The following is a 230,646-nucleotide window of genomic DNA, read 5'->3' on the forward strand; positions in this document are numbered from 1 at the left end:
GCTAATCAGGGACAGGTGAGCCTAATTAACACAGGTGAACACAATGAGGGCAGGGCACACAATCCGAAAGGCGGGAAACAGAACAAAGGAAGGAAGTAAAACAAGACATGACATACAAGGGGCGAGAACTACAAAATAAAACAGGAAACACTAGAAACCAAACGCAGGACTACAGAGTAAAACAGGAAATTCTCTACAAGAAATGCACAACTAAACCAAACTAAACCAACACAGGAACACTTCATACTAAATACAAAACTAAACAACAAGAACTCAAGACAAGAAGAGACAAAGCGACAAAGGAAAACAGGAAATAATATTTAAACACCAAAATACAAAACAACATAATTAAACTAGAATGACTCATGACACAAAAGCTCTCACACCTCTTGCAACTTATCAAACTGTTTCAACCAAGCAATTATGAATATCTTTTACAGCTAAGGTAATGAAAAATGGCATCTAAGTAATTGTTCTTAAGCACAACAACAAAAGTTCTAGCAGTTTTGGAGTTCACACAGCACAGAGAGGGCCCTTTTGAAAGTCTCTAACAAACTACTTAGAACTTACTTGGAAAACTACTTTTCTCATGCATAACTTTTGAAGCTGTGTGTGACACTAGGTTTGTTTGCCTTCATCTGAGCGTCGAATTTGTTTCTTTTTCTTTGGATTTTCACTTCTTGTTGAAGTTGTATCTGTTGTCATCCATCTTTTCTTTGTTTGTTCAGCCATAGTAGATTACTGTTTACTCGCAACACTTGCAGAGAGCGGAAAAGCAGCCGCTTAGCTCCGCCTACCCCCTCTGGCAGACCAACCACTGCTGGCTGATGGAAAACATGTCACTAACTGGGCGCCGCTTGTGATTTTTTCCCGTGAATGTCGCCATAGCAACCCAGTCTGTAATACTGCAAATGCAAAGTCTTTCATCAGTGGGCCATAGGCTCAGTCACTATTGTGTTACCTCATTCGGCGATACATAGTGACTTAAGAGACATTTATTTACATGAAAATCTTACAGATTATTACTTTAAAACTTAATGAAACAGAGAAAAAGCTAAGGAGAGAATATGACCGTGACGTTTGAAACAAGCAGTGCTCTACAAAGTTGGTGCTTATTTTTGTCGAATCAAGTATGTCCTCACTTGCTTGACTTAACTCTCCAGCTCTACCTTGTACATCTTTAAAAAGATTGTGCTTATGGCCGTGATAGAAATAACATTTAGAAAGACTTTTTCATTGTATAAGTATGTTTATGAGGAGCAATACTCCATCATTTGGCGTCTCCACACTAAAACACTGCTCTGCTTTTGTTATTCGCTTGTAATTTTGCCCATGTCTTATGTAAGCCTACTTGTGTAAGGAGGCTGACAAGTGCGAAAGTGCTGCGACAGCTCAAACGATTTACAATAGGAGAAACCATAGACCATATAAAAACATGGACAACATGATAGCTCCCTGAAAGTGAAGCCAAACCCGCTCTATCGCCCCCTGCTGACTGGCTGCAGTATAGATCATAAAGCCCACCTCCTCCATGTTAACAGATGGGACATGGGTCAAAATACATGTCAAGTTTACTTTGAATTATCTATTTGATGCTTTAAAAAGGGGGTGTAACCTAATGATTGACAGCTCTGTTGACAAATATGGCTCCTGCAGCCGATCTGTTCCGGATTAGCAGAGTAGAGGAGGAGGAAATGTAACTAAACAATCACTACAGTAATTAAAGCTCCCATATCTGTATACGTCTGCTTCGGACCAACACAAAGAAGCTGTTCTACAGTTAAATACGGCGATGTGTGGGATCTTTGCCAGGTTTTTTTTTTGTAAGTGTGTGTTTTGGTTAGCGTAAGTGGCCACGAAGGCTCCACCAACCAAATTCTACTGCGCAGCTCTGGCTCCAAATGACGTCACCAGCGCAAGATGGCAGAGCCCATCACGGGGGGGGTATTTTGGCTTCAATTTCATACAATGAGAGTACATGGAGGCACATTGTCCATCTTTATATTACAGTCATTTGGTTTAGACTAATAAGTGAACTGAAATAATTGAAAAGTTATTCTGAGTTAACTTCAGAATAAAGTCTTGAATCCAAAAGCATGATTCACAGACAGGCAGGGGAGATACAGGGCCATATGTATTCTGTTTAGACAGGTTGGGGTCCAAACCAGGCCAAAGCAAAAGACGTTCAGATCAGGCAAACAAATCAAATAACAGGTTCGACAAAAGTGAATCAAACTATTAAGGTAGGATAAGACTAAGCAATATAAGAATAACTCTGGAAAGCTGTAAGGCAAGCAAAGTGGAAACAGACACAACTGCTACACATGCATGAGCTGTGATGTAAAGATGGATCAAGATGTTGGATTATTATTTTGTTTGAGGAATTTAGAGCGGTGATCTTTATCAAAGTCTTTAACATAAAAATCAGTGACATGCGTTTAAAAATATACATCTAATCACAAGGAACTTTTACAATTCACAGACCTCGACGGTGGTTTAGCAGCATCTAGGGGTGAGGATGCAGATTGCAACCAGCTAAAAACTGCTCAACGCACTCTCCCTTTTAAAGCAAGTAGGATAACCTATGGTGCCCCCGAACGAAAAAAACCCTTTTTAGAAAGATGCTTTTGGCTACATGATGTCAGTGCACATATGAAGGTACTATAATTGCATAAATAGTCTTATGAGTATTACATTTGGCAGGAAGCATCCTGAAACTTCTGGAAAAGTAACAAATAAGATTCAGGGGCTTGTTGCCATTGTATTTTAAAATATTACCCGAAACATCTTAAAAAAGACAACAAAAAAATGACTGTCCATTTGACAAAGTCTCATCAAAAATGATTTTTTAGCACATTTAGTTAAAAATGACTGTTTCACATGTATGTCTAAAAAAACTGCCCAATTTCATAAGCTTCAATTTGAGCCCAAGATGACCTTTGTGTCTTCAAAATTACTCTTTGTGTGACCAAAATGCTTCATCGTACCTCAAATTGGAAAGAACACAATTGTCAGTAACCAACCTTCCAGATGAGCGAAAGCATGTCTCTTGTATCTAGCAACATTTTCATCTGTGCTGCTGCTACTGCTATCTGAAGTTAAGCAAATAAAACACAAAACACTGAATACTGTAGCAGGGAAAAATGCTTTCATTAAATTAGAAATCATTTATGTTGTATATAGTAGGGATAGACCGATTATTGGCCGGGCTCGGATCGGGTAACAGCCAATCAGCAGTGAAAGCTGTGCATGCAGAGTGCTCACACACACGGCGGAGAGGAGAAAAAGTTCATTTCTTTGCTAATTTTATTTAACTTTGTTTTATTTACTTAATAAAACTTCAGGAAGTTATTTATTTATTTAAATTTTCAGTTAACTTTATAAGAGATGCTGCTGACCCTGGGAACTCCCTGCGCTTTTTGTTTGTTTGTTTAATACACATATGCTTAAAGGCATTTAAACAAAGTTAAGTGTTGGAGTTTGTATTATTCAAAATTTTGACGCCAATATTTTCACTTTTTCTGCAAATGAATATCGGCTCCAAATATCGGTTATCGGCCTCCTTGACTACTCATAATCGGTATCGGCCCTGAAAAAAACATATCGGTCTATCTCTAGTATATAGTAAAGGCAGCTTGTCAATACCTATACTCAAGCGGTGAACGGTTAACATTATAGTTAGAATACAGATTAACATGACCACCATATGATCAAGAAGCCAGCTGTAGCGTAAATCGGTCGATTAATTATTTAATAATTAATTAAACTCGTCATAGAATGCCTGCACTCTATATTGACGAGAAGTTAACTTTAAAGTTAATTAAAAGACTTAACCTATCATAGGTATTTAACGGGGCACCACCCAATTTTGAGAAAACAGGGAAAACATATAATTAGTTACCTAATTGTTTAATTCAGTCTCATAATCTGAAGGTTGCTACAGTTTAGAATTGAGTTCGTTTCGCGGTGTACAGAGGCTTAGTACTTCACACACACAAAGACACTTGAATCAGTACTTTATAAATGAAGAATTTATTGACTAATACTACTAAACAAACATGCGATAACTAAATATGGTGATGAACGTGAAATGATTATAACAGGATGAATATGATGAAAGATGGATTGAAACCTGTTCAAAGGAGTGAAGTGTAGCAGCTGAGATATTAGGAGGTATATCGCCCAAAACCTTATGCTAACCTTCCTAACAAATCTGTGACTAAAGCATCAACCCCAATATACAGTAAAACCAAAGTTAGACCTACTCGGAGGGTGAGGAGGGTCAACCGCGTTGCAGATGAGGCGTGTGGAGAGCGTCAGGTCGGAGTGGTTCGGAGCTTCTGATGCCAGGGCTTGTACCCGGGTTCCCTCGGAGCGGCACCGCACGGCCGGTTCGGTCTCTCTAGATGATGACGTGCCGGTCAGTCCTGCGTTGCGGCCTGAGCCGGATGGAGGCTGAATGCGTCTTCTGGGTTCGGGACTGAAATTCTGTCCGAGCACCGGGGCTTGAGCACCGGGAGAGCTAGAGTCTGTATTTTGAGCAGTCAGATCTAATGCTGGAGCAATATGGACACGCGAGGTCTTCAGCACGGCAGAGTGCACGCAGGTTCTGGGCCTACTCGCGGGCAAAACTTAAAAAGGGGAAAGGGAAGAAGTTTCGGAGGAAGGGGGAGGCGGAACGCAGGGTGTGGCACAAGGAGGGAAGAAACAAGAGAACGAGAGAGGTTGTCACCTCTCATTTAAAGGGTCTCCCCTCCCCGGGGGGGGGGGGGGCGTCCGGGCAATTACCCCAAAGTAGTTATCCTTATCCATCTAACCTCCCCACATGTAATACCTCTGGATTCTCAGCTGCACATAGACTCCAAACACCACAGGATGAAAATACACAGAATGAGGTTACATGGCAGATTCCTGAGGATAAAAGTACAAGTTAATGATGAACGTCCAGATCAACACATAGCAACCTTCCACAGTCTTTATGCATTTCCGTGTGAATGTGACACCTGGATCTATATATATATATATATATATATATATATATATACTTGTAGGGCATATATGTATTCACAGACACACAACTTTGCTAAATTCATTAATAGATGTCCTGACTGAATCAACATCCCTTTGTCTCAGTCTCACCCCCCCTTCCCCTGCCTGTCTGCAGGTCTGGCAGAGAGAGGGGTGTTGGGGGGGGGGGGACAACTGGATGCTCCAAAACTCTTTCTTCTCCCCAGGGCTCTGGAGTGCGAGTTGTTCCTGTTGATCCACCGTCCCTGGATCAATGGATGCTCCAAAACTCTTTCTTCTCCCCAGGGCTCTGGAGTGCGAGTTGTTCCTGTTGATCCACCGTCCCTGGATCAATGGATGCTCCAAAACTCTCTTCTCCCCAGGGCTCTGGAGTGCGAGTTGTTCCTGTTGATCCACCGTCCCTGGATCAAAGCATGTGGTTCCTTATTTCCCCACAGCTTATCAACTAAGACAAACATTAACCGACCGTAATCCCACGGTTTATCAGGTGCCGTCCTTCATCTGGTGTCTGCGGAATGTTGGTCCTGCGGACGAAGAGTTATAAAGTTTCCCCTGTGGACACAATCTTTAACTTATTGGTCCCCAGAACAGAGCTAATGGCTTAGCTCTCTTCCTGCTGGGGTCACAGGACCAGGTCAGGCCTGGATCAGGCCTATCCTGATACCACGCTACACAGCAATCAATATTAAGGAATATTTTATCAAAATGTGCAACAATGAACTTTAAAAACACCTGACCAAGATAACAATCAATATAAAGCTTAAAGCTGCTGTGAGGAACTTTTGGTTTGTGTTGATTTTGGCGCCCCCCTGTGTAAAATATCTCTGCTGCAAAAAGCGGGTGCAGGGCATGAGACACAAGGTGTAGCAGTTGTTAGGATACAATTAAATGTAGCAGCATCACATCTAGAAGGACTGAGAAGTTCTTCGTGTACCTATAAAGCCTGCAGGTTTCAGAGTGTTAATGTTGCAGAGATCTAAATGAATTAGTGACCATGAGAAGTGGAGATAAAGCTGAGCTAAATGAGCTGCAGAATACAAACAAATATATAAGATTTCATCTTCTGTCAGAGTTTCCGTAACAAAACATGACTTTGCTCTTCTGCTCTCTGTATCATCATAACATTGGTATCTATAACTTTGCTTTAGTCTGTGCAGCATCACAGCTCAGATTATCTCTGAAGAACTCCTGGATCTTCTTCCACAGGTGGACCTCAGCTGCTGCGTGGGACCTGGGCTCACCCCCCCAAAGGGCTGGTTTACCTACAACTGCATGAAAACTGGAGGGGCAGTAGGGACCATAAGGCGGCTCCAGGTAATGACCCGCTCCAGGGTAACATACACACTGGAAATTGTCCTTCCCATGATGCTTCAGTCTCTCCACCATCATGTCCATGTAAGCCTTGCTGTCCCAGTTGAGGTCGTCCTCTGAGGCCACAAAGAGGAAACGTCCTTCCGCTTTTTCAATGGGGACCAGGGTGTCCTTGTTCTCATCTGCCAGCGGATCATTAGGGACATACTTTCCAATGAAAGCTCCTGACTCAGTGAGAATCTTCTTTGTGACATCGTGCGTTAAGGCAGGCAGGATTAGGCTCTTCTTATAGTAGAGGGGAAACGCTGTATTGGCAGAGCAGCCGTTGATCCACACTGTGGCCTCCACACCTGCCAGGTAAGAGGCCACTGAAAGTGCAAGATCTCCACTTTTTGAAAGTGAAATTACACCAACTCCTTTAGCGCCCACCTGTCGAAAACAAAAGACTGTAGCTGCTTTTTTAGAACAACACTGGTTGTGTAGTTTAGCATGGGCGGCATGGATTATGAAATTGTGGCAGATAGATAAACCCCCAAATAGCTAATTGAGTGTACAGTTCAATCAACTTACCTTAGCTTGTTTTTTTAAAAACTCTATTGATTCTTCGAAAAAATCCAGATGGACCTCTCTTACATTCTTCAGCGTGTCTTTATGGCCGTACAGCGGTATGGTCAGAACCACAAATCCTTTGTTGGCCAGCAGAGAGGCTCTCTTCTCTGACAAAACTCCACCAAAAGTGTACAGATCCAAAACAGCAGCGAATGGGCCTTCTCCTGGACCAGAAGACACATGAAAAACAAAATAAGACACTTTTTTATTAAATCAATTTTTGGAATTTTTTTAGCAGAACCAGCCTACAGGAAAAGAGGGTAAAGAAAGGGTAAAACTTAGTGTTGCCCAAGTCTCCAAACGAGCTGAGGTGATGCTTAAAGTTTACCTGACGACGCTGCAGACCACTTTTCGGCCGGTTGGAGCAACTGAACAACTGGTTAGTAGTTTGGTTAAGTGGTCTGCAGCGACGACTTTGAAAAGAAAGATCTGAAATATAGCATACACAGCATGCATATTTTTTAACACAGCTAAATCAATGTACATCGCTTAAGCTCATTAAGTAAATTATATTGTGTAGAGTTCCTGCCTGTGTTTGAACACACCCAAGCACCACTCAGTAGTTCGGTTGATTGGTCTGTGGCACAGGTTAAGGGTAAGTTTTATCAGGATGTGGCCACACAGGGAGTTCTTAATCAGTTGTTTTGTTTCCTTCGGGGGATTTGTAGATAATAATAAAGATAAAAAGAATCAATCACTTTCTTTTAACTTTAATGCATGACGGGGTGTAGACCAACCTGGTGGCATAAACAGGACTCCTCGAATGTTGCCCTCTTTGATGGGGATCCTGCTGACCCCGTCTCCAAGCAGAAGTCTCTCATTGTCTGCCTCTGCCAGCATCCTCTCCCCCTCCTCCTCGTGCACAGAGAACTTCACCACATGAGGCTTTCGTGCATCTCTTTTTTGAAACCTTTTGTGTAAGGTGTCTGCCTTCAGCGACCACAGCAGGCCCATGGGCTCAACCCCAGTGTAGCTCCCACTGAGAGAGGGGTCTCTGTCCAGGTGGACCTCCCCGTTGTCATCAGCCCTGTAGGTGGCCGAGGAGCTGAACACCACCCCCTTCTCGTCGGTGGATCTGGCTCTCATGGTGACCACCTGTCTCGACCTCAGCCCGGCCACCGTCACCTGAAGGGGATCGTCATACAAACATCTGGTGCTCGGCAGCAGCCTCAGTCTCACCTGGGAGGACATCTCTTCTGAAAAGTAAAACTCCTTTATGAATTTGGACTTTGTCACAAGTTAAACTCGTCAAGATCAGTCTGAGTGACATCATTTGTGTCATGAAGAAAACAACGTGTGGCCTAATTTAAATACATGGTTCATTTGAGCTCAATAAAAAGGTTGGTTGTTAAACAGTTATGCTTCCAAACTTATCTTTGTGTTTCCAATTAAATGCATTGGCGCATGTAAACGCCAGGTCGTAATGGATCACACTCCATGTAAACAGTTGACCCGAAATCTTCAATCGGAATAATTTCAATCAGAATCACAAAAAAGTGTGCATGTAAACTCAGCTATTGATGAGCTCAGACTGTCTCACCCTTAAAGAGTGTGGCCACTTCGTCATTCGGGGCGCAGCTTGTGATCGAGACCAGATATATTGTAGTGGCGATTTGGCCTTGTCAATAAACAAAACTCAAAATCAAACCAGCCACTGTGGCACGGGGAGAGTGGATCGTACGTAGGATCAAAAAACAAAATTCAAGGTCCAGGCAAAAAAATGTTTTCTTTATATTTATTGAACAACTTTTACTCACAATTAAGAATCTTTCGTGTTCTTGCGTTTCCTGGTGTTTCCTGGTAACAAACATTCAACTTCCCGGTGACCGCCCATCCTGCTCATATACACGTCACCCGGTGCAAACTACCAATTCAAAATAAAAGCCTAAATAAATACTCAAATATATATTTTTTTTTAAAAATGGTCTCAAACTTATAACTTCCTAAATGAAATAACAAGAAATAAATGACTAAATGTAAAATAATAAAATTATACAAACAATGTTAATAGCTCCAACATATATAAAAGAGTAAAAATTGTCTCCCCTAATAGAGGTTAAACACAGAGCTTTACCTAAGGTCACAAACGTGCAAAAGCTCCCACGATCGATCAACAGCAATTTCTCAACCTTACAATGTTGCTTCCCTTTCCCCTCTCGAGCTGGGTCGTAACACTATGCTTTCCTCACAAGGGCCCTCATTTATCAAACGAACGTACGGCAGAAAACCGTGCGCATACGACCATTTCCACGCAAGCTTCGGCATTTATCAATTTGGACGTGAGCGGAAGCTACGATCAGATCTCACGTAAGGTCTGAGCTCGTGTACGCAAATCTGAGTCTGTGGATTTGCGGTGCAGCACAGCAAAATCTGGCTGAGTCTGAAAGTAATTATTAAACAAACCTCAGCTGTCATCTAAGCATAAGCAGCCACATATTCAGAACAGATCAAAACAGATTCTTAAAACGAATAAAACAAAATGATTTTTTTTTTTTTTAAAGCCCACGTTTTTACTGATACCACTTTTTTGTAAAATAAAAAAAATATGATAGGCTAAATAGCCTAAATAGCCTAAACATGACTAATTATTGCACATCAAAATTTTAAATAATAAATACAAGCAGAAATCTGTGTTTGCAAATGAACTCAAAATAGCCTATGGTAAAATTGTGCAATAGTTTTTGAGCGCAGGTTCAACAGTGCGAACACACGCATACGGGTCACAGTGGAGCGCTGCTTCGGGTTGCTCAAGGGCAGGTGGCTCCGTCTTGGACCAGCGGGGGAACGCTGCTGTATACCCCAGCGAAAGTGTGTGACATTATTTTGGCCTGTTCAGTTTTGCACAACATTGCATTGGTAAATGGAGTGCCTTCTGATGTGCCGGCGCAGCCAGAGGAGCCAATCCCCAGGGAACCGTGGCCAGCACAGCCTCCACTGGGGGCTATACGGAGGAGACAGGACCTCATTAATCGCTTTTAAAATGTAAAGTATACCTTAAACATTTGCAAACGCGCTGCAGTATTTAATCAGTAATGTGATGAAGTATCCTAGGTGAAATTGGCTAAAGGCATACTAAACACAGACAATGGGCAACATTAAGTCAGTTAAATATTTTATTAAGGCTTTTTTAGGGTTTCGTTAATTTCTTTTAATGTGTTATTTATTGCCTCAAATGTGCCGACAACTGAGGCAGCGCAGCACGGGGGGCAGAGGGCACGCGCTCGCTCTCGGCAGCCTGACTCGGTGGGTCTGGCTCAGTGGGACCGCTCTGGGGAGGAGACCTGGCCGACATACTGTTGGTGCCTGGCTCTGAAACATTTAAACATACAGTAAAAATGTATACCAATGTAACATGTGTAAGCCTAATTATTTGTAAGTTATTGAGAATTTTAATCAAACCCCAGCCGGAGTCCGTTCCTGTACGGCAACGCTGTTGACTGCCTCCGTCACCCTCTTCCACACAGCGTTTTATGAGCTCCTTCTATTCCAGTTTTCAGACTGCCAAAAAGCACATCTTTGTTTTGCTCCACCTCAGATGTGAGGATGCCGATTTCCATCTCGGAAAAGTTTCTTTTCTTGCCAGTGTTTCTTCTCTCCATGTTTGACCTCAGTGGGCGAGGCCTCCGAACCAGGAATATTTAAGGGCGTAACATGTTAATGACGATCGAATTCAGCCGCCGCATTTATCAAGACCCGATCAATCGTACGCTGGGATTGGTCAGATACGAATGTTTCATAAATCACACGTGTGTCCTGTCGTAAGGCCAATTCTGCGCTCAGATCTGCACCTGTTTTCACGCAAGATTCAATTCAAAAAGAAAATTTATATTTTGCAGGTTTATAATTGTACTATTAGCTTCACTGTCTCCTGATTAGACCCAGCAGAGTAAATGTTCTTGTGTTCTGGAAGAGGTCAGGAATGTGTCTTTATTTAGACTTCTAAAGATGTAAAAAAAAATTATAATAATAAATACATAAACTTAATGTGGTAATGCGTAAACAATATAATAAAAATCAATGCTAAAACTTAATTTATAAAAATGAATGTTTTATTTAATATACACATTAATAACTATTTAAAAAAACAATTTCTCAATTTCTTGAGATAATTTTCCCACTTAAACTCAAGTTTTTTAACCAAATAGAACCAAAAGAACATTTCAAGTTTTGTAGTTTTTTCTTCTTCCCAAGAAGTTCTTGAAGGCAGAAGTTGATCTAACCTTACTTAGAGGAATATTCCACTATTTTCTTCACCGTCTCTTATTTTCCTTTTATTATTTTATACAGTTTACCTTGCAGCAGTCCTTCTGAATTGTCTGCAGAGCTCCTGGACCTCGTTGAACAGTGTAACCACTTCAAATCAGTTTAAGAGCTTGTACAATCCAAAGGTCATGTCCTTGATGTGGTACTTTTTATGGGTAGAAGCTGATGTTCTGTCCTATGTAGAAAAAGGACGTTTTAAACTGTGGAGTTAAGCTTTGATTTTATACTGCCACCTCCTGGTTATTTTTAAGCACTAGCATTGAGGAGTGAATTTCACTCAGTATTGGTTCACTGCGGTAGAGGACAGGCTGCTTTTGCTTCTCCTGCTGCATTTTGAGTTCTCCATTGTTGCCTTGGACACTATTTGTCTGAAGTAGTATGGTTTTGATTTCTTTGATGTAAATAAGATTCTTTGAGTTGCTTATTGTGAACGTGGTCATTTAGCATCAGGCAGAGCTGTAAGCTAGCAGTGTGACTCAGCATTTTTAGTTCTGAAGATTTGTGGCCTTACATTGTGCCTTATTGTTTGTAATCTTTACTTTTATTAATTAAGTATGCAATTTGTGTTTTGTTGCAGTTTTACAAAAGTGTGAATTCTTCATTGTGGTGGCAATTTTCTGATGACGAGACCAATAAAGTTCTCAGGGAAACAAAGTTGTCTTTTGATGTCTTTTAATTGAAGAATAATAATAATTGAGTAAAAGCAATTAACAACTCGAGCTGGGTCAGACCAGTACTACACAGAACGCAGCTGTCTAGCTGACTGACACAGACTCAAGGTTCACAGAGTATGTTAAACATTACTGAAAGAACTCCTTCTCACAGAGACAAAGCAAGGTGTTATTGTTATGACTTTAGCTGCCTGACTATCTAGAGTTTACCCCTTGCCCTGGAGCTCTCAGCCCAGACAAGGCCACCAACTATCTCTCTAGGACAGAAGGAGCAACAGTACATCATGCACAAGACCCTGGAGAGGAGTAGACAATACATATCCTTAAAATTAACCTTAGCTGATTATACCATGATTATTGATTCTATAGTAGTAAAGAAATTTAAACATATGATCAAACAGGTTAAATATCAAGAAAAGTTACGCCTTGTGCTTTTCGGAGGACTCACAGCTGTTCGCTAACTGTCTCGCTTTGAATACCAGCAACTCAAATGCAAGGACAGTATAGCTGATGAAATAGGATTTAGTAGAAGCATCTGTACCTGACCATTAAGCTATTATCTTTAATTCTCCTTTATCACCTCCTCTTTGTTTAGAAAAAACTCAACCCAAGATGAACTATTAACCCCTTATCAGTCAGTATCTTTCTTTTCTAGACCACACTGTGCTGTTAAAACCCCAAATGTCTCCCCTTGGAAAGAGATACAACAGGAATCCCAGTGCAGGTCTGGGACCTGGAAATGACCCCACAGAAAAAATTGATGCCCATTTTATTGGAATAAAAAGAGCATCATGTTTTAAACGACAAACACCACCCATCTGTGTTTTAGAGATTATTTTCATCAAGCTATAAAAACAGGTTTTCCCCACCGTTGGTCCTTATTGACAATCAAAAGCTCTCACACCTCTTGCAACTTACCGAATTGTTTCAACCAAGCAATTATAAATATCTTTTATATCTAAAGGCAGGGCCGTGCAGAGACCTTTGGAGGGGCAGGTGCTCAAAGTTAAAAGGGGGCACATGGAGCACGAATTTGAAACACCATACAGAAACATACCTTACAATATAACTGGTTGAATTGTAGCAACCCATATTCATAAAGAATGTAACATGGAATCACAACATACCATATCATTGTCCACACCTCATATATTTGTTAGAGGCCAGTGCAAAGCAAAAGTAGTCTATGTTTTACCTGATGGGGTACACTGAACAGCTTCTGTTGAAGGGGTTGCTGAGGAGGCTGCTGCTGCTGATATTGCTGGAGGTGGGCTGTATTGATCTGAGAGTGTAGACACTAAAAAGGGCATGGGATAGATAGTAGCTGATTAAACAAGTGTTATGTGATCATGACAAGATGCAGCCAAGGCTGACTGCTTGAACTTAACAGAACAAGTTGCTCATTCGTTAACTGAAAGGGGAACATTAATGGGGGGAAGAGAATAAAGGAGGGGTGGAGGTACAGCCTTTATCCACAAAACCATAATTCAAGCTGTGATATGAAGATAATGTATTAAGTTGAATTTAGATCACCATTAGACACTGGACTGTTTAACTGTGGCTACTCTTCCTGGAGTCCTTGCTTTTCAGTTTTACTCAAATTGGAGGACAAAAATTAATGAATTATGACACCTCTTTATTTTAATTTCACAGCTTTATTTTTGTTTTCTAACCTCAGTAAAACCAAATGCAACCAATTGTTTTGACACAAACATGACTTCAACATGAAATGTTTCATCCTGTATTTATTAACAGACATGTATTCATATTGTATATATAACTAACTGTAACTGTAACTGAAAGGGGAACATTAATAATGGGAGAAAGAGAATAGAGGAGGGGTGTGTGTGTGTGTGTGTGTGTGTGTGTGTGTGTCTGTGTTTGCGTCTGTGTCTCAGTCTGTGTTTGTCTGTGTCTGTCTGTTTGTTTGTGTCTCTGTTTGTGTCTGTCAGTGTCTCTCTGTGTGTCTCTGTGTTTTTTACACATCACAGTGACATTTCATACCTTTTCAAGAATTGTACTGTATAGCCACGAATTTAATCCATTCATAATCTGCCCTTTATTATTCCTAGTGCTAATAATAAGTAAAAAATAATTGAATGATGTATTTAAATATTTTTGTGATTTTATTCAGTTTGACTATCCACTTTGCGCAAGACAGCAAGGTTCTAAAAGTTATATATTTTGTGTGCATATAATATTTAATTTGTGAGTAAATGTTATAAAGTACTGATATGTTTAAATGATAGGTTGAGAAAATCACAATTTAAATTCTTCTAATTGTTATTGTTGTTGTATTTATACTGTAATAGTCCAAAATTATGTGAATATGCATATTGCATAGTTTTAGTGAAATAACAGTCTATGCCTCATTGCCTCAAGAAACAGGAAAAACACTGCTTGACAGTAAAATAATACATGACATCTCTCTAATGCACTTTGCCCATGACAAGAGAAACAGAAACAAAAAGAAGCCTGACAAACTTTTTCCCCACAGCACGCTGTGTGTGGTAAACTCACTCACTCACAAGAATACACCGTGCACAAACGAATACCGCTGCAAAACCTACTCACCGGACCAGTTGTTTCCTCCCTCGGGTCTTCTTCGGTTTAGCGAGACTAGCAGTGGTCGTCTCTAGCAGCTTAGCAGCGCTTAGCTACAGGGCACGTCAGGGCAGTGAGGGCACGTCGTGGATCATGTGACCGACCAAAGTAGATCTAAATTATTATTATTTTGGGCCACACAGACAGACTTTCACAAACACACACACACACACACACACACACACACCCCCCAGCACGTGCCTGTCTCAGTGTGCGTTGTTTTCACTGAGAATTGTCCTTGTTTGTTTTCTGTATCTACACATCTTTGTAAATGAGGGGAAACCTCGATAATTTTTGATGCTTTAGTAAACGTTTGAATTGAATTCCCCTCACCTGAACCTCCCTCCCACCTGCACCTCATTCCCTCGTCAACCTCTCACTACATACACCAGCCCTGAACACTGTTACCTGCCTGACCCACCCTGTCCTCCACATATGCACTTCCAGTTTCAGACAACAAGGTGGCAAAGGCAAAATGTGACTGTGCTGACAAAAGGAAACACAGATTTAAGCATTACCCACACAAGCTAACTCTCAAACACACATTAAACACAGATTTAATCATTGGTTAAGATGTTAACTTAAAGAGTGAGAAACATTCAGATATGAGCGTTTATATATGATTCACTGGAACGATAATGCTTGTTTTCCTTCGTTGTTATATACACCTGTACACTGTCATGGAAGTGTAAAAAAAAAGATCTTTTAAATCATATTTAATCCTCAAAAAGGCTTCAATTCAGCCTCAGCTGGTCCTGTTGAGAGTGAACGTCCACAAGATGGCAGTGTGTTCACAGCAGACGCTTCCCCTCTATCACCACTATCCTGCTGCTGCTGAACATTACTCACAGTTATGACATTAAAAACGTATTAATGTAAACTATATAATGACAGGCTCAAACCTACAAATGTAGAATAAAATGATGCCTGATAAAGAATTAAAAAGCTGAAAAAGAAGTCATATTTTATTTTGCCAACTCATCTAAAAGAGTATCTTCTGCCAAAAGTTCAATAATATTTAAGAAAAGAGGGCGACTGCTGTTTAAATCACCAGGTATACTCTCTTCAGGTGCATCCTCAAGGCAAGAACTAAACAGCTTTTCACCACATCCCAGCGCTTGCTCTTTCAGCTGATGAAGATGATGAGACGTGAGTAAAGCCAGCAGGTGAACCTGAAGTGAAGTCAAACAAATACAACTTCTTTTGCTACAAATTTTTATTAAACTTAAATGAATAGTGGAGTAATCAACTAATCAACTGACCAAACAATGTTAGTAATGTATTCATCCTTAAAATAAAAAAGTTGATATTTTGAGCCACATGCTCCTTTGTGTCCCTGCAGAGTGTTAAATACGCTGCTCTGGCCGACACCAAGTCAGTTTATCTCAGCAAAAACAGACTGGAAACAGGGGGAAATATTCCAACTCGCTCTGTGCTAATTAAAATATATATATATATATTATCATATCTTAAACTCAGTAATTAACATTTTATACTTTGTTTGGCAACAACCGTCGAGGAAGTCACTGCTCCCAGCCAAGGAATAGTCCCTGTTAAAGTCCCATGCCACAGATGAAGGCTAGCTGTTTCCCCCTGTTTCTAGTCTTTGTGCTAAGCTAAGCTAATCTATATGAAAAACAAACCTTAGCAGGGTTAGCTACAACCAGCATCACCCTGTTGGGGCTTCTTAATGCTATAACAACACATTCACAGACAGACAGATGGATAGAGAGACAGACAGACAGACAGACAGACAGATAGATGGGAAGACAGACAGACAGACAGATAGATGGGAAGACAGGCAGACAAATAGATAGTTAGAGAGACAGAAAGTTAGATAGATGGGGAAGACAGACAGATAGAGAGACAGACAGACAGACAGATAGATGGGAAGACAGACAGACAGACTGACAAACAAACAGACAGACAGACAGACAGACAGATAGGTAGACAGACAGACAGAGAAACAGACACAGACAGATAGATAGATGGACAGAAAGACAGACAGACAGACAGATAGATAGATAGACAGACAGACAGAGAAACAGACACAGATAGATATATAGATAGATAGATAGATAGATAGATAGATAGATAGATAGATAGATAGAATGACAGACAGACAGATAGATAGAGAGACAGACAGACAAACAGACAGACAGATAGACGGACAGAGAAACAGACAGAGAGACAGACAGCTAGAGAGACAGACAGACTGACTGACAGACAGACAGATAGATAGAAAGACAGACAGAGAAACAGACAAACAAACAAACAGACAGAAAGATAGAAAGACAGACAGACAGACAGACAGACAGACAGAGAAACAGATAGACAGACAGACAGACAGACAGAGAAACAGACAGATAGAGGGACAGACAGACAGACAGACAGACAGACAGATAGAGAGACAGACAGACAGACAGACAGATAGATAGATAGATAGATAGATAGATAGATGGATAGATGGATGGATGGATGGATAGATAGATAGATAGATAGATAGATAGATAGATAGATAGATAGATAGATGGCTGGATGGATGGATGGATGGATAGATAGATAGATAGATAGATAGATAGATAGATAGATAGATGGATAGATGGATGGATGGATGGATAGATAGATAGATAGATAGATAGATAGATAGATAGATGGCTGGATGGATGGATGGATGGATAGATAGATAGATAGATAGATAGATAGATAGATAGATGGATGGATGGATGGATGGATGGATAGATAGATAGATAGATAGATAGATAGATAGATAGATAGATAGATAGATGGCTGGATGGATGGATGGATGGATAGATAGATAGATAGATAGATGGATAGATGGATGTCTGGCGCCCTCTGATGGTGTGATATTTAATCAGTTTAATAAAATTCAGCTGCAGCTTCGAAAAACGGAGAAACAGAAAAACCAGTTTGGATGAAAAGAAAACCTTTCTCCTCTCTGTGTTCAGTTCAAGATGTTTTCCTCTGGCCAAAGTCACCTACTGTCAAGTCCACCTGCGAGCTGCATGAAGTCAGCCATAATGAACAAGCGTCGCTCAGGAAGACGGATGTCTTTACCTTCAAAATAAAAGCACAGAGGAGTTCAGTTAATACAAAAGAAGTATTAGGGTCTGCATAGCTACCTCAGAACAGACCACTGATAAGTCTTTCAACGTTGAGTCAAATAATCACAATAAGCATGTTTACAAACTCTGTGTATTTTAGTATGCGGCTTGTTTGACTGTCTTATTGGTGGTCTGGTCTTTCTAAAAGACTAAACTACATTACTGCTTCATTCAGTCATCTTTTTAATTTGAACAATGTAATAAACAATGAAAAAACATCTTTTCTTCTAGTTGGGTGAAAAACTCTTTGAAAAATGTCAAAATGAGTTCAAAACAACAACCAACCTGTTTTTCTATGTTTGGCTTGTGATAAAGTTCTAAGTAGTTATTTAAAAGTTTGTCATTTAAAGGTCCCCCATTGTCAAATAACATTTAATCACGATGTCCTCCGATCAGTGACTTTTAAGCCACGCTCATCCTCCTCAAATATTAAGATAGGAATTCATAATATGACCTTTATTGTTATTTTGCATTAAAAATTACAGTTTTAACTTCTGATCCCATTATTCTGACTGAATTGACGAGTACTGTATTAATTAACATCAAAGTCTAAAAAAACAAATGGGTTTAATTCAGACTCTGATATAATAATGGTTGATCTAAAAAATAACGGTTATAGTTTCCTTTATAGTTTAAAGGCAGGTCTAAAGCGGAGGAAGAAGAAGATATAAGGAGAAAATAAAAAGGGAAAATGACATAGATGCAATATGTGCGCTTAAGTACCCCTGATATATTATAATCCAAAAATACTGGATCTATTTATTTGGCTTTTATTTTGTATTTTAACACCGGAAATAGTACCGTCATGAATTTGCTAGCTTGACGCTGGTGTGCGGAGAGCTAACAGCGCTGCTGCTGCCGCACAGAGTGCGACACACACGGATACAGTCTGACTGACTTTGGATATTTTGGGGTCTGAGGAGAAGCCTGGAGAGAAAAACGAGGGAGAAAAAGACGGAAAACAGAGATTTAAGTCGGTTTCTAACGGCGGAATGGCGGACCGGGACCCGGTGCCGCTTCCTGCGGAGGTGCGGGCCAAACTGGCCGAGCTGGAGCTGGAGTTATCGGAGGGTGAGTACTTGAATTTCCCCGCTGAGCTCGGCGGCTGTGCCCGGCTCCGTAGCTGCTGCTCTGTGGGTGTTTGGGTCGCTGCTGGTCGGTCTCTTCTGAGAGGACGGACCGGCACAGAGTTTGAGCTGCGAGGAGGAAAAGTGTTGTGGTCCAAGTGCCACAAGTTCAAGTCCGTATCTCCATATCTCACGCGCACACACACACGCGCGCACACATACATGCTGCCACAGTGACTGCTTTGGTTAATCTGGCTGTGATTTGGATGCAGGAGATGGTGTGTGTTCGGTGGTGTGGCAGTGTAGTGGAAACAGAGTTATCATGTTTGGAAGCACTGTAGCATTCTCATGATAAGTCACAGAAGATTATTGCACTAACATAGCATCAAGCCTGTTTAAATGAAGGTTACAAATATAAAAGAAGAAACTTTAAATCCCGTTTCAGCGCCTCGCTTTTTTATTTTCTCTGACACTTTCACAGAAATAAGATTTTCTTAGAGATATAAAATTAAGTAGTTTATTAGCACCAGGTTTGATAGAATAATTATAGAAGTACAGTACACGATTGAAATGACATAAAGCACTATGTTAACCCTGATATCATTTCACTGCACCAAACAAAACCTCAGAACTTTTTAACTTTTCGTTATTGATTCATCTATCGGCTATCTCCCTCTTCCTTGTCCCGAGCCCAATTTAATGTCTTGAATTGCTTTTTGCAAATTGCAATCACAAAAATATTCAGTTGAAGTCGTATAAAACAGAGAAGAGTAGCAAATTAGGCTTAAAATTTGGGTGTTCAATAATAGTTTGGAGTTCCCAGAGCCAAATGTGTCCCAATTCAGTTTAATATTATAAAAACTGAGTAAATGCACACACTCAGAAAGCTGGAGCCAGAGGTAGTGTAGCCTTTTTAACTGAACTTGGTGTTTAAAGTAGCAGTTTTTATTGATCAGTAGACTAATCTTTCCATCATAGCAGATAAACACAACCATAAAGCACACTTCAAACTCTCTCCTGAGCACCAGAGGGACAGTAAAGCCCCCGGCGGGACCATCAGAGCAATGCTACATCGACATTTTGTCAATAAGAAGATTTTTTTTTTCTCATTGTCATCCTGGAAAACCCCGTTCAGCAGAGGCCTGCATGCTGCTCAGATTATGTGCACAGAGTGTGCAGCTGTTAGCAGGCACAGCTTTCACATGACACACTGCAGCCCGGCAGCGTGTGGAGGGGATGAATGATTTCCATTCTGTTGCAGCTTCTTTCCATAACACCACAACATATACAGGCTTCTTTTTGCGAGATGCTGAAACGCAGCCTTGGTATTGATTTTCTCATTAGCTCCTGTCCTCCTCCTCCTCTTCCTCCTCCTCCTCTTCTTTTTCAGATTGATATGTCACATTGCTGCAGACTCACTCTCAGCCTGGAGAGTATCATAGTGTCATATTTCAGCTGCCTGCGAGCAGTGTTTTCCCTGTTTCTCATGCAGTCTGGAGGCTTCACGGTGCTCAGCCATGTATGGAGAGAGAAAGGAAGAAAGAAGGAAGGCGAGAGAGGAAGTGATTTTAACAGCTGACTGCAAATGCACACATCGCATTTTAATGTTTCCACTGCTGCTGCTGCTGTAGGAATTAGAGGGATCTGCATCCGAGCTGAGAGAAAAAAGAGGGGGAGAGGATGATGGGGAAAAAAGTGACACACATTCCTTTTTTCCTCTTTTTGGTGGTAGAAAGCTCAGCTGCCAGCTCCGAGCTGCTCGTATGTAAACAAGTGCGTTTGGGGGAAATGGGGTCAGATGCCCCGTTGTATTATTTACATGCTTAGCTGACGGTGTAAATGCACGACGGCAGCCAATGCAAAGCTTCCCTGCATCCCGCAGACTTTGACCTAATTTTCTGATTTCCACGCATCATCCCTTCCTCCTCCGGAGCCCCTCGCCGCGGGGGGAAACGGCGGCAGAAAATAACATTATCAACAGTCAGGTGTCACTGCAGCCTCTCAGGGACCACATGTCCTGTTAAGTAGCCCTTGAGCAAGGCGTTTTACTCCTCCACCCCTTCCTCCTCCACCTCTCTACGGATATTAGTGCTGAGTGGTCGTCTGGAGGTGGAAAACATCCTCACAGCGCAGCACGTGTTTACTCCTCAGAGGTTTGAGCCTGCTGCTTTATTTCACAGCGAGAGGAGTGACGCGAGAGGATGCACACAAAAATAAACTCTCCGTTGGTGCACGAGCAGACAACACGCATCTTTTTTTATATAAAGGAAAAATGATGAAGCAGACAGCTCGGGTGCCCGGGTTGGGAGTCAAACCCGGGGCTGCTGCATCGAGGACTGTAGCCTCTGTTTATGGGCCGCCGATATAACCGCTGGGGTTGTGCGATATACCTGAAGAACATTTAATTTCAGTCCACTTCTTGATCAGGAGGAAGGCTTATTTTAGCCTCTGTACCACTAAAGGTAAAACCCTGTTGGCCACCAGTCCTCCTCGTGAGGACTGTGAGTCATTAAGGGGATGGAGATGATGTCCCCACTTTAAAATCAGGGTCTTAAAACGCCTCAAGTTGGTCCTCACAGAGACAGAAGAGCATGCTGACACACACTTCAGATTGCAGCCCCCCGCACTGTCTCTCCATCAGTGTGTTTCCCTGCGGCTGCAGACTGACAGGTTTGTCCTTATCTAATCTGGCTGCTGGCTGAATATTAAGCTCTGCAGTTCAGCCCAGATAACAAGCTGTCCACCTCAACACACTGCAGATTACACACACACACACACGACACAGTGAAATGCACACCAGACTAACCCCTCCTAACCTGCAGCATCTCTTTGTTGTATCATCTGTATTTTTTCTTGTGAATGTTGCTTTTCTTCCCATAGACCGCCTGTCAATCAAACACTGTGGGCGTGGCCATGATTACGTATTTTTTGTCACAGTGTCTGTAGGTGGCGCTCATTTCTGCAGCGTGTTCTTCCACCAAAAAAACAGTCCCGGAAAAGTTCACATTCCTGGTTCTTGTTCTGCTTGAGAAGCGAAACATTTAAATGTAACTTAATAAGCAACGAGACATTTGATGCTCATGTTTCTGTATTTTTTTAATTCATTTTTTATTACAATCGCTGCTGAATCGTGAAAGAATCCGTCTCTTAAGTACTCGGACTAAAAACTGTTAAACAGTCTGGTTGGTTTAAGAAAGGGAAACAATCTTTGAGCAGAAGTTTCATTTTTAGCAAACACGGCAGATTCAGACTTTTACATGCATTTAAGCAAAACCCGATTTCTTGGCAGCGTCTGAATAAACAGTCGAGACATCTTTACCCACATTGTAATTAAGCAAAGCTGCTTTAGCAGGAGGCTGTTTGTTCATCAGCAAAGTGATGCTTTCACGTCTCTTCATGCCAAACCTTCTCTCTCTCTGATCCTCAGAACCGCCTCTCTTTTAATGTGAAGTCATCGTCCTGCTCCTGCAGCGAAACAAGCAGCTGAAGATGTCTCAGTCTGCAGATTTTATTAAAAGTAATTTCTCCACTTTCCTGAGAAAGAAACAAGTAGCCTAGTTCGCTTTATTCTGACTAATGCACCAATCTCCGTTTGCTGGATTGATACCGAAGCGATTATTGAGCGTAAGGAGTGCAACCATTCGTGTAGGACGTGCGATAGAGATGCAAACTGACAAAAACACTTCTGCTTCTTTATTGTTCATTGGTGCAACAGGAAAACAAGCCAGTTTCTTATTGTCCCCGACTTGTCCACAGGAAGAGTGCGGCTGCTAAGAGCGCAGAGTGGACTGACTGCTGAGCTGCAGAGTCTGTGTCACCTGCCTGTAAACTGTGAACAAGCACTTGATGCTGCTGCTGTCACGGATCGCGTCGGCGGGATGACGTTCAGTAATGTGAGGCGGCTTCTGGGCGTGTGTATTCCCGTTATCAGCGACACCTTGGCCAAGTGCTGGTTAAAGTAACGATCTCGTTTCATTCTAGTGGGCGCCACCTTCTGGCCATAATCGGTAATTGTGGGAGAACACTTCCCAATTTAACCAGACGTCTACGGCTGGCTCCCTTTGTTCCGGTTGTAACTCTTGATTTTCCTGGCTGACGGTCGCTTTCCTTTTCAGACTGTTTGCTTCATCTGAGCGTCGAGTTTGTTTCTTTTTCTTTGGATTTTCACTTCTTGTTGAAGTTGTATCTGTAGTCATCCATCTTTTCTTTGTTTGTTCAGCCATAGTAGATTACTGTTTACTCGCAACACTTACAGAGAGCAGAAAAGCAGCCGCTTAGCTCCGCCTACCCTCTCTGGCAGACCAACCACTGCTGGCTGATGGAAAACGCATCACTCATTCGGCAATAGAAAGTGACTTAACATTTATTTACATGAAAATTGAGATTTTACCTTCAACACTGTGGCTACATAAACTGACCGTTCACGGAGCGGTTGGCTGCTAACGTTTAGCAGCTACACCTGTCGCGCACACGGCGGGAGGATGTGTTTGCCAACAGGAAGTAGGAGACGGTGAGGTTTCCTTTCAAAAAGTGAACGTCCACGAGCTGGTCACGCTGATTGATCATTCATTTAAAATACATGTTTAGTTTGGGCTAATGACTTTTCTCTTTATTAATCGTTCTTCATCGGTGCTTAAAACATCAGAAAACAGAATTCTTCAAACGTCTTGATTTGTGACACGATGATATTTTCCATTTACTATGATGCATGGTGTTAAGTATGTGGAGCAGGGGGCGTGTTCAAGCTCAAACAGAGTCGCTGTAACATTTGAAACTGTATCAAAAGTTATTCTAGTATGCGATTTAATTGTTTCATCCTGTCATGAAGTGAAATGATGTTGAAACTGTCGGTTTCTTCCTTCCTTCAGTCACATCTGGTCCTGATAAGTTTCCTCTGCAGGGTCTTGAGCAGTCTCTATCTTTCTCTCTTTGTTTCTCTGCGTTCATGGCGGAGCAGAAACGTCTCCCTGCTGCTTCACTTCTGATAATTACGCTCTCTTCTCACTTGAAACAGACTCCGGTGCCGGTGTTTGATTTATCTGCCTCGTTCGGGCACACAGAAGCGGCGTTTTCTCTCCGGGAGTAGCTGTAAATGTGGATCTAAGCCCTCCTGGATCTGCGGGGTCGGTTCCCAGAATGCATCTCACCTAACGCATGTCGTCTCGGTTCACTGGTTTCCAGCTGATCGGAGCTCAGAGAGGTTTTAAGGAAAACATAACTGCGCTTGTTCGCTGTCATGTCTGTTGGGTTGAGCTCCACTTCAGAGGCCTCTGCTCGAGTTTGTCAGCTGACAGGGTCGTGGGTTATTCTCCATTACCACTGCGACCAGATTGCAGTTCCAGCAGACAGTTATGTGCAGGATTGTACCAGTACCAAGATGCTTCTTTTAGCTGCCTCAGACTTTGGGAAAGCTTCAGTGCGGGCTGAGGTTTTATCAAGGTGAGATGCTGCCAAACTGAACTGCTCAGACGACTGAAAATCTTGCGTTCGTTTGAACGACGAGGACCCAGGGAAGCGGTGGGAGCTGCACACCATCATAACCATGATCAATTCAGACTAATTAAACAAAGCGCCGACATTGACATGAAATAATTTACAAAGCGCTTAAAAACTTTTATCTGCTGCTTCAAACTTTGAGTCATCAGAAAGGTCCAGAAATAATCTGTTTGTTGGGTTATGTAGCGACAGGACGATACAGCAGCAACAAGCAAAGCCTGCTGTCACTCTGTCCGTCTTTTATTGGTTAGCAGGCGGTCTAAACGGGGTGCGGCCCGACCTTTGGATGGGTGCATGTAACAGATTATTTCGTGCCAAACGCTGAGGATTTGGACACACGCCTTATCAGGGACATTGACTGTAAATGAGAACTCTAAGATCTGGTGCGACTCAGTGACGTAAATAAATCCAACACTCGATGTCTTCTTGTGATCATTTATTCATGTTTCTGTGCTGAAAACTGTTAGCTGTCATGGTTTCATTCAGTTTGTACACTTTTAATTTTCTCACAGAAATTGACCAGAAATTATATCAGCAAGCAAACGCTCACCGAATGACGGCTCTACTGGAGCGGCTGTATCACAGGTAAAGGCTGTGAAATCCTCGATGGACGTAAAAGTGAAAGAGAAAAACAACATCAAGCGCTTGAAATCATGTTTGTAATTATTAACTTCTATTTCACATCATTGATATTGCTAGTTCTACCTTATAGCAAAGTCAGACTACATTTCCCATCAACCCCTGAGGCCTCCACTCACTTCTGCATCCCTATGCGACTTCCTGCTGATGGTTTTGCTTCTTTGTGAACCTTTTTCCTTCTTGCAGTAATCCAGTGTTGAATTTAAAGACTACGTCTGTGCCTGCTGTCCTGTGGTCGCCTGGCGTCTCACCTTTGGACCGGCAGCTGCCATGGAGATGTTATTTTCTCTCTTGCTTCCTGGGAGATTATGACCTGTGGGGATGGCGGGAGGCTTGTTCTGCTTTAGTGGCACGGAGCCTCTATCACACAGCAGGACCATAAATTCATACGTGGTCTCCTTGTCGGCTCCCTCGAGCAACATGAACAGTGATTGAAGATTCCAGGCACACAGTCACTTCACGGAAATCGACTGCTGTCCTCACCTGACTCCCGCCGGAGATATATCCACTTGAAATTGTCACTTTATTGTAGTCGCGGCTGTTGTTAAAGACAGTCTCTGAGGCTGATGTGAGCAGCACTGCTGATCCACTGAGGTGACATCAGCCTCTCGAGCTGAACACAGGAACCAGACGAACAGCTGTAATGTTGGTGAATCTTTTCTGAGCACCAAAGTTGTTGTTTTTTTCACTTATTTTATGTGTTTTCAAAAGCCCCACAGGGTAATAAAACTGGCTCAGCACACTCAAGAGCACGTAAAACTCTCTACTCAAGGAATACAAACAAAATAAAAGCTATGTTTTCTTCACCAAACAGCAGCGGTATGGATTCCCCAGAACGCCAACAATGTTTTTATCCACAGACACCAATTCAGTTGTATGCACATCATCCTGCTGCAGCTCTTTTCTCTTCCCTGAGTGGCCTCTTCCTCTTCTTTATGAAACTCTGTTTGTGGTGGACAAGGCCACTGACGCCACTCTCCCACTGGTCAAAAAACCTGCTAACACCCGGCTTTTCTGCTTAATGGGAAAGGTTACAATCTGCATTCAGACCCGGGTCATTATCGCCTTGGCTCCAATCGGCATTGATGGGAACACAAAACCCGTGTCGATACGCTAACCTCTGCCCCCTTTCCGGCGCGATGCTTTGCTCCGTCGGTAACTTCTCCGACTCCTCGACATCTCACCTACAAATTCTGTCCGAGCAGCGCTCGAACATCGTTCCAAATTTGTCGGCGCCGAGTTTGATACACAGACTGAATGAGTAATAGATACAATAAAGACCTAACCACCGTAACATCTTCACTGTTTACTAACCCTGTCTCCGGTGCGTTTTGCAGAAAAGAGGCCGACAGGAGTATACTTCACTGGCAATGGGAACAGAGACAATCGGCATCTAAGCGAGTCTTCCCGGGTCTGAAAAACCCATGTCAACACGCAAAATTTAGGTGGGAAAGGGGTATGAGAGAGTTATTACTCAGTGAGCACCAACCGGGATTTCAACATTAAAGTTCAGTTGAAACAGGTGAAATCAGTTCTGAACGTCTAAGATCTCATTTCAGCCGCTTTTCAACCGGCTCAAACGTGTCAGAAACACGTTTGTTTTATAATTATGATAAATTGTTCATTTTAGCAATGAAAGGGTGATAAAAGTGATGATTGTTGCAGCAATTCTCCAAAGTCATTTTGCAGCAGTGGGTTAAATCCGGTCTACACAAAGACGTAATTTCAACACATTTTATTTTTCATACAAAAATCATAAACACGCCGCTTTCTGGGCTGTGTGATGTTACCAAGAAGGTCAGAGACATCGTAAAGGGAGCAGTTTAAAGCATTCCCGTCAGAAGAAGAAAAAAGAAGACTGAGCATGTGCAGCTCTGTCCACGAAGGCAGAACTATGGAATCAAACGAAGGTCAAAAAGATTCAAAGCTTGCAAATAATAATTACATTTCACGTTTTGTGTGCACATAAGAAAGTAGTTTTGCAGGTGTGAAAATATTTTGTGTGATTTCAAATGTATGAAGAGTTTTTGTAGCTGCAGAAACTATTTGTGTTTGTGGACTTAGAATTTGTGCCACAATATTTTCAACTTTGAGATTTCACAAAGTCTGAGGTAACACAAATATCAAATGTGCATGTGTGAACCTGAAGTTACAAGCTATGATCTACGAGCTACAAGCACAGATTTTGACCTCAGCTAACCAGCCAATCAGCGCGCCTGCATGTTGTCCACTGACCATCCAATCAGAAGAAGCTAAATTGTCCAGTCGGGTTGCAACTGATTCTAGCGTGGGCGTTCATTATTGCCGACAACAGGTTTAATATTGATGGAAGAAAGAGCGAGACGAGGCAGTGAATGTATTAATCGTCTCTGTTGGCCTGGTACAACTTACTGCTGTACATAAACACAATTTTTACAAGAGCACAACTTTTGTTGAGAAGTAGTTCCTGATTGACGGATCGCTTTGCTAAAGCAACCGCTGCTAAGTGTAGCTTCCGCTAGCCGTTCAGCTAGCAATGGCTTCTTTCCGGTATTCCAATTGTTTTGAGGTTGAGATATGAGCAGCCAGAGCGACCCACAGCTCCGTGAGGCAGTCGCTCCACATGTTTGTCGTCAGCTGTCATCCTCTCTGAGAGCCGGGTGGCTTCTCGCAGGAGGCAGCAGCATAAATATTCATCTGCCCTCGCTGTCAACCGCGCAGCACAACAAATCTGAGGGCTGGAAATGTCAGCGGGTCAGACAGGTTGTTGTTTCAGCCGGCTTTAGGTTGTCTGTTCTCAGCAGGCAGGTCCAGACAGGAAACAGAAACTCGATAAATAACAGCATAAAAAGTCATTTGTTCCCTCCGTTAAGTTAACGTGACAACAGTTCAACATCACAGTCTGATACCTGAAACAGCACCTTCATTAATTTCATGTAAAGTCACGACTCAGAGCCTGACTTAAATGCCATCAGATCAACTTTAAGGCCGCATCAGCACAAGCTTAAGGTTGTTCTGCCTTCTAACAATGAAGTTTGTCACTTTAAAGGATTTAATTATGAGAACAAAGAAAACTTGATGCAGATTTCTCTACGTCTCGTTTACCATTTAACCCTCCAGATTTCAACACTCCTCCCAACATGTCCGAGATAAGAGCTGATCCCTCCTCCTCCTCTTTATCCTGGAGATCTGAATGAAGATGGCATTTGTGCTTGCTCAGGCGATTTGGAAAAAACCCTGATGGGCCCCGGCTGCTCCATCTGCCATTAGAGCAATCAGAAGACCCCCAATCAGCATTTTATTAGCCGGGCCTCCTGTGTCAGTCCGGTCCATGTCGGATTTCAGAGCTTGGTTTTACTGCTTCTGATGCACAAGCCTCTCAATCACCTAATTGGCTTCAGCGAGCGAGCGCTGATCATAAAAACTCTGTATTTTCCTGCAGAATCAACGATTAATGAGCTGAGTTTACAATTCGCAGACTGTAATGGTTGTTGGAGTTGCTTTTGTGGATTAACTGCAGCTCAGTTGTGAGAGTTAATGTGGAGGCCTCTTCTTACACAACTTCATTTGTTGGCAGATGACTTTTTTGTCTTGGTGTTTGAGTGAGGAGGAGGGGTTCCTGGGTAAATTTCCTACAGATTGTTACGCCAAACATATGGTGAGTAGGAAAGTACATATGGTGGCATTTGGGCTGCACGACTGTCAATCTCAGACACGCAGTCACTTCACATTTCTGTTTTGTTGATCAAGTTTCACATCATATTTTCCTCTGGGTTAAAAATAAGAACTTGTCCGAATGAGTTCATGGTCTCAATTCCTTGTTTCAAGTCTGCTTACACACAGCATGATGTTCCTCTTTTAAATGATGCCTGCATTAGGGGTAAAATAGGCATTAAAGAAGGCTGCGCTTTTGGCGACCTTGCGATCGGCAGGTGGCTACGAAGGCGACCTTTCAATCAGGCAGCAATGTGGCTCCACCTTCTTGTCCAAATTAGGTCACGTCTGGCTCCAAAAAATTCAAGATGGTGGCAACCAAAATGCCAAACTCTAGGCTACAAATGGTAATCCACGAATCAGTTGTTGAAGTCACAGTGGCTACAGTCGGTTGTTTAAACACTGTCCAGGTTAATGTTGTAAAATGTTCAGTGTTTGGTAGTTTTAAAGCACAAAACTAGTTGGTTAGTTTTAGGAAACGATGATGGTTTGGGTCATAGAAAAGATGGACGACATGACAGCTGCCTAAAAGTGAAACCAAACCCTCTCTATCGCCCCCTGCTGACTGGCTGCAGTATAGCTCATAAAGCCCGCCTCCTCCATGTTAACAGATGGGATGAGTCAAACTATAAAATCAAAATACACGCTAAATAAATTTTTCTCAAACATGGTTTCTGTCATTATAGTTAGTTCTTATCATGCTGATTTATGTCCAAGTGTGCATTTTTTTCACAAATTTGATGCTATAAAAAGGGGGTGTGACCTCATGATTGACAGCTCTGTAGACAAATGGGGCTCCAGCAGTGTTCTGTTCCCGAGTAGGAGAGTAGAGGAGGAATGGCAAAAGGAGACGTAACTAACACTAACACAACAGTCATTGAACTTTGCATAAGCGTGAATATCTGCTTCAGACCAACATGAGTAGCTGTTCGGCTGCAGACTGAGCCCTCCTGAGGGTCCAACAGGTCAAGGCCACAAGGTAAAGGTGTGTTTTGGTTAGCGGAAGGGGCGGGATGTTTGAGAAAAACTTATTGGGCGTGTATTTTGATTTTATAGTTTGACTCATCTGTTAACATGGAGTAGGCGGGCTTTATGACCTATACTGCAGCCAGTCAGCAGGGGGCGCCCGAAATGTTTTGGCTTCACTTTAAGGGAGCTGTCATGTCGTCCATCTTTTTATACAGTCTATGTAAGCAGCTAATGCGACAGACAGAGCGCACCCGATGAGCTCGGACATGAGAGGCCGCGTAGGGTTAATCCTGTCAGGCTGAATGGGAGAGTTCACTCTGCTGCTAAACCTTGTTACTCCCCATCTGTCCTCTCAGGCTGCATTTGAACGCATCACTGCTCTGGACAACAGAGTTACACTGAGTTTCTTCATGCATTCTTTGTTTTTAAGATAAACAGTGAAGCAAATGCCAAAACATCCAAATTATTAAAACTCCTAAAAGTCAATTCTTTCTGAAAATAGTAAACATTTTTATGTTCAAATCTACTTGTTTCAAGAATTATCTTGTTAATTATAATTTTTTTGTATTCAAGGCCAACAACTTTTCTTGATACCTGTCGAAACCTAAAAACAGTTATTTGAGTGGAGACAGTTTCGGGTTGTCCGTCCATCTGTATGTAAACGCCTTGAGGGAGTTTCTTCAAATTTGGCACAATTGTCCACTTGGAGTCGAGGATGAACTGATTCGATTTTGGTTATCAAAGTCCAAAGGTCGAGGTCACTGTGATCTCCCAAAACCCGTTTCTGGTTATAACTTCAGAATTCCAACACTAATTAAAATAAAAGTTGGCACAGACATCCTCATGGACTCGAAGAGGCCAAAGGTCAAGGTCGTATTGAACTTAAGGTGATGATAATTGCGTCATGTGTCAATGCTCTTTTTCAGTACTCTCTCCTCCTCTGGAAAAATAGTCTCCAAGTGAGGGCAGCATATTTCTCACGGGAAACTATTCACTGGTCGCTAAAGTATTAACTTCCATTTCGCCAAAACATACACTTAATACCTTTTGTAATAACTCCAACATCTAGAGCTGACACAGACAGAAATGTAACTTGACTGGCTGGCAGAGGCATACAACTGCAAGGCGCTAATTCTAGTTTTTGCACTGTAACATGGATGAAAATGAATTTGACCTCCAGTTTTGCACAAGCAAGTAACAAAAACTGACTGCTAAATGCTGCATTTTGCTCATAAAGAAGTAAAATCTTTATCATATTTATATGTTTTGCATGGTTGCTAGGATACACAATGGAGCTACATCATGAGAGCATAGAAAACAGATTTTAAATTAGCCTTAAACGCTTTAATTTTAGTTTCACTCCCACATTTTCTCCTAAAATGAGAGAATTACAACACGTGACGTCAGTAACGTTGGAAGCGTTCACTCTGTAGCTGGTGCGACAGCTTTAATTAATGTAACTGCTGTTGGAAAATATTCCATACGACCGCATGCAGCCCTGCAACTGTGCCCTGCCATGCTGCTTCTCAGGGAGGTGATGTCATCGCTGGAGCGGGAGAGGGAGGGTGATTTCTGGGGTAGGTTTAGGGGGGGGGGGGTGTTTCTGGCAGATTGCATCATTAAGCCGCTCAGACAGGCACTTTCAGCCCTCTCTCGCCTGGTTTCTTCCCTCGTTGCCACTTCCCGCCTGTCGTTGCTGCAGGGAGGGCGTGTGTGAGGTCGTTAGGGGTGAGGGGGGGAAGCAAAGCGACACCTCCCCTGCCCTCTAACTGGGATAATTGATAGGGAAACAACTCATTTCTGTCTTTCTTCTCAAACACTAATATTTACCTTGGATGATGTGTTTCCTCTGCTCTCTGTCAAACAGTTAAAGGTTTCAGCTTTGACCTCCTGACCCCTCTAACCCTGGACAGACCCTGTAATTACCACCAGCTCCTGCACCAGATGCAGCTTGTCTTTTTTACACCTAAAACCACTTTTATCTGGAAAACTTTGGAAATGTGTTCAGTTTGGTTTCAGGTTTGGGTCCTGGACTTTCTCCAGACTCCATTCATGATCATACTTAAACCAACTGTTGTGTCTGGAACTCCTTGGAGAACAATACTCACAATTAAAGATCCCGAGGGTGACACAGTTCCTGCTCCAGACGAGGAGGGGGGCAAGTCGCACTTCAGGGCCTGCAGTAGACACTAGTAAGCCTGAGTCGTACAATGAGGCACTTAATCCGTTTAAATAGAACAGCTTTATTAGATTCTCTGCAGAGGAACGAGATACGGAGCTCCCGTGTGATTGATGCGGTTGGCCGAGGCCTGCTGGATTTCAATTTTGATCCTCAACCTTGGCAGCAGCTCCACTGCTGCTCACTCTCAGAGTTTATCTCATCCTTCTTACTTCTTAGTTATGCATCTTTCAGGGACCTTGTTTGATTTTCTTTGATGCCAAATTCTGTAAATGTATTAATTTGCTCCTCTGAGGTCTCAATGCACCTGCAGAGTCTCCTTCTGCAGCCTTTCTCATCATTTCTGTAATTAAATGAAACCAAATCAACCCCCCCCCCCTCTCGTCTTACCACTGAATAAAGGAAAAATATAATCCCCATATTTTTTATGATTAATACCTATATTCATGATTGGGGATGCATGATATTATCGGCACATTATGCAGATTATGGCTTGAAAATGATATCTCGGCATCGGACGATATTTTCCGCCGATAAAACAGCGCTTTAATTCTGCCTAAATGCTCCATGATTCCCTAAAAAAGCTTGACGTAATGCTACGACATTAACGCACTGCTTGCACGAAGTTATCAACAATATACAAATAAAGACTAAAGAGTCACAGAAACTCGAGCTAATGAACAGAAGTTAAACAACTTTCACAACTCTTAACTAGCTAACGGTTAGCTCACATTCTCGTCATTTTACTTAACAACATCAAACAAGTCGAAAATACACTCGTGGCCAGAGCCGACGCTAACAGAGGGTAACATAAACATCAGTGCAAAACTAACTCACATATTCATGGACGCACACACGATAAAAAGAGTCCGTCTGCGATCACTTATGTCTCCGTAGTAGGTGCAGTAAACAAGTCCGGGCATGTCTTCCTCACTGCAGTGTTTTTGGGGGATGCTGCATTTAGGTGCGCTCAGAAACCTGAGTGATCAGACATGTGACCAGCTTATAGAAGGGTGCAAGATGTCTGCTTCAAGGCAGTTTTTGGCCACTACAATAAGAGTAAAAATTCAGTAAAAATTTGGCAAAAAGGGTTGGAAAATATCAGCATATCGGATATTGGCAAAAGAGATAGCTCTTGGATGGACTTGGCATTAGTTACTGCTAATTTTAGCTCATCTTGTTTTTATGTTAATATGCGTCATGGTTCGTACGGTTTTGACGTGAGCTGAATTATCCACAGAGGTGTCTTAGTCTCCAAAATCCCCAGACCCAGCATATCAAGAGGGCCTGCTAACATTAGCACCGCTTCATTTTAAGGTGGTTAGCTTGTTTTTGGGTCGTGGTTTCTTCAGCGTTTCTTGTTCATGAGATTTTTAACTGGAGCTGAATTACGTGCAGCGGTCTCCTTCTCTACAAAGCAAATGGACCTGAACAGAGCCGGTCAAAAATCAGTGTCTCATCGAGGTTCTTCAGTAGACGCAGGAGGTTGTTGACACTTTCTCCGCAGCTCTAATGATTCTCTGCAGTGGGAGGTGGGCATGTAGTTCGGCGTTTTACTTACGTATTAGACCAAAACTGCAGAGTAACTATTTGTTGTCCCTATTTCTGCAGTGATACGCTGTTGGATCAATATGGAGTCAAAATGTCCAAAGTCAATGATCGAGAAAAGAGGGACACAGAAACAAGGAAACACCAAGCAGGACGGCCGTCACAGCTAGTAAGATATATGAAGAACTCACTGGGCCTGTTGAAGTGTCCTCAAGCAAAATACTGACACTCTCTGCTCCCTCTGTGTAAACAGTCTCTACAGTCACACATGTCACATGGATAAACTGTAAAATATGCCTTCAAGGATTTGATAGGAAACACATCAGCTGGTCTGTTTTACTTGTTTTACAGTCAGTGTCTCGATTTTTGGGGCATACCAAGCCAAAACTAAACCAGTCTTGTGTTAAGATTTTGCTGAGTCTTCTTTAGAGCGGTGTTTATTTGTGTCTTTTTTTTTTTCAAATCTGAGATGAAAAATAATGCTTTTTAGCTGAAACTTAAAGTTGCTAACTGTTAGCCTCATCTGATTGGGATTAACACCCCTCAAATAAATGGATCATTGGGAATTTCCACTATCAGGATGCTCTTTAATATCTATACATTAGTGACTTAAAGCTGCCTAGTTTTTTATTTATATCTTTAACTGTAGAGAAATAGAGAACCTCCTCTCTCAGGTCATAGATGCATCAGTATGAAAGAGCTCCTAACATAAGGTTGAACTAGTATAAGGTACCGTTTTCAGTATGTTTACAGCCAGTTTAAGAGTTTGTTCTCTATTTAGATATTTTTAAGGGTTGTATTGTGAATTGCATTCCTTTTTAAAACCGTATAAAGATCAAACTGAACTTGTCGCTGAAGCTATTTCTGGCTTTAAACAGAATCCGTCACAGGCGGCCTGCTCCTGCAAAGAAAAAGTACAAGTGATGAATTCCATCTGTGACACAACATAAAAAAACCCCTCTCCTTATCCTGAAGAATCAGCTTAAAATTCTCCAAACTGGTTTAAACCACTCTGGAGATGAGACGTCGTTGGCTTTTAAAGAGGAGGATAAGAGAGGCATTGTGTCGAGGCCTGGGCAGTTGGGAGTTTGGCTGCTTGTTTGTCTCTCCGTATGTCGGGGTGATAAACTTTAAGGCAGCGCAGATCCAACAAGCCTGCCAAGAAAAGTTGCATAGCAGATTAGTTACAGTACTACTTGGATGACATTTTACTGAGCACCTTCCAAAACAAGACCACACTCCAACTCTGTGCATAAACACACTGTTGCAGAAAGGCTTGCTGTGGTGTGTTCAGTCTTCAAATCTGCAACATACCAGTTGTTTCCAGAGCTGCTTGGATTGTCACACGGGCCAAGAGGCTTGAAACAGCTGGGGCGATCTGCACGGCAACTGTCATGGAAAGTCTGAGAGTGGTTACGACATGCACGCCACCATGTTGGAAGAAAATGAACATAACGTTCTCACATCTCCCTCCTTGCTTGGAATGGACTGTCCAAACATTCAGAGACAGGCGGCTGCAGGAGACCACACTCACAGCTAAACACATAACGTCCCACAAACCACAACTGCATTCAAACTGCTGTCAAACAAATTCAATAAATTCTACAGCTGAATTATAAGAATCTGTAACTATACATGTCCCTGCATGAACTGAAAATCCCCCTTAAGCTGGCTGGCATCACATCTGCTCAAAGAAGTCAAACTGATCCAGTAGAGGAGACACTTGGCTTCGACTTTCTTTGGCAGCCTCTGCTCAAACTGACAGAGGAGGAACCGCTGGAGAACTTCGACCTCTGCCTCCCTCTTTGTATACAAACCGCGTCACTTCTCTAACCGATGGGCTCCGACCCCGGACCTGACTGTTGGGAGTCTGGAGCGCAGCCAAGACTGGCTTGGCGGGGCGTTAGAGGTTTACAATACTCCAGATGGTTTCTTTTATGTATGTAAATAAAATTACCTCCATACTCAACAAATACAAACCTCCCCCTTCCCTCATATTGGTGGTGACTTCCTTCTGAGGCGGCCAGGTGCTGATTACACAACTGTTTCTAACTCTGTGGTGTTATGTTGCTCAATGCCGCCAACACAGAAAGGGCAAGAGGTTCAGTTCATGTACTGGTTGATTGATAAAGCATCAGGTTGATAAGAAAGAATCATGAAAAATATTTGTATATCTTGGCATATGTGCAAAAGCCTTAGTGTTACCTCACAAGGTGTTTTAATGTGAGCATAGACTGCATATAAGTTGTCACCCATTGGTTAGCAGGCTGCTGTTTTGAAGCTTTTTGAGTTTGTAATTTTGGCCGTCACCGTCATAGTTTGGTCTGAGCGAGAAGTGACCATATCTGGACGAGAAGATACTGAACTAGTGAGGAACAGAGTATATAGCCGTTGTTTCCGCTACATACATTTAGGGCTGGGTATTGATATGGATTTTTCAATTCGATTCAATTCCGATTCACAGGGTGGATTCGATTTCCGATCTGATTTACACTGATGTCTCCACAGAAGGTGCACTAAACAAGTCCGGGCATGTCTCCATCACTGCCGTGTTTCGGGGGATGCGCTGAGTCGGCTGCGTTCATTCAAATGAGAATCGATTCGATTCGGAAAAATCGATTTTTTTAAACCCAGCCCTACATACATTTAGTGGCGGCTCCCTGGCGATCTCCCTCCAGCAAGCTGCCCTATATTGTACTGAAATGAGGAGATATTGTCTGTCTAACTCCGTACGTCCCAACTGTAAATTAATTGATTGTCGCGGTTTATTAAGCTTATGAAAGGCGCAGATGTCATTCGGTAACGATGTTTTGATCGCTACGTCATTAATAACGTTCCCCGTGCACACGCGGTTTCATTTTCATCAGGTGGACACAAACATGGCTGCAGGGCAACATTTGATCTCTTTCTTATAGACAGAAAATATTCCTTTGGTTTCCTTTTGGGGACTTACAAAAAGAAGAGAAATATTTCAGAGGTTTTTTTTGCTGGAAGCTGTTTACACTTAGATGATATTTGTGTGTATGTTTTGATAGGAAGCATTCGTCATTCTCAACAGCTATTTTCCCTCCTTTGCATCTTTGTGTGTTTTTATTTTGGGGTTGTAATCTTGAAATCTCACCGTGTAGAGAAGCACAGACACCTTTTGACTGTTGATTTTTTCCAAGCAGAGAGAGGACCTCATTTGCATTTTTATGTCGTTGGCTTGGCTCCACGACCCGGGGGCGGATTTATCTCGGTGTAATCAACACCAACATGAACAAAGAGAAACAGTCTGGAGATGATTATGGAGTCACGTAAATGACTTTGCACCAACTGCTCGTGCTGTTAGATTACAATTCAGTTTAAACCCAAAGAACAGTGGCAGTGTTGTGTATAGAACGTTTTGTGGAGGGGCAGGGTGGAAAACGCTACTGGAAGAAGATCAACCGCTGCAACATCGAACATGTCCAGCACACCAGTTTGACCTGCTGAAGTGGAAAACACTGAACCTCAGCCTGACGTAGTTCTGTGGATTAAAAATTAATTAAATGTAGAAACAGAAGAAGAACTGGGCTTTAAAAATGGAACCGTTCACACCTGTTTCACAGAATTTACTCCATTATTGACCGAACCCCCAAAACCATGTGTGCAGTTAATATGCTATAAAAAGGGGGTGTGGCCTCATGACTGACAGCTCTGTTGACAAATGGGGCAAAATTTACTGCACAATTAAAGCAGTTAAGTAATAAAAACATCGGCGCATGCCACCTCATTGCAGATGGGCCGAAGTCTGTCAACACGGCCGATTCCGATGTTCAGCCGATGCATCGATACATCCCTAACTGGATTATCTAAACAAGCATCTCAGTTTATGGCTACCAAGGCCTTGTCATTGACATGTGCATGTATGTACTGCATGTTGTGAATGTTTTGATGTGTGCTGCTGCCCTTTTAACTTTTCCTTTTTAGCCCGATCCCCATTCCCTCAAGAGGCTTTGCCTTTTGCCAGGCCGCCATGGTAAATAAGGATTTACTCTTAATGACCGTCCTGGTTAAATAAAGGTTGAATAAATACAAATAAATAAAATGTAACAGAATAAAATTACAACAACAGACAGGAAGTATTTTGCTGTTTAAAAAGGAGTCATTACTTTCACTTACAAAAACTGATCCATTATTTTTAAAACTTTATTTTCATGCTCCTTTCGTTCGTCAGAATGTCGTTGACACCGAGAAAAACCAGAAAGTTCTCGCATGCGAGACGATGGAAGCAGCACGTATCTGGCAGGTTTGGTTATAGAGCAATGAATTGATTCACGAAACTGATGGAGGCTCCATCAACTGTTTGCTTCTTCACTATTTGGTGTTAACTCCTGAGTATCTACTTTCACTACAGCTTCCCCTGACCTGTGGGGCACTTTGTAACAACTTTATCCTCGATGGTGGGAAAACAGTGGAGACACAATAAGAGCCACTCATGCAAATCAGAAGCTCTCGTGTTTGTTGAGTGGCAGCCATTCTCCTCTGAGCTCTGCAGCTTGTGACCCTTAAAAAAAGGGGCAGAAACCTTTTTCACTGAAGTCATCTGTTGGCCTGTCTGATCGCACAGAGGGAAGGGAGTCTGTCTGTGTATTTGGGGGGGGTCAATGTCTTCCCTTCCTAGCGTTGGAGTTGAGTCCAGCTTACTAGGTCATGATGGATGATGTAGACGTCCTCCCTCCCTCTTGCTTCACATCTGAGCTGATGTTCCGTCTCTGCAGGAAGGAAGGATGAGGATTTCATCATTTGCTCCTTTCAGGCTAAAAATTAGCTCATCAATAGCATCAAATGACCTCCTCCTCGCTCTGTTGTGTAATCCTCAACAATGTGACTTTTCTGTGCTGCCTCAAATGAGCCATTGTCCGCTTTTGGGAAGAGAGTGAACGGTGTGTTATGTTACACAGGCCCCTTTGGTTTGTTTTCATGCATAACTAGGCAACTGGGGGGGGCTAGAGTCGGTAAGTGAGACTATATGAAAGTGCTCATCAGGCTCATGTTGTCCGCAGTCTGAGGCTTCGTCTCTACACTGCAGGACGACCAAATGGTACATAAGACCCTAGATTGTTGTGTCAGAGTGAATTTGACTGGTTTCAGCCAATAACAGACATGCTTTCAAAGTTACACAACACTGACCCACTTTGAATATGATGAGGGCCATGAACTGTAAAGTATTATGTCATGCTAAGAAGACTCTGCGGCGATGCAGCTGATGGGTCTGTTGTGACAGCACTGTTGTGCCACATCCTTTGTACGCAGATAAACAGACTTTATGCAGAGAATCTAGAACATACAACCAGTTTAACTGCATCAGCTAACGGCTGAAAGACTGGTGCATGTTGGGAATTAAGTTGGATGAATCTAGAAACATGCGGTGTATAAACGCAGATGTGCAAAAGGCAGAGTGGTCAGTGCAGATGATATTTAGTACAGATCGGTGGCTGTAAGTTTTGCATGTGCTGATGTGTTGTAGAGCAGCAGGTAGGAAAGACCTCCTGTATCTCTCTGTGGAACAGCGGGGGTGGAGGAGTCTGCTGCTCCTCAGATTGTCCAGCATGCTTTGAGGTTATGATCAGCAACAGTTTCTCCAGTATTCTGGCCTCAACCACCTCCTCCCGTCTGACGAGCTGCAGGCCCACAACAGCCTCGGCCTTCTTGATCAGTTCATTCAGTCTGTTGGCATCCTTTGCTGTGATGCTGCACAAAACAGCAACAACAGACTGGTGGAACATGTGGAGCATTTCGCTGCAGACGTTAAAGGACCTGAGCCTCTTCAGGAAGTGAAATCAGTTCCTGTGCACCACGTCTGTGTTGGTGGACCGTTGGTTGTCTTCTGGCATGCTGACACATTAGGAATTAGAAGTGGGCTGGAGGAGGCTTCAGGGATCAAACCTACAACATTTCAGCAACAGGTCGCTCCGCCACGCTCTGGCCTCACCGTGGCATCACGCCAGTAACGAGAGTCTGTTTCTGACCAATGCTGGCAGTATTATCTGAGTGTTTTTTGGCTGAGTGGGAGCTGTGAGTGGTGGGAGCTTTGTGTGTGTGTGTGTGTGTGTGTTTATTTCATCTATCTACAGCGGTCGTGTTTCTGTCTGATAGCGTCTCATCCAGATAACGGCTCCTACTCACTGGCTCTGGGATTTTTAACATGTTGTTCAGCCTGGCTCCACAGTCTTGTTTTTTATCTCTCAGACAGAACTGTGTGTGCGTCTAACAGCTGAGTGTATGTGTGTGTGTGTGTGTGTGTGTGAAAGTGTATGAATCAGGGCCAGTGAGCCAATGGTCTTATCAACTGATCAGAGCAGCCGACTTCAGCACCTTTTGGACCCAAAGTGAAATTTACCCTCCGTCACTGAAAAAAATTAAAGATATAAACAAAAAAGAAATTAATTAATACCACTAATAATAAATAAACATAATATATAGTTGAATCGTTTTCTAAGGCCGCCCCAACCAAAGAGTTTTCTAGACGTCGACGTTCGATCGTGACGTGTACAGGTGTGTGAGAACTGAGCTAATAGTAGGGCTGCTCGATTATGGCAAAAACCATAATCACGATTATTTTGGTCAATAATTGAGATCATATCATCATCCATCCTCCGCCAAGAAAGTTCATAAAACACATCCAGGTTTTCTGCTGTCCATGTCGTGTTGATAAAAACACGTCAACTGCTATTTCAGATTAAGTCCCGGTTGCTGTCACGCAGACGGATGATAAATGCGCGGCTCATTTAGAAGCCACACACACGCGTTACACTGCGCTTACTTTATTCTCGTCTTTGTCCACAGTTTACATAAACGAGGTTTTACCTCTTTATATTTATTTTCTTTGAGCTTTTTTGTCCACATCAGCGAGGAAGGTGTCCATCATTACCGGCTTTGGCTTCAACTTTTCTCTGAACCTGCAGTCACGTCACTCAACTCCTTGTTGCTCTTTCTTCCGTTTTTTTCCACTTTATTTTCCGCACGTTCTCATGAGAGTGACACATTGTTACAAGTTAAAATACAGACACAGACACACACGGCACTTTAATGCACTTTAACTTTTTACATTTGACCACGTTATACGTGGAGGTCAGGTCGAGTCTCGGGTCCTCAGGTTCTGGTAGACCCGTGAAGACCTCTACTCTGGAGCTGACGTTGACGTGTTTGTCCTCTCCCGTTTGGACCAAAGCTGTCTTCTTCTACAATTTAACATTTTGTACCTTTTGTATCAAAACAACACGTTGTGAGATGATGTCCTGCTAGGGGTAATTTTAAAACAGCTATATAATTAAATAACATCTGAAAATGTAGTGAAATCTCCCTTTAGACGCCTCCAAAACGCTCTGCAGGACGTGATTTATTGTAGGACATTGATTCAGTTTTAGCAGCTTGTGAAGATTGAATCTAATTTATGCCAATTTAACCCAAAGACGGTCCTTATTACAAGAGCCACTGGAGGAGACGCTATCATCATGTATAATCTCTGCACATGTGTTAAGACACACACTGCACTAAATGCAGGTCTGCATTTTTCCTTCCAGCAAAATGAAACACAGAAATAGAAGCAGACGGTGAAGGAGACTCCGACTGACACCCGAAGCAGAGTCGAGGTCTTCAGGTCAAAGGTGGGTTTGCGGCTCTGTGAGAATGAGTTCGGAGGCCTCAGGTCACTTCGCGTTGGCCGAGAGAGTCTTATAAACACTTTACAGACACGCTGAGGACGATGTGGAGAGCACACGCTGTTTATGTGCCTTCACGCACATGTAAACACTTTTGATAGGCCTGTTTGTAATTCCCAGCTTTTTGAGATCGGCTGTTTTTACGGCTGTTTTTAGGACATTCTCTTGTTTGACCTGAAGAGTTTTTCCAGTTTAGTCAAATCCTCCCACTGGGTTTGGATTCACTCCGTTCTTGTTCAGCGTTTCTTTGCTGCAGTTATACATTCAGGCCCATTTTGCAGCAGATTGTGGACTAACAACACGGTCGAAAGAAGAGGTAACATATTGGGACAATCTGAGGAAGGAAGTCAGAAAACAAGAATGGAGTTGGAAAGTAACAAAAAGAAGTTTAGCAGATGGATTTACCTTGAAATACTCAGAAGAAGCGAAACTCATAATGGCTGACGACGTTATGTTATGTACACGTTGTCTGCACGCTGCGAGGAAAGTTTACATTTGCAGATTTAGTTCTGTTTTGTGACTTCTTTGTTGGACATAAGAGGCGTGCATTTTGGGTCTTTGTCTTTCATAATTTATTCTGCATTGTTACACATTGCAACTTTAGTTTGTACAAAACCTAATTTCCCAGCATGTTTTTAACATTGTCATTATGTAAATGCAGTAAGATGAAAAGAAAAAGTAGAAATGGACAAAGTGTGCATCAATTTTGAGATAAGACTTGATACCTGAAACTTCGTCCCTCAGTCCCTCCTGGAAGTTGCGATGTTGCGTTCACGCTAATTCACGCAAATATGACAAATTGCTGCAACTTCAATCATCCTCATTCCCCACATGCAGTGCCAAATGAGCATTTCATGGCTGTTGACTTCAGTGTGGTGCAGCTTGCTCTCGTGCTGTCAACATTGGTCAAAAATGATGTTCAATTGTTGCTTCTAAAAAAAACACAAAGGTTTGAACTACTTATATTAGCTCATTTCAGCGAGACTTAAGTTATTTATTGACGTATAAAGTGACTTTGTGATGCATTCAAAGACGCTCTGTAACCTAGAGCATGCCCACGAGGATTTACGAGAACATGCGCAAGCTCGTGAGACAGAATATTTTTTTATTACAATTCAGTTATACATTTGAATTTAGATTACTCATTGACAGCCCCAGCTTGCACACATTTTATTTGCCGTCTTGTCACAGAAACCGAAAGGGAGTGATGTCAGAAGACAAACAGCTCGCTCAGCCAATAGATGGCCTTACTGTAGTGTTCCTCCCAGTTGGTCACAGGGGATGTGTTAAACAGGAAAAAAAAAGCCTCATAACATTAAAACTTTCAGTTAATTCACTTTTTTAAAAAGCGGCGACAAAATCCGACATTTTAGGCCGCAACAGAAAACACAGAAAATACCAGCTGTATCCCGCACAGACCGGCTGATGTGTCACAATTCATAAGTTGTGTGCAAAGTGAAAAACAAATCAGCTTATTTTTCAAGGCAGTTTTGTGAGTATTTTCTTGTCCTGGAGAATTTAGGTAATTGTTGACTTGTAAAAGTAAATTAAAGTTGTAAAGTCATGTCATCCCTTTAAGTTGATTAATATCCATTTCTCCCCAACATGGTGTAAGGCAGATTTAGATATGCAGGATGACTGCTGATACCCCGCAGACTCAGACATACAGGAGGGTGAATGTACACACACACAGGAGGCATTTGTGTAAATCCAGGATGTACTGCGCTGCCAGGCAGAGATGAGAGGATTAACCTGCTCGCGGTCCGGTCACACGCTGGAGAGGAGGAAGCTTGCGTGCAGAGCATAATGCTGGTCAAAAACCCCATGCCAGACTGGTTTTAGGGTTGAAGACTTAGTGTGTGATAGTTGGTTTTAAAAAGGACATCAAAGAACCAATGCAGTGTAGAAAACACTCAACATTTACTGTTTAAGTTCATATACTGTATATCTAGACCAATAACTGTATATATAGATGGACGACACGTCTCCATCTGCTCCCATTGTACGGAATTGATGCCAAAATCGGCGGGTGGCGCCGCCGTAGCCACTTTCGCTAACCAAAACACACATTTAACCTACCGAAAAAACAGGAAAGATCCCGCATGCCGGCGTGTTTAACAGCAGAACAGCTTCTCTGTGTTGGTCTGAGGTTAAAGTTCACAGGTATGGAAACTTCAACGACTGTAGTGATTGTTTTTGTTATGTCTCCTCTCGCCGTTCGTCCTCCACTCTGCTAATCCAGAACAGATCGGCTGCAGGAGCCGGAATGGTCAACACAGCTGTCAATCATTATTTTTACAGCATCAAATAACTAATTAAAAATAAACTTGTCAGAAAAATGAACACTTGGACGTAAATCAGCATGATAATAACTAGCTATAATGACAGAAACCATGTTTGAGAAAAATTTATTAGACGTGTATTTTGATTTTATAGTTTGACTCATGTCCCATCTGTTAACATGGAGGAGGCGGGCTTTATGACCTATACTGCAGCCAGTCAGCAGGGGGCGATAGAGAGGGTTTGGCTTCACTTTTAGGGAACTGTCATGTCGTCCATCTTTTTATACAGTCTATGATCTAGACCAGGGGTGGCCAACCCTGCTCCTGGAGGGCTACCTTCCTGCATGTTTTAGGTTTCTCCGTACTCTAACACACCTGATTTGAATGATCTGCTCGTTATCAACCAGCTGAAGCGTCTCAGGGGATTGATAATGAGCCAAACATTCGAATCAGGTGTGTTAGAGTGCAGAGAAACCTAAAACATGCATGAAGGTAGCTCTCCAGGAGCAGGGTTGCCCCCCCTGATCTAGACTCTGTTAGCAGCTCAAGAAATAGCCTCTAACATCTCCTCAGACTCCTTCCAGATGCTATTTTGTCCCCAATTAGACAAATTCAAATGCTCCTCTCTGACTGTTGATGACTCCAAGCTTATGCCATTCAACCAAAAGATTTCGGTGTTTGGCTAAAGATAAAGCTTTAAGATTTGACCTTTGCCCATGATGATGAGAGGATGTTGATGGCTGACCTTTATAAAGGCCGGTTAATGTTCTGTCGCTCTCTCTGGTGGCCTTTAGCACCAATCTCCCCTTTATATCTCAATTATACGTCTACTCCTTAAAGACTTTTTAAATAAAGATAATTTCCACCCATATTTTTCTTCTCCTGTTTCCATCTTCACACATCTTTTTCTCTCTGCGTCTGTTCAAAACCAACAGCTGCAGGGTGAAAATCTGTTCTTCTTTTCTCTCTTTGTTTCCTCAGATTTCTCAGGGACGGAAATCCTTTCTTCTTTCCTTTTTGGATCGTGAAGATCGTCTAATTATTTATAACCCCCGCACTTCTTTATCTCGATCTCTTCTCCTTTGCGTCCAGCCCTCTTTTTGAAATCACGTCTTAATCCAGCCGGTATTTGCTAAATATTTAATGTTCCTGACGCAGCAGGCTGCAGCTCTCTGCTTCGCTTTATTGCCTCGAGGTCGGCGTGTGTGCGATCCAGACGGCAGAAACGCTTCACTCTGAGCGTCTGTGAAAGTGCTTCGTCTTGTTTAAGAGAGCCTTCTTCCCTCCCTTCGTTTTTAACCGTTGTGGAAAACACTCCTGAGCAGATGGTCGCTGTGGCTTTGGATGGAAGTCAGGGCCGTCGTCGAGTCATGTGTATGTGTCGGCTGTACGTCCCACACTGTCCCTCTGGAACCGAATGTGACTTCCTGTCGCCCTTGTACCATATGTTACTGATATGCTGTGTAGAAATGTATAATTTATTAGGATCAAGGAGTCAGCTGCACTAGTTTCATCAAGGATAGGACCCTCTCTCTTTCCAGTACAGAGCTAACAGACAGTTTTGTCCAGTGACTATGCTGGTAGCTTTCAGTGCTGCTTTCTGTAACCTTCACCTGACAGCCATTATTCACATCGGTTTTTTTGACACATGACAAGAGCTGTTTTTCTGTTAAAGGTGGGACATTTGAGCTGTCGATTGGACCTCCATCCATCCATTATCTATACCGCTTATCCTGTTCAGGGGGGGCTTGAGCCTCTCCCAGCTTTCATTGGGCGAGAGGCGGGGTTACACCTGGACTAATCGCCTGTCACTCACAGGGCTGACACACAAAGACTGGCAACCTTTCACGCTCACATTCACACCTACGTGCAATTTAGAGTCACCAATGTATCCAACGAGCATGCCTTTGGACTGTGGGAGGAAGCCGGAGTACACGGAGGGAACCAACGCCTGCACGGGGAGAACATGCAGACTCCACACAGAGAGGCCTAGTTTGTCCAGGACTCCAACCAGGAACTTTTCGCTGGTTCCTCGTAAAAAAAACCCCCGCCAAACTAAAGGTTCGGATCTGGGGACATAGTAACAGTACGAGAACTGAGATTCATGAGAGCCATGATTGAAGCAGGTGATCTGAAACTTAAGTGTTAAACTGTGAACTTATATTTCTGGCTGTTCTCATTCTTTGTTTGTACTTGAACCAACGATCTAACTGGTATATAACCCAGCTAATCTTGTCTACATTAGACGCTCACAGGTACTGCTCTGGCTGTCCATCATGTGGGAAGTCAGGGGATGTACTTAAGGGACAGATTTGGTCTGCTTGGAGTGGCATGCAGGGGCAATGGATGTGTCCAACAGAGCGGTGTTTTCACCTAGGAGCTCGTTTGGAGTTGGGTTTGGAGTCCCGTATGGCGCAAAAAGCAAACAGTGAGATATTATATAAAACACCATGATTGTATCCCAAACTTCACCGAGTTGTTCCCCGTAAATTAAACCATACAGACCACCACATGTTGGAAATGAAGAAAACAGACCCTAAAACAAAAAAGAAAAAGAAAAAGTTCACCTCATTGATTCCTTAAATTCATTAGATTTCAATCCGTCAGAAAATGTATCCAGCACAACTTTAAAGTCAAGATTAGTGTCTCTTTCAGGAACCTGGAGTCTAACACCCCATGTGTCCAAACCCATCAGCAGTCTGACGACGGATGACTCCAGCGACTCCGTTCGACATCGGGGTCAGTCGTGAGTCCCACATTGTGTGACATTTTGCTGCCAGCCACATTAGACATGGAGCTGTGCAGTCTGTGTGTCGTATTGTTCTCTGGACTGTAGCTTTGCCCTTCAGGGATGGAGGTTGGCCTGTGAATTAGGTCATCACCAGCCCTACTGTATGTGGTCGCCAGCGCACAGAACAACATGGTGCTCTAAACGGCATGGAGGGGGGTTAATTCCATAAATGATGTCTTGAGTTTAAACCCTTCACATAGTGTCCACGTTAGGTTTGAATCACATTTTCAGTTGTTCTTATGGTCCAAGTAGCCTCAAGACGGTTGGTGAAGACTTCCGCCATGCCCCCTCTCCTCCTTTTCTGTTCCCCCCCCCACTGTCTCTGCTGCAGGCTCAGAGGGGTCCGTATGTTCTGCCCTTCTGTCTCGTCCCTCGTTTTCGGGCACCGAGCGAACAGAAGGCAGGCCAAATGGGGAAGACATTGGGCAGGAATAAAATGATGGACCCCTGGACAGGGGCGGTGGTGGGAGGTTTCCCTTCCTTTCCGCCCCGTTATCGTGTATCTCGATCATGCTGACGCAGCGCTGGACAAGTGGCGTGGGTCTGACCTACATTTCAGCCTTACACATCCTGCAGGACGTGATGTACGGATCAGAGCTGATGAGAGGAGGCAGGGAGAGCAGAATCTTTCTTTTCTCCTGATTGATGATCGGTGATAAGAAGAGTTCTTAAGTTTTAAAATCCAGTTTCAGATTACATGTATTATTCCTCATAGCCTCGCCCTAATCTCTCATATATACTGTGTTTTATTCATGTCTTGCAAGGTTTTAAAGAGTTTCAAAGGTGATGCAGGTCACTATCTACTTCAAACAGTCCATTTGCACTAGTTAGGGGATAGGTCATAGAGGTCACCGCACCTCAGAATAGGACTTCTAAAGAAAATCTTGACACCTGTAAACTGTTGATTCTAAGTTGGCCACAAATAAAACTAAATATGACACATTCATCATCAAACTGGAATTAAATGCAAGCTGTGCTGTCGGAATTAAGCTTTGAAACTCGATATAAAAAACACTGCCCGGACAGCGAGGCGATGGAGGTCAACAGGGGTCGGCGAAGGGACACTTTCCACCCGAGGAAGCCCCTTACCTCCCCCGGCATCCCCACACGCATCTTTTAGCTCCTTCTCCTTTAGCTTGACATCTAATGCATTTTGGGGGCGATGCACACACACAAACACTCATGCACGCAGCATCAAAGATCTATCCACACAAGCATTAAAAGCATTTCAAATAAAAAGTATAAGATATAACAAAAAGAAAGAAACAGAAGGACAGAGGGAAAGACTTTTAGATTAAATGGGATTGCATAACGATGACTCTGCACCGTGCGTGGTGAGGGATTGGCTCTCAGCAGAGCTTGGCAGCAGGTTGCCAAAGTCTTGGTCTAGAAACCCAGTTAGTGCTTCTGATTGGACAGAGTCCAGAGAAGATGTCTGAGCGAGACCAGCTGATCTCCAAGAACGCTCCGGATTACAGTGCCGTTACACAACCAGCAGCTTCCTCTGATTGGATGATACAGCTCAGCTGTTGTGGGCGATACGGCTTTTATTCTACACTTGATGTTTTTGGATAATTCTTGTGGTAAAGTTCATTAATACCAGTTTGAGATGATGTAGTGATTTCAGCAACCAGAGGCCTGTTTGACATCAGTGATGATACAGCCTTTTATCTGGCGCCACCAACACTTCAGGTCAGGACAGGTTACTTCTACAACACATGACTGAATGAATTAAAATGTACTGTTGGAAAATGTAACTGTCCCTCCAGGATTTCACAGCTTTTTCTGTGATTGTTGCGGCCTAAAATGCCTGATTTTGTTGCAGTTTTTTTGAAAATGTTTTTTGCTCGGGGCCTGTTTCTCTTCTGACAAAACTTCCGCTGAATTCTGGTGTCAAAATGCCGAATAAAATGTGTAAAAATGGAATGAAATGAAAGGAAATTAGCGTGGGATCGTAATCATGAACTGCATTTGAATAACAAAAAGACTCTGTAGTTTGAGGCCAGATCAGGAAGCTCGGGAAAGAGAGACGAATACTCCGGAGCCTCGTTAGAACGGATCAGCTTTCTGTCTGTATCACGCAGCGTTCTGGAGATATGAAGGGTGCTTTCCCATCTGACAACTTTGGTCTGGACTTTTGGACTTTACTCGGAAAGTCCGGTTTGTTTGGACAGGTGAGAACACGCATTCGAACTCTGGTGCAGACCAAACAACCGAAAAAAATGACACGTTTAAATGAGATTCCAGTATCGTCCAGCTTCTTGTACAGAACCATTCACGCTTGCAGTCTAACTGCTAAAGAGGCACAAAGAGTTTTTTCCATTGTTGTTTGTAGTTGTGTGTTTGTACAAAAGCGTCACAGCTCGCTTGTTGAGTTTGAGACTCGGTCAAAGCTTGGGTTTTATTTTGCTCATTTTCCTCCTAATGAGTCCAAACCCAAAAATGTGTGTTTGCTGTTGAGTGAGGATCTTTGCAACACTGGAGGCTGCTCTCCAGCCCCGACACACACACATGCATGCATGCACACACACTCAGCTTTCAGTTTCTGTTGCAGAAATTGTGCATTTGAGTTCACTGTCAGTACAATTGGATTATTTTTTAATCTCCTCACACATACAAACACTGTGGTGATGCCAGACAACCGCCTCTGCTGGGGAAGAGAGTAACTGATGGCACTTCAAGAACAGGTCGAACTCTGCAACATCTCCAATTAATAGTAGAAGAAATCTGTCTCTTTGTGGACATTTTAAGCAATCTTTAATGTTTTGAATGTTGTTTAGCTTCCTTACATTTGTCAGTATCAGACTGATTTGTGCAAGAAGCCGCTTAGTTTCATTGGTCTCTCCTTTTGATCTGCTGCAGGTAGTTTATGAGTTTCTGTCAAGATCTTAATCAGACTTTCCCTTTAAGTAAGTGAAACAAAAACGCCTTTCTCCTTTTTAACTGGCTGCAGTCACACTTTGTTCTCACTCGTAACCACACATCTTATGACCGTCATGCTCGCTCTTCAGGCTACTAACAAACCCCTGTTTCACCGCCCCTCCTGCTTTAAAACTTTTACAGCTCCTTTGGGCTTCTGCACAGCCACTTTGGGACTCCAGTTCCCATGATCCCACCCTAGTTGAGGCCAGAGATCATACCTCTATCATAAATAGATGCTTTAACCTGCTCATTAATCATAACTGATGAGTGAATATACCATGCGGCCAAATTAAATAACCTTCAAAGTGATTTTCTTTGCAGATGACACGATTCTGTATCAATGTATGAGTTCTCTCAGTCATGTGCCATGCATGCTTCACAGCTGAACTTTTTCCTTGTTTATTCATGTGTCCCTGCTGACACTGGGGCTTTCTGACCTTCAGGCCCATGAATCCAGTGGAAATGCTGGTGGGCTGAATGTGCAGCCATGTGATCTCGGCTCCTCAGTCAGCTGCGTCACTCAGCAGCCAGCCGAACAGTCAGAGCCTGTTTGAAACTCGATTGATTCAGAACCTGCACATTAAAAAAGACAGAAACAAACTGTGATCTTCCGGATTGCAAATTTAGACGATAAATTTACTGTAAATCTTTGAGAATTAGTCGCTGTCCTGAGCTTAACACCTTCAGCCGTCCTCACACGAGGTTGGTTAGTCGTCAGGCCAAATTCAGGCTCTTTGCCAAGCACGTGGTCGTTTAATGGTCTCGTTAAAGTGCAGGTTAAAAGTTTAGGTATGAGGTTGTGTTACAGCTGTAGGTTTGCAGTGCATTCTGGGCAATGTAGTCTGTTTGAACCTAAATCTGTTCCTTTTTCTCTCTCTCCTCTCCTCCTATCTTTTATGTCCTTTCACTCTCATCCCTCCTTCCCTGCTTTCTCCTCCTTACTTCCTCTTTTTCTGTCTCATCTTTCGTTTCCTTTTCCACCTCCTCGCTCTCTTTTTGGTCCTTTAAGCCTCTCTCCATCATCCGTTCTTCCTTTCCCTCTTCTTCTACTCTTTACGTCCTTACTCTTTTCCTTCTCCTTACCTCCTTGTCCTTTTCCCTCTCTTTTTTGTGTTTTCACTCTACTTCATCCCCCCTCTCTCTTTTAGTTACTCTTTTCTTTCTATCCGTCCTGTCTCTTTTTTCTTTCCACCATCTCTCCTTCATTCATCCTAGTCCATACTTCCTTACCATATCCCCTCTCCTCAACTCCTTGTCCCCTTTTCCCTTCCTTTCTTTTCTCTCTCCTCTGCCTTATCCGTCTCTATACTTTCTTTACTGTGCTATTTTTCCATCCTCACTTCCTCTCTCCCTCCTTTCTCTTTTTTTAGCCTTTCCACTTTCTTTTTTTCATGCTTCCTAGTTCTCCCCTCTCCTTCCCTCTATGACTCCTCACCTCCTCACTCTTTTACCTCCTTGTCTCATTTTTCCTCTGCTCCTTCCTCTTTCTCTCCTATTCAATCTTAATATTCTTTCTCCCCTCCTTCTCTCCCACCTTCTTCCTTTCTTTTTTCAGTGCATTACTGCTTTTGCCCCTGTCCTTGTTCACTTTCTCTTTCCAACTTCTTTCCCTCATCCATCCTTCCTTTCCATTTTCTTTCTCCCCCACCTTTCCTTCCTTTATGCCTCACTTTTTCACTTTACCCTCTTCTCACCTCCTTGTTTCCCTTTTCCTCGTCTCCTTCCTTCCTCTCTCCTATTCCGTCTTTACAACCTCCCTTGTCCATCCCTCCCTCCCTGTTCTTCCTCCCTTTCTCTCCTAGCTTTTTTCCCGTCCTTCTCCTCTCTCTCTGTCAGGAATGCAGTCATGTGCCTCCGACTCCAAACACACACACACACATGTGCAGTAACACTCTCTGACGCACACAAACACACTCATCTCTGCACACGTTTACCTCTCAGATGGAAAAATGGGCGTAGCTGATGCGAGCCTGCAGAGAAAGCGGACAGAATGTGCCTTTAGAGACAAAACCAGACTGTGTGTGTGTTGAGAGTTCATCCTCAGGACTTCATTCTGAGTCTGTTTCAGCCCAGCACTTCCTGAGTCTCATGTTTTGTGCTGAAGTCTGGTAGCTCCGCGGTGATAAAGGAAACTTTGTGTGATCGACTGAAGACGCACAGAGCTGCTTTTGTTCATGAAGCACAAAGAAAGTGTGGACTTATTCCCAGAGCGATGAAGTTACACTCGACACTTGAAGTGTACTTGAAGTAAGATTAGCATTTGAGTGAATTATAAACCTAATTTTCAAAGAGTACACATTTTGCATGCTTTGTTGTAGGATTGCATCAGCAGCAGAGCAATGTTGAAAACTTTTAGGACTAGCATTAGCTAATTAGCTTTCTGTCTGGATGACACCATAAGATTGAGCTAAGAAAATCCAGGAAGTGGCGATGTTACGTTCCTGCAAATTCTTCTTGGGATCATTTATTCATGTTTCAGTGTCCACTGTTAGCTTTCCACTTAGCCACTTCCTGATGCCTTGTCTGAAGTCTATTGACCAATCAGAGGCTGTGTTCCTAACTTGCACCTGATGTTTGTGCCAGCGCTGATTTCATAAAGCCCCTGTTCTCTTATCTATTGTTACAAACTGCTGCAGCAGCCTTAATAAAGACTAGAACAGCGGAAATGTAATATTGTTTTTGCGCATATGAATTGCGTTTAATGTGCACGTGCAGTTTATATTTCAGTTGGCGTCCTGACTCAGAAATCGACCAGAAGTGATGTCAGAAGACAAACAGCTTGTCAGCCAATAGATGGTTTTATTCAGTGGATGTGTAATGTGTTAAACAGAAAAAAAGCTGCTTGAAATCAGTTATTTTTGGCTGCAACAATCACAGAAAATGCCTCAGAATCCTGGAAGGACTAATAGTAGTAGCTGAGGCCCTCAGTGTTAATTTGGGAGGTAATACAAAAAATACAATCATCATTCAAAGCATCACCGTAGTTTACGGACCAACTGTTTGTGCAAAGAGGAATTATTACAGGCATTTATTTTATGCTCTCTGTCAGTTTAACATCCAAATAAAGAAAGATAATTCAGACTGTTGGCTCGTCTGAAGCTTGTGTTTGCCTCAGTGAGGGCTAAAGCTGATAAAATATGTCCAAACCTGTAGCAAACCTTACTTATCTTTAGAGACGTAGCATTTAACAAACTAAACAGCCTGCAGTGATCCACACAACAGCTGCTGATTTGTTGCAGCGATGTTGCGACAGTTTGCTAACTCACCACCTCGCTAACAGTTACATTACTTGCTGAGTCATGTTTAATTGCTTCAATCTTACCAACAGCACCCCAATCTTTCTTCGTTATGAACCTCTTTTGCCACATTAACATTTTGAGGCTTTTTGTCAGGATGGCCTCAGAAACTTTAAATTAAATGCATTAGCATTGACAAAGGGGAGTCAGTTGGCTAGTTAGCATGTAGTTAACTATGTTTAAGATTTGGCTCAATTTAAATGGAACGTTAGCCAAAAGGTGGGGTGCTGGTTTGGCTCGGCAGTTGGATTGTGCGTCCCATATGCCGGGGCTATGGCCCTCGATGCGGCGGCCCTGGGTTCAGCTCCTTCCCTCGTCCCTTTGCCATGTGTCGCACCAACTCTCTCTTCCTCTGTTTCCGGCACTGTCCGCTGTCCTCTCTCTCCAAATAAAGGCATAAAAAGGCCAAAAAAAGACACATTAGCCAAAAGGTACCCTATGAAATAGAGATGCACGATATTGGATCTTTTACCGATATCCGATATGCCGATATTTTCCAACCCTTTTTGGTGATTTCGATACCGATATATTAGGCACATATTTTTTTCCGCCTAACTGCAGAGAACATCAAGTCTCCCCTGTAGTGGAATTTATATCATGTCTTCTCTTACTGTAGTGGCCAACACTGCCAGACATCTTGCACCCTTGTTTAAGCTTGACGGAAGAGGCGTTGCACAAAAGGTCACGTGTCTGATCACTCACGTTTCTGAGCGCACCTGAATGCAGCATCCCCCCCGGAACACGGCAGAGAGGGAGACATGCCCCGACTTGTTTACTGCACCTACTACGGTGATCACCGACGGACTCTTTTTATCGTGTGTGCGTCCATGAACATGTAAGTTAGTTTTGCAGGTTCATGTTACTCTCTGTTAGCGTCGGCTTTGGCCACGAGTGTATTTTCGGCCTGTTTAACGTTGTTAAGTCGGTAAAATGATGTAAGAATTATGAGAGTTGTTTAACTTCTGTTCATTGGCTCGAGTTTCTGTTTCTGTGCGCAGGCAGTGGGTTAACGTCGTAGCATTACGTCCAGCTTTTTTAGGGAATCATGGAGCATTTAGGCAAAATTAAAGCACTGTTTTATCGGCGGAAAATTTAAGCAGAAAAATGACATCTGTCGATGCCGATATGTCATTTTAAAGCCATTATCTGCAGATACCGATAACATGCCGATAATATTGTGCATCCCTACAATGAAAGCATTATTGGTATATCTGAGGCCGCTTGTCCTCTAGCTTTAAATACAAATGCACTGTTTTGCACTCAGTTATCATTTTAAGAAGGAATAAAGTTAAGAAACCGTCATGGTCAGGTTGTTGGACTTCATTGTGCGTCACTTTCCACTGTTTTCACAGGTAGATGTTTATACTGATCGTGTCGGACGAAAACACAGAAGAATTTCATCCCAGACTGTGTTCACAGACATTTTTGTCTCTTTTATCACGGTGAAGGAAACAGATGAAAGGTTCAACACGTTCTGTGTCTGCTGGAGGTGTTGTCCAGGTCACTTCCTCCCGGGGACAGACGAGGAAATACTTTTGGTGGTAAAATATGGTGGAAACTCCCGACGTTTGGTGCCAACAACATGTTTTAACACCTGGGAGGTTTAACAAGTGCAGCACTCACCAGGACGAAGCAGACTTATCGTTGACTTTCTATTATAAGTGTTTTATGTTTTACACATCCACTGTTTGTTCAGTTGCCCCCCCCGAGTGTGACATCAGAGGAAAATGGCCGCTGGTTTTGCCGTCATCTCTGCGATAAACTCTTGTTCTGTTCTCTCACTGCAGAAAGTTTTCAGGATCCCAAAAGCTGAAAAAAGACAGACAGAGAGCAGTGGAGCGTTTGGCATTCAGGCTGTTTTCAATTTTCTATCTGCCCCGTGTGTGTATGTGTGTGTGTGTGTGTGTGAGTGTGTGTGTGTGTCTGTGCACACGTGTGTGTGAGGCAGTTTTCTGTTACAGGGAATGCGGACATCTCTGTTAGCTTGCATGTGTGTGGCTATGCAACTGCTAAAGAATGTTTATGTATGTTAGTGTGCGTGTGTGTGTGTGTGTGTGTGTGTGTGTGTGTGTTATGCTAGAAGAGGAATGCTTTCTCTTTCTCTGATGACCAGTGACAGATGCCCTGCTCCAGGCTGGTCTAACATCTGTGTGTGTGTGCGCGCCTGTGTGTGTGTGCAGGAATGTGCGTGCCCCTGGCCTCCAAGAACAGTACAAAAAGGCTCCTGTGTTTGTTTGTGTGTGGACGTACCCACAAGGAATTGTGGGATGCGTGGGAGCTCGGGCAGCTCTCGAAAGTGTAGAATAATGACGAGTGATGGATTTTCTTTCTTTCCGTGTCTGACCTGGAAATAAGCTGCAGAACAACTTCATAAAAGCTGCTCCTCACAAGAGCTGCATTCAGAACAACGTTTCACAAGATTCAGCAAAAGACAATGAAAACCTGCTGCACATCTGGAACGCAGAGACCTGAACGGAGCCACATCGCAGCTTAAAATATTAACAAAATTAAAGCCAGGGCCATAAATCCTTATCAGTGATGGAACATAAAGTACATTTACTATGAACAGCTTGAGGTGTCACAGTTTCATGCTAACATTATACTTCTATTTTACTGTTTTTTAAAAATGAAACCTATGAGCCCTATTTTAAACTGTACTGGGGTTTAAAGGACAAATAGTTACAATGTTTTATTTAAGAGACAAGAGACGCTTTTAGTCCAAAGCGACGTACATCTGAGAGTTAAAGCAACACAAGACCGGAGGGGAACAACGTGACTACAAACAGCTTCAAGGTGTGGACAGGCAGTGCACAGAGGCAACGCACAGAGAAGCATCATTAAGGTCAGAGGTGTTCAGATAGAGCTGGGTCTTTAGCTTCTTCTTAAAGGTGGACGGGACTCTGCGGACCAGATGGAGTTTGGTAGATAGTTCCAGCACCAGGGGACTACTGAGGAGACAAGTCTAGTTAGAGGCTCAGGGCCCTGTTGTGGTGGGAGTACCAGGCGCCTTTCATTGGCGGGAGGGAGTGTGGACCTGGATGAGGGCGTTCAGGTAGGCAGGAGCCGTTTTTGTTGTTGTTTTGTAAGCGAGCAGTGCCAGTGGAGGGGCATGAACAGTGGAGTGACGCGTGCTGTTTTGGGTTGGTTGAAGACCAGTCCTCTGCAGAGGTTTGCATACAGGGAGGCCTGCTGGTAGGAAGTTGCTGTAGTCAATGTTAAAAGAGCCTGCACCATGATTGTGCTGCATGACACACACACACACGGCTGCAGGACGAGTTGTGCTACACGACATTTTTAAATTGCTCCAGATTTCTTCAGCAGCAGCCGTCAGATAGGTAATTGTTCATTTACAGCAAATGGCAAATTTCCACTGACAGGTTCTGGTTGTTGATCTATGCGTGCGACAACATTACAGAGAGGATCCCCACCGACAGACTTGTGTGTTAAAGAGTGAGATGCCTTTATTAAACCAAAACAACAGCGGTTAGATCGCTCTATTCAACGCCACCAGACTCCATTGACATAAACAGTCATTTCACCGTGGAGTTGCTGCTCTACCGCTGCTCCAAACAGTTTGTGTGTTTGTGCTGTTGTTTTGTTCTGGATCCGAGCTCACCCTTTACAACACTAAAGTCATATTAAAGTACTTTTTCCAGCTGCCATCTGAAGCAATATACTCCTAAACTTACCGTAACAATTAGACCCCAAAATATAAGAAATGGGGCTGATGTTTAAAAATGTTGTAATTCCCCTCGAGGAGCTTTGTTTACTTTTTACATTAAGATGAGTAATATATCTGTTCAGTGTTTACCCCTGATGTTAGAAACACAGCCTCTCCTCCTCTTCTCTCTCAGCTGAGACTATTTCCAGCCCTCATCTTTTATTTCTGAATCATCACGCATCATCCCCGTCCGGCCCTCGAGAGTCTTATTTCAGCCGCCGAGATGGACGACCTTTCTGCAGCGGGGAAAAAGCTTTGAATGGCCGAGCACAGCGGCGCTCCGCACTTATTGATGTGGTGTAATTGTCTTCTTCTGAGCGGTGTAATTCTATCAGCGTCTATTCAGGCTGAATGCCAGGGCGGAGATGAATAAAATGTGCTGCAGTGAGACTGTCGGGTGAAGAGACACTCAGCCCGCTTTATGCCAGAGTGAAGGGTCAATGTCTCTAAACTTTTAGATTTCAAACAATGTATTTAGCAGCTTGATACAATATATTTCTCGGAGCTACTCTCTCTACTCTCAAAGTTTACACGACCGAAGATTTACTCGTTAATCCATTTGTGCTCTGGACTAGTATGAACTGTATAAACAGAAAACAAAAAATACATATTTAGGTCATTATTTTCATATGTTAAACGAGTCACCCATGGGCGTCAACTAGACTGCTCTTCCCATGATGCAACGGGGCATGTCAGTTCCCTGCACAGAACCTCAAACCAGCTATAAAAAGGTCGGCCATGTTTGGTCTTTCTTTGTGTTTTGGATTTATTGCTAAATGATGGAATATGAGATGAGATCACAAGGCCAGCAGCAGTTATAGTGTGTGTGTGTGTGTGTGTGTGTGTGTGAAGACAGCTCTCTTTGTAGTTCTTGTGTATCTATGACTACCTCGTCAACACACCAAAGTACAGACGGACACGCACACAAGGGGCATTGTCCGTCTCATGGAATACAAGACACACGGCCGACGGTATTAAGGCACAAACACACACACGCGCACACACAGACTTTGAACTTCATGTCCTGAGGAACAAACAGGCGGCTCTTGTTCGGACAGTGAGCGACAGTTTAACAGCTAATTCTGCTAAAGAGACACCTCAACACACACACACACACACACACACACACTGCAATGCTAAGGATGGCATTCGGTCATGCATTCCAGTCATTTGAACAGCAGCGCTGGAAGTCAGGCCCTCAGCTGTGCCTGAAGGTCAACGCGCACGCACGCACGCACGCACGCACGTTTTATTAATGCAACTGGGACATTGCTCACATTTGTCTGTTTATTGATACATATTTAATGTGTTTGTTCGGGGTCTGAAACCATGTGAACCGGGCTGCTGTGTTAGGTAGTGAGTGTGTGTGTGTGTGTGTTTTACACAGCATCAGGACAAACTCTCTCACACACACACACACACACACGAGCTGTTCCCACATCATATCGAATAAAACTGCGCTTTAACTGTGACCGCGCTGCAGCCCGACTCTGATGCGGCTTATTGACCGCAGGAATCTTTGATAAAGGAATACCTGTGTGAAAAGTCTCCACCGCCACCTGTAGGAAACGTGGTACTGGGAGCAGCCGCTGTGGGCAGGCAGGCACAAACAGCAGTTATGCAGGTTTTAATAATGGACTGTATAAAAGAGACAGTTCTTTTTAGACTGTTTAAAGTCCAGAGACATTTTGGCAATCGAGCGTGAGCTTAGAGGTTCCAGACTAACTCAGCTTTTGGTGATGAAAAGGCTCTTTAGCAGCGTTTTGTCTTTCTGGTAGTTCAGTCGAACACGAGCAGTTACTGTCTTTCTGAGCCAGAGAGAGAGAGATGTGTGTGATCAGCTGTCAGAGGTTTATTTAACCGCCACTCTGCTGCTTCTCATGACCCCCAGACGCCTTATATAGACGACCTGCTGCACTCGTGTGTTAAATGTGGTTCATAGGCGAGCGTCGTTTAACAACACAAACATCATGCTGTCATTCGTCTCTTCATCTGTGCAGCTGGTGGAAATCAATGAAATATTCATTCATGACTTTGAGTTGGTTTTCATGTCACTCTACTGTGTGTCTTTCCCTGTTTGTGTGAGTGTGTGTGTGTGTGTGTGTGACCCCAGCCTCACCTCCTCCTGTTATACAGTTAAGCTCTTGATCTTTTTTTAGGCGGGTAAACGTAGACTCTGGCTCCTGAGAGCTGACCCGCCGGCTGACCTCTGACACACTAAACACACTCACTGCTGCAGGAGCGCCGTCAGTCCACCAGACCCACGCTTCTTCACTTCGACTCGACTGTTTGGCTTCTATCATCGCTGCATCACAGCTCACTGAGATCAGCTGTCAGTCGAACTTTATTCTACTGCGCTGAACAAGATCATTCTCAGACCTGAAAACCCAAACTGTGTTTAAAGAAAGAGCAAGCTAGGTTAGAATCAGGCTTGAACCAATAACGACTAGGTCTATGTCAAACGCGGCGCAGTGGTTAGCGCTGTTGCCTCACAGCTGGAAGGTCACTGGTTCAAACCCTGGTTTGGACATAGTTTGCATGTTCTCTCCGGGGTATTAAGCTTCCTCATGCTTGTCAGGTTAATTGGTGACTCTAATTTGCCCAGGTTGTCTGTCTCCACGTGTCAGCCCTGTGATTGACTGCCGACCAGTCCAGGATGTACCCCGCCGTCCGCCCAATGACAGCTGGGATAGGCTCCAGCACCCCGGCGACCCTGAACAGGATAAGCAGTGTAGATGATGGATGGATCGATGAATCAGAAATCTGCACACAATACTCCTGATGTCCTGAGGCAGCATCAGTTATGGCTGATCCAAACTCCTCTAAACTCTAAAAAGTGTTCGTAGAAAATAGTCTTTATTTTGGCGTCATACGGCTGTCGTAATCCAGATCTTCATCTGACATGAACTTGAGACAGAGTGAGCGCTGCTCCAGGCTGAAGTGAATTCAGGAAGTCCTCGTACTGAAGCTAACAGCTCATCACACGTCAAGTAAACTGGAATTTCTGTTGTGTCTGTTTACCTGAAGCATGGCTGTTATAAAGTAGAAGGAAACATGTCCACGTGTCTGCTCTGATGGTTCTATACCTTCACTTGAATACTCATATATTAAGATCTGGATATAAATACCATCTGTGTAAATCATGTGCCTTTCTAAGCACGCTGCAGATCACTGAAGGACCTTCTGCTTTTATATAATTCATGTTCAAACATCTTTAACTGTCATTGATGTGAAACTTTCCATGCTTGCTTGGCAGCATTGTTTTGTCTTCATAATTTAAGAGCAGATTACATCAAACACAGGTTGGATTGCACGTTGAAGTGTTGCAAGCTTGTACTTCATTTATATTTCACTTGATGCGTTCATCCAGAATGACTTGCAGTGAGCATGAAAGACGCTCTGTCGCTGCCGACGCGCTTGGCTGGCTGCTGTGGGAGTCGAACCGGAGACCTCCTGGCTGCAGGATGATCTCTGCAGCTCCGGGTGCTCTGGGGTTTCTCAGAAAGATAAACAGCAGATTATGTTGCACTAGTTGTGCTTGAGGATGAAGAAACTCTAACAAATGACTGACTTTATTTGCTCTTTTACTGAAAGCAGAGCAATCTATGAAAGAAAGAAGAAAGCATGGTTGCAAGTTTGAGCACTTCCAGAAGCAGGAAAACAAGGCGTGATGAGTTTTATCAGCATTAAGCAGAGATTCAGCTTGAATCAGTGCAGGTTGTAACTGAAAAAAGGAGCGTTTTGATCCATAAAACTGTCTTTAATTACAAGGAGGAACGGGCAGAATCAAGCAGATAAACCCTGATTGTTCCTCTGCAGATATCGTCCCGAGCAGCGGCGTTTAACTGGAGCTGTCGAGGTCTTTAACCTCGTAATACGGTTTGTTAGGTCTTGATTCAATTTGATGATTAGGAGTGATTTTCCAATCGCCGCCCGTCCCGTCGTCTGGATGAGCGCCAGCTTTTGTCCTGAGTGTTTACCAGCAGCGCTCCTCCATCAGGTCGTTTGTCTTCATCTTTTGTCTCTTCCTGAAACCGGTCCAGACTCTTTCAGCGAGGGTTCTCCGCCGTCGCGTCTCATTACGGACCTTTTGACTGGAAATGATTTGCAGTCGTGCCACACTGGTGAGAGAGGACAGTGAACGATTCGGGAAAGGATGAAGTTTGAAACTTGTTATGGGAATAAATACAGGAGGTGATGTTCTTGTCTTCAACACAAGACAACAATAAACTTAATGTTTAAAAACTGTGCTGCAGAAATACCTCAATGAAAAGAAAAAAAAACAGATGTTCGTCTCACTCTTTAGTGTGTTTTTTCCTCAATTTCCCAGCATGCCTCTAGACGAGAATGCTTTTAGGTCGGTCGATAGGTGAGTGACTTTATTTTTCTTCAGAATCAGAGACCCTGATTTTGAAGCCTAAATGTTTGTGTTTCCGTGGACGCCATCTTGTGTTTTTTGGAGCCAGAAGTGACCAAAAAGATGGAGCTGTAGAAAGCAGATATTAATTGTGATGCTTATTAAACAGGATTTACACAAAATGTGTAAATGAAATGAAAATTCAACTAAAACTCGCCACCATATTTTGCCCGTCACGAAGGTCTTGGATCCGTCTCATGTGAATCGTTATCTCTGTGATTCGGGGATGTTGTCAGGGTCAGCTCTGTCTTCATTTGTTTGGAAATGTTCTCGTTTTTGTTTTGTTGGATTTCTTGCTGCTTTGTTCAGAATCTCTTTAGCTCACTCACTACTTCCTTCATAACAGAGGGCCAACAGTAAATTCAACATACTGTTTGTATCACCATTATTTTGCGTCATCACTCACAGCTGCATCTACAAGATGATTTTCATTTTGACATTCATTTTGAGATGAGCCGGGAGTCAGTTACGTCTGCTTTTAATGCCTCTTTATTAACGGGATAGTTTACACCAAGTTGTTTGAAATACTTGCTCGTAGTGTTGTGGATGCAAAGCATAATCCGACATGTTTATTTCAGCAATGGCGCAAATCAGTCAAAATCAACACGGAACAGCTTCTAAGTCGGCCTACCTGAGAAACCGGCCCGCTGCAGGCGTAGTGATACTGGATTTGTCAAGAGAGGAAATAGTGCCAAAAGAACGGCGCAGTATATGAAATCCTAGGACGATAATTTTGTGTTGGAAGAAATCACTATCGCCTGTGTGTTGTTTTTGTAAAACTTTTTGGTGTCATGACCCTGGCATCTCGCCGGGACGACTTATTCTACGTTGGGAACCGGACAGAAGTCCGACCACGGGACTCGTGAGTGAGATAGTAGCTTTGCATCCGCGACACTACGAGAAAGTATTTCATAAAACTTAACTGAACTATCCCTTTAACCTCTCCTCCTCCCACCGTCATCAGCATGTGTTCAGTCAAAGCAGTGAGGACAGCTGAACCTGCATCTCTCTGCATGAATGCTGTAATATATTCACTTTTAACAGCTGCAGACACAAGGACAGCTTTGATTGATGAGCCCTCGCCTTTAACATGTGTTAATATAAAGGTAAAATCCACGTCCAGCGTGTTAAGCAAACAGGGAAAGGCTTTGTCTTTCAGTGTAAACCCTGAAACAAAAGGAGGCAGGTTTAAGTGCTAACACACACACACACGCACACACACACACACACACACACACACACACACGCGCGCGCCTTTTTATAAGAGGATTATTAGAGTCGTTCTTGTAGGGTCAAGTGGGTTACTAGCTCTCGCTCTCCATTGATAGGTCAACAGCATGTTTGACCCGGTTAATCCGGGCAATTAGACCAATAGCAGCACGGCGGCCGGTTAGATGACAGAGGTGGGGTCGAGTGTGAGGCTGAGAGTCGGGTCGACATTGAAACTGCATATTTATCCTGATTTCATCCAAAGCTGCTTGTTGAAAAGCAAACTAATATACAATGTGAGCTCCAGCTATCAAAAGGTTTTACTGAACAACAACAAGCTGCTGCACGAATTTCATAGAAAGATACTGAAGTAAATAACTTCAGTCGTACTTTCAGAATGATCCGTCTTCTCTTCAAACACAAGACGCTCTCACCAGATCTTAAATTGACATGATGTAGGTGATTAAAACAAAGAAAATACACTAATAAAAAATGCATTAAAGTTTTGCACCTTGTTGCAGAAACATAAAGCTTTATAACACCCCCCTCTTCACTGTCTCCCACGGCGACCCCGCGTCCAGCGCTCATTACATCCGCTGCTGCAGAACATTATTGCCAGCTTTATCTTCATCCTCCTCATAAAAGCAGTCGCTGGCTCCATTTGTCATCGGTGACGCTCTCCTTTTAAGCACACTGGCTGCTTCTGTCTCTGAACTTCACCGAGTTCATTAGCAGAATAGATGTTTTTTTTATTCTTCTGCTCTGCTTTTTACTTTTCCTGCTACTGATTTAAACTCCCGAACTCCTGATCCAACACTCGTGCTCACATTTTCCCAAACTCAAAATCCTCATTGGGATCATTTTGAAGTTTTAAAGTGTACTGACTCCTGTGGCTTGTAATGACTTAGTTTAACTTCATGGTGCAAAAGATGTGAGCTTTAAAATCTCTACATTTAAAGCTTTTTTAAATTCTCTTTGTCCAATCAAATCAAACATTTGGACTTTATTCCTCATTCTCTGTCAATAATGGCTAATTAAATATGTACAGGTATGTCTCCAAATACATATAGTGTTTGTAGCAGGTAAACCTTCATTTTAACTTCACTGACTCAGCCCTTAGGCTGGAGATATACTTCCTTTTTAACCTCGCGTACACAACCGCCTGCCTCATGAACGTAATTATTCACATACTTGTCTCTGCACTACGCGTGTTACTGGAGGATACCTCTAGAGGGCGCACCAGAGAGCTCAGGCTGTATGCAACCACCGTATGTGCGGGATGTAAACAACTGACATACAGACAGTTGAGGAGGTTACTGTGATTATTATTCATTCTGTGAAACAGCTTTTGTGTGTTCGGTGGACAGAACACACCGTCAGCACCGTCCCCGCTCCGTCTCTCCAACATGTTCCTCCGTGCACAGACGTCCCGGACTTGTTTCCATTTAGTTTTGCAGGTTTCCACGTCGACTTCTAAAACACAACTTATCCGTCTCCAGCTGTTTGACAGGCATGTTTGTCTCTGTGAAGTGACTCGGTCTATCAGCTTGTCTTCAGAACTTTCTGCCATTGTTGTCCCTGCTGCTGTGTTGACCCTGTTACACCCCCTCTGCCTCTACACTGCCCCTACTGTTCATGTGCAGACTGCATCTCGTGTACGTGTAGCATACATTTTTGAGGACGTGCACAGCCGACACTCCAAACAGACACAGGGAAAAGCAGGTACATCTCTGGCCTTACTGTTAAAATCAGATGTTTGTTCTTAGCTTAACGTTTGTACTAATAATTCGGCCTCCTTCAGAGATGCTAACATCAAATCACATTCACGGACTGTATTTAACACTGAGCCACCGTCACTCATTGGGTTCAGACTTTTGTTTTGAAGCCTGAAGTGACGACATTTGGAAAAAAAGGCTCCATAATTTACTAAATGGTCATCATGCTGTCCTGAAGAAGACTTGAAAATAGCAATTAAGACCATAAAATCATTGTCAGATGTTTACTCCTCCTGCTGGCCGTTAGAAAGAATGCAGGTTTAAGGCACTTCTGCTTTGGCTTCACTTATTATATACAGTCCAGTTTTTATATACGGTCTTTGGTCCTAACAACATCCAGGATTTACTCGTCCATTTCCTTCCTGTCCCCTCCCTCCTTCTCTTCAGATTCCACTTTTAAACCGCAGCAGCAGTTTCAAACAGAAATCCTGGTGTCACCTGCGCTCCTCGCTAACAAGGTGACAGAGAAAGTGAGGTGCCTCCCTGCAGGCGACAGAAATGAGAGCTGAAAAAGTATTTCTATAGTGTCCTGACACTGACAGCTCAGTTTTTTTTTAACTTTAACTGAATATGTAGCTTCAGGGCTGAAAGGATCCGGTTTGACAGACGCAGTCATTAAGACAGATGCTATGTAAATCCGTCTCACTGGGCTGTAAGTCAGCTCTGAACCTCTGCACTCGCTTCGCAGTCAGACATGCAGCAGGTTTTGGATGGTTGGGTTGTTCTGAGCTTAGAGGGGCGGTGCTGCACATGGAGGGGGTCACGGGTTCAGTTCCCAATACTTTAAGCCCGCCCAGCATCCTTCATTTACAGTCAGGCTGAGTCAGAGCGCTGGATAATTACCCAGAAACACACAAGGAAGTCTCTCCTGCTGCAGATTAATATATATATGTTGTATATAATATCTAAAGACATGTTTAACTCAGCAACCGTCCAATCACAGCTGCATTCACGCTGCATGAAGGGAAATCAACCGCTCTGTTCCCAGATGTGTGCTCGTTCAGATTAGATTTTGTGCAGCAGGTTCGGCGCTCGTCTTCACACTCAGCTCACTGTCTTTATCATTAATGAACGAGCTGGTGATTAACCTGCAGCAGACTCCTCCAGCAGGCCCGTCCTTCCCCCTCGTTCACAGCCGCTTCCAGGCTCCGCTGCTGCAACCACCAGCTCAGCTGATACTGGAAATGTCACATTGAGTTTGTGTGTGTTTGTGTGTGTATGTGTGTGTGAGAGAGAGAGAGGGTGGTGGGGGTGTCGGGGACTAGGAATGCCCCTTTAAAGGCAGTGCAGCATAATCAGATGTGACATTTTGGCATGAAGACGGCTGCTGCTGTTACAGAGCTGCAAAGATCATCTCTCCAGGCAGAGCGGCGTGGTTTATCCAGAGAGGAGGCAAGGAAGGAAGGGAGGTGATAGGGAAAAGGTGTGTGAAGGTGTGGATAGATGTTTTCAAAGCTGGAAAGATGATACAATTAGGATGGAATAAAAGTACGCCGCTGAAGAAGGGAGGACGAATGCTTCCTTCCTATATTCCTTACCTTTAAATCCACTGCAGGGCCGCAGAGTTCATGTAGTATAATGAAAATATATGAATCACCTGTTTTTCTTTCCTCCTCTACATGCTGTCTCCTCCTACCTTGCTTCCTTTAATGCTTCCTTTACTGCCTCCTCCTCTTTAATCAGCTCTGTGTCTTCCTATCCCATTCTTCCCCACTCCTTTATGTCATTCCTCTTCCTTTCATCCATCCGTGTTTTTTATTTCTTTACCATCCCTCTTCCCTTCTCTTATATCCTCCTTTGCATCCTTCGATGCGCCCTCTGTACCAATCTTCCTCTCACTTAATCTCTCCTTCGTCTCATCCTCATTTGCTTCCTTGCATGTCTCCTTACAAACACACTCACAGTCCTGTCTAATATATCCTTTCTTCCCCTTTCCCTTCACTTCTTTCCTACCATTTGTCCTCCCTTTTCCTTCGTCCCATCCTTCCTTGCTACGTTACACCACCTTATATCCTCCCCCTCCCTTACCTTACATCTTTACTTCCCCACATCCTTTTTTTTACCCTTATTTTCATCCTTTCTTTCTTTTTCCTTTCCCTATACTTCCATCCTTTCTTCAATCTGTCCTCCATCCTCTTTGCGTCCTATCCTCCTCTAATGTTGCTTACTTCCTTGTTTCCTTGTCATTATACCGTCCTTCCTTCCCTTTTTCTTCCCTTTCTTTTCCTTAGATGCTTCCTTCAAACCTTCCCTTTTCTCTTCCCTTCCTCCTCCTTCCTTTTCTGATTTACCTTGCTGAAGGGCAAGTGCAGAGGTTAAGGACACGTGGGCAGGAGGGGACATTGAACCTGCATCCTGCTGAGTAACGGCACAATCTGTTTGAGTGTGTGACTTTGCAGCGTGCGAGCAGAGGTGAATCAGATCACATAGCTCTTCCTCCTGTGTGAGTGTGTGTGTGTGTGTGTGTGTGGTGACATTGCAGTTGTTAGTGAGGGACACACTCAGTCAAGGGGAAAGAATCCGAGACACACACACACACGCACACACACACACACACACACACACAATCAGCTGTTCAGTTTTTACATAATCCTTGAAAAACGCACACACACAACTTGACTCCCACGCTCCCTAACCCGGCAATTTTGTTGATGTGTGTGTGTGTGTGTGTGTGTGTGTGTGTGTGTGTGTGTGTGCTCAGTGGCACAAGGGCGGCAGACATTAAAGGAAAGAATCTGAGAATAAAACTTTCAAGTCCGCATCATGATTGGTTTGCAGACCAACAAAGAATGATAACTGTGAGCACACACACACACACACACACACACACACACGCACACGCACACGCACACGCACACACACACACACACACAAGCACAGAGGTTAATGCTGTGTTATTAATAGAAGCGTCAGGGTGACACAGTAATCCCACATGGTGGAGGCATTCCTCCTCTCTGATATCAGCACACACACACTTCAACTCAGCACTTTACAGTGTGTGTGTGTGTGTGTGTGTGTGTGTGTGTGTGTTTCAGTTTACGTGTCATACATTAATCACCAGAGCCAGGATATATCAGTTGACCAATATCATCAGGCCGATACAGTCCCATAGCTGTTTTTGTTTTTTGGTTTAAGCCGATATTAAATGTTTTAATTACCTTTTTTTAAACCGGCCAATCAGACGGGTTTATTTACTGGTTAGCTGGCACTTAAAGAACAAGGAAAAAGGACACAAAAGAAAATGTGTTCACCTGTCATCGCACATTATCCCATCGGCTCTGAGTGAAGAGGTTTTTGGTTTAGGATCGTGACACTCGAGGCTAAAAGGTCGGCCGTCGAGGAGCATCTGTGACACTAGTTTTTGTTGGTCCGCACTTGTCTGCAGATAAATATGGTGCCTAGAGAAGAGACCAACCTGAGGCGTAAGCTCACAAGTTCAGAACCACTGCTGCTGAGCTGATCCAAAATTAAACCAGAATATACAACTAGCGTTAACCGGTCTCACTGTTAACCCGGCTTTAAAACATCACGCTTACTTAACCGTAAAGGCTCTGCTACACCGGCTGTTTGTGCTCTCACCCTCAAATAAGGGGCCGGTATTATTTTTGGCGCAACCTGCAAGGAACGAAAACAAAGTGACACCTGTGGTGCACCAGCCTAATGTGACGTGCTTATTTAGAGACTTGGAGGCTGCATTGGCTTTACTATGGCAGAGGGACCGAGCAGCGAAGCATCCACCGAATTAAGATAAGATAAGACAAGATAAGATGAGATAATCCTTTATCCGTCCCACAACGGGGAATTTACAGTGTTACAGCAGCAAAGTGGATAGTGCAACGTTACAATAAACGGCATGAAACAATAAGTGAGTAGTGTATCCTAAAAAAGTGATATTGCACATTATTAAATACAAATAATAAGTATTGCACATGTAGATTATGGAGAGCTGCAGCACTCTTAACAGGAGTGTTATTGCACATTCTGTTGTTTAGTGTTGATTATAGATCATAGAAGTAACGAGTGAAGTCGGAAGTGTGGGGCATTTCGGGGACACCAAGAATGATTAGGGAGTTATTCAAGACGAAGGATCCTCCGTCTGCAAAACCTAAAGTGTCAAACACATCCAACCTGATGCAGCATCTGCGGGATCACCACCCAGCACCACACGCACCGACATATTAACTAAGTGATATAACGTTACGTATTACGATGACACACTGAGTTGGTTGGGAATTAAATATAAACGTGTCACTTACAATCAGCAGCGTGTGCTCTCAGTGCAACGTAAAGAGTGAAGCGACACGTCGTCTGTGGAAGACAAAGTAGTCCGGAAGGGCTTCAGTCAGGTACTGTTTAACGCTGCGTCCTACCGTCAGTGTGGAGTGAACGCAAGCCATTGTTGGTTAATACACCAGGTGTAAAACCCTCATAGATCTCATAGCCTGAAGAACAAAAGCAAATGAGACTGTGGGGAAAGGCATAGACTACTGTTCAACATGCTGAAAATACGCTCGCGGCCAAAGCCGACGCCTACATACGCTACACGCGCACACACGATAAAAAGGGTCCGTCGGCGATCACTGATATCACCGTAGTAGGTGCAGCAATCGAGTCCGGGCATGTCTCCCTCACTGCCGTGTTTTAGCTGAGTCGTGCTGCTTTCAGGAGCGCTCAGAAACATGAGTGATCAGACACGCTTTTACACATATTTTTAAAGGTCGATCTCGGGATCGATATTGGGTCATTCAAATGAGAATCGATTTGAATCGGAAAAATCGATTTTTTAAACCCAGCCCTAGTAGTGACCGAAAGAAAGAGATTGCGGATACAAGCAGCCGAAATGAGTTTCCTTCGGAGGGTGTCCGGGCTCAGCTCAGAGATCCGGGGGGAGCTCGGAGTAGAGCCGCTTGAAAGGAGCCAGTTGAGTTGTTTTGGGCATCTGGTTAGGATGCCTCCTGGGCGCCTCCCTTTGGAGGTTTTCCAGGTATGTCCAACTGAGAGGAGACCCGGGGCAGACCCTGAGGTCGCTGGAGGGATAATATATCCCGTCTGGCCTGGGAACGCCCCGAAATCCCCCAGGAGGAACTGGAAAACGTTGCTGGGGAGAGGGACCCCTGGGTCGCCTTGCTGAGCTTGATGCCACAGTGGCCCCGGATAAGTGGAAGATAATGGATGGATGGACATTTTAACTTGAACTTCAAACAAACAACAATTACAGTCTCAGGCCACATGTAAGATTAGATAAAACAGATAAAAGACAGGCTTGGATGACAGTTGATGACAGTTACACTTCTTTGGGATCAATATAGATGATCTTATGACCATCAGAATCTTGAATCGTTGGCCAACATACAACTGAGATGTTTTTACAAAAATGCTGCCTCGAGTCGTGTAGTTGAGGTTTTTATGTACACAGGCTTTGACCTTTGATGTTTAATTTAACAAGCAGATATTTTCCAACACAGTGGGTCATATTTTTAGGGTTTAATGTTGATCACACCGCATGTTCACCAACTAATCTGTAGGCCAAAGCAAGCAAGAGTCGGTGAAGCTCATCAGCTGTTGAATCCAAGCTGTGATCTCCTAAAGACCAAACACACACACACACACACACACACACTGGGACAGGACTCCTGACTGTTCCTGGGACTGACACGGTTTGTAGCTGCAGGGATCTGGCGATACTCTGGACGCTGGCAGAGGCTGAAACATGTGACTCAGTGACTCTCAGAGCCGGCTCTCTGTTCTCCCAGCAGCCTCGGGGAGCGACACATCTCGCAGCCAAGACCTGAGTAACACACACTGGGTTTAGATCCAAAAGCAACATACACTCTGCTACTACTCTCGAACATTTAGAGGTCATTTCACTGAATGTAAAAGAAGAGGTCATTTCTTCTGAATACATTTCATCGCATTATTGGACGATGAAATCGAGCACGTCGTGCAGGCCTTATATGTTGGGTTCATTCTGCATTAACGAGACTTTCCTCTGAAGGCGGCATTGTTAACGGCTAAACCACGCTCAGGATTTCATGCAGATTTTAGCGTCACGTTAGGCGCCAAAATGTTTTGATAAATAAACCAATAGCTTCCAACCAGACTCTCCCGATAAATGAATCTCCCCTGATCTTTTTTTCTCTGACAAAGAACCAGTTTGGTGTCTGGCACCAGTTTAGTGATGTAGATGGAAACATGGAGCGTTCTGTGTTCGACATTCGGCGTCCAAACGAGGACTGACTCACAGATCACGCCTTCTGCTCACATGCTCGTCTTTCTGCACCCGACCATGTGTGCACCGCAGAGAGGACCAGTTGTCTGTTGGCATGGTGAGACCGTCACTGTGTGTGTGTGGCTGGTTATCCATGCAGCCGGAGGGCGCAGAAACCTACATACTCTGTTTTCTTCTGGTGTTACTGGCTTTAATATGAGACAGTATTTTCTTTTCTGTCGTATATTTGAGGACATCGCTCATGTCTTATCGTGTAAAGCTGTTATTTTTAAGAGCATTAACGGGCGAGAGGCGGGGTTACACCTGACAGTCACATAGAGACACACAACCTTTCACGCTCACATTCACACCTACGGGAAATTTAGAGTCACATAAGGTCACAGGAGGGCCACAGGAACCATTTAGTCCCTTGAAGATAAGTTCCTGGTACTTCTGGTTGAAGAGCACCTTTAGAAAGTTGTTTATAGGGGCGCTGGTTTGGCTCAATGACTGCATATATAGATGGAGTTTGTCATGCTCTCTCAGGGTTTTCCCCACTAAACGGAAAAATGTTTCTGCGCCTCCATAATCATACGTCAGGGCTTTCATAATCATTCCCATGTGGCGCTTTAAATAAAGATTTTTTCAGCGACTATTACAAGCGCATCCTTCATGGAAATCCCCGTTTACAGTGTCGTTTTCCTCCTGGCGAAACAAGGGGTTTAAAAAACAAACTGTTGAGCATGTGCGGTTAATAAGTACACTTGTTGCTGACACCAGAGCGTAGTTGGCCATTTAAGATAACATGCAGCGCTGGTCGACCTCGAGGGACGTCTCACTGCAGTCCTTGTGCACTGTGTTGATTTTTCTCCCCCCGCAGGAAACACGCGTATCAGTGTATCATAATTAACTGAGCGCTAATACCCTCTCCAGTGGCCTCCGTGTGTGCTTGATGTGTTACACTGTGACCCCGAGCAGTGATGATTTATTTCAAATTCACATTTTTAATTAATGCTGCCTCAGTTTGAGCTTTGAGTCGTGTGGAGCTGCTTGTATGGAAGTTTAATGGCAGCAGATCTCCATGGAAAGCAGTAATGAAGTGTTCCTGAGTGTCAAACATGTCACAGAGACGAGCGTTTTATTCGAGCTGCAGTTTCGACTGTTTCAGATTTCTCCTCTCGGAATGCTCTTACATAATCCCGACATTCCTGCTCTTTTTCAACGGAGTCCGAGTGGATTCCAAGGCAGCGCTGCAGGGCTATCTTTGGACACATGCATTATCGTGCCAAGTGTACTTTAGTATTTAAGGAATGCTTCTTTTCTCCATTACAGGACAGCCATTTTTGGACTGCGGTCAGCTGGTTTATAGCCGGTCTGAAGAGTCTCTCCTGCCTGTAACCGCACAAAACTCACTTAAAGGGAAATTGCTGTATTTTCATGACGAATAGGTTCAACTGTCTGTAATTATTCTTGTAGATTACTTCTGCCAGCAGCTGTAAAACGGTACAGGATGATATAATCCTTGGGGCCAAATACAACCACTCAAAGAGCTTCGTCTCCACCGACAGGCTCATGGCCGCCATGGCTGCGGTTGTCGTGCTTCCACCTTCAATTAGATTGCTTCCTAAGTGGATCCCTTTGTTCCACAGAGAGCGTGCTCGGCTGTCCACGTGGATGATAAGATTGCTCTGTGTCTGCTGGATGTGGGAGTAGAATGACCCTGCATTCTTTGTAATGGCCAGCAGGGGGCGAAAAAGAAGTCTGATTGTGTAGAAGTCTACGGGAAAATGACTCTACGTGTGACTTGATTTATCACCTCGGCAACCTTTTTACGAGTTTATGCTCTAAATCTGTTTTCAAGTCTACAACACAGCATGGTGTTCATTTTAGTAAATTATGTCCCATTTACAATAATTTGGATGTTTTTTCTGATCCGGAACTGATCGGCTGCAGGAGCTGGATTTGTCAACAGAGCTGTCAATCATCATCTTGACAGCATCAAATAACTAATTAAAAATAAACTTGTCAGAAAAATGAACTCTTGGACGTAAATCAGGATGATAAGAACTAACTATAATGACAGAAACCATGTTTGAGAAAAATGTATCGTGCGTCTATTTTGATTTTATAGTTTGACTCATGTCCCATCTGTTAACATGGAGCAGGCGGGCTTTATGACCTATACTGCAGCCAGTCAGCAGGGGGCGATAGAGAGGGTTTTGGCTTCACTTTTAGGGAGCTGTCATGTCGTCCATCTTTTTATACAGTCTATGGGTTGAACAACAAGTAAAAAGCTATTTCAAATAATATCCTCGTAGTCTCTGGTGTAACAGTTTGTTGCAGGTTTATTTTCAGGAGGAAACAGAAGCTCACATTCAGTGAAGAAACATCAACAAGTTAGAAAAGTATATAAAACATTCCTCTGCTCTCGTTTATCTGCGAGGAAACAAAAGTCATTTGTACCTTTTTACAGCAAGCCTTAGACGACGCCTTCACGGCTGAGACAGGCTATCGCATTAATAGGATTAACATCACTGTGAGTCACCGCCGTGGTGCAAAACCCGAGCAGGCGCTAATCTGGATTAGCATGGTTTGAGCGTGGCGGGCCACCTCTGAGGCCTCCGTGTCCACTCAGGTGATTACGGAGGAAAGTGAAGAGCTCAGATTGTGTTTCTTCACATCATGACTGCGTGGGTTTGCAGGAGCGCTGCTCACTGGCCTGGAAATGAGGAAATGTATATTAAGTCAGCGTCTGACTGTCACAAAAAATTAAAATGAGACATCATTACTCCTTATTTCTCGGACTTTAAGGGAAGATGATTTCTTCTGCACCTGTCAAGAGGGCAGTTTTTATTTCAGCCGGCCTTGAAACTGCCCGTTTCAGTTACACCTGGAGAGCCTGGACGTGCTCCGGAGTTCTTTCCCAGAGTGTGCTGGAAATATTATTCAGTGTGTTGTTGCAGGAGTGCAGTTTGATGCCAGTTTGACCTCTCTGAACCCAGTGGCATGCTGCTTCCTGCACTCACCTGGACAAAGGCTGTAGTATCACCCCCTCTCTTTCTCTCTCTCCACTGCAAAGTCATCCCGGGTCAAATATTTTCATTAATATAAGCTAGTTAGAATGTTTGAAGTGTTTCCTCTACCCTTTAAATCTTTGCTACACTAACTTAGAAATGATTTAATGAACATATAAAACTTTATAACTCCTCCACCTAATGCAATTTTAATCTCTCATTTATCTGTCAGGGGTTTTTCTTTCCTCTCGACCACATAATCTTTGACAGCACAGATTTATAATCACCCCGTCCCCTCAAAAGTTTACACACGACTTCATGGTTCCTGCTGGAAACTTGATTTGCTGCCAGTTTGTACTTCTAAAATCATCTCAGCACTGATTAGTTGTTCCTTTTATGTCAGATAACGTTTCCTTTTTCCGTCTTGATCATAATGCTTCTATTATTGCGCTTCATTCTGCGTTGAAAGCATTGATTGCGATCTCGCCCGTATGTTTTCCATCCTGTAACTTATCGTTTTGCATAAAGTATTACTAAAGGCTGCTTCACTGACCCAGTTTCCCCGTGAGGAAACGTGTCTGCGCTCTCTGAGCTTTTTTCTGCTACGTGGCGGCGCAGACATAAAGCCAGCAGCCGAGCAGGTTGTTCTCAGGACAATAGGAGAGCCAGGTGCGCGGCTGCTGTTTGCCTTTCTGCTCTTTGAAGAGTCGTATGGTTTGTTGACTCAGTGATGTCAGCCTGTCAGACACTTTCAGGGTTCAGATGTAAGAGCTGAATGTTTGTCTTGGCTCTTATACGAGAGGGAGGACAAATATAACATACAAACAGTACATTAACTTTAGTTTAGGGGATTTCTTCTTGTATTCAAACATTACAGAAGCCTTGTAAAGTCTTCTCCCTACTTTCAATGATCTAGTTTGATCTTTGAGGACGTTTAAAGCAGCTTCTGCACAGCATCCACACACTCTCATTTCGCTTAAGCTCTTTCCTGCCTCAGCGTTGCCGATACTTCGACGTCTTGCAGAGATTTATGATGTTATCTCTACCACACAGAGGCCGTTTAAGAGCTCAGCGTCCCTTTTTTCACAAGCTGGATATCTCATCTTGCAATGAAACTCCTCTTTTGTTACTGTCATCACAAAAGCTGCCAGCTGCTCCCGTCAGCATCCCGCAGCAGCTCTGTCCTCCGCAGCTTTTTCTCGCCCGTCTGTCTCTGCCTCCTGTCGGTGATTGATGCCTGACAGAGAAGCCAGACGGAGGCCGTACCGACTCGACTGCTCTGCTCGCAGCTATTGATTCTTTTTCACTTAAGCTATAATGAAGTATTGGTCAGCCTCAGTGAATGTCAGCAGTGCTTAGCGAGGCAGCAGGTGAGAAGAGCCCCAAGACACTAGACTTAATTACAACTGGTGCTTGTGTGTTCAGCTTCTCTCTGAGCCGTGCTGCTGGTGTCTGCGTAGTGGAGGAGGACGGAGGAGGCTGTGCGCGTCTCTGCAGCTAATAAGGTTACAAATCATAAGTCTGCATTCATCACTGGGGGGTTAAATCACGTGGTTGAAGAAGAACTCATTACAAGTAAAATTCCTGTGTTGAAAATGTTACTCAGGCTTTTGTACTTTGAGTCTGCCGTGACGTGCAAGGCCCTGCTCATTGACGTGCCTGCCCGCTAGCTTCGCACACTTGCTCAGCCACCACATCTCTGGAAGTGTTGACAAATTTATCCAGCAATCCTCGCACCGACTTCTTAAATCAGCGGCAGAGTCGGTCGTCTCTCAGTTGGAAGGTTGGGGGTTCGATCCCTGACTGCTACAGTCACATGTCCTTGGGCAAGACACTGAACCCCACATTGCTCCCAGTGGCACAGCCAACAGGTACGAATGGGCATAGATGTGTGAGTGAAAGTGACGTGTAGTGTAAAAGCAGACAAACGCTGTCGCTCCTGCATCGCTCTGTATTCGATGATGCAGCTAAAAAAAGGTGCACATTCGACCCAGATGCTCTAAACTGATGATTTCAATCATTGACTTTTCGGGGGCCAGCCTTTGTTGCCAGCATCAAACCTTTTGCTCTCCTGTGAGGAGGCCAGCAGGTCTCCATTCCGCCTTAAATCCAGGGAAACATCGACTCTGTTGGGTTTGCCTGCAGCAGATTCAGCTCTGAGCACACTGCCCATAAATGGACACAGTGAAGGGAGAGGATGGAGAGCGGGGAACAGAGAGGTCGAAAAAATAGAAAGAGGTGTATATAAAGAGTAAAACAGGAGGGAGAGTAAGGTTAATAAAGCTGGAGAAACACACAGAGCAAGACAAAAATAGGAGAGGAAGGAATGCCAGAGGGATATGAAAGAGAAGAAAAGAGCGAGTGAGTGAGGAGGAGAAGGGATCCGATCGCCAACACTAACACAGGAAACTGCAGAAGAAGAAAGAAACAGAGATCCCCTGACTTTTTGGCAAACACTTCCCAGCCTGCAAACTTGATCCCTAAGTGAACCCAGGAGAGATTCTCTTTCCTCCAGCAGAGGTCAGAGGTCAAAGGTCAGGGTTGAAGATCTGACTCTGGCTGCGTGGGCGTGTTCTCGAGCGATATCTTGTTCTCTGCGCGGCTCGGGTATTGCGCTCGCACAGGTGCAGCTGATTTCACCCTAATAAGACGTCCAAGCACAATGCATGATGGGAAGAATCTACAGTATGATTCATGTTCTCAGATCCAAGCGCATTTTGATGATCCAATCTCGGCCGTGTCGGTGCAAAAACAAACAGGCTGCAAACTTTACAATCCAAGCTGAATTATCTGCAGAGGTCTCCTCCTCCTCTCCAAAACAATCAGACAAAACAAAACGGTTAAATCAACACTTAATAAATTGTTTCACATTAAAAATCTGTGTTTGTCAGATGCTTTAAGGGGGGCTGAAGACGTCAGGAGGGGCTGAGAGCAGAGCTGCTGTTTCATCAGTGTTCATTGTTCTATGAGGTTTTTTATAGGCGTGTTACAGTTACGTCGGTCTCAGTCTGTGCTTTAAATATGTGCATATTTTATATATAATATAGTTTGTGGGTCTCTCAGCCTCTGTGTGTGTGTGTGTGTGTGATCATAAATGAGTGCACAGGCTGCATCTGTGTGTGTTTTCACTTAATGGTTGGGGACATTTCTTGCACTAGGTGTTTGTCTGCACATGTCTGCCTGTGTGTGTGTGTGTGTGTGTGTGTGTGTGTGTGTGTGTCCGGCCAGAAGGACCCTGTCACCCTGATTGGAGCGCGAGGTGAAGTGACAGATTTGGATCAGCGGGGGAGGCCGCTCAGTGCAACTGTGCCACGGTTAAATAATGCAGCAGATCTAATTCACGCACCTGAATTATGGAGACAGAGCCGCCGTGTTTCTAGGGAACGTTTTTCCTGTGACACAGTCTGAGTCTGAGGACTTCAGGCCAGACACCAGGCAGAGGCAGACAGCAGCCCTTCAGTCCGTCTGGAGGTCAGACAGGGAGAGAAACAAGCAGCTAACAGAGGGAACAACGAGCTGCTTACTGCGAAGGTAAACGGATGAAATCTTAATATCAATATATCGACGGCATGTTAAGTTTTTTACTGTAAACTGAATGCTGCTTTAATGAGCCTCAAAACTGCAAAAAGAGCAAAGTAAAATAAACAATCAGCAGATGAATATATACAGAAAACAACTGTTAGTTGCCTTCCTAGAACAAATTTGGTGAAGTGGCAGTTTCTGGAAAGTCTCCTGCTTTTCACGTCATCAGTAAGCCTTTAATGAAGCTTGTACAGGTCGCGAGTTAACAATGTTTGCATTATTGAAAAGCTCACATCTTAAAAACGGTCCGTTTTAATGGCTCACAACTGAACAATAATATTTAAGTAAAAAGATTTATTAACTGATCATAAAAGTTTATAAGCTGTAAAAGAAAGTGTTGGAGGCTGATGGAAAACCATCAAACAGATGCGTCAGAGCTCTCTGATTGTGGACAGTGGATCTGTTTGTCATGTGATTAGAGAGCGTGCTCGTGCACACTGACAGTGTCTGTGTTACAGACTGCAGGCGACTGCACTCATTCACACGCGGCACCTCCGGCCTCACACGCTTTCCGCTGCCCTTTCCTCCCTTCACACATTCACAGGCTGACAGACTCAGATAAGAACTCTTAAAGGTCTCTCTCTGTGTGTGTGTGTGTGTGTGTGTGTGTGTGTGTTTGTGTGTAGTCCTGACTTATTTCAGCCGACACCTGATTTGACAAGTGTGTGCTTCCTCAGCTGCAGTTCTGGCTTTTGAGGTCATGTTCAGAGTCTCATGTGAGAGACATGACAAAGCACCATTACTGACGGAGAGAACAGATTTAGCGTAATGTCTTTGAAAACCCGCAGACTGTGTAAATAATGGACGTAGCTGCCCACTGGTTTCTCGACTGCTTGAATGGAGCTGGGATTCGGACTCCGCCATCTTTGTCTGGAGCCAGAAGTGACCGTATTTAGATGAGAGGGTGGAGCTGGAGAGGAGCGAGGCGTCTAAGTCATCAAAGTTAAACAGTCTCTGTTTGTGTCTGATCCATTCGCTCGTGAATGAGTTTAACTTTGTGTTTCCCACAGAGGAGATTCTTCCTGTGGTGGTGACTGACTGCAGGTGTTTTTGTAATGAACTAATGAGTGAATGTACCAGGAAACTGCTTACTAAAGTAACCGCTGTTCTCATCACTACGGTCCGCTGGAATCTCTCCGAGGAAAAACCAACAACTCCTGACTCCTCTGCACCGGCTGACAAATAAATAAATGTTGGCGCCGGAAAGGGGGCGGAGATTAGCGTGTCGACACAGGTTTTGTGTTCCCATGAATTCCGATCGAGCCGAGGCGTTACCCAGGTCTACTGCAGAGTCATTTGACCCGGGCCTGAATGCAGATTGTAACCTTTCCCACTAAGCAGAAAAGCCGAGTGTTAGCGTGTTTTTTGACCAGTGGGAAAGCGGCTTACGAGACGGACAACATTTCACGCTCACACTCACACCTACGGGCAATTTCAGAGTCGCCTGTGAACCTAACGAGCATGTCTTTGTACTGTGGGAGGGAGTACCTGGAGTACCCGGAGGGAACCCATGCATGCACATGGAGAACATGCAAACAAAGTGTCATGACGATCGTTTTCCAGGGGGGTAAAATATAAAAGTAAAACCAAAGGACTCCTCTGGTGAAAGATCACTCTTTTATGGTGAAATGGAAAAAGCATGGTGAAAGGAGCTTGGTGACAACCCCTATGTAGAGCAAAAAGCAGGTGAACTCACAGGTGACATCATGCGAAAAATGTGCAACATGTGAACCTTTAGTTTGAGCAATTATAGCTTTGAAAAATTAAGAAAGATGGAGAAAAAGCACAAAATACTGTTTTAAAACAAGGAAAGTGTTGAAGAAAGCTGCAAAGAAACATTAAAATAAAGCAAAAAAGGAGGAAAATTAATGTAGAAAAGGGACATTTACTTCCTTATAGTAAATAATGGACAAAGCATTGATTTAGAAGAATGATACAGTAATTAAAAAAATAATAACTAATTTATATTTTATTTAATTTAGGACAAAATGTCTCCCTGATTTATGTTTGCAATATCCGTACATGTGACAGAGGTTTTATACAACATGATGTTGTATAAAGAGTTGCTAACCAGCATGCTATCAGCTTAGCATAACACAGTTCCATACAGCTCTGAAGCAACAGTGCAATGTGTGCTTTTATTTTCACTTTGGAAGTAGTGTGTGTGTGTGTGCGTGTGTGTGTGTGTGTGTGTGTGTGTGTGTTTGTGTCTGTGTGTGTGTGTGTGTGTGTGTGTGCCCTGCATGCAGTCTGGATGGGCGTGGACGCTGTCTGTCACATATTGAGGCCAGACGGAGGAGCAGAGAAAAAAACAAGAAATACTCTGGAGATCGAATAAAGGATGAAAGAGACAGCAGCGTGAAGGTAGAGACCGAGAGGAGCGAGGAGGGAACATACAGTAGGTCAGGCTGTCAGAGAAGAGAGAGAGAGAGGGAGGGAGGGAGGTGAGAGGTCCTTGGTGTGTTGATGAACCCGTTCCCTCAGCAGGAGGAGGGGAAGGCTTCGTCCACAGGATTTGTTCCAACGTTTGTTAGTGCAGCTTTTGACGGCATGAAAGATTCATGGGGTTGAAAAGGCCGGCTGGTCGTCTGACGCTCTGATGGAGACGGTGCTGGTGCTGGTGGTGCAGGAAGGAGCTAGGAGGAGTTGAAGTGGTCCACGTCTGCAGACTGACAGATATACAGCACGCTCAGGAAGGTACCTTGTGGAGTGCATGAGGCGTGTCGGGCTTGTTTTACAAGTTGTTCTTTGGACATGGCTGAAATTGTGTTAAAATGAGGCAGTTAACGCAACATTTCTTTTGTCTCCTTTGGGCTTCTGTTGCATCAGTCTGTCTCCTCCCCCAATGATTGCAGATACAGGTTTATGAGTGACTGGAGACTGTTTGAAATGAAGTCGGTAAAAAAAACAGACACAGCTGTTCCTGGAGGTGAACGACAGACGAGGATTTGCACCAGTGTTTTACAGCAGTAAGCAGAGCGCTGCATTATCAGCATACCGGAGGTTCCTCTGTCGGTCTGTCATCACATTCCCTCCAGAGGACCACCTGCTGAGGGCCAAACAACTGACTGCTCCATCTACGGCTCTTTCCATCCTTCTGTCGCTGATCAGGTCATGTTGTTGTTGCTGTTATATCAACATTAGGTCACATGACAACGAGTGCAGAGAGACAGACCGGGTAAAGGCAGGGGTGTTATCCGTCTATTTAACCTTCGAGTTCATTAGCTTCATGGAACCCACTTCAGCCTGGTTTCATTTGAGTTAAAACAGGATCTATTTGCTTTGACTGCCTATTAAAGTCCTCCAAACACTCATAGGTCAGTTATCTATCTTTCTTTATATGTTATCTGCACGTTCTCTAGACTCCATATTGTTTTTCTCACCTTTTTACCTCCGTATGTTCACATACAGTAAATGTGTAGACATCTCTGCACTCATACCTTTGGTATAGTCCTTAAGTTAACTTGGGCCCCTCCTCCTGGGCTCTTCGTCACCAGAAGCTCACTCTCACTCTCTCGTGTGAGAACACGCCCACCCTGCCGAGCTAACACCGACAGCATCACGGTTGCGTTTGCGCTAGCATGCTAAGCGCCGGTTAGCTTGTCCTACCCGGTTTGAGGCACCTACCTGTCCAACAGACAGAAGGCCAACTCTGCGCCGCTCTTTCGCCACGTTCGCCGGTCTGAATGGGGTCCTGCTGCTAATTTGAACCACTCCCACACTCACCTGTGCGCTGTGATTGGCTCAGGGAACCACAACAGCACCCCTCACAAGGGTCTGCACACACACTCATCAACACAGAGACCCATAAGTGATGATTTATATTATAAGTGTATATTTTATTTTTCTAGGAAAATCCTACTTATTATACCTTTAATTAAAGAGACATGTTAATGCTGCAGAAAGCAATAACAGCTCGGATTAAAGTGTTGACGGGGCGCTGGAAAGATCTGAGATGAAGCGCTGCACTCTGATCTTGTTCTACCTTGACAACAGCCTTTGTATAATTAAATAGTATCCCCCCTTTGTGTGGTATCATCCCACCTGTGTGTTATTTTGTCCATTTATTTGAGAATGTTTTTTATTATGCTTAATGTCGCTGGATTTTGGAAGCTTCAGTGTGCTGATAGTTTGGAAGGTAAAGTTGGTCTTCTCTAAAGAGCTCCAGTAGACGTCCTCCTTCTTTGCTAAAATACCCCAGCGTCCATAATCGTTGTGCGTCACTCCACATTTAAATGCTCATATGTCCTCACACTTCTGGTCAGGAAGCGTTTATTCTCTGCCTTCCCACTTCGTCCCCTCCCTCTAACCCCCTGTCTGTTATCTCTGTCGGCTTCAGCGCTGCAATGGTCCCTAATCTTGTCTGGCGTGACGGAGCGTTAGCAGCCAGGAGAGAAGGCACGGCTCCCTGTTGAAGGAGGCGACCTCCTCCCACGATAACACCTCCACCTCTGGCCGCCTCCTCAACAGCGAGCCGGGGCATCTTATCTTTGCCCAGGAGAAGCGGCTGTCACCCTGTGGCTTCAAAACAGATAAGCGTCAGTCACATTAAACTTATACAAGTAGTCAAGAAAATACACCGGGCCAAGTCTTTGTCACGTCAGGCTTAGAAGCTAATTCTTCTCTTTGAAAAGTGAACCAAAGTTTGTTACCCTGTAATTTATGTTTGACTGCATTAGTTTATAATTATTTCTACAATGTACTTAAACAAATAAGAAAATATTCCCCTAAACAGGAAGCCTAAATAACTCAAAAACAGCACAAACCAGCCGCACATGAAGAATGAATAAATGTTCGTCAGATGTCAAACAGTCGTTGACGCTAACAAGGCCGTCGACCCTGCATGAGGCTTCAGCCTTCAGGTGGTGTCTCACTGCGGCTGCCAGCAGGCGACCTTGCCGGGGCCGTTGTAAATTGATTTTCTGCTCCGCTTCATTCCCTCCTGATGGTGGATGGCTTTAGATGGACAGATTTAGATGCTAACGACAGCTAGCAAGGCTAATCTCCCCCCTCAGCCAGAGGAAGTCGGCACAATGCAGCAGGTATATCTCTGCTGCTTGCAGCTGTATCACGCTGCCCAGCTAGAAGACCTAACATATAGTAGAATGGATAAAACTTAATTGTGACATTTGAACATGTTTTAAAGTGATATCTCGCCTCATCGCTCCCCCACGTCTGTCCTCTACTCATCTTGCTGCCTGGCTGCGTATCTGTCTCTGCAAGTGTCTGTTACCAACCCACAATGCACTGTGTTTTGGCTTGCTTCCTGTTTTATGTCCTACATTAAGTCTGTTTAAGTTCTCACCTGGAGCCGGACTGTGGTTCATTTGAAAACGGTTGAATCCGGTCTTTTCTAGCGGACCATCGCCCGGTTGTTTGGTCCACACCAGAGCTCTAATGCGTGTTCTCACCTGTCCAAACAAACCGGACTTTCAGAGTAGTGTCCGAAAGTATTCCGAAGCATAGCTGTCAGGTGTGAAAGCACCCTTCTTTGGTCCAGACTTTCCAGTCCAGAGTAAAGTCTGGTTGGTTTGGACAGGTGAGGAAACGCTTTCGAACTTTTGTGTGGACCAAAACACCGGATGATAGTCCGCTAGAAAAGACGGGACTCGGTTCGTTTCCAGTCGAACCACGGTCTGGTTCGATTCAGGTGAGAACATAAACAGACTTAAAGTAGGACCTAACACAGGAAGCAAACCAAAACATGGTGCATTGTGGGTTGTTAATGAGTGTTGACACTTGCAGAGACAGACACGCAGCCAGGCAGCAAGATGAGTAGAGGACAGATGTGGGGGAGCGACCAGGAAATAGGAACATGAGAGAGCAGTTTCCTCGTGCATCAAACCTTTTGGTCCGCTGCTAAAAGCTGCCATGCAACATTGTAACAACATCTTCTTAACACCAGTTTCTGCACAGATAGTTTGATTGTATTGACCTGAACTTGAGGATAATGCTCAGCCTGAGGTGTCGTTTCTCTCTGTCGTCTTTGTGACTTATATTTAACTCCATGTGACGCGAGCTGCAGTGAAAAGTTAATCCAGGACAGGACCTGCGTATGAATTGTTCTGCTCACCTCAGACTCAGACAGAGCCGCTTCCTATTACAGAACATGAGCGATTTTACAAGACTCATTATGAGTTCTGGTGCGACGGAGCTGCCGAGGTGTCGTCCTCGCCGAATGAACTCAATGAGCGAGAGAGTGATTAGAAGAGGAGCAGAGGGGTAACTTAGCTGTTACAGGCAGTAAGGGCGGATGAGGACAGTGAACACAGCCTGATATGTCTGTCTTCCTCTTAAAACCTCGTCTAGACATTCGGATGGATCCTCCTTCTTGTTGCCTCTGATTTTTGTGGAGCTGATGCTGTTCTTCAGGGTGATGTCATGTCAGGAGGCTCAGACAGAGCAGGGCTAACAGGGCGTTTGTGCTGGAAAACATTGCTGTGGTTCTCTGTTTGTAAATGTTGTTTGCCTCAATACAGCAGAAAGTAGATTATATACGCAGTTATATTCACACCGTAGAGTTTGTGTTAGTGATTTCAGGGTTTTTGTTTTAGTGGAAGGGAAAACGAGAGTCCACACGCTTGTATTTTCTTCCTTTAGCTAAGAGAAGGGCTGCTTCCCTTCATGAGCTTTGGCAGGAAAAGCTTTGAAACTGACTTTCTTATCGGCTGGCAGGTTTTAATCGCAGAAGTTAAACAACACTTTAACATTTCTAGGTTTTAAATCAGTGTACGAAACGTCGAATTTTTCAGAGAACCATAGCAGCTGCTATCACCAGTAAAGTACCTGTTTTTTGCAGGAGAACTGATTGGTAAAATGAAACTTCACCTCGTAGCAGAAAAGTGGCGAGCATCAGAGGCGTGTTTTTTCTCATTGAATTCATGGTGAATTGGGAGGCGAGCCCTCTGTGGCGATGACCTTTTCAGTTGTTTGGACACAAAGAATTAAATCAGCGACTTCAACCTGCTGAATTCAGATTACATGTTGGCTGTAGCAGGTTAAAAAAAAAAGCTCACGTAGCGTATCTTTTAAATCTTAAATTGAGAGTTGTTACGGTTTACAGCTGAATGATGTTTACGTAACTGCTATAGTTACCAGTGACTCAGTGTGTATAGATCTAAAGTAGGGATGCACTGATGCCACTTTTTTTCAGACCAAGTACAAGTACTTACATTTGGGTTCCTGGAACTTTTGGTCGAAAAGCACCTGTAGTCAGAGCTGCACAGCCAGAGTCCCCGCACATGCTCAGTCCTCTTTTTTCTTCTTCTGTGGTGAATGTTTCAAACTCCTCTCTTTACGATGTCTCTGAATCTTCTTGTTAACATCACACAGCCCATAAAGCGCAGAGTTTTAGATTTTTGTATGAATAATAAAATGTGTAGAGCAGCTTTAACCCACCGCTGCAGAATGATTTGGAGGAACGCCGCTACAATCATCACTTTTATCACACTTTCAACGCTAAAATGAACAAATGATCAAAATGATAAAACGTGCTTCTGACACGTTGATGTCGGAAACGTTGAAAAATGGTTGAAATGAGGTCTCAGACGTTCAGACCTGATGTCCACCTGCTTTCAAAGAAATGACTTGGTTGTGTTATTTTACACTCTGCTCGGTTAAAACAATCATGAAGGACAAAACTACCTGCAGCCTAAAGATTTTAACAACATTAGGTCAATAATGTGAACAGAAAACAGGCGGCCTGGAGGCGAACTAGTGCGGTACTTGAGATAACCTGTTTAGGGACAGGTGATAGGGACAGAATGATAAATCTACAAACTGCAGCAAACTGCTCGAGGCGAAACATGCCCTGAAAATACCCTCAAAAAGCCGAATCATTCTGCTCGACACAGCCCTCTTCTCCAAATGGATTCTGGTTTAAACCATTCATTGTGAAAGTGGCCTCAATAGGGTATCTACACACTGAGGCTTCCTGATGTAGACAGGAACAGATGGTGCTGTTCTTAACCTCTGCTCGTCTGATATGATCTGATCAGGCTGTCAGTCCTGTTTTCACCAACATGTTCATCCAGTCTTTCTGTAGAGACGTACACACACTCGCCTGACGTGTTGCATGATGAAACCAGACGGAGGTAAAGTCTTGATTTCAGCTGTAAGTGTGCGAGGTTTCGTCTTTGTGGGTCGAAGCAGAAGCACCACATCTGTTCCTATGTTTTCACACTGCGGGGATTTGGTGGAGTGTAATGGAGAGATGTAATGTAAGACAGGGATTACAGCGGTACAAAGCCAGTTTCCGTCTCTCCTCTCCTCTCCTCTTCTCTCCTCTCGGTGTACCTTTATCACAGATCACTTCTCTCGAGTCCTGCGACAAACACAAGCTGAAGCTGCTGACGGAGCCCAACAACGGTTTGCCTTTGCTGTATTCTCCCATAATCCCCCGGGGGACGGAGATGGGGTCAAACCCATCACGGTCCAGTTTCAGATATGCTAAGCGCCAGTAACTGTGTCACACTGCAAAAAACAGCCTGTTTTTGAAGCACTAACTTTGCTGTTTTTCCTGGATAATAAATGGTAGATCGGACATGAAAGACCGAAACAAACTGGGGGACTTATTGTATCTTGTTTGGTGCCTAAACCTCACCAAACTGCAAACATTTCTCGACGTTAATCACACTTTACATACATTTTTCCTGTGTGAACATGTAGGTATGAGCCCGTGTTACCTGACATCAGTAGAGCTGGTTGTAAAACTTGGACGACTTGTACTCAGGGATGCAGGATTTTGGATTTTATGCCGATATGTCGATATTTTCCAACCCTTTTTGCCAATTGATATATTAGGCACATGTTTTTTTTCCATCCTAACTGCAAAGAACATCAAGTCTCCCCTGTAGTGGAATTGATTTCATGCCTACCTTTATTGTAGTGACAAAACACTGCCATAGAGCAGACATCTTGCACCCTTCTTCACGCTTAACGGAAGAGGCGTTGTGCAAAAGGTCACGTGTCTGATCACTCACATTTCTGAGCGCACCTGAATGCAGCATCCTCCCCGATACACGGCAGTGAGGGAGACATGCCCGGACTTGTTTACTGCACCTACTACGGAGACATCAGTGATCGCCGACGGACTCTTTTTATCGTGTGTGCGTCCATGAATATGTGAGTTAGTTTTTCACTGATGTTTATGTTACACTCTGTTAGCGTCAGCTTTGGCCGCGAGTTTATTTTTGGCTTGTTTGTTGTTAAGTCAGTAAAATGACAGGAATGTGAGCTAACTGTTAGCTGCGTAAGAGTTGTTTAACTTCTGTTCATTGGCTCGAGTTTCTGTGACTTTTAATCTTTATTTGTATATTGTTGATAACTTTGAGCAGGCAGTGCGCGTGCACACTCGCACCGGGAAAACAATTGCTTTGCTCTCCACAGTAGTTCAGTGTTGTGATTGTTGGCGACTTTTGGGAGTCGAATTAACATTATTTATGTAAAAAAGACTTTATTCTGTGCAGAGCACTTTGAAACACGTCCTAACATCACGCTGCTCACGAGCGCCCCCAACTCTTACTTTTAACACAGTTTTGATGTCTTTTCATCAGCGGCCATGGTCGTCTTTTACAAGTGTCTTCAACAGAGAAATGCACCCTGGTTATTTGTTTGTTATTTATTTTAATTGCTCAGTGTATAGCTGAACATTCCAACACAAACACATTTGAATCCCCGAACAAACAAACAAAAGGAAATGTGAAACCAGAGCTGCAGAAATCTGATCACAAAGAAAAGGACAAAGAAGAAGGGAGCAGAAAAAAAGGAAGGAAGCATTGTGATAAATCCTCCAACAACAACAGCCTGCACTCTCAAATCAGCAGGTCAGGAGCCTCTTAATGCGAATGTGTCTGAAAACGTGGAGCCGTATCTAAACGAGGCGGCGGTTGATCTTAAGTTGAAGCTCTGGGCTCTGTTGTTTCTGTCTGAACCGCAGGATGTCAAAGTCAAGTGTTGATGGTAAAACGAGAAGCTGCTCTGTCGCTCTGAAATGCCCAGTGGTTTGAAATCGTCTGTTGCCGTGTGGGATTATGGGAATTGTAGGCTATTATAAAAGCAGTTTGACTGGTCCCAGTGAAGAGCTCAGTGTGTGTGTTGGCTGTGCTGTACGTGTGTTCACGTGTCTTCACTTTGATGCAGTGTGTGTGTGTGTGTGTGTGTGTGTGTGTATCTCCTCAGGATGTCTGCGTCCTGACTGGGTCGGCTCCTCAGTTCCCCTCTGCCTTTTTTTCCAACATCCTGTTTTCACACTTCTGTAACACACTCAGACACATGAACATGTTTTTCTTGAACCTGAGGTTATCTGGACACTTTCTGCTGACTGTAACTTAACAACAGTTGTGCATCACTGTGTCTGGGTAGAGCGTGCACGAGGAGGAGGAGGAGGAGGAGGAGGAGGAGGAGGAGGAGGCTGGGTTACCTTACTTTTTGATTCTAATGTTTTGTGTACCGTATTAATAGTTTAAGCTCTTTTTTGCACCAGATTAAAAAAAAGAAATTCAAGCCTCACTAGCTCAGGTTTTCATCACCTCACCTGATTATTAAATGGTAAATACAGAGCAAAGCTGTGGCAGCGTGCAGCTTCAGGGCTGCAGCAGGAGAGTGTTACAGAGTGTGTGTAGAGTCTGATGGAGGAGCGAGAGGACACCACCTGTTGAGAACAACAGCAGCAGCGGCTCATTCTGCAGCCTCTGCAGTCGAGGCTCTTTCCTCCCAGATGGAAACAGTTTGCCGCCGCTGCTTGTCGGTACGCGTCTGGGTTTTAGTAAACGAGGCAGGAACATGTTGCTGTGGTGAACGCATCACAAATCATGACTGATGCTCCTCTCTCTCTCTCTCTCTTTTTTTTTCTCCTCTTGCCTCGATCGATCGGTCCGATTTTTGTCTGAGCATGAAATGTTCCAGCTGCTGCGAGGCAAGTTGTTAAGGTGGGGAGTCACGGTGTGTGAGTCCTCCTGCGCGCACGTGTGTGTGTGTGTGTGTGTGTTGCTATCTTCTGCAGCCTCCCTCTCAGTTGAATTCAATTCATTAGTGTTTATTGGCATGAATGTTACATGAGGCTCGCCTGCAGAAAACCTGAATGTAGAAGCAGTTTATCAGAAAAACAGAAAAATAAATACTGTAAATATCCCCCTCTTCTCTTCTTTTTATTACTTTCTTTTTCAGTGCAGCAAAGGCTCATGGGAGCAGCCCCGGGTGACCCTGTGGGATAAATCCATTTTAGAAACTCGAGATCCAGACACCATTTTTTTTTTTGTCTGTATGAGAAAGAGGGAGGGAGAGAAAAAGACAGTGTGCATGTAAAAGAACACACACACACACACACACACACACACACACACACACACAGCAGGGAGCACAGAGGGAAGCAGGCAGGAGCCTCTCAGGCATTTTACTCATGTAGAGAATGTAATGAAATCTGAGCCGCTCTCCCCCCTCGTCCTCCCCCCTCGTCCTCCCACATGTGTGGCAGCAGAACATAAGACACAGGATGAAAGCTGGATTATTGACTGCACATTTGATGATGATGATGATGATTCTGGAGACTCTTAGCGTGCAGTAAAGTTATAACGAGACTTAACGTTGTATTGGAAGTGTAGCTGATTAAACTGACAAGCTGAAGTATGTTGCTCAGTATCAACTTTACATTTTACATACTTATATTTCTCCCAAACATGTCTTGGGAAAAAATGGATTTCAACTTCCAGCCATTGAATTTGATGTAAAAGAAGACAAACACTGGGCAAACACTCCGAGCACCCACGTTTTGTAAGTAGCATCTGTTCGCCTGTGGGTGTGTTGGACTTAAACTGACGTGTGGTCAGGCGTATCGTTGGCGCATTAGACAGCAGAAAGCGACTGTGCCATAAACGTCAAAATCTAAAGACTATGAAGTATTTTACTGATATTTAAAGGTATTGATACGATGGTGATTGAGCCTATGGCCCACTGATGAAAGCCTTTGCATTTGCAGTATTACAGACTGGGTGTCTGTGGCGACATTTGCGGAAATAATCACAAGCGCAGTGACGCGTTTTCCATCATCCAGCCGTGGTTGGTCTGCCAGAGAGGGTAGGCGGAGCTAAGCGGCTGCTTTTCCGCTCTCTGCAAGTGTTGCGAGTAAACCGTAATCCACTATGGCTGAACAAACAAAGAAAAGATGGATGACTACAGATACAACTTCAACAATAAGACCGTCAGCCAGGAAAATCAAGAGTTGGAACCGTAACAAAGGGAGCCAGCCGTGGACGTCTGGTTATCTGGGACGTATGCACCCACAAATGCCTTTTATCGCCAAGGTGCCGCCAACTTCGAACTTCGAGATTATAGCTTTTAAGGATGCACTATTCAGATATTAAGATGCGCCGGTTCAGAACACGCTTACACTCTGCTGCTTAAACACAAAAGGCAACCTGCTTTACCTCCGAAAGCTTTGGTCGACTCCCGCTTCAGTTCTACGGCTGGCTGTTGCTAGGCGACAGCAGCGGCGTTTGGTGACGCAAGGGTAGACCAGACCGTCTCATTTCAGTTCGGCTTTAACGGTCTACGCAGGCTCTGAATGGAGCATCCTCCGTGGACCGCCTCCTTCCAAGGCTGCAGCCCCTGGATTGCGACAGAGGTTTAGAGTCGCATCGAAAGGCCTCCTACGTCTGAACCAGGAACCTTCTAGCCACCACTGATGCCCCAAACTATCACAAACTAACCTGAGTTTAAGTATGGGCTGAAACCAACCCATTTGCACCTCACTTTGTGCCAAGATTTTGTGCTATTTAAACAAACTGGAGTTGGACACACCGTGAATGCACTTGTTCTGTGCGCTGTGTTGTTGCAGCAAAGAACTGTCCTCTTTGCTTTTTCTTCCATACATCATTTACCTCATCAAAATGTGCTTTACGTACGATGCTGTGTCATGCTAGTTATGTAGCCTGAGGCCACTAAACTCTTGATAAACCTTATTTTAGATATTTAAAAGTACTCCCAAAGAAACACAGGTTGGTGGAGTTGATCCCAGGGGTTAAACTACACTGGAACAGAAGTGTAGAAGGAGACCGCCCTCTCCGTGAGCTAAACTGACGCACTGAGCTGACAAAGGCCTTTGAATAAAGTTCAGCCTGTTGTAAATCTCCCAGCCTCCCTCTCTCCTGCTCTTATCTCTACCTCAGGCTCTTGGCCTTTACGTCTGGGGTCTCCTTCACTCCTTCCTTCCTCCATCAGCCCAGCGTTTGTTTCCTGTCAGCGAGGAAGTCCGTCCTTATAACTCATGTTCACAGCGCCTCTCTCTTCCCCTTGTTGATATCTGCCGAATATCGAGTAGGATCCCTCTCCCTCTCTCTCCTCTCTCGCTCTCTCTGTCTCTTTTGATATAAAGAGCGGCTCTAGTTGGGAATTGATCGTACTGACATTCAAGGAGTCGGTTTTCTTGTGCGATTCCTTTGGTGGAAACTTGTGATTAAATAGGCGCTTTTAATCAGCTCCTGAGTGCAAAGACTTCCATGCACAACAACACATCGATAAGCTAATCTGACATTTTCTTTCCTCTTCATCATCCCTGTGAGATAAAAGTTTAGCTAATGCAATGGATGTCTAACTTTATAAAGTCCGGTGTTATTTGGTCGTCCAGGAAACGGACCTGCACACACCACGGATCTTTTTGGGTGTTGAGTCTGGCCGGCAGAGCTAATCAGTCTCCTGGAGTTGGAGTTCCCGAAGAAAGTTAGCTGGTTTAATAACTGATGCTGACATCTGTTGATGAAGACCCACATCGATGCTTTAGTGTCAAGAAAGTCAGACTGAATGGTGGTACTTTTTACGTTAAGTTTTTGGCCTGTTGTTCTGTGCTTTTAGAACAAATGAACCGTCAGATGAGACAAATAAAAGCCCCCAAAACCACTCGAGGGATAATCCCCGCCTCCTCCTTCCCTCTATGTTCTGTGTCCATCTTTATGAGCACGTCATTGGTGTTGTTCAACCTGAATCACCTGGTTTGGGTTGTTTTTCGAGGGTTGGGATACCAGCTAAAGGCGATGAAAGAGGAAGAGTTGGAGGAGAAGATTCTCATTTACGTCATCACTCCAGCCTCCACCCAAATCATTTGGCTGTGCTTTGATTCTTTATTTCCAGTTTTTTTAAACACTGAGACGAATGAGGAGGAGGAGGAGGAGGAGGAGGAGGAGGAGGAGGAGGAATAATGTGGTGTTTGGTCGTTTAAGGATCTTAATGGGCTCATCTAAATGTAAATGAGGTGTCCGTCCGTCTCTCTGGGAAAGCAACATTTTTAGAAAAAGGCAAATGTGTTCATTCACTTCAGCATGCTCAGATTTTATAGAGAGTGAGGGGCGATGTTCACCGGCTGCAGCTTGGTCAGAGGCCCTGAGCTTTAAAAACAGCCTGGGCCCGCTGTATCATAAGGTTCGTACGTGCCAATTAATAAGTAATAATAAGTGTGCAAAGCAGTCAAGATAGCGATAATAGATAAGCAATGTTCAGATAGATAGATAGAGATTGAAGAGAAACCAGTCACGCCTTGGTGTTTGCATTGTGAACTTGTTTGTTCAAGCAGCAAAACTACTCGATAGGTTAGCAAAAGATGCTGTGGGTTTGATAAGCACACTAACACATAACTAACTTAACAGACATAAGATACAAAACTAAAGCACTTTGTGTAACGTAAAGAGGAAGACAAGTGTCTGTTTATCGTTCTCTTTGTTTGTCTTTGTTGCTTCAGTGTTTTCTATCTGAAGCACTTTGGGCTGCAAGTTTGTCTGAAGTTGAGTCAGTTCAAGATACCCTTCAAACAATCGGGTGAAGCTCTTTTTCCTTCGTACACGTGTTCAACATGAAACTTTTGGTTTTGTTAGGCGTAAAAACTACTTAGTTTAGGAAACACATCATGACGTGTGTTAAAACGATAACGCTGACACGTCGGTTAAATCGTGCGGCCCATATACAGAGGCTCTGTCCTCTTTAAAGTGTTAATCTCGAAGATCTCAGTTTCATTGTCTTTGGTGCCTCCAATGGCGATAAACGGTAATTGCGGGAGCACACGTCCCAGATATCCAGACAGTGCTGCATGTGTGACGTCCACGGTTGGCTCCGGTTGTAACTCTTGATTTTCCTGGCTGACGGTCGCTTTCCTTTTCAGACTGTTTGCTTCATCTGAGCGTCGAGTTTGTTTATTTTTCTTTGGATTTTCACTTCTTGTTGAAGTTGTATCTGTAGTCATCCATCTTTTCTTTGTTTGTTCAGCCATAGTAGATTACTGTTTACTCGCAACACTTGCAGAGAGCGGAAAAGCAGCCGCTTAGCTCCGCCTACCCTCTCTGGCAGACCAACCGCCATCCATTGGCCCAGACCAACCCACCCAGATTTAAAGGGGCTTTAGACTCTGTCACATGCAATTTTAAGTGCATTTCTTTTTGTTTTTGTAGAAGTATGAACAGCGAATGAAAAGCCAGCATGTTTAAAATATGCTGTCATTGTGTTTTAACATTTATAATGAAGTATTTTGTCACACATGAGAGTCAGCAGCTGCTCTGTTAGCAGGTCAAACAGGGATTTGGTTTGTTGATATCCACAAACACCGCTGCAGAGACAACCACCCATGGTCTGAATGTGTGTGTGTGTGTGTGTGTGCTGGGGGATTAGACATATTAGCCATGTTAGATACACACATGTGGCCGGCACAGATGCTGTGGAAACTCAATCTGTACAGTTGGAACGATTGGGGTCACCAGAGGTGGTTAAGCACCGGCTGTTTGAGTGTGTGTGTGCGTGTGCGTGATCGTGTGCATGTGCGTGTGTAGGCATCGCTAAGGCTCCTGGGCTCCCAGCATCATGGCCAGGATCCAGTCTCAGGAATGTGCAGGATGACGTCCAGCTCCGGCCGTTGTTTTGCTAAATTACAGGGAGAAGAAGGGACACATGGAGCGTTTCTTTGTACCACTTTAAACGCCGTAACTCCTCAAACATCCAAATTATGTTTCACTATTTGAAGTTTTTCTCCTTATTTGTTCCAGATGGTTTTGTGGCATGGAAACAATACTGAATTACACATGTGAAAGTAAAGGGATCATCAGACATGGAGACGAGGGAAAGTGAGACACAATATCATCTCATCAAAAACATAAGGAACAAATGGTGAGAAATGTTTATGAAGCTGTTGAAAACAAACAGCGTAAGCGAAGAAATATCTAAGATTCAGATGCATTTTATTTCCAGTCTTCTGCCTCTATCTCTCAGATTTTGTGTTTTTATCTGTCAGTCAGTTTTTGACTAATAGCAGGTTTCAACCCTGTAGTTTACATGTGGATCACTGATTACATCTTTAAAAATATAATTGATGTATCTCAGTGTTGTGACCACGTCATCTTTGCTCAAGTCCCAAGTAAGTCTCAAGTCATTTGGTCCGAGTCTCAGGCAAGTCTCGAGTTTCTTGGGCAAGTCAAGTCAAGTCACAGGTTATATCAAGTCAAGTTAAGTTGAGTCCTTAGTTAAGGCAAGTCGAGTCACTTTTTTTCAACCCAAGATCCAGCACTCTTAGCTGTAGTATCCGGTCTTTATAAAGAGAAAAGAAAAAGTATTAGCAGCCAATCTAATAATGATATTATTGGCCAATTTATATGACCTGTTCAAAAAGTATGACAGTGAATTGTATCTGTGTTATCTTGGCACAGACGCAGCCGTCATGATGGTCTGCTCTGAGACCGTATTGAGTAGTAACGAGTACGACTGATGAGGCTTCTCTTTGGGAGCTTTGATGAACACAAGGACATAAATCAGCATGATAAGAACTAACTATAATGACAGAAACCATGTTTGCGTATTTTGGCTTTGTAGTTCGAATCACGTCCCATCTGTTAGCATGGAGGAGGCAGGCTTTATGACCTATACTGCAGCCAGTCAGCAGGGGGCGATAGAGAGGGTTTGGCTTCACTTTTAAAGAGCTGGCATGTCGGACATCTTTTTTATACAGTCTATCGTCAGTCATCTTCTTTATTTCCCTTCCGCTAACCACAGTTAACAGAAAATATAACTTGTATTTATTTTGATTTAGCAAAAATAATCCAAACTTCTTTAATGTTTTCTGCATTTGGATCTCATCAAATAAAAAGATAAGTTTGCCAAAGACATATTTTAATGGTTACTAAATAATATTGATGTGTGATACTAGCATCTTGTTTGCCCTAAGACACTTTGCCTGTTGTTGAATCGCCCATGGTTCTATCGTTTTATAAGATTTATTGAATCTAACTCATCATGAGTAAAGCGGAGCTGCTGTTTCACACCCGGATCCTGTGGTCACATCGGGCTGCTTCAGTCGTAACGCCCTTGGATTTCTCATTTCTGCTGCGAAATAGATTTAAATCTTCCCTGAAATGTGGGAAATGAGAGTATTTTCCTTCCTGGTAGCCTCAGTATTAACTGGAATACAGTGTAAGCTGAGTTTCAGGGGGAAATGTGTGGGAGTGTGGGTATATGTCTCTGCTTTCTCTGTGTCTCTGAGTTTATGGAAGATGACATTTTTTAGAGTGAAAAGGACTCGGGCTGCTTCTCCTCGAGCCGTAAAATGACGGAGAGCGCTGCCACCGCCCTCTCTCATTACGCTGCGGTGAGGAGCGGAAAGAAAAGTCTTTTATTCTGGAGTTCACATGTCTCCTCTGGTGAGGCCTCTGGAAGGTCAGTGTGACGCCTCAGATGCCCAATTACAACGCAAACAGAGTCAAAGCCGACAGAAGGAGACGTCAACGTGTCCTTCAGATGAGTGTTCTAACTTGTGCACACTTTGATCTGTTGCAGGCGCTGTGTTGGCTCACGCTGAGCCGGACATGAGGCTCTTTCTCCTGGTCGTCTGTTTTATTAAAGGATGCAGCCATGTTTGATTTGGTGTGAATAGTGAGGCATCAAGGTTAAGGGATGTTCTGTATATAAAGATGAACGACGCGTCTCCTTCACCTCTCATTGTACTAATCATTGCAGTAGAGATCAGCAGGTGGAGCCGCGGAAACGATGTCCCACCCCTTCCTCTACTCAAAACACACCTTCACCTTGTGGCGTTGACGTGTTGGAGCCCTCAGGTGGGCTCAGTCTGCAGCAGAACAGCTTCTTGTGTCGGTCTGAAGCAGATATTCACGCTTATAGAAAGTTCAGTGACTGTAGTGTTAGTGTTAGTTACCTCTCGCCGTTCCTCCTCTACTCTGCTACTCGAGAGCAGAGCGCTGCAGGAGCCCCATTTGTCAACAGAGCTGTCAATCATGAGGCCACACCCCCTTCTTATAGCATCAAATAACTAATTAAAAGTAAACTTGTCAGTAGAATGAGCAGCATGATAAGAACTAACTATATGAACTATAAACAAAGATGGAGAAGAGGTTTCTGAACATTCTTGTGCTGACTAAAGCTCCGGAGTGTTTTCTTTAGAAAGCAGTGAAACTGAGAGAAACTGAGCCGCAGATTTAAAGGCCCGCTCTCCTCTCGGGATAAAACCACATTGTTTGAGCAGCACACGCTGGTATTTCCTCTCGGTCGGGCTGCTCGGGGTTGCTGGGTGGAGCAGCCGGGGGAACAGGAGCGCCTTGCCAAGCAGCTGACTCTCTGCAGCACCGTGGAATTACCTCCGCCGCTCTCTCCGTGCCGGGCAGGAGAGGGCCGGGACATTTTAGACGGGAGAGTCGTCGCTAGTCGTTAGGTCCTGGAGGGTTGAAGGGTGCACGGGTCGACTTTCTCAAGCTCCGCCTGCCAGTGAGAATAAAATGCGAGTTAAGTTTTGTCAAATTCAGGCTGGTATGAGCGCTGACAGGCAGGCAGGCAGGCAGGCGGGTCACAGTGTGGTGCACTGCTTTGGATAAAACAGCTTCAGCAGATTCACAGCTGCAAACTAGTTTACACTGAAGCCAAAACTCAAACTTTTAATCTGTAAACTTTCAGGAAAAGGAGGAAGTGATTTGCTGATTTGCGGGTCAAAAAATGTCAAAACGTTGTAGCTTAGGGTTAGTTTGATCCACATGAACAGTTTGTAAGACGTTACAACTGACACCATATGAACTTCAGCTGCAGTTAAACACACTACTGAGGAATGTGTATTTTTAAGAGTTTTACCTATTAAGCTTTGATTTTGTGATTTGCTATTAAAATGAAGTCGACATCAACATCCATCCATCCCTTATATATACTGCTTATCCTGTTTAGAGTCACTGCGGGAGCCTATCCCAGCTGTCATTGGGCGAGAGGCGGGGCTACACCCTGGACTGATCGCCTGTCAATCAATGACAGACAACTGTTCATGCTCACACCAATCACCAGTCACCAATGAACAAGCATGTCTTAAGACTGTGGGAGGAAGCCGGAGTACACGCAGGGAACCCACGCACGCACGGGGAGAACATGCAGACTCCACACAGAAAGGCCCACTACGTCCGAACCTTAATTCGAACCAGGAAACAGCTAGCTGTGAGGTGACAGTGTAACCACTGCACCACCTGTGCACCCCAGACGTCACCAGACGTGAGTGTGAGATGTCAGGTGACATTAAGATAAATATTTTTAACTCAACTTTCAGTTCAGGCCGGGCTCAGACTTCAGGAGTTTGGGGGCAATGTTGGACCAAGTCAGTCATGATAATCTAAGAAGTTTTGTTGCTTGTGAGACCTTAAATTGTAACTTGTTTTGGACATTTACGTGGGGAAAAGAAATCCATTGTTTTAGAGATGTTTTTCAGCACCCAAAACAGCAACTTTATTCCCTGTGCTGTTTTGCAAATGCTTTACCCCCTAGCATGATAGCCAGTCCTATCATGCTATTATGGGGAGCTAATGCCATTATGGTCACTCTGTGCCTTTGAAGGACGCTAGCTGCTTCTCCATTGGGCCCTGGAAAACCACCAGGGAGCGTGCTAAACTACACCTGAAGATTTTTTTAAATGATCCACCGGTATGTTCTCGACATATTTCGGATTCTGTCCCGCTCTGAGCCGCTGCCTGCAGCGAAACGGTAGTATTTCACTCCAGCGTCTCTCGCTGGGCCGTTTCTTTCAGAGGGAGTAGCGCAATGCATGCTGGGTGTTGTAGGAATGTAGAATGGGCGAAACCACGAGCTGTTTGTACAACTTTCTCCACAGCTATGGCGCCAATTCCAAATATTATTGCTTCTGTCGATTACAGAGAACACCAGCTTTGACTTGACTTCGGCTTTTTCCGGAGACAAATTGCTCCTTTAATGAATGAAGATTAAAAGCTAAAAAAAAATGGCTGCTTTTACAGCTCAAAAGACACAAGTCCGAGCTCACATTATTACCCACAATGCCCTTTGGCAGTGAGTTGGTGTCACTGGCCTCATGCTTTCTGGCTTGAGGTGCTTTGTTTCCCGCGAGCAGCAGCGAGAAGCTGTTCATGTCTGGGATCTGGGTGTGAAAGGCTAATGCTGTTGCATGGTTTAACAGCTACTGGATTACGTGCTCATCTGTCTGTGTGTGTGTGTGTGTGTGTGTGTGTTGTACTGTATATAATCTGCTGGGATCAAATGCACTCTAGTCAAGCCACAGCAGAGTTTCTGTGATGCAGAACAACTTGTGGTTTTTACTCAAGTATTCACAGTTCAGATTAACTTCACCATTAGCACGACCCCGCTAAAGGCCTCGAGATTGTTTAACCTTAAGATTTATTTACACTGTTCTCTTACAGAGACGCCCTGCTGCATGGCTCACACATTTACACCACCATCCGTCCTCTAAGCTTCTCTACAGGAGCCAATGAGGTTTGTTTGTTGATAAAAGACTCCATTAAGGGGACGGCGGCTGCTGAGAGCTTCAGTAATCTCTTTCTCCACACAAATATTCTGACCAGGAATTTTGAACTTTGGTTTCCCGAACTCGCAGCAGCTGGTGGAAAGTTGGCATCAAAAACAGCCACAGAGTCAACGGCCAGTCAAATCAGAACCTGCTGTTACTGTGATGCCAGTTTGTCTGATGTCAAACGCGGATAGTCACTGAGGTGAAGTACTTTGAGATCATGGCCTTGATTTGTCCAAGAGAAGTTCTCCAGAGCGTGCATCATTCCACATGTTTGGAGAGTAAACCTGCAGGGCTGAAATCATTAGACTGCTAGCAGACTGAGTTTGTAGGGGACAGCGGTCCAGTCCAGAATAGATGTTAGAAACAGGTGGTGAGCATCCAGCAAGGGATTTGTAGATGAAAAGGTTAGAGTGTTTCTCACGCCTCTTCGCCAGAAAAAAACAAACAACCTTGTTCTGTAGAATACATCATGAGTGCCACACATGTAGGGACTGATCGCTTGGGTCTGTTTCCGTACAAAATAACAAGTTCTTGCTGAAGTTTGCCCCCGCTGTCTGCTCCGTCTTAAGGTCCGACTCACAAAGCAAATTGCACTGATGATATTCAAGCGCAAACACGCCCATAAAGTTCAGCAGATCCGTGCAGTTTGCTGTTGTTTTGGTCTGATTGTGGAGAGGAGCTGTATTCACCTCCACTCTCTGCTGTGCGGAGCTGCACTCTCAGACAGTTACTGAGCTCCACACTGACGTAGCTCAGCTCCACGCACAGATCGATGATAAGCAGGGAGAGGAGGGGGCAGCTCTTTTAACAGTTTATTGACAGACTTAACAGGTGTGTTACTAGTTTCTCTGCTTGTAAAGCAGCTTCAATGTCAGCTAGTCTAGATATAAAAATCCCCTTTTTGCCTGATTGAAACAGGTTTAGCGCACATAAAAGCTGCGCAATCATTCGTGAATTTGGCCCTGTGTATTTTCAATATTGCTACGATTCAGTGTGCATAGGTGTCGACCAATGACTGTATATATAGATGGACGACGTGTCTCCATGTGCTCTCATTGTACGAAAGTGGTGCCAAAGTAGCACCCGCAATAGGCGCTGCCATCTTGCGATGGTGACGTTAATTGGAGTCTGCGCAGTAGAGATCGGCGGGTGAAGCGGCTGTAGCCACTTCCGTTAACCAAAACACACACTTAACTTAACACACTAAGCAAGGATCTCGCTCGCGTGTTTAACAGCAGAACAGCTTCTCTGTGTTGGTCTGAGGTTAACGTTCACAGGTATGAAAACTTCAATGACTGTAGTGATTGTTTTAGTTACGTCTCCTCTCGCCGTTCCTCCTCTACTCTGCTAATCCGGAACAGATCGGCTGCCGGAGCCGAATTTGTCAACAGAGCTGTCAATCATCCTTTTTACAGCATCACATGCCTGATTAAAAATAAACTTGTCAGAAATATGAACACTTATATATACACAATATAATGACAGAAACCATGTTTGAGAAAAATCTATTTGGCGTGTATTTTGATTTCATAGTTTGACTCATGTCCCATCTGTTAACATGGAGGAGGCGGGCTTTATGACCTATACTGCAGCCAGTCAGCAGGGGGCGATAGAGAGGGTTAGGCTTAAATTTTAGGGAGCTGTCATGTCGGCCATCTTTTTATACAGACTGTGGTGTGGACAGATAAAAGTAACATCTTTTGCTGTGTTAAGAAGCATGAAGTTGGCTTGTGTCTGATTATCCTCTAGTCTGTTCTGACCCAGTTCTGACTCATCCGGTCAGAGTTCTTGAATCAGGTCTCTTTATGTTTTTAAGTTTAAGAGCACATTGAAAACTATTAAAACAACACAGAGCTTATTAACAAGCAGTTTATGAGGAACGTATTTGTACAGCTCGAGCACAGACTCTCATGGACATAGAAGTGACAGCAGAGGTCAGCAGCTTTGCTCCCCCTGCAGAGCCTCGTTAGCTGAACTTTGCAAATTCCCCTTCATCAGATTCCTCTTTGCCTCTTTTCCGCTCAAAATAAAAACCATCAGGCTTCATTTTTTTGCAACGTTGTTCACCCGTGAGATGGACTGCATCACTGGAGGAAGCTCGGCTGTGACCGGTGCAGCTTGGAGACCATGGGATTTGGAGTTTTTGAACAATAAGCAGCGAGTTGTTTTCCTTACTTTTCCAGTTTGCACGTATCTGTTTTTAGGGCTGAATCACAGTGAAATACCAGCACTGGATTTTCCATTATTCAATGACAGCTTCACTTATCCTCAAAATACTTAATTAGACATTCAGTAATGTTCCCACAGGCCTTAAAAAATGGAGCTGGGAAGGAAGATGCAGCTAAGGTTCAACAGGCTAATGCTCAATTCTGTCTTCGCTGTGGGACAAAACATAAAGACTGTAAACGTTGTTTTGACCCAAACAGAGATTTGATTTGCTCAGGAAGGCTGCGGCTGCTGCACTGCACCTCTCTGTGCTTTGTTCTTACATTTCCTGGCTAACGCAGCTGCTCAGGCGCTCTGTTCCCCCCCCGAGATCACAGTCAGCTACACCGAGAGCCAAAGTCTAGGTCACCACTTCCTCCTCCTCCTTTTCTCCAGATTGCAGCTGGCGGATGTAATTGAATTAAGGAGGAAGCCTTGTCTTCTGGCTGTGGATGCAGGAGAAAGATGGATGTGATACCTGTTGGTGTTTTTTAATTCTTTTTTGATTTAAATTTTATTTTATGGTTTGATTTATGCGGAAAAGAACATTCGGCCTCACAGACAAACACTATAAATATACACATCTGTGAGCTGCCAGTACAACAGCTGTCTGAGCGCCAGTTTAACACGTCTGCCAGAGAACTCGAGTGTTTTGCTCAAAGATGATTTCATATTTTCAGGCCTTGGAGAGGACCTCCTCCTCGCTCGCTCGTCCAAATCTTTTCAGTCTTCTCCCTCGAGGACGAGCACAAGAAGTCGTCAGCCAATAGGGATGTCACACCCAAAGCCATCTCTCCTGTCACTTAGATTTACAGTCAATTTTTGTTCTTGGGCTCTGCAAACATGTGCTTGGTGTAGTGTCTGTTTTAGTAATATTTTCCTAGCCAACAGGCGGCTTGAAATGTGTGTAGGTTGTGTTGCTCACTCTTTTGCACTGGGTTGTTGTTGTCTTCTGAAACAAACTTTCAAAAACATGATGCAAGAAAGAGTGTAAACGGATCTTGATTTTACTACGGCAAAGTAGGGCTGCACAATTAATCCTGATCCCAATTTTGGCTTTACACGATTAAATAATTGATTGACGCCGATATTGACGCTTTAAATGCTCCGCCTGTAGAAAACTCTGCCGCATATCAGCTGGCATGTCACGTCATGAGCGCCTACCTTGCAGCGGCAGTTTAGAGTGGAAGAGTAAACAACGGAGGCCGGCGTTCCGGTTTAACGAGTGACCACGTTAACTGGTGACTTTCAGCCGAATGCGTCTGTGGTTGTCATGGTTACAGCGGCTGTTAAGAGAACACGTAGCTGTCCTTGTAGATGACTCTTTGCTGTTCTTCATTACGAGCTCAGAAACACCGGCCCCCTGAAATGGCTCGTCATCGGTTGTGTTTAAATCACAAGTCTCCACCCCACCTGCATCACTATACCTGACCAGCCACACCTGATCAAACCACTCCCCCCCCAACATTATAAAGCCTGCCCTCAGACCTGTCTCTGTCTCGTTCCCTCCAAGAAGGACAAAAGAACCACCATATTACCTGTGTTTACCATGTTTATTGAAGAAAGAAATCCCAAAGAGAATTCATTAATGATATAAAATCATCCAAATCCAGATCAACAAGGAACCTTGAAACCTGTGCTCGATCCAGTGTTTAAATGTGCACTCAACAACAGACCTTTTCTGAACCAACAACAACAACAATATCAAGCAATAGCAACATAGCTTTTTCAGCTTGTTTGGAGGTGTTTCAGGTTTAGAGCAAGAAAAATAATCAGCAAAGAGGTCATGAAACCTGCGTCTGCGTCTGCGTCTGCGCCGCAAAGCAACACGACTAACTTGTTGAAGCAGCTGAAAAAACAGCACAAAGTGCAGCATGATGAGTGTATGAAGACCAAGAGGAAGAACGACCTACTCCCCGTGAGCCATCAAGAACAGAGACGCTGTATCTGCCCAACTCCCAAAGACACGCTGAAATTACCCATGATGCACCAAATTCTGCTTAAGAACCTAAAGTCTTAGTCTGATGCAAAATTAGAGCATGAGCCTGAACGCAGCACAAAATGAACTGAAAGCTTTGGTTTGTTTATTTAAATTTGAAAGTACAATAAAAGAAAAAGTCCCTAAAATCCATAAATAATAGTGATTAATAATCCTGATCTCACTATTGATCAAAATAATCTTGCAGCCCTACCGTAAAGTATCTGAGAAATTTGGTGAAAGCATGATGAGATGAAGTTGATTCCAGGTCCGTCAGGTATCGTTTGCTCTTGTGTCCTTTTCGCCAACTTTCACAGGGTTCGGTTTTACGAGATATTTTCCAGGCAGAGAGCCAAACCAACCCAAGGCAGAAAGATAACCTCTTTGTTGCAGGGAAAATAAGAAAACATGTTCGAAGGCTGTTGGTGGTGTTTTTGGCACAAGTCGGACTAGGATGGTTTTCTTGGCAGATGTTGCAGCAAGTTAAACCCACCCTTATAATTCTTGTGAAGTGCACTGATGCTGCGTTACACTCTAAACGAGCCAGATGAGAGCTCCTTTTGGGAAGTGCGTGTCTATTTTGAGTCTGTGTGGTCGCTCCTGTGGGTTCCCTCTAAGTAGCTTTTAGCAGGGTTTGATAAGGCGTCCACACACACACAGTCACACACACTCCCTCTGTTAAACCCAATAGTCTTACAGGGCATTAAAGCCCCATTTTCATTTGCTCTAAAGCAGCTTTTGTTTGAAGGCGCACAGGGCTCCCCTGATAACGCTGCGCGCTGTAGGTTATCGCCTGGCAGAGGTCTGTGCTGAGTGATCTCTATCAGATCTTAGCTGTGATGTGGTGCAAACTTTCTCACACACCGGCTCCTATCAGGTTGTATCTGTAATCTTTTGGCTGGATGCGGATTATTTGTCATAATTTAGGCTGAAGGAAAGGTGAAAAGGCAGCAGTGAGAGGAGATTGTCTTTTATACGGACAAGCTGGGTTTTACTTTCACATCCCACTTTAAACCATTATCTGCCCTTGCCGACCTTTGACCTTACCGTGGAGATATTTAGCTGACCCACAAAGTATCACAATGAACGCACGGGAGATTTAATACTTTAGAAGAACAATTTTACAGCGATTGTTCTTCATTTGTGTAAAATCTGTAATATAAGACGCAGTCTGTGTTTGGGGTTATCCCAGAGGCAGAAAAGCTAAGCAAAGCTATTTATTACTAATAATGTGTATACAAGTTATTTCAACACTATTTCAATTTATTTTCATTTAAAACACATTAAAAACACACAAATTACAGCCAGTTTTCAACATGTCAAGTTTGCAATCCTGCTGGCTAGCGGTGCGGTAGCTGGCAGCCTACGTTAATGTTGACTGCCGTGACGGTGGCGGCTGCACTGGCGAACATGGCGGCACATGTCCGTGATGAAGCTTTAGCTAGATTATAGCGCCATCCTCTGGGTAAAATACCGTAACACAATAAAATACCTCTCTCTGCATGTTATGCTGGTATATTAGTCGCACTGTGTAGGACGCAGTCCACTTTTTAGATGAAAAAAACTGTATTCAAAGTGCGTCACTAAATACACCGAATGTCACGGTAAACCAAACTATGTATTTTTACAATTACAAATGTTTGTTACATATTCACTTTATTATACCAATTATAAATACCGTGTATGCAGCTATAAACTTTAAAAGTTTTGAATGCTTTATAGCTGGAGTGATAGATGTTGACCAATACCTGAATAAACACTTAATAATGTACTTAAATCTGCATATTTGTGTTATATTGTGTAACCATAAATTACTTGTTTGCCTCTGGTTATAAATTATGTTTAAACCTTTAAACCTTTTTGTCCGACAAAGAAGCATCAAAACAGACACTAATGCTATCACTGCACAAAGTAGAATTAGTGGAGACAACTTCTTTGAAATATTGTAGATGACGCGGTGTAGCCATTTTCCATACCCATATTCCAGACCCATTAAATTAAAATATAAAATATAATATGTGTTCACCATATTAGAGAGTTTTGTGAGTATTTTAGCACTTTTAACCTCTCATCAAGGCTATTCATTTTGTAACAGCATTACCAAATAAACGTTAGACTTTAACTGTGAAGTAGCTAGTGCAGTTGCTAATGTTGTTTGCTAACAAGCTAGCTAACGGCACTAATGGAAAAACTGGGTCTGGAAGAGGTGATTACAACTACAAGCAGAGACCAAAAACCTTCAAGAATATAAATACAAACATTTCATAAACAACATTAGCACCAGTAATGACCTGATGTAACTTTAATTAGCTTCTGAAATTGTTAGCTAGCACAGCTTGAGAATTCTTGCAACATGAGTCAGCATTTTCTGGAGCACTGGGGCAGCGTGCATTAGTTAGCTTGATTGAGATTCCTGTTTGCACTTTGTGCTTTCATTACATTTTTAAGTGTCAAAACTTTACGAAATATTCAAGAAAATTCTTGTTTTAATGAGAAGTTCCCATTTGTTGCTAACTGTTTATACTAATAACGGCACAGTACAGACCGCAGCGCTTCAACACGACACTGTTTTTCTTCCTCCTAACTCCTACTCAGTGTTCATCCCTTCACTCATCTGTTCATTCCTCTTCTTCTCTCAGTAGACCTACAGTAACATGTATACGGCCCATTAGTGGCTGACCGAGTGTGACTGAGGAGCTTTCTGGTAAGACTCCATGATGGGTTCAACAGAGGGTAAACTCCAGGTCCTTCACCCTCTCAACACCGCCCCGTGGTGATTGAAGTCCGTGGTCTAAATGAGTTTAAATATAAAGTTTTTGATGAATATCTTGCCTTAGTTCCTCCTCTCTTGCTTGTCGTCTTGTGACAAATTCTGTCTTGTGGCACTCCATCAAAGATTTAAAGTAACTTCTTTGGTGAGTGCTTTTAAGGCACAAAGCCCTCTTCAAAGGCACCAAACTCCATTGACAAAAACACTAATTTTACCTTACAGAATACCTGCTCGTCCACTGCCCCACTCAGTTAGCTTATTTATGTATTTTAAAGAAAACTTTCATAACTTTTAGTTGACCCACTTCCTTTCATAAGGAGGTCAAAGGTCAAGGTCAGCATTTTGTTTTACCGTTTTAGTATAACTGCAGACAAACTGTCATGTCTGTGAAGATGAAAGAGCGGTGCAGTTGTGAAAAGCGTGTCAATTTGTTCGGGTGATTTATGTGTTTGTCAGAGGTCTAACTGTTTCAGCCCTCAAGATAAACATCACCTGACTGACAGCCAACTCTACCTGTAGCACAGGTGCAAGTGCTGCGTGTGTGTAACTGTGTGTGTGTGTGTGTGTGTGTGTGTGTGTGTGTGTGTGTGTGTGTGTGTGTGTGTGTGTGTGTCGGCACAGTGGGACCACAGCAGTATTACGTATCAAAGGTTATCCTGTTCTATTTTCAGAATCTCTCCTGTAGGCAAATTTCTACTGGCTGCAGGATCCGGTCTGTTGGTGTGAGACGCGCACACACACACACACACACACACACACACACACACACACACAAACACAGAAGCAGATATACACTATCACTGTTAATCTTTTGAAGGACGTAGGAACATAGGACTTCCATATGTAAACTCTTAATAGTAGACTTTATCTGTATATTTATCTTCTGTTCTCCTGAATCGCTACAGCAAATTTCTCTCGGCTCCAGGATCAAGTGTATTGGTTACACACTCTCCTCTAGTTCAAACATTCATTAAAAAAATAATGAATATAAATTCATAATGCAAAACTTTGCACAAGCCTCAACGCCTGACTCAGCACCCTTCGGGATATGGCTTCATGATTATTAAATGCTCAGAATTCTTCCTCAATTAAACACAGAACTTTCTTTGACTGTAATTATTTCAGTTTGGATCTATAATCATCTTTTTGTTGGCTGAGAAAACTTCGTATTTTATGTATTCAACCCACAACTACAACCAAAAAAAGAGGCGAGCAGCAGAAGACATGTATTCTGAGCTACTACAAACCCCTGAGGTCCGTGTTCAGAACTGTTGTCTTTGAGCGTTAGTTACTGAGAACAAATTAATGAATGTTTAAATTGGAGACTGGTTTAAAAGGAGTCTCATGGGATCAGCGAAATGTTTCGTGCTTTATTTCTTGATGTTTTCTGTTACAGGAACACAAAGTGAGAAGGTTTAGAAAGTCCATTCCTGTCTAGTATTTACGCAACTTTAATTACTTGGTTATTATACTAGAAAGCTCGAGAAGACTGTCAAAACATAAGCAACACTGCTCATCTGTGCAACAGCTAGTTATGTCATGTATTTATGTTAATAGTTAAACAGCTTCCTCTTATGGCCGGAGTAATTATTATGGGAGAAAAGGCCGCAGTCAGGTCGCATAGTCTTTAGAGCAGGATGGCGGTCTCGGTGGAGGGAGGAGTAAAACTTTTCGGTCAGGAGACTGGAGTTAAAGATTCAATCTCGAAGATTTCAGTTTCGTTCTCCATGGCGGCACCTACTGGCAATAAAAGGTAATTGCAGGAGGAAACGTCGCAGCTGGTTGGCTCCCTTTGTTACGGTTGTAAATCTTGGTTTTCCTGGCTGACGGTCGCTTTCCTTTTCAGACTGTTTGCTTCATCTGAGCGTCGAGTTTGTTTCTTTTTCTTTGGATTTTCACTTATTTTTGAAGTTGTATCTGTAGTCATCCATCTTTTCTTTGTTTGTTCAGCCATAGTAGATTACTGTTTACTCACAACACTTGCAGAGAGCGGAAAAGCAGCCGCTTAGCTCCGCCTACCCTCTCTGGCAGACCAACCACTGCTGGCTGATGGAAAACGCGTCACTAACTGGGCGCCGCTTGTGATGTCCCCCCTGAACCTTGTAAAGCTGCGACTGTGTTCCACATGCTTATCCAGTACTACATGTATGTATGTATGTATGTAGGATAGTTTGCCTGCCATCGTTGGGGTGGCTAATTCAGGAAACACTTTCATCCACAGTTAGTTGGCAGTTGTTTCCATAGTTACTGGTAGAGATGGAACACATCCCGAGGGTAGGAGGCTTGGGATATGAGGACAAGCCCTGAGGAAAATGTGTGTGTGTGTGTGTGTGTGTGTGCGTGTGTGTGTCCTCTCGCTCACCTCACTGTGAAGTCGGCCAACAAACAAACCAATTTGTTTGTTTTGCTGATGTCGCTGAGCAGCGTGTTTGGGCAGGCAGGTTGGACTGTACCACCTGTGTGGAGACGGGGGTGGGGTGTGGGGAGGGGGGACTAAGAGAGGCAAGTCATTGGAGAAATAATTGCCAACACATCAACTGTGTGTGTGTGTGCGTGTGTGTGTGTGTATGAACAACAAAGGCAGCATCAGTACTAAAGTGTCAGCAGACACCTTCAGCCTTTTGTCTGTGTAGAGGAGGTTGACCTGCTCCTCTTTGAAACTAATAAGCTGCCTGTCTTTGTGTGTGTGTTAAATTAGAGTGTGTGTGTGCGTGTGTGTCTGCCAATGGGGGAATAAGCAACCAGTGTCTTCACACGCTGAGTGGTGGGAGGACCACAGACGAGGACGGAGGAGAGTCTGAGAGGAGCATGAAGCTGGGTTTGACTGCTGTGTCAGATTGTTACTCCTGCTGCCTGTTAGCATTGTGCTCGGTGAGTAGAAGGACACACTGCCGTGTTTTCACGTGCCAGATATCAGGTGTGTGTGTGTGTGTGTGTGTGTGTGTGTGTGTGTGTGTGTGTGTGTTCTTTAAAGAGTAAACTCTGGATCTGATTAGCCTAATTGTAGAAATGTTTGACAGTTTTTTGGCTTCACTTTGTTTCTCTCTGATGGACGGAATAAAAGTGAGTTTTAAGTTTCAATATTACAAAACTTTTAGCTAAACTTTTGCTAGCATGTATTTTGCTTACAAGGTGTTCTGGAAATCTCCTAAAGCTCTAACTAGTACCCTGACTCACTTTCATGTTATCTCATTTATAGTAGCCGTAGTAATGCTAGTAGTGGGAGTGAGACATTGTGTTATATATGTCATGTTATTGTTCTTCTTGTGAGTGCTGTGCCATGTGTTGCCTTCAGCTTTTCCTGCTGTGCGTCGCTACTGTTTTAAGTTGTAATCTGGACCATGCTGTAGTTAAGGCTGATTATTTATTAAAGTGATTGTTGTGTTTGTCACCACTATGATTTGCACCTTCTCCAGGATAAGAAAGAGATTATATTGCACATTAAGGTAATGCACTGGGATGTGTGCAGTTATAACAAGATAAAGGAACAGGTGCTCCCCCCTCTGAGACTGTTACATGTTACACCAGGGAGTGTGTTATTCCACTCATAGCTACGATTATGAACAGAAGGACCTGACATAGTGTGGTAGAATAATTTTAGAGATTTGCTAAAGAAAAGGACAAGAGTTGCTGCTTATTGCAATGTATCACAACATATTGAATCGTACCCCTGTATCATGATACGTATCGAATCGCCTGATTATTGCTTATAAACCGCCCCTAGGTTTTGCGTTACTTTTATTGTAATATTTTGAAATTCTTACTTGGGAAAAATATCAGACTGCTTCTTCTATGGCAGTCGTACAATTAGTATTACATTTAATAGAGGTAGCATCAACACTAGGAGTAGTATAAGCAGCTGTTGTGTTATATGTGATGACAGCATTATATGTGCTGGTTATAGTAGTATTATTGTGGCAGCACTCTTGTAGAAATATCAGTAGTGTAGAAGATGTAATCTCGAAGATCTCAGTTTCGTTCTCTTTGGCGGCACCTGTGGCGATCAAAGGTAACTGCGGGAGCACACTTCCCAGATATCCAGACAGTGCTGCATGTGTGACGTCCACGGTTGGCTCCGGTTGTAACTCTTGATTTTACTCGCTGACGGTCGCTTTCCTTTTTAGACTGTTTGCCTTCATCTGAGCGTCGAGTTTGTTTCTTTTTCTTTGGATTTTCACTTATTTTTGAAGTTGTATCTGTAGTCATCCATCTTTTCTTTGTTTGTTCGGCCATAGTAGATTACTGTTTACTTACAACACTTGCAGAAAACCGGAAAAGCAGCCGCTTAGCTCCGCCTACACTCTCTGACAGACCAACCACTGCTGGGTGATGGAAAACACGTCACTAACTGGGCGCTGCTTGTGATTTCTTCCACCCAGTCTGTAATAGTGCAAATGCAAAGGCTTTCATCAGTGGGCCATAGGCTCAATCACCATTGTGTTACCTCATCCGACGATAGATAGAGACTTAACAGACATTTACTTCCATGAAAATCTTTGAACATTGAACAGTGTTGATTTTCTTTTTCTCACTGACACGTTTCAGTCTGATGAACTGGATTAATTCAGTCTGCACTTTAATGAACTGACTGCACTAATGAAGCCACACGTCGCAGACAAGCTCATTTCCTCGACTGCTTCATGCGCTCAATCATAAAACCGTGATGGGGACTTTCCACCATAACCTTCTCTCTGAGTGTGTAATGGTTTTACTGGAACTAAAGCCGGCACAGTTAGCTCTGTTTTTCCAGGAGAGCACAAGATGGCTGTAAATTATTTAAACTGTGTCTTGAAATCTGACTTACATATGTTAATAATTGGTGTGTGCCATGAGGAAAACCGGTTACAAGCTCCTGTCTCAAGTTTTACGACAGCCAGAGGCGGGAATGTGTCACTTTAGCACCTTTGACAAGTCGTGTGCTCCCTTCTTTGTCTATGGCTCAGAGGAGGGGAAGATGTTTGCTTTATGTGGTCTTCTTTCTGTTTTTCTTTTTGCATCTACAGTTGGAAATGTTAAACAGGAACATCAGGCAGAAAGAGGACAGAACAGGGAAAAAAGTCGTAACTCTAAAGCTCCTCTCAGGAATCCACGAGGAGCTGCCTTTAATAGCTTTTTACTGTTTTTCCACCCAAAGAAAACGTCAACGTAAAACGCACCATCACTGGGCTTGTGTTTCCACCTGACAGTGATGAAATTCAAAACCATGTAACGCAAAGTTCAAATGTGTCGTGACAAACAAGCTTGATGTGCCTGTATGAGCTGCTTCCTCTGTGTGTGTGTTTCGACCTGTGTGGAGGAGAGTTTCAGCTTCTGACTCAGCGTGTTGTTACTGTAAACACCTGCTGCCTCCAACTGCACACACAACCTGCAGTGTGTGTGTGTGTGTGTGTGTGTGTTTTCCTCTGTCTCGGGGGAGTCCTTGGGCGTTTCCTCTTGCCTGAACTGTGTGTTAATGTGTGTTTGTGTTTGTGGGTTCTAAGCTGTGTGTGTGTGTTTATGTGATTGTGTCTGTATTTGGTTTCCTTCCATTTTCTTTGTTATGTTACGGCAATGAATGAGAACTGTATAAAAGTAAGAATAAATGAAAATACAAATACCTGTAAACATTGAACTATATCAGCTTATATGTTTATTAAAATGTCCATACATCCATTATTTCCTGCTTATCCGGGGTCGGGTCGCGGTGGCAGCAGGCTCAACAAGGTGACCCAGACGTCCCTCTATCCCCGTTTTCCAGCTCCTCCTGGGGGATTCCGAGGCGAGACAGGATATATAATCCCTCCAGCGAGCTCTGGGTCTGCCCCGGGGTGCCCGCAAAACCTCCAAAGGGAGGCGCCCAGGAGGCATCCTAACCAGATGCCCAAACCACCTCAACTGGCTCTCTAGCCTCTCTACTCCGAGCTCCCCCCGGATCTCCGAGCTCCTGACCCTATCTCTAAGTCTGAGCCCGGACACCCTCCGAAGGGAACTCATTTCGGCCGCTTGTATCCACGATCTCATTCTTTTGGTCACTACCCACAGCTCATGACCACAGGTGAAGGTTGAAAAATCGAAAGCTTTGCCTTCAGGCTCAGCTCCCTCTTCACCGCGACGGTCAGGTACAACGCCTGCATTACTGCTGATGCTGCCTGTCAATCTCACGATCCATTTTACCCTCAGTCGTGAACAAGACCCTGAGATACTTGATCTCCTTCACCGGAGGGAACAATCCACCGGCAGAGAACCATGGCCTCAGACTTGGAGGCGCTGACTCGCATCCCAACCGCGTCGCACTCGGCTGCAAACCGCCCCAATGCCTGCTGGACGTCCCAGCATGATGAAGCCAACAGGACAACATCATCTGCAAAAAAGCAGAGATGAAATTCTGAGGTCCCCAAACTGAAAACCCTCCTCCCCCCCGGCTGCGCCTTACTAAAATGAGCAAAATGTAAACTTCATTTCAGAACATAAAACGCAGAGACGCCTTCTGAGAACATTTAGTTATAGTGATAAGTGATATCGGTGCAAAATTAGGGTCTATTTAACAAGATATTCTGTAGCAGCCAAATCACTGTTGTTATTGCTTATAATGATGGTTTTAATAGTTACGATACCTGCATGATATTTGTAAAATGAAAGAAACTGAATTATTACAGTGATTAGTATCATTTTGAGACGGAGCCTCCCTGCCACACCTGTTGTGTGAGGCGTTGAAGCCAAAGTGGAACCACGTTTCCCATCAGGCTCATGATCGTTACACAAACATTTCCAGATTCGCAAAGTGTAAAAATATCTGTTAGAATATTTGTTTTTCTTTGCTTTGTCAGCTTACAGTGGCCTCTTCTCTTTTTCTGTATCTTTTCTTTCTCCTTCACTCCTTCTCTCCCTCTCCTCTTCAAACACTTCTTTACTTGCCCAACATCCCCCCCCTCTTCTCTAGTGTTGCAGTGTGGAAACAATAAAATCAACTGTTTCCTTTTTAGGTGCTGGATGGATACAACACTCTGCCTCTCTCTCTCTCTCTCGGCCCTACACTTCCCCATCTCTCTGCTTCTTTTTACTAGTGTCACTCTTTCCCATGCTTCTTTCTTGTTCACTCATTTTCGTTGCTAGCACTCCTGTCCCTCTCTCTCTCTCTCTCTCTTTCTCTCTCTCTCTCCCTGACTGTATATGGTCATAGCAGTTCAGCCCTGCTGTTTCTCTACAAATTAACTCACACACTCTCTCCCTGTGTGGAGATGATTTAGCAGAGTTGTATTTTGAGGCTTTACTTTTGTGTGACAGCCGGACACTTTACCTACATGTGATCCCTCGCAGTGTCATTTAGAAATCAACATCTTCTAAAGGTGCAGGAACATTTGGGTTTGGGACTTGCAGCATTGAACATTTGTGATTGATTGGTTGATTTCTTCCAGCATTTATTTCAGCCTCGATTTTTATACATTTGCAGCCACGAAGCCTGAAAGATTTGGTTAGTCAAGGTGGAAACACAAATTCAGAAAGAAGAATTATCCAAAACATGACTGATTTCTTTTGACTGGATTTAGGAGGCAAAAAAAGGCCATGAAAGACTTTTGAACATCCCACAAAAACATGAGCAACCATTCTGATGTCGTAATATCACAAAATTCACTCGGAGATGAAACGTAAAAGTGATTTCGGTGTCAGACTTTCTCACGCTGCTGCTCCTTCAGATAAGATGAAAGCAGTCATTACATAATCTGTAGGATGTTACATCATCGGTTGCCATAGCGACCTTAGTGGCACCAGCAGGTGAAGTGTAAAGTGCATAAAGGAGAGATTTATGCGAACAGTGTTTGACATCAGGGTCAAGTTTAAGAGCAGGCGAGCCTGACGTCAGAGTCACAGAGGGCGCAGCCTGCAGTATGCATACGACTGAGTGTCAATCATTTATAGGGAGCTTATAGAGAGGCTGCTGCATGTTACACAACACGCTAATGCACTTACACTTAGAGATGCAGGTGTGCTGTAAGAAATGTACATGTGTCTGACTGTTTTAATATACTTCCTACTTTACCTTTACTTTACTGAAGTTTGTTTGATTTGGACTTAATGTTCGAACACGGCTGTCTGCTGCTGAAACACTCCAATTGTTCCTTAGATGGTGATGAACTTCAGGGTGCGTTCACACCCGACAGCTTTGGTTTGTTTGGACCAATGACTGTATATATAGATGGACGACGCGTCTCCATCTGCTCCCTGTACGAAAGGAGTGTGCTCTCTCTCTTTGTTTCCTTCAGGGAGTTTTCCCACGTGGAAATTCTGACCAATCAGAGAGCAGTTTCCTCGCGCATCGGGACTTTTGGTCCGCTGGTTAAAGCTGCCGTGTGAACGCAAACCAAACTGAAGGAACAATCTGGTCTTTGATTCGGACCAAACGAACTGACTTTAGGCGTGACAGCAGCCTGAGTGACTGAAAAGTATTTGTATTTGATTGTACGGATGTAACGATACGCTCATGATTCTGGTTCACGGTGCAATTTTTTCACGACTTTTTTGAAGGGAATGAGATTAAAGTCAAATTATAAAAAAATATCACAAAATGAAAAATGTTAAATATATTTTCTGTTATGTTTCAAATAGAATGTTAAGTCATCCTTTTTTTATTTTGAGGTCGTGCACTTGCTGAAAAAGAATAGCTGCATTGTTTTGTAATGAGTGAAACTGAAAAACAAAAACCTTTTTTTAAATCTCATTTAGAATATAAAAAGCACTACAGCAGAAATAAGGAAAATCTCTTTGAATAAACAAAGCTGCAGCCCGTATCCCCGGCCTGCGAGCTCTTCACCTGTCACATCTTGTCTGTTCGCTGTATTCAGCTACAGGCGCAACAGACGTAATGACGTCGCACAAGAGAAGTCAGAGGCCGACATCGTGATGCATTGTTCATTGTACCGACTTGAATCGTCCCTCGTGTACTGATTTTCAACTGTCTCACACGGTAACATCTGTTACATCCAGGCTCGTGTATTTCATTGTATTCCTTATACCTGAGGATGCAACTTAAGACTGAGAGAACACGTGATGGATTCAAGCGTCGACCTCTGCAGCTCAGGTCTTTTCGAATTGTACGCTTCTATCTCCTGTCTGGGTCAAAGTGACCAAACTTCCAGCTTTGTTTGTGTGATTCAGCGAGTTTGAAGTCAAAGGATTCATCCAAGTCTCTTGCTAAACTGCTCTGATGTGTGTGTGTGTGTGTGTGTGTGTGTGTGTGTGTGTGTGCTTTTGTTGCATGTATTTGGCTCATCACAGCATGGTAACGTCATCCAGAAAACAGTCTTTTAAGCAGAAAGAAAGAGACAGGGAGTCAGACGGAGGGAGGGAGGGAGGGAAGAGTTTGGAAGCAGGCGGTGGAGGAAAAGCGGAGCCTGAGTCATCCTTCCTTTCTTTCTTCCCCTGTCTCTATTTAAAGATGTTCATCCCTTCATCTTCATCAACATCCTCTTCATCCTCGCCCCTCGTCGTAGAATGGAGGCGTTGCTGCTTCTTTAAAGGATAATTCCAGTTTCTGTGTAACTTAAAAACAAACCTTGTACTTACAAAGTTAAAAAAAGACGAAAAGCACCAATTAGAGAAAAGAAACCAGGTTTTCTGTTGCACATGCACTTAACGCTGTAACATAAAGGAAGTAAGCTAACCGGAGTTAAGGGTGTGCAGTAAACAAATAAAAGGAGCAGAATGGTTCTGAATTAAAAAAAAGAGGATAGCTGCAGGAGAGGAAGGGAAAGATGATGTATTTAAATCAGGTTGCAACTTTGATATTGGTTGCTATCTGTCAGCCATCGCAGATGAATGATGACATCATCAGTTGGCCCAAACCTAAGCTTATCAATAACCAGTGTTGGGGTCGTTACTCAAAAAAAGTAATGCATTTCTTGACTGTGGAAAGTAATTTGTTACACTACTTTTGCGTTACATCCCAGAGTCATCACTGTGATTGTGCCTGAATGATTGCATGTGACGAATGGCAACTTAAATGAGATGCATTGTCGCATAATTTCCAGTTTACAATATAACGTTAAATCTTACATATGCCCGCGTATCAGCACGAATCACCATCCTATAAAGGAGTTGTCTGTATTTTGACAAGTTTGTTTCTGGAAGACGGCGATTCTACTGTAGAGACGGGCACATTTCCTCGACTTAACAATGCTACAAGCCGGTTAATCTCTGCTTTTGTTACCTGTTGTTGAAAAGCAAGGTGGTTGGGGTCGGCATACACTCAGCTCGAGCATCACTCTGGTCCCGGGGGTCTTTCGATACCAGCTTTGTGTCTTTATTTATGTTGCTTTCGCAGGTGCTTGTTTATATTCCATGTTGTGTTCACAGCAGTGGATAGGTGCTCCTGGCCTGGACACAGTTTGCACTTTACCCTTAAATTAAAAATTCAAAGTAATGTCAATATCTCCATCCCTCGAAAGTTGACTCACACCTAACACCCCACAACATTTCCCTCTAAGTTAACGTGTCAGAGCTTTTTTTATTCACTGTAAACTCATTCAAACTGAACTGAAGAAAGTTGACGACATGCTCGCAGACATGCTAGCCCGCTAGCTTCAAAATAAAAGTCTGTGCTTCAATCTCTAAAAATAACTCACAGTATGCTGTTCATAATGAAACACTGCAACGTAACACTGCTGCACATGTAAACAGACTGTGTTAGATCACACTGTGTGTAAGCGGTGGACGTGAAGTCTTCAATCAGAAAGAAAAACAAGTGTGCACGCACCCACAGCTGGTGCTCTTTAGCAGCCAGACTTACTGCATGTCTCACTGACGGACTGTTTGACAGACAGCCTGTCTCACTGACGGACTGTTTGACAGACAGCCTGTCTCATTGACGGACTGTTTGACCAACAGCCTGACTCACTGACGGACTGAGTGACTGCCTGTCTTGCTGTCAGATTGGATGGAGATTGCTAACACCGAGCTCGATGGCTGTTCATTTCACTTTGGCTCCTTTTCCTGATAAAATCCAAATTAAGTCAAGAAGATGGATTGTGTGTGTGTGTGTGTGTGTGTGTGTGTGTGTGTGTGTGTGTGTGTGTGTGTGTGTGTGTGTGTGTGTGTGTGTGTAAGTTAGTATCTTAAAGACAAGGTCAGACCTCCCTCCAGCTCTCCCTTGTGTCTCGGCCTCCCTCGGTGTCTCCTTTTCTGCTCTCAATCTGAAGACTTTGCAGCTTTCTCTTTCTCTCTGCGGGGTTGTTAGCTCCCCTACCAGAGATGCTAATTATCTCCATGTGCCTCGCCTTCACGCTACCACACACACACACACACACAGAGCGCTGACATAACTGATGACGTGCGTGCCCACAGTGGGTTTCTTGATCCGAGCCGGTTAGTCTCATATTATGTTTGTGTGTTTAAGGAGGATTTGTCAAGTCAGCCCTGCAAACAGCTTTTCTCCGTGTTCGACAAATCCACTGCAGATTTAGCGTCGCTCAGGTCTGTTTCATGCGTCTCTCTGCTCTTCGCTCCGATTCTCTCTCAGTCTCTTAAATTCTTTTCGCTGAGTCATCGTCCAGACAGAGACGCGCTGAAATTGTTCCGCAGCTCATCAGTCGTTTCAGTTATCACCGGCACATTAAGGCTTTGGGAGCGTTTCAGAATGAACTTTTTAATGAAGCAATTATTGGAATATTTTCATCGTTTTGCTTTTAATTGCTTTGCTTTCATGTTGTCATACATACAGTGACACAGTCCTGATTTTGTAGGCAAAACAAAAACTAAATAAACAGCCTGAAACAGAAAGCACAACATGAAGCATTGACATACTTCGTAGGTGTGAATGTGAGCGTGAAAGGTTGTGATGGCGTACCCCGCCTCTCACCCTAACGACAGCTGGGATAGGCTCCAGCCCCCCGGCGACCATGAACAGGATAAGCGGTATAATATAATCCATCTTTGTTGCAGTGCTTTGTTACTCAGGTTCTCTAAGCGTGTGGTCTGTGAAATATATGTTTTAAACTGTTTCAAAAGCAAATATGAGAGGAAGAGTTAGAGTGAAAGTCCACTGAAAGCTCCTGTGAGGAACTTTTGGTTTGTGTGGATTTTGGCGCCCCCTGTGGACAAAGCCGTACCTCTTATCTCTGTGCTGATTTTGTTAAGTGGTGTTTTTAACAAAAAATCTCATCCTGCTTTCTTTAACAGTCACATGTATCACTCACTTTAAATGTTTGCCCTGGAAAATGTAACAAAGGCAGCGTGCAGTTCATCACTTTGTCTGACACCTACCCCCCGTCAGCAGCTTCAGGCATTAAAAATAACTATATAGAAATAATCAATCTTGTCGCTGATGGTCTGGTTTGCTTTTGTAGGTCATATAGAGTCATCAGAATTAATTTCTCTGTTTCATAACCAGCGAAAAACTCTTCACAGGAGCTTAGAAGATGTTATCGCAAAGATTTCAGTTTTGTTCTCTTTGGCGCCTCTAATGGTGATAAACAGTAATCACAGGAGGAAACTTCTCAGTTAACCAGACGTTCACGGTCGGCTCCGGTTGTAACTCTTGATTTTCCTGGCTGACGGTCGCTTTCCTCTTTAGACTGTTTGCTTCATCTGAGCGTCGAGTTTGTTTCTTTTTCTTTGGATTTTCACTTCTTGTTGAAGTTGTATCTGTAGTCATCCATCTTTTCTTTGTTTGTTCAGCCATAGTAGATTACTGTTTACTCGCAACACTTGCAGAGAGCGGAAAAGCAGCCGCTTAGCTCCGCCTACCCTCTCTGGCAGACCAACCACTGCTGTCTGATGGAAAACGCCTCACTAACTGGGCGCCGCACATGTTTTTTTCCCCTAAAGTCGCCACAGACACCCAGCCCATAATAATACTATATACTGCACATGCAAAGGCTTTCATCAGTGGGCTATAGGCTCATTCACCATTGTGTTACCTCATTCGGCGACAGATAGAGACTTAACAGACATTTATTCACATGGAAATCTTTGAGATTTTCACTTTAATGTCAGAAAAAGTGTTCAGTTGTAAAAGTTTTCTGTTGTTTATCAAAGTGCATCACTGAGTAAAGCCCTTTATGTTTTCTATGTTAGCAACCTCTGGCCGTCACTTTTAACCATTTTGTCTTTACACTAATCTTTGTACATTTGTATCGTTTGCAGCATAAATGGATGTTTTTGATTTTGCACACCAGCTTGGGTCTAATTTCCCCCTAAAAGTCGAGGTGAAATGAAAAATGTCATTTTAATCCTTTTAGATCACATCCCCGGTAATATTGTGCATCTATTTGACAATATAGGCAAAAAAAATACAGAAAATCCATTTCTTCGTATTCTTATATCAAAATCAGATAATTTTTTCTTCCGGTAAAACTAAATTTCACGCGTGCTTACGTAAGCTAGCACCAAACAATTTCAACCAATCAATCTGCAACATTTAGCCGTGGAGCACCAAGAACGCTCGGTCAGTTAGCTAGCTACTGCGCTGTGGAGAACGTCTGTCTACGCCCACTTCTCAACGATCAAATCAAATCCCCCTAATGATATGTCCCGCCTGAACATCCTGTTTAACTCGGAAATACGTCACGATACGGAAGCTAGATACTCTCGAAATGCCGTTTCAGCTCGACTTTAAGGACAGACATGAAGCAGGGTCAAAGTGGTTTTCTGTCTATCAGCTGTTCTTCTTCTTTGTCTCTTATTACTCTTGTTGACGCTTTCTTATAGTTCTTGTAAGAGGTGGGAACCAATGACTGTATATATAGATGGACGACGCCCACATCTCTGATCTCTGCTTTCTTGCTTTTGATTTCTTATCAAAAACATGCCTGTGGTTCTTCTGTCAGCTCTTAAACTCCAATTCCCACGATTCATCTCTCTTTCATGCGGACTCCTGGTGTTTGTCTTACTTCATTCCGAGTACACGTCGGGTGGTGTTAGACGACTTTTATTTACTTTCCAGTGATTTTTCTAAAATATTCGGTCTCTGTTTTCTAAAACTTTCTTTGTAAATGCTGCAAACTTCCTCGTGCTGGGATTCCCCGGAGGTTAAATCACAGTCAGAAATCATTTATAAAAGAGGATTCAGACGTGCTCTGAGCTGTGTGGAGATCTGCTGACGGTACGTTAGGAAGGGGCTGATTTATCACAGAGCTGGAGGAGATCGGTCAGCATGTTTTGTCGCACTGTGAAAGGTGAATCATGTGCATCAGCAGTGCTTTAAGTCCCAAATGTATGCACACACACTCACACGTACACACACACACACACACACACCAAACCTGCACCATCTGGTCTTGGTTGAGTGGAGAGAATGAGTGTGCATAATATGATCATTTGGACTGCTCTCTCTCTCGCTGTCTGCGTTTGGTTAGATGTAATGTCATTGCAGTTTTTTCTGCAGAGCATGAACATTTAAATGCAGCCTCCACCTTTCGCTTCCATTTATTCAGCTGGGAGTAGTTTGAATAGAGATAAATATATTTGGTTCTTTAGCTTTAATAAACATTAATAAAGTTTGAAACAGTCGTCCAGGTTTTCACAACATGCATTTCTAATGATCGACGTGCGCTATGCTATACTACGCTTCTGTATTACTTATGAAACTAAGATGAAGGAGCATGGAAAGTAAACGCCTCTCTCTCTGTGTTTCCCCTGCAGGTGACATCACACAGAAGGGCTATGAGAAGAAGCGAACCAAGCTGATTGGATCCTTCTTCCCTCAAGCACCAGGTAAAGCTGACTCTCCTTCAGCTACATAAGTGTAATAACCACAGCACATTTCATACACAGGTGAACTCAGTGTGCTCCACTGTGAAACCCTGATACTGAAGACAGGTGTATAAAACACTCCACGTTTACCGCATTAGAAATCATAACAGACTGCAGCGTAAGAAACTGCAGGTGTGACCCTGAAGGAGGCGCTTTCACACCTAAAGCCCGTTTGTTTGGTCCGGATCAAAGACCAAATTGTTCCAATGTTGCATTTTGCTTCCAGTTTGGTTTGTGTTCACACGGCAGCTTTTACCAGCGGACCAAAGGGTTTGATGCGCGAGGTAACTGCTCTCTGATCTGTCAGAATTTCCACATGGGAAACTCCCTGACGTAAACAAAGAGAGAGAGAGCACACTGATCAATCACTCTCAACATGATCGCAGACTTTTGTTACTTTTAACCGACACTGTTCCACAGATCGATCAGCTCCACTCTCCTTCAGTTTCTCTCTGAACAGTTTGAACACCTCCGTGTTCTCGTTTCAACAAGCATTTGTGAAATCGTTTAGTCAGCCCATATTTCTATTTCCTCGTCGCTTCCCCACGTCTGTCCCCTACTCATCTCGCTGCGTGGTTCGTTCCGGTCTTTTCTAGCGGGCCATGGTCCTGTGGTTTGATCCGCACCAGAGTTGGAATTTGCATTCTCACCGGCCCAAAGGAACCAGACTTTCTCAGTAAAGTCCGGACCGAAGCTGTCAGGTGTGGAAGCACCCTGAGTTGTGTCCGTCGGGCTGCAGATACAGCCTGCCAGCCTGCAGGACAAAGACACTAAAACCCCTTTGTCTCGGCTGCTGTCAGACTTTGTTGGACTGAAATGTCCCTGCTGCTTATTTTATTTAGATGTTTTGTCCAGTAGACGTCCGATACGCTCTCCGTGGATTTAGTGTTCTTCTAAAATGGATCTGGATTAATTTAATTTAATTCATTGATCTTTCTACATTTAATAAATTAACTGGTTGAGTTGTTTTTGGTGAAACAAAAGATGGGTGTGACTGACTCTGACCACAACGGATGTAAAAGTCCATTTGACTGACTACTGAGGACCGGACCTGAGAGTCACTGGAGACCAGCAGACACTGTGGCACTGCCACAGCTATTACTGGAATATACTGCATGTGTGTGTGTGTGTGTGTGCGTGTGTGTCTTATTCGGGTGGACGGATGTCAGGAAGTGCATTATGGGAAGGAATGAGGTGTGTGGGATGGAGAAAATGTTTGGTATTCACATCCAGGCCCAGTGGGGGGGCGTCCCTAGTTCGCTTTGGGGGACCGGATGACACACACTCCTCTGTACACGCACACATGCACGCACACACACACACTGTATCATGACCCCACACTGCTCAATCCCTCTCAGTCCATGCACTGGTAACACACATTTGTGCACATGCAAACACACAATACCCCCCTTCTCTCACACACACTTTACAACACAATACTCCCTTTCTCTCTATCAGACACACACACACACACACACACACACACACACACACACCATGAACACAGCTTCCTTCCCTGTGATGTGTGTCTCTGGGCTCTCAGGCCTGTTAATCCGCAGTGCTCGGTACATTCAGGCTGATACGGTTTGATTAAGTGTTCAAAGTCGCGTATTTCCCCCAGTAAACCACGTTTACATGGTTTCACTTTCTAGATTAGGTTTATTTACCCAGAGAGAACTTTGATATTATGAGATCAGGCACGCTGTCCTTTTTAATATCAGGCGCACAAAGAAAGATGAAATACTTTCCGATTATTGCAATCCGATTAGCGCTCTAAGAAACGCAGTTTTTACGACTACATTAGAGGAACACGGAAGAAGTGGGGGAATTTTAAAAGCTCTCTTTCATCTTCAACTCCAACTCCCAATTTAGTAAATATTTGGTTGTTTCACGCCAACATGTGACTATTTGTTGTCTTGTTTTCAGTTTAGCAGCACATGGAGACACAGACATCAAAACGTTTCCAGCCAACTTCTTTCTTAGGGTTTCGAGTTACCTAATGTTTGTCTCTACATCCAACGTCAGAGAAACGCTGATCTTTAACGTGAAACTGCTTGAGTCATTGTTTTATAGTTTGATCACCGGATCAGTTTGTCTTGGAGTGGACGAGACCTCTGTGGATAATTTAAGCTAGCGATAGCATAGCTCGCAGCAATGTGAGGTCATGTGTCCGCCGAAAAGCATCTGAGAAACACTGTTTATTAAATCTTTTCATCAGTTTTAATCACAGAGTCTGTCTTTTTCAGAGAGGAGGAGACGCTTTTGGGATAATTCAGCTCCAGATAAAAACCTTGTGAACAATGAACACTGAAGGGTCCTTCTGAGACTCAGTTTGCAGCCAGCCATGCTGTTCTCCTGCACTACTGCACCTGTCTACAATGACACAGCAAAAGGAGAGTGAAGAAAGGTGATTCGAATTGTCGGCTCTAAAACAGACATATTCTTGCTTTTAACTACACGCTCCCGTACGCATGATGCCTGCCCCGCGTTCCCTGCGTCTGTTTGGAGCGTCGGCTGTGCGCGTCCTCAAAAATTAACACTACGCGTATGCAAGATGCAGTCTGCAGATGAATAGTAGGGGCAGTGTAGAGGCAGGGTCAACACAGCAGCAGGGACAACAGTGGCAGAAAGTTCTGAAGACGAGCTGATAGAGCGAGTCCACAATTATCCACATCTGTACGATGTGTCGTTGCCTCTGCACAGCGACAAACATGCCTGACAAACAGCTGGAGACCGATAAGTTCTGTTTTAGAAGTGGACGTGGAAACCTGCAAAACTAAATGGAGACAAGTCGGGGACCGTGACATCCATGCACGGAGGAACATGTTGGAGAGACGGAGTGGGGACGGTGCAGACGGTGTGTTCTGTCCATCAAACACACAAAAGCTGTCACTGTTTCTGCCGTGATCTCGAATGTCACATGTCTGTTGTTTACATCCTGCACATATGGTTGCATACGGCCTGAGCTCTCTGATGTGCCCCCTATAGGGGGATGCTACAGTAACACGCGTAGTGCATAGACAAGTGAACAATTACACTCATGAGGCAGCGAGTTGTGTACGCGAACGCAAGGTTAAAAGCAGGTATATCTCCTGCTAAAGAGGGACGTCCTAGTCATCACTCAAAAGACATTTTTCTTGCATCCAAGTGAGAATTTTATTGAAAGCGTGTTCAGACAAAAAAAAAGCTCTTGGTCGGTTTGCCGTGAAGAGAATTGAACTACTGGTGTAACCCGAATGAGATCAACAACTCTCTTACACCGTTTGGCATTTATGTACTTTTATCTCTCAACACTTGATCACTGTTCATCCCTTATTCAGAGCACACTGTGAGTCATGAAATATGAGCTTTTTTCATCATGAATTCAGAACTTTGTCAGCTTTTCTTTGCCGTCTTTGATCGATTAACACACCTCAAACTTTGATCTATACACCAGTAACAGCTGAGATTAGTGTTTGTCAGTGTTTTTTGCTGTTGGGAATTGTAGACTTTATTTTATTTCTGTCTCCAATTGAGAAACTTTTCAGATTTTGCTCTTTCCAGTGCATGAATGGGCAGTTTACGGACATCTGCTCGTTCTATATATTTGTTGTTTTTCAGCGATAGATTAAATGTAATTTATCAATGAATAGATACATATTTACTGTATCTTCTATGTTACTTTTGTACATATATTTTCAATTCACTGTATAGGTTTGTTTTTGTGTTGTACTGTAGTTATCTTTTCTGTGACATGTTCTGTTTAAACGGATGGTTGTGTAATTTTTTCTCCAAGGCGATACGGTTTCTTCCTGTTTGTCTGTGCGCCAAAGAAAAAACATGTTTTTAGTCGAGAAAACTTGATAGAATATCTGCACACTGCAGTTTTTGTCGGTCACTTTTATAGGGTAGTAGAGATAGTGATGGAAGGTGTCAAGGTTGCCCACTTCATCCGTCTCAGTTTTTTTATAGATTAAGTGTCCTTCTCCTGGCAGTGTTTGACAGAAAGGGACTGAATGAGAGGCCTGCATTGATTTCCTTTAAGGTTTCCTCGTGTGCCTGTGTGTTAGGTCTTATCACATCTGGGGCTTATAGAGTTTTTGTTGTTTAAGGAGAATCAGATGGATGGGGTGGAGCTGAGGAATTACAATGATGTAAGACAGATGATTTATTTATTGAATGCCGGCTACTTATTCATATTTCCTTGTAACTTCTGCGACACCTGTGAATTTTATAAGAATCAAGAATAACTCCAGGTACGAGTCAAGTGAAGGGTTCTTACACATAGACCAATCTGACCGATACCAATACTGATACTAATACCAACACTGATACCAATACAGATACCTATACTGATGCCAATACCAATACAGATACCGATGCCAATACCGATACAAATACCGATGCCAATACCAATACAGATACCTATACAGATACCGATGCCAATACCGATACAGATACCTATACAGATACCGATGCCAATACCGATACAGATACCGATGCCAATACCAATACATACCGATACCAAAACCGATACAGATACCGATACACCGATACCGATACAGATACAGATACCGATACTGATACAGATACCGATACCGATACCAATACCTGAGGTTTTGATATTGACCAAGCAACATCAAGGTTGGCTCTGTGACCTATTATGACTTATGTAAAACTAAATGTAGTAAAACATAACAAGGATATATATTTATTTGCCTTTATTTATTGTTCAGTTAATAAATTATTGTGCACTAGCAACTAAGTAAGAACATACAGCCCCGAAAATAATTAAGAGACCACTGCGGTTTGTGTAAAATTAACTTTTGTTTTATTCTCAACAACATTTCTCCTACTTTTAAACGAAATATTCTCATTGAGGTCTTTTATTTGCAGAAAATGACGATTGGTTAAGAAAACCAAAAGATGCAAAAAGCTGTTTTTCAGAGCTGGATGATGCAAAGAAAACACGTTGTTCTTTTTTAAACAACAGAATTTATTTTTATTTAATATTTTAACTCACAAATCAATATTTGGTGGAAGAAGCTGGTTTTTAATTACAGTTGGGTGACGTTTGGCCGCTCTTGGAGCAGCTCGGCTTTGTTCGAGGGCTTGTGACCATCCGTCTTCCTCTTGATCACATTCAGGAGGTTTTCAGTGGGGTTCAGATCTAGATTGGGCCGGCCATGACATGCAGAGAGAGAGATGCTGGTTTAAGGAACATTTAAAGTGGGCACTTCATTGTTTCCGGAGCCGTATGTTAAAGAAATTGATCTAGTAGCACACTTATACGTAAACATACTGTAGATTTGGTCCAGGATCGTCTATATTATTCATTCAGACCCAAATTCAATATCAGTAATGGTTCTGTGCTACTTTTACATTGATATGAAGGTGCATCATGTGAACATGCATGCTGGAAGGTTATACACAAACCCTTTGTGATCTTTTTTACCTATGGATTTAGCTAATGCTCATAGCTAGCGGGACCACAATGTTTGCATCACAAGCAATACATCATGGAATGGTTGTAGAATTAATGCATGAGCAGAAACACCTGAGAATGTAACGACCACCTCAAACACGCTTCAGACAAGACATTTACAGGGTTTTCTCGAGAGGTCTGAGGGTGATATAATAAGTCTTTGAAGGTTGTTAGCCATTTTACTGCCTGGGTGATATTTTTACAGTCAACTTAGCACTCCATAAAAACATCATAACAGCTTGAAACATTCGCTACATTGACAGGAAACAGTTTTGTTTCCCCGTGGCTTGAATGTTGAGATTACTTGTAAAATAATAGTAATACTTGATATTTGATTCGTCAGTAGATGCTAAAGATACGTTTAAGATCTAGCTGTGTTTGAATTTTCAGCCACTTCTCAGGTAAAACATCACATCAGACAAATGTGGGGCCAATCCATCCAGATGATGCTGCGATATTTCGCAGGATAAGAGGAAAATATAGCCGACTAGTGGTGCTAAAGGCAAGGTCACTGGATCGCCCAAGTCAGTAGAATCTATCCTCCGGGCACCACAGATATCTGAACCAGATTTCATGTAAATCCATGAAACAGTTGTTGAGATAATTCAGTTTGGACCAGTGGTGGACCTACACGCAGACATCCCTCTAAATATACGTATTAAAATTCATTCACTAATGATAAAATGGAGACACAAATAAGTGCAAACCATCTTCAGGCTAATGAAAGTGAGTAGGAGGTAAGGGAAGAGAGAGACGAGGTTTTTAAGAGGAAGTAGAACGAGTCAGGAGGGGGGAATCCATCAGTCAGACTCCCCAGAGGAAACAGCACAGCGAGGTATTTCCCAGACCCGTCGTTTCTCTCCGCGCTGGCTGGTAGTCGTTATACGGTCGGCTAATCAACTTTTAGCTTCTCTCCTGAGCGCCAGTGATTCTCTGAGCCTCGCTGAGAGCTCTAATGAAGACAGACGAGGGCAGAAGTGTGAGGCAGAGATGGATGCCCATAGATCAGCAGCTCCGCGGCGGTCGTAGCTGTCAGTAACAGGGTGGTTGTTATCATCAGACTTATTGATTGGTGTGTTGGGAGGTTATTTTCTCCATGGGTGTGTGTGTGCTTGTGCAGGCGTACGGGTGTGTGTATCTATCTCAGTTGCTGTATCTCATATATCAACCTGATCATAAAGAAATGCATGAAATGACCAAGCCCACCATGAAAACCAATGTCACTGCCAAGTGCAAGTGGGAGAAGAAGAGAGCCTTTCTCACAGGTAGTTATTGTTGGTTAAGAATTGGTGTTTAGAAAAAGGTTGTAGTTTGGATTAAAGTATGTGTTTTCTTCGGTAACGTTTAAACTCATTTTACAAGTGACAAAAAACTACCTGATCATGTGAAGACGCCTAAAATAGTTGCTTTGATTCAGTGAAAAGATTTTGTTTTGGGTTCAGGACTTTGCATCTTAGTGCAGATTGCTGTAACTGGTAGTAAGGGTTTTGATAGCACTTCACTTGCCTCCATGAGCTGTGAGTCACAGCCTCTCCTCTGGCCGTGTTGTTGAGAGAGCAGAAACAACAGGTCAAACTAAGACTAACCTCCTGTTGTTTGTAAAACACCGGCTGGCCTCCTCTGACCACGCTGCCTTTCAGCTCTCCCACTGTGAGCGTGTCAAATTCTGAAACCTCTGTCATAGATCCATGATTTGTGTGCAAACTCATGCTTACCAAAACATACAGAAACAAAGACATGAAAAAGACAAACGTATTCTTAAACTTGAACCTTTATGTCACAGGAATGGATCAACCCATGGGCCAGGAGAGGAGAACCCCGGTCACCCCGTCCTCGTCCTCACGCTACCACCGCCGGCGGTCTTCCGGTTCCAGAGACGAACGCTACCGATCAGGTAAGACGCAGGGTTTCCTCAACCACACATATGTGGGAAATGTGGTCATCTCCCAACCTGACAGTTGGAGTTGAATGCAAGAGCTTTACAGACCAAGTATTAAACCTCCTGAGTGACTTGCAGGTTCTTTGGAGCCGTTCCGATATGTTTGATATTTGGTATTTATGATCTCAATGATTACGTCATATCAGAGCGAGGCGACGGAGGAGACTAGATAAACTAAATCTGGAGCATCAACTGAAAACGCAGTTGCTAATTAATGTTAATTAGCTTCATCATTAGCATAGCAGGATATATGTGTGATGTAGGTTTTCCATGACCTTTTCTTTCTGTGAACACCTCCACCTTTAACCCCAGTCCGCTCTGAGGCCTTGTCATCAAACCGTGCTCAGTATGATACTCTCGGTCTTTCTGCAGAACGGTTCTGCAGCAAATCCAGCGTTTGGCAAACATCTGTGGAAAAATCTTCTGACAAATCTGTCACCGGTCTTGCAACTTGCATTGTTTGGTTTTGTTCTATATCCGGTGTCCGGTGAAGATTAATGTAGGATTAATTGAGGATTTTAACTTGGGTAAATTCTTTTCTGTGGCTTCTCATTTCAAATTAATCTGCAGTAAGTCCCTTTGGTGACATTTAAGGTTGGAGATAAAGATATGCAGCAGTCCACTAAGAAAGCAGACAAGCTGTTATTTGAAGGTCTGAGTTCCTGGATCAGTTCCAGGCTGTTGGAGTTTGTTTGACTTTAATCTGACAGGAAATAAATCCTGTAAAAACCTTTTAACCCATTAAATTGAAAAAGGAAAAAAAAGCAGCGTGAGCACCTTTGAAACAGCGCACACACACTTTCACACACTGTGCAGTCACACTCGGTCAACCGTAAGACAATAAACGTGCACTTGAGATTTAAATTACCTCCCTTCCCCTACATAAGCACACACATAAGCCAAACAAACGTACATCTGTGAGCCCCATTCATTCTGACAAATGTCTTACTTATGTCATTACGGGGCCGACAGCCTGTGTCGTTAGCAGCTCAGTGTTTCTCTGCTGCCAGCAATGGACACCATTCAAACAAACCCAGCTGTGTGTGCTTTATCGCAGCGCTTTATCTCACGCTTAGAAACACTAATTTACGAAACGTCTCCGCCGTCACTTTTTGAACCTGATCCAGTCAGAAACCTCAGGGCCTCATGGGAGCCGCTGACAAGCTGGGAATGTTTGTGTACGTGAACTGAACGTGAATAAACGGCGCTCAGTGTAACAACAACACCCAGCTGATTGTCCTGCTGCTGTGTTTCTGCTCTGCTTTAAGGGTTAAGCTAGGTAAGTTTTTATTATTTAACACCCTTGCCAAATGTTTACACCGGATGCATCAGCCATTATTGGTGCACAAAGGTCAACTTTTTCTGTTTTTACAGGGGTGGAATAATTTCCCACTCTTTCCTTAAGTCAGGAGCTTTTACTCCATTTCAAGAAAAAGTCTTTTAATCCAAATCCAACTGAATTAGTGAATGCACTTAAATGTACTGTATCTCTTTAACCAACCTGGACCAGTTCTTACAAATCAATTGACTAATACTGACAAAAAGAAAAGTTCTAATGGCCTCTAATGGCTGCAACATAATCTTTCAGGGCACTTACGTCTGAACAAAATATTATTTTTGGCCCAGATTTGTATTCTGAGTGTCTGAAAACCTCGCTGAAAAGATCGCGACAGAGACAGACCTTTTTGTGAAAGAGTAAGAGTCCATCTTCACCCAGATACAGTCGTTACATCGTCTCTTCGCAGCCACCAGACCCCATTTACAAAACCAGTCATTTAACCTCACAGAACACAGGAGGTGCTGATTTACCGCTGCCTTAACTGACCTGTTTGTTTCTGCTATTATTTGTGTTGGATCTGAGCTAATCCTTTGAAAGTCACACAGCATTATAAACACATTTACCGGCTTAAAGATATCAGAATTTCCAGCTTCTATGGAAATGTAGAATCCAAAATGGTGGAAGAAAGAGGGAAATTTATCTATAAGATAATATTAGGAAGGGCCGACACTCCTATGAGGAAAAGCTGTGCATCCACATGGTGCACAACCACGTACAGGTCATGATGCTGCCTTTGTCAGCCTCTAGCTAATGGATCCAACCTCAGAGCAAACACTCTGAGGGGTTTGGTTGTTTGATTGTTTGACGATACAAGTTTACACCTGGCCTAACATGATGAAATCTTCTGTTTGTGTGTCTCCAGATGTGCACACAGAAGCGGTGCAGGCGGCCCTGGCCAAGCACAAAGAGAGGAAGATGGCGGTGCCCATGCCTTCCAAGAGACGCTCACTGGTGGTCCAGTCCTCCATGGATGCCTACACACCACCAGGTACAGAAACGTAAATGTGATATGAGTTTTGAGGAGTTACAAGAACAGCTGGATTCATGCATATAACTCGACAGCGACAGGTTTGATCCCTGCCGTCTCGTGCCTCTGAACTCTTTGATGAACATTTGGCAGATGTAAACGCCTGAGACGGATATTGCCTCTCTGAGAATGGGCAGTGGACACATCACACAGTTGATTTCATCCCTGTAGCGTGCCAAGCGGGATCTGTCAGGGGCGGGTGGCGGTGGCATTCATCCATGTCTTTATGGGGCTGGTTTAATGAGGGTGTTAATGAGGCCATTATTTCTCTGGCTGCAGGGTCGAGCTTCACAGAGCTCCACTGAACGAGGCGTGATTTACACACAGAGAGGATCGAGGATTGAATATGAGAGTTTTTATTAGATCAAAGCAGATTGCACAAACTCTGCTCCCGCATCACGTTCGACATATTAGAAGATTTGTCTTGAACACCTGCCGTCAAATCATGTTTCTCTTTTTAGATAATTCTTTAAACATATCAAGAAATATAAAGAAAAGCAGAAACTGATATCAACAAAGAATTATTAATACTTATCAGCACCATTACTTGATAGCCAGACCTCTCAAAAGGTTAAACATTGAAATCAAAGTAACTTACAGTGTAGCTCACAAGATTTGTGGCTAAATCGAGCATTTTGTTTTGCTGTAACTTTAAAAAAAGTATAAAAAAAAAAAAATTAACCAAGTCTGTTCTTAAGGTTTGAGGACACGGCGGGCTACTGTGTTTTTACTCAAACATGATTAAATAATGCATTTGTTGGGGACTATTTTCAGCAGCGGATTAATCCACATTGGGTGCTTGAGTGAGTATTTGACGCAGCAGTATCAATGACTGAGTATAAAGGTGGTTGACGTGTCTCCATCTATTCTCATTGTACAAAAGTGAAGCCAAAATACTCCCTAAGTGGGCGCAGATTGTGTAGAACTTTATGATATAAAGATCTTACTTCTCGGCTGATTTAATGCCTCTCAGATGTTAGTTTAAAGTGGTAATCTTGAATATCTCAGTTTCGTTCTCTTTGGTGCCACCTATGGCGATAAACGGTAATTGCAGGAGCACACTTCCCAGATATCCACACAGTGCTGCATGTGTGACGTCCACGGTTGGCTCCGGTTGTAACTCTTGATTTTCCTCGCTGACAGTCGCTTTCCTTTTCAGACTGTTTGCTTCATCTGAGCGTCGAGTTTGTTTCTTTTTCTTTGGATTTTCACTTCTTGTTGAAGTTGTATCTGTAGTCATCCATCTTTTCTTTGTTTGTTCAGCCATAGTAGATTACTGTTTACTCGCAACACTTGCAGAGAGCGGAAAAGCAGCCGCTTAGCTCCGCCTACCCTCTTTGGCAGACCAACCACTGCTGGCTGATGGAAAACGCGTCACTAACTGGGCGCCGCTTGTGATTTTTTTTCACAAATGTCGCCACAGACAGCCAGTCTGTAATACTGCAAATGCAAAGGCTTTCATTAGTGGGCCATAGGCTCAATCACCATTGTTATCTCATTCGGCGATAGATAGAGACTTAACAGACATTTATTTAAATGACAGTCTTCTAGATTATCACTTTAAAGTCTTCAGTCCATTACGATGTTCATTGTGTGCATTATGGTCCCATTCAGAGTGCAACAGAGGATACAGCAGGGTTTCTTTTAGGGCGTGGTTATCTGCGATTAAACTGAGACATGGAAAGTATCATGTTATTGTTTGGTGGCCGTAGAAGAACTCTGATGAGTTGGATCTTCATTTTTTTTGTTAAGTATATCGCTTCGTTTGCATCCCAATTAGATACCGTGGATGTATCTGGCCCCTATTTAGCTCCACCCTCTTGTCCAAATATGGTCACTTCCTGCTCCAAAAAAGGCCAAAATGCCAAACTCTAGGGTTCGAAATGGCAGTTCACAAACAAAAAGGTGACGTCACCATGGCTACCTCCCCTTCTTATATACAGTCAATGGAAAACAGACAGTATCTCATAAATATAGACACACGTATTTATAGACACACATGCGTGCAACAAACACCCACTAACATAAATCCTTCATGAATGCACAAACACATTTTCTACATAAACAACACATTCTGTGCAGACACACACATTCATAACATTCACATGACTCCTAAGTTTGTTTTTTTTGAGCCATTTTACAGAGCAAGGTAAACAAGCTGCAAGCAGTCACACACTCTTACGTGACGCACAGAAACGCACACAATCCATCTTGTGGATTTAGAAAGTGCACGTCCTGAGGGAGCTGTGAAAGCAGACACACACACACACACACGGCTGTCTGTCTGCCAGTGAGGTTCATTCGAGGACAGCAGAGTCGCGTGTTACCCAGCAGCAGGTTGTATCGTGCAGAGACGACAAGCGAAGGAGGAGGACTCCGGTTTCTACAGCAGCTGCATTTTCTTAATTTCTCAGTTCATCATTAAATATACTTCAGATTTATGAGGCGCTGCTTTGCATCTGTGTCTCCTTTTCCTCTGTGTGTATTTGTGTGTGTTTATTTCATGAGATTCCCGGGTTGCCTGGCAGCGTTTTATTTCCATCAACATGTTTGTGTTTGGCTTCTGGTCGTCTCCACAGGGTCCTGCTGATAACCAGACGCAAATTTGCCAATCAAGCCAGTCAGCAAAGCAACGCGGTAGCTAACGTGTCGAGGACGCGTCCAGTCCCGAGGCATTTTAAAGTGCAAGTGTCAGCTGTGATCCATGATCAAAGAGAAATGTCACCTGAGAGCAAACGGAAACAATATTGGATATGAAATCTACTTTAGCGAAGCTTGTTTGTTTTGAAACTGTGAGGAAGAGGAGGTTCGCTCTTAGGGTGGGGGATTAACCTCTTTAAATGTTCTGTTCTGACCCTGCATATAAGATGACCCTGATTATAAGACGACCCTGATTATAAGACGACCCCCCTTTTCAAGACTTTATTTCACCTTTCACATAAAATCATGTTTTAATATCTCTAACATTAAATTGTTAAATTTAAATGAAATAAAATGCCTTTCAAACTGTCAATAAATCAATAACCATCATAGTGAGGTCTATTTATAGAGCAGTCCTGAAACAGCTGGATGACAGCTCTGGTAACAGACCTTCGTTCTGTTTGTCAGTAACACACGCACACTCTCCTGTCAGTCTCTTTGAAGCGGCCACTTTGAGGACCCCAGTATGATTTTCTCTGTTAGCATCTGTTAGCAGTTTTAAGATGCGGCAGTACAGCGGCCCGTTGCAGCACTTTTCCGAGCCTGGAAGCAGGCCTGGTCCTGTGGGACTCCCAGGAGCTTAACCAAGGTGCGGAGGGCCGAGCTAAGCCGGCTGAGAGCGCCGCTAGCTGCGGGGATACACGGCACTACGGTGGCCCGTGATCTTTTTGGGCTCACCATTTTCAAACATTACGCTCTGTGACAACAGTTATCTTAAAATCAGCATCATAACTCCACCTCAGTTGTTGTTAACTTGGCCGACTTTTCAGCCATTTGTTCCGGACGATCACCGTGTCTCGCCATCTTTCACCCCTTGGCTCTGTAGTTGTGAGTGACAGCTGGCCTCAGTCATGAGGAGTACACTCGCTTTACAGATAAGTTGCGTCGTCTGCTGTTATGAACAGATATTGGCGTTTAAAAGTCTAGACTCCAAATATAAGACGACCACGCTTTTTCAGATGTATTTCAAGGAAGAAAATCCCTGTCTTATATTCTGAACAATACGGTAACATCACAGTTACCTGAATGGATGCACCTGGCGAGCACTGACCTTATAGTAATACTTAGAATTTGCTAACCGCTCACTCCTATAAAGCTCCACCCCTCCTCTCCAAATATGGTCACTTCTGGCTTCTAAAAACCAAGATGGCGACGACCAAAATGCAGAACTCAATGCTTCAAAACAAAAGTCCACAAACATATGGGTGATGACACATTGCTGGGTCCACTTCTTAAGTACAGTCTATGGCTAATAACTTTGTACTGTCAGACACATCGCAGCAGGTGTTTAATTCCTATTAACTTTTGTACACATCTCCCGGATTAACAATATGACCTCATTCGTTCTATTTCATTAGCTTTCTTCCAGCAGATGAATGTGAGTCCAATATTTACTCTGCTGTAATTCTGGTTTGATCTCCAGTAAATGCTGACAGAAATGTGTGTCTGTGTGCCGACGACAGCCTCTGGTTCATTTGTTTTTTTATCAGTCCATTAGAGGACAATCTCCCCTCGATCGACCCCGTACGTATTTGTTTCTTCTGCTGCTGCAAGACGGGTCTACTGACAGTCACATGCTCTGCAGAGAAACAGAGAGAGAGAGGTTCTCTGGTGTTTCGTCCCGCCTGTATATGATTGTGGTGCGACCTCTCATGTTGGATGTCGGCTGTTCATGTATTCTTGCAAAATTCAGATATAATTCAGATGCTTTTAATGAGCAAAATCGTACGGCCCAAACAACAAGCTGTGTGGTTGTACTTTCCGTGTAATACAGGAGACCACAAGAAAAACAAACGTTGTGGTCGACCGGGTGAGCTTCTGTAAACGTGTTGGTTGGTGGAGGCGTGAATCCCCGACGCCGAGAGTCTAGTTTTTGTTTGATTGTTGGACTCTCCTCTGTCTGCTAGTGCCCTGTGAGAAACACACACACACACACACACACACACACACACACACACAAAGAGCACCTGTGTGAACTGGGTCAGCTTCTGTTGTTATTCATATCGCCACCATCAGTCTCATAATGCTGTGGGCATTATGGAAATCACATGCAAAACATGTGCACACAAACACACACCCAGAAAATACACAGACTCTCACACACACACACACTCTCTCTCTCTCTCTCTCTCTCACACACACACACACACTGTAGCTTTCAAAAACAAACTTTAAACTGTTCCCCCCCTGCGGCGACTCTAAACAGATGGGAGCTGAAATCTTTTCAGGCTACAGACAGCAGTGTGGGACATTTATAGTAGATACTACTTCCCTGTCTGTCTCTAAATTTAGTCTATAACGTATTTTACTTTTAGAATTAATGACTGTGCTTTTGGGCCATTAAAAAAACACACACAAAAAGGAAACGGAGCCGGAGGAGAAGAGAAATATTCTGAGATTAAAGCCGTAAATTTGCCAGAAAGAAAAATGCCAAATTTGTGAGAAAATAATGTAATTTATGAAATTATAAAGTCATAAATTTGCGGTTAATACAGCCGTCAGCCACAACCTTTGGGTGGCTGTTTGTTGTTTAAGCTTCCATCCAAGCAACAAAACAACTGAAACCACTGATTTAAAGTAGTTTTGTTTATTTTTTGTCTGTAACGCAGGTTTGTTTCCTCTTAGATGCCGTCATCAGTGTGTAGGGCAGGGGTCTCCAACAGGTAGCTCGCAGACTGGATTTAAGTAGCTGGCCAAGAGGTTCACAGACTCTGTACAATAAATGCACCTTGAAAGCCTCTTCTTACTTCAATTCAATCAAATACACAGATGTCCCGCCCCCTCCAATACAAAATAATAGGATAGGCCGATCAGCTGTCAATAAACAAGACTAGGTCCAAACCCATGTGACTGACCGCATCAGGTCAATCTGCGCTTTTGTGGGTAACACTGGAAGCGTGGCGTGTGCGTGACGGCTGCTGGATGTTTTCATTTTCATTGTAAATGCATGAAAACAGATGAGAGTCTTCACACTGCTGGCGTGACACGCGCGTATCTGACACGACTTACGTGCCGAAAACGTAGAGAGTAGGAGGCTCGCCTACTTTTACCGCGAGTCACAGGCATGGAGAGTAAAGTTGGTCAACACTTCCGGTATGGTTTTTCAAAGTAAAAGCCCAATCTGGAATTCTGCCTCCCCTCGTTTGTACACAATGCTTTTATTTTGTGTTTCCTGGGCTGTTGTTTTTGTTGTTCTTTTTTAACTTTATTTGGCTCTGAGTATTGTCAATCACTCACTCACTCATTCAGTCACTCAGTCACATACAGACCCATGTGTAGGGTTGACTCCGGCGGTCAGCCAAAAATGATAATGCTCCTGGCAAGTTTGTCAACGTCTGAACCTCACCAATCACAGCGATGTTGCAGCAACCTCCATCGACAGGTCGGGTCAGTTATGCTGTACGCTAGCTGAGCTAAAGTGAGGAGTTTGGTGCTGTTAGCCTGTTAAGCCAGATTTATGAAGGTGGCCCCGCCCAGAAAAAGCAGAAAACATACTATCTCCATGGGGAGTGGGAAAGCTAGTTTTATTCACGCCTCATCCGTGGTACCAACGTTTCAGTCGACAGAAGAATCAATGGGGCGCCACCAGCAATTACAGCGATGTAAGTGCACAAGTGGAGACCCTGGACGACTAACTGTCTTGTGTGATGGTTATTCTTCTTGTTGTGAAGCACTTTGAGCTGCATCTTGTATGAAAGGTGTGATACAAATAAAGTTGTATTAATATTCATCAATCATCCGTTCTCCTCCTCAGACACCTCCTCAGGCTCAGAGGGTGAGGGTCAGGGCGAAGGTGAGGAAGAGGAGGGAGGAGACTGCGAGGATGAGGACGGAGGAGGCGGAGGTGGGACTTCCAGCAGGGAGGGCAGCATCAGCATGGAGCACTGGATCAGTCGGGCCATCCACGGCACCTCCTCCACCACCACTACCACCTCCTCCACGGCCTCCTCCTCCTCTTCCTCCACACGCAGCGGGGGGAGCGGGGCAGCAGGTGGCCGGCTGGCCGACGTCCTGGCCCAACACGTCCACATCTCTGCCCACCACCACCACCTCCGCCACCACCATCACCATCATCACCATCACAAGACAGGTAAGTCTGAAACACTGACTCCTTAAGCAAAGACCAGAGACATGTTAGCCAACTGACACCCTACACCAACTTATACTGTAGCACCCTTAGCCAACGCAGCCTCTCAGCAAAACCTAGAGACCCATATCCAGACACACTTTACCAGTTCTTCACCCATATCAAAGGTTAGATACTCTAAGGAAAAGCCAGACTCCTTTAGCAAACTGAACTCACATCCTTACATCTTTTGCAAAGCCCAGAAACCTGTAAGAAAGGTCAGACAGTCTTAACCAACTTCTACGACCTTACGCGAGTCCCAGACATTTATTACTGAAATCCAGGAACATCCATACACCCTCAGATACATTTTACAGGTGAAGCAAAGTGAAGAAATTCCAACCCAAATGATCTCTTGCAAAATCAAGACACCAAAAAACATCACTTGAGACCCTTTTGTGACAAATCCAACATCCATAGCAAATACAGACTCCTTTAGCAAAGACCAGAGACAACGTTAGTGAACTGTCACCCTAAACCAGCCTGTAACACCCTTAGCCAACGCAGACAATCTAATAACATTAGCAAAGACCTTTAGCCAAGTCTAGACACACCTAACCAACTCCTGGGACCCAAAGCCGAGGTTAGATACCACTACCAGGGTCCATACTCCCTCTGCAAACCACAGCTAGATCCATACATGACTGCACACTGCCCAGACAACAGCTGTGTGCCAATCCAGGCGCTGCAGCCTTCGAAGGCTGTACTTGAAGGCTGATTGCGTCACAGAAGCGCGTCGAAGGCTGTCCCAAATTTGAAGGCTCCTTCAGATGCGGCCAACAAATGCAGGATCCAACGGGTGCATCCTTCGTGGCCCACTGTATCCCGAGATGCACTGCGCGGCAATTCAAACGAGATGGCGGACTTTGAAACAGCCGAGGTTTGCTTTATTTTACATGGGCGAAGGTCATGCGTACTGATGTTCCACATGCGAGTATAGGCTCGTAGTCGAGGGAACGCACTCTCATAATTTTGCTGTTTGTCGGGCAAAGGTGCACATTGATCCGACTTTCCACGACTCCACCAAACCCGACTGGACATGTCACACTCGAACAACTCCTTCCAACCAACACAACAACTGTCGGCGCACACTGACCCGACAGTTGGTGTTGGTTGGCGTTTGTCTGGGTAGTGTGCAGCCACCTTTAGCTAACACCTGCAAGAAAGGTCAGTCACTCTTATCCGACCATAGCAAAGGCTGGTTACTTTAAGCAAAATCCATGAAATTCCAGGCATCTTTAGGAAAATGCAAGGGGCCCAAGTCCGGATACCCTTGGCTAAATTTAGACAGTCCAAGTTAAGTTCAGGAACCTGAAATAATCTGCCTGATGAAGGTCTAGTACCGAAACGTTGCAAACAAATATAATTCCTGCAAGTTAGACAGTTTGCGGTATTTTTCTGTGTGACCTGTTCCTCTCCTACGCACCTGTTTTGAAACAGACGTGCGAATCATTTTTCAACACTGGATTAATGAAGCAAAAGAAAAACTGCTGCGACACTTCAAAGCTTGTCTGATTTGTTCTCTAAATAAAGGAGCGATCCTTCAGGTAAAGTTACTCGGCTGTAGAAAGGTTTCTAATGACAGTATGTTTAGCTGGGAGGCCTCTGTGTGTATATATATGTGTGTGTGTGTGAGGGGATGGGGTGGGTGGGCTCACTGTTCAGACTTTAAAGCCTTTACAGGATCATTTAGGACCGCGAGTGTGAACTGAGGGTGTTGGGTGGTAAAGTGTGTTTATTTGTAAGGTCGTATACTTGTGTTCAGTGTGTAAAAGCAGGCTTTAAAGTGACGCAGCTTCCTGTATTAACTTTGGTCTGTTTGTTATCTGTCCTGCTATGAGTCAGATGTCTGACGTTACTGTAGCACCTCTACTGCCGACAGAAATCTTACTTTAGTCTACTGCTGACATTAGGCTTATTAGGCTTTATTTTCTTTACGTTTAATTGAAACTAGGGCTGTCAAAGTTAACTCAGTTTTTTCACCGTGCCCTTACAGCACGCGACTGGAACGAGCGCGCTCTAGCGTGCCCTAACTGGCCACGAGCCACACAGCGCAGCACGGACGCGCGACACGACCCATCGCGGCACTTTTACCCCGACACCCTGATTCTCTTTTCATTCCTGTCGCCCGGTTAGACAAGGACAGGCTCACGGCCTCTCAGCATCTCGCATCACATTCACTGACATTCAGGAAAACTCAGCTACTACCTTAAACAGTCCTTTTCTTTAACTGAACATCAACACTGCTGCAGAACAGTAAACATCCTCTTATCTCTCTTTGTAGTGCACCCCTCTGGTCTCCAGCGCATGTTGTTTGTTTACATGACGTATGGGAAGTGTACATAAGTATCGAGGACAGGGAGCGTCCGTTTCTACGTGATGCGATGTCTGATGCTCGCATGCTGTTAGGACACGGTTACAAGCTAGTGGTTGGACACACTGCAGTGTGTGAGATGCTTAGTTAGTCATAATGTAAAATTTAGCAGGCCAGTGTGCACATCTGTTGTTACCTGCGGGGCCTGAAGCTTGCCCTGATGAGTAGTAGCATGTTTTTTTAATGGTTAAAGCAGTACCTTAGGTTTTTCTGAACATTTGTCTAACTTGATTACCGGAAATAAAAGATCTGTCCACTTCCATGTTAATGAGTTTTAAATGCTAAAAAATATTTCCTCACATTTTGAACAGATGACAAATGTGCAATTAATTGCAATTAAAAATTTGAATCGTTTGCAGCCCTTATTAAAACTTCATTTTGTCAGTAGTTTGTTTCTCAAGTCTTGTGACTTTGGGCTCTTGCGTCCCGCTTAAAACGTATATAAATATTGTTACTCGATTATTTGAGAATCTGAAGACCAGTGCAAAGTCAAAACATGATGGACGTGTGTGATGGTCTGCAGGCTGAGGAGCTGTGCTGATGGAGGTCTGCCATGACGTTTAGGTCTATATTTGTTTCATCAGAGGATGAACACTTATCTCCATCATGTCAATGTGCCAGATTTCATATAGGCAGTTTTTTCATGCAGTTCGTTGCAGGTATCATATAAAAAATGTTAAAAGAAAAGACAGACGTACAGATAAATAAACACAAAGTTTGGTCTGAAAGATTCAACAACTCAAGAACAAAAGGACAGATTCTGAACTCCAAACATTCAGCGTTTTCCTGCAAAGCTCAAAGGAGTGTGACAAGGACGCTACAGCAGGGAGGAAGTTCCTCTGCAGCTGCTTCAAACTGTCCTCAAAACATACAGCACACACATAAAAGTAAGAAACTGTCCCGCTGCAGTCCCAGAATCCTGTGTGTGTGTTCAAACTGTTTGCTGAGGCAGCGTCGGGACTGAATGCTGTGCTGGCGACAGGTTTGTTTTCATGCTGGCACAATGCTCTGAAGATAACACACCGACGGACACACAGAGAGAGCCCCTGCCAGCGTTCGGCTCATTCACCGCTCCCGTTTCCTCTGATTTCCTGTGTCGTCGTTCCCTGCGGTCTCAAATTAGCAAAGTCAGAAAGACGATTCCGAGGAGGCAGCTGCTGAAGGCTTGTGTGCCTCGGTTCAAAGAACGAACTGAGAAGGATGGTGAAGGATGAACGCTGAAGAAATCCAGTTAAAAGCAGTTCTCTCTCTATCGGGTATTTGAGGGGAATTCAGCCACCGACATCATGACATGACTCAAGCAAGCAAGAAAAGTGCTGTTCTGCTTAAAAGCTGATGAATTTAAATATGTTACGTTTTTATTTTACATAAAGTCTATAAAACTAGCGCTAAGAAACTCTGCTGTTCTTTTTTGACCAAATAAAATCCACTTCATGTCTTACTGAGATTTCAGCTGCATCTCAGTAATTCATTACTTAATCTCTATTCACAGGACCAGACTTTAGTATGAGAAGTGTTTCTGTTTGTAGTACGTTTGTAGTCAGAGTAGAATTGACCAATCACGTATCAGCAGGTTGCGATGTATGCAGGAAAAACCGTCTGTGTGGAGAGCAAAAGCAGGCGGAACGTAATCCACCGTGATGACATCTCGGCTCCCATCAGCGTGATCTGATGATGATTTAGCTTCTTATTAATCTCTATAAACATCTGCAGCAAGTTCAGCTAACAATCGGTTCTAGATCTAATGTTCAACTTGAGATCAATTCCCTGTCACGAAAGCCGCGTTTAGATTTCCCGACTTCCACGAATGCGTCAGAAATGATGGGTCCGCCCTCCGTACTACAAAAGTAGTTTTCTTCTCCTCTTGAGGACAGACCTGACGAAGCTTCATGTTGACTTGTCACTAATCTGCATCATGATGTTGTTATTTCAGCAAACTGAAGAGCCGTTAATTAAAGTCACAAGAAAATGTACTATTTACTTACTACAGTGACACTGAGGACATGTTACACGTACACAGGTATTATTTAAAACAGAGTTTTGCCTCCTTTGTTTCCAAAAAAATCCCGTCCACACGAGCACAGTTAAAAAAAATTCCTGTCCAAACGAAACGTAAAAACACAACAGAAACGCTGTCATGAGAACGCTTCACCAACAGGCGGCGATATAACCCGGTCATGCAAAGAAGAAGAAGAAGAAGAATCGCGGCCAATCAAATGTCTGAAAATATCTATCCCGATGATCCCTTTGTTTCTCAATATAGTAGACGAGTAACTGTACATACATATGTGCACACATGTAAAAAGGTCTGTTAAGCATCACTGTTTTTGTCCGTCATTTTGCAAGGAACGTCGCCTTATTTGTGACGCCTTACAAAGGAGAAAACGGCGCACAGCCTCACATCACGAGTCAAAAACGCAGTTTATCCCGTCTACACGTCACATGTTTCTAAAAGTCTTCACCCTGGCCGGAGTTTTGTACATGTGGACGTGGCCTGAGACTCGGCACAGATAGATGAGAGGGCGCTCCTCCGGGGGATGGCATGAACCAAGAGATGACAGCATTTATTTTGCAGACATATCTGGAGGGGAGACTTTCACTTCACTTTGATCTGAACACACGGTCGCTTCTCAAGCTGCTAACTGGACTGTAAACAATGCAGCACACGGAGAAGGAAGTCGTGGCTGGAAGTCGTTTTTGGCTAACCGTTGGCTAAATGGGAATGCCGGAAAAGTTTGCCGTCACTCTCCGAGCCAAAATCAACACCAGATGATAAAACAAGCCTCTTAAATATATTATTACTGGAGCTAATGCAACCTGAAGACCACTTCGTATCAGTCTGATAAAGACTTGAATGACAGACGTGGGTCATGGGGGCAGAAAGCGAGCGTCACAGGGACCAGAATTGAAGCTGGTTGTACACATAGCTGTGTTTTAAGTCTCCAAGCTGTTGGTGAGTTTGGAGCAGGAACAGGCCGATTTTCAGCAGCAAACTTACAAAGTTCTCCAACATCACGCCGTGTTTTACATATTTTAATTGGCATAAAGTAAAACCGAGTCTTCTGAGTTTCACAGAGTTCACGTTGATCACAGAGGAACTCCTCAGCGGTCTCACGTGTGGGGAACAGCTCTGGTTCTTATTTCCTGGTTCGAGTCCAAAGCGGCCCAGCTCTCCGGTGCTTTCATCGTGTGTGTAAATACTTAAGGGGGATCGTTTTCCGTCCAGCCTCATTTCTCATTCATCTCTTATCAGAACTCTCTGCCTGCTGCTGCAGATAACTTTTTGTTCACTCTTCCCAATTCGCCATCGCTCCTTTCATCTGTCCACATTTTCCAGCAGGTTGCAGATCCCTTAACAGCCTCTCAGCGGACAATCTGTTTGTTATGGTCGACTTTTGGCTGAGTTGAGCTTCACTGGAGCACACGGGGTCCCTCTTTAGTTTCAGATAACAGCACTGAGTGCCTGTTTGTGCTGCTGCTGTTGCTATGTGATTATTGAAAACCATTTGCGAGACATATGGTGCTGTTTTGATGAAAGTTTTATTTCAAGCACTCTGGGTCTTTTTCTAGAACAAATAGAGCTTCAACATTGCCTCATGGTGTCTTTGTGTTAATCTCTGTGTTGACTTAAATTCACTGAAATTTCCTTTTTTTTTTGCTTTCCTCTTTTGCTTTTTTAATCACATAAGGGTCCCATGAAATCTATTTTTCAAGACACTCCTGGGCAAGACAAAAGAAACCCAGGAACAAGCGCAAATACAGAACCATCTTCAGCAGGCTCAGACAACTGTGAATAATTAGATACTAAAAACAACAACCCAGAGTGCTTCTCTCCAGATCCTTTAAAATTCATATCAGTAACCAAATGTAACAAATCCTGTCACCTTACATTGTTCCGTGATGAGGGGACGACGCTTAAAAGGTTCGTTCCTGACAGAGTCTGCAGACATGTTTGAGAGCGCAGAGCACATTTATGGTTTGCTTCCTTTATTAGGTCCTACTTTAAGTTTGTTAACGTTCTCACCAGAATCAAACCGGACCGTGGTTCGTTTGGAAACGGACCGAGACCTGTCTTTTTTAGCGGACCACGGTCCGGTTGTTTGGTCCACACCAGAGTTTCAGTCCGGCGTTCACACCACATAAACAAACCGCACCGAGGGGACAAACGCTGCAGGGTTCCCTTCAATCGGACTAAAGAAAGTTTGTGTGAACCTGCCCTCAGAGACGGGAAAGGTGCGCTCCAAATGAACGGAAAATACGACTACTAAAGGAAATAAAGTTGCCAAACAAGCTAATTGTTACAGAAGATATGAACGTTCAAGTAATTTCAATTTGAATCTTAGACAGTTGAGTCAGTTGGGATATACGATAACTATTTGCAACTGAAAATGAGATCTGTTGTTTCTAGCATAATAACGTAAAGTGTACTTAATGACAGATTTGTCTTTTTAAGGATGTATGATGATGTGGGAAATGCACTGTGTAAAGAGATAGACTTTGGTCCTCTGTAAGGTTCCTGAAGGACTCATGACTTGACATCACTTCTCAAGACCCCCTCCCTTCTTTCCCTAACATGCAGGCTTTTTAGCCCACCTCTCCTTGAGGAGGAGGAGGAGGAGGGCAGTGCCTGCCGCTACGGTAGAGAATGGAAGCTCTGGGCCTCGGTGCTCTGGTAAGTTGAGACTGGAGCATGGCTGGCGGAGAGCCGAGAAGCAGGGTCAGTCTCCTGCCATCCCTTGGCTCAAGGCAGGGATGTCGTTTCTTTCCCTCTTAATTTTCAGTGCCTCTTCCCCCCCGTGTCACCCGTCATATGCTTGCTGTTCAAGCTGTGCCCCTCGTTGGTTGTTCCCTTTGCTCAGCCATGTTTTTACGTGCAGAAGATAATTCTTCAATGCTAACCTGACTTGGAATAGCATTGAGTGTCGTTGCAGATGCATGAAAGCAACGTGTTTTTGTGGATTAAAAAAAAGCTGCTGTGTGCGGCTTTTTAGAGCGTTTTAAATTGTTGATGAGGAAAATCAACAATGCTTTTAAAGCGGCTGGAAAGCAGCTTGAATGAATAAGTCCTTCCTCTTTGCAAGGTCACTCTGTTTGCTGTTGTTTATTGATTTGGCTAATTATGCAGCATGTTTTAGTTGTTTGTTCAGTCAGACGCAATCTGCTTTCAAAACGGCTTTTCATATAAGCCAGAAAGCAGATGGGAGTGGAATGTGGGCCGCCTGCCTGCTTCCTCCTTTTCGGTTTGTGTCAGTCTGTTATCTTACATTTAAAATCTGCTACCTGGAAACACCAACACTGTATCAAAGGTTTTTAAACCCTGCTTTTGTCTCGTACAGAAATTAACAACCAGACATAAAGAGAGCTGAACGCTCCCCCTATATATTAAGGAAACACACTGAAGTAGGGCTGCATGAGGGACTTATCCAGAGCCAGTGTTACCTGTAGAATTCGTCTTCTGATGAGCGATTTTGTTTGCTAGTTGCATTGAATACAAACATACGAAAACCTGTGCACACCTGAATTGTGACAGGTGCAGTCTTGAAACAACAAGACGTCGGTGATATGACATAAATAGTATCGGCAACAAGCGAGACAGTGTGCGGGAGTTTTTCACCTATTGATTGAATAAAGACATAAACATTCCAAGCATTACACTGAGAAAACTCTGCAGTTATAATTGTTCTTAAGAGGGTTTTATCTAAGACAAACTGCCAAATAATCTGGGTACACTTTCTGTAGAGCCCTACTTTCAGGAAAGACGGTGCTCGATTAATTGATGAAACAACTCGCCAAACAAGTTCCCTTTCTCTCGTTGTGCCCGTCTCCCTGTGCGAAGGTTATTCCTCAGCACCTTCTAGGTCATAAAAGTATCCTCTTGTCAACACATGGAAGTAAGAAGACGGACAGAAGGAGGAAGAAGAGGGAAAGTAGTGCCAGTAGAGAGTGCCAGGTTGTCTCGCTGCTGTAAAATAAACTTTTACTGATATCTCTGGTCTTTGGAGCTGAGCAGACTTTTTTCTTTTTAAGTGATAATCTCGATCTCGAAGATTGTCATGTAAATAAATGTCTGTTTAGTCTCTATCTATCTCTGAATGAGGTAACACGATGGTGATTGAGCCTATGGCCCACTGATGGAAGCCTCTGCATTTGCAGTATTACAGACTGGGTGTCTGTGGCGACTTTCGTAGAAAAAATCACAAGCGGCGCCCAGTTAGTGACGCGTTTTCCATCAGCCAGCAGTGGTTGGTCTGCCAGAGAGGGTAGGCGGAGCTAAGCGGCTGCTTTTCCGCTCTCTGCAAGTTTAGCGAGTAAACAGTAATCTACTATGGCTGACCAAACAAAGAAAAGATGGATGACTACAGATACAACTTCAACAAGAAGTGAAAATCCAAAGAAAAAGAAACAAACTCGACGCTCAGATGAAGCAAACAGTCTGAAAAGGAAAGCGACCGTCAGCGAGGAAAATCAAGAGTTTACCGCAATTACCGTTTATCGCCATAGGTGCCAAAGAGAACGTTATGAGACAACTTTGAGTTAGAAATGTATTTCTCTATAGATCCCATCCTTAGCAGCACAAAGCTTAGCTCTGGGCGACCCCGTGCTGACATCTACTGTAGGTAAAACACTAACTATTGTAGTATATATAAGTACCTCATACAGAACTACTTGAAAAATCCGAACTATCCCTTTAAGATACGACTTAAAGTCTTCATCAGCCTGCTTGAGGCCTGGCATGTGATAAAGCAGCAGCTGACACACTCATGCATTGAAGTGGCTTCCTCGGTTTCTCTCGCGAAAACGATCCGCGCTGGAGTGAAACAGTGAGCATCCACTTAAAGAAAAGGCTTAAGACCAGACCTTTAATCAGCCATCCGTCACTGTCAGGACAAAATATACCTTGAATCCATTAAACTCTGGAAGCGTTCCCATCTTCAATGTAATTAAGGCTGCCGGCTAGATGAGGCCCTTTGGGAATGCTCTGTAGCTTAGCCTCCCTGTCGGTGCTGTAAAACTGCCGTGGGAATACTCTGCGGTCTCAGAGGGATAACAGTTCAGCAGTTTGGGGAGCAGTGCAAGTTTCCTGGATGCTATTTGTCAGGGGTCCATGTAACGCTGACATGTTTTTGTTCATCATGAACGAGACAGAAAACCTAACTTCCTTTAACATGAGCTCTTTTACTTCTAATAGTTTTATTTACCCCACCTTCTTTTCTCTTGATGTAAAGAGATAGATTGCTGCTTGGTAGGATTTAAAGGCAAACCGTGGCACAGTGCTTTGGACATTTAAAAAGACACAAGAGAAAGTTCAGTTAGAGTCCAGGTGATTTCAAATGTTTTCTGCTCTGGTTAAAGCTTGTTGAGGACACTAAAGGTCCTCAGATTATTTTAATATCAGAATCAGCTTTATTGGCCAAATATGAGCACATACAAGGAACCTGAATTTAGGTCTTCTTATAAAGAGAAGATAAAGTTGGCTAACCGTCTTGAAGTCCTTGTTAAAGTGAAATCTCAAAGACGGTCTCTTTCCTTTTCAGACTGTTTGCTTCATCTGAGCGTCGAGTTTGTTTCTTTTTCTTTGGATTTTCACTTAGTTTTGAAGTTGTATCTGTAGTCATCCATCTTTTCTTTGTTTGTTCAGCCATAGTAGATTACTGTTTACTCGCAACACTTGCAGAGAGCAGAAAAGCAGCCGCTTAGCTCCGCCTACCCTCTCTGGCAGACCAACCACTGCTGGCTGATGGAAAACGTGTCACTAACTGGGAGTCGCTTGTGATTTTTTCACGAATGTTGCACCAGACACCCAGTCTGTAATACTGCAAATGCAAAGGCTTTCATCAGTGGGCCACAGGCTCAATCACCATTGTGTTACCTCATTCGGCGACAGATAGAGACTTAACAGACATTTATTTACATGACAATCTTCGAGATTATTGCTTTAAAGTTAGGAAGTCTTTGTTAGAAACATTGACATTTGGTATAAAATGGCTAACACACCGTATCGAATGGGTCTCCAGTATCAACAGTCACACAGGTTCAGCCCAGAACTCATCCCAAATGACTTTTAGTGGCAGTATAACAATGCCACACTTGTCCCAAGAGCTAGGGACTTCAGGGAGCTCAGTGTGTTTTCAAAGAAGAGACCAGGGTCTAAAATTAGTCCAGGGATCTTTAGAGCTCTGGAAATAGAGACAACAACGGGAGGAACCTTTTAGTCCCTTGAGAAAAACCTCTGGGAACTAAAAGTCCTGGTTGCTTTTGGTGGATTTATTTCTATTCAAATCCAAATTGATTCATAAAGCACATTTAAAAACAAGAAAAGTTGATCAAAGTGTTGCACAATCAAACATTACAGCTAAAAAAACAACACAATAAGACCAATTTAAAGACAACAGGACAATTAAACAGTAGAAAGACCAGTAGGGAAGGAAAAGGGAACTCTCCTGCAGAGCCAAAAGTCAAGAAGATTTGCATGCTCATTAAGAAAGCATAAAATGTCTCGTGTCGACTCAATCAGGAACTCTTTAACAACAAAGGTCATTGAGTTCTTCCGCCTCTGCGTGGCTTGAACATTTGACCTTTCAGCCGCAGTACCTTCGACCATCTCGTCACCTTCATACCCTCCTTGACCCACGCGGGGGAGATGGAAGCGTCTCGTCCCTGAATCAGCTCCCTCAGCCGGCCTGATTGGTATTCCAGCAGTGAAGGAGGCATTCATCAGCATCCTCCTCCTCAGCCCGGGCCTGATATTCCTCCCCGTCACACATCATCATAAATACATTCTGATGAGGTCACTGCATACTCATGCACGCACTCACACATATATTTCCAGACAGATAAACAACGCAGGACTTCAGAGAGTGAATGTCCGGTTCAGTGTGGCTCAAACGGACAGCCCAGATGTTGCAGAGACAGACTGTACAGCGTGCTACAATAATTAGCATGCCTGAGCTGTGTGCTGCAGTATTGATATGCAGTCCATGTCTAGAGAAAGAATTCTGTTTGGTCTTGCTCGGCTCTGGCCCCGTGCTTTGCAGGGAATCATCTCCTCTCTCCCCTCTCTCTCCTACTTTGATTTTTCTCTCATAATACATCTTTCTTTTTCTCTCAGCCTCTCTCCTTGTTAGTCGCTGGGATTGAAGAGATTGACTGTAAGAGGACAAACTCTCCAAAAACATGTCACTGCATCAACAAGCTAGTTTGTTGATTCTTGGTGAACTTAAGCGTCTTCTCCAGGGCCTGTGTCTGGTTTATCTTTGCTGCTGCCTCCAGCTACTCGAGGCTGACCAGCTGTTAGGGAGGTCAGGATTGGCTCGTCTTGGTGATGAGGATGTCTCGGGTGGACGCCAACTACCAGCATTCTGTTTCTGCTGCTTTAGTGCCTGTACGACTATCTTCCTTAAATGCTGGTTTCACTGTATACAGCAAATCACATGGTGGCTAAATCTGGCTTACTTTAATTACAACGATCAGGTGGAAAGGATCCTGAAATAAAAGTCTGAATTCATGCTTTGCAGGGTCTGACAGCAAGACGAGACTTTTTTACTGCAGATTTCTCGCTCTAGGTGACAATCGTTCAAGTCCCCTCCATTTGAGTCTTTGCATTGAATTTGTACAGAATCATGCAAGTAAATCGGTTTGCTTTTGGTGTGTTCAGACCACAAGAGGGAACATTTTTGAGACAGTAAGGGGGGAATTCGCTACAGGACTGCACGGCTTTTGCGCTTGCTAACCTGTGCTAAAGACTCCGCCTCATTCTCAAAGTCACTCAGTGGCACCAGGAAACATTTAAAGCTTGACCTTCTGATAGTCTGACTGCACAGGTGAAGGGGGATGATGGTTTGTTTGAGAGAACATGGTCAGCCTATCTGATGTATCTACCACCATCCCTTCGGAACATCGTAAGAAAGGGGCTTTGGTTTGGAATAATTCCTCCAGAACTGAGGCTTCCTCCTCGCACATAGGATACAAACATTTTGAATTGTAACTCCTGCACTTCCTTCATTTGTTTGATTAAATTAGATTCGGGTTTTTTGTTTTCTCCCACCTCTCTGGGGAGGTTTGGGGAGTGATGGTAGGTTAGGGGCGGTCAAGGGATACAGTGGCAGTAATTGGAGGACTTGGCTAAGGAGGGTGAGGTGACGGTTATGTACGACGTGTGGTTATTTAAGCTTAGATGGTGATTTATTTTAATGTATTATTTCTCATTTGTCTGTCATAATTATTATTATTATTGTGAATTTTGTTGCAAAGGGAACTGTATTGTTCAATGTCCTTTGTAATGTTAACAAAATACGGGTTGAATGCACCCCAAAGCGTGCTGCAGAGCAAACAGCGCCTCTGTGCTCTGGTCCGTACTTAAATGAGTCATTATGCAGATGTTGGAGCCAAAATATGTTGTTTATTGGTGTTTATTTTATCCTGCCATGACACACTTCGTAGATTGTTTTGTGTTTCATTGCAAACCGAACACTGGGTGGAGCCTCGGTTTCAGTGCATATAAGGCTTCAGGTAATTGCAGGCAGGCGTGTGAGGAAGCAAACCGTGTTAACGTGTGGCTGTGTGGCCGTTTGATCGTGTCGGAGTATTTAGTGTTTGTGTTTTTAATATTGGCAGGATTATTGGACATTGTGATTTATGTCAAACGTGTTTAATAAATGGGTTTGGTATCCGAAAACGGAAAGAGGCATGAGGACATTCGATCTGTTACTTTGGCTAGACTGAGCACGTGTCCGAAACTTCTGCCACAACTCGCACCTCAGTGTCAATTTAGATAGAAATTTGTTTTGTTTAAATTAGTCAATACAGAATTCTCTTATTATGTAAATGAGCTTGAGTGATAATATGAACGTCTGCAGAGAGCAGTCCGACCTAACCCGCTCAACCCCGGTACACAAACTTTGTCCACGTGTGGAGACGGTTTCAATGTTACAGTGTTACAGTTTCATTTAGCAGACGCTTTTGTCCAAAGCGACGTACATCTGTGAGTTAATACAACACAAGCAACGATCGAGACAGGAGGGAACGAGGTCAGTGAGAGCCAACAAACAGCTTCAAGTGCGATCAGACACTGGTGCTGACATGCAGTGCACTGGGCGAAATCATCAGCAGCATCAACAAGGTCAATATAGTCATCATCATCATCATCATGAATGTCCTTAACAACATCCTCATTGTCATCATCATCTTTAAGGTCAGAGGTGTTCATAAAGAGCTGGGTCTTTAGCTTCTTCTTAAAGGTGAAAGGGACTCTGCGGCCCGAATGGAGTTTGGTAGCTCGTTCCACCACCAGGGGACGGCTGAGGAGAAGAGTCTAGTTGGAGACTTAGGGCCTTGTTGTGATGGGAGTACCAGGCGCCTTTCATTGGCAGAGCGTAGTGGGCGGGAGGGAGTGTAGACCTGGATGAGGGCGTTCTGGGGACGGTCTGGAGCCGTTACGCAGGACGAGACTATTGGACGTAACTCCGTTACTGCCAGTGAAACTAGCAAAACACCTGTCGAGTCTACTATAAACTGTTTAAAGAGCTGCCCCCTCCTCCCCCTGCCCATCATCGATCTGTGCATGGTGCATTAATGCCTGAGAGCAGAGAGTGGAGGTGCAGACGGCCTCTCTCCACAATCACACACAAAACAAGAGCAAACTGCACAGATCTGCGAAACTTTATGGGCACGTTTGCGCTTGAATATCATCAGTGTGATTTGCAAAAACTTTATATACACTACGTAGTTTGTTTAGTGCACATTTTACGGCCATCTTACTCTTGTTATATGAGCACTCTATCTCCCAGAACAAGCAGTGATGAAATATTAAGTAAGAGGGAGATCAGAGCAAAGAAACATCTTTGTTCTGTCACCGGCAGTTTTTTGTTTCTTTAGACACCGAACATGTTTAATTCAGTTAGCTGTGTTTGTAAGGGCAGGGACTCATCATCCCTCCATGCAGGCCGTCAACATTTTAAAACCTGATCGAGTCATGAAAGAAAGAAGCTCGTCAAACAGCTCGATGTTTAGAGAAAGAGTCAAGCTTGGCCCAGAGAACATTTCAACCATTTTTCCTGAGAAAGTACGATGCATGAAAACGATGTTACAGCAGCAGTATAATGCTAAACAGGTCGTTCAAAGAGCTGTGCTGTGCAGAGCTTTTAAAGGGGTTTATTTCCGTTGATTTGGATTGAGACAGAATGCAAAGGGACAGCAAACATGACAGTAAGCTGCACCTACACACGTCCCTATTTAGATTCCCCACACATCGTTCTCCCTGCATCATTTCATGCTCCGACCACTCAAAGTGAAGAACCCCCCGGGCAGAACGGTAAACAGCGTTTGATGTTGTCGGGCCGCAGCTGAGCCTCGTGAAAGAGCTAAATGTGAGAAATTGGAGGCACGGTGGGAGCTCTGAAACATCAGGTGCACCAGATAGGCTGAAAGACAATCTAAACGAAGCACAAAATAGGGGGAGAAGCGACCTAAAAAGGAATGTGAAGGTGTGGGTGTCGATGGAAATTGAGTCGCTTCTTTCCTCAGAGAGGAGCAGGCGACGCAGCATGTGGTGGTGGATGGAGCGAAGAGGGAGGTTTGTGGAGGCACCGTGATCCCTGAGGAAGTATCTGCAGGATTCTGGAGCGAGTTTTGGTTCTGGTTTGTCGGATCAACAAGGTGCAGGAAGTGGTGTTTTCCCCTTGTGCTCACACTTACAAGTCAACTTTTAAGCAGTGAGTGCCTTCTGTATGAATAGTCCAATAGATGCGTTCATTTTACAGCACTTGGAATTCATCATCAGACGACTAGTTTTCAGCCATTTTAATCTACTTTCTGCGCACTAGAGAGCAGCGTTCATTATTTATGTCTGAGAATTATGATTCAATTTAGCTGCAGAGTAAAACGACTCTGGTGGTGCAACTTCTTCCCTTTTTTCTCGGCCTCTTTCTTCTTGAACACAAACACAAAACCATATAAAGCTTAAAGCTTAGCTTAATTCTGAGCTGGGGAGACATCTTGCAGTTTGATTTATTTACCTGTAAAATTGTTGCTTCTATACAGCATGCAGAAGAGACAATGTATGGACATGTTAAAGAAAGGCAGCCTGCTTACATCATAGCAGACAAGGCAGAGATAAAGAGTTACTTTATCTAACAGGAAACTTTTACTGTGGCAGGAACACATTTAAAGTAAAAATGCAGAGTAAGTGACACCTTACAGAAGACGTATCTAACCCTCAAATTCCACAGGATCCGTCTTCAGCGCGTTCCATGTGCGCCGCGACCTCCGTAGTCGATCGCGCCCATTCAAGACAATGCTCGTGATTCCACAGCACGTGCCGCGGCCCGTCTCCAGGCGCGGGTCTATTGTTGACGGAGGCCGCTTCAAGCACGCTTCAAGCTGAACAGAGCAGATCGTTCCAAACAGGAAGTGAAACACGAAAACAGCATACAGCATCCGGTCATTTCAGAATAAAACACCATGTACAGACCGGTACAGACTCTTTCCATTTTCATAACAACACACTGAAATCTTGAAAAAAGAACACTTTTAATAAGTAGTGTACTCAGCCATGGTAGAAGCACAAAAATTACAGAATGATCTCCAAATGAGCAGATGATCAACCTCAGAGGTGCAAACTGAACTGTTGTTCGTGTGTTGCTCTGTTTAACATTCATGTTATCGCGTGATTTCGCAATTCTCGCGCGATCTTGCGAATCCAGCTGCTTGGGCCAGCGCTCCGCTGCGCTGCGGATCAGACACGCTTCCTGTAGGTGAGTGCTCGCGCCATCTGACGGACCAGAACCGCGGCGCAGACAGAACACGCCGGACACGGATCCTGTGGGATCGAGGTGTAAGGCCCCGTCTCCACATGGCGCCTTTTTCTGGCAGAAAAGCGCTGGCAGGGCGCTGGGATGAAGCGCTTCTGCTGTGAGAGAAAAAATGCTGCACTTGGGTTTTGTTTCTATGACAACAATAAGTTTAACGTACTACACGGCTAACAACAAGCTTAGAACGCGTAAGGCGAGAAAAGCACAACACTTACCAGCAACTTTTAGTCTCAGGCCGATCTGCGTCCACAAACGGGCTTTGCAGTCTCTATTATGATCCTGTTGGTTTGTCATATGTACTGCTCTGGGTAGACAGAAACGGCTCCATCTGATTGGTTGCCTGAAAAAAGTGGGCGGTGGCGACACCAGCGCCTTTCTGAAAAGATTTTCAACTCAACGTTCGGAGCGGCCGCGCAAAAAAGGCGAAGTGCTCTGACAAAGATGCCTGGTGTAGCGCTTTTTCTCAAGCTGCATACACTCTGTCCTCATTGGGAACAACTGAAAAAAGATGCTGGCGCTCAGAAAAAGGCGTTATGTGGACATGGAGCCTAATTTATCATACAGATGAAATTCCAGACTATTCCAAAATGTAAGAAATGCTTCACTAAAATTCTGTTTATTTTAAAGATTATTTTTGGCCTTTATTGGGTAGGACACCTGAAGAGAGACAGGAAGTAGAGAGTGGGAGATGACATGTACCAAATGATCAGCAGACCTGCAATCAGTGCGTCTGTACATGGCGCCCCTGCTCTACCAACTGAGCTAAACCAGCGCCCCAAAAGTTCCATATATTATTCTATAAAAACTTGATCTTTCATGGTGGTCAAGTTTTTTTCCTGCCACAGCCAGGTAGCACAAGCAAATGACACTCCTAGGTCACATCTCTCAGCCTCGCCCCTGTGTGAGATCGTCCAATTCAGACAATATTAAGTGCGCTGTCTCTGACTGAATAAATAAGGGATGTGGTTCCCTGTATTTTAGTTCACACTCTACTGTATGTAATCTATAAGAATGAGAGGCGACACACACCGCTGAAGGAAAGTGGACATATGCATCGTATTCTGAGAGGGGTCTGATTCTCAGTGCATCTCGGGTGAATCCACGCCTGTCCTTAGATCTGTCCAGCTGAGATCAGAGCACCCAGGATGGCGTTAGTCCCAGGTGCAAACACTTCTTTCAGAACGTACACCTCAACTGTTCACTTTAATTCCCACATTACTGCTTTCAGGAGTTATTTACTTACCCTGTTTGCAGTATTTACAGCTGCAAGTTTCAGAGAAAGTGAGCACATTTAAAAACTGTCTTTCTGTTGTATCTAACTCATTGTTTCAAATGAGGATGTCTAGTTGAACTACTTACTTTAGACCAGACTCCATCATGTGTCTGCGCCATCTTAATGGTCCTGTTAAGAATGTTTTACCAGCAGGATGTGTGGGGGTGTGGGGGAACTAACCAGGCCTTCCTCACCCTCCTCGATCCCCCGTTTTCTCACATCCCAGAGAACCACTCTGCCCCTCCAGATGTCACCGGCTACACCAACAACACCGCCAACACCGCCGACGGGATCCAGGTGGAGAGGACCCCGGCAGGCAGCACCGCGGCCCAGAGACAGACGCCAAAGTACGGCAACGCCGAGCTGATGGAGACCGGAGACGGTGAGTCGGCTGTGGGAGAGTGATACGTACAGATCCATTTTTTATTCTGAAAGGATGAAAACACATTCAGAGCATCACTTTTTTAATGAAACACTGGAGGTGGTGGTTTTGTCATCACAGCTGGAGTGTAACTTTTTGTGTTATGATCCAAATCACGACACGAAAAACCTCCTTTGTCTACTAATTTTTCATCACTCAGTCGTTTCAGTCGGCTCATCTGAGTATCGACACCAGCTGTGCTCAGATCTTAATGTTTGTAATCATTAGAGAAGATAAATCTAGATATTTCTGCGGAGACGAACGGAGACGCCACTTTGCTTGTTGTATCGTTTCATAATTCATCTCTGGAGGGACGCGAAGCTGCAGCAGACGGACTCATTCATCAGACTGAGATCGCTGCTGTGGACGCTGTGGAGATGTTGAGCGCAGCTTGCGGCGAGGCAGCTTCACAGATCAGGTGCCAGAGTTTACAGATGGGATGTTTGGCTGGAAGAGACACAACAAAGCCGAGTCTGTTTCAGACACAGAGAGGATTTCATCACATTGTTCATCTGTGGATTTTGTTGCTTACAAAAGGTCCACAGAGTTTTTAGGATTGAACGTTTCGTTCACTGTGCGAGCAGAGGTTTGCGTGTCTCTCTGCTTTTTAGTTTTAGCAAACCAACATTTAGTTTTCTCCGTTTGTAGTTATTTCTCTAGTATTATTAGCCTTTAAAATAAGATATTTCCATTAGATAGTCTTATTTATGATCAGATAAAGAGACCAACAACACTACGTCCTGATAATGATCGCTTTGACAAAAAATACAGTCATATCTTTGTAGCTAACCCTTTATGTTTTTGAAGCCTTTTTAAAGCCTTGAGTTAGGAGCTTTATTTACTAAGGTAATAAATCAAGTGAGAAGAAGGGTCACTTTCTCATAAGCTGGTGATATATTTGCTTTTCACTACCTCTTTGTGCGCGCATGATGGCTACCACACATTCCCTGCGTCTGTTTGGAGCATCAGCTGTGCACGCCTCAAAAATTAAGGCTACGTGCATGTGAGATGCAGTATGCACATGATCATGGGCAGTGTAGAGCCAGAGGGGATGTGATGGTCAACACAGCAGCAGGGACAACAATTGCAGAAAGTGCTGAAGACAAGCTGATAGACCAAGTCTGCAATATCCACGATAGCTGTGTCCCAATCCTCGGAGGCGGTCCATGGAGGATGCTCCATTCAGAGCCTGTGTAGACTGTTAAAGCCGAACTGAATGAGACGGTCTGGTCTACCCTTGCATCACCAACAGGTAGCTAGTGGGCTATCTAGCTAGCATAACTAACGTCACAAAGATAATTTGTATCAAGGGCCCTTTCGTTTTCTTAAACATGTGTAACACTAGCTATTTGATTGAGTTGAAACCTAAAACGTTTACATTTTAAAGTGTATTCCTCGGCCGTTTAAAAGTCCGCCATTTCGTTTGAATTAGCGTGCAATGCATCTTGGGATACAATGTGCCACGTAGAATGTACCCGATGGATGCTTCGCGGCCGGGGTAACAGAGGACGCATTTGTCGGAGCCTTCATCTGAAGGAGCCTTCGAATTGGGACAGCCTTTGACGCACTTCAGTGTCGCAATCGGCCTTCAGATACGGCCTTCGAAGGCTGCAGCAGCTGGATTGGCACACAGCTGATGTGTCGTTGCCACTGCACAGAGACAAACATGCCTGTCAAACAGCTGGAGACAGATTAGTTTCATTTTAAAAGTCGATGTAGAAACCTGCAAAACTAAATGGAAACAAGTCCGGGACCGTTACGTCCGTGCACGGAGGAATATGTTGGAGTGGGGACGGTGCCGACGGTTTGTTCTGTCCACTGGTCATCAGTCGCCTGCCACTGAGAAGTCATTAACACAATAGTAGCCTCCTCAGCTGTCTCCATGTCTGTTTACATCCTGCACATCCGGTAGTTGCATGCGGCCTGTGCTCTCTGCTGCGCCCTCTAGAGGTATCCTCCAGTAACACGTGTAGCGCATAGACAAGTATGTGAACAATTACGTTCATGACGCAGACGGTTGTGTGCGCGAACGCAAAGTTAAAAAGCAAGTATATCTCTGCCCTTACACTTACATGCATATGACTTCTTTTTGCAATTATTTGAGTCGCCCCCTGCTGGCTATTAGAAAGAATGCAGGTTGAATGAGCTCCCACATCGGCCTCACTTTTGTTAACGCCATAAACTGGAAACTGCAGGTTTGTTCTGTTTTTATGTGTTCAGAAAAAAGAAAACTCTTCTCCCTCAGCTTAATGGAGATGAATTTTTATAAAGTCTTTGGAAAGGCTGAAGGACAGGGATGATATAAAAGCAGGATGTTACAGCAAAACAACTCGCTCATTTGGCTTTTGCCAGCTCTCAGTAAAGTTTTCAGCCCGAACAAAGTCAACCAAAACATCTATGTGCTGGCACATTTCAGCGTTGATGCTCCCATCCCACCTCTCCGTCTTAGAGCTGCACGCTCTGTGACAGTTGCTTTTAAAAAGCAGCCTTAATGAAAGAGCAATTTGTCCCCGTACCTCTTCTCGTATGCCATCTCCCATCACCGAGTGTCATGTTCAGCGGCGGTTCCGTTGATTGCTCACTCGAGGAAACGTGCCGCTTTAATGTAGGTTTAAAACCCGGGGATGTTTTCATGCGCCGCAGATGAAGCAGCGGGAGGCACTCAGGAGATCGCTCAGTCAATGTGAAAGTGACGACTACTTCACCTGTGAATGCACAATCAGGAGTTCAGTGTTGGACTTGTGTTTATGTGTGTGTGTCCTCTGCAGGTGTTCCAGTCAGCAGCAGAGTTTCAGCCAAGATTCAACAACTCGTCAACACTCTGAAGAGACCCAAACGGCCGCCGCTCAGAGAGTTCTTTGTCGACGACTTCGAGGAGCTCCTGGAGGGTAACTTTATTTATTTCTTGTGATTTCTGTTGTTTTCTGTTTATATTTTGTGTCATGCTTCATTTAATCATTTTGTGTCGTTATACACGTCATACATTTTTAGGAAGGGGGTAAAAAAAACAACACACTGCACTTTAAGAATATTACACATAAAAGCAAGAAGTTACAACATAAAACAATGCCAATGAAAGATGGATGCAATAAATTCTGTTCTCAATTGATATCTTATTTACTGTGAATTAAGGATGCACCCTGATAACAGAGCTAGCACTGGCATTCACTTAGCATTAGTTAACTCCTCATTTCTCTCCAGCTCCGCCCACTTTTCCAAATATGGTCATTTCCATAAAAACTGTGTAAAGGCCAAAACGCCAAACTTGAGGCTTCATAATCTGTAAGCAGGGGCGTGGATTTTTAGTCCAGGAAGTGTTCTGGTTTTTTGTTTGTAGTCCAAGTAGTATTGACCAATCACGGCGTATGCAGGAGAAACAGTCCATGCAGAGAGCAAATGCAGGTTCTGATTAACTTCTTATTAATCTCTATAAACAGACATCTGCAGCAAGCTCAGCTAACAATCTGTTCTAGATCTAAAATTCATCGAGACAAATTCCCTTGACGCCGTGTCACTGGAGCGTTTAGATTTCCTGACTTCCTTGAATGCATCATAAATGATGGCTCCGCCCTCCGTTCAACAAACATCTCATGGTAAAGTAGTTTTCTTCTCCTCTTGAGGACAGACCTGACGAAGCTTCATGCTGACTTGTTGCTAGCATCATTATTTCATACGGAAGCCCTGAGCGGACATTCATCCATACATTTTATTTACTCAGTTTTCCCGTGATAACGAGTTATTAATGGTCGTTTTCTCGAGATCTCGGCATATTTTTCCCGTTGTATCGGGAAAGAAACGCTGGTATTCTCATTATAACTGATTTGTTTGTCCCATTATCTCGAGATAACAAAGCTGGTTTTCTCGCAATGACGGGATAATTTTCTGGCGATCTAAAAAACACAACAGGCGGGTCACTGTGACATTCAACATGCCATGCTGTGCTTTTACAGCTCTGGGGATAAAAGTTATGATCATCTGACGTTACGGAGGTGCACGTTATCACTTCACTTTGATCTGAACACGCAGTCGCTTCTCAAGCTGCTAACTGGACCTTAAACAATGCAGCGCACGGAGAAGGAAGTCTTGGCTGGAAGACGTTTATCGCTAAATGGTGGCTGAACCGGACACGCCCGACATGTTCGCTGTTGCTCCCAGGGGCTTTATTGTCGTCAGACTATATCTGATGGGCTCCTAGCTTGGAGTCTTCTTAACAGTAGTCCACTGGCCAGTGGGCGAAGTTATGGTAACTAATTACGGTTCAGTGGTTTAGTTCTTTAAGGAGTGATGGTCCTGACAGCAAAGACAGGACCATATTAAAACCATTTTTTAAATATCTTGTTGTGCTCTCCAGGTTGGGCCTGTTAAAGATTACACCTTACTGTTTTTACAGATTACACTGCCTGGCTCAGGACACGCAGCAGGACAATGATCCACACAGCTCTCCCTCATGCCTGCTGTGAACGAGCAGAGTCCAACTGATTAATATTTCCTTTTTGTTTCCAGCATCAAAAGCCGCAGAGCCAGAAGTTAATTCATAATTTAAGTGTGAATAGAAAACGGTGGAAAGACTGAGCTTGATTCACTTCCCAATGAAAATGTTATTCTGTTTAATCTGAAGCTCAGATCCTTCCTGTAGGCCTCCCCTCTGATACAGAATGAATAACACCACTGAGTAAATAAGGCATTATTCCTCATTATTACTGTCATCAATAATAGACAGTTTACAGTTCACCGGGGCTCAGTCGTTTGAAAGTAATCTCATCGGGTTACAATTAACAGGTTGGATCAAATCTTGAGAATGGGTTTTTGGAAAGATAAAAAGGGTGAGATCGGATTGGATCACGCAGTTCAGTTTTGGTTTTGATCTGGATCAAACCTCCAGTTTGTGTTGTTCAAACCGTTCCAGCATGATTGGGTAAACCTTGATCCTTAAATCAGGATTATCCTGATCCCAGCAGAGACTTCAGGCTGGATTACAGGAGCTAAAAGTATGAACCCTTTCTTTTAAAGATTATTTTTTGGCTTTTGCCAACGGCAGCTGAAGAGAGACAGCAAACGTGGGGAGCAGAGAGTGGGGGGATGACATGCACCAAATGACCAGCAGACCAGGAGTTGAACATGCGATCACTGAGTCGAGGACTGTAGCCTCTGTGTAAGCTAAACCAGCGCCCTGTAATAACACGTGTAGACTGGTCAAACAAAACATTTATATCACGTAGTTTATACTTTTGCTTTTGTCTCTATAAATAATCCACCAAACAGCGTCAAAATCACAAAAAGCAGCTGTGAGGAAATTTCATACTGTGTGGATTTTGTCCCATTTAGAGCTCTGGCAATCTCTGATCCCATCGGCTATAGTCTGACGACGATATAGCCTCCAGACACCTGTGAACATGCCGGGGCACGTAGCCAGCAGTTAGCAATAAATGACTTCCTTTTCCGCGTGCTGAATGGTTTCAAGAAAAAGAAACTGATTTTCTTGTGATCGAGCCATCGTTTCCGATGCATTCGAGGAAGTCGGGAAATCTGAACGCTGAACGGCTTTCGGGACACAGCGTCAGGGAGTTTATCGATATAAGTTGAATTTTAGAGCTAGAGCCGATTGTTAGCTGTTAGCGTCCAGATGTCTGTTTAAAGAGATTAATAAGAAGCTAAATCGTCATCAGATGAAACTGATGGGAGTCTCATTATGCCACACGGGCTGTTTTTCCTGCATACACCGCAGCCTGCTGATACGTGATTGGTCAATATTACTCGGACTACAAGCGTACTACAAAAAAGGGACACATTTTTTATTTCATTGTGTTTCTGTGCTGCTCAAAGTGCGAATTGTATTTAATCATAATATTCGAGTATCATTTGAAATGTTTTATATTTCGAAGCTCAATTCTGTATGTGCATATAAACCTCATGTCCTGTGTTCAAACAGCTGGGGAAGCTTTGAGGCCAGTAGTTAGAACCTGAAGCATCCCTGCTGTAGTACATGTTGGCACTAATGGCTGAAACTGCTGACAAGTCTGAAATGTATGTAAAATGTTCCCTCACTTTCTCTCTCTCTTCTATTCTCCTCTTTCAGTCCAGCAGCCGGACCCCAACCAGCCTAAGGCGGAGGGGGCTCAGATGGTGGCCATGCGGGGCGAGCAGCTGGGCGTAGTAACTAACTGGCCCCCGTCTCTGGAGGCGGCCCTGCAGAGGTGGGGCACCATCTCCCCGAAGGCCCCCTGCCTCACCACCATGGACACCAATGGAAAGCCGCTCTACGTGCTCACCTACGGTAAGATAAGCTCCTGCTCTTTCTCCGAGGGTCCGTAAACCACAAAGGGGTCACTTTGGGTAGAATAGTTGTTGCCTGTTTTTAAAGGTAAAATCTTTGATAGTGACAGTGATGACTGATGAAACATTTATGGATTGAAAGAACATTGAAGGTGGCAATGTTTACAACTCCGGTATCACTACTGAATACAAGTGCAGATACCAGTGTTGTGACCAAGTCATCTTTGCCCCAAGTAAGTCTCAAGTCTTTTGGTCCAGTCAAGTCAAGTCGAGTCCTTACTTAAGGCAAGTCAAGTCCCAAGTCCAGTCACTTTTTTCCACCCAACATACAGCACTCTTACCTGTAGTATCCGGTCTTTATAAAGAGAAAAGACAAGGTATTAGCAGCCCGTCTAATAATGATATTATTGGCCAATTTATATAACCTGTTCAAAAAGTATGACAATGAATTGTATCAGTGTTATCTTGGCACAGACGCAGCCATGATGATGGTCTGCTCTGAGACCGTATTGAGTAGTAACGAGTACGACTGATGAGGATTCTCTTTGGGAGCTTTGATGTTGCGTGTTGCCATAGCGAGGAGTTTGACTGACAGCCAGTCATCCAATCATGACAATCACATACCGGGGAGCTTTTTGAGCCGTCCAATCATGATTCCCAGTTTGCGCTGCACACATACCTGATAGTGACAGCTGACATTAAAATTTATGAACACACGCAAGTCATCTGAGTCATCATGCCTCAAGTCATGTCGCAAGTCATCAAAACAGTGTTTTGCTGACAATCATGAGGTCACACCCCCTTTTTAAAGCATCAAATAACTAATTAAAAATAAACTTGTCAGAAAAATGAACAATTGGACATAAATCAGCATGATAAGAAGTAACTATAATGTCAGAAACCATGTTTGAGAAAAATGTATTTGACGCGTATTTTGATTTTATAGTTTGACTCATGTCCCATCTGTTAACATGGAGGAGGCGGGCTTTATGAGCTATACTGCAGTCAGTCAGCAGGGGGCGATAGAGAGGTTCTAGGGAGCTGTCATGTCGTCCATCTTTTTATATAGTCTGTGGTCAATACTATTCTTCTTTAACATTCTGATCATTACCTAAAATAGCTTGTTGTCGTTGTGAGTCATGAGTCTGCAGGGTTTTTCTCTGACTTCCTGTTTTTCAGCACATATGGTGGCTCACACAAGCTGATTAACTGAAGCACCAAACAATGTTTAACACCCGCTGTCTGAGCATAATTCCACTAATGGCAGCCAGACAGAGCGCGCTAAGCACATTAGCAAAGTGTGAAAAAGGTGCTTTCAAGAAAGCCGCTCTGCTGCAGAGGGAGGGAAAGTTTTCTGTGATCCCAAAGGTCCGGGTTTGTTACGTTTAGTAACACATTCTAAGGAGTATATATCCTGAGAGACTTACAGATCAGACTGTGGAGGTCAAACTCCTGTTAGGACTTTCTTTCTGACAGGGCCGGAGGATTTTACTCCTTACTTTAGATTTAGTCATTTATTTGTATTTATACAAGTTTTGGGATGCTTTTTATCCTGATTAAATTTTTTTCACTCAAAAGTGTTTGACCCATTTTCTATTGCAATCCCTGGAGGCCTTTTTGGCTGATAAATTGGATCCTAAGTGTTTTGGCAACCATGCTAACATTTCATAGCTACCAGTCTCTCCTCTTAGCTTTATGTACTTCAAAAACATTAAATGTTGAAGTTAAAGTAGATTAATATATGTGTAATAAAACAATCCAGGCAAATGACAGTTGTTTAAAAGTCATTAGATTATATTAAATCGACTTCTGTACGTGGAACTTACCTTACTGTACGTCTACCTTTGAATGTATCGACTCTACCGTCGTTGCATCGCCTCGTGTACAGCCCATAATCTGTAACTCTGCAGCCTAATAACAGGAATGACAGATGCAGTATAACCTTTACAGCTCTTTGTTATGCTAACAATCTGACAGTGAACTGGGCAGAGGCATACAGTATCAGGCACAGCTGTTTCCATGACAACAGCACAACATGGGCTCGAAAGCTGTGTCCCAATCCACGCGCTGCAGCCTTCGAAGGCGGCGGTCCACGGAGGATGCTCCATTCACAGCCTGCGTAGACCGTTAAAGCCGAGCTGAAATGAGACGGTCTGGTCTACCCTTGCGTCACCAAATGCCGCTCCTGTCGCCTAGCAACAGGTAGCTAGCGGGCTAACTAGCTAGCATAACAAACGCCGCCCTTTCGTTTTTCTTAAACATGTGTAACCAAAAACTTTTACATTTTAAAGTGTATTCCTCGGTCGTTTAAAATGCACCTCAGGATACGATGAGCCACGATGGTGCACCCGATGGATCCTTCGCGGCCAGGGAAACGGAGGACGGATTTGTCGACCGCATCTGAAGGAGCCTTTGAAGTGGGACAGCCTTCGACGCGCTTCAGTGACACAATCGGCCTTCAAATACGGCCTTCCAAGGCTGCAGCCACTGGATTGGGACATTTGGCTGCATTCAAAACAACATTCAAGGCTCAATCAGAGCTTCCTACACCTATAATCTCGTCACTCGTCGTCTAATGTGATTTTAGCAATCTAGTGAAGTCATTTACTCACAAAGCAACCATCAAAACGTTTAGCTTTAGGGTTAGTAGTGTTGTGCCGGTGCTGTCAACAGGTGATCTCTGATACAAAATTTCTACCCCGGAAGCCCTCCTTACACAGAAGATAAATTCAACTGAAGTCTTGAATCTCTCAGATAACAAAGTAAGCGTAGAGGAAAACAAGTCTCAAGCGTCTCTGCATATAGATTAGTAAAAAAGTAATAAGAAACATGAGTCAGACGTCTCGCCTGCATCATCACAGCTCCCTAAACACCTTCGCTGCAGCTGAATCACATCAGGTCCTAACCGCCTGTTCACTGCTACAGTTCACGTCTACACACAAGCGGAACAAACTCTTTTAAAGTTTTGAAGTCTCCTGATCCAAAGTTATTCATCTCCCAAACAGCAGATGACATTTTAAAACGATTTAGCCACAGTGAACAAAGCTGCTTCTCTCAGACGTCCCCGACGTGCAGCGGAGAGAATCAAGTGACACCGAGAAGAGACGCACATAAATACATCACACATATTTATGCACATAAACACAGAGCCAGCAAGGTTCACAGTTAAAACGAGTACTCACGTCTTTACTGAAAACTGCACTACGTCTCAAAATGACAAATACTTCCATGTAAAAGTCTGCACTTCTTTATTACTTCTCATCTCGAAGATTTCACTTGCGTTCTCTTTGGCACCTTTCGATAAACGGTAATGGCTGGAGCACACTTCCCAATCTAACTAGACGTCCACGGTTGGCTCCGGTTGTAACTCTTGATTTCCCTCGCTGACGGTCGCTTTCCTTTTCAGACTGTTTGCTTCATCTGAGCGTCGAGTTTGTTTCTTTTTCTTTGGATTTTCACTTATTTTTGAAGTTGTATCTGTAGTCATCGATCTTTTCTTTGTTTGTTCAGCCATAGTAGGCTATGCGACTCGCAACACTTGGAGAGACCGGAAAAGCAGCCACTTAGCTCCACCTACCCTCTCTGGCAGACCAACCACTGCTGGCTGATGGAAAATGCGTCACTAACTGGACGCTGCTTGTGATTTTTTTCCGCGAATGTCGCCACAGACAGCACACCTTTTTTGAGCACACCTTCCTGCCCTTCATGAGCCATCATGAACGGCTATAGCAGGGAGTGCAGCGGCAAAGACCCCCCCGAACAGAATACATTAATACAGCATTGATACACAGCATGATAGGAGGAGCTGGCGTGGAGGTGGGTTGCAAATTGGCCAGCAGAGGAAGCAGCAAAGGAAGCTGGGCTAGAGCTGTTTAAATAAAGCGCTCTGAATGTAATGCTTGGCTCGCTGTTGACAGCTAATATAGAGCTTGATGTCGTGGCCGGCCTGAACTAACGCTATGCGTGATTTTGTTATAGGGGCATTCATAGTGAATTATAATGCATTCATAAAGCTTTATGACTACGCTCATAAACACACATAATGCTGTCTGATGCACTTTATCAACAGTCATAAAACATTATAGAAGTGACTTATCATGAATGATCAGCTCAATTGTCTTATGGATGCTCTTGAACACTTGAGGTTGACTGATGGGGCTTACCTGTACTCACTTAAACACACCTTAATAAAGAGGAAGAAGAATCTATGCTGCATCATAATTGATTATTATTCAAGACGCCAAAATGCATAATAATCAGTTATGATGCAGCATAGATTCTTATCTGTGCTGGAAAATGTCGAGGAAAAAATGAAGTCAAAAAGATTGAAAGATAATAATCTTTAATATAAGATAACAGGAAAGGAAATCAAGATGGTGGAAACGTCAGCGGCGTGATTCATAAAGGATTGTTGCTTGAAAATTGAAGATAAATCTTCAGAGTCCTGCAGGATTGAGCGTCTGATTACTGAAACGTGCAAAAATTATCTGCAGACTGGAGCTTTCTTGGAGCTGAACTGGAGCTGTCAGATTAATGCAGTAAAAAGTGCAATATTTCCCTCTGAAATGCATGATGGGACAAACAGAAGTCTGAAGAAAAGTTGCATCTGATACATGACTGCACTGGCGTTATACACTTTTTACACCCTTGAGTACACACGATGATTAACACAGGAGATGAACATGAAAAGGCCACAACTTTATCTCCAGCGCATCAACCCTTTTTAGATTACACATACAGTTTGTGTGTGCGTGTGCAAGCGAACAAACTGATTTGTGTGTCTGATGATGAGGCGATATGAGTGCTCACCAGACTGTGAAATGTCTTCAGCCAGCACTCAGGAGTCCTCCACCGCAGAGACAACAACATGGTGAGACTGTGTGTGTGTGTGTGTGTGTGTGTCTGAGTGTGTGTTTGGTGTGCAGTGCTGAATTTAAATCTCCATCTCTCTCTCTCTCTCTCCGTCTGACTCCGTCTCTCATTCCTGTGTTGACTTTGCTTTGATGTCGGCCGACAAGGACAAACGTGTTTTGTTTCTTCCTGTCGAGTCGTCGTCCTCCGTCCCCCTGAAGACAGAGCGAATTCATGAAACTGAATTTTCCTGCTGTCCTTAAATGCAGCCCTCTGCACTGCAGATAACCCCACATCTTTGGCAGGAGAGAAACATATTTCCATTCATATTAAAAGGTTTCCCGACGAGCCGGCAGTGTCTGCAGGAGCTTTGATCGTCTGTAAACAGTACGGCTGATGTTTATCAGAGATGTGGAGGACACAGAAACTTTTCATGCTCTCTGTGTTGTGTTTGGTTTTCTTTCTCTGATCATTCTTTGTGTGTACATCTGCTTGGGTCTGTGGTGTTTACTGTAACCTACACTATATTCATCCAGAGACATTGTGGAGAGATGTGCTATCCTTTTGCCAGACAAGCGCTCAGTGTCTGATTCACTGCTCCTCAGAAAGAACCAGCTTGTTGTTGGAGTCGTGCTCTGAGATTAGCTGCCGCTCTCTCAAACTGCAATTATCTAATTTCAGAACAAAAGCATCTCTTTTCAATTAAGTTAAACAGGATGATTGGACTGTTTCATTCTCCTCTCCTCGGAGCACAAAAGGCTGCTGGATGTGAGTCATATTTACAAAAACTAACAGACCCCCGCTCTGCACAGAAACACTCTGATTATATGTAAAGCTGCAGCTCTCTGATTCGGACTCTTCTGTTCAGCAGGGGAGATGCTTTCTGACAGGAATCCTCTCCTCTGATTGTTCAACATGTTTTCCAGCTTGTGGATGGCTGGTTGTCGCCCTCAGGGTGCCTGCTATTACTGCAGGAGTGTCCTTGAACAAGACATCCTAAAATCCATCTCATCCAATATTGTTTCAGGGTCTCTGCAGCAGTTTTGCACACCTACAGAAATAACAGCTATTTCCTGCAAGTCAAGGATGTGTGAGCTTTTATGGATTTATTTTCTTGCGTGTCGTCTTCTGTTTGGAGCCTGTTTAGAGGGACAGTTATAAAGATTAAGATCAGTTTTCTTCCTTTCTAACATGTAAAGTGTGTTGGCTTTAGTTTAAGGACAAAAAATACTTGGTTACATTTCAGAAACACTTTAATGGTGTGGGTTAAAATATTAACTCACCTTTCTTTGACTTTTTCTTTCACTTTGGACTCAAATAGCAGGTTGGAAGAGACCAAGAGCACAGCTAATCAGAAGCTCTTTTTATACAGAGATCCTGCAATAACACCTTAAAGAAGGACCGTCTGAGCAAAGGTTTTCAGGTGTTAAAATGACGGGAGTGACCGCACGCTGATGGACCTGGGAAATGTGTTCCAAATTCTTGTTCTTGTCTTGTTGATTCTACTTGTTCATTTTTAAACATATATATGACCCCTTTTAGCTGAGATACTACAGACCCAAGCTGCATGGCGCTGCAGTGGTTAGCGCTGTCGCCTCGCAGCTAGCAGGATCCTGGTTCAGAGGTAGGGATCCTTTCTGTGTGGAGTTTGCAGGTTCTCCCCGTGCATGCGTGGGGTCCAAAGACACGCACGTTAGGTTCATTGGTGAAAAGTCACTAACCCTACACTCAAGGAGGTGTAACGGCTCAAATACAGTATATAGCACAAATATTGAGTGACGTAAGTTCACAATATTCTTTGTAATTTACTGCAATGTACGAATAACTTAGTAGATTTAAGCAGGCCTCATGACGATGGATGCACAATATGATCGGCGCATTATCGGTGTCTGCAGATATGTCATTTTTCTGCCGATATTTTCTGTCGATGAAACGCTTTAATTTTGCCTAAATGCTCCATGATTCCCTAAAAAAGCTTGACGTAATGCTACGATATGAACTCTACATGAGTGTGCACCTGCACTGCCTGCTCAAAGTTATCAACAATATATAAATGGCTCCGGTTTAGCTCAGCAGGTTCAATCAGCGGCCATATACAGAGGCTATAGTCGTCGATGCGGCGGCCCCGGGTTCAACTCCCGCCCTCGGCCCTTCCCCCTCTCCCTTCCCCTGTTTCCAACACTATCGACTGTCCTCTCTCAATAAAGGCATGACAGGCCAAAAAATAACCTTAAAAATAAACAAGTAAAGACTAAAAAGTCACAGAAACTCGAGCCAGTGAACAGAAGTTAAACAGTTAGCTCACATTTTCGTCATTTACTGGACTTAACATCAAACACGCTGAAAATACACTCGCAGCCAGAGCCGACGCTAACAGAGAGTAACATGAACATAAAGGCAAACTAACTTACATATTCACCGACGCACACACGATAAAAAGAGTCCGTCTGCGATCACTGATGTCTCCGTAGTAGGTGCAGTAAACAAGTCCGGGCATGTCTCCCTCACTGCCGTGTTTCGAGGGGATGCTGCATTCAGGTGCGCTCAGAAACGTGAGTGATCAGACACGTGACCTTTTTGTACAACGCCTCTTCTGTCAAGCGTGAAGAAGAGTGCAAGATGAGCCACTACAATAAGAGTAGGCGTTATCAATTCCACTACAGGGGAGACTTGATGACTTGAAAACATGTGCCTCATATATCGGTACGGAAATCGGCAAAAAGGGTCGGAAAATATCGGCATATCGGCAAAAAACCCAGTATCGTGAATCCCTAATCATGACTATACTTTAACAACAAAGGCAATATCAACTACATACTTTGAGATAACACAAATGTGTCTTTAGTGTGTCCTTTAATTCTTTAACTCTGAATTCTTCTTTTATTGCACTTTTTATAAACCGTAGTCTGTTACCGAGTCACTGTTGCTCTGTCAAATCTTTTTCTCCTGTCTATTTTCCTCGTGGGATCCCGACGCTCTCCTTTTCTTCTATTCATTAGCTCTGACAAACATCTGAAGAAGCTCATTTGGTGTGAAAAACAATGAGGAATTCACGCCGGAGTGCTCATGCATAATGTCGGCGTCTGCCAGTCTAAATTAGGAAAAAAAGGCAAAGGATGGAAATTGATTCCATTGTTGTGAGATAAGACTTTAATGAACTCTGCCAGGTAAAGTACAGCTGATACAAAGGATATGATTATGTAATGTCACTCAATATACATAGTGCAGGTGATATTTAAAGCAACATTTGTTCTACCTTCTCCAAAGTCAACTTTATGGATTGTCTTTTTAAAAAGGTTAACGGTGGATTTCTGTTCCCTGAGCGTGTCTTGTTTAACATGCTGTAATGTGTGTGTGTGTAAAGAGTCACTGTACAGGGATCCAGTTACACAACAGTCATGACGTGGGTTTGGTTTTCTGGATATTGTGAAATCTGTGTGATCGTCTCCGCACCAGTCGGCCGGCGAGGTGAAATAATGTGCTTGTAACGCTGAGTGTCACGTCAGCGCAGTAACCTGTTGCACATGTGGACTCATGATGTCATCCTTTGTTTCCAGGGTAAAGTAATGAGGGTGAAGTCAAACAAAGAAATGTGCTCTTTTCTTCAAACACACCTTGATCTTTTTTGAGGCTTTTTTCAGAGATCAGCGTGTGTCCTGGACTCCTGGATTCAGTCATTTGAAAACTCCTACAAAGAACTCTGTGGTCTCCTCTTACCTCCTTGTAGGCTTTGTGTGATAATTATTCTCTGTGCCTGCCTTTAGGAAAACTGTGGTCCAGAAGTGTGAAGGTGGCGTACAACCTGCTGCACAAACTGGGAACCAAGCAGGAACCACTCGTCAGACCTGGAGACCGGGTGAGTTAACAGAAACCGAACCAAAAACAGTGAGACAGATGTTACTTGTTGATTGAGATGAGGAGAGGGACTGATAGAGAGGAAAAGGTATCCACACTTCAGAGTTGGAATTTAACCAGAAGTAAACCACATAGGGGGAATTCACTAAAGGACTGGCGGCTTTTGCGCCTGCTAAACCTGTGAAGCTAAACCTCGAAGCACACACAGAGGATTGAATGCATCCCAAAGTGCAAAAAGCACCTCATTCACAAACAGCAGCGCTAACAGCACCGTGCAGTAAGAGAGAAAATGTTACCGCCTGCAGAGAGTATTATAACGGCTGTCACGCTCTGAGTTTCCACTGATCATAATGACAAGTCCACCTTTTATGTGATCAAAAAATGTATATGTCTGTAAAAACAATCTGTTAATAATTATTATAATTGGGAGACCAATCAGGCCGGGGCTGTGTGAGGCTCGACCTCGGACATTGGCACACTTTGGGGCCGTTACGCATGACGGGGATTATTATCATAAGAAATGAAGCTACGTTACAGACAGTGAAACTAGTAAACACCTGTCAGGTCTGGACTTTACAATAAACTGTTTAAGATCTGCCCCCTCCTCTGTCTGCTCATCATCGATCTGTGGATGGAGTTGAGATCCATCAGTGTGGATAAAGCTCAGCTGAGAGAGTGGAGGTGCAGACAGCTTCTCTCAACAATCAGACACAAAACAAGAGCAAACTGCACGGATCTGTGAAACTTTCTGGGCGTGTTTGCGCTTCAATATCATCAGTTCAATTTGCTTTTTGAATCTTGAGACAGGGCAGATAAATGGTGCAAATGATGAGCAATTTATGGAGCTATGTGCTTTCTTCAGTTGCTGTGCGTTGAGCTCTCAGGGCCACCGTAGGATTATCTTTAGACATAAACGTTCACATTTTTTGCAGGGACATATTTCTGCAGTGGAAAATAGTTGAGATACTGTAGATTACAGTCCCACGGGTTGTGTTGGTTTTGAAGCAGAAATTTCAGTCCCAAGGAATCTAAGCAAACAGAACCGAACTATCTGCGAGAAGTTGAGTCTCCCTTGTTTTTGTTTTTGTTTTTGGGTAAGAGAACCTCAACAAGAGGCACACAACATCAGAGCTTTTCCTCTGCCATCTCTGGTTTCCTTCAGATCTAAAACATCGCAGAGCGGCTGGGCTAAAAACACAAGCCGTTAACTGACATCACCTCTCAAGAGTTTTGGGTAGTGGCCAAAAATCCTTGGCGACCAGATACATGCTCATTACTCAATATCTTAAAAACGAACACATGTGTAGTCCGTCCTTCCTTTCCTGTCGGTGTTATCATCACATCACACTCAGGGCCTCTTTACCCAGCTCTCCACACGCCTCCACACATGAACAGACGATGGTACTGAAGTGGAAAAAGGTTCAGTCATAGTGCCACATGTGTCTGCTGCCATGTGACGTCTCCGCTCTCCTTCTTCTTGTCCCTCTTTCATCTTTATTTTAAGCTCAATTTCCTGCTCAGCTGGAGACCAAGTCAAGGCTGGCACGATGCCTGTGTGTGTTTACGCATCACAGTCAGAAGGGCGTGTGTTTAAAGTGCCTTAAGAGTCCAGTGTAAATTACAAACTCTGTGTTTCACCACTTAACTGCAGTTATAATAAGTTGCACAGGGAGAAATTGCAGTGTTGTTTTGCAGGATGATTACGGAAAAGAGGTTTAACATAGTGATTTCTAACTTCCTGTTTTCTTCTCTTTTAAAACGAACTCGTAAAAGCTACTGCAGAAACATTTACGACCCACAGTTCATTTTCTTTGACTAAAAGCAATTTCACTTTGTCCTGTTTGTGATCAGTGTCCTCCCTAACAGTCTGAACATGTTGGAAAAACCTTATCGTAAAATACACAACCTGAGCAGTGCAGCGATGCATCCATACAACAACGTTCCTGGCTTCTTGACGTCCTCATACTGTGCATTATCATCAAGAGACGTCGGGTAATGTGTGAGAAAAAAGGCAAAGCATCTCTTGCACCAATACAATTAATAATCCTTCAGCCACCTAGACGGGCTCACCCAGAACTCTGATTTTGCTGAAGGTTTGAATCAACTTTTCGTAAATGGACGGTTTAACCAGCCTCCTGTGATATTACTGTGTTTCCCCCCCTTGAAATACATTTTAAAAAGTGCTCATTTTAAATGCTAATATAACGTATATTGGCATTTAAAAGTACACAACAGTAGAGGGCTCCACGTATCTGTAAAGCGAGCGTACCCCTCATGACTGAGGCCAGCCGTCACTGGCAGCTACAGAGCCAGGGGGACGAAAGATGGAGAGACACGGTGATCGTCCGGAACAAAGAGGTTCAAACGTCGGACAAGTCAACCAACAACTGAGGCGGAGTTATGATGCTGAGTTAAGATGCAGCAGAGTCTTTAAACATGTCAAGCAGCAAAGAAATGTGGTGTCACAGAGGGTAATGTCCGAAGACAGCGAGCCCAAAAATGCTAACAGTCCGAGCTAACAGATGCTAACAGAAAAAGGAGGAGGCAAGAAAAGCATCTTTGACCTATTAGCAGCTGAGCAAAATAGATTAGGGGAAGTCGCAGGTATTAGTGAGAGTGGGAAAAGAGAGACAGCAAACTGAATGTGTGTGTGTGTGTTTGTGTGTGTTGGGTGCTTTTAGCCTCAGAAGCTCGCTCTTACAAGAAACCAAACAAGACATTTGGTGCCATATGAACACACACACAACACCTGCTAAAAATCAATAAACCTGTCTGCTCTTGTGCAGAATTCCAGGTGTTTTAAGTACAAAAATATGCATGCAAAAGGCCAAAGATAAGATCGTGATATGTTGACAATCTCTAATCTCAAGAACAAGCAAGTGCACACAGTTAATTCAGACTGTGTAATGATAATATCCTTTATAAAGCACGTAATGTCCCATTAGTCAGAGAGTTGCAGTGATGTCGCTTCAAGGAGACACGGTCGTCCAGACGATGAGCCTTACCTTTGTCAAGTGTTCATGACGCTGTAAAGCCTCTGCGGCCTCGTGCGCGCAGACACAGAAGCAGAGTTGATTCCTCTCCACTCTCGCTGCTATCATCTACATATGAAACCTGAACGGCTCCAACGAGACGTGCACATGTCAACATCAGTCCTGTTAAAGCATCATTACTCCCCTCTCATTCAGTCAGGTGCACTTAGCTTATAGATCAGACCCAGTGCCACCCGCGCAAACACTCACACACACACACACACACACACACACACACACTCTCTCACACATGTCCAGGCCCGTATTGTATATAAAGCTATTAGGCAGCACTTAAGCTGGGGTTCACTCTTATCATAACGACATGCAACTGGAGCCAAACTGGATCCAACATGGCCGATAAATGCGATAAAGGAGATAAAGGCTCTGCCGTGACGTTATAGAAACATGTTGGATCTGGCTGTAATGCTCATGTCCAGGATGGAAGATGGCAGATAGAGCTCAATCAACTCATGATATTGTCAATACATTTAAAGCATTATGAACTTTACAAAGATAGTATTTATTGCAGGACTGTTTGAGTTTAAAAGATAATAACTTATTTTGGCATCAAACGCTGAGGAAGAATGCTTCAGCAGATTGCTTCGCCCGGCGTCTGTGAAACAGGCTGTTATGGAGTGCTTGTTTTTGCCTGACAGGCTCAGATGGTTATATTCAGTTTCTCACAACATTACAGAAAGCTTCCCCACAGAGAGAGACCTATTTGTTACAGAGTAAGATGTTGTTTTAATACCAAAAAAACGCTGTTACCTCGCTTTCTTTAAAGCCATCAGACTCCATTGACAAAACAGTAATTTAACAGTAGTAACTCAGGAGTTGCTTTTCTCTACTGCTGCCTTTGTCTGTTTGCTGTATCGTTAATATATCTGTCAACATATAGTGTTTGATCCAAACTAAGCATTTAAAACACCAAAGTCACAGTAGAACACAAACAAGGTAGATTATGAACTCCTGTTTTCTGCAAGGTTAGATTCCTGTTTTTGTCGATGGAGTCTGGTGACTAAGGAAAGAGCGACATTTTGGCTGTTTATGGTTTCAAAAACAGAAATCTTAACTTAACATACAGATCTTTTTAAGTATAGATCTGTAATGTTGTCAGGCACTTAAGATAACATGCAATTAAAGGGCCTGTGTCCACTGACGGCGCCTACGACCTCAATTTCAGAGCGTTTCTCACGGCCACTTACATTTGCTAGGTTACTTTAAGATGTCTGGCGGCACTTCCGCTTCCCTTGGTAGTGATCGTTAACTCTGTTTTAAATCGTTCTGTATGCTTAATATTTGTTTTTATCTAAGAAGACATGAAAACAATCAAAGGAATCGTGTCCTGGCATCAGCAGCAACTCTACACCTGGAAATTGGACTTAAAAAAAACGAAAGGATTAGCTTCTCCTCCGATATTGTTGTTGACAAAGTTGATATGTGAAGTCCCGCCCCTTCTTGATTTTGATTGGTCAGTGAGGAAGGACATTGACGAGCGCGGCGGTGTTCCAAAAGTTGAACTAGAGAAGAAAATAGGCGCTGCCAGCACAAAAAGCGCCGTTAGTGGACGCAGGTCCGAAGTGGATATACTTTGATTAGGGGCATTGGCCCTGATAGGTGACATTAGAGCAATCCCAGTCCGTCTTGGGGCTTTAAGCTGATGAAATCCACCAGAGCAATGCAAAAAACTTGTATGTAATTCAAAGTTTACGGGGTTTTTTTAACTCTCACCACATACAGTATTCTCTCCACATGTGCATTAATGTAAAAAGCAGGTCGATTCAATCTGCACCTGTTTCTGTCTTTTCTTTGCATCCAGAGGTCTGTTGTCAAATTTGCTGCTCTTATGAAACGAGTGAAATGAGCTGGAACAGAGAGGACGACGCTGAAGGCCATGGAGCCAGGAGAGGGAGAGATAGAGGACAGAAACGGAGGAGAGGAGAGGGAAACAGTTTGATTGTTGATGAGCAGCATAACAGAAGTTAAAAAAAGAAAGTAACCAGGCAGATTTAGAGAGAGCAGGCCAGAGGCACGGACCAGATGCCCCCTGAAAGATTTTAGCTTTATTTTTCTGTGATAAGACGTGTCGTCTGGACGTCTGGCTCTCTGGCAATAATCCAGATCATCTTAAAACATATATATTTTTAAATTCTGCAGATTTTTGACAAAATGCTTCTGTTATTGTGCAGATGGGTTGTGATTTTTCATTGCATTTAGCCTCCATTTTTACCCCAATCCGGCCTTAAAGAGATACGACACTATATTTTCTGTTTGAATGACAAAAACAACTCAACTGTGTGCTCTTTTGATGTTCTACTTACCTCTCCCCTCTAACTCGTCCCTCCTCTCTCCTTCTGACTACAGGTGGCGCTGGTCTTCCCAAACAACGACCCCGCTGCCTTCATGACGGCGTTTTACGGCTGCCTGCTGGCCGAGGTCGTCCCTGTGCCAATAGAAGTACCACTGACCAGGAAGGTACGCTTTCATGATGCATGATAATTAGTCCAACAGTTAATAAGTGTTTCAATCAGCTATGAACATGTGTGTCATGTGTGTCTAGTTTAATTATATAGAGTCAAAGGGACAAGATTGTTTTATACAGAGAGACTAGTTTTATGTTATTCTACCCCCCTGTGAATCAAAATGCACTAAACGCCTTCCAGTATATTGCAGTTCAATGAAGTATATTTATTTGTGGAGCATATTCACTGAAGTCTTTCCCCATTAAAACAGCAAACAGGACAACAAAATAGTTCTACACATGAATAAAGTATTAACAGAGAAACTGCAAAAGAAAAGAAAACAGAAAACTTTTCGTTGCGTTGCACAGACGTCTCTGACGTTAACTCCCCAGCCTTCTTCTTGGTTTCTTTATGTGGTTAAATCTTATTTTTAAAGTAACTCGTTACGTTACTGCGTTACCTTCTGAGAAAAGCATTAGATTACTTTTGCGTTACCCCCCTTGTGACTTGTTGCACATGTGTGCTATATTGTCAGGATGGCGTGTAGCCTGCTGTACGTCTACCTTTGAATGTATCGACTCTACCGTCGCCTCGTTTACGGCCCATAATCTGTAACTTTGCAGCCTGATAACAGGAATAACAGATGCAGTAAAACCTTTACAGCTCTTTATTATGCTAACAATCTGACAGTGAACTGGGCAGAGGCATACAGTATCAGGCACAGCTGTTTCCATGACAACAATACAACACGGGCTCTTAGTCCCACCAGTGTTGTGGAGCTGTGTTTAGCTGCAGATGCTACATAAGAAGTCGAGCTCTTCACAGCTGACGAGCACTTATCCTCCAGACACAGCTTACATTTCACTGTCATGTTGTTCTCATCCCTTTCACCCAAACATTCAGAATAACGTGAATATTTCCACAAAGTAAACGCCATCCTTTCTGACATCTCGCTAGCTGAATTAGCTAGCTACACATGCACTGACACAGCTGTGTTTACCTTCTGCTGGTAAGCAGCTACCTGCCAAGAGGGAGGAGAGAAACAGAAACAGAGCTTCAGGGAGTTTCTGTTTTTGTGGAGACTAAAGGAAAAGAGAAATACGACCATTTATTTTCCAGTAACAGATTACTGTTTATGAAAAATTGCAGAACTAACGCATTAAGTTCAAGTTATCTACAAACAGAAGATAGAAAGAAGGAGAACATTTTGGAGAGCTTCTCCGTCTCATCTGTTTGGCCTCAGGTCGTCTGAGAAAGTTTTTATTGCCGTTTCTCCTTTTTCTTCACGTCAAGCAGCTTTAGGGAAAAAGACACACAGCAGAGTCTAACAGCGGTAATTCACACCAGTCAAGAAGCTAACTCTTCAGAGAGGGGGTTGTAATATAAACATGAGTCATTAGAAGGGGCCGCGGTGAGTCACAGTGCAGCACAGAAGACGCTGAGCCCTGCTGAGTGCTAATCAGAGCCAAACGTCTCTGAAGAAACATCTCTGCTGTTGTTGTTTGAGTCATAGTTTGGACTGGCTGTCACAGTGCGCTGTAACTGTCCTCAGGGAGGAATCAGGAGGACCGAAGAGTGTGTCACAGTCAGCGGAGGTCCAAGAGCGGCTTTGTGAATTTGAGCACAGTGAAAAAGACGTTTTTTCAATACATGATGTATTCAATTCTCTATAAATCCTGTTTAACAGTTAGAAAAACAACAACAAACATAAAAGGTGCAATACAAAACGTTTTTCATATTAAAACAGTGTCACAACAAAGAGCTGTCGGACTTTCAGTGAAGGCTAATTCTTCTCACCTGAGCCTGTGATGTTGTTGTCATAAAAGTTTCTAGAACATTCATACTATAGACTCGTCTTGGTTTATTGTTGACAGTCAGTCTATAAAAACTCACCTCATCTTTTCTATAAAACTTAAAAGAAAATAAGGCCCCGTGTCCACTAAAGGTGTATTTAGTGCTGGCAGCGTCCACCCAATTTCAGAGCGCTTCTCACTGGCGCTTACTGTTGCTAGGTTGCGAAAGTTGTCTCACGGCACTTCCGCTTCCCTTGGTAGTGACTGTTAAGTCTGTTTTAATCGCTCTGTATGCTTCACTTATATATTTGCTTTTATTCAAAGAAATTTGACAAAGAAAAAATAAAAACAATGTAAAGGAATCGTGTCCTGGCGTTAGCAGCAGCTCTACACCTGGAAATTGTACCCTCGAAAAACATCTACCATTGTTGTTGACAAAGTTGATATCGGAAGACCCGCCCCTTCTAGATTGTGATTGGTTGGTGAGTATGAAGTGACATTTGATGAGGGCGGCAGTGTTTGAACTTTTTTCAACTGAGAGCGCAGAAACAAAAAACAGCTGACGCAGAGGACATTGCTGTGCTGAGGACTGCTTTGGTTTTGCTTAAAAAATAGGTGCTGCCGGCACAAAAAACATTGTTTTCGTGTTTTCTAACCCAAAGAAAAGATGGATGACTACAGATACAACTTCAAAAATAAGTGAAAATCCAAAGAAAAAGAAACAAACTCGACGCTCAGATGAAGCAAACAGTCTAAAAAGGAAAGCGACCGTCGGCCAGGAAAATCAAGAGTTACAACCAGAGCCAACTGTCAATGTGTGGTTACATTGGGAAGTGTCCTCCCGCAATTACCTTTTATCGCCATTAGAGGCGCCAAAGAGAAGAAGAGAGTAATTTCCTGTTTAATAATAAAGAGACGTATGTTCAGGTGACTGTTTTAAGAAACACGGATAGATAAACAACAGCATTATTTTATTACTGGATATTTGTCAGATCAGTGCAGTTACAAGCAAAGGCTGTAAATAAACGGCCAACTTCTACTTTAATGTGGAGTTCATATTCAACTACTGACATATACACATTTTTAAAGAGCAGTAATTGACTGAAAAGTTTTTTATACTTTACAGCCAACCTGATGGGCATGGATTATAAGAAAAGCCGTTATAAAGTGGTCATCCACGTGTTAGCATCGTTTCTGAAACAGCTGTACTGACGATTCAACCAAACATGATCAGAAAATGAACACAACTTTTACTTTCAACCCTGGCTGCTCTTAAGCTACACTTTCTACTCCACAACCAAACAGAGCAGAGGAGCTGCGCAAGACCAGGAAGCAGTTATTGATCGATTAGAATCCAATTCAGTTGATGAATCACATCACATCTCTGTGTCTCTCTGCAGGATGCCGGCAGTCAGCAGATCGGGTTTCTGTTGGGGAGCTGTGGAGTGACGGTGGCTCTGACCAGCGATGCCTGCCATAAAGGGTTACCCAAGAGTCCCACTGGAGAGATCCCACAGTTCAAAGGTCTCACAGAAGGACACACACACATGATCACACACCTGTTAGCGTCTCACATACACATACTGGTATGGAGTGTAATTTCAAGATCACAGTATTAGTGGGAACTTTTGCCAAAGTCTGACCCCTTTTTCTTTGTGAAGATGCCAGGAATGTTTGCATTTGTGTGCTCATGTGTAAGTGTTTTTAGGATTATTACGCTACTGTGTAAAAAGATGCCTCCTCCAAACCTCATATCACTATATGCAGCTTTCCTACTTAATACTTTTATACTTAATTACTTACTTACTTCTCCAACTCCAACCTAAAAATACGCTAAGTAGAAAATATTTTTGAAAGATACACATGAGGTCCAGCTGGAGGTGAGACCTACCAGCAGATACTCCCTGAAAATACTTGAAGAGGGGGTATTATGCTGTTTCACATTTCAAGACATACAATGTTTCAATGTTGGATGTCCAAACTAAAAGTGAGTGAAGTTTCAGATCTGTAGGTAAAAGTATGTTGGAGTAATCCCCCGCTTAAAAAGTCTGCAGGCTGCTGTGAACGCTTGCTTTCAGACAGACTTCTCCAGATGCTTCACTTTGTGATGTCACAAAGTGGAGGAACTCTATATTCGGGCATCTGCCCTAGCCAGCAGAACCTCAAGGACACAGCCACCCAGCAGCTCAGTCTGCCTTGGAAATGTTTTTAACTCGCTCTGCTCGTCAGGTTGTTTCAGAATGTCTTTGGGAAAATGTTTCGTTGGCTGTGAAGGACAACAAGACATCAGTGTTTACCTTTCCAAAGGACAAGAGCTCCAGACATTCATTTCAAATCGAACAAGTGCAGTTTACTCTTTGCTGGCAACTCTGTAACACAGCCACAGGATAGGAGGCAGGCTACAAACAGTGAGTTCTGCCCCTCGACAGCCTTTGGGGAGCTGGCCAATCAGAAGAAAGCAGGCTTGTAGGGGCGGGGTTTCTTAAAGGGACAGAGCTGACTGAGTCATTTCAGGCAGAGGCTGTCTGAGGGCCTGCACAGAGCACCAGTGTGAGAACAATGATGAGTTTTTTAAGCTGTAAATTATGCTTAGCTACTCCACAGGTATCACAGCGTGAAACATGCACGTTTAAGACAGAGTACTATTACTTACACCACTGAGTAAGAAGTTAGTTTATAAGTCAGATCAGAGTTTAATCTAACACACATCAAAAATAATGTCACAGAATAGAGAGGAAGCGCTGTTTTATGATGAATCATTTGCAGAAACATTTCTTGGAAGTTTTGGAAGTTCAGGGGAAACAATGAACCCGACAAAGACACGTTTATTTGCTTTAAAACAGAGTTTTTAAAGCTTTACATAAGGTGTAGAAACACAGTTACATGAATTCTCTGAACCATAAACTGCACACACACACACATACTCCGAGTTCAGAGGTCAACGTATCTGTGGCTCTCTGGTTTCAGCACAGCCTTCCTGCGTCTCTCAGTGAGATGAACTGACGGACTGATGGAGACGGACAGCTCGTGAGGAGTGGATGACAGGATGATAGAGAGACACTGAGAGAGGGTGGAGAAACAGAAAGAGAGAGAGAGTCAGTGAAGCAGAATTGTAAATCGATGGGGAATCAGCTGACAAGACGGAGGAGAGAAAGAGAGCGGATGGAAGGAGACACATGATGAATGCAGGATAGAGAGACATTAGCTTTAAACAGAGAGAGAGAGAGAATCTCCTAGTGATGAATAACCACTGTTTGCTTTTCAGTAATGGATGTATAAATAGCAACATGATGCCGCCAGATTTACTGCTCCTCACTCAACATGGGCTCGCCCGTGTGTGTGTGTGTGTGTGTGTGTGTGTGTGTGTGTGTGTGCGCCTCATTAAGGTGGAGTGCTCCTCCTATTGATCAGCAGGCTTTAAACTCATCCTGTTCACGGTGCTGATTGTTTCTTCTGTCTCACTGCCCGGGCAGGAACAGCAGCATTAATTCAGACATTTACAGCCCTCACATACATTCACTCGTGCTCGGCCGTGTAAACACTCAGCACAAAACAACCTGATGCGATTAATGTGTCTCTTTAGCAGTACAACCTAATGCTGTCCTAAATGTGGAATCAGGAACAAGACGTTGAAAGGGTACTTTAGAAATCAAAACTGGACTCATTAATTTGAGGTGTTAATGATTAAAATGTACAACATGTTTTAGAGTTGCTCGAGTACATTGCTTCAGCCAGCAGCTAAAAAACAGGCTGTAATCGCTGCAATGTAATCCAGAATGCGCTCGGCCAAATAACTTTTTTGGCCACTAAAAGGCTCAGATTGTTTTTAAAAATGTCTGACAAGAGAACAGAAAATATCCCTACAGAGATGGACCCTTTTGTCAGAGAGAAGGATGTTTTTTTTAAACCAGAAACAGCCTTCACATTGCTCTCTTCCTTTCATTGTGCCACTGTGTTTACAATTCCTTCCCTACCACCCACTCACCAAAAGACCCTGCTCACAGCGCCAATTTCTAACAAAGCAGCTCCGTTCCAACCAACAACAAATGCCGATAGGAACGAGTCTGAAATTAGTTTGTCAATAAGCCGCTTTATTTGTATTTCATAGTTTAGTTCGAGCCGTCTTTTATGGCAAGTTAGTTTACAACAGGCGCATCACACAGCGCTCAGACAGTGGCACAAGTTTTCTTTTGTTAACTTCCTTCACGCGCCATCCCGCTCCGACTCCCTCACAACCACAACACAGAAAAAGAATACGATGCTTTGCGGACAATGTTTCCCCCCCAGACTTTCCATACCAATAATATATTATAGTAATAAACTTTATTTTTATAGCACTTTTCAAAACAAAGTTACATAACAGAATAAAATAGTACATACAACCAGGATAAAAATTATATAAGCAGGATATAAAACAGGATTTAAGACCTGAAAACAATACAACATGAAATAAAAGTGATGGAAGATGAATAGAAACACAAACTGTAAAAGTACGTTTTAAGAAGTGACTTAAACGATAGCACTGAGTTTGCTAGCCTCAGTTCTTCAGGTAACAGACAACGCCCGGTTACCTTTTGTAACGAGACGGGCTGAAGGAACATGCCCTATCGGAGGAGCGCAAGCAGCGACGAGGCTCATAGGCCGCAAGTCAATCTGGAATGTGAGTAGGTGCAAGGCCATGTAGGGCTTTAAAAGTAAGTAATAGAGGTTTAAAATAAATTCCATATCGAACAGGTAGTGTAACTTCTTGTCCTGTCTATTGGAATTTGTAAGAAAATTTGGCTGAGCATTGAAAACTGAATTATAGTAATCCAGTTGTGAAGAAATAAGTGCATGGACAACTATTTCAAGGTCCGTTTGAGGTAAAAACTGTTTGACTTTTTTGATATTCCTAATTTGGAGGAAGCAGGACTGAACTACCTTGGTGACTTGAAAGCTAAAACAAAGCTCAGAGTCATAGATGACACCCAAATTGCGGGCGGGGAGTGCTTGACATTGGAGGACAGGTTCCCGAGATTCTTAGTCATGTCTCCAGTCAGGTTAGGGGGACCGAATAAAAGGACCTCCGTTTTGGACTAATTCAGCCGAAGGAAGTTTTGTGACATCCAGCATTTGATGTCAGAGAGAAACGCCATAATGGGGGCAATTTTGTCACGACCAGTGAGCAGAACATAGAGTTGGGTGTCGTCCGCATAGCAGTGGAAATTAGTAGTTATGTTAAGTTATGGTTACAGATGTGCTGACCAAGAGGAAGCATATAAATACAAAATAGTATAGGGCCAAGAATTGACCCCTGGGGGACACCACATGAAAGGGCGGCTGTGGAAGAGGAAAACTCTCCCGTAACAACTGACAAAGATCTGTCAGAGATGCAAGAGCGGAAACCAGGCAAGGGCAGCATCCTTGAAACACAGTTTCCAGGCGATTAAAAAAGATATTGTGGTCGACAGTATCAAATGCAGAACTCAAAAAAAGTAAAATCAAGCCCCGCACCTTTGCAGCCTAAACACATTACACACAATAAGCTCATGTTATATTTTCCTCCTACCTCTTAACACAGCTCCAGCTCTGGGAATAAAATTGCCTCACAGCCGCACAGCAGTCGGCGTTCATTAAGCTTGATGCCCTCTGTGCAGGCCTCTGTGCAGCCACACTCACAGGTGCCGTGACTTACACTTACTTGAAGTCAAATGACAGTGATTATTCTGTGTCCGGTTGCAAATCAGCGATTAAAAAAGAGGAGATAAAGAGGTCAAATGTTTGGCAAGGCAGTGTACTAACCAAAGTAGAAGTAGTAATAAAGTAACAGGGCTGGTTCCCGCCCCAGAAACCCTAAAAAAAACAACATCTGACAGATTCTGATGGCAGATGTCCGGAGAGATTAGAGACATTTGTTTGTTTTGTATCCCTGTGTGTCCAGGCTGGCCCAAGGTGCTGTGGATCGTCACAGAGTCCAAACACCTCTCCAAACCCCCCCGAGACTGGTTCCCACATATCAAGGACGCCAACCAGGACACGGCCTACATCGAGGTAACACACACTGATACAAACACTGAAGCATGTCTACTCTGCGGCACTGAAACATTTCCACTCATGTAGTTCAAGAATGGAAATCAATGGTGCCGCATGTCTTTCAGATTAGAGTCACACTGCAGAGTGGGTGCTTCATTGTTTCTCTGCCGGCTGCTGATCAATGCTATCATCTGGTCTGCTTGATTTGAATTTACCTGACGTCTCTTTAAGCCACTGGATGGTAATTGCACCGGCAGCAAGGTGAAATGTCTCCTTGATTGCACCGGGGATTAAAAAAGGCTGAAAGGAAAATGATGAAAGTCGAGGGATGATTGAAAAACGATCGAGCTGCGTCCCAGACAGCCGAGACGGATGAAATAACTCAGGGAAATTAGTCCTTTCATATTTTTGAGTTTTTGAGTTCTCGGTTTGTTATTTTTTCTCAGATAAAGTCTCAACGTGATTCATTACTTTAATGACAGCACATAATGTGCATCGTTTTCATTCCAGCAGCCATTTGTCAAATCGGCACCGGACATTTTACATAGAGGATGTCTTATTTTGAAAGGATTGTCATCGATTTCTGTCAACTACGCAGCACTCAAATCCAATTTGTTTCGGAAACTCAAGAAAAAGAACCGAAAATGTATCGATCTATATTTCTACAGCTTCAGAAATGTTTTAAAACTGTTGTCACAAAATCTAAAGATGACTTTATGTTTTCTAACTGTGACACCAGCTGATTTAAAAGCTACGCTGAGATACAAACAGAGTTCGGGAAAACAGAATACTTTGCAGAAAAAAAACATTGCAGAAAACACGATATTTGATCTCTTTAAGTTCTGCAGGCGTTATACCAATCAGGAGACAATAATTAGACATGCTTATTAGATGTATAAGTAAACAGTAAGGCCGTTTTCTACTGTCCGTCTACAAACAGAGACAGTTTGGATGTTCTAGTTTTGATGAAGTCGACTGCTGCGAAAAGCTCTTTAAAATGAGAACTGCTGAACTTTTGTGAATGCGTCTTCAAAATTTACAACCCTGCAAGCAGATGTTCTACAGACCTGAGACAAAGATCTGTCGGTATATAGTTTATATTATTTGAAATCAGACATGTTCATTGTTGAATTAATGACATTTTGGTTTAATCTTCAAAAGAAGGAAATCAAAAGATGTTTAAAATTGCATAAAACATCTGAGTTACATTTTTTAAATGTGTAATTAAAAATTAAATAAAACATGATCTCGTTACGTTAGCACCTGTCAGTGGGTGAGATATGTTAGGCAGCAAGTGAACATTTTCTCCTCGAAGTTGATGTGTTGGAAGCAGGAAAAATAGGCGAGTGTGAGGACGTGAATGACTTTGACAAGGACCAAATTGTGATGGCTGGACGACCGGGTCAGAGCATCTCCAGAACTGTAGCTCCTGTGGGGTGTTCCCGGCCTGCAGGGGTCAGGACCTACCAAAAGTGGTCCAAGGAAGGAAAACCAGTGAACCGACGACGGTTTCATCGGCACCAAGGCTCACTGACGTGTGTGGGGTGAGAAGGCTGGCTCGTGTGGTCCAATCCATCAGAAGAGCTACTGAAGCTCAAATCACTGAAAAAGTTCTGATAGAAGCGTTTCAGACACACAGAGCATCACAGTTTGTTGTGTATGGAGCTGCGTAGCTGCAGAATGGTCAGGGTGCCCATGCTGACCCCTGTCCACCGAAGAAAGCGCCTACAATGGGCAAGTGAGCATCAGAACAGGACCTCGGAGCGATAGAAGAAGGAGGCCTGGTCTGATGAATCACGTTTTCTTTTACGTCATGTGGATGGCCGTATGCGTGTGCGTGTGCGTCGCTTACCTGGGGAAGACGTGGTACCAGGATGCACTATGTGAAGAAGGCGAGCCGGAGGAGGCAGTATGGTGCGTTGGGCAATGTTCTGCTGGGAAACCTTGGGTCCTGCCATTTATGTGGATGTTACTTTGACACCACCTACCTAAACATTGTTGCAGACGAAGTACACCCCTTCATGGAAACAGTATTCCCTAATGGCAGCGGCCTCTTTCAGCAGGATAATGCTGCCTGCAACACTGCAAACATGGTTCAGAAATGGTTTGAGTTCAAGATGGTGACTTGGCCTCCAAATTCCCCAGATCTCAACCCAATTGAGCGTCTGTGGGATGTGCTGGACAAGCCGATCCATGGAGGCCCCACCCTGCAACTTACAGGACTTAAAGGATCTGCTGCTAATGTCTTGGTGCCGGATACCTCAGCACACCTTCAGAAGTCTAATGGAGTCCATGCATCGACGGTTCAGGACTGTTCTGGCAGCAAAAGGGGACCGACACAATATTAGGCAGGCGATATTAGTCATAATGTTATGGCTGATTGGTGTACAACAGCTCACGTTCTTTCTCTCTGTGTGTCCAGTACAAGACCTGTAAGGACGGCAGCGTGCTCGGAGTGACGGTGATGAGGATAGCCATGCTCACACACTGCCAGGCCCTCACACAGTCCTGCTCTTACACAGAAGGTAACACGCACACATTAACACTTAAACTGTAGAGCTGTTATAATTACTATAATGTGTTTTCACTCCTTGAATGTGTTGGTAAAGTTAATTTCTCTCTGTCTCTCCCTCCTCCTCCAGCTGAGACCATAGTGAATGTATTAGACTTCAAGAAGGACGTAGGACTGTGGCACGCCGTCCTGACTGTAAGAAAAACGAAACCACAATTTGAACCACAAATAACATTTTTATCGTCATCACACTTGGTGAAATCTGATCATTAAATAGTAAGGGTTAAGTATGAAAATAAAATGCTCACTCTCTGTTGTGTTCTGCCTCTCTGTCTCTGTCAGAGTGTAATGAATATGATGCATGTCATCAGTATTCCCTACGCGCTCATGAAGGTCAACCCTCTGTCCTGGATCCAGAAGGTCTGCCAGTACAAAGGTAACAACAACAACCCAAACAGAGTGAAATTATTACTCAAAAGTAATCGTAATATGAAAGCTACATGTTACCCGGGCTCTTGTACTTGTTTTTGGGTACATTAGGTACAAACATTTTTGGAATTTCTCCAGTAGATTGATTCAGCCAGCAGCCAGGAAACGTTCTGTAATGGCTGCAGATTACATTCAGTAAAAGTTCTTGTTTTTGCCACTGACAGGCTCAGATTGTTTTTCTAAGTGTCTGACAACATTACAGAAACGATCCCTACAGAAAGAGACCTTTTGTTAAAGTGATAATCTGGAAGATTAGCAACCGTGGACGTCTCACATGCAACACTGTCTGGATGTCTGGGAAGTGTGCTCCTGCAGTTCGTTTATCGCCACAGGTGTCGCCAAAGAGAGCGAAACTAAAATCTTCGAGATTACTATTTTAAAGATTAGAATCTTGAAGATTTCGTTCTCTTTGGCGACACATTCAGGTGAAAAAACGACAATTGCAGGAGTAAACGTCTTACATATCCAGACGTCCACAGTTGGCTCCGGTTGTAACTCTTGATTTTCCTCGCTGACGGTCGCTTTCCTTTTCAGACAGTTTGCTTCATCTGAGCGTCGAATTTGTTTCTTTTTCTTTGGATTTTCACTTCTTGTTGAAGTTGTATCTGTAGTCATCCATCTTTTCTTTGTTTGTTCAGCCATAGTAGATTACTGTTTACTCGCAACACTTGCAGAGAGCGGAAAAGCAGACGCTTAGCTCCGCCTACCCTCTCTGACAGACCAACCACTGCTGGGTGATGGAAAACGCGTCACTAACTGGGCGCCGCTTGAGATTTTTTTCTGCGAATGTCGCCACAGACAGCCAGTCCATAATAATACTATATACTGCAAATGCAATGGCTTTCATCAGTGGGCCATAGGCTCAGTCACCATTGTGTTACCTCATTCGTCGATAAAAAGTGACTTAACAGACATTTATTTACATGAAAACCTTTGAGATTATTACTTTAAAGAAGAAGATGCTTTTTCATAACCAGAAACAGAAGGTACATCGCTCCTTTCAAAGCCACCAAACTCCACTGACAAAAACAGAACAAGAGTTGCCACTTCCATCTTGTGATGAATTTCAGTGACTTAATGTGTAAAAATATCCACTTGTGTTGTGTGTGTTTTGTGTGCAGCTAAGGTGGCGTGCGTGAAGTCGCGGGATATGCACTGGGCTCTGGTCGCACACCGGGAACAGCGAGACATCAACCTGGGCTCCCTGCGCATGCTGGTGGTGGCTGACGGTTCGAATCCCTGTAAGAACACACTCTCTATAACTGTCAGGTTTGCACTTTGAAAGGCGTTAAGGTGACAGTCAGAAATCAATCTAAAACAAAGGGATCATCCTCTGGGGACCATGGTTATCAAATGTCAGTTTAAACATTATAGTGTTTTGGTATTTATGTTTATGCAGACATGGCAGGAGTGGATATATTTGACTCTTTGTAGTGTCGTCTAATAACAGGACTCACTCCATTAACATATATATTTTTAATGTACTCGTCCTGCTTAGAATATTAGAGTATTAGAGCTTAGAGTATATGCCACATACTTTAGCCTTGAGCTGTATTTGAGAGCACGGTCTTTAACTGTGACTTCACATTTTTACACGTTATGATTGTTTTATGTCTAAGGAAATGGAAACAAAAAACAAAAAGAAGCCAACTCGGAAGTGCAAAAAAACTGCAGTTCCTCAAGTGGCCACTTGAGGCCGTCCTTAAAGTGAGTCAATCCCCATAGAGCCCCATGTTTAAAAACATTCTTACAGCCTTGTACAAAACAAAAGAACCCTTTAGCACCCTTTTCATTAAAACTGTACAGGGAATTCATTTTTATAGAACTTTTTTTATTAAGACTTAAAATGATGCATAATTAAAGGTGCTCTGAGTGTCAGGTAGGTGCAGCTAGCTGTACGCTACCATTCCAAGGCTTTAAAACAGTATGCAGGGCGGCTGTGGCTCAGTGGTAGACGGGGTCGTCTCTCAATCAGAAGGTTGGTGGTTTGATCCCTGACTGCTACAGTCACATGTCGAAGTCCTTGGGCAAGACACTGAAGCCCAAATTGCTCCTGAAGGCAAAGCCATCGGTTATGAATGTGATACTGATTGGAAATTGGCACTTAGGCTTTTACCATCAGTGTGATCACCAAACCTGGGTGACGCCACACTGCCTATGTCCACTTCTTATATACAATCTATGGAGAGAAACCACAACATCTGCTTGTTAAACATGTAACTGAAGTTCAGATTACAATCATTACGTCAAGAATAACCTCGAGGAGCTGCTTCCACTTTGCCTCCTGCAGCAGTGCTCGTTAAAGAAAGCAGCTGACTTTTTTAATTGTGTCTCTCAGGGTCGATCTCCTCCTGCGACGCCTTCCTCAACGTCTTCCAGTCCAAAGGTTTGAAGCCGGAGGTCATATGTCCCTGTGCCAGCTCCCCCGAGGCTCTGACTGTGGCTATAAGGAGGTACACACACACATAACACACACACACTGGCATCATATCAAAAACATGTTTGTTTTTTATTTCTGTTTTACAATTTAAAAATCACACGACTTCCAGAAAAATGTGACAAAAAAAAATGTATGTATAACTGTTGTCTTCATCATGACCACACAAAAAAACATGAAATATATAAAACACTTATTTAATAGGCATGTTTTTATTCACTACCCTCAGTGATTAAGTAATGGCTTCACCCTCTTTCCACTAAGTCTCGCTCTTATTTTAACCCTTTAAAACTCCTGACTTTACAGCTTCTTGTGGCTTTGGAGGCGGTAAACTCACAACCTTTCCACCTCTTTCATCGTCCACACTGCAGTTCAACATGTAAAATCCACATTACAGTCACATCTGGGCGGCTTTCAGTGATGTGTTGGCTGTGTGCTTTTTCTTTCAGTGTGTGTGTTTGGGTGTGTGTTTGCCCCACACACAGGCTAATAAATAGCACTTTGCCTCAGCGGGTGTGGTTGTAATGAACTCACTTTATTTTCAGAAGAGCTGCTTCAAGACTCATTAAAATCCCAAAACAGGAGACACAGGAGTTCCTGTTTGCTCCCGTATTCTCCTGACTTTCTAAAACTTCTGTGAGCGCTCAGAGTTGTCTTTTAATTTGAAAATCTTTTCTATAGCGTCCCCGGTTTAAAGAAATGTCGTCCCAAACTTTAATTGCTCCTACTCTCCACAAATGTCCAGACTTTACAAATTTGTCTACACTTCCACATATTGTCTTTAAATGTCAGTTTATATTGTGACTTAAATTACTTTGTCTAAAAAAATAATGTCCTAATTTTCCATAATTGTCGCTGCGATGCAAAAAAAATCGCAAAACCCATCGGTTATAGTCTGACGACGATAAAGCCTCTGAGAGCAACAGTGAACATTTCCCGGAATTCAGGTGTAGCCAGCGTTTAGCGCTAAATGTCTTCCGGTCCAGACTTTCTTTCTCCGTGTGCTGCATTGTTTACAGTCCAGTTAGCAGCTTGAGAAGCGACCGTGTCTTCAGATCAAAGTGAAGTGAAATTCTTCCCTCCAGATGTGTCTGCTAAATAAACGCTGTCATCTCTTGGTTCATCCCATCCCCCAGAGGAGCGCCCGTTCATCTGTTTGTGCTGAGTCTCAGTCTCACTGTAAACAGTAAGTTACACAGAGGCTGCACTCTGGCTTACTTCAGCGGGATGAAGCCGAAACAGAAACAGATTTTCTTGTGATTGACTTTAATTAACGCCTCTTAAGTTTGCTGAAATAACAACATCATGATGCAGATTAGTAACAAGTCAACATGAAGCTTTGTCAGGTCTGTCCTCAAGAGGAGAAGAAAACTACTTTAAAATGACAAGTTTGTTCAACGGAGGTCGGAGCATAATTTCTGATGCATTCAAGGAAGTCAGGAAATCTAAATGCTGATTGTCTTTCTTGACACAGCGTCAAGCAGATTTGCTCGAGTTGATGTTTGATCTAAAACAGGTTGTTAGCTGAACTGTTGTGAGCTGAACTTGCTGCAGATGTTTATAGAGATTAATAAGATGATACATTTTTTATGTAGAATCTGTAAATAGAGATTGATGGAGGAGGATGGAGGATTGGTGACTTTCCTTGAATATTATCAGTGTCTTCACTTTCCAAGTTTTTCCTTTTCTCCCTCACTCCAAAATAAAATGTTCTCCCCTTCCAAAACTGTCATTACTTTCCAAAAACGTTCAATGTTTGTTCACACAAAAAAAGCTCTCCGTTTCTGAAAGTTTTTACACGTGTAGAAAAAGTTCTCACATTGCAAAATGGAGGAATCAGAAAATTCTCTTTGCTTTCCAAAACGTTCTCAGTTTTAAAAAATGTCGATGCGTAAAAAAAATGTTCTTATTTCCAAAAAAATGTTTTCCTACTTTACAATCTTTACACTTTTTCCTGCTTTCCAAAAGTTTCCACACAATCCAAATTTACCTTCGCTGTTTTTGAAATTCAAAAATGTTTTGAATTTTTTTAAAACCAAAAAATGTTCTTTCATTTCAAAACTTTCTTTCTGAAGGTCTCCACTTTTTAAAAATGTCCTTACAGTGCAAAAATCTCATTTTACTTTCCAAAATCCTCTTTGCTTTCCAAAATCATCCATAAAGTGTCTTTGCCTGATAAAAGATGTTTACACTTTACAAAACATTTCTCGTACTGTTCAACCCGCCCTCACCCTCAGAGGCCGCCCATCAGCCTCCATGTCTCCTTATTGGCTGTCTCTGTCTCCGCCCCTCCTGCAGGCCCGTGGAGGAGGGCAGCACCCCTCCTGGTCGCGGCGTGTTGTCCATGCAGGGTCTGAGTCACGGCGTGATCCGGGTCGACTCAGAGGAGAAGCTGTCGGTCCTCACGCTGCAGGATGTCGGCTCCGTCATGCCCGGAGGTGAGTCAGGTGGTTCAGGTGGTGACGCTGCACCTGATCCTGGTTAACCTTTAACCTCTAACCCAGAGGGACTGAACTCTCACTGGGAGTTTGTACATACAGCTAGAGGCTCTGCTGCTAGTCTTGAGTTTTTCTTTGATTCTTTGGAGACTCAGCTTTTCCTCCTCTACTTTAAAGGGGCCGTACCTTTTAAATGGATGTTCTCATGTTTTCATGGGTTTCATATTTTTGGGTGTTTATTGTTCACGGGGAAAAAGTGAAAACTGCATAATGTTTTTCCAGAGTGACATTTTTAAAAAAGGTCGCCTCTGAAATGGGCCGTTCAGAACAGCTGCAGGTTTCTACGTAGAACCTTGCATTCGCTGAAATCGACCAATCATCATTCACCGTCATTCACCTCAGGCTGCCTTCTTGCACTCTCTTGTTGTTAACATTTCATCTTACCATTCCCATACCTCCTGGCGATTCTGGCTCGTACATATAAGGCCGAATAACCGATCCTAGAGCAGCCATGTTTTCTACAACTTAGAGTGACAGTGCAGTGCGGCCGCTTCCCCACATGGAATCGCACATGGAGGGGAGGGGCCACAGTCCCTCGCTAAGGTCTGACCTTTGAATGGCAGAACGGCTTGTTGGTTTCAGGAGGGAGGAGAGGCTCAGAAGAATAATTCAAATATGTTTACAATCTTTAAAACGAGAGAAACTTCACAAACATGATTCAAAAACATGTTAGAATAAAATATGTCCCCTTTAAAAAGGCAAATATTGAGATGTTCAGATTGCTTCATATATTTCTTTGTAAATAAATATTCTAAATTCATTTTAAGAGAAATGTGACTGCTGTCGCTACCCTTCAAGCTCCAAACATCGTTCGTGAATCAAAGAAAACTGCATTTTTTCAACTCTACGGCGCCGACTTTAAGTCTGTCTTTCCCTACTTTTACTTTTTAAATCAATCTGTTATTTTGTTCCTTATTTTATCCTGATTTTTCCCTCGCTCTGTCCTCCTATTTCTTTTGTCAACTGGTACAAAAACATCAAAATCCCCAGAAACAGTAGAAACAGGGTTTTTGGACTCTGATATTAATCGTTACATCAGTCCAGGTCGTGAATTTTTTTGCTCCTCATTTGTTTCAGTTCAGTAACAAACCTGAATCAGAAGCTATAGCATGTTTTTACAGAGCCTGATACTCCTTTAAAAGCACAGACAGAATAAAAAAGCTCCATATGAACACACAGACTGAGAGGGGTAGTTTAAACCTCTAATACAGCAAACAAAAAGAGAAATGTTTTCATGTTTGTGATGTTATCTGTTTACTTCCTGGCTGCCTTCTTCCTGTGCATGCCCTCCATCTTTAAGTAAACGGGATACTTCTTTTCCTTTGAGTGAACAGACGATGGATGTCCATCTTCAGGGATCTGAAAAGTGCTGAAAGTGTTCGGAGCTAAATGTAGTCCTTGAAAAAGACGAATGCATGATGTGTTTGTTGCTTTACGTCAGTGTGAGAGGAAACGCCAAGAAGAAATCATTGAATGATTTCAGTCACAATGAAGACAAAAGCATCACAACGCAGCTACTGATCCCTAAACCTGTTACCTCATACTTCAGAGTGTTGTCGTTGTCCTGATATCTCAATCATGTTCGTGTCTGTCTGCAGGTATGATGTGTGTGGTGAGGCCTGAAGGTGTTCCTCAGCTCTGTAAAACTGATGAGATTGGAGAGCTGTGCGTTTGTACGGTTGCCACAGGGACATCGTATTACGGTCTGGCCGGCATGACCAAGAACACCTTCGAGGTGAGTGTGTGGTTGATTTTTTTTAAAGCTTTGTATTTCTTCGTAAACACTTTTCTCACCTTGAGTCTTAATAACTCCTCAGGTCTTCCCCACGACAAGCAACGGGGCTCCCATCAGCGAGTTTCCCTTCACCAGGACGGGCCTGCTGGGCTTCATCGGCCCTGCGGGTCTGATCTTTGTGGCAGGGAAGATGGACGGCCTGATGGTGGTCGGGACGCGTCAGCACAATGCTGACGACATCGTCGCGACGGCGCTCGCTGTGGAGCCAATGAAGTTTGTGTACAGGGGCAGGTAAGTGTTTGCTGTTATGTTAACCTGTTTGTTTTCAGTCTGTGACTCTTAGTGTTTTAATGGATCACTTATTCTGATGCATTAAAAGCGCTCACAGCACTTAAACGTAGTCGCCGGTTAAAGTCATAATCTCAAAGATCTCAGTTTCGTTTTCTTTGGCGGCACCTATGGCGATAAACGGTAATTGCTGGAGCACACCTCCCAGATATCCAGACAGTGTTGCATGTGTGACGTCCACAGTTGGCTCTGGTTGTAACTCTTGATTTTCCTGGCTGACGGTCGCTTTCCTTTTCAGACTGTTTGCTTCATCTGAGCGTCGAGTTTGTTTCTTTTTCTTTGGATTTTCACTTATTTTTGAAGTTGTATCTGTAGTCATCGATCTTTTCTGACTTTATGACATTCATGCTGATGAATGAATGTGTGTGTGTTTGTGTGTGTTCCAGGATAGCAGTGTTCTCCATCACAGTTCTTCACGATGAGAGGATCGTGGTCGTAGCGGAGCAGCGGCCCGACTCCACCGAGGAGGACAGCTTCCAGTGGATGAGCCGAGTTCTGCAGGTAAACACACAGACAGTAAAGAGACACGAACAACACCCACTAAGAATCAGCATCGCAATATCCAACCGAGGGCGGAAACGCTGACAAATTGCCTGGAGCTAGTTAAAAAACAAGATTTCAGCCTGTCACATAATTTCAGCGCCCAATATGTTCCTCATGGGGAAAAGGAATATTACAAACTCAGGGGGGAATTCACTCAGACTGAAGTGCCACTGCTGATAGCTCCATAAATTGCGTATCATTAGCACCCGCTATCCGCTCCATCTCAAGGTCTCAATATTGCACTGATGATATTCAAGCGCAAACACACCCATAAAGTTTCGCAGATCCGTGCAGTTTCCTTTTGTTTTGTGTCTGATTGTGGAGAGAAGCTGTCTGCACCTCCTCTCTGCTGCGCTCTCAGCTGAGCTCCACTCTGACGGATCTCAGCTCCATGCACAGATTGATGAGGAGACGGGAGAGGAGGGGGCAGCTCTTTAAACAGTTGACTGTAAAGTCCAGACTGGACAGGTGTTTACTAGTTTAACTGTAACGCAGGTTCATTTTAAACAAGCGCGCAACAGCAGCTTGTCCAGATAATAATCCCCGTCATGTGTAACGGCTTCAGACCGTCTCCACACGTGTAGACAAAGTGTGCTCGTGTGTCGAGGTTGAGCCTCGCACAGCCCCGGACTGATTGGTCTCCCGATTATAACAATAATGACAAAATATTATTTACACACTGAATTTACAGACAAATAAATTTTTTGATCACAGAACAGGTGGACTTGTCGTCATGATCAGTGGAAACTCAGAGCGTGACAGCCCTTATAATACTGCGCCGCAGTTCCCACCAGCTCTCTGCAGGCGGTAACATTTTCTCTCTAACTGCGCGGTGCTGTTAGCGCTGAGGTTTGTGAATGAGGTGCTTTTTTCCACGAGGCTCATTTGCATAGAAAGGAGCCAAATTTGCCCCGAATGTCTGCATGATGACTCATTTAAATACGTGCAATCGGCTCCGGAGCACAGAGACGCTGTTTGCTCTGCAGCACACTTCGGGATGCATTCTACCCTCTGCGTGTGCTTGGAGAATGAGGCAGAGTCTTTTTGTGTCATTTGCACAGGTTTAGCGGGCGCAAAAGCCGCGCAATCCTTTAGTGAATTCGTCCCTCTCCAGGTTTTTATCATTAAAAACATTTAAGACACAAAAGAACAGAAACGATTAAGTGATTACAGCTGTATGTAGCACTATTGTCAAGTCAACTTTTCCCTTTGCAAAAACTTTAACTTAACTTAACTTGCTGTCCAATAACAATAACGTGACAAATTACTTCAAGACATACATGCAACAAATGTAGATTAATCCACTGCCATAAATAGTCCCTGTCTAAAGCACTACTTCCTCCTGTTTTCCTGAACATCTGAGCTGGTGTTTTAGAAGAGCTGAGCTTTTCATTCAAACAGAAATTCTATATTTATAAGTCAGAACATTCAGAGGCAGACTAACATGTTTTCGGCTTCAGTTTTTCACAGGATCATAATAGGAACGTAATCAGACTTTTCCTTGAACACAAACCAGCTCAGGGAAAATGACACGCTCACACAGGACACACATCAGGCTCACGCTCCACATTTCTGTCTCTCTGTCTTCGTCAGCCTCTCTCTTTCCCTCTCTCTGTCACTCACACACACACACACACACACACACACACACACACACAGCTGAATGATAACTGTACTGTTAGATCATACTGTTTAAAAACAGATCAAATCTCAGTCATAGCTCGAGCTCCAGATCTCTCTGAGCCGGCGTGGAGACTGTGGTCAAACTATAAAAGCCGTCTGCATTTTTACGACTGCAATAAAACCAGATCTCTTTATTCCTTAAGCATCACATCAGATACTGCCGGGCTGTTTTTCCATTTAGCTCTTCTGGTTAGAGACACGCTCAGCCTTTTAGATGTGGACTGAGATGACAGGATGTGATGTGACAGTGCTGGGAAATGTGCTGAGCTGCTGTTTAGCATTAAGTTTAAAAAATCAGCAGATAATAGAAAATGTAATCGTTTCGAAACGTGGGGAAATAGTTTCCCTTTATTGAGTTTGTCTGATGTTGAAGCCGATACCTTTAGTTCAAGGGTTGATGTTTATATACCATTAATTCAAGTAATATGTTAAAGTGTTCAACCTTAACATCTCCATGTGGTGTTTTTCATGTGCTACAAGACATGACAGGGACTTGCTCAGGTTGTAGAGATTCTAGCGACATGAAGAATTTTTAAAATACTCCAAGAAGGGACATCACAACGAGCCAAAATACAACTGGTGGAACATTTTTATTGCAGAGGTTCGAGGGTTAACAGGAACACCCTGTATTTGTCTTTAACAGTGTGTTTCTATCTTGTACTCCGTCCCCAGGCTATAGATGGTATCCATCAGGTGGGGGTGTACTGCCTGGCTCTGGTGCCCTCCAACACTCTGCCCAAGACTCCCCTGGGTGGCATCCACCTGTCAGAGACCAAGCAGCTCTTCTTGGAGGGGGCGCTGCACCCCTGCAACGTGCTCATGTGTCCGCACACCTGCGTCACCAACCTGCCCAAACCCCGGCAGAAACAACCAGGTGCAGTGTGAATGGATGTGTGTGGTATGATGGTGTACCGGTGAACTCTAGATTAACGGCTCGAAGCTCATTGCGGTTGAGTTATAAATAGTCACTTTCTAATTATAGAAATATTTTTAATGTAGTAAAGATGAAGAATCTTGCACATTAAGTTCTTGCAACAAATTAGAGAGTCAATACATGTATGTTATAATGTTTGATATTTTTATTTAAGGCACTTTTAGTCGCCTCGCAGCTACAAGGTTCCTGGTTCTAATCACAATTCAGACAGAGTGGGCCTTTCTGTGTGGAGTTTGCATGTTCTCCCCGTGCATGCATGGGTTCCTTCCGGGTACTCCGGCTTCCTCTCACAGTCCAAAGACATGCTCGTCAGGTTGTCTGAAACTGCCTGTTGGTGTGCATGTGAGTGTGAAAGGTTGTCTGGTCCCACTGGTCAAAAAACCCGCTTGCACCCGGCTTTTTTGCTTCATGGGAAAGGTTACAATCGGCATTCAGACCCGGGTCAAATGACTCTGCAGTAGACGCGGGTAATTATTGCCTCTGCTTCGATCAGCATTGATGGGAACACAAAACCTGCGTCGACACGCTAATCTCTGCCACCTTTCCAGCACGATGCAATGCTCCGTCTGTAACTTCTGCGACTCCTTGTCATCTCAGCTACAAACTTCGCCCGTCTCCGTCCGGGCAGCGCTCAAACATTGTTCCAAATTTGTTGCAGCTGAGTTTGATAAACAGACTGAATGAGTAATAGATACAATAAAGACCTAACCACCGTAACATCTTCACTGGTTACTAAGCCTGTCTCTGGCACGTTTGTGACGTCAGACGGTGACGCAGCAGAAAAGAGACCGACAGAAGTATACTTCACTGGCAATGGGAAAAGAGACAATCAGTATTTATCAACTGGTCTTCCCGGGTCTGAAAAACCTGCGTCAACGTGCTAATTTTGGTGGGAAAGGGGTATCTGTGTCAGCCCTGTGACTGACTGGCGATCAGTCCAGGTGTAACCCCGCCTCTGGCCCAATGACAGCTGGGATAGCTGGGCCGTTTGGGAGCCGAGACTAACGGCTCTAACTGCTGAGCGAAGTCGTATAATCTGACTCCCTTAAACGAGATGGAAAGTCCCATCCGGATACACGGAGGGGTTAGATGTCACTTGGGGAGATTTTGTGCAATAACTATACACAGCTGCAGTCATTTTCTAAAACCAAAGCAAGGGACGACATGTTGCATAAAATAACCTGTTTGATAAGTTGTCTTCTCTTCCTCCTCCTCCTCCTCCTCCTCAGAGATCGGCCCTGCGTCTGTGATGGTCGGGAATCTGGTGTCAGGGAAGAGGATCGCTCAGGCCAGCGGCAGAGATCTGGGTCAGATCGAAGACAATGACCAGGCAAGGAAGGTGTGTGTGAGAGGGGGGCTGCTGGTTTTCACTCATCATCATCATCATCTTAATCACCAACACACACATGGAGATATAACCAGACATTTAGATGCATTTCTTCATGTGTCACACCATCAGATGAGTTATGAGTTACCCTCAGTTTCTGCTGTTTTCATACAACATATTAATTTAATACCATATCATCATCAGAGGCAGCAGATTCTGCTATTTATACCTCTTTACACACGCGCAACCAGGAAGTGTTCTGGTTTCCGTTTGTAGTCCGTTTGTAGTCTGAGTAGTATTGACCAATCACGTGTCAGCAGCTCTATAAACTCTCTATAAACATCTGCAGCAAGTACAGCTAACAGTCTGCTCTAGATCAAACATTTCAACTTGAGACAAATCTGTTAACGACACAATCAGCATTTAGATTTCCTGACTTCTTTGAATGCATCAGAAATGATTGACACGACCTCCTCTCACAAACTTGTCATTTCAAAGTAGTTTTCTTCTCCTCTTGAGGACTGACCTGACAAAGCTTCATTTTGACTTGTTAACAATATGTATTATGATCAAATATAAAGGTACAAAGAGCTGTGTAAATCTGCTAGTCAGTGAGTCAGCTGTACGGTGCGTGTTGTAGGGTGTGAAACCTAAACTATAAAATACAGCCAAAGCCAACTAAACGAAGCAGCGCAGGCAGCAGAAGACGAGCAGAGAGCAGAGAAAAAAGAGCGTGCAGCTCAACGTGAAGCTCTTAAATGCACCTGGGAGACTGGCCAGGCACTCCCAGGTGCGGCGAAACCCCGATCTGAACACAGGGTCACTTCTCAGGTTGGTAATTGGACTGTAAACAATGCAGCGCACGGAAAAGGAAGTCTTAGCTGGAAGTCCCAAAACGCTGGCTAAACCGGAATGCCTGGAATGTTCGCCGTTGCTCCAACAAGCTATAGGTATATAGCTATATAGCTCATAAGTATTTCTGTCATAGAAAATGAGACAATAACTAAATAAAAATCACTGCAAAATGAGGATAACAAAATGTGACACTTTCATCAACGAATAAAAACTACACGAAAATGTGTTGTGGTAGGGCCGTTCCATGCGTTAGTTTGAGCTACTCCCGGGAACACTGCTCCTGCAAACTAATGTCGTGCAAACTTTTCTCATGTCTCAAAATACTGTAAACTCGCAGAAATGTCAACACCTGGTAGAAAAAGAAGAGCGGACACATTTCACGTTTGATGTCAAGGAAAACAGGACGCTCTGTAACCCCGTGCGGAGCGAGCATCATCGGTAAAAACACTGGCAGGTGATGAAGCCAAAAGGAAAGTCTGAATCCGGTAGATGATGGCAATGAAAGTACTGAAAATGTGGATTATGTTCCTGTGCTGTTGCAGCTCTGCTCATGTCATATTTGTGCCAAAAAAAAGTGAGTAAAACCGGAGAGGAAAGTTGGCGCAGAAAACTAAATCAGAGAGCCAGAGAACAAAAAAAGCGAATAAGAAATAGAGGTCATAAGAGCAGGAAAGAAACAAATGAAACTGAAGCACAGAATAGAGAAGACAACAAAAAAGTAATTTAAGTAGAGACAGAACAAAAGGCGAGACCAGGAGTGATAGAGACCGGATTTTTCTCTCGTCTCACGTGCTGAAAATGTCATCAGGTGCAGCGTCCTGCAGCCGGCAGCAGCACACACTCTGTGGACTGTAATGAGAAGAGACGGGCCCCAAATAACAAAAACACCTGCTCCAGCTCGGATCGTATTTATCGTTACTGTGGAGGATTTTTTTCTGCTGCTGCTCTCTGTCAATATGTCCGTTAACTCATTCCTCCATCTGTCTGTTCATTTATCCATCACTGCCTGCATGACTCCCCCACCTCCTCCCCGTCATGTCACCTCCTCTGAAAACCAAGCCCTCTGTGTGAATGAGCTCCTCTCACTCTCCAGACTGTCGCCTCTGCTTCTTCCTTTGTTTACTGAACTGTTCTCTGTGTGAGTAAAATGTGATTTACCTTGAATTTCCTCTCTGATTCTCCGATAACATTTACTCAACCAGGGAAGGTCGACTGAGCACTCCGCTGCTAAACATTGACTCAGATAAAAACAAGATGCTGACACTGAAGAATTTACTTTTTGAATCTCACATCAAAACAGAATCACACAATTTGTGCTTGGTTTGCTTTCCCCCCGTCGTCCTTGGTTAAAGGATAAGGGCGTCTTTATGAGCCGTTGTGTTTCACCAACACTCGACCAAAGAACAGAACGTACTGTAACCAAACCGGTCAGTGCAGGCAGAGAGATTTGAACCGCACATTCACACATAATAATGTAAGTCCTAATGCATCTTGTTTCTGCTAAAGTGTGGAAAGATATTCAGAGTTATAAGAAGAGTCAGACATCAAAGATCTAACCTGACTATTTAATAATGACAGGCTGTTTTTTATCGTCAAAGTTTTCTTACTTTATCAGAGTTCAGTTTAATACCTCAAGCAGACTAGAAGCTATGGAGGATGAAATACTGAAGTCAAAGAAGAAATTCGACTGAAAACACTGGAAACTGGAAAGTGTGATTTCTGCTCTGAAGATGTCAAATTCCCCCGAAAAATAAGTGACTTATCAGTTTCTTAGGGTAGAAACCAATAACTGTATATATAGATGGACAACGCGTCTCCATCTGCTGTCATTGTACAGAATTGATGCCAAAATAGCCCCTGTGATAGGCGCTGCCATCTTGCGATGGTGACATCATTTGGAGCCAGAGTCGGCGCAGTAGAGATCGGCCGGTGGTGCTGCTGTAACCACTTCCACTAACCAAGACACACACTTAACTTACCAAAAAAACAGCAAGGATCCCGCACGGCGCCGTGTTTAACAGCAGAACAGCTTCTTGTGTTGGTCTGAGGTTAACGTTCACAGGTATGGAAACTTCAGTGACTGCTAATCCGGAACTGATCGGCTGCAGGAGCCGTATTTGTCGACAGAGCTGTCAATCATCCTTTTGACAGCATCACTAATTAAAAGTGAACGTGTCAGAAAAATGAACCCTTGGACATAAATCAGCATGATAAGAACTAACTATAATGACAGAAACCATGTTTGAGAAAAATGTATTTGACGTGTATTTTGATTTTATAGTTTGACTCATGTCCCATCTGTTAACATGGAGGAGGCGGGCTCTATGACCTATACTGCAGCCAGTCAGCAGGGGGCGCTCAAAATGTTTTGACTTCACTTTTAGGGAGCTTTCAAGTTGTCCATCTTTTCATGCAGTCTATGGTTGCAACAGGTAAAGTCAGGGGGCAATCTGCCCGTGGCAACTCAATGTCTAGATCAGTGGTTCTTAACTGGTCTCGTCTCAGGACCCACCACCTCCTTAATGACAAATTGCGACCCAAATTTCTGACGTTTTTCAACGACTTACTTTATGAAAAATAGTGCAGTTTGTACCTAAGATGGAACAAAACATCACAGTATGTCAACATCACAAAACACAACAGTATAATAGTGGAGCAAAATGACCAGCAGGCTGCAGAGCGAGGAAAATATTCCCTCCACAGTTCGTTCAATTAAAGCCTTTTTTTAACAAAATAAATGCAGCTATATCAGGGCTCATCAGGGCATTTGTGATTTTGTGTGTCATGTTTAAACTACTTGTGCTGATTGTCCTCTTTATTGTCTCGTAGTTATTGTTGCTCATATGTCCCACTTTGCATGATGCTGCCTTATTGTCTTAAGCTTTTTATAGCGTGTTGAGCTGTTCACGTTTTGCCTTTTCCTGTTCTGTTTTTTATATGTCGTGGGTTTTACATCAGGCCGAGGGACAGCAGTTAAAATTAGCTTTTTGGCTAACACCGGCACTTTTACAGTGATGTTGATTAATGTGCATTGTCCCTGAGAATAAACCAATAACTGCTCTCCACACGGACTGTTTTTCCTGCATACGCTGAAGCCTGCTGATACGTGATTAGTCAATACTACGCTGACTACAACCGTACTACGAACGGAAACCAGAAAACTTCCCGTACTTATATCCGGTCGCGTCTACAGATTCTACTTTTTTATGTAGAATCTGTAAATATAGATAAGGTCAGGGTGATCGGCCTCGGTTGATGCTTCTTTCATGTTTTAACTCTTTTATTCGGGTAGATTTAAGTGATGTGAAGTTCAGTACCTGGCAGGTGGTCGATGTGTTCGGTTTCAGTGAAGTGATCGTCATGTCTGATAATGAAACCTGACACAACCTGAGCTGCAGACGTCTCGAGTATTAACATGAGAATTCAACACCGGCGCTCACAAACCGACAAAACTCAACTGTATGAGACCAGATTGTATCAACAGCCTGGAATTTAAAACACACACACACACACTCGGCAGACAGAGGGTCTTTGTGTCGGTATTTAACATGCCAGTCCTCTCATACAGATAACAGGGGGTTTTATCTGCAGGCAGGTTCCAGTTCGTTCTGTCTCTGTTCTGCAGTCCAGCTGTGGGAGTTTAACTCGAGGTCACGGCTTCTCTTACATCACAGCACACACCACAAAGAGCATTTTATAGTAGTGGGGGGTTTTGTGATAGCAGAATATATGAGAAATATAGGTTATCATTGAAGTATTGGGTGGATGGGGTGCTGCTGTTTTTTCAGCTGCCTCAACAAGTTAGTTGTGTTGCTTTGCGGCGCAGCGTTTCATGACCTCTTTGCTGCTCGCTTAACATCACTTGCCCGAAACATGAAATACGTCATGAGACAAACGCTGACGAGCCGTTTTGGGGGCACCGGTGTTTCAGCAAAGTCCCAAAATCATGTGGCTACAAGAAACTTTGAAAAAGAGACAGAAAATTATAACATTTAATTTCCCTGTATTCTTGTTTTTTAAGACGGTTCTGGGGAGGTTTTGAGTGACGGTCCTGTTTTATCACTGAGATTTTGTACAACATGGTCAAGACTTTGTGTGTTGGTGAGTGTGTGTGCAGACCCTTGTGAGACCCTTCCCTCTGCATCTATTCTGTTGTTTTGCTTTGCACGGGACGTTTTCAGGAGGGGCGCTGTTGTGGTTCCCTGAGCCGATCACAGCGTATAGGTGAGTGTGGGAGTGGTTCAAATTTGCAGCTGGGCCCCATTCAGACCGGCGAACATGGCGAAAGAGCGACGCAGAGTTGGCCTTCTGTCTGTTGGACAGGTAGGCGCCTCAAACCGGGTAGGACAAGCTAACCAGCAGTTAGCATGCTAGCGCAAACGTAACCGTGATGCTGTTGGTGTTAGCTCGGCGGGGTGGCCGTGTTCTCACACGAGAGAGTGAGAGTGAGCTTCTGGTGAGGAAGAGCCCAGGAGGGGGGGCCCAGTTTGATTGTGTAGTTGACAAAATGCAAGGAAACATCCTCTTTATTATACCTTTAAGAGCTCACTTGTGACTCTCAGCATTGACACTGTTAGGCAGCTGGTTCATTGCACTGAACGCAGCCTGGATTTTAATGTGTGAGGCAGGAAGCTGAGAAAACTGGAAATGAAGCAGACTTTCATTTGCTTTTATGAAAGTTTCATGAAAGCTCAGAGTCGAGCCGACAAGCTGCTGAGTGATGTTTCCATCGGGGGAGAAAAAGCGTCTCTAAATCTTTAAACCCGGAGAGATTTGCGCTGCACGGAGCTGGTGAAGTGTAGACGAGAGAGTGTTTGGTCGACTACACGAGTTTAAACAGTGAAACAGGAAACGTCGGCCGACGAGGAGCTGAGTGATGTTTTCAGCAGGAGAACGCTGTGGGTTATGTACACTGCTGAAAGGGTTCCTGTACAACAGAGACACTTAAATTAACAACCTGAAAACTGAGGCAGCAGTCTCTGGGGCAGATTATAATGAACTCACGTGCAGTGTTAAGCTTTATTCACGAGAAGTACAAATACTCGTTTAAAAAGTACTCCTGTAAACTAAAAAGTACTGATTAATACTGCATGAAAGAGTGTTTAAAGTCCAGGCTCTGAAATGAATTAGTATTCACAGTGAGAAAGTAAGAGGACACTTCTACAGACTGTTAACTGAACTTCACCTCATGTTTAAACTGAACTGAAATCATTCCAACTTCAAATACGATTAAAGACAGAAAGTAATGAACATTAACGTTGCTTCATTGTGTAAATCAGCTGGAGGGGGGATTTTATTCTGCTCTGAATCTGCTTCGATATCGTCGGCCATGTTGGATGGTTCACTTTTATCCATGTAGCTACAACACCCTCACTGTAGGTCACGTATATCACATTCACAAGACATCTTAATATGTCATGTTTCGGACATACATCCTTACATTTTATTTTCTCTGTTTCCCGCGATAACGAGCAATTTCTGGTTGTTTTCTCGGGATCTCGACTTTTTTCTTGTTATCTCGAAAACAACTGGTTAACAAGGGAAAGCAGAGTAAATCAAATGTACGGATGCATGTCCCATTAGGGCTTCCGTCGATATGCACTGATGGATACACCAAAGAATCAGCTTTTCGACGTGTAATTGCACATCCACTTGAAAATGTTGGAAAGGCGGCACGCAATGATTCGAATTAGAGATAAGCAGTAATTCCCCTCAGATGTATTTAATCTAAGTATTGAGCCTGTGTTGAAGCTTTGAGGAGCAGAAAGTAAAGTACTTGGACTTAACGTCACAAAGTATGTGCTCTAGTTCAAAGTAAAGAAATGTTATGACCTTTGACTTCACCTTTCTGTCAGTAGAGCTCGTCCTGTGTGTGAGGAGTACCAAAGTGAGACATTACAACTTAACCAAACGAGCACATGCAAAGTAAAAAATGTGGGATGAAAGATCAGTGTTTTTTGGCTCTGTGTTTCCAGCAACACATTTTCAGCATGGACGTGTGTGCGTGTGTGTTTTCTTATGCATATTTGTGTGTTTGCGTGTCGTCCCCCGGTCTCACTGTTCCTGCTTTGTGTTTGTGTTTTCAGTTCCTCTTCCTGTCCGAGGTATTACAGTGGAGAGCCCAGACCACTCCAGACCACGTCCTGTACACACTGCTCAACTCCAGGGTGAGACGTCACAACACACACACACAAACACTGATGCGTGGGCCAATATGTAAATCCTGTACAGCAAATTAAAGGCAGCCGGATTCACAAACATATTCTTAAGATAAAACTTCTTAAGAATGTTCTTAAGTGCAATTCACCATTATTTTCTTAAAAAACGTCTCATTTCATACAAACTTTCCTACGTACAAGCTTCTTAGATGAGATGAGCTATGTATGTAATTTAGCTGTGTCATTAGTGACTATAAAGGAACAAAATGTTATTTCATTTTAAGGGGCGACGCCTGCGAGCTAGTTCAGGCAGACAACAAGTCTATTTCAGCTGCGAGATTTCCGCTCTCTCCCTCTGCTCTGTCATTGCCCCCCACTGGCCTGCACCAGTACTGCACTCTGACTTTCAGCCCCAGCGCCCACCTGCAGGCTCCGACTAGGAGGGTTTCAGAGATTATCTCATCACTCCTCAAAAATCTGCATGTAAATAAATCTGTGAGGAGTGATGCGGTCGGAGCCGAGACTCTCATTAAATGTTTAACTAAATGCAGCTATTGTAAGTGAACCAATGAATTGATCGTCTAAAATATGTTTAAATGAATGAATGGAGAGGCTTACCTTTTCTCTGTCACAAATTTAAGACATATGTAGGGTCATCTTAAAGTTGTGAAAAGGTTTTCTAAAGCTATTTATTAATAAAAACCTGTAAACACGTTTGTTCAACACTGTTATAATATATCTTCATATAAAACACATTCAAAACACACACAAATTACAGCCTACCATCTGTCTCACCATGTCGAGCTTTGCAGTACTGCTAGTTCCCAGTGCTGTAGCTAGCGTTAGCTGGCAGCCTACGCTAACGTTTATTAAAGTGAGGGTGGCGGCTGCAATGGCGATCATGATGGTGCATGTCTGTGACGAAGCGTTAGCAACAGTCAAGTTATGCACTGTGGCATGTTGTTAATAGGAGACGGAAACAGTTTAATGCAGAGCAAAATACAGTAAAATACGTCTCTCTGGATTTTGGTGTAATTGGACGCAGCAGTGTGTAGGACACAGCCCACTTTTTAGATGACAAAAATGTATTTAAAGTTTGTCTTAAAGTACACTGAAATTCCCCAAAACTCTCTTTATCTACCGAAATATGTAAAACATAGAGCCAGGATTTGAACATACCAGAACCCACCGTTTAACTGCAGGTCGTTGAGTGCATGTTTAGCTTAAACATACAACTTTGAGGTTTTTCTGTGGTGGTCTCACTCTGATATGAGTTATGAACAAGGCACAAAGAATCATGTCCTTGTTTTACAGCTGCAGCTTGTTTTCCTTACACAGTGTTTGCAGAATTAGAATAATTTACGGCACCTTTACTCATTTTTTCTGTTCATATGAAAGAATACAAAACAGCATCCCCGGCAGGAAGGCGTCGTGACTCCTGTGATTGAGTTCTTGTATGAGATTGCGCTCTGATCGCCTCTGTGTGACAGCTTTGTTAGTTTGCATAATGGCAATATGATCCGCCGGTTTGTTTACAGCTGTTCAGCAACGTGATGCTGCAACGGAAAATATGACATGACATCTGCTGATACTCGCTGCTGATTGGATGTGTCAATCATCTGTCTGTGTGTGTGTGTGTGTGTGTGTGTGACCTCCTGCAGGGTACGATAGCCAGCTCTCTGACTTGTGTCCAGCTTCATAAAAGGGCAGAGAAGATCGCCGGCATGCTGGCTGAACGGGGCCACCTGCAGGACGGAGACCACGTAGCACTGGTCTACCCTCCAGGTAAACTCTGACTACAGATCAGCATGAGGCTGCTACAAGACGTATGTGAATATTTATCAAGATGTGAAGGGATCAGGTAGGATCGAAAAGGCTGATCCTACCCAGCCAATATTGCTCGTCCTTTTTAATAAATGTACGGAATACATGATACATTCCCTCCAGGTTTTTGCAGCTTTTTCTGATTGCGGTTGCTTTGCAAGTTGCAAGGTTTTTTTTCAGGCTAACACATCCACTGTGAGCTACAAATGCTCCAACAAATGCTCCAACAAAGCCATCATTTCCTGCCAATTTCTGTGTCAAGATGCCAAATACCATCGCTAAAATGTAGTATGCAGTATGAAAACAAAAGCACAATTTACAAAAAGGGGGCGCTATAGCTAAGTAGCAGCTGTTTGTTATTGGCAGGCTGTTGTTTACTCCCTCTTTCCAAAACCGGAAACTGGCGCCTAGCGTTGCATACTGCAAAATAAATTTGAACAGCTCCGTACTACATACTACCGCCTAACGCAGTATGCGCAGTCTATAGTATCCGATTTCAAACATAGCAAAAGTTTGAACAAATGAAATGAAACTAAAGGTAATGATCATGGAGCAGTAATTTTGCACTGTGCATGTGTATTTCGATGCTATCAATCTGCCCAAAGAAGAATCTGCTCATTATTTATCACATTTAAGCTGATCTACCTGTTATTTCAGGTGCTACGCTTGTATAAAACCTCTGATAATAGACAACACTCTTTAAGATCAACACTGACCCACATCTGTAACAGAGCCTCTGATTGGTGGAAATTTACGGCGCATTCACACCTAAAGTCTGTTAGTTTGGTCCCAATTAAAGACCAGATTGTTACAAAGTTGCATTTTGCCTCCAGTTTGGTTTGTGTTCACACGGCAGCTTTTACCACCGGACCAAAAGTTTTGATGCGCGGGGAAACTGCTCTCTGATTGGTCAGAATTTCCATGTGGGAAAACTCCCACAAGTAAACAAAGAGAGAGAGCACACTGATCAATCACGCTCAACACGATCGCAGACTTTAATGTTTTGTCGTCTGAGTTTTTTACTTTTAACCGACATTGCTCCCCCATGTCTGTCCTCTTCTCATCTCGCTGCGTGTCTCTGCAAATGTCAGCACCCGTAAACTACAATACACAGTTTTATGCTTTGCTTCCTTTATTAGGTCCTGCTTTAAGTCTGTTTACACTCTCACCAGAATCAAACCGGACCGTGGTTCGTTTGGAAACGGGCCGAGACCTGTCTTTTGTAGCGGACCATGGTCCGGTTGTTTGGTCCGCACTAGAGTTTGATTCCGGCGTTCACACCACGTAAACGAACTGCACCGAGGGGACAAGGGTTCCAGGGTTCGCTTCAATCGGACTAAACAAGGCTGGTGTGAACCCGCCCTTAAAGACACCAGGAAGTGGCTAAGTGGAGGACTAACAGTTTTCCAACATGGATAAATAATCACAAGAAGACGTCGAGTGTTGGATTTGTTATCATGGATTGACTCATTAAAGACTAGTAGTTTGAGGATCAGAAAGCTCATGAAAGAGAGACGACAGCTCCAAGCAACAGAACGACAATTCTGCAGTGTAACTTGGAGCCGGACCCATGCGTGCTTTAAAAGTGATCAGTACAACTTATAATCAATTCTAAAAGTAACGGGAAGACGATGTAGTGAAGCAGGATCAGAGTGATGTGATGTCGTCCGTTAGCCCATTTACTAAAAATCATAATCTAGCTCCTGAAGCTCTCCTTGGTCTTTTCTTATCCTTATAAAAATACAATTTGGTGAATTATTACTTCATGATGACAGAAGGTTTAATAGTCTCAAATTTAAACTCATTGCATTACCGTCATTTAATTTTCAGGTGTCTGTTAAGGTGCAGATTATAAGTGCAGATTGCTCTGAAAAGCCTGTATCATAAATAAGACGTGGTTTTGCAGACATTGTGACAAAACCCTGAAATATCCGTCATACTAGTGAGATAAAAGTTAAACAAATAGTTTGTTAGATTTAGAAGAACACATGATTTGTACTAAACGGACCAAAGTGTGCCTGAACGTTGTAAAGGTCCTTTAACTCTGCCGCTGACGTGTAAGCAAGGACGAACTCTGGATGTTTTTAAATGAGGAGTGACACGACAAAGACGTCCGGAGCAGCTCAGTCGGATCGAAGAGAGAGCGCTGCGGGGAAAATTAAGTAGAACGGAGAGAGTTGTAATTTCCCTCTGAGACACAGATCGTCGTGTCCATCACGCAGCCGTGCAGGACCGATTCCCCGACTCGAGGAGATTGTCTTAAAGCAGCATTCAATTAATCTCTGCTCAATACTTAACCTGTGTGTGTGTGTGTGTGTGTGTGTTTTGTCTCCTATTCTCCTTCTCCTCTCCTATTCTCCTCTCTCCCTTTTCTCCCCCCTTCCCATCTTACCTCCCTCACTTTGCCTCACCCTCTGTCTTTCTCCTACCCTTTCCTGTATCCTATTAATTTCAATCTTCCTCCCTTCTTTTCTCCCTCACTTCTCATTCCTTCCCTTCTCCATCCTCTTCCTCTTTTCTCCCCTCTCTATTCCCCACACACTCATCCTCACCTCCCTCTCCCATCTCCATCCACATCTCTCTCTTCTTTCTCTTCCTCCTCTTCCCTCCTCCAGGTATCGACCTCATCGTGGCGTTTTACGGCTGTCTGTACGCCGGTTGTGTGCCGATCACGGTGCGACCGCCTCACCCGCAGAACATCGCCACCACGCTGCCCACCGTCAAGATGATCGTTGAGGTAAAAACAAAGAACACATTGCCAACTATTCTATAAACTAACTAACTATGCTAACTATGCTGTCATCCTGAATGTGAGCTTTAAAAGACTGAATGTAGAGACCTGAAATAACAAACAATTTCACAGCTAGAATGCACCGGAAAAAGATTATATATATATATGTGTGTGTGTGTGTGTGTGTGTGTGTGTGTGTGTGTGGTAAAACTTTCTAATATAATCATGTCTATAATATATTATGAGGCTTTCTTACAGTCATTATTAATGTTTATTATCATGCACGTTAACTTATAACAGGGTTTATGAGATATTATAAGCAGTAGGTGTTTTGTAAATGTTCCCACACCCAGACAAGAACATCTGTTGTTGCGAATCATTGATCTGAACTGGCCTTAAGAGGATGCAAAACTGCACAAGACTGGATGCAACTGCCAAAAGAATCCCCCCGACGTCTGATCATAAACGTTCTAAAACTGGGCCGTTCACATCAAAGCCACGGAACGCAACACACACAGCTGACCGTCTCCATAGCAACGACGCACTGACATACCCCCTCTACTTCTGCGTTACTACTATAACGTTAGTATTAGGCCTAGGTTACATGAATTAACTAGCTGGATTTCTGTTATAAAAACAAATGTATGACAGTGACAGTGACATGCTCACAATGTTAGCTGTAACACTGATTAATAAACGTCTAAGACACAGAGTTTGGAAAGAGAGGATCTGGAGCCGTCTTTGGCTACTGCAGCGCCAGAGGCAGCGTGCCTACGCCAATTTATGCTGTTTCCTGATTGGCTGAAGTGAAATAACTACATCATTCCGTTCTAAAACTGCATTTGGAGGTTTGACAAGTCACATCTTCTGCAACTCCACACAACGGCTTCAGACGCTCTGCAACTAACCGGCTCACACCGCTGCGATTTTCTCTGCACCATTCTAAAACTGTTCTGTTGCGTTGTGAATTATTGATCTGAACTGGGCTTTAAAGAGACACGATTACGTGAAAATAAGTCATGCAGACAAGATCGATAAATTACTTATATTAAATCCTGACGGGGCGCCAGTTTAGCTCAGCGGTTAAAGAGTGTGTCCCATGTAGAGAGGCTCAGTCCTCGACGCAGAGGCCCCGGGTTCGGCTCCTACACTCGGCCCTTTGCTGCATGTCGTCCCCACTCTCCCTTCCCACATTTCCGACTCTCTCCACTGTCCTAACTTAATAAGGCAACGGCCAAAAAATACAGCTCCGGAAATAATGAAGAGACCACAGCAAAAATATGTTTTTACCTCTGGTTCTACTATTTATTGGTTTGTGTAAAATTAACTTTAGTTTTACTGTAAACAACATTTATCCTTCTTCCAAATCAAATATTCCCATGTGGCCAGCAAAGTTGGAAAAAGTATCCAGCTACAGTGGTCAGGTGCAGGTGTGAAGTGGTTGGTAGTTAAGCAAGGTTATGCTTTCAAAGTAGTGTCACTGTCGTCACCTCCTTTGCACCAAAACATCTTTCATATTAAAGGTCTCCTATTGTGGAAAACATGTTTTTCCTTTCACATACACTACCAGTCAAAAGTTTGGACACATTTTCTCATACAAGTGAATGGGAAAGTGTGTCCAAACTTTTGACTGGTAGTGTACATATAGACTTTAGTCATCAGACTGTGGAAAGCCTCCGGGTTGTTTCCATAGCGGGCCTCGTAGGAAAGCATGTGCTCCTGTTGTTACGTAATAACAGGCGTTGTCCCCTCTGCTGTCAGTGCACGTCAGCCGCCATTGTTGTACTTCACTACTGCAGACTCAGAGATGTCGAGGTTTGTCTAGCCGCTAATGTAGCCGAGGCAACCACAGAAAGAACACATTGAAATTTCTACCTACCGCTAAATGACATCCTGCTGTAACCGTTGCCGCAACACTTCACTTCCTGTTCGGGGTCAGTGTCAGGATCAAACATGTGCGGTCTAACTACATTTGATCCCGCCAGTGGTTCTCCAGGAGTGGCTGCCATGTTTGTTTAATTGTTTTCCTCGCTGTAACCTCCCCCGGAGCCCGAGCGATCAGGCAGCCAATCAGAGCAGCGCCTCATTAACATGTCATCCCCGCCCACTCTAAACAGCACACAGTGAATGCAGGAAGAAACTGGGAGGACAGAGAGCTCTCTCAGAGCCCATTGGACGTGTTTTAAAACAGCTGAAAGTGGCATAATATGTGTCTGTAATTACAAGACATATTTAAGTTTAGGGAACTATAACCTTATGTTCATCATTCAGCATCCCAAAGCTCTACAGGACCCTGACTTTGAGAAACAAATCAGCCTTCTAGCTGTGAAACAACTCAGCTAATTTGGAAAACCAAAGAAAGCCAGAGCAAAGGGTGAAAGGGTTGGACAGAAACCGGGAAAGATGCCAGCAGTCTGGAAACAACATGAATGAATGAATGTGAGCGGTGAATAACGACGAGGCTCGTTCATCTTTTAGGAGAGCTGGCAGGAGGCGATGTAGGAGGTCAGAGCTGCAGCGACTCGCCTATAAATCTCACGAGCAGCTGAGTTTAACAGTTTTGTTTCAGGGGGCGATTTGAAGTGACGCTTACTCTTCCACACTGCTGGATAACACGGGATGTAAAGTTTCTTTCACTGCTTCCTGCACGTTGAAGTTGTCTGGTCCTGTTTCAGGTGAGCCGCTCGGTGTGTGTGATGACCACACAGCTCATCTGTAAGCTGCTGAGGTCGAAGGAGGCGTCGGCCGCCGTGGACGTCCGGACCTGGCCCCCGGTCATGGACACAGGTACGCACACACAAACACACTTTATCATTGATCTTCCTCCTTTACAGCTGTGTTCAGTCTCTTTCTAACTCTAAAGAACGTAAAGTATTGCGATGCTTTTTCTACAAAGTTTAAAACAAAAAGGAAACTTCTGCACGGTTAGAATATATGCTACAACGAGACAAAGAGAACACAATGTAGGTAAAGGCAAAGTAATCCAGCTGATTAAGCTCTGAAACATTGACAACAGAGAACAAAAGAGAGACAAACTACAAAAAACATTGTATTCTGAATTAATGGACATGGTTTCGTACATGAACTGCATTTTAAAGCAGCTCTGATGGAAGCAGGCGAATTTATCTCTGCAGATGATTTGCCAAAGAAGAAACCTCCTCTGCTGTATAAACCGTCCAACCCCGACACGCTGGCCTACCTGGACTTCAGTGTCTCCACCACCGGCATGCTCGCTGGTGTCAAGGTAAACACACACACACACATGCAAACGCACTAGTGCTGTCAAAATGGGCCCAAAATGACGTTTGATTATTCCTTCTAAAAAAACACAAAGGTTCAAACTATTCCAATATCTATTTTTGTGCACTTTGTCCACAAGAGGACATACCAAGACAACGAGAGACAAACTTACTTGCAAAGATATATTTATTTAAACATAAGCAGAAGATCAACATAGGCTTCCTACACAAAATAAGGGTGTACAGTGCTGCAGAGTGTTGGAGGTGTGTAAATAGGTGGTGGTGGCGTTTTAAAGATTAAAGCTACTATTGATTCTGCTGCAGCAAAACAAACCTGCATCCTGCACTCTTCTCATTGTTTCTCTGATGCTGTGTGTGTGTGTGTGTGTGTGTGTGTGTTTGATTTCACACAAGCCAAATTGTATTAAACAAGACCTTTTCTTGTTTGTTCCTTATCCATCAGCGCTGAACCTTTTCTCTCTCTGCTAACAGGCGCTCAGAGAGAGCAGATAGAGAAGATTTATCTGTTCCCTGACAGTAAACTTACTTTGAAGTCAAGTTTAAGGGTATAATTACGTTTTCAAAGGGGAAATACGACCACTCTTAAGATCTGTCATTGTCTTTAAAGGAGCAGTTCGCCCCTGGAAAAAGCCTCTGTCAGTCAAAGCTGGTGTTCTCTGTAGTCGATAGAAGCAATAATATTTGAAATTGGCGGCATAGCTGTGGAGAAAGTTGTACAAACAGCTCGTGGTTTCGCCCATTCTACATTCCTACAACACCCACCATGCATTGCGCCCCTCCCTCTGAAGGGGAGTGAGAGATGCTGGAGTGAAAAACTATCGTTTCTACTGCAGGCAGTGTTTCAGAGCGGTACAGAATCTGACATATGCCAAGAAAATACCGGTGGATCGTCTAATAAATCTTCAGATCTGCAGTCCACATTTCAAACCTGACGATTTTGAACGAGACATGACATCGGAGGCGGGCGTCCTCGATTGAGGAAGTGTTGGACAAGCTCCCTGGCCTCCAGTTTTCCAAGGCCAGTTGGAGAAGCAGATAGCGTCCTCCAAAGGCACGGAGCAAAATTGCTTTTCTTTCCTACCATAATGGCATTAGCTCCCCATAACTGCATGATAGGACTGAGGTTGAAAATCGGCGAACTGGCCCTTTAAGTTATGGCGAAAGAAAGCTGAAAATGTAAACTCTCAGTTTGCTAAATAATAAAGCTCAGGCAGAAAATGTTCTTTGGGTATTGGCTGTATTTCCCCATATTTAGCTGGAGTGATACCTCTCAGTTTCTTCTCTAGAAAACACAAAAAAAGACTCTGTACTGCTGTACAAACAGATCGGAGAAGTCGGAGAGATCTTTTAACAGACGACTGAGAGCTAAAGACAAGAGAAGCTAATGGATCACTTCGATCCAGAGAGACGGCTGGAATCAGGCACTGAAACGTGGATTCGTGTTTGCAATTTTGTGTCAAATATGTTGGATTTCTGGTTGAAATCAAACCTTAAGTTATTCTGTACTGACCTCTGATCATTTAAATATCAGCATCTTTCATTAATATTCTGTGTAACTGCAGAGTTTTAGTCAGCATGTATTAAAACCATCTGTTGATGAGCCTCGTGTTCTACAAACTAAAGGGGGGATGTTCAGACAGCGTTGGCTCTCCAAGAACGTATTTCTCCTTATAACGGGGTACTCCAAAAAGCAAGCAGACAGTGAGCCAGATAACTTTCAAAGTTTTTACAAAATATATAGAAATTCTGTTTATTATTAGCATCCTTATAGGTGACTGAATCACACTACTAGTCTACCATGAGTCACTTGTTGAAAGTAATGATGACATCACGTCCTGTGCAGAGATGAAAATAAACTTTAATTTGCGCACACAAATCCTGAAGTACGACCAAGCGTCAAGGCCACATGTCAACGTCCACGGATCACTTTGTCTTTGGTAAACTGTAGGAATGAAGGAGCCGTTACTTTAACCTGTCTTATATGGTGGTCGACGAGAGCAATCATGCTGCAACAGCCCTAACCGTTTCCATTAGAAGAACCAGGCTGCTAATTCAGAAACGATGCAAATTCAAAAACACATGCAACAACGGGAACGCGCTGCTAATGACCGTGAAAAACGTGCTGCTGTTGTTTCCCCGGCTGCAGGCAGCCATGTTGCAGGATGATTTGCCACTCAGTCCGACTGAGGGGGCGTGTTCCAGTAGGAAGCGTCAGTGCATGCCCTCTATTATCTGGATTATTATTTGGATTTATAAAACATTTCTTCTTAAACCATCAGCGCTTGTTGCTATGTCATTTTGCATCATTATCACGATTTAAAAACACCACAAAAGCCTCGTTAATGACGATTTGAGAGACGCACGCTAATCAGCTCAGAGGAAAAGCAGGGCAGGAGGAAACAATGCCAGCATGTTGTCTCGTGTGCTGCTAAATTGCCCTTCAATTATGTTTAATCACCATTCTTAATGAGCAAATCAGTCAATGCTGGAGTGTGAACGCTGCAATGGGAGCGCTGGTGCCAAACCATGAAGACAAACAACAAGCTCATAGAGGCTGAAATATGTGAATGTTTGTTATGTTAATTAAAGCACTTTGGACGTACAGTTCGTGTACTAAATAACTTTTGTGTGTCTGAGTAAACAACCTTTTCTGTCCCTTATTTGTGCATAAAAAACGAAGAGGAAAGATCAATGAGAAAATCCCCACTTGTTTCCTGACACTACTAAACTAAAACGATCAGTTCCCAGGCGCTCCAGTGCAAAAATTCAGATCCTCTGCGCACTATATAGATATTGGGACCAAACAAATGTATTGGTGAACGTACATCTACTGAGTATCATGTCTCTGTCTGCTGTTCAGATGTCTCACACAGCCACCAGTGCCTTCTGCCGCTCCATCAAGCTGCAGTGCGAGCTTTACCCGTCCAGGGAGGTCGCCATCTGCCTGGACCCGTACTGCGGCCTGGGCTTCGTCCTCTGGTGCCTTTGCAGGTCAGATAAACACACTCATGCAAGGAGGCAAACGGAATAAAAAAGCACTATGTAAATGTATTTTTAAATCTGGGTCCTGTGTAAGGGTTTTGAAGTGGCTCTGGTAGATTGATTCGGCCAGCAGCTGCAAAGCTGGCTGCAATGAAATCTTTCTGGGCAAGTGCACAAGGTCAAAGTACATGCACTTAAAGTTTTGTTTCCACTGCCAGGCTCAGATTGTATGTCTGATATGTAAAACAGAAAGGTTCCCTACAGAGATGGACCTTTTAGTTTAGCTACGATACTGTGTTTTATCTAGAAGCAGCTGTTACACCGCTCCTCTCAAAGCAACCTGACTGCTTTGACACAAAGTTTGATTTTTACCTTGCAGCACGCAGGAGCTGACTGAGTCGTTTGTTTGTATTGTTGTGTTTAAATTGTTAGCTCAGAAGCAACAGGAGAACACAAACAAACTGACCATCGAGGCAGCGGTAGACCAGCAACTCCCATGTTCTGCAAGGTGACGTGACTTTTTGTCAGTGGAGTCCCGTTGCTTTAAAGAGAGCGATGTAACAACTCTCTGACTTAACATCTCTGACTTACTTTGCTTAAATATCCTCTCCAGTCAGTGAGGATAGATGAAGACAGAAAGGTTAAAGCAGCTCAAAGTATTTTAACACCTTATGTTAGCCTGAACATGCCCCCTTCACATAGTCATGGGTCATGTTGTGTAGGATATCCATTCTCAGCCGCTCTCTTGTCTGCCGTCCCTCCGCAGTGTCTACTCAGGTCACCAGTCCATCCTGATCCCTCCGTCCGAGCTGGAGGTGAACCCGGCTCTCTGGCTGTCGGCCGTCAGTCAGTACAAAGTCCGAGACACGTTCTGCTCCTACAGCGTCATGGAGCTCTGCACCAAGGGTCTCGGCTTGCAGACCGACTCTCTGAAGGTAAAGGGAATGCTCTGTATTGTAGATCACACTCAACAGTAACAGATGCAACAGAGAACAGTGACAGATACATTTTGCGTCCTTCTTATCCCATTCAGTCTCGAGGGTTGGACTTGTCTCGCGTCAGGACCTGTGTGGTCGTTGCGGAGGAGCGTCCCAGGACCGCCCTGACGCAGTCCTTCTCCAAACTCTTCAAGGACCTGGGGCTCCACCCTCGAGCTGTCAGCACCTCCTTCGGCTGCAGGGTCAACCTGGCAATCTGCTTGCAGGTCGGTTGGACTTTCACCTCTTGGTTCCTACGATGCAACTATCATTCTTCTGTTTGAGTATTTCCTGATTGTACAAAAAAGCTGTTCAGAAAGTCGCGGTTGCTGCAGCTTGATTGGCTGTCTTGATGCAAACAGTCGCTCTGCTAGCTTGATCTGCTTTGCCAGGCGTCCCAGTATGCTCGGTGCAGTAAATCAGCACATTTTGGCCTTTCTTTGGATTTGCAGATACAGCTATTAATTTCTCTTCATACACTTCATTTTGGGGTATATAGGTAAAGCCAGCTCTCGCTCTCAGCTGGTCAAATATGTTTGCTTGGTTAGTGGCCCAACGCTTCAAAATATGACAATATAGGTAGCCTTCTTCCTTTGCCTTTGCCTTCTGAGTGGCTCTTACGTGATAAACATGGCCATGTGCGTGGAAAACTAACGTAGGAAGGGTCCCGAGATCGTCATATTTTGATGCGTTGGGCCATCGACCGAGCTGCTGCGTTTGGCACGTTTGGAGTGAGAACATGTTGGCAACTTTGTACTGCATTGTAAGTTTACAGCTGGGCACTAAAAACCTGTTAACATTCGGCTGTGAAGTGTTAAAAAAAAATGGATGTCAATGCAAGATTGAGCTTTTAGCCGATGCAGGGTGTTAAACCAGAAACAGCTTTTGCAGGTGTCAGGGAGGAAACAGCAAAACATCCAAATTAAAGCCTCAGTCATTCCCTTCGCCTCTGTTTCTCATCCAAACCAAACTACGTGTGAGAGAATCAGCTATTTCTCTGTTGTCGGGGTTCAGCCTCATCCTTCCATTTCAAGCTGATCATCTCGCTTATGATTTGCAACCTGAAGAGGATCAAATCAGGTCATTAACCCAGATTTGTCCTTGAGAGATTTTTTTGCTTCTCAAAGCCAAAGAACAAACTGGAGAGGAATGAAAGGATCGTTCAATTACAGTTATTTCAAAGTTCATATGAAGTCACATTAAAGGTGTAACTGGTAAGATATAAGATATTCAAGCCTATATAACGTACAGAGCAATGATTTCTACCTGCATGACTCCTACCTTTGATTAACAGCCAATATACACTAATATAACACGGTATATTGATCGACTTCTCTGTAGCCTAAAACTGTTCCTTTCAGCTTCAAACGGCTGGACTAACATCTGGCTGAACATTAGTTTCAGTTCTGCTTGTTTTGTCTCTTTGAGTTTTCCATTTGACATTTTTTCTTCCTTCCCTCCTTCCTTTTTTTTTAAAAATCATAACCCCGCCCACATATCTCATACTTGGTTTTGTCTCCGCCCTCCCTCCTCCTTACCTCCTCCTCCGCCCCTCTTTGCTGCTGTAGCCTCACAGGCTGGGAAAGCTTGCCGACCAGGTAGGGAACCACCATCAATCCCCCCCACCACCTCCCCCAAAAACCACCAGCATCACCCCACTGCCTGTCAGCACATCACTCATCAGCTGGCTTTAGATCTCAGTTTTTACAGATAACTCATAAAAAGAGTGTCAGATATTTCCTTTAAGGTGGAAGTTGTGAAAAGCTTGGATTCAGACGGTCAGGTCCTGGTCACACCAGCATTCATGACGAAATGACAGATTAATGGACAAAAATCAAGACATTTCTGTGGCGTTGCTGCAGCGTGTGTTAGTTTTACTCGCCCAGTTCAACTTTGATGACCTTTAAAGGGGAAATCTGCATCATGGACTAATAGCAGACTGTCTTAAAGGGGACTTTATCAATTTAAAATCGGCCTACAGGTGTTGGAGAGCAGACCGTTCTTATTCACTGTTCTATCTCACACAGGCTACAACCTTACTGGACTCTATGGGTACTACTCTCCTATTATCACGCTCAGGTGTTCAACTGCATGAATTTAGCCAGCCAATCAGGACGTGCCTACCGAATACATGACCCGCCATCTGCTGTCCTTTTCTCTTCATCTAGCGGTGATTTTCTCACCGACCTTGCTCCGTGTGGCTGGCACGATGGTTTAGTCGCAACAGGGTGTGCATCCATCAGAGCTGCACCCACTGTACCCATATGCTGTGTCCCAATCCAGGGGCTGCAGCCGAAAGGCTGATAGCGTGACAGAAGCGCATCGAAGGCTGTCCCATTTCGAAGGCTCCTTCAGATGCAGCTGACAAATGAGTCCTCCGTTTCCCGGGCCGCGAAGGATCCATCGGGTGCATCCTTCGCGGCCCAACGTATCCATCCAACGAGATGCATTGCGCGCTGACTTTTAAACGGCCGAGGAATACACTTTAAAATGTCAACTGCATTGCTAGTGTTACACATGTTTAAGAAAACGAAAGGCCCCTTGTAACAAATTATCTTTAAAATAAAAGGTTAACTGCTCAATAAAAGTGATGCAGCACAGTGTGCAGATAACCATCAGACAGGAATCAATCAACACATCTTGGCAGGATGTGGTGGAAGGCTTTATCCGCGAGGTTGTGCCGCTGTCTGGTGTGACCGGGGCCTTAGGATTGTTTCCAATGGTAACCCAAAGTAGAAAGTTGTCAAAGCCACCATTGGTTTGTTGAAAACTACCAATAATAGCTACATATTCTTCTTCTGGTGGAGTTTTAAAGTTAGAGCAGTGGTCTGTTCAGCTCGCCTGTTGAGATGATGCTTTCTGCCATTGTGTGCTCTGGGTGTGTGGGCTTCCGACTCCCAGCATGCCGCTGTGTGTCCGGTGGTGGGCTCTGCAAACGCCTCTGACAGAGAGAAAAGGGGGAGGGAGGGATGGTGGAGGAAGAGAGAGGTCGGAACATGGGGTCTTTATCTCTTTCTTTTTTCTCTGTCTTGATTTTTAATTAGAATTTGCTCCGAGCAACAACACAGAAGTAGAGTTTTACTCCATAAGAGCATGCAGAGCAGAGATACGTCCGCCAAAGAGATTATGCACCACAATGAAATCACTCCACTACGCCATCTTCACCCCTGTCTTCCATCTTTCTTTTCCCCTGGCTTGGTGTCACTTTTCCCTCCTTTCCTCCCTTTTTATTGTGACTTTTTCTTTGCATGTCGACCCAGTACAAGCTGATTTTTGGACCCTTTTTTTTTTAAATGCTGGGATTTTATTGTTTTCATTCTAATCCTTGTTTTGTTTCGCTGATTTCCCTCTAAAACCCTCCCTCTGCTGTTGCCATCACTTTGTTCTCTCCTCCCATTCTGTAAAATGCTGTAGAGGTTTTGTGGGATCCCATCTTTGTTCTCAAACCAAAAGCTTTTCCCTCTGCTGCGGAGGGAAAGCTTGTCTCTGTGAGCACTAATGCACGAGCCGTACACTCCACTGTGCCCTGGTGGTAGGAGTAGACGTAGTGGTAGTCGTAGAATAAGTGGATGTCATGCAGATGGTATAATTATTATATAAACAGGCATTATGTGACCCTGCTGGGGTAACTGTTGTTGTTTGCATGTTTCAGGGCACCTCAGGACCCGACCCCACGACTGTGTTTGTTGATATGAGAGCGCTACGGCATGACAGGTGAGTGCAACAACCCACACACCTGGGTTTATTGATCTATTGTTTTGTCTGCTAATAATGTAGATTATCTCTTTTCCCATTGCCAGTGAAGTATACTCCTGTCCATCTCTTTTCTTCTGCGTCACCGTCTGACGTCACAAACGCGCTTTATTGTATCTATGACTCATTCAGTCTGTGCATCAAACTCGGCGCTGACAAATTTGGAACGATGTTTTCGGCGCAATTTGTAGCTGAGATGGCGAGGAGTCGCAGAAGTTACAGACGGAGCATAGCATCGCGCCGGAAAGGGGGCGGAGATTAGCGTGTTGACACGGGTTTTGTGTTCCCATCAATGCCGATCGGAGACGAGGCGATAATTACCCGGGTCTACTGCAGAGTCATGTGACCCGGGTCTGAATGCAGACTGTAACCTTTCCCACTAAGCAAAAAAGCCGGGTGTTAGCAGGTTTATTGACCAGTGAGAAAGCGGCTTAACAGAGACAGTCATGTGACATCAGTGGGCCATAGGCTCCATCGCCATTGCGTTACCTCATTCAGTGACAGATGGTGACTTAACAGACATTTATTTACATGAAAATCTTCAAGATTATACACATTATAACTTATTGCAATGATTAATCATGTTAAAGTCTTGTAAGACTCCCAGGATCCCCGTCCATAATCGTTAAAGATTCACAGGACACGTGAGACGTTATCTTATGCACGTGACATTTTTTTCTTTCTTTTTTTGGCACATAATTTGGCTTATTTTAGGTTCATTTTTTCCCTTCCCTCCACCTTGTTATTGACAGCAGTTTTTTGCTACGAGAAACTGTAGCTCCTGGCTGATACTTAAAAGTTTGACTATAATGAGAAGCTGAAAGGACTCCCAGGCAGCTCTGCTGAGAAAGATGCCCTTTAAACCCATCAAACCCCGCCTGAGTCACATTTCATGCTGGGTGAAACCATAAATAGCAGCTCGGGGGACTCCAGGCTTTCTTTCCCAGGGTTTCAGAGGAGAAGTTTGAATTCATGAACCAACCAGAAGTTTAACAAATCGCTTTGTAGACTCAACATACGTGTCAGATTTCATGTCTTTAGTGTGAGAAAAACTGGACCATTAAATAATTAAAGCTGCAGTCTGTGAATGTAAATTTAAACATGTCGTTGGGAGTCCCTAAAGTGTCTGAGACACTTCCTGTCCTCTGTGATCAGCAGATCATTATGGTCCTCAGCCTGCGACCGCCGTGCGTGTTCCTCCAGAGACGTCTGAGCTCATGACGCGGCGCGGCTGTTCAGTCCTGCTGTGTTTAAATAGAACTGTCAGCGTGTGTGATTACATGTGTGCACTGTTGATTTAAACAGGCGTCTGTGTTTCTTGTCTGTAATCTTTCCAACCGTTTCTGTCGCTTTCCTCAGGAGAAACATTCGTATTTTTTATTTATTCATTATTATTATTGTTTTTGCACCATTTTCTTTGTTATTAAAAGTAATTAAGCAATATCACACGAGAGGGAGTGATGACCTCGACCACAAGTGTGATATTTATTAGACAACAGTTCTACAAGCGGCAAATAGTTAACAGCAGTGTTGTAGTCGCATCATGAAAGAAGAATCCGAGTCCTCAAGGTTTAATTATGATCAAACTAACTCTCCATCATCCGTGAGTCCATGTTTGTACTCAGGTCTTAGAGGGTGTGATGTTGCTAAAACACGGAGCCAAATGATCAATAAATTATTAATAATGATGCTGAGCAGCTTTCGGGTGAAGATCAATGAATGTCTTCTTCAACTATTAACTTAAAAAGATCAGAGAAGCTGTTTACAGTGATTGTAAATATAACCTTTATTTATAGAGCACTTTTCAAAATCGAAGTTACAAAGTGCTTTACAGAGGCAGCAAAGCAAAACAAACAGGTCATGAAGCAAAACAGACAGCTCATAAAATCAAAGGCAGATATTAAAATGTGTATGCAGTGATGTCACTGCATTTACACAGGAAACTGTTTATAACCGGGTTTTTTTGACAGGACGGGAAACTCCAGAGAGAACTGAATAAACGTTTAGCATCTTAAATAAAACTTTGAAGACAGCTCTGATGGAGCTCAGGATTTATAATGATGTGTAGAAAACACACTTATCTTAATTATAATTAGATTCTGACTGATCCGGTGTGTCTGAGGATTTAAATGATCAGTGGAGGGACAGCACTGTGTGTCACGCGTGAATGCGCACTGCGTCGGGGAGGCACGCTCGTCTTTTCTGCTGCGGTGGGATCACTGCAGGTGTCTAATAAACTCTCAAATACCTGCAACCAACCCGCTAATAATCAGAAATGTTGTTTTTAAGACCACGTTTTTCCACAGAGATATGACTGCAAGCCGCGCATCGCCACGACACTCCTAATGCTGCATACACATATCTACGAAGGTACAGTGACAGTAACGTAGCGGTTCATTAAACTTCGGTTTTATTAACGTCACACATCATCCACATATGCGGATATTCCTTTTGTGCACCTGCACCCCAAAAAATATCCAGGTAACTTTCTGACATGTGTGAAACACACGATGCGTGGAGCCGGAGCTGTTGCTGAACAAGACGGCGAGCGAACTCGCAGGCAGGTGAACACACGTGACAGCCCTCACTCAAAACTCGATAAATTATTCAACACAATAAAACAGTATCTTATCAATAAATAACTCCGAGTCCTCCATCTTCCAAGTCCGAATGCTGTCAATGCGCGAGTCAGGGTCCAAGTCCGAGTCATCACTGCCTGAGTCCGAGTCCTGGACTCGACCACTACAACACTGGTCAACATGAAGAATCGACAACAGATTACTTTGTGCTCAACTAGTTCCACAACTTAACTGAAACTGGACTGTTGTTGCCAAGCAACATCCTCCTGCACTCTGTGTCTACAGGAGACCACAGATCAGCAGTTTTTATCATGTACATTTATCTGTTTTAATTTATCATCAACCAGTGAAATAAGAACACCTAGCTGAGGCGGAGTGATACACAGAGTGAAAGGTCCCCGTGAAGTTGTTCTCTATATCACCGCTCATGGAATCCCTCTTGTCCAATCAGAATACTTGGTCTGAACGAACTGTTGTACAATATTGTTTTTAATTTGAGTAACGCTGCAGATGTTTTTTTGCTCTGCAGGGTCAGACTGGTGGAGAGGGGGTCACCACACAGCCTGCCGCTGATGGAGTCTGGGAAGGTGAGGGTTTATTCTTCATAGGTTTCAACTGTATTTAAAGTGATTGCATAAATTAAAGGTTGATGATTTGTCTCGTTTCTGAACAGATCCTACCGGGAGTCCGGATCATCATCGCCAACCCAGAGACAAAGGGACCAATGGGAGAGTCTCATCTGGGAGAGGTTTGTCTGACTCTCAACAATAAATCACTTTTTACGACAGAAAAATATGAAGACAATCTGAAAGAAATATGATCTTTATACCCCAATTCATAACAAAGTAAAGCCCCCTGCGACCCTGAACAGGATAAGCAGTAAAGATAATGGATGGATCCTACAACATATAACACAGTTTAAATATTAATATGCTAAATATTGGAGCAGCAGCGATAAAGAACAACTGTAACAGGAGCTCCACCTGCTCTAACAGCTGATGTTCTTTGTTTGCAGATCTGGGTGCACAGCGGCCACAACGCCAGCGGTTACTTCACCGTCTACGGGGACGAGGCGCTGCAGTCGGACCACTTCAACTCCAGACTGAGCTTCGGAGACACGCAGACCCTCTGGGCTCGAACCGGATACCTGGGCTTCCTCCGCAGGACCGAACTGACAGACGCCAGCGGAGGTGAGGACATGACCCTGGATATTTTGGGTGTGATATATCTGTGTGTGTGATTGATGCGGCTGAGACTGACCTTTAATGCTCTCGTATAACACAGCGGAGGACAGGATTAAACGGCTCAGGGCGGATTGGATGCCGACCTGGAGGGAATCCATTAGTCTGGTTCTCGTAGGGGAGATATGTGACGGGCTAAATGCAGTTTGAGAGGCTTTTTATCTTCTGATAATCAAACTTACTTCAGTGTTATTTGTTTATAATAGCTGCAATAACTTTGGATGTAGTTTGATCGGCCACCTTTACCTGCAGGGATTATGTTGCAGCCGTTACAGCCCTCAAATATTCTGATGCAGCAATTCTGAAAACATTTTGTACATACGAGTCATTTTCCCCAAAATGGGGAAAAACATAGGACCAAGGTTTACCAAAAGTGGCTGCATTACCTACAGTTTCTATGTTTGTGTCTACTTTTATTTTTATTATTATTAAGCATTTAGATCAAATTTTGCTGCATGTGTTCTGCAGCAAAATGGCAGCACAGTCATGTGAGCTTGCACAAGCTGTGTCACAGTTCAGGGGCTGCATCCTTCGAAGGCCGTCTTTGAAGGCCGTCCCATTTTTAAGGCTCCTTCAGATGCGGCCGATTTTAATTGAATTCATTGACATCTCATTAGTCCACTTGTCTCGTGGATTGTCATCTTTCTGTTGGAAACATTTCAATCAGAGACAGTAGATCTGTAATAAGGGTTCTAACACAAACCAAGTTCAGTTATAACCTGTGTGTGTGTGTGTGTGTGCGTGTGTGTGTAGAGCGGCATGACGCCCTGTACGTGGTCGGTGCTCTGGAGGAAGCCATGGAGCTGAGAGGGATGCGTTACCACCCCATCGACATCGAGACCTCCGTCATCAGGACGCACAAGAGCATCACAGAGTGGTGAGCAACAACACCACGCTAACACGATCAGACCTTCAGAGTGTTCGCAGGCTTTCTAACCCACAACACACGTCCCTTTCAGTTCCTCAGGGAACTATTTACTGTGTGTTTGTGCAAAATTAGTGTGAGATCTTTAATTTGTCCACATAGACTGGTCCAACTGGAGGAATGTTTGCAAATAGTTCTGGGTTTAAAACTTGGTTTTACTGACTTGAGACATTTAAATAGATCTTGGCGCTTGGCGGCGCGTCTTTTATCTTTCTTTAATCAATCGCTGTTAAATTTTGTTGTTGAATATGTAAATAAAATCTGCCTCGGTGGCTTCCTCCACTTCCACAGCCCGGTGACAGCTATAACAGACATTAGTGAGTATCAGTTTTAATTTAAGTCTGTTTCATAACCAGATAAAAGGAGCTTTAATGGTTACAGCGCCACTTTGAGGTCAATTCATGACATTTAATTTGCCTGAGCACTGCGAGGAATTCACAACCAACCTGTACATTTTTACTGCACAAACACTTTTAGACGGGAAAGATTGGTGTAAGACTTTCCTGAAAAGTGTTGGAATTGCTGCTAAAATTTGGTCTTTTTGGCTCCAATAATCATCAAAAACCTGCGAGATCCTGCAGAGAAAAAATAAGTTGTGTGTATGTTTCTTCTTCTCGTGTGCCTGTAGCGCCGTGTTCACGTGGACCAACCTGCTGGTGGTGGTGGTGGAGCTGGACGGCTCGGAGCAGGAGGCCCTGGACCTGGTCCCCCTGGTCACCAACGTGGTGCTGGAGGAGCACTACCTGATCGTGGGCGTGGTGGTGGTGGTCGACATCGGCGTCATCCCCATTAACTCCCGCGGCGAGAAGCAGCGCATGCACCTGCGCGACGGCTTCCTGGCCGACCAGCTGGACCCCATCTACGTGGCCTATAACATGTAACACGCCCCCTGGTGGCCGATATGGACGTGGATGACGGATTATTCAGGAAGATGCTAAAACGGTCTGCTCCTGAGACTGAGAGGAATAAAACCAGAGTTGCGGCGTGAGGTAGACGACTTTGTCGCCCTGAATTTTGTCTGGCAGGATTATGAGCTGCCGCCACCTAGCTCCCAAAATCAAGTGGATATATTTAGAGTTCAGGCTGTGGTTTTAATTCAGAGATCAAGAACGACCCCCATGTTCAATCGGAAAGTAGCACTCGTGCGCCCGGAGGCGGGAGAGGACAATCGTTAACGTAGCAAAGATTACGTGTGGCTCACTTTACGTTTTCCTCCTGGTGTTTTGCTGACGTTGCTGTTTTTTGGTTGGTTCATTTTTTAACACGTCCTGGAGAAAAAGGTTAAGGCTATTTTTTGAAAAGGAAATTTACACAACTGTAGCAAAACAGAGATTTTACGTTTTTACGATAACCATTACACAGAGCGCGATATGTTTTGATACGAGGGTGGGGCTCTGAGGGGGACGAATCGCCGCTGTCCTTTGAGGTACTACACGTTTGTTTCATGTTTTTTTTGTAAGCGTTACATTTTTTTTACTCAGCTTTACTTTCTGATCCGTCCGCCCCTTCTCAGCGGGAAACCAGTGTGCTAATTTTCATACACTAACAGCTGCAGCCTTCAACTCCGTTTATTTTTCCGTACCAACACGAAGCGAAACAAAACTTCATATCATGTAAGTATGTACAAAAAGAAACTGACTTAATTTATTTTGTTTCTCTTTTAGAAGTATATGATGAGACGTTCAAGAATGTTTTGCTCTTGAATATTTGCTAATATAAAAAAAAGCGTTGTATTATCTGGAGTGAAGCACTCACATCAAGCGTATGGCGGGAGATAGAGATTTATGATTACAGATTATATAAGAAGACGAGCGAAGGATTCACACCAGACGGACACGCGATGCTTTTTATCCTCACGTTGGTCTGAAGTGTTTGAAATGGGAGTTTATAAGTGAAGCTTTGGGGAGTTTTATTCCAGTTTTTATATGAAGAGTTTCAAAATAAAACGGCAAATCACGTTTTTAGATTAAGTCTGTAAAAGTTTGGACCTGTTTCCTCCCGACAGTCAAAGGAAAGATGTTTTTATTCGTTGGTCCTTGAAGAGTCTTTCCCGCCCTTAACTTTACCTCAAATTTCTCGATGGTGCACTTTATTTTTTAAACAATTTTCTGAGTGAATTTAAATTAGTTGGATGGATGAATGGAAATTGTTAAAAGCAATTGAAGAACAGAAGTATGTGAAGCTCATGAATCAGTGGATTCCAGTGGAATAGAGAATATTTAGGGAGTTGTTTGTCGTTTTAAAATCTCATTCAGGGGAAAAATGCTTTCCTAAACTATTAAACAAACACTGTGCACCATCATAACTATGATCCTTTGCTGACCTCTAGTGGTGACAGGGAGGAATAACAACAACAAAGATCAGGGGATGAACATGTCTCCTGATTGTTAAAATGTAATAAAATGGGAATAGAGTTTAGACTTTATAAACTGGAATGAAACTCCTCGATTCTCACAGACCGACAGCAGTACTGGACTATTTTTCTTTTCGCACCATCGGCTGGGAAATGGTGAATCCTCGTCGACAGCGTCCCAGTAGAGGCAGCAGGCGGGTTAGGAGCCACTGCTTTTGTAAATATCAGAGTCAGAAGTCCTTCATATTTTTCCACGGACAGATCAATCAGGGCTCACACAGCGATGTCACGACAGGAACAAAAGACTGACGCAGGAAGCAGAAGGCGTTTTAAACAGAGACCCTTTAACTCATCACAGAGCTGCCGAGGAGGTCAAAGGTCGCAGGCGGACGACGTTCACCCTGTGATTTTGAGGTCGGAGCTTCTTGGACCGAGAATGTTCACCACTCGAGGATGTTTTCTGAACAGGAAAAAAAGCACTTTCTTCACTGTTTGTTTCTCTTTCTTTTATCAGCAGAATGTTTGTCCCCGTATGTTTTTTTTAAAGGTTTTAAAATGTCTTATTTCAGTTGACATAAAGTCTTTCAATTAAATAAATATTTCAACAATTTTGACAATAAAAATGAGATGTTGGGGTGATTTTTTCATCATTGTTGCACAAGTTTGAGGAAATATTTGAGCAGATGTGTAAAAAAAACGTCTGAACCAGTTAAATTATGTTGTCTTTGTTTGGAATCGGTATGTAAGGTTTTTGGGCTGCACGGTGGTGCAGGGGTTAGCGCTGTTGCCTCACAGCTAGAAGGTCACTGGTTCAGGAGTTTAGCAGGTACTGGAGTTTGCATGTTCTCCTCGTGCTTGTGTGGGTTCCCTCCGGGGTCTCCGGCTTCCTCCCGCAGTCCAAAGACATGCTTGTTAGGTTTAATTGGTGACTCTAAATAATTTTATTTTATTTCATTTGGTCCAAGTCTCAAGCAAGTCTCGAGTCATTTGGTCCGAGTCATTTGGTCCAAGTCTCAAGTAAGTATCAAGTCATTTGGTCCAAGTCTCAAGCAAGTCTCGAGTCATTTGGTCCGAGTCATTTGGTCCAAGTTTCAAGTCATTTGGTCCAAGTCTCAAGCAAGTCTCGAGTCATTTGGTCCAAGTCTCAAGTAAGTGTCAAGTCATTTGGTCCTAGTCTCAAGTAAGTGTCAAGTCGTTTGGTCCAAGTCTCAAGTAAGTGTCAAGTCGTTTGGTCCAAGTCTCAAGTAAGTGTCAAGTCGTTTGGTCCAAGTCTCAAGTATTTAAGTCATTTGGTCCAAGTCTCAAGTAAGTGTCAAGTCGTTTGGTCCAAGTCTCAAGTAACTCAAGTCATTTGGTCCAAGTCTCAAGCAAGTCTCAAGTCATTTGGTCCAAGTCTCAAGCAAGTCTCGAGTCATTTGGTCCAAGTTTCAAGTCATTTGGTCCAAGTCTCAAGCAAGTCTCGAGTCATTTGGTCCAAGTCTCAAGTAAGTGTCAAGTCATTTGGTCCTAGTCTCAAGTAAGTATCAAGTCATTTAGTCCAAGTAAGTGTCAAGTCGTTTGGTCCAAGTCTCAAGTAACTCAAGTCATTTGGTCCAAGTCTCAAGCAAGTCTCGAGTCATTTGGTCCGAGTCATTTGGTCCAAGTCTCAAGTAAGTATCAAGTCATTTGGTCCAAGTCTCAAGCAAGTCTCGAGTCATTTGGTCCAAGTTTCAAGTCATTTGGTCCAAGTCTCAAGCAAGTCTCGAGTCATTTGGTCCAAGTCTCAAGTAAGTGTCAAGTCATTTGGTCCTAGTCTCAAGTAAGTATCAAGTCATTTAGTCCAAGTAAGTGTCAAGTCGTTTGGTCCAAGTCTCAAGTAACTCATGTCATTTGGTCCAAGTCTCAAGTAAGTGTCAAGTCGTTTGGTCCAAGTCTCAAGTAAGTGTCAAGTCGTTTGGTCCAAGTCTCAAGTATTTAAGTCATTTGGTCCAAGTCTCAAGTAAGTGTCAAGTCGTTTGGTCCAAGTCTCAAGCAAGTTTCAAGTCATTTGGTCCAAGTCTCAAGCAAGTCTCGAGTCATTTGGTCCAAGTCTCAAGTAAGTGTCAAGTCATTTGGTCCTAGTCTCAAGTAAGTATCAAGTCATTTAGTCCAAGTAAGTGTCAAGTCGTTTGGTCCAAGTCTCAAGTAACTCATGTCATTTGGTCCAAGTCTCAAGTAAGTGTCAAGTCGTTTGGTCCAAGTCTCAAGTAAGTGTCAAGTCGTTTGGTCCAAGTCTCAAGTATTTAAGTCATTTGGTCCAAGTCTCAAGTAAGTGTCAAGTCGTTTGGTCCAAGTCTCAAGCAAGTTTCAAGTCGTTTGGTCCAAGTCTCAAGCAAGTCTCGAGTCATTTGGTCCAAGTCTCAAGTAAGTGTCAAGTCATTTGGTCCTAGTCTCAAGTAACTCAAGTCATTTGGTCCTAGTCTCAAGTAAGTATCAAGTCATTCAGTCCAAGTCTCAAGTAAGTGTCAAGTCATTTGGTCCAAGTCTCAAGCAAGTCTCGAGTCATTTGGTCCAGGTCTCAAGCAAGTCTCGAGTCATTTGGTCCAAGTCTCAAGTAAGTCTCAAGTCATTTATTGTTTTTCAAGTCAAGTCACAAGTCATCAAAACAGTGACTCGAGTCAACTCGAGTCCAAGTCACCAAGTCTCAAGTCCACATCTCTGGGGGGGGTCGTGGCTCAAAAAGGTTCCGATAAACACGATTTTACTAGTTTTTGTTTCTTGGAAACTATACGACTTGGAGTTTTCAAGTTTTTTCTCAGAATATTTCTCTTCTCTTTCGGCCCTACAACGCTGTAGTAAAAAAATGGGCCTAAAGCAGAATTAAAAAGAGCTGATTTCTTGTGAGTTCTGAAGTGTAAACTGTTCGCAGACAGATCGGGGTCACATAGTAAAAAAATACCCAAAATGCTTTGGGGCTCTTTTGCCTTCAGTCTGAAAGTAGCCTTTTGTTTATGATCAAGAAGCGTAACATCTAGTTCGTTTAAGGTTAGCACTTTAAATGGGGCACGTGTGTCCCGAAGGTGCACACTTTGTTCAGTGATCAGAAAATGGAAACACAGGATCTTGTTGATACATTTATTTCCTCCATGTTAGCACATAGAATATATTTATATACATATTGCTAGCTAAAGCGTCAAAAAGAAAACAAAAAGTCAGGAGCATAGAAAATGTTAAGCCACAATGAATAGTGTACATATGGACAGAACAGACGGTGACCTACAGGAGGTCAGAACAAAGGAAACTTCACACTGCTTTTATTCCAGGTAGAAGTACACGAATACTCGGAGTACTTGGTGGAATCCTGCTTGTACCCACACAGCATATGTACTCTGGAGTAAAAAGTCTCGTTATGGGCGACAATCTGACCAATTTACTGACTTTTTTAAGCTGAAAACAGCTTCGACTGAAGTTCCAGAAAATAAAAAGCATCATTGTCGTATTGCATTACTCTGAGGGAGTGCAACCATGTCTCTTCTTACATGAGCGGAATACAAAAAACAGAAAGGGAGCTGGAGATACACACCTTTACTCATGCAGTTAAAAACCAGAGATACAAACTGGAATGACATCAAAAAGTTTTCCACTTCAGGAATTTAAAAAAACAGAAAGAAAAAGTCTAAACACTGAAACCTTAACGGCTGGATGGACGAATATAAAACCAGTCAAACAAAGCAAGCTACACGTGTGTCAAACATAAAAACACCTGCAGCAGGTGTGTCGGTTTGGGAGAACATGCGTTTATCACACTGAAATATTCGGACACATCGAAGGTGCAGTGTAGCTCTCACTGAGTGTAAAATAATACAAAAAACCCCCGGAAAAACAAACATGCTGACAACGACAGAAACCTCAGAGTGCCGTGGTAAAAAACAGAAGATATGATAACGGTTGTACATTGTACAAAACTAGAACTAACAGTCGTCAGGATCGCCGTGAATGAAAGAACAGCTGAAATCTTTGTGAATTCATTTACAATATGTGGGAGGAGATACTGACAGAATGGTGTTTTATTTACATGTAGTGCAATGATGACAGAGATGAGAAAAAAAGGTGTTTGACCTTAAAGCCTGCAGAGAACTTTTTTATTCCATGAAGACGAGAAGAGAAGAGAAGAGAAGAGAAGAGAAGAGAAGAGAAGAGAAGAGAGGTCAAAACTGAAGCTGAACTGTACAACAACATGTTATTTATTAAAGTGATACACTTAAATGAGTTCCAAAAGAAAGACTCCAGAGAGAGAGAGACGAGAGACTGAACATTGTAAGTCTTTAAAGTCTGGAACAACAGTTACCGTAAATTCTCTAATAGTGGACCATATTGTTTTATGCATTATAGTCATTAAATCCCAACATTTCTCCAAGTGCAACAGATGTGGATTCATCCGGCACGGACAGTTTTACTCCTATTAGTTACATTACAAAAAACTCCAGTGAGCAGCTGTTTAAGGAGATTACTGAGGCTTTTTTAAAGTTTAAAATAAGAGGGTTTTCTTTTATACTTACATGATCAGTAGGAAACAAAGAGCTCCGAGCCACAGACACAGAAAGTATTAAGAGACTGTTGAACTTCTTGTTGGTTTTGGTCTTTTTATGGGACGTGTGTACCATAAGAAAATACACGAAAGAAACACCTGCTTTTGTTTTGGATTGCTGTTCATGAAACTCAACACTTCCTGTACAGATTTCACAATAAAAGCCTTCCAAGTTATAAGGAAGAGATTTTTAGATATCCAAGTTACACACGCAACATATTTTTCATTTTGACTTGGCTACACAGAAATAATAATAAGTGTGCTTTTTGAAAAAAACAATGTAAAATAACAGTAAGAAATACTAAAATCATTGAATTGTTTGTTTGAGAAAATACTTTATTGGTAGACTTTTTGTTAAATGATGAATCAAATAAATAAATATTTTTTAGTTCTAGTTTCTCAAATCTATATTGTTATCAGTGTAAATCTAATATTTTTGGCCGACCAAACAATCAATTTGAAGACTTGATAGTCGAGGTCTTTATTTAAATTTAATTGAACCTTTTCAACATTTTCCGACTTTTTAAAGATTTAACAAGTAAATAAAATTGACAAATTTATCAATACTTAAACCAATCATTAGTTATAGCTCTAACTTGATGTGCCCACAATGTAATGCATAAAGGAGACAAAGGAGATAT

At 43.5% G+C, this 230,646-nt stretch overlaps 2 protein-coding genes across 2 annotated transcripts; one reads left to right on the forward strand and one right to left on the reverse strand.

Annotated features, from left to right (window-relative positions):
- Positions 1-4,056: 4,056 nt before the first annotated feature.
- On the reverse strand, positions 4,057-8,780 carry LOC138611824 (acyl-coenzyme A thioesterase 1-like). The gene is made up of 4 exons (XM_069685073.1): positions 8,706-8,780; positions 7,686-8,144; positions 6,910-7,112; positions 4,057-6,768 (listed from the first exon to the last, which is right to left on the reverse strand). Exons 2-4 carry the CDS (start codon positions 8,137-8,139, stop codon positions 6,160-6,162), a joined length of 1,266 nt encoding a protein of 421 aa, XP_069541174.1. The 5' UTR covers positions 8,140-8,144; positions 8,706-8,780; the 3' UTR covers positions 4,057-6,159.
- A 9,712-nt stretch (positions 8,781-18,492) lies between these two features.
- Positions 18,493-226,056, forward strand: LOC138611345 (disco-interacting protein 2 homolog C). Its single transcript, XM_069684400.1, has 37 exons — positions 18,493-18,682; positions 118,456-118,527; positions 125,814-125,924; positions 128,171-128,296; positions 134,790-135,125; positions 152,843-152,998; positions 155,806-155,925; positions 159,114-159,311; positions 167,926-168,017; positions 173,413-173,523; positions 176,704-176,827; positions 181,224-181,333; positions 183,738-183,840; positions 183,958-184,022; positions 184,170-184,263; positions 185,438-185,557; positions 186,655-186,769; positions 189,052-189,191; positions 190,850-190,986; positions 191,069-191,277; positions 191,721-191,835; positions 194,233-194,434; positions 195,724-195,833; positions 202,763-202,843; positions 204,496-204,619; positions 207,274-207,395; positions 210,065-210,176; positions 210,524-210,633; positions 213,510-213,640; positions 214,398-214,566; positions 214,665-214,835; positions 218,261-218,322; positions 221,470-221,527; positions 221,614-221,688; positions 221,956-222,130; positions 222,935-223,058; positions 223,735-226,056. Exons 1-37 carry the CDS (start codon positions 18,604-18,606, stop codon positions 223,985-223,987), a joined length of 4,812 nt encoding a protein of 1,603 aa, XP_069540501.1. The 5' UTR covers positions 18,493-18,603; the 3' UTR covers positions 223,988-226,056.
- Positions 226,057-230,646: the final 4,590 nt, after the last annotated feature.

This window comes from Semicossyphus pulcher, unplaced genomic scaffold (assembly GCF_022749685.1).
Source record: "Semicossyphus pulcher isolate SPU_LCO1_2020_fin unplaced genomic scaffold, fSemPul1.0.p SCAF_7, whole genome shotgun sequence".
In the NCBI taxonomy this organism is placed as follows: domain Eukaryota; kingdom Metazoa; phylum Chordata; class Actinopteri; order Labriformes; family Labridae; genus Semicossyphus; species Semicossyphus pulcher.

Coding starts and splice junctions, on each gene's coding strand:
- LOC138611824 (XM_069685073.1), bottom strand. CDS start 8,139: ATGTCCTCCCAGGTGAGACTGAGGCTGCTGCCGAGCACCAGATGTTTG. Junction 7,113..7,685: donor AGTCCTGTTTATGCCACCAG/GTTGGTCTACAC, acceptor CTTCTGGTCCAG/GAGAAGGCCCATTCGCTGCT. Junction 6,769..6,909: donor TTTTAAAAAAACAAGCTAAG/GTAAGTTGATTG, acceptor TGTTTTCGACAG/GTGGGCGCTAAAGGAGTTGG.
- LOC138611345 (XM_069684400.1), top strand. CDS start 18,604: ATGGCGGACCGGGACCCGGTGCCGCTTCCTGCGGAGGTGCGGGCCAAA. Junction 128,297..134,789: donor GGATGCCTACACACCACCAG/GTACAGAAACGT, acceptor TCTCCTCCTCAG/ACACCTCCTCAGGCTCAGAG. Junction 213,641..214,397: donor GTCCTCTGGTGCCTTTGCAG/GTCAGATAAACA, acceptor GTCCCTCCGCAG/TGTCTACTCAGGTCACCAGT.